The sequence below is a fragment of the Apteryx rowi genome, unplaced genomic scaffold (assembly GCF_003343035.1).
Source record: "Apteryx rowi isolate R43461 unplaced genomic scaffold, aptRow1 scaffold_426, whole genome shotgun sequence".
NCBI lineage: Eukaryota > Metazoa > Chordata > Aves > Apterygiformes > Apterygidae > Apteryx > Apteryx rowi.
In genome coordinates this window covers 528,224-816,581 of record NW_020450679.1, presented here as the reverse complement: position 1 = coordinate 816,581, position 288,358 = coordinate 528,224, and the positions used below count along the sequence as shown (strand labels likewise).

The following is a 288,358-nucleotide window of genomic DNA, read 5'->3' as shown; positions in this document are numbered from 1 at the left end:
TCCAGATATTGATTAACAACGATATGGCTTTATAGATGGATAAACTAGGTTTATGCAACAAATAACATTTATTCCATTTGTGAACCAAATCTTAAGGTCCTTACTAAGTTCCCAGTTAGTCTGACTTCAGGAGAAGTCTTGCCAGAGGAAGGTCCAGTGCAAGACTGGACTCTGATTGTTCCTGGGATAATAGCAGGGTGGGCTGGTAACAAGGTATCTGCTGGCATTTAGTGGTATATTTTATGCCAGAAACTGGGGGCTAAAGTCTAGTATATAAGTTAGCCATGAAAATATCCAAACTGAGTTGTACTTGGAGAAGGGCTCCAGCTTTCCTGTTAGGAACTATGGCTGAGCTGAAATGTGAATCCCAAACAACTTGCAATCTGTGTTTATACGATGAAAAATACTGCTCTGTAACTTTGGATTGTAAAGCTGGTAACAGTAGGGCAGGTAGCATACGTTCAATGTTTAGGTACTCAGTCTAGTTACGGCAATGCTTGGATTTGTCAAATGCTAGAAGATCATTAACTAACATGCACCAATTGATAGGACAGTACCTTGTCTTACCATATCCAAATACCTTTTTGTGTTTAGTTTTTACTGTTTTACATATATGGTGGCATTGATGCTTAGTTTTAGGAAATGCAGGTCTTAAATAATGGATATTTGCCAGTAAGTAATAGAAGGGCTAATATTAGAATTATTGCTAATGGGGGGGAACATGACAGCAGTCTTAGGATGCCAAATGGGATTTATATGAGAGCTGTATGAATGCTGCAATTCTTTTTTTCTTTTTTAAGAAGGATAAGATGCCCAACTTGAGTACATTTTTTCAAGCCTGTTTGTTTAACTTTGAAGATACCAGTTTAAAAATAAATACTGATTTGCATTAAAGTAAACTGTCCCTTGCTCCCCTTTGATTCCCTCTGCTTTCTAGAAGATGTCGAAATGTGGCAGCTGAGAACAGTTTCATTGGTTTAGGGTTCTTTGTGCTCATTCTACTGCCATGAACAGAGTGTGGGACAAGGGAATAGTTGTCTAAATTTGTGAGCCCACCAGCAAGACTTTTTACCCATCATGTAGGGAAATGGGGAGGCAACTGCATGGACAGTTTTGGGAGAGGTTGCGGAGCTGAGGGTTGCTCACTCAGAGTGACTGTTCACATAGATAAGGGGGAATGTGATCTGCATTAACATTGCCTTTGTAGTAGCATATGTGTTTTGTTTTTTTAAATTGTTATTTATTTAATACAAAATAGTTACCAATCACTGTTTCTGTACTCTGAATTTAGGGTTTATTTTCCTTTTAAAATGTGCTTTGAAATCTGTTGGCTGTGTTGATGTGCACAATGAACATCTTGTTTTCTTCCCTTGGCAGAATTTCCCAATGAGAAAAGTTCCGTGCAAGAAGGATGCTCCATCAGGATCTTTCTTTGCTAGAGATAATACTGCCAACTTTCTGAACTGGTGTAGGGCCATTGGAGTTGATGAGACTTATCTCTTTGAATCTGAAGGTTTAGGTAAATCTACCTTTTTGTAAGACTTATTTTGATCTGTATGTGCCTAACTACCTGGGTCACGGAGAACTCTTGCGTATAGTCTTGTGAAGCCTTTGTCATGACTGTTCCCGTCTTGTGCAAGCAGTTAATGATTTTATTTATTTTAAGGGAGTGTTCCTGTAAAAGTCTTGAAAGATCAGTTCAGTGACTGCTCTAGTTTGAATGATGCTTTTCCATCTTTGTGGAAGTTGCAGTGTGGGAGGAAGGGGGAAGTGGGAGCTGTGCAGCGAACTGCTACATGTCTTCTCTGTTACTCAGTGGCCTTTTTACTGACGGAAAACAAGTGTTGTGTCCCTTCCCTTTCCCCATGCTGGAAGACCATGAGGCCATGGAGTCAACTCACAATAACATCCTTTATTTGGTATTTGAGCTCGTTCTTATTGCAGAAAACACTCAGAATAACGCATTCATGACTGCTAAATTTGGTAACTACATCAGGGCGTTGTGCCTGAAGTGAAAACAGTCTGTTGGTAATTAACATTTACTTCGGGACCTACTTGACGTAACAGTAAGCTATTTGTATTTTCCCGTCTAATAAGATAGTTATGAAAATAAATATTGCCAGCTGTGTATGTGCACATGCCTGCCCCAGTGCGCAGTCTGTACCTTGTAACAAACAGCCACAGGACTGATATTTCCAGATGGAATAAAATTTCTGACTGCTAATTAAGAGAAACTTAGCAAATAAGGAAATACTCTTCTACCAGCTACTATGTCAGTAAAAGCCAACTGATACAAACCTTTCAGTGGCAAATAGAATACTTTTCAAAAAAAGTTGCAAAGTATCAGCCTGTCAAGCAGCACACCAAAAAATGCAAAGTTCTTTTATGTTCTTGGTAATCAAATGAATATGTTGCAATATTTACTAGATTTTCTTGAAGTCTTTGTGCCATTTAATGATATTTAAATGGGAGACATTGCTTTGACTAATTGTATGTCTTTTAAGCTCTCCTCCTTGCTAGTTGGGCTGCCCATGCCTTCTCTACTGGATCAACCTTATTTTAAATAGTTGAGTAAACATCCTTATTTGCATGTCTCTCATTCTGATTTAAGTAGGGAGTCTGTCTTTAAGTGCCATGAAATACAGACAAGTAGGAGAACTGAGTTATAAGAAAATTAGTTTTAATACTTTTCACTTCAGCTTGTATGAATTCCATTGCTTAAATACCTTAGTTCCCTTAACTGGATGGGTAACTAAAACCTGTTTAGCCTCCCTGAGATAAGCAGATGGGATTTCCTAACGCTGTGGCTTTTGCTCATAGCCAAAAAGTGTTTTGAAGTCTGGTTATAACTCTCAACACAAGCTTGCTTTGTGGCATAAATACCGTCTTTGAGCCTTTTTGGCAGTCAGATGAGCAGACTTGCAGCCTCCTTGATGAGACATTATTTCCACTGATGTTCTCCATCGAACTTTCAAGTTATTCTCTATGAATGAACTGGGGAAAGGCTGTCTCTGAAACTTGACAGTTGTCCTTTTCTATCAGATATATATTGCAACACATCCTGAAAATGTGGAAAGCCAAGGAGGAAAGAAATTAAATGGCTCTTGAGATAGCAGAAAGGGAGAGTAGCTGTCATGGGATGTCCTTGCACAACACTGACATCAAGCCTGATCTCTTGACTTCTGCTAGGGGTATATTTAGATATTTATTTTTTTTCTCTTCTGGATTCAGGCAATTTATACTATTTCTGTTACAGTTGGCAAAACAACTTCTGAACAAAAGAAAAATTAACCTCCAGTACCTTTTCAATTAAGGCTGTGTCAAATTCCTGTTCTAGATCTATCCTTTGTTATCAGATCTTTTTAAAGGTAGACTTTAAAAATTGCCTTTACAAGTTGAAGTCAATGATGAAAATAGAAACATCTGACTTTTTACTCAGTTTATATGTTAAGAAATACCTCAGTCTTATTTAAAGCAAAGCAGTTTTAAATATCAAATTGAACATCAGCATGATGTTAGATGTCATCTGTAAATATAGAGCTGGCTTGTTGGGTTTTTCTTCAGAGTTTCCAGTTTCTACTGAATATTGTTACTGTGCAGTAGGAAGAAAGTCAGACTTGTTTATATAGATAAAAGGTGCACCATATAAAAATTGTAGATACATTTTTCCCATCTCTTATATTTGAAGGGAATTTGGGGGGGGGGCCTGAATATCCTTTCTCCTGACTTTTGGTGTCTGAATTATTAGACAGTATTTCCAGTTGGCTAAGAAAGCACAGGGCTTGTTTGTGGATTTGTTTATTTTGTGTGCATTCATACTACTATTAGTGGACTTAAAAAATGTTGAGTGCGTTCCAATTTCAAGGATGAAGTAATTACTTGTGCATGAGATCTTGAATTATTTCTTTCTCTGTGGCCCTTGTTCTGCTTGAACCCCTAAATGTAGATGTTTAATAGAAAAAAAAACCACAAAAAAAAAACAAAGAAAAACCACACAAGCCCCCTGTCCCCCCCCAAAACCTCAACCCAAACTAGACATTGATTTCCTTCTCTCTGATTCTTTCATGCAGCAGAAAAATCAACTAACATTTTCATTTTAAAGTTGTCAAGAAAACCAAGAACTTCCATGGTCATCGATACACTGTTTGGCTGTCACCCTACCCTTCCATCTCATTCTTCAGCTCCTCCACTCATGACTTGGTACCTTCCTGGTCAAGTGTGTGCAATTGTCCCAGCTACTCTGACCTGGGAACGGGGGGTGCAAAGCAGCCTCTGGGTGGGACACTTTAGCTGTGTTATTGTAGGCACAGCCCTTAAGAAGCAAAATCTAATGTAAAACTGTTTAAGTACATGCTGCCAGGGAGGGAGGAAAGGAGGGACAGCAGGGTTGGGTGTGGACATCTCAACAGGGTGGCTGCAGCTGGCAGTCTGAAGTCTCCTAGGGCAGCTGCGCAGGCAGGAGCTTCTGCCTGTCAAATCAGCCACATGGATGGACCCTGCTGGCAACCCAAACTTTTAAAGGGATAATAAAAAAAACAGCTATCACTTGCTGAAATACTAGCAATCATCTTGATTATCCTTTCCCAGCCATGGTTTAAACTGTTTAGGCTGGCTGGCTTTGTATCGCCACCCACTTGTCAGCAAGATCCCTTGCAGTGTGGTCTCCTCTGGTTGTTCATCTATAGACTGTACCTGTGTCTGCACACGCACATATGAACCATAAAGTATATTTGCCTATTTCCAGCTGTTGAATGCTCTGGATCCCTGAGACTGCTAAAACATATTTGGCAATAGAGAAGGGAAAGCTCTCAGCTCTCTTGCTTTCCAGTTTGAATCTAGAAGGAATCGCATAAAACCAGCTAAAGTGTGTTTCTCTCAAGAGTTAGAGAGGAATTTGATTTCAGGAGTGCCAGGATAGGATTAGACAATTTTTCAAAGAGAATAAGAGTTTAAAAGCATGTAGTACTTATCCATGATACAGTACACCTCAAACTGGCTTAGTAAACTAATGTAGTTTGCCTTTGTGTAGGAGATGGCTTGGCTGTAGTCCTCTGTTCCATATCTTCCATTCTCTGAATCTAATTACACAGGCCTTCCTACAGTAAATACCGTTTTTTTCCCCTCCCTTTTAGTTCTGCACAAGGATCCAAGACAAGTGTATCTCTGTCTGTTGGAAATTGGTCGCATTGTATCCAGGTATGTGATCCATGCAGGGTTTTAACTAGGGAATAACGAATATATTCTTTTAAGTAAAAGTTAAAACAAAGTTAAGATGAACTGCAGTTGTTAAGTATAGTGCAGTAGGTGCTAATTTTGTGCAGAAAAAGCTCTTCTAGGCCTACCTTACAATATGAATATTTTTTTCAAATATTTATCATCTCATGGAGAGGTGCTGATGCATACTGCTTTTTATAGCTGTATGTTTGAATGCTACATTCAGCTTATAGATAAGTGTACATCTTGGAAGTATGCCTGAAGAACTCAGTGAACCTTAAATATGATTTTTTTTTTTTTAAAGCTTTGGGCAGGCATGGAAGCTTTGAATATGAATCAGCTCTTTATCATTCTGTAAGGACAAGAAGCTTTAAGATAGATTATGTAAATTGGTTGTGACCTAAATTGCACAGGTTTGACAGTACTGTTACTGCCTTCTGTGGTATCTCTAAGACCATCTTTGGGACAACTTCTAGAAACTCAGAGCTACTCCTTCTCTTTGGATCACCAAGACAGCTATTGCTCTGACTGATGTAGTGCTGCTCTCTGTCACTCTAGCTATTCAGCATTTTACATGTCCGTCTTCATTAATTTCTTTGTTTTCTTCAGTAGATTAGCAACTAATCTCTACTTATGTATTTGTATTGAGGTATGGAGTTGAACCTCCTGTGCTAGTGAAACTGGAGAAGGAAATTGAGCTAGAAGAAACACTGCTAATGACCTCTGGACCAACATTGCCTGTTAGCACAGCAAAGTCATGTCACCATGGGGAGCTACATGAGGCAGTAAGTACTACTTGCACTTATTTGCCCTACCTCACTTATTGTGAGGTGGGCTTTAAATCAGACTCTAAGTTTAGTACTTATGCGATCTGGCTCAGTAAGCGTAGATAATTTTTCATCTAATGTTCGTGAACCCCTTTAACCAGGAGACAGAAGGGTATGCACCTCTTCAGAAGATTTTTTTAAATGTAAGCAAAACATTGTCATGAATATTTTGGAGTTAATGCTTCAGTACGTATAACTTGTCTTGATCTTCCATTCTTCCTTTTTTTCACTGCTTTCTTGAGTATAAGAAATAACCTCTCATCATTCAATTTTTCTTATATATCAGTATTCTATGATTGGAACTTGTACTGCTCTTCAATTTGATGCTTTCATCAAACTTCACCAAATGTGAAAAGTAGACTTTGATAAAACATTTCTGAAAGAGAGACTTTAAATAAAACCTCTATAGCTGTACCAACTGGAAATGAGCATGTATGCAGAAGAGGAAATAATTTCCTCATCTTGTGAACTGATCCAAAAGGAATGATAAACAACTCTCCTATTTTGCTTAAAAATACATATTGAGACTTTAAAACTTGTTTATTATAAAAGTCCCCTGATGATGTTGTATGTAAAACTTTTGCTTCATTTGGAACATCAATCACCAGATTCTCCCTCTGAAAGGTGACTAGTGTTGGTGCTTGGCAATAGTTGACCTTCCAGTTCTTTAACTCTATAAGTGACTGTAACAGGCACATCTTGTCTAACTCTGGACTGACTTGGTGACCACCTTCCTCTGGTTTTAGTGGTTTTCTCACTGGGTGTCACATAGAAGATTAAATTATAAAAAACTTGGGAGAATGCTGAAGTACCACTGAGTCAGGTATAGCAATGGCATTGGTTCTGCTGAACACTGATTCAGACACAGAAGAGGCCCAGGCACTTGTTTCAGTTTCTTGCAACCATAATAGTGTCTTTACGAGGATGTGGTTGGGATTTGATGCTACTATGCACACTATTATAGACGAATCTTAAAATGGAAAGTAGAAATATGTTAAAATTGAGGAAATAATGAAAATTAGATCTAAGCAACTCAAAATATTTGTCTTCTCTATATGTATGTGCCTTCTGATCTTTTATTCTATGTTTTGAAGCTCTATATAGCTGAGATTTCTTTTGTGAGGGAATAGAATTCTAATGTTTCTTTCGATTGTGGGATGAAGATATTTGTATCTCTTGGTGTACTATGTAACACAAACTGTTAAACACATGCTTCTGTCAAAATACTAACAGATGCTTTCAACTGTAATAACTAGGTTAAACATATAGCAGAAGATCCTCCCTGTAGTTGTTCCCATCGATTTTCAATTGAATACTTGTCTGAAGGACGTTATAGGCTGGGAGATAAAATACTGTTCATACGAGTAAGTAGTTTCTCAATATTCCAAGTTTTATTCAGAAGGGAGAGAGAAATATTTTTAGTTGGAATACCTTGTTTTTTAATGTTTTTTAGTGTTTTAGAATCATAGAGTAACAGAGGTTGGGAGGGACCTCTGGAGATCACCTGATTCAATCCCCTACTCAAGCAGGTCTAGCTAATTTGATTTTACAACCATTGATTTTACAATAACAGCCATGCTAAAGTATAAGTGAGTTAATGATTTTCTGTGTTTTTTTCTAAATTTTCAGTAAGAACATGAAATATAAAGAAAGGTAATGCAACAGAGATTTAATCTGAGAATGTTACTTGGTCAAAATCTGGGCACTTGGGGTTTATCACTAGCAGAATAGCTGAGTGCTTTCTTAAGCAGGCATAAGAATTTGTGGGATTAAAAAATTTTGAGGACCTCCCTAATTTAAACAAAGCCTTTATCCAAAATTCTCTTTACTAAATAAAGATGCTGACAGAAGGGATAAAAATGTTTTTTGTACCTGTTTTGGTTTCCTCTACTTTTGTGTGCACAACTTGTCTCCTGTATATGCTCCTATATATGCTTTCATTATTTCCTTACACATAATGACTGTCTCTGCAGGAGATATGTCTATTAGCAATATCTGGAGAGCATACACCTCACATATTACATAATTTTTCTTTTTTAAAAGTCCTATTTTTATTCAATTTCAGTAGATTATAATGTAAGATGAGGAGATACTGCTGCAAAAAGACAGATATTTCTCTCGTTTCTCTCCCCCGACTTCCATTCTCAGATGCTACATGGCAAGCATGTGATGGTACGTGTTGGTGGAGGCTGGGACACTCTTCAAGGTTTTCTGCTTAAGTATGATCCGTGCCGAGTTCTTCAGTTTGCAACTCTGGAACAAAAAATCCTGACGTTTCAGAAAGGGATCACCAATGATAGGGTCCCCAACTCTTCAGCTAGAAGTCAGCAACCTCCTTCCATGAATCCGATGTCAGCAATTAATATGTTTCAAAAGCCGCCATCAAAACCCCCTATTCCTGTTTCAGGTCTAAAGGCTGCCCATGGGACCGGTGGTAAGAAAGCTTTATCTAAACATTCTCAGTCCCCTGCCCTGGCATCACCAAAAGTACCGTCACACCCATCCTCTACAGCCAAACCATTGTCAGCCAGGTCCAAATTACAGGGGACTTCAGTCACAGGAGTGCAGTCTCCTTTCAAACCAGAAATGGGCACCTCAAAGAAGCTGAAGTCTCCTGCACACAATTCACCAGGTTCTGCTCCTTCACGCCCTGTGCAGCATGTAAACAAGGGTCCTGCAGGATCAAGAACAGCCCTTGTTCACTCTGAAACATTGTGCAAACGTATTTGGTCCCCTGATGCTCCTAAGGTGAAATTTGCCCTGACCCAGAAGTCACCAGGAACAGGGCTACAGTCTACCCTCTCGTCCTCCATGAAACAGCTGCCTCAGCTGCCTGGAACAAATGAAACGATAGCTTCAAAACAGAAGTGTGTCCTTTCTAAATGCAAATCTGTATCTAGCACTACAACCAAAGCTAATTCTGTTGCTCTAAAGTCTGCACAGCCACCCATTACAAATCTGCGTACCGTTGCCAAATTTGCACGTTCTCAGCAGCTCCTTGTGAAACCTCCTTCTGAAAATACTATTCAGACTTCAGGGACTGGGTCTTGGCATCCTCAGAAAGCTCCACAAACAGCTTCTGACCAGAGAAGGAACCTTAAAACTGGTTCAGTCCTAAAACACTCAGCTTCTACACCTTCCCTTGCAGTTAATAAAGCATCAAAATCATCACCTACACTGGTATCCGCAAGCAAAAATGTATCTTCTGCTGCCAATAAGCAGACAGCCGCAGAGCATTTACAGGCCCAAAATGTCAGTAAAAGCCTTCAGGTTGGACCCACGTCATCGAAACCTTCTGAACGCACTCCATTATCTGTTGTGCGGCTTCCTCAAACTTCAGCCAAAGCGGCAATGACCAAAAAGCCAGCACAGCCTTCCACAAAAAGTCAGCCTGCAACCAAGAACTTTCAAGCAAATGAAACTTTTGTCCCAGTGACTAAGAAGGCACTCTCTAAAGGAAAATCAGCAACAGCATATAACAAAGGGATCCCTGGTGTATCAAAAGGCCCCCTTACAAAGAGCAGGCAAGACGATCACTATTTTGTTATGACAGGGAGTAAAAAGCCCAGAAAGTAAAATACCTGCTACCTGCTGTGGAAGTTTTAATTTCTTGCAAAGGGGCCTCTTGTATCTGCTACACAGAGGAGGGGGAAAATAACGTTAAATAACACTACATTTAACATATGAAATGTTAGGTATAATGTACGTCTTGCTGCGTAACTTACAGTAAGAACTGTATGTATTTTGTGGTTTAAAACCTTCTATCTTGATATATTTAGAAGTAAGCTTGCCTGCTGTTCAGCACTGTGTAATACAGAACGTACCTGTTTGCTGCTAGCCTGACCTGGTGTGGGAAAGGGCAGGCGAGAGGAGAGGGGAAAAGGGGCTGCTGCTTTTGCTGCTGTTGCTCATTTTGAAGGGAGCTAAGTCTATTCAAGGAGTTTTTACCCAGGGCAGAGCCTGAGTGATTCTGGTTGTTCTGGCACATCTGTTTTGAGGCTTGTGACAAGCGACAGAGCTGGGCACATGCGATACAAGTCCTAGTACCTCAAATAAAACTATTAATTTTTGTCTACCAGTCTTCCAGACCCAAATTTGGGTCGCTTACCTGTTTTAAAAAGAGAAAGAAATCTCTAGTCCTGTTTAGATTTGACTGTTGCGTTTATCAGTTTTTACTGTGTCTCCTATAATATGCCTTAAAGTGGCCTCAACTTACACGGAAATGAAGCCTCTTGGGTTTGCATCATGGAGTTGGACGTGGAATATCATGGCCTCGATCGCTATCTCTTTTTGTGCCTTAGCCTCGCAAATTCATGGCAGATCTCTTCAGTGAGCAATGCTACTTTTAAAATTTGAGGTGCTGGGCAGGTGTTTTCCCCTGGGATGGAGCCCCCGAGCAACTCCTGCTCCCGCAGCATGGGGCTGTGAGTACCGACCCGCGTAGGCAGAGCCCTACTGCTCTGCAGGAGTTGTACCTAAAGCTGAATCCCTAAAAGACTTCTCAGTGCTAGAAGCCGATTTTGTGAGCAGTGGCCTTTTTTTCATTTTGTTTATGGAGACCTTATTTCTGGCTCTGGTATTACCCTTTTGGAGGTGAGGAGTAGTTAGTTTCCCAAAGAGCTGAAGAGCAGGGACTGCATTTGCTCTAAAACACCTAAAAGTGCCAGAAAACTATGTGCCATTTACACTCACAACTCCCGAAGGCTTTCAGTGGGTTAAACGTCTGTGGTGCTCAACCCTTACCTAATGCTCCACACAGAAGTGGGTTTCATGGTGAATAGAAACTATTGTCTGTTCACTGTCTTTGGGGGGTAGTGTTGCTTGAGATATTTCAGGTTTAATGAAAGGTTAGTCCTACAAACACTGAGGAACTCTCAAGTTCTGTGAAGAGACACTGTGGACTTCCAGAGACTGCTATTTTTTCACTCTGTTCCCAGGATGTTTACTTATGGGCAGGAGAGACAAATGGAAACTGCAGCTTCTGGCATTGTATGTTTAATATTTTTCCCAGAACTAGAGTAAACCATCACCATAAACTAATAATGAGTTCTCATTTGCAGCGGCAAAGTCGCATAACTACCTTTCTGAGCACCTTGTTAGCTTTGTTTATTTATGATTCTATTTATGCATATCTACTGTATGGTACCAGTTACAACCTGCTGGGAATAAACTGTAAATAACTATATCCAAAATATAGGAAAGAAAAAGACCTATTTTAATAACATGGACACAAGTCCCACAAGCTCACATACAAAACTGTGTGTTTGGGTGAGATCTTATCACTTATTTGTTTTATATATACACTAGTCAAAGTCACTACTGTAAATGTTAAGAATAGTATTAACAGTAGTGGAGTGCTTTCATGTTTGATAAACTTGGCACATTGTCTCATACACTGAAAGCATTTTATAGTTGGTGACTTGCTTTTGATTTCAGGCTTTTAAATAGGGAGTTGCATGTCTCATGCAGATTAATGCCTGAATTCTTGAGGTTTCTTTCTGAACTGCTTACAGGTTTTTTAGTAGTACTTTAAAAACTGAGACCTTGGATTCCAGTGTAATGCTATCTTGGCATCTAATTTCTTGAAATATGACTTCAGAGAAAACAATGTGGATGGCTTCATCTTTGTGATCCATTATGTCATGTAATAGACCGAATTTTACACTTCAAAACGAAATATAAAAGTGTAAGCTGGGAAACTGGCACTGAAGAAGGCAAAAAATTCCTTTTTCTAATTGAAACCTTGAACAACTAATCTAAGGACGGTTCAGCTGTTGTATGTGGGTGGGCTTGGTTTGTTTTTGTTTTAATACAGAAAGTATATTCAAACGTGGTCTGACTTCTGGAAATATTGCAGTCTCCAACTTTATAGCCATATGCTAACTAAGTCTGTCACATGGCAATGAGGTAAGCCAATGATCAAAATGTAACAAAATACCTCTTAATCAAAATATATAATCTTTTTGCAAAGTTTACATTGCCAAATAGCAAGTCTAATCTTCAGCTTGTATTACTTTTTGTGAAGAAAAGATAACTTGGAGCAAGAATCTGAATTTTCCATGTGTTATTGATGTCTTTCTGTATGAGTACTTATTTTAAATAAACATATACCACACCTTTTTTACATGCACATATTTTTTTTTCTACTGACCTCTTTTTGCGGGGAGGGAAAGAATGCATTTATTTATTTTAGAAGGCTTACGTTCTTACTGTACCACCACATAAATAATATCTTCCATTTCAGGCTATGATAAAGACAAATAGCTGTATCTAATACATTGCTTTATTTGGAGTTCAGACCTCTTTACTCAGAACTTGGATTTGGTGAGAAACTAATTGAGTAGAAGGGGCTTTCTACTCTTTTTTTTTACCTGCCAAGGACTGAGTAGCCTCAGATATACCTCCAAGAGTTTTATTCTTTGCATCTGTACTTGAAATATAAAGCACCTTTGTGCCAATGCTTTCCATGCTTACATCTTGTCAATAAACTTTTGACCCATCCCTGCTTCCGTTGCCATCAATAACAGAAGCTTCATTGGTTTCATTGGGAGGAGAATTGGGTGTTTGCACTGGAGTCACCTAAAATAGCTTTTCTCCCCATTTGATTTAAAAAACGTTCAGTATGCTGCCTGCTCCAGAGTGGCTTCTTGCCAGTCTGATACTGATGCCTAACCATATAGATATACGTATCCTGCCACTTAAGCTTTGTCTAGCATGTGCATGTTCAGAGCATCTACCATACTCATTGCTACAGGAGCAGGCTCTGCAGAGGTGGTGGTTGTGGCTTGCTCTTAAGAGGTGGTGGACTCTCACCAGACCGATTAAAATACAAAGCCGAAAGCTCTGCTCTCTTGGGTAAGTGTCCTCCCCATCCGACTACAACATCTTGCCTCCTCTCTGTCCCAGGGAGTCTTAAGTCATTTACCAGCAAAGCTTCAGAAGGAGACAAGGAGGATATTTTTTCCTCCTACCCCAGAACTGCCTTCATTGCAGGTAGGTATTACACATTCTGGGGAAATATGTATCTGAATCTGAATGAGGATAAAGCTCCTGCTTCCTAGGTTAGTTTTCTAGTTGTGGTCTTGCTTGCAAGTAGGCAATGGGAAATGCTGGTTCCTTGCTAAGCCTGTAAATGCATCAAAATCAGAACTTCCTCTCTGGTGGATTCTGGGTGCTTAATTCAGGGGTCTGGGTTCAACTCCAGGATGGAGTTCATAATTTGGGGAAGCTGGTCCTTTCTTCACTGTAGCTTATACTGCCAATGTGCAACTCTCTAACAAAAAGTCCTGTAAGCACATTTCCATTTCCTCTGCCAGAAGCTTATGGCTCAACACAACTGTCATGCTCTTCATAAAGTTATCCATACTTTTAGGGTAATTGTTTCACCGTTGCATTGTCTTGTACTGAATGGATTTCCTGCAGTAGTCACCAGAATGCTCTATTTCTCATTAAGATACTGTAAATCTGACTATCAAAAAAGTAGAGTTTATTGTATTGTGACAATTTGCTCAATGTACTCTTAACAAGAAAATGTCCAGCTATTCGGTCAACAGAACACCTTTTTTCTTCCACTTGTTCTCATGATCCTGGTGACCCTGCTGTTGGCAAAACAAGTTTGGATCCTATCTGTACAAAATGGGTTTTGTAAATCTAATGAAGGCCTCAAATCCCTTTTTGGACCTGTTGTTCTGAAGGGAAAGGCAGAAGAACACCCCAAAATTGCATCTGCACTCCCTTTACTTGCTAGCATCTAAGCTGGAGAACTGCTGAGTACAGAGTGATCCTGCTTGTCACCAATTCATGATAATGTGAGTTAGGCAAATAAAATTTATGACATGCTCTAATTAAACCAGATTCTCTTTGATACATGGAGAAACCCCTGCAATGCCCTGTTGACATCTGCTTCTGGGATGACAGGCTGGGATAGGTCCTGTTTTTCATGCTGATTAAAGTGTACCTAGCTGTGATTTTGACTATATTATAAAACTTGGAGGAGTCTGAGCATGCCCATGCTAAAGTTTCCCATCTAGTCACCTCAGTCTAGTCTTTTCAGCTTCTGTAGGTCCCTTATTTGAACCAGCAGAACTACTTTCTTTGATGCCGTAGCCATTGAAGTCCTTAGGTACCTTTGCAAGCTGATGGCACATCTCCTGTAATAAATGTACAGGCTGGATCAGGTAACCTAAGGACATACTCCAGAGTCATACTGGAGGGAGCAGTTGAGTTCATCTGAACCTACAGATCAATCTCCCTGTATTTTTCCAAAGCCCTACATATTTCACACTGATAAATCTGTCTGTCCAACTAATGGTATTTTACTTACAATAGACAAAGCCAATTGGACCTTCCTGTAAGCAAGTGCTGGTCAGAAGGAAATGAACAAAAGGCAAACGCCATCCAAATGGATTTTGGAGCCTGTAAGAAGATGCATAAAATGTAACTTGCTTAGGACTGACAGGAAAAACCTCAAGAATTAGCAGCAAAGTCACCGAAAATTGTAGCTGTGTTAGATATGTGCAGAGGCCTCTAGGAGCTCTGGTCACATTCTGATGATACAGTTCATAATTTCCAGCATCTCCAGTTCTGGCCCTTCTTTTGGCAGACTGCTCTGTAAACATTGAGCTCCGATCTCTCAGTGAAATGTGTGCGGCGACCATTGCTCAAATGAGACTGGAGAAGACTTCCGAGATCGCTTGTCCAGGTTGTAGTCCGTGACTGCCCTACATCCTCCAGCGGCATGAAAGCCCTGCGTAGCTGGGCTGCTCCATGCGAGCCACAGCTTCATTCTCCTTTTTATGCCAATATCTGACTCGGGAAACACCAAAACAAATGAACATCATATACGTACTACCATCCAAAAACCTGAGACTGGACGTGAGAAGCACAGGTGCATGAATGTACAGCAGCATATATCTGAATTTCAGAGAACTTCAGTTATGGCTGGGCAGTTTTATGGTTTTTAATCTTTTAAAATTCAAGGCAGTTCTCTTTCTAAAACTTCAAACAGCTCTAGCTTTAAAGAGCACACTATATACCTCTTCTTTATTTTTCTACAGGGAGAGTATTTTTGAAGCTGCAATGTGTTTGATCAGCAAGTGTTATGGGGCCCTCTGGTGTCTATGCATTGAATAGAGGCTACTTGAAGAGACAATTTAAGACTTTTATATTCTCTTAAAATCCAGAGGCAAAACTTTTCTACTGGATTCAAATAACACCTCTTAGCTAGCAAAACCTAGATGTGGTATGCAGAAAATAATGTGAGAGATGGTTAATTTTGTAAGGCCCTTTCATTTCATGCAAATGCATTTTGAAAATCTCCTTTTCAAGATTTTCTTTTTTTTAGAGCCAAGAAGGAAGAAAGACCATTTCATTACTGAAGTTTTTGAAAAATAAGTTGTGCGAAATTTAAATAACCTGGAGACTTTTATATGGTTTGAACATCTTAAAAAATAAAATTTAAAACTTTTAAAATATTAAAAGCATTTGAGACTTGTGATCTGCTTATGGTACAGATCTCCCAGCTATCCAGTAGTCCCCATTAACTTAGACCTGAACTTTCAGGTGTGTTACCACTGCAAAAGTAGGATAGTGGCAGTGAATGGTGTTCTAGTCAGGGAAGGGAACTGATCTGATGTAAATAAATGCTGTTATGGCATTTTGTGCAAATTATTGTGTTTTAGATGGCAGAAAATCCTTAAGGGGCAGCAGACAACTGGCCATTTCTCTGAGGAATGTAGCTAGACAGAAAATGTTGACAGATTACTTGTACTAAAAGTTTTTTTAGGAGTAATATTGCAGCACTGAACTTAGCTGTCAAACTGGTGGGTGGTGTTAAGTCAGAAAGTACTGTGCAAAACTGAGGTCCTACAAAGTGAGGTCAAACTTAAATCTTTCCCCTGCAAAAGACCATGTTTGCATATTCACACAGTGGAAAAGTATCATGAATTAGTGTTTATCGATGTATTCAATCATGGTTCCTCACAAGAACAATATTAAGATCAGTTTACATGCACAATTGCAATGCAAAAGTATATGCTCTATCTCCCACTTCTGAAAATAAAAATAATTGTTGAAGTTCAGGTTTCGATTTTTGTAATGTGCTGATCTTTTATATAAGCATTATTATTTTTTTTACTTTTCTGAAGCATAGCTGCTGTAACAGAAAGTTCCTTGTGCTAGAACCTATATTCCCAGCAGAACATACTTAATTACCATGGTGCGTCATTCTGATGAGCAGTATGCCTCTTCACAGCTTTTTTTTTTTGCTGAGTATTGGATTCTATAGACACCTGTGAAACAGGACCATAATAAATTACTTTTATTGTGTACACACTGCAGCAGTGACCCTTGCAGTACCTTGAAGTTATTTATTGCTGCATCCAAAGAAAAGAGCAGCAGAGTGAGTTTATTTTAAAACCAAATTAAATACACACACTTGGGGTCTATAGTCCTAGTATAAAACTCCTGTATAATACTCACATTAGATGTAGAAGGGTTGTGCAAATACACAGATGTATGGTCTGGATTTTAATACATCCTCAGCTATAGCAGGATATTCAGCTATGTCAAAATACGTACAAAGCAATATGAAGAAACATTTTTGGTATCCAATAATCTACATGAAAAAAAAAAGAAAATCTATGCTAGACTATGCCTGTTTTGATTTTGTAAAGGGAAACGTTGGGAAGGTTTTATTTTTATTTCTTTGTAAATTCTTGTTTAAAAACCTCACAAGTTTTGTCTGAGACTTGGTCCCTTAAGTCACAGTCCATTTCATTGAACAAATGTTTGAAAGTAATATGTTAAAAACTGCATTAGGATTGTAAAGTCAAAGATTCATGGTTTGAAAAAATGTCAGAATTAAGATGGTCTGTGCCACCTTCAAGCGGCTCACTTGCATGCTTTCACTAGCGGTCATGCTCTGTTTGTTCATCAGGACGCTGTTTCACTCAGCATGCAGAGCAGACGGCTCTGGCTCATGAGCACGTGTTCAGTATTTCGGGTTTCCCCCCATTTTTCAGTGCAGGGATCCTTGCCAAATTTGTGACCCACTGCTTGGAGCCAGCACTGAAGACAGTGATTCATTGCCATGGGAGTTCTTCCAGGATGCTCATCACTGGCATCAGAGTACGTCCGGAGCCGGGAAGTGAAGCAGGCTTATCTCCTTACATAGAAAGAAAATCAAGGCAGAAAGTCACTGAGATTAAAGCATCCACTCAATTGAGCTAATTAACTTCAGTCTTCTTGCACTTCATCATTCAAAGTAGTTAGTGTGAGAAGGGACTGAGTAACTTGCAAATGACTTCAGGTGACTTGACTTACAGCTGGGAGTCTTTAGCAGGACTGCTAATTGGACTAATGGGCTTAAGTCAGGCACCTGTATAATGAGTAAAAAGGAGCAGCTGCTTGTGAAAGGGCTGGTTTAACTGATTTGCCTGGTATCATGCAGGACTTCAGAGAGCAAGCAGAGAAGGTGTAAGTCTTGTTTTAGAGGCAAAAAGCTAGCTGCTTGAAGCAGGAAAAAAGAATATTCTTTATCATTCCTCTCTCCTGTAATCCCTAAAGGGATTCACACCTGTCTCTCAGTCCTGTGAAAGAAAAACTAGTATGTCTTCAGGAAATTACAGTTCACCTCATCTTAAATGCACATAAAAGAAGTGAGATCAGGAGGCAAGAGGTATTCTGATTAATCTAATTATTTTAGCTCTTAAACTTGTAATACCTGACTTTTCAACACTATTTGCATTTTTTAATGTGGTTCTGTATGTTGTCCTTCAGAATGAAACATGGAATATACTTGGTGTTATATAAGCTCTGGACTGTACTGGGAATATGCTACTTACTGCCGTATACGTTCCTGTTGAAATCAAGCAGAGGTAGGTTTTTGTGTTTGTGAAAGATTAAGGTAGGTTCAAAAAGGGGGGCTGTTTGGGTGATAAAGGGACAGTTTGGTCCCTGTGCCAAAGGGTGAAAGAAAGAAAACCAGAAAAAGTAACTGCATATACTATACAACTGAAGTAGAATTATCTGCCTTCTTTGGATGATTTATCATCTTAGCCAGTGACTACCAGCTTAGTCAGCAAGCTTGTCAGCATCTTAACAGAAACGAGTACATGGAAGACCATAAGCAGTGAGAAACAATTGCTCTTACTGTGCCTGTTCAAAAAGACATTGCATGATTAGTTTTCCAAGAACTGGGTTTCAGAGTGACTTATGAATTTAAAAAAAAAAACAACCAAAAAAGCATGTAACCTTATTCTAGGTCTTTTATGCTGACAGACTGTAGCACTTTAAAACCCTGTGTCCCCACCCTCTCCCCAGGGTATTATATTCATGAGTCTCAAATTCATAACTATGGTCTAGAAATGCCACGTTAAATTTCTGTAACCACATTATTCAGACCTTTCCTTCTCCTTCTTCACTCCCAGGATAACAGTCGCAAACTAAAAATATGTCAGTCACAAACCACACCATGCTCCCTAGGACAAGATGCATTTGCACACTTGAAAGATTAAAAAGGTATGGCTCTACAGCAACTCTCAAAACCCAAAACAGCAAACTAAGAAATTTTGCCCAAGAACAAAATTCACAGGTGACTGCCACGGAGCTGGATTAAGTGATGTTGCTTTGGTGGTGCAGGATTCTTGAATCAGCGAAGGTGTGCAGTTTGCAGATAGGCTTGCTCCTGCTCTCCACTCTTGATTAGTTCAGCTTCTTACTTCTGTGGGAACGCTTCTGTCTGGAAGTGTTCTGTGCCAAATGTTCCAGCAGGTAGTGAATTGATGTAGCATATGGCTTAGCTTGCCTTTCACTTGACACACAGATAAGCAAAAAAGTAATTTTTAAAAACACACTAGGAATCTGGGTTTTGGAAAATACTGCGGTGTTTGCCATGATACTACTTCATTTGTTTTTACAATAAAGTGTTTAATCTTACCTGAACAAATAATGCCTTTGGTAAGATCTGATTCTGCACAGACAGACTAATAAAAGCTCAAGGGCATGTGCTGTTAAACTACCTGCTATCTCCCAGACTACTTCTGCTCATAAACTATAAAACAGTCATGAGGTCTAATGATATTTCTTGATGCTATGGTCAACCGGTGTTTTAATTGGAGCTGGATATGTAGTGGTGGCTTGATAAGCTCTTTGGAAATTAGATTCAGATTCTTCATTTGCCTGCATGCTTTATTTTTATCCAGGAGAAATTATCCAGCCGCACCGGTGCCAGTGGGATTCTTCTTGAGCATAAGGTTAAGAGCATAGTCAAGAGGTTGCAAAAATGGGCTTTAATTATCAATCTGCCAAGGAAGCCAGAATAGCCCTCCTTTCATATTTTCCTAGGAGTGATGACTCTGCAATTAAATGTGGTGAAAATTTACTCTTGCTATTAAATTCATCAGGTGCAAGTCAGTAATAACAGATGAGAGTTTTAAGCTGAAAGGAGCTATTTTCATATGCCTATTCTTTTGCTCATTACCATAAATCATGAGTTAGACAAGAATCCCTTAGAACTTTTTAAAATTATTTTTAACAGCAAAAACCTATTTCTAAGACTCAGTAACTTAGGGCCAAAAGATGGTATAACAGGACAGAAACATGTGCTTTTGGAAAGAAGTAAAAACACTGTGTGTATGCGGCCAGGAAAGGGTTCAGAGAAGCTGAATTATCATTCAGATTTGGATGAAACTTCCAGTGCCACTATATTATCCAATGATGAAGAAAAGCAAGCTGCTCCACTTGCCACCTATCCAATTGTTCATTTTAGTGTGGCAAACCCGTGTGGGGCTGTACGGAACCTGCTGCATTCAGATGATGCCCTCTTGCAGAGGAGCAAGAAAGATTGCCTAAAATTCAAACTCCAGGTATGTTCACTTTGATCTGCAGTTGGCAAAGCTATTGAAAAAAACTAGGGGAGAGGAAGATAAGATGCTGCAGAGATATGGGAAGCCTGCATATGTTGGCTTAAGGAAAGGGGTGGTATCATGGATGATTTACCCATGCTATTTGCTTGCTCACAACTTAGTACATGCGTGAATATTTTATGTTCTCTCATCTGCATGTTGCTAGCAGCAGAATGGCCTAAGGGCAGTCTTGGGGAGAGGAGATTGAAGAAACCTAGCTGTGCGTTTCAAAGCCCTTCAGTATCTCTTGAGGTGCTCGCTGTCAGAAAAAGGTGAGGCTTTTGGTGTCAAGGCTCTGGGGGCCATGAACCACGTGGAGAAAGACTCCGAGGCACTGCAAGGGAAATGGGAAGAGCCCGAAGTGTGGAGTCAGTGAAAGGGGAGGTGAGAAAGACAGATAAAAGGCAGGGGAATGATACACAGGCAGCTGGCTGCATTTCAGGATTTAGCAAAAGATAGGAGGAGTCTGCCTTTTAGGCAGGAGGGGAACAGACTTGCCCCTTTGTAGTTTGGAACTGGTATTGATATTATACCTTTAATTTCCCCTTCAAGGCACGAAAGTAGGAAGGCTACCTAAAAAAACCCTAAGTCTTCCAACCTGCTTTACCCCCTCAATCTTAAGAAGTTTAAACCAGTCTGACTTTCTCAGCTTTTGCTCTTCAATTATTTATTTATTAAATGCTTGGGGTTGTCAGTACTGGGGCTAAAAATGAGGGGAGGCAGATTTCACAGAAAAGGGGGCAGAGGGGAAAAAAGCTGAGGAGAATATTTGCTCCAAAATGCAAGAATTTGTGCCAAGACTTTTTTTACCTTCTGTTTATAAAGGTTAATTGATATAGTCTGTGGTGATGTTAGGTTATATATTACAGACAGCTGGCACTCTGCATCTAATTCTTCATTCCTGTTGTCTAACTGCTTGAATTAGGAAAACATATTAACAATTTACATCTAATCCTCAGTGAGATTTCCCAGATAGATTGTTATTGACGTTCTCATTTATTTTTGTGAAGGTCTATAGCAACCCCCCTGTTATGCCGGTGCTTGCAACAAGAAGTTCTGCTGCCTTTTTCTGAACAGAGCTGTCCTTTCTCTAGGTATGAAATAGTTAAATTGAGAGAGTGGAGTGAATTTCTTGATGTTGTGGAGTCTAACTATTGTTCCTCCATTTCCATAATAAAAAGTAAAGTTTCTAGGATTTATTTAACTTTTATTCAGCTACAGTAACTGATGGGGAAGAAAGCTGTTAGGCTTGTGGGTTTTGGTTCCACTGGATGTCAAAACGTCTAAAGACTTCTGCCTGCATAGGCTACAGAACATAATAGTGAAGGTCGACGTCTTGTTCTGTGGCTGAACCTAAAACTCCGTCCTTGGATGTGTGTGTGTAGCCTTGATGTGAATCAGAGGAAGCTGCTCGCATGTCAGAAAATAGAATGTGGCCAGGATATATGGATATATGTGTGTGTGTGTCTGTATTTATTAGTATAAGAGCCTTGCGTATATGCTATGCCTGATATGAGATAATGTCCTGAGAGGCATTTAGATCTTTAGTAGAGGAAATATAAATTGCTGTGTGTTTATTTTTTAGCAAGAGTTTACGCAAGTCTTGGTTCTTGTCTAGTTTAGATGCAAAGCAATTGGTAACAACCAACAGGAAATATATACTCTCAAGAGAGACCCATATCCAAATGAGAGGCAGCTAAAGGATAATTCCCTTTCCGCAGAGGGGAAGGAATGTAGAGATTGCCAAGATATAAAATTAATCTCATCAGCTTCTCTTACCATAACATGGTCAAGTTGCTTTTTGCATCTGGTCAGGCGTCAGACGCTCTGGCAGCTAACACCAGCATTTGAAAGTTGGGCAAAGAGATATTTACACAAGCTTGAACTAGGGCATGTATAGATAGTACACAGCTAAAGGCTGATTTTCTGCTTAACCCAAACTTTGAGAAAAGTCCCACGTATGCACTTTCAGTTTTATGCTGTGTGTGAATGTCAAATCTGCTTAGCTGGAATAGAATTTCTTGAAGCTAATTACTGTCATCCCATTTGGCTAAATATATCTATATACACGTATGTGTACTAGAAATGTCTAAGACTAAAAAAAAGCTGATAGAGGCTTATACCTTTTTTACATAATGGAGAATGGTACTGGTGGTCTGTTATTGTGGGGTTTTTGTTTTGTTTTGCCACCTATAAGTCATCTGTTCCCCAAATGTGTTAATTCAGTAGATGGAAAGGCAAAGATTCATTCGGAACAAATGATTTAAAAAAAAAAAAAAAGCAATCTCTCTTTGTGCAGGCTAGTTAGCATCTGCTCCACATGCAACAGTAGATTACCTTCGCAGACCTTAATATTTTGTAAAAATGTTTTAAAATGTATTATCTCCCCTTTCAAAAAAGATTTAAGCTCTGTTTCCCAGTACATATTCATATGCTTTAATACATATGTGCTTTACTATGTGAAAGAAAATAGGGAAAGGAAAACAGTTAAGGATGTGAAATAGGTATATTGACAATTCATCAACAGCACTGGCATAGTGTTTGGACAACTTTAATCTTTGTATCTGTGTACATGTTTATATGTTCTTTCTTAATATTTTCTGTAGAATACTTGGTTGTTTTAACTTTTTGTGAAACCTCATGTCAATACATGGTATGGTGACAACAATCGCGAAGAAGAGTCTGTTCAGTCTGTGGGAATGGTGCAACAGGAGAGTATGTGAGGGACTTTGAGGTATTCCCTATAGGTGGTGTTCAGCTCTCAGATTGGAGATCTACCACTAAATCCTTTCTTTAAATTTATAAACTCTGAAAATATGGGTGTTAGGTGAACTAAAGCTTTTTGCGGATCTCTTCCCTTATTGCCTGGGGATATTGGGACTGAATCTCCTCTCTTCTCCCCCAAACCTTTCTCATTCAAATGCTCTTTATACTCCACTTCTGTTTTTCTTTTGGTGCGTGACTCTTGTTTTCCTTTTATTTATTTTTTGTTTTTATTTTTGGTCCCCCACCCCCTTTCTAGTAGGTGCATTTTTTTTAGTATGATGTTTATGTAACACAGCATTTTTTATTAAGCTTTCTTTACTAATTTTTTTCAGTTGTGTGCACTGGCTACTGGTTTTGCTCTAAGATCCTTTATCTTGTGGCTGCCATTTTAAAGTTTATTTAGTAGCATGTGTGTGAATGTCTGAGTCAAAATGCGGAGTAGCAAAATTTTCCTGTATCTTCAGGATACCATATCCTTTTTAAATAGGTCACTTGAAAACGGGATCATAGTATCTGTACAGGACAAAAGGCACTAAAACTTCTAAATCTGCTAAAGACACTTGGAAATGAGGTGTCCAAGTCCCTTTAACTGCTTAAAAAGGTCAGCCAAAGACTATAGAGGATATGTTCTAGAGTAGATGTACCTGGGAGGTATCTCAGTTTCCTTTCAAGCCTGAGGTGAACAGGCAGCAAGGCAAACTGATCTCCAGCACATTTGTGTCTGTGCTGCCCTCCACCCCAGGCTGCTGAGCCTTTGGTTAGTGTTGTGGGACAAATCCAGAAATGGTGCTAGGACCCCAGGAATTTTATCCCAGGGACAAGGGGGTGCCCTCACCCTCTGGGACCTGCAGAGATGAGTCCCCTCTGCCCTTCCTCCCCAGCCTGTGGTGTTCCTCTCAGCAGTTCACCTGCCCTTGGTGGGGTCTGGTGGGGTGGGACCTTGGTGAGGTGGGACCTTGGCAGGGTGGTATCAGACTGCGGAGGAGTTTTGAGTTTCCAGCGGCCATGTATGGTTCAGGTGCCTCAGCCAGCCTGCTTACACACAGAGTGAGCCCAGCACCTGCTGCTGGCCTCTCACCTCTGGAGGGGAGCAGGCAGGCTGTGTGGTTCAGGTGGTCTCAGCATCCTTTCCACAGCCTCAGCAAGAAGCTGGCTGGGCCCAGGGCTGGCCACCTGTCCCAGGCCGCCCCGTGGCGGGCGCTTACATTGGGCTCAATGGATCTGTTGGACCTTCTGCCTCCTGCATGGAGCAGGGGCACGTGTGGCAGGAGAGGAAGCTGGGGGGGTGATGTAGGGCTGAAACTCTCTCGCCCGTGTCTCTCGACCTTGCCCTTGTTTTGTTGCGGAGGGACTATGTGGTGACTCGCTCTCCGTATATACGCTGCTTCTTAATATACCGTTTTTTGTGAGAATGCATTCAGCTCATCTTGAACTTTCCTTATGGCCCCATGCTAGACAGCTGTCCCTATTGCTGTCACCCAGAGAGCGGATTTTGCCCTCAGGTGTTACCTGCCTACATGTGTGTGTCTCTTTGCAACCCCCCCCCCACACACACACACCCAGTACATCAGGGGCTTTTTTCCCCTCTGACTGAGCTCGGCTCCCTACCAAGCACTACAGCAGAGCAGCCCAGCTGGCACGCGAGCAGCAGCCACGTGCACCATGCGGAGAGAAAGCAGCTCCCGCTCTGCCTCGGCTGCAGGAGGAGAAAGGTGGGTCTTGCTGCTAGCATCAGGACTTGTTGGCAGACAGAAAAGAAAAAGGAGGAGAAAAAAAAAGCTTTAAATGGCAAGGCTGAGCTTCTAGCACGTGGCCAGCAGGTACCTTGCAGGCTTCAGGAGGCAGCTGGTGCACAAATAGGAGGCTCCAGGCAGGCAGCTGCGAAGGGGAGGAAAGGCGCTGGGAAATGGGGGCTTCCCAGAAGCCAGCAAACAGGCGGGAGCTGCAGGCACGCAGGGCGCAGGTGACGGTCCGCTGCAAGCCTGCGAGAGACCCGGCCTCGAGCCCAGGTAGGGGGCAGTTCGTGGGCCATCAAGGGTTAATTCGTTTTTCCTATCTCTTAGTTTCTGTTCGTTATGTTAAGGAGCAGAAATGGTATTTTACTGAGTTATGTGGTTGGTGCATGGCATTACTGTACTGGTTAGAAAGAACAGTACTAGGGATTATTTTTGAGGATTACTGATTCAGGAGGAGATGTGCAATTTTAGATTTGCAGGGAGAATATGTGAGCAGGGGGGATTCTGTGAGGGGACCAAACCTGGGAGCCCCCCTGGCACGGCAGGGAGAGAAACCCCCAAGCTGCCAGTCGAGCCACTTCACAGAAAACTGCAGAGAGAAAGAGGGAAACGCTGAACACAGTTCCCATCTGTAACAATGAAGGCAGCACAGAAAAAGTGGTTGTCTCCTGGGAAAACTTGAGGGACTGGGGTAGGGGGGTTTGTATCCATATTCAAGTTTTAGGATTTACTCCCTGGGGCATTGCATATGGAAAAGCTCTAAGGAACTATCAAACATTCATTTGTGCTGGGAGAAACATTTCCAGGATAAGGGTGCATGTGCCTGCATTTATTTTTATTTTTTTGCAAAGCATAGCTGTACCCAAACACCTGGGGAAGGGCAATAAGCTCGCAGCAGGATCATTGTCTGCAGATCTGTAAATACTGCTGTGTTTCCCACCATAAATTCTCTTATTCTGTTAAGCAGTCCTGTTAAACACTTCTCAGCAACCCCCTGCCTTGGGACTGAGAAGCTGTCTTAAGAGCTAGATATTGCTTCCATTTGCTGTTAGAATTGTTAAAATCTAGGCACAATTTAAAAAAAAATATATATATGTAATTATTGTAGAAGTTGCTTCTTCAAACACTCTTCTGCTTCTGCTGTTGGTGTGCTGTCAGCTGGTTAAGCAAAGCAGGCAGAAAGAGCATGTGCCCATAGCATGCAGTCACGCATGCTTCTCTGTTACTACTCCAAGGTTAGCCTTGCCCTCTGCAATGGTCCCTGGTGTTGGGCTTACACTGAAATACACATTTTTGAACTCCAACAACTTTTTAAAGTGGTCTCAGTTTTCTTAAGTGGTCTTCAGGGCTGTTTTTCTGAAAAGCTTTCTATAACTTCTCTGAGCACAGAAGAAACATGGTTATGACTTTGTGATTTAACAGCCTAAAATATTACTTTTGCTTCCTGAGTGTCCCAGCTCTTTCATCCTAGAAATCAACTGGCTGGAATGCAGATGGAAGAAATAGCATTGTATGTACACACACATGCATATAGGTACTTCCATGTATGTGTGTAAAATATATATTTTTATATATAAGAGCGCTTATAAATACATATACCATCAATCAGTATATATACATTTTTGTATGCATTACTTCTACTGGACAATTCTTTTTCGTGTCTACAAGACCTTTACCAGAAGTGGTCACGGTGAAAGTTTTTTCTTTACTTTGTTTAATCTCATTAGTCACATCAATTGAAGCCTTGAAGGGCTTGTCTTCACTCGAGGCAATGCGTTATGAGAAATTTTAATTTTATATATTTACTTTTTATAGAGTAGCTTTGATTTCCAGTCTCACATGGTCTGTATGTTACACACTTACAGCTGCAGTGTATGCTCCCTTGCAGATAAAACTCAAAGTGAAGCTGGTGGTTCAGTACAGGATATAGCTACTGGTATAGTACAGGGAAAATGGCCCTGAATTAGTGAAGGAACAAACAAGACGACTAATAGTCTCTTCCTTACATTGTATTTGTGATTTTATTTTATTTTTTGCTCAGAAATAATTAATTCCATGTCCTTTCAGGTAAATTTATGGAATGAACCATTACTGGTAAAAGTGAAAATCCATGGATACTGGAAATCATACTGAAGAAAGGAGTGGCTGCAAGCTTATTTAAAATATCTGAACATGCAGTAGGATGCTAGAACTGCTATGGGTCTTTTGTAATTATATGTACAGCTAAATATAAATTCCATATCACATATACATGTGTGTGTATATATGCTTTAATTTTCCTGAGCATTCACCATAAAGCAGTCATGCACTGTGGGATAAGTGTTGTGTTTGGTGGATATCCTTATACAGAAATCCTGTACGACACCTGGTAGGGCTGGGGGGGGAGCTCCCTGTAGGTATATCTAGACAAAGCAATCTGTTGCTAGCTCCACTGTATTATTGATAGGTCCAAATATATTGTATGGTTGCTATAGAAATCTAACAATATGTCAGAGGTTAACTTCCTAGAAAATCCATCAATCCTAGGTTTCTATAAAAGCATGAGGCAAAGTTTAGTACAAGAAAGTGCTGAAAATAGGGAGGCTGGGGCTTTGTTGCTAAACATGTCTACTGCATTACTGTCTATTATCTAGCAATATTTTACTACAGTTGATTGAGCTTTCTGCAATGACACCCAATTCTCTTTCTGGAGTGGCCACACTGGATGGCCTTTGCTGTATCTGTCTGGCTAGTGGCTAGCTCAAATAATTCTCTAGACGCACACAAGTTTATTTGAAGAGGTTTATTTCCTAATGCCTAGAGGCTGCTCTTATGAAAGATCTGATGAACAATTTCTGTTCTGTTGTTCCCCTTTTTAAGGATTTACAATTAGATAACTGCCACCCCCTTCATATACATTTTTCTGTTTGATGCTCAGGTGTAATACCTGCTAGAATAGGGTTTAGAGTGACTAAATGGTAGTATGATGCTCTCGTACTGCTGTGGTAGAAGTTATCAGCCAGTAGTCTGACTTACCAGTTCCAGTCTGGCATGGTGTACTGTTAAATGCTTTATTTTCTGTAGAAGGATTCATTATATGATTGTGTCTGAAAGTCTGAGCTCTATTTGTGCATCGTATTTCAGTGCCTGACAATGAAGCATTTGTAATTTGTGAGTGTGCCCACAGGACCATCACAGATTTGAAGCATTTGCTTGCACTCAATAGTCCAGTTCTGTGGACAGGGCATTTTCTACCCAAATGCTGCTAGTCTTGCAAATGTCATGGACTTGAGATTTAAGAAGAAAATAAGATAGCATGAGCCTTTCTTAAAAAGAATCAGTCAAAAGTGAGATAATTCTTGCAGGGGAGAGGTTCAGTAAGTCCACTTATTTTGCAGTATACAGGTAAGTTGAAAAAGCAACACTTCAAAGTTTTTTGGGAAGAGTTGATTATCACTTGAAGTGGAATTACCTCTACAAGGGATCTGTCCCCCACATACTATCAAAACTTATGGCATACACTTGTGGCATACTGTCAAAAGCCCTATTCTTTTTGTCACAATGTCATATACTGTTGAGCTATTAGTAAGATGGAACATAGATCTCCCTCCCTCCTTCCCCCACCCCCCCAAAAAACCAAGAATGTTTAAAGAATATAAAATTAAAAGCAATTTAAAGAATCTAAAATGGAAAAAAAGCCCAAGCTAGTACTTGCTAGGTAAGAGAAGAATTGTTGAGGAGCTCAGCACAAGAGCCAAGGGTTGCATCTAGGCAGTCTGGACATCTGACAGCAGAGCAGTGTCTGAGGGGGCAGTGGAGCAGCCTTACCACCCAGTGCCTGGTTTCCGCTGAGCTCTGAACCTGGCTGGAGCTGGGAACTGCTGCCTTTTGTGTCATCAAGATGCTGATAAAATGATTGGTGACATTGGCCTTCTGGTCTCACTGAGAAACCTCCAGGTTATGTGCAAATGAGGCCCTGCAGATATCTAAGTATGAGCAAGACAACAGCAAAGTGTAGATTCATGTTGGAAACGTGGTGGCTTATTTCATTTTAAATGCTACAGAGTACAAGGAGAATATGTACTGAAAGTATACTTTCAGAGTTAGGTGAGCATTTAACAGCATTACTGATAGTGAACTAGGTTAAAATGTACCATTCCTTCTAAAGGGGCAGGCTAACATAAAGATCAAAATAGGAGTAGATATTACCTTATTATAGCTTCCATCTCCAAAATTATAAGGTACTCCATAACCAGGGCATAGGTTTTAATTCTAGATGTTTGTTGTCAGGTTCTGATGCTGATGGCCCTCCTGCAATAGGACTGCTTCGCTGGAAAAATCCATGTGTGTATGGGGACCTTCACCTCCCTCTCACCTTCTCTGAAGATGCTGTTGTGCCTGTATGTCGATGTTTTCCTACTCAAAATGATTTGTCATATCCTTTATCCTGCCCAGCTTCACTCTCTATTACTCCAGTGCCTTCTTACATCAGTAGCAGTCAAGAAACTTTGAGTCAAGACTCTACAGGTAAGTGATTATTATTATTATTTTTACACTTCTGAGCTTAGTTTAGCCTGCAGTTCTAGAACTTAAGAGTTTTTGCTGCCAGACTACTTTGCTTCTAAGGGAGGATTTACAGAATCACAGATTCAAACAGGATTAAACCATAAAAACTCCATGAAGGAGTTCATGCTCATATCAAGTAATCCTTGTTCCAGCAATTTTGTCTCATGGTTTAAACGGTATCAGAAATAAAGAGCATCTCATTCTCAACCACAATAATGTAATTAGTAAACATTTGCTTTAGAACTGGTTGGTTGACAGTTTGACTGGGGTGGGTCCATGGTAGCATATGGAGGCATTTGAGGGCACTATCCTCTCTTCTCTTCCTGTCTCAAAACTTTGCATGATGGAGGATACAGTGATATGTCCATCATGTATCCAAAATACTACAAGCGCATGCCTAATATCAAGATAGTATGTACAAGTGATAAGGATGTGCAAGCAGATGCTGCTTGCATTTCTGGGAAGGCATGTGTGCTCCCACCCTGTTCCTGGGCTTGTGCTTATTGGCAGCTGGGGACAGCAGTGTACTGGTTGGTAGCCTGGGTGCTCCCTGTCTGAGGTCAGGGTGCTCTTGGGGCCTTTGGGAAAGGAAATGGTCAAGGAGGGACTGTGGTGGTAGGACAAATCACTTGCCCCATAGCTGCCTCTCTGTATCTGGAGCTGCTTTGATTAAGATGATGACAGCGAGTTTTTCTGGCTTGTGGATGAAGCCCTGATCTACTTAGGTCCTGACTGGAGCCTTGTACAAAGATTTTTTTTTTTTTTTTTTTAATTCACGTTCTCTTTTTTGTGTTGCTAAGTGGGAGGGGACTAACAGTGTTCTGCCTGTTTGTCAGCTAGCAGAAAGGTGGATATATAGGGAGTGAGGTCTTGGTGGGCCCCATACTGAAAAGGGTAATGCTGAAAAAGGGCTGGTCTAGACACTTGGTACTTGCCCAATTCTTGAAATGTCTGTAATACTTGTTGGAAACGGAGGCTGAATGCAATCTGAAGTAATAAGTACAATCAAGTATATCGCATATCGTCGCTTCTATAGCGTACTGCTGTTTGTATTACTGCTTTTTTTCATTTTAAGTAGTGTAGTATGCAAATATAATTTAATGTAACTGATGTGATCATTAGTGCATGTAGCCAAAAAAAAAAAGTTGGGCCTGAAACTCCATGGTGGTGCAGAGAAAAAAGCAAAACTGATTTCTCAACTCCCAGAACCTTCTGTTCTAAGGATTTGTCCACTAGAGCTGGCTGGACCTGGGATTTTCAGTTGACAGGGGTATGGTGCCACAAAGGCTCCAGCACTCCAGTTACCGTTCCTAGTGCCTGTCTAATAGTGACGCTTGCAAAGCAGGAGTGTCAGGGCAGTTGCTAGACAATTAGTACAATAGTAAATGTTGTGGCTTGCACTTATTTTTCTGTTTCCGGTTAAGAGCAGTGTAAACCTGCACATACTGCTTGCAATTCAGTGTTATCTGTGTGAGCTCTGTGACTATGTTCTGGAAGCTTAATTTATGTAATAGTTTATCTCACCACCTATTTTACTGATAGAAATACTGTATCTGCTGTGAGATACTTGATGCCTTTTCCATATGAAAAACGATGACTTTGGTTTTAATCATGAAGTTGTTTTGTGACTGTGAGGGGGCAAGTGAGCATTACACTAAAATTCAGATACCTGCCACCTAGAGATGATGTGAGGGAGAGGAGAGATTTTACACACGGACACACGGGCACGGACACACGGGCACGTGCAAACCCACGCACGCACAGGCACAGGCACACAGACACATGCGCAGACACGCATGCACAGGCACACACACATGCGCAGACGCGCACGCACACACGCGCACGCCCAGGCACATGCACACATGTGCATGCACAGACACGCACGCACAGAAAAACACATACGCACATGCATGCACAAACACGTATGCGAGCACACATGCACATGCACATACACGATTACATGTGTGCACACATGCACATGCACACACACGATTACATGTGCGCACACACGTGCATGCACACACGCATGCACACACACACGTGCGTACACATACACGTGCATGAACATGTGCACACATGCGCACACACATGCATACCTACACACATGCGAACACACACGCGCACATATACACACATGTGCACACAAACGTGCATGCACAGGCACGCACACGTGCATGCACAGACACGCACGCACAGAAAAACATGCATGCACAGACACACACGCACAGAAACACACGTACGTGAACACACATGCACACGCACGCACAGAAACACACGTACGTGAACACACATGCACGCACATGCACATACACATGTGCACACGTACACACGCATGCACACATGCATGATTACATGTGTGCACACGCGCACATATATGTACACATGCATGCACACACACATGCACACACATATACACGCGTGCACACATACACGTGCGTGAACACGCGCACATGTGTGCACGCACATGCGGATGTGGACACGTGCACGCACATGCACACACGCGCACGCATATGTGTGTATATATGTGTATATATACGCATATTTTAAAGTAGTATAATAAATCCTGATAAGAAACCACCAGTCCTGCCGAACAAATTCCCATTTCTAAAGCATGGCTACATATATCCAAAGGGTGCTGGCACAATATAGTATTAGCGAGTCAAGTACAAATGCCTTAGTTTTTAATAAGCTACATGGACTCTGAAGAGATTGGAGCGAGGTACGTATAAAAGTATGGTGCTAAAGAGCAGCATTGCAGTATGACTGACAGGTTGGTGCAACTGTATGAAGTAATGCCTGTTCCCAACAGGGCTGGGCTACCTGGTGCAAAGCATGATTCAGAGCACGGGTAGATACAATCTTCACTGTGAGGAGTTGACTTCCTAATTTTTTAATACAGTGGAACAGCTGTCAATCCATGAGATTATTTTAAATCTGGATGCATGTCCCACAGCGGAGGAGAGGGTCCAGCCTGTGAGCAGGGTGAAGTGTTTCTGCCCTTGAATCAGAGGTGCTTCAGCTTTTTGCATTGGGGTAGGAGGGTGTTGTGGCAGCAGCTTCTCTGTACGACTGGATGTTTTGACTGTAGCAATGGTCATAATTCACATCATCAGGCCTAATTATAACATTTTAAATGCAGAGATCCCTCAAGGTTGGGTGGTTGTTTTTTTTTTAATTACCAGCTTTCAGTGACTGTCTTGCCATGATTAATAAGCTCGTTTGCAGCAAAGATAACAGCGGTTTAGCAGTGTACAGCACTGCCGTGTGGAAGTTCAGGCAAGAGTACTGCACCAGTTGAAATGGGAGAATTTTTGCACAGAGAGTGATTAACTTGGTGATAGATGAGGTAGGGGATGTATACCCTAAAATTATTTTCAGGCTCATTTATGTCCAAGACTACTTGACCAGCTCATTTACAGGAGCTTGATGTGCAATAGAGTACCATGCCATAGGCTTACTGTGCTGCTTCTCTTGTGAATTTAGCTCAAAGTCTTATAACATTTTAATAGCATAACCTATATTAAAAAAAAAAAAACAACACAAAAAACAAACCTATGCTAAGCAACCAGTATCTAATGCATAGGTACACTGTAGTTTCAGCAGAACCACATTTTTAACTACTAATACTGGGAAAACTCTGGCTGCTTCCTCCAAGCAGCACATGTTCAAGACCTTGTGATAAGCTGTGCTTGGCAATATCTGAGCTGAATTTCAATGTTCAGTGCAATGAGATAGTGATGCTGAAAATGAGGTACTGAAACAATAAAACTGCATGTAATAAGATGCACAGTATGAGAGATGCAAAATTGCAGCTAATAGCATTTGGGAAGCAGATCTAAATGGGTGCTTTGCATCTTATTTGAAACATTAGTCTCAATTTAGTGCTTTTGTTTCGCAGCATTTTGTAATGCTAGATAGTTTGCAGAGTAGTGTCAAATTCTGGCCTTGAATATGGGAGCATAATTTGTATCAGAATCAATCAATTCCACATGCTTTCAAAGGGAATTCTTGAACTCTTATTGATATTAATGTTTTGAAATAAAATTTGAGAGGATTGCACTGGTTAATAAAAACCTTACTTCTGTTCAGATGTGAGACAGAACAGGACAAAAAATGAGCAAATATTCTGCACAGACTTCCTAACTCAAAACTTGTGAAGGAATACCAATGAGGAACTCTGTTTTGGTAACCGACTGATAACTATATATCAGTTTCCGATTTGGCTCTTGAAGAGTTTATTTTGATTTTTTTTGTCTCTTTGTATGACCACAATTTAATGCTCAATTACATCAGGCAATATATTTCAGAATATACAGGAGACTTTCAGACAACACCAACTGCATTCTGAGGAATAGATCTGCACTCAGTAAAAATGAGTTGGAAGTTAAACATGACATTTATTATGTGAATTTACTGTTGCAGATAAAAATTGCATATTGGAAAAAACAGTTAAAGGACATCCACTCTACTTTTGTAGAGGATGGGGCAGGAAAGGAAGCTGACTATACTATAATTAAAAATTTATATATGTTTTTTAAAAAAAAGCCTATAATTAGAAATGTATGTATGAAAAAAGTGCTGGTAGACCTCTATGAAGGCAAAGAAGGGATGCTTGAAAATAGATTTCATAACACATGGTAATTTAATTACTTGGTTAAAAAACAGGTGCCTTATAATAATAAAAATGAAATCATCAGTGTATGATAAATGCATGACATACACTGATTTTATTGGATATAGATGTCCTGAAGGCTCTTAAGACTAGTCAGTCAACAGGTATTATGGCACCATCAAGTATATTAAACTATTAACTATATCAGTTCTTAAAGAAATTTTTCTAAAATGTTTGCTAAACATTTCAGTGAGGGACATTCTATAGCCTTTTCACTATACCCAGCTGCAGAATTTAATTTAGTGTCCTTTACATAGAGGGCATTTGCTAATATTTATCTTCAATCTTTTTTGCTGCAAGCTTAATCCAGGTTCCCATTGTCTTTCCTCCCCTCCTTCAGTGGACTTGGAAAACACTTGACCTGCCATCTGTCACATAATTTTTCAATGATAGGATACTGTTTTCATAGGCAGCTTTAGTTTTCTTTCCCAAAATTAATAAACCTTGTCCTCTTCTCAGAGGCTGTGTTTTTCAGAATTTGTTGTCTTTTTGCCCTTTTCTGAGACTGCTCCAGTTTGTCTTCGTTTTAAGTGTGAAACCTAGGGCAGGACACGATTCTGCATTACCTAGTGCTGATTATACTTCCACAGCAGAATAATTGCTGCTTGAGTGTTTTACAGAAGGCACAAGTTAGTGTTTCCCTAGCTAAAACTTATCTTTTTGAAGAGCATTGTTAGTGACTCCTTCTGTGTTTCTTTTCTAGCACAACCTGCAAATCCCTCTTTTTCAGCACTGACATCCTAGGCATTTATTCCCCACTGAAATTTTATTAATGCACTTTATCTTTTTAGATCTTGGTATTTTACTACAGTAATTGTCTTTGATTTTTAGGTCATTCCTTCATTTTCATCAAGTTCATTCTGAATTCTGAGCCAGCCCTACATGTGGCTTACAATTCCTGCCAAGTTTGTGTCATCTGCAAACTTTAAAGAAACACAAAGTATTCTCTTTCATAACTTATGAAAATATTGAGTATAACAAGGCCTCTATGTCTATGTGAAATGTCTTCCCGTTTTTACCATGAAGAATTTGAATCTTTTCCCTGAACCACTTCTGGACTGGAATAAATGCACCTTCATCTAGACTGTATTTCTGCAGTTTTAGTGCAGTGACCTGTCCCCTCCATATGCTAGATCAGCTGTTTTGAAAGCAATTATATTGATTTGCCATGAATTGTTCCTGACAATTCTGTGTAGGCTTTTTCTTATGATCTTGTTTTCTTCAAGGTGCTTACAGGCTGCCTGATTGATTGCTTACTTAATAATTTGTCACCAAATATTGATGTTTTGCTGACTAATCTGTAATTACCTAAAGCACTTTATTTGCCCTTCCCCACTGTTAGGGGACCGTACCCCATCTGTACCTGAAGGGAATACTCCTTAAAGTTTTAAGGTTCCTGAAACCCAACGGGGCAGCTGAGATGTGAAGTAGGCACTAGCACAGCTTTTCTGGGTCTATGCCTGAATCCTTGGTAGGAGAATGCATGGAATAGAGAGATTTCAGGAGAACTTGTGTTCCCCCCAAATGACAGTGAAAGTGCAGAGGACAACTTGACTAGAGTCAGCTGGACCACAAAATATGACTTGAATACCCTCTTCAGGGATGCATCTGTGTGTGTCTTGTAGTTAATCAGAAAAAAGTGCTTCTGGAAAAAATAGAATTCTTACAGTTCTGGTACACAATTTTTTTGCAATAACATAAGAAAATATAAAAGAGTGTTCCAGCTTTGTTGTATCTGCTGGAAGTTTGGCTGAAGCTTGAGCCTTCTGTTTCATTTATATTCCTGCCACATCTCTGTTTTATTTTGTTGATATGATTATAGCATCCAACCTTTTCCCTTTGTTTCTACACTGAAAGATGTATTTTTGCAGTAATATTGCCATCTACTGTGAACACGATATTTGACATGGACAAAAATCAAATTAATTGGTTGCTTATTTGTTGATTCTGTATATGTAAGTACATACTTAAATGGATTCTCTGATTTTGCAGCTTGCATTTATTTTTCTTTTGACAGAGCTATATTGTCTCTCAGCAGCTTTTAATGCTTCTTTTCAATTACACAATAACAGTAAAAAGGTATATAAAGAAATAATTTGACAGTAGGCAGTAGCTTCTTCTCAATATGGTCTAGAACTTCCATTAAATTTATTTGATAAGATAGACTCAAAGTAAGTGCAATAGATTTAATTTTGGCGAGTTTCAATAAATGGAATAGTACTGGCCTATCTACAAAGTTATTTTTTTACTTTAAAAAACTTAGGCTGAAAAGAATTATGATGTGAATAAAGAGATAATCAAGGGGGACACAACTGTTTTTCATGAGAGGGGGAGTACTGAATGGGAGGAAGACTAGTAGTGGACATTTCTCAGCATTGGTCTTGGGAACAAAGTTGATTTTTTTTTTTTTTTTTTTTTTTTTATGGACGACTTGTGCCTGGGAAGGAGTGCGTCGATGAAATGAGCTCATGAGTCTAAGGTCAATCTGAATGTCATGTGGGAAGAACGAATGGCTTATTGGAGCAGAATAAGGGGAAGTGTTATGAAATGCAGTAGTAAAGGTTTCAAGATTGTGCATAACAGAAACCTCTCCAGTGAGCTGGGAATTTTCATCTGGAGATGACAGAAGAGGATAAACCTAGCTGCTAATCAGAAGTGCTGCAGCTGTGAAAGAGGCGATGGAAGCCTGGGATGTCTCAGGTAAAACATTCTCCACAGAGGGAGAGATTAGAGCAGTTTATCTAAATTGACTGTTTATTTTCAGAAAGGATAGAGCTGTACTGGAGCTTAAGCAGAGGAGAACTACTGGAATAATATGGGAAAGGAGAGCTCATCTTAGGAGGGCTGTGCTGCGTTTTGCTTGCTATGTCCATCAAGACAAAAGCTATGTAGAAAAAGCCAGGCCAGTAGGTTTCAGTTCCTGTTTATTCAATTATTTACTGTTTATTAAGGTTGGGAAATGGCTGTTGCAGGTGGACAGGCATCTGATCTGTTCGCTATTCCTGATCAGCAGCCCTCAGACTTCGAAGGAACCATTAACTGTCCCTGAAGACATGACTGATACATGAAGTTCAAGTCTGGTGATGGCACTTGGGGTTAGAAGTTAACAGGTTCCAGTTGCAATCCTGGGTCTGAAGGGCTTGCAGACTGGTGGGCTGACTCCTGGGATGGTCTATGTAGAAGAAATGTGAGTGCCACAAGATGGTGCTGATGCCTTCTGCTGGCTCTGCAGGCATTCAGGTCTGATGCTTCTTACCCTGGTCCGAAATGGTATCAAAGCAGGGGAGCAATTTGCAGTGGCCCAGCTGTAACTGGAGGAAACTTCTGTGGAACTTGGTGCTTATTTAACCCACAGATGAGTAATAAAGTCAGTGGCTTAGTTAGGATTGCAGTTTGTAGTTATGCACTGCTTCATATTAAGGAGTATTAACACAGAATCTGCATATCAGAGGGAAAGAGGGAGATGAAAATGGGGAGAGGGGGACCAGAAAGGTGATGGTTATTTCTTTGAGCCTGCCTTAGCTATTGTCCTGGTCTGGCTGCTAGTGCAGGCATCACGTCTCCGTTTATTAGTAACGGAATATATTTTTCTGCAGTGTTGTATTTTGTTTTGCTCCTGAAATGCAGTCTGTGCACTTTTCCCTGAATAAAATGAAACCAAATATATTTAAATCTAAACCTGCAATGGCTAAAAAGCTTACTGCATTCAATAAGTATGAAGAATTATGATCTTAAGAGGAACATTATGATCTTAAGAGGAACATTAACTCTTTTGTTCACGTTAGCATCCTTGCTGTCTCTTGGGACACCAAGTCCACATTTTGAAAAGCTGAACATTTGTACTTCACCAATTTCAAGACTCTGACTACTATTGGAATTGCTTTTATGATTCAGAGATGTGTAATATGGTTCCCTCAACTTTTGGCTTATGTAAAATGCATAGATGATTCAAAAAACTTTGGGGGGGGGGGTGGAATCTGTATTTAAAAAAAAAAAAATTGCCTTATGACCTTATCATAGGTAAGCTCAAGCCTACAGGCTGCTGAGCTGCCTGATTTTGATCCAGCAAAGCACTTAAGTATATGCTTAATTTTGGACTTGAGAGTTGTGCTATTTAAATCAATCTATCTGATTCTGTAATGGCTCTTCCAACTTAACAATGAGAAACCAGAATTTGCCTAAGCACAATGAGCTGGTAGTTACAGGTGGTAACATGGACATTTAGAAATGCTAACTAGTATTGGCCATGCTCTGTTAGTTGATGTCATTCAACACTGGTCATTCAATGTAGTGCTGTGTCAGTGTTCAGTTTGGTCTTTAGAGAGCACCTTAGCGCTAGAAATGCATTCAGGCTCTGGGCTTTTCTTTCTGCTAACGTCTTTACTTACATTAACTACGAGGCTTTTCTTTTTATCTAGAGTGTGTGTTTTTGCCCTTTCTGCTGATCAGAGGTTGGCACACGATTGCACAAATCTGAACTGGAAGCTGATGCTTTCCCAGTTTGCTCATTGCTGTTGCACCACATGAACGTTCCCTTGGAGGGGTCTGTAACATACGCTGTCTTCTCAAACTGCTACTTGGCTACCACAGGCTTAATTTTAAATGTTTTCATTCTTTTGTTTACCATGTTCTTTCTTGAATACATTTCTGCTATGTCCATTGACCACAGCTGATGCAGGAAGAATTGATCTGAATTTCAGATTTCGTGAGAATTCCTTTTCCCTGGGCAATACTCTATCTGTATCTGCTAGTTCTACTGCTGCTCAGTTTATGTAGAAAAGGGTTAGGATGGAGATCTGGTTGGTAGCAGCAGAAGGTTTTTAGGTAAAGACTTGTGCCTCTGAACTACTTGTCCAATTATGGTCCTTCAGCACTGTAAAAAGTCTTTAAGACTTAGTTTGAGATAGAAATGTTTAATTAGCTCTTTCAGTCTGACAGGGGTTTACTGATGCTGTGCGAAACAAGAATCTTTCACTTTTGTCAATGATAAATGATGCCCTTCTTTGTGGGCAGTGTACCTATGTTAAATATTTTGATAACCAAATTAATAATAAATAGCTAGAAGATGAGCATAAAATGATTACTTATTTAAAATTTTCTAGCTAACTTAACAGAAACAAAGTTGGTCATTTCCCAGCTGCATCTCCTGAGTAATTAACTGTCCAGGAACAGAATACATGTGTTTATTTCATTACTCATTAATGAATATAACATACTTAAACCTTAAAGTGTTGTATTTCTAAGCAACTAAGATATTCTTGTTCTGGAAAGAGCTATTAAAAACTCAAAAAAAAAAAATCCACCCTTCTGGTAAGTCTCCTTTTGATAGTCATGTTAAAAAAAACAAACAACAAACAACAACAAAATCGCACAGAAGAACAAGCCACAAACGGAAAACAAGATTAGCTTTCTCAGTTCAATATGGATATGGAAGTCTTTGCCTCTTGAAAGAGAAATAACGTGTCAGAGTTACGGGTGTCAAATAGGAAGCATTCATGTGTGATGCTACAGTACAGGATTGAAATTGAGAGCAAGAGCTATGTAATTAAAATGGCATAAACTATGCAGAATAGCTCCAATTAAGCCCTTATTTTCTCCCTCTTTCTTTAAAGCTTGGTTTTAAAAAAGTTGTTTTGTTCCCCCTACTCTCCCATCTTCCATAAAATTGGATAACTGATTTCCTGAAGAAAAGCAGGAGATACTAATTTGAAAGGTGCAGTGTTGCCTACTTTTTCCACCTATTTTGTTTCTGTATCTTTGCTCTTTTCCTTCAGTTTTATATTCCTTCCCCTTTACTTTTTCTTCCTAGCCATTGCATGCCTCTCTGAAAATCTGTTTTCCTTCTTTCCTGCCCAGCTTTGTCCTCTTTGTATATCCTGTGAATTTTATCCTCCCTTTCCCATGTTTTTATGTGGGCAGCCCTGCATAGCACTTCTCTTGTGCTGGCTGGCTGCCACAAGAGAAGCAGTTTCCCAGCTCGGAGGCAACATGCTCTGTTTAGCTTGTGCCTTCGGGGAATTAAAAGGTTAAAGCAAAGGCGTAGAAAAGAGAGCACCGGATGGTGTTGCCTGGGGCTGTCGCTGGGTGAGGAGGGATGTGCGGGCTCGGCGGTGGCCAGCTGCTGGACTCGCTGGTTAGGGCTGGGGGGATGAAGGGATCACGGCCTCTGGGGAGCTCCTGTGCGGCCAGCTTCCAGCCCCAGCCCTGAGTTTTTATAATAGGTATGTAGGGGACTTGTTTGGCACTTGCTGATTGTCTGCCCGGTAGATTAGCTGCTGCTTCGTACTTGTGTCTGATGGGTTTTAATATTTCCATGGTGTTTGTGTCTAAGCAATGTCTTTGGGTGAAGAAGTGAAACCCTGAGAAGGGTTTATCATGGAAGAAACCTCAAACAGTATTTTAAAGTCTACTAAAGTGAGCGTAACTGGATTACCAGAGAGCAGGAGCCCCCTTACTTTGATCTTTAGTTTGAAATTCAGGCCTTTTTCAACTCATTTGGAATCAATGGAAAGACCAACCTGGGCTGCAGCATAAGGTAACTTAAACCTGGGATGACCAAAACTTTTACTCAAACTTGTTTAAGCTTATGTTATAACCCCATTTCCCCCACTCTTGTAAGTTAAATGCAAAGCTTGCATTTGCTTTTAGTGTTACTGTGCTTGTAGAAAAACTGTTGCACAACTGTTCTCTGCTGTCTGCACCTGTCTGTTTATGCTTCCCTCTGTCCAGTGGCTTCCTATCCCTGCTGCTGCCCTTCTCTCCTAGAAATAAAGCTGTAGAAATCCTGTGAAAGGGGCACTTATTCCTTTGTGTCCCTACAGAAGAAAATTGCAGATATCGGATACCACTCTGGCCAATAGAGGTAAATGCTGCTTTCTAAGTGATAAGTTCTCTAAGCCCAGTCATCTTCTGTACTGCTCCCCACCCCTCATGCACAACTACACGCACATGCACATACACTTATTTCTTTTAAATACTTTCCCTAGGTGCTTCTTTGTCTGTTCCTAAAAGTCCTGCCATTCACATACCTGAAAACTTCAGTTTTTAAGGTGAAAATACTGCAGAGTTATTAGAGAAGAAGCTTGTTGGGGGAGCTCCACACATAAAGATAAGGACAACTTGCACCTCAAGCTTGTTAAAAATAGGCCTCACTAATTTTTCTGAGGCAGGTATTACATTGCTCCATTGCATGGATGGTAGGTGAGGGAGGAAGAAATAGGCTGGAGCAGTTACCCACTCTTCTGTAAGGTCACAGAGGCAGCAGTTGATGCAATTTATAGAGCAGAAATCAGACCTTTCTAGCCTATCTTCAGGATAGTAGATTAAGCAAGCTATTGGCTCTCCTGTTATTAGTTATTAATAGAGTTTATAGTTTAGAACCTGTGTTAGAAAGCATCCTCTGTTAAGTTGAAGAAAAAGGCATCTTTGCCATAAAATACAAGCAAGCAATGAAGCTGTAACAATAAAATTTCCAATTATATGTTTTGCTAGGTTGTTAGGTAAAAATTTTGAACTGAGGTAGAAAGAGGGTAAGGATGAAATTGAATGAGTCATTATTAAAAATAGGGTCTGGATCTGAATTAGATGTTGAGTGAGCTGGGCAGCTGAATAGTGGATGCAATCTACTGTGAGGCTGTGTCTATACGGTATAACTTTGAATGCTATGTAAGCTCATAGTAATTAGCAGTTATTGGTGATTTAGTTACTGTAAATACTGTTTGAAAACTGAAATACTCTGGGAATTACATGTATTGTTTCAGCTGATACTGCAGGGACAAGAAAAGCATCTGACTGGCCCATTGATAGGTGTTTCCTCCTGTGCACGGAGTGAGGGTGCAAGAGTTGTTAATCTTTCCTTATATTGAATACCCTGAGCAGCAAGTAGGACAGTGACTGTTATAAGGTAAGGTGAAATAGTAAAAGTAAAAAGGAGCTGTTTTTGTAAATATAGGAAATGGTGAGCCCAACTATATTGCTTTTAAACTATAGCTGGTTGGAATGGAGTTAAGTCTTAAGGCTATGAGGATGTGACAATACAGTTCATGCAGTGGGAGGAAAAGTGATCATTTTAATGATGATAAAGATGGGAAATGATGATCTTTGGCTATTACTGGGGACAGAATACTACAGTAAGTGGACTTCTAGTCTGATCCAGCATGTAAAATTGTAGAGTATATTACTGCATGATTTAGAGTGTATGATGAACTTGGGCAGTGGTTCACCTGTTTATCACTGTAATTGAGAGGTCTTTAAAGAATTAATTGGTGAACATTTTCCATAACCATAATAGAGCAACTAGTAATAACTTTGGCCATAGGTGAGTTTTCAGCATCAAATCACATTGCTTTAGATAAAAAACATCATGCATTGTGGTGGTGCTGGATGGGCACCCTCAAATTGTCAGCTTAGATACTAGGGGGAGGAAAAGCATGTTTGAGCAGTGTGTGGGGGTTTTTTTTCCTTTTTTCATCCTAATTATGGGGATGGGTGACACTCAAGAGCAAGGTCTTCAAAAAGCAGCAGAGGATGTGTTGGTCACTGTGGAAACCAAGCTTTTGCTGAAGAGGTGGTGCATTTGGCAATACTTTATACAAAGTTCTGATTATGATAAACGCATCCATGTTGTCAGGTTCTTCCATCTCCTCTTCTGTTCTCCAGTTTGCTTTTTAGACAGTGGGGAGGTGGAGACTTAGCAAAATAGAGAACTGTTTTTTAAAGTACGATAGTAACCTATTTTGCTGAGATCAGGTTTTATGTAGGTCAAGAAGATGCACTGTCTACACCAAAGGAATTCAGTGCTTAACCACTCTTTGAGCATGTATCAAGCTTGGAGGCCAAGTGCTTCAAAGCACACTTGGAGAATCCTGCTAATAACACAGTTGCTGTAATTGGTCATTTGTAGAAATAATGCCTCTACATTTGTTTGTAAATATCTGTCTCTAACATGCAGCACAGATAGTGTCATGAGCTCAGTGAAATTATTCATGGAAGTCACGCACACTGCTTGCTCTCAGTCCAGAAGCAGAATCTTCATGTAACTTGCCAGCTCTGAATAGTATAGTATGTTTGAGGTTTTTGTTAAAAATATTATTGAAACTCTGTCAGTCAAGGCTTTTCTGAGCAGGGGTATATAAATCGGTTAGTGAATAATCTGAGAACTGAATGGGAAGGACCCTTGACGGCTGAACAAAGATGGCTTTACTTAAAGTCTGGGGCCTGACTGATGTAGAATAACATTAAACAAGGTTGTTGCCTTCCCTGACGTGGGCCCCTGAAATTCTCATTTAATGGGCTCACGTACAGGAGGTAACTGACACAGGACTAAGGTAATTTTAGTGAATATTTTAGGATGCAGTCCTAAAATGCCAGTCCTTACTGTGTGTGTAGTTTCATGATCTCAGTGACATTGTTCATGGATGGTGACCACACTGTTAGCTCTTATTTAGAGTAACTTACCAACTGTAAACACTAAAGTGATATTAAATCCACTTTTGGATAAAAACATTTATACTTGTTTCAACATCTGTGATGAACATTAATTTGATTCTTCAGATCCTGTATATGGCTGTTCTTTTTTTTTTAAGAAACAGACCTGGATGCAACAATCATGTTTACAATTGTACTTGTTTTATTGCCTCTGTTTCAAATATGTATTTTTGTGTTAGATTCCTCCCTTTCTTTCAACCTGTTTCTTCCATACCAACTAAAGATATTCTTGCTTTCTACAGTGCATTTTCTTAATAAATTTCAAGTTTCCTATGATAACTACAAATGTGTCACTCAATTTAATTAGCTGAGGTTAATTTTGCAAACTAACTATTTCTTTTCCTAAAAGTGCTTCTGCATAAAAATATTTATCAGTGTAAATGTGTTAGTAAGCCATTCTGTAAATATTAATATCTGATTATTCATGCTAACCTTATTTAAGGTTATTAGAATAGTCTTTCTCTTCTAACCAAGTTAAAACATAGAAACATTTGAGATCTAGACTTTATGCTCAGCCATCTGAAGAGACCCTCTAATTTTCTCAGATAAAGAAGCTAATCCATCTTGCATACTGCTGAGAACATCAGGGCTGATCTAGAAAAGCATTTTAGCTGATGTATAGTGTTTAGCAGGTGAGTAATCTTTTGACTTTAGTGGCCCTTTCCTGTGCTTTAGGGTTAAGCATTGCAATGTTTTGCTTGATTAAGGTTCAAATGGTTGGTATCTTGGTTGATGTATCTCTGGTGAAGGCATTTGTTGCTTGTGCACATGACCTCAGATGGTACCTTTGCTGGTAGCAGGGCAAGTCTTCACTAGTAGACTTTCAGGAGGTTTCAGCCATGGCTTTAGCAGCTTAAGTGAAGAATGAATATGATCTTCATTGAAATACAAAGTCCTTCACTGGTGCTACTACCTTTTTGCCAACTTCTGTTCTCAAAATGCATTTATTAAAAAAAAAAAAAAACCCTCACATACAGTAGTGTTAGGTATTTTTAAACACATGCAGGTACTTAAAAATCTCTCTAAGTGTTCTGATGATTGACTTCCATTTTAAGACTTCAGAAGAAGGCTTTCCCCTTCATTTTTATTCAGTAACAACTTTCAGCTGACAAACTCTCAGCCTGTGCTTGGCTCTGCTGGCAGTGTGACTGTAGAGGCAGGTATATCTGAGGAAGCTAGTTTACTGCTCACAAGTAAGTTTTTCTTGTATAATTACTGGGACATCTGAAAGCCTCCTTTTGCATGCTGGACCTGTTCTCTAGAATTTTATTATGCTGTGTGGTCACCATGGAGGGACTGATAGCAAGATTTAAGTGGCAAGCTTTATAAGGTATGTGTATGGCAAATATTCCTGATGTTTGGTGACTTATAAAATAGCAGGATAGGCTACAGGGAGAGGAGAGGCCTCACTTCTGCACTTTCACATCCTAGAGTTTGGGGACAAGACCTGGAAGCTATAGTCCTGCTGGTTGAGAGGGGATGTAAAGACCAGAGTGGCTTTCCTGCTTATTAAGGAAGCAAATAAAAACAGCAGCAACTGAAATCCAGGAAGTTTTGAATAAAAATGGATATGAGAACATTTTGCTTGTGTCAATGGGAAGTGCTGTGGTCCCAGGTCACTGGGCTGGGATGCAGCTGCCCCATGCTCTTCCCTTTGCTCCTACAGAAAAGAAGGTGATTCAGGGATTTTGAGTGATGACTCCAGGAAGGATCTGTCATCATATAAAACAGATTTTGGTTCTTTTGTTCTCTTCTGCAACTTTGTCATCAAGAACAAGCCTTTGGCTCTGACAGAATAAATTTGTATGGCTTTCACCTTTTCAATCTTGTTATTAAAATGAATCCCAACGAAGCTGGCAAACTTAATGTACATTACTCCTCCAATTACAGCGAGTATGAACAGAAAGCCACTTGGGAGGTATAAGAGGAGGGGATGGATGCCTTCTGCCAAGTTGCAAGGGCAGTTTAAGGACTGCTATCATGAGAGGCTAAGTTACAGGGAGAAACTTTATCTGGCATAGATTCATATGTTATCACAAGGACAAGGTCCAGAGAAACATTTTGATCCTTCCTGGGCCACCTCGCATCTTGTTTGAGAAAAGGTATTGTAGAAGCTGAGAAAGTTTCATTCCCATACAGGGCAGTTGAGAGATTTGCTTTTTGCACTGAGGAAACACTTGTGCTTTCCTGGCCTCCTTTAGCCATCCTTTTTTACTGGTGTCCTGCTATTACCTCTTGTAGCATGTGTAACTGCAATGAAAGCCCTGCTAACCTAAAACCTCCTCTGTCAGATAGGACTCAATGCCAGACTCACAGAAATTGGGGGTGTCTTTAAATCTCTGCTAGCTGTGGCTCAAATCTCAGGGACCACTGATGTGCTGGCTGCTAGGAGCCACAAATGCAGCAGAAACTCTGGAGGTCCCTTTGAAATGCATGCTGTCACTGCATCACTGGCCTTGTAATCTCTTCACTGGAGTTTCTGGCTTAGACTCAACACAGGTGTTGCTGACTCAACACAGACACAGGTATTCATAGCAGAACACATCTAAGAACATTTTTGCATGGGAAGAGGAATACTGCTTTGTGATGAGAAATGCATTCTGGCTGTGCAGCATTGAAACTACAGATAGATCCATGGCAACATACTTCAGCTCATTTCCACATCTACCTAGATGGAATTTCCAAAAATACACTGTTATGTACAAGTGCATCGAATGGGCAGAATAGCTGAGTTCAGCAAAAGGAAAGAACATGGGCATTTGGTTAGGCTTAGCTCTGTCCTGTGGGGAATGACAGTGTGTAACAGCATATGGTTGCCCTGCTTTGAATATCCTTCTATGTTTAATGTCCGCATTCTGGTTATTGAGTAAATATCTTGAAGTGTTTTCAGAGTTATGAAATATTTTACTGTAGATAATTCAGAAACAGGGATATGAAACATAGTTCTCAACTATGACTTTCCAGAGCCAAGGAACTGGAACATCAGACACTTATAGGAAACTTGAATCTTCTTGCTGAAAGGAGGAGGAGAGCTGGAAACTGTCACGTTGCTAACAAATACTTATGCATATGGTGCACATCAAATTAAAATCAAACCTTTGAAATAGAGTCTTATATTACTTCTAGTGCCTGACAGTGTTCAAAAAAAAAAAAAAAAAAACCCTATGTAAATATTGTGCTGTCAAGAAGGTAAGGAATTAATCACATGTGTTCAAGCAGCACTGAGCATCTCATGTGAAAGCTGAACATGCTGCAATCCAGATTACTCTGGAAAGTCTCCTCCCAACTGGTAGAGATGAGGGAGAGGAGTTTGCTGCAGCCATCACAGTGATGCTCTGCCATACTTTTTCTGTGTGGCTCATTAGCTGGCAAGCTCGTGAAATTCTTTAAACACTTTTGCAATGCACAGTCTATGCCGCAAATTCCAGGACACTTTGTTTTAAGAGTAAATTTGAAGGACTTTTAGAGGAATTATGTCCTATATTGCATCAGAGCTATCTGATGATTTATGATACAATAGATCTGTTATAGCTCTGCTGTCAAATATCTGTCACATTGTACACAGAAAATTGTACATGCTTCAGGAGAGTCTAGTTATTATGCCTTTGGCAAATGATGAAGCTCTGAGAAGGCAGAAATCCGTATTTGAAAGAAAAGGAAGCTGTGCGAGGGGAAAAGCAAACAAATCGGTTCCCACCACTGGAAGAAAATTTGCCTGTAATGCATGTTGATTAAAATGGAACTTGGGCTCACAAATGTTTTAATTTACCAATTGCTAGATGTGCTACTCTTAAACATTGGGAACGTTCCACCTAATACCATTGTCTTCAGGATTCTTGAGATGAATTTTGTAATTCCTCCAGAGAGCTAAGGATGAGGCACTGAAGGAAGTAAGCAAGGAAGGCAATAGAGAACGTTCCCCCGCTTGAGTGCCCATGCGGTGGAACTGTAAGATTCATGACAGTGGTCTTCCAGTCGCTTTTCCTTGCTGAACTGACTCAAGTCACAAGCCAGTGAACGGTTTTCTATTTGGCGGTGGTCAAAAATCAACCTGGGATCTGTAAATAGAAATTTTATTTTTCCCCAGTCTGAATTTGATTACCTGAACTAACAACTCTGAACTGGAATTTGGTGATAAGTTTGTTAATGATGCTGGAGAATAAAGCTCATCACTTCTCCTATAGTCTGCTTTGTAGACATAGCAATCAAAGTATGCATAGTCTCACATCATCTTGGGAACAAGTGCATGTGAAGGTATCAATGTAAGTTGCTTTTCTGACTGTAATTATATACTGAGTCTGCCTATCTTTAAATTTAGCAACATATTTTTCCAGGTTTATGGCTATGAGACTAACTGCTCTATTGCTTTATAGAAATCTAACAAATTCTTTCTTTCCTAGCCTCAGTCACTAAAACAAACAATGTGAGGAAGGAAGCTGAATGGGGGGGGGGATTTTTTTTATAGTAACAGTTGATATAATCATTTGTTAGATTTATTTTCTGCATGTCCTAGATGATTTTAGACTATAATTCACTCACATTTGGTTTATTGCACTTGTAGGTGAAAAATTACTTTTCTTCCCTCTGGTTTGTCATTATTTTATTTTCACAGCTATTTATGGTGATCACTTTCATTTTCTTCTGAAGTCACAGTCTGGGTGGTGGTCTTGGTTTAGTGTGGAAATGGCTATTAATCTGAATAAGAGGACAATTGCTTCTTCTAATGCCACATTAGCACTTTAGATCCACAAGTGCTAAACATAAAAATGAGACAAATAGGAATGACAGAAAATTTTTGATCTGAATCTGTGGCTTTGGGAAGTGCAGAGGGTGTCAAAACATCAGTTTGTGGAATCTATTTGTTTTAAGGAGCCTTTCTTAGGCTAAGACAAGAGAGGAGAGCTAGAGCCCATCTGAATACAAAATCTCTTCCTGCCTTCAGAACTGTCTGTCTTCAGGTGGTGTTTAACGTCAGATGGTAATAGCATTTAAGCTGAAAAAAATGTAAGTGCAAATGGCACTTAATACTTCCAAGTCTGCACTGGTCATTAGTGAATGAATGGCATTAGGCAAGCTGGAGGTGGATCAAGATAAAAAGCATTAAAATACGATTTGTATTGCTAGTCTCTCTTGCCCAAGTAGCAGAGAGACTTTGCAAAGGCGTCTCCTCCAGTGTGCACACAGGGATGTACAGAAGGAGCATTGCGGCGTGTCACTAGTGCCAGCTGGACATTGCTGCTTGCGTGGTGCTTTACCTCTGTTCTTACAAAGTAATCGGCACCTACCTCAGCAGGCTTTCAGCCTAGTCTTGGTTTCATTTAGCAGCAGATATTGAATCTAGAAGTAACACAACATTTAATGATCTGTCTACCAGAAAGTTTGATGAGGATTGAAAGCAACAGGAATTCCAGATATCAATATCATTTCTTTGTAGTCAGTGACAGTAGCAGGTCTGTTGGGCTACATTTGGGTTTTCTTCCTGACTCTGTTCAACTGCTGTAGGACTTGATACTTTCATTATCTTCTAGCCTGTGGCACATCAATGTAAAGCTGTCTTCCACACTGCCAACAAGTGTCCTGGATTGAATTGCTTCCTTCTCCTCACTACAAGTGAGAAGCCACTGTAGAGTTGGTGAATGTGTGTCTTTTTTTTCTTTATTAAAAACAACAGCAGTTACAACAAAAACAATAAACCATAGGTTCAACAAGGGAGGGAATTTGTGGGGGTGGGGGGGAGGTGGGGAACGCGTCAGGGACTAAAATTGAATTGAGGTGAGATTTAGTGCATAACCTTGGTCAAACAGAACTGTTGAAAGGTCAATGACTTTTTGATTTTGATGTTTTAATACTGATATGTTGGGTTTTTTTGGAAATATTGATGCTTCCCAAATTGTTCATAACTTGGGCACATTTTTTTTCCTAGGTTAAAATTCTGGGCACCTGGTAGATCTCCCAAACTTCCCCAACTTTCCCTGTGTGTCTGAGCAGTGGCTCTGATTATGTGCAAGACCTGTTGGTTGCATTGTGCATTTGGCTTCTTAATGCCCTGAGGTGACTCTTTTCCCACCAGGCTACTAGGATAGGTGCTGCAGGTGGATGGGCAGAGCACAGTGTTACATTTCAGACCTTCTCTTTCAGAGTGTCCTCCAAAAACATATTCCAAAATTTTGGAAATCATTTGTCAAACACCATTGTCAAAAATGACTCTTTTTCTGCATTTAAAAAAGTCTAAATTAAGAGGCCCCCCCCCCCCAAAGAAAAATAGATATATGAGCTTAATAAACCCAGAACTAAATAAAGCTCTTTTGGTTGAGACAAAATAGCTTGCATTGTCCAGTAAAGATTATTTTCTTAATTAAGCCAAAAGAACCTTTAAAAATATTGCTGACTCTGGTTTGAATCACATTTCTCTCTCTTTGTCCCTGCAGTTCATCTGCCAAGCTGAAAAAACGGTTATGTTGGCATCTTTAGCCTCTTGTCTTTTTGTCACTATCTACACTGGATAATCAACAGTGGTCTAAAACCCATTAAATTGTGTGTTTCAGTTCAGACATTTTTGTCACTTTGTGTAGACAAGGATGGTCATCAGTAAATACACACGAAGTACTGAGTTCATCATAAACAACTAATCTTTTTATTATATTTTATCATTTATTTTAGGTGTTAAGTACAATGTTATATCATTTATTTCTTGGTGGTGAGCCAGTTCTTTTGAGCTCTTTTGAAAAGATCTTTTACAAGGGGAAACAAGCTGCTATTTAAAGGTTTTACTGAAACATTGTGGTAGGTGGCTGGTAATATTTATGACTGTGGCCTAGTGAGGCATTATAAGTACAGTTCCAGCCATAGCAAGTACTTTAGGATTTCTCTTGGGGATTTCCTCTTGCTTTTGGTATTACATAGATCCAATAGGATTATTAGTGGTGACGTTTCTAGCATTTTTTTTTCTTCTTACATTAAAAGTCTGAAAATTCACATAAATCACAAGTCTTTGTGGTTAATCTGTGTGTTGCATTCCCAACACTTCAAAGGTTAAGTGTTCAAAAATGGAGCGCGTTTAAGTGTTTAAATGGCCTGTGCTTCCAAATGAGCTGAAGTAATGGGCCAATTAAATTGATAGCAAGTGAATTTAAAGAAATTGATTCCCTTTCTTGGAGAACACTTATTAATAGTCCTATTACTGCTTCTAAGATGCACTTAAAATATTTCTGTAGAAGAGGAAAACCTTTAAACTTCAACAAAAGACAAGGACCTGAGGAACTCATCCCAGTCTTGGCCAATGTGGTCAGTGTTTAAAAGGCAATCATTAGATGGAATCAATTTTGAGTCTGATCGGTCAATTTTTGAGATTTCTCGTATGAGGATTTTTATGTGGGCCTTGCTGGGAGGTGGAACCCAGGGTAAAATTCTCTTCTTGGCTATCTCCGAAGTCTCAGTGAGTATCAGGGGAAGGGAACAAGGCACGGGACTCCTAGCATATGGGGTCTTACTGGTTTCTGTTTTGCTGTTAAAGATATTCAGGCTCTTTGATCATGATTTTTTAATTTTGTGTATATATATATATATATATATACACACACGCACACACGTGTGTGTGTACAAAACAGTGGTTATGCTTATTGATGGAACAATCTTTCTTGATTGTATTTAAGGGAAAGGTTTTTTTGTTTGTTTGTTTGTTTTTTGCAGTTATAACCTAGGTTAGAAAAGTTTAGATTAGATTTGGAGTAGTCGAAATTTGTTCATAACCTTTAATCAGAGTTGTAAACCTCAAATGAAGCAATACTAAAATAGTGTCTCTCTTTGTAGAGATCATGCCTTCTCTTCTTGCCTACTGTGTTGTCTTTTATATGATTCTTTATCTCAGCCTCTTCCAAAAATTTGCAGTGAAGGTGCTAAGCACTTAGATGCTCAGCAATGCTCTCTGACTTGGTAAATTCTGAAATTCTGGGGGCTGCCTGCTTTTTATTCATGTGCACATGCCCCACATATCTCCTAATCGATGACTTGTGTGTGTGTGTTTGCTTCCTCACGTTGTGAGGTCTGACCCACAGGCGTAGGACCTGTTAGTCTAAATCTCCACGATCTGCCCACAACACTGAACGCCTTCTCTTATTTCACCTAGCTGCATTTTTGACATTTTGTTTGCAACTCATCTCACTATTTATTTTGCAATGCACATTGCACTAGAAGTAGCGCAGGATGCCACTATGAAACCCCATTACAGAGCGGGCAGTGTGCTGGATACAGGGCACAATTTATCAGGTGATGCTTTGCTGGGTTCGTTCTGATGAATTTACCTCTGCTGGGTTTATCCTTTCCTCTGCTCCAGCATCAATTCTAGTTCATTTTTCTGCTTTCATGAGTATGCATAATCAATGGTTGCACCTCTGGCCTAATGGCCTGGCACTGCTCTAAGCCACCTGCTTCAGCAGTGGACTGGAAAGCCCTCAGAAGTATCTGGAGCCCAGACTGTTCCTGGCATCTGGCTCTGTGCTTTCTAGGTGGTGTTTTCTCCTCGCCCTCCTCAGCAGGAGCTCTGTAGTGCAGCCTCTACCTGCTGTATGGTCGGATGTAGCATGTGTGTCTCCCAGCAGTTAAAAGGCCCTACTCTGGGCCACCAGCAAAAATGAAAAGAAATCTGGGGATCAGCACGTGAAGATTATTTGCGTTGTTAAGGTCTGTCATGTTTGCACAGTGCAGCATACTGTCATCTCTGATTTATTCACCTGCTTCCAGATCTCACCATCTTCTGCTGTTGACAATTCAGTGCTTAAAATCCATTTGTAGAATTCACCTTTTGAGTAGATTTTGTTGTTTTTCTCATTTGTACCCTAAATTTCCAGTCTGTTAAGAGAAAGTATTGACACAGGCTTTAAAATGATCCCTTATTCTTCTGTGTTGGGGAGGAAAAAAAGAAGATGTTGCAACTTCTGGTAGTAAAAGATAGGTGGACCTCAGTTTAATCTCTTATCAGACAGACTATGTCCTAGCACTGCAGTTACCTATACTAGGAACTAACCTATACTTTTGGCTTTGATTATGGGATTATGTCCTTTGTGTATTTTAAATAATCACTCTCCAGTGATTCATCCTGGAAAGGTTTGTCCTTTTTGTCTTTGGCTCAAATGTACAGCAAACTTTTCTGGTTGCATTTACAGTAAAAGTACAAAGGTGTGTGGAAAAATAACTTCCTGTATTTTTAAGAAAAAGCTTTAATAATTTCTTGTTGTCAATCATATTATCTCCTGAGCATCTGTCCTAGGTTTAATATAGATAGGAGGATAAATGCTTTGTTTTGAAGGGCCTTTTGATGGCCTATTATAAGATCTTTTTTATTGTCAGAAGTTTAATTTTATTAATTAGGGAAATAGAATTAAATAAAATATTCTGTACTATTAAAGGACAATCTTATAAGAGCGTTATAACTGCTTGATGTGCTGTGATGTTGTGTTCTTGTATGGTTCATACTAACTTCTAATGTGCAAAAATGTCATCATTAATGTAGTATTACACACTAGTAGAACAACTGAGTTTAAAAGGTTTAAACATAGTTGATCATTAAATATTTAGCATGGATTCCCCAATTGAAAAAGCAGCTTTAAATCAAGACATCAGTTTGGATTTGGTAGTAAGAGCTCAAGTCAGGATGAAGCTGTATTTTTTGAAAACCAGAAATATGCATAGTACTTTGGATCACCTCTGGCAGAAAACTCCTCTGCATCTTTGAGTCCTATTTGAGGTTATGGAAAGATCTCTGGGCACTTTGCTTTACTTGCTGAAAAAGATGAGATGAAACATATACTTCTAATAATGTTCATGACGTTAAGAAGGTGGGTTCAGTTCTCTTATATATTTGCACTGCTTTTTGTTGTCTCTTTCCATATTTTCTCTGCTTTACCCACAGGCTTTGGCTTCAGGGCATGGTTTTTGTTACAGCATTCTTGAAGATGCACTGGTAAAACCCATACTTTATACTGTAAGAAATATTATGTGTAATTTTCTTAATAGATTTATAGATAGTCTTAGTCTGAGGCCCCAAGGTGAAGACCAAATGTGATACTATAGATAATGCAACTGGGAATGGTGTGTGTAGTATGAGTTGAATCCCTTAGTTACTGCTCTGCAGTTTTGATTTTACTGTCCCCTTTGGGAATGAGGCTGGGGGGAACCTGGGCACACCGGCAGGAAAATGACAAATGCTGTATATTTATGTTTAAATGTTAGGAACTGTGCTTTTTGACAAATGTGGATGCAAGCCTGTGCCCCCTTCCCACAATGGAGCTATCTATAATAATTTCTTTTATATGAAACAATGAGGAAAATTCTATAAAAGTAGGGAAAAAAATCCCTCTGGGATTTTCCTACATCCATTTCCTTTAAGACTAAGTCTCTAGAATGCATATATGGTCATTACAGATTTTTCTGTCAAATAATGCCTAATAAATATAGATTTTTAAGCCTTTTTTTTTTTGTTCTACATTTTTTCAAGATATCTTGGCTTGATCACTAGAGAGCTCAGACTTTTTTTCTTATAGATTAAGTCTTAGAGACTCTAATTCTTGAAAGTAGAGATGCCACAGTTAGCAGCAGTTGGAAGCCTATCCGCAAGGTCTTGGCAATTATTTGTGTCTGCTTCCTACCTGCATTAGATTTAAATACGTGATGTAGAAATGAAAGACACTAGACTATTACTTATTCTCTTCTCTTCCATTTGAATATTTTTAGCACTTCAGAAATGGCTGTATGGTTGGCTTCAGAAAATAAATCCAAGGTGGAAAGTATTAGGTGGTGCTTCTGATTTTGCTTAACCAGCATCTTTTTTCCTGAAATCTACTATGATTTTCAATTTTCTTTGCTTTCCACATACATGCAGACCAGAACCTCCTTCACCCAATTTCAAATGATGCATCAGCAGCATGTACAAAAGCTTTTGAAATCCCAGGTTTCACTTTTTCAGAAAACAAAGATTGATAAAGCTTCTCCTTGAATTGGTATTGGTACTTCCTTTATCGTTGTTAATAGATTTGAAAAACTTAACTGAGAATCATTTAAGAACATTTTACTTTCTTCAAGGAAAGGACATTATGAAGAGTGAAGTTTTATTAGGAAAAACAAATTCATTTTATAAGCACAAAATAAGTGTTAAAAAAGAAAAATTATTTGCTAAACTTACAGCCATGAAAATAAACGTATAGTTAATGCAGTAGAAAGTAGATGAGATGAAGGCCCAGTATCTCTTATACCCAGAAAAGATTTAACAGTAAGTTAGGACTGGTATTTTTACTTAAAATATATTGATCTGTTATGGTCCGTTACAGAAATAGTAGAATTTTCCATAATAATGTTAAAAGCAGAAATATCCAAAAAATATTTCTGTTCTACATTTAGGGGAAAAAAAGATATCATAACCTGAAATACTTTCTTTTCCAGCACTAACTCATAAGCTTTCTAACTAGAAACCACAAAGCAAATTATTTTAGAATAAGCAAAAAGATATCTTGTTTTCAGGAGTTTTAAAAGAATTGACTAAATTTCTATCTGACCTCAAAAAAAGTCCTGAAAAAATGTGAAGGATGCAAAGAACCATGTGACAGATCAATAGAAGTGAAAAATAAATCTTAAACCCACTAAGAAAAAGATTAAGGAGAGATTTTGTCTCACTGCTCAATACATCAATGCAGAGGTTAAAAATCTGATAACAATACACTTCAATCTAATAGATAATAAAAATAACAAAATGCAAAATCAGGAAGTTGAAGGATGTTGGAGCTGAGCAGTACCAAGCACTAACTTTACTTAGTCACCTTCACCCCAACAAAATTAGTAGGAAATTTCCTTTTTTCATTGCTCTCAAGAGAGGGCGCCAGAGCTGTGCTGGATTCCTTGGAGAGCCTCACAAGTGCCCTCACCAAACGGGGAAGGAAACTGTTATGCATTTTTTTACCATCTTGGTTTTACTATTTCATTATTGTCAGCTTCAGTTAGTTCAGAGCGTGGAAATTTTCTTCTACATGCAGCAGTGATACTGACAGCTTGGAGAAAGAAACAAAACACTTGAACCTAAACTACCCTCTGAAAATGTGAGCAGCTCTCCTTGAAACTTCCATTTTATTTTCATTCACTTATTCTGCTCCTTCCCTCTCCTCCCCATGCTCTGTTCACACGTTTGCCTGTTGATTTGTGCTATTTCACTGCTGTGCTGGGACCTGCACGCTGGCAGAGTCCATCACACTTGTAGTTTTCTGAATCTTTAATTTTCTGAGCAGTGGAAAGTTCATGTGAGACTCTAGTAGTGAGAGCAGAGCTTTATTAAATTCTGGGTATCCAAAAGTGGGCTGCAGCTCAGGAGTGCTGGTTTGAACTGTTGGGGAGGAATAGAGAGAAGAGCTGTGAACTGCCCAGGCCCCAGTTTTTTTTTTCTTTGGGAGAAACAGGGGACGGGTAGGATGAAACAAACCTCAACTGGCAACATGCTGTTTGCTCCCTTTTATGGGGGAAAACAAACAATCAAACAAACAAACCAGCAAGTGAGCTTTTTCCTCTTCTTTATCTACCAGCAGAACAGCAGCTGGTACCAATATTTCTTTTCAGGCAGCAGTAGTTTTACTGACATGGGAGGGAGAATTAATTATCTTCTTTCTGTGGACATATGTGTGTTTTTTCCCCCCCATTACTCCTAATCCCTCAAATCGTTTGAAAGATAACACTTAGGCAGGTTGCCAGTGTCCCTGGCGCATGGCTGTGGCCTCACAGACCACAGTTCTCCAAGCTTGTGAAGAGGGCATCTGCAAGTGAAGGGAGTGGTGGTGGAAATCAGGTTTCCAGAGGAATTTAACTCCATTCCCACAGCCAATCTGGCTCCAGAGCTGCGTACTTGCAGCCAGTGGTAGTCCTTTGACTAGGGAGAGGCCATAAGACTTGATTTACTCCCTAGTAACACGAGGCTAGGACACCTTCTATGATCAAGGCACTGCAAAAATTGGGGTCTTCTGTTCACTGGAAACATAGACCCTGCACTAAATCCACTCTGAACATCTGTCAGGACCTTCTTCCAAATTCTCAAAGGTGGCCTCAATGGGTGATTAAGCCTAAATTACTCAAGGGTTCAAACCTCTGCTCTGAGCTGAAATCTTGAATTAATTACTCTATTAGTCTTTCTTCACGTCTTTGGTTCATTATAGCTGTCACCAGAAAGCATCCATGGCACCATGGCAGCTCTCCTGCTTGTGTGGGCACGGCCTCTCCTCACACCTCCCACGTTCATGTGGGAAAACTGGGGACAGGCCCGGCAGTCCCTTCCTTTTACTATGTTTAGATCTAGATTTCTTTGCTATGAAAATCACAGCAAAGTATTCATAGTATTGTCCAGTCAAGTCTGCCCATGATGTTGCTTTCTTCTCTCCAGAGAGCCGTTACATCAGTGTTTCTTTTTGCATGCATCTTTATAGAAAAAAGAGAATCAAAAGCTTTGTTTGCAAGGACTTTGTCTCTGATTTCTGCTCTGTTTATTGCCTAGTTCAGGACTTCGACTATGTAATGGGAAAAGAAACTTTGTATTTTGGCTTTGGAATGAATGTTAAAGAGTGTTCTTAAGGATGGGCATGGACAGCCATCCTTTCTTAATGGGTATCTGAAGACACTTTTTGGAGGCCTCCCATACTAAGTTTCCTGATACAGAAACTCACCTACCTTACCAAGCATGTGGAGTGTCAAGTAATAATCTTTCTGCTATCATTGCAATATATTTTGAAAGCTCACTGCAGAGTTTAAATTTATTTTCTTCCTTTTTTTGGTGCTCCTTGACATATTGGATATATTTTTAATTTTTCTGTTCTCTGTATTTTCCCATGTGCATTTTTGAATATGGTCATTTGTCGTCTTTTTTTTTTTGAGCTGTCCTTCACCAATGCCTTTTATCTCTCGCAGTTATCTCTCCCCAGTAATCCTTCCAACTTTCTCCAACTTGCCTATTTCTCTCTCTCCCCCCCCATGCCAGGCTTCCTTGTCTCCCCACAATATGGGAACATATTCAGGTTTTTACCGTTGCAGGGGTCATTTCCTAAATTCTGTTAATGTAGCATCTTTTTTCTTCCCTTTGACTGGTGCCACGTTTTCTGCTCTGCCTGAAAAATTAATACCTGGCAGCAGAGAACACCGCTTTGGGGTACATCATCCCTGTGTTCAAGCAACATCAGTCAAGCCAACATCTGTTCAGCTACATGTAGGCTATGTGTGAAAATTTGTGTTTTTTGAACTAATGGTGTTTATGAAAAGGGAGAAAAAATATGGGTATTCTGTTCATGGCATGAAGCAAGCCTAAACAAAATGCAAAAAAGCTTTGTATCTTTCCATGTCCCATTATTTCACAGAAGAAAAATAATAATTAAAAAAAAATAACTTTGGTTATAACAACTGTTAACCTGGTATTCTTCTATGGAAATCACTGCTGCCTGCTAGTGGAATTTCTATGCTCTTGCATTTAAATTCATATTTTCAAACATTTCAGAACTGATTGGTTGCATTAGGTTGCATTTTAGGTTGTTAGCTTGCAGTTTAAGCTGCAGGTCCTCTGCTTTTTTCTTTTCTTTTATTTTTTCCCCCCAGGGTAGCCTTATGTGGCTGCCCAGTATCTTCTACAAATACTTGATGCTGACCAAATAATATGGATACTAGTGTTGGGATTACTTTCAGAGGTTTGGGTCCCCCCCATCCCCTCCCTAATGCTACACAACCTTTTCATCTTCTGAAATGTGAATATCAATGATGATATTCATGTTTATTTTGCGCTAGGGCAGAAATCCAGGACTGGCTGTTTTTGAAACTGTATTAAAAAGGTGAACACCTAATTTTTGTGTGCCCACTAGCAGAGTGGGTCTGCTTTAATAAATCCAAATCTGCTTGCTCTATTAAGGTCCACCCCACTGTGGACTGTGCGCAGTAAGACCAGAAGAATTTTCCCCTGTAGGCCAGTACAACAAGTGTTTGAGAAGTCTGGTGTTCTATGAAAGTTGCAGTGTTTGGCAGCTTTAATGTTGACTACATCACTTTCCTATAGATTGGGTTACATGCTGTAGAAATATTTATTTCCAAATCCTGGATATCTTTACTGCAAATTTGCTTGAGGGATTTCTTTCTTTTTTATGACCCATAATATGATAGATAACACCACAAACACTTAATCCAGTCGTCATTTTGAAAAAGGGAGACCTTGACTATGTATTTTCTGTGGATCTCGTACTGTCGAGGTTCTATGATGTCATGTCAAAAACTGCTGATTTTGACAAGGTGAGTTCACCGCAATGGATCCGTGCTTTAAAATCGCTGTCAGACTTCCTTCTCCTCCAAAAAATAAACCTTTGAAGAGGAAGCAATATTTAATGCATGTTTTCTATAGGAAAGCTACTGGCTAATGAATTGCATGTTCAATGATGCTGGTATTTAAACCTCCAAACTTTTCGTGCTTTTGTACTATTGCACAGACATCGAAAACAGCGTTTCAGAAGAGCAGCACAGAAAAACCTGGTTTGGGGGCAGCTTTCCAAGCCTTGCTCCCTGGAGGAGACAGTGCAGCGCAGGAGGACAGTCGATGTGCGTGCGGGCATGGAAAGCCTTGCTGGGGTTATGAGGCGGATCGCCCCTCCAGCGTGCGTGTGCAAGCCGGGAGCGCGATGCCGGCTGCTGTGCCTCGGACAAGTGTCACACCGCCACTCGGCCCCTCTGATTGGGTGCTCCTGGCGGCTGATTAAAAATGCTGATGCCGTTCCTCTGCTCTTTTCCACTTGGAGGAGAAGTCTCCTTTCCCCACCCCCAAGCCCACCTCTAGGCTGTAAGTAATGGTGAGAAGATGAAGATGAAAACAGTGCAGCCCGAGTGACTGGAGAAATACGGCAGTCTCTTCTCGCTGCAGTGTTATGTAGGAGCCGTGCTCAGACTTGTTACCTCTCGGTTTTGCAGCACAAACTGCTTGCAGGTTTTGGAAGGCTTGGGAGAGGATTTACCATTTGTGTGTTAGTGTTTTCTGTGTATCATCATATTACCTTGCTTTTCCCTGGACAGCTGTGTTCAGAGCTTCATGTGGAAATCTTTCTATTGAAGAGAGATAAAAAGGATCCTTAATCTGATTCTCTTTGGATCTTTCTATTTTTATGGTAAGTGCCAGCATGTATTGGCTGAGCATAGCTTCTTTGCTGCAGTGCTCGTGCTCTCTCCCTCTCTCTCGCTCTCCCTCCCCCCTTTCCCCGTCTGTTTTTCTCCCCCTATATTCTTAGTTAAGCCTAGTGACCTTCACTCAGTATCTAGCTGTGATTTTCATCTGCTTCGTATCAGATGTTAGCTAACTAAAATACAAGTTTTTGCGTTATCTTGCTCTTCCCCTCTCCAACCCAGAGCTCTGAAGTAGCAATTGCGGTCAGAGAACTGCCTCTTTGTCCTTGAAACGGGAAGCTTGGACATCGCTCGCAATTGCCCGTGGCAGCGTGGCGGAAAGCCTCTGGGAAACGGGAATTAGGGATTTGGCAAAGGTGACTCGCTTCTGTAGGTCCGCACCGCTGTGCGGGAAGGGCACACACAGCCTGCGCTTCGCTAGCCATCTAGACAACTCTGAACAACCCCCCCCCCCCGTGCTCGGTGTGGGGCACACGTGTGGCTTGTGCTTGTTTGCTGTCCCTGGCATGGGAAGGAAGGGCTTTTCCAGTATTTTCGGTGTAAGCCAGGTGTTTGCAGGCTGGACCTTTTGCATTGTAACAAGTGCAGACTGGCTGGGGAGAGAAGTTGCAGAATAGGCACCTGATAGCTCTCATCCCTCTCTGATCTCTACAATTGCAAATTTCTCACCTTTTAAGTGCTTTTACAACTCTGCAGTAGAAAAGAGCTGCCTTTAATTTAAATGCTTGAAAAAATCTGTGCTGACTTCATCTATGCTCTAAGCTATTTTAACTGCTCTGATTTTGTAAATAAGGAAGGTCATTACTTAGTCCATAAAAGACTGTGTCCTATAGGCATGCTTTTTTTTCCTTTCTTGTTTGTAGCATGAGATTTACAGTACATGCAAACATACGCCTTCTGGAAAAAAATATATATATGCACATTAGGTATGAGGGAGCTATAGTACAAAAATATTTATTTTGACTTAAATGTTTCATGTTGCGAATCTATTATGTGGATTGACTATGCATAGCCATTACACACTGCAGGAATAATAAAGACTTTACTAAATCTTCAAAGGTCCACTGAAGGCATATATAATGCGATGACTCAAACTCATCACAGGCTGATCCGCCTTCAAGGCAAAGAAATGAGCAGATGTGTTCTTATACCTTTGTTTTATTGAGGTAGGATAAGAATAAAGCTATTGTTCAGTCTCTGAATTACTTTTCCGGGGTTTAAGCAAGTGATATGCTGATGTCTGGAAATTGTTTTCATTGTTTAATGTGTCTTACATCACGGCTTAATAAAATCACTCTGTTTGGCAACTCATCCTGTAATTTAGAGGGTGTGCTTCACACGAGCCATGTAGTTCAACAGCTGCAGAGTTTGCGTGCCTCCTCCTCTCTCCCAAATGAGTAAAAACTTTTTCAAACAGTGCAGTTATCTAAAATGCCTTATTTCTTTGCAGTACCTGGGTATAGCATCTGGTTATACTGGTGATGTGTGTGTTGGGGGTGGGGAGCTCGGGGGTCGGAGCAGGGCTTTCCAAATATTGGAGGCACTGAGATACTGGGGGGAGGCAGGTGTAGGTCGATCTGCAGGCGGGGGACTTGGTGGTGCAGCGAGGTCCCTGTTGCAGCGCCCCGGCTGGCTCCCTCGTCGGCCCATGCATTTCGGCACCACGTCGCACCTGCTGGTGCGGCTGATGCTGAGACCCGTTTCCCGGCGTGCCACAAACCTGCTCTCTGCTCTTGGCACTTGTGCAGCTCAGTGAGTTGTTTTAAACCATTTATTACTAAAGCAGCCTTCCCACTCCCTATTACAGAAGGGCTTTGGCGCTACACAGGGCCTGTGCATTACTTAATTTTTCAAAATGGGCAATAAAGATGACTGAGTTTGCTTTCTTTCTGTTTCAATACTTGCTGACACAATTACAGCGGCAAAGAAACTTTTTTGTTGTGCAGGGAAACCAGCAGGGGTCTTGTTAACACACATAAGGAAATGGTCCAAAGTGCCTGCACATTGTGACGTTGCTTTTGGGAGAGCAGCTTTAGACTTCTGTTGATTAATTGTAACAAGTAATGGTGTGTGGGGGTGTATCTGCTTACTGCCCCGTTCCATTACGTGCAGAATTACTATAAGCTTTAAAGATGAGAATTTGCAAAATACTTGTGCAACTGAAGTAATTCTGAAGATCCCATTTAAGTATGGTACAACATTTTATTTTTAAAATGATGATTACTATAAAAATCAGGCTTTCCAAGGCCTCAAAATAATCTACCTTCTTACCTAACAATTGATCAAAAGGACTTTTTTTGCTCAAAAAAATGACTCATGTTGAAGAAAGTACTATCCTGTTGAAGTTATTTTTTAACCTAAGTGCATAATCATGTCTGTCTTTTTCAATAAAAGTTTAAAAGCTAAAGTGCATAATATGATGTGTTTTCTAAATAGTCTTGAGGCAAAAGGAAAGGAGAAAAAACAGTAAACCTGAAGTATTTTCTCCCCTTTAATACACATGAGCTTGCAATGGGATGTTTAAATTTGGAAACTGATATCTACGTGCTACAACTGAGAAGACTCTGCACATAAAATCTGTGCTGGCACATTCTGTTGCAGACCCAGGGCCTGAACCTAAGTGTACAATCCCTCATAAAAGCCTTAAGAGGTAGAGAGAAGAGTGAAATCCCCTAAATAATATGAAATCAAAGCAGAGGTATATGCTTTTCAGTGTTTAGGAATCCTTTGGATGCTCTGAGAGGGGGCTGCGTGCATAGTACTTCCTTGTTTCGCAGCATGGTGTCATGTTAATTCCTTTGCAGGGTGTCTGAAGACTGCATAGAAAACAACTGCAGGGAGGAGAGGGGAAAAAAAAAAAAAAAAGCTCTGTTCCTTAGCAAGCCAAAATCACCCAATGGCCTGATGAAGTCACTGCATTATTTTTTTTTTTCCTGTATACGTTCAGCAGGCATTCTTCACGCAGTTTTTCCATAGAAACAAGTTCTTTAAAGCTCTGTACCTGGTTTAGACTACACAAATGCACAAAATTATACATTTATGTTACAAATAGAGTACTCTTTTTTGCAGAAGGTGCACTCCTTTTTTTGTACCGCTTCAGTAGCTTTATGCTATCTAATCCTATCCTTTCTGGCATGACGTGCGCAGGGAGTTGTTGGTTATTGCTGGGTGAAGAATGCAGGTGATGGATGAACTGTGCCCCCTCTTCCCTCTGTGTCCCAGACTGGAGTATGATAGTGGGATATGCATGATGCAGACCTCACATTGTCAGTACCAAGAGGTGCTCTGGCCAGTGATTTTCAAAGCTGCTCCTGAAATCTGTTTACAAGTGTTTTCAAAGGTAATGTACTATATACTGTTATAAAGCACATGTAAAATAGAATATATTAACTGTAGTTTTTTCTGGCTTCTTCCTCGTGCATTGGCACAAACATGAGCATGCATGGATTATCAAAAGTTGACTACAATTTCTAACCTTTCTCTGTTATTCATGGAGCTAACTTAGCTGTTTTCCTGGACACATTCTCTTTTTTTTAGTCTTCAGATTTTGTCCAGGTTGATTTCAAGGACTTTACAAATCTGATATTGTGCATATTACAGAACTGTTTCTGTAAGTCTGGAGATCATAACAGGTCAGCTGTCTCAGCCCAGTTGCCACATGTTTGCAATTTATAGGTGCCCAGCAGTCATGTGCATGTGTATTGTGCTGCATAACCTGCGGGAAGAAATGTAACACTTTCAGGAAGCTTTGGGCACGATGTCTGTGTTGCATGTTCTTTCTGTACCCACGTGGAAGGTTTAGCTTTCGGGCCTTGTCTAATATGTCTTCTGTGCATGTGTTGCCCTGCTGGTCAGTGCTTGTACTTTATGCTTCTCATATCTTGGTGGGGGTGTGCGTGTGTTGCACTTTGTGTAAGTAACTATATAGCATTTGCGTAGATCTGTGCGATTCTTCCTGGAAACTCTGGCCTTTCAGTTAATGCTCTGCAGAATTACACACATACAATTTCTGTGTAGGAAATGTTGGACAGTAAGCTGAAAGGTCTTCTGTATACTAGAGAACATTTTCCTGCATAGCGTAAACTTCAAAACTGTCAATCACAAGTATGTCATTCTGATTCAGTGGGGAAATAATGGAGCAGCATTAGGCCTGCTTACTTTGGGGCAAATCAGAGTACTGAAGCGTTCCTGAGGGACCACTCTGTTTTATAGATTTCTTTGGCACTCGAATATAAAATTCCATGGGAAATTTTAAAGTGTTTACTTCCATATGATTGAAGAAACATTCATAACCTTTTTGGTGGAAGGTGTGGAGAGGGCAAAACTGTATCTACAGTTGAGTCAAGCCAATTTTACATGGTACCATTCTGGTAATCTGAGATTAGCAGAATCAAGAACTTTACATTATTATCGCATTTTATATTGCAAGCAGGTCAAGCTCATTTAAAGTTCAGGGAAAGTTCCCCAGCATCCCAGTGGAAGGGATGTTAGCATCAGAGCGAGTAGTGCAAACGTTCACTCTCTAAGAATAACAGTTCTGAACAGGATGTATATCACTGAAGCTGCAATTAAATCCCCAGATAGGGGAGCTAATGGCACATAGCTTTCTGCACATGGATGGCTTTTGCCCTAGCAGAGCACAAGTCTGAGGAAATATGTCCATGAAAATCTTCAGTTTCTGTGTAGGGGAGAGAACGTAGTTATTTTGCAGGAGCTGGATGTAGACCACTTGCAATACTGCAAGACTCATCTCTCGAAATACTTTCTGTTCCTTTTACTACCTCAGGAAGAGCTACAGCAGGTACACTTCTAAATGTTCTTTGTAAGTGCCCATTTCATCATTCAAGCTTTTCCCAAACCCTGAGAGAGGACTTGTGGGGAGTTGGGGATATGAAGAAGGTGAAGCTTGAACAAGAGTTCAGAGATTTCCAGGCTCTGCGTTTAAGTTCTGATTGTTACTCTACAGCCCATACCATCCATAGATAAATATTTTTAAAGATAAACGCTCTGAATTATTCCGAAGGTACTCCCAGGAGTCACTTCAGTATTGATGTCAGCTGTTTGTGCTGGTCATTATATATCCAGATTCAAACTAGCAGATCATCCACATGAGACTAGGACCACCAGCACATCTGAACACTAGTCTGGCACCATAAAAACATTACCATCTTGGAACAGTTGGTATTTAAATGTCACCAGCCAGGATTAGACCCCTGTCACACCCCAGGAATATGAAGATATGGGTGCCCAGCCCACAAGACTGGCCCCTCATGCTCTCTATATAGGTAGAATAGAAGAAGTTGGTGCTTCTAGAGTGCAGTTCGAAACACATCTATTGTAGATGTCCCAAATCTCCTGGAGGAGCTTATTGCTGTTCATTATGCAGGAAGGTTAGGAAGACTAGGATCTGAAATTAGATATATTCATGCTGTGTAATCTAAGCCATCTGTGGAGTTTATATCACCACTGCTGGGAGATTATTAAAATAGACTCCTCTCTCAGGACAGTTTTTTTAACTTCATCCATTTGCTCCTCTTTGTAGCCCCCTACAGTATTAACATTATTTCAATCTTTTATATGGTGCTTACAGCCTTTAAATGTAGAAAAATGATTGTTACTCCTCCTTTTTTGGAGAGGGAGGGAGTTAATTAACCAAATAATTTGAGGAGAGCAAGACTGCATCTCCTCTGAGCCAGTCTGCTGTAGGGAAAAGCTAGCTTGGTGATTATCTGTTTTGAATCCCTAGGAGATATGCCCCTCTTTCAGATCATCTCTACTGACAAAACTGCTTTTCATGAAAGTTAGGAATGTTACACATGTCATATTAAAATCCTGGAGACTTTTTCTAAGAGAGCTGGGGAACTTCTTGGAGAACCACCTCCCACAAAATGCCAGCTGAAACCCAGGGCTTTGTGAAGTTCCTTGATATGTCTCTGTGTATTCTGGCTGACCCGCAGACACTCTCTGTATTGTTCGTATATCCCCCAGGCTAATTTCAGATCTTTCCTTGTTTTGCTCCCTGTCATTGCTTTTTCTTGACATATACTTATTTGTCTTTTCACATATTGACCTGCCTTACCTTTTTTCTTATTTTCATCTCTCTTGTTGGGTCTTCTTTCTTCTTCATAAAGATCATATCTGTGTGAGTCAGGCTTTCTTTTATACTGGTTGTCCTCTTACAGATTTTCTCCATCCTAGTTGCCCCTTACACTGTGTTCTGTCTAGGCAGACCTCTGCTCTGATTCAGTCCGTGGAGGGTAGCAAAGGTCATGACTTCTAAATGGTGAACTTGTGCTGCAGTCCCAAAAGTTTGAGATGTTTGTGAAGAAAACTGGAGGACAGGAGGCAGCTATAGGCAGGTCCTGGCAGGACAAAATGGCTGGAACCTAAGAACCAGCTAAAATGGCTACCTTGTTAGCAGTAATACTGATTTCCTGAATGCATTAAGAAAATAGAGTATTCTGTAATTGTAGAATCTGAGGTCAAAGAACCATGATGGAGAAGAATTAGGCAGATGATGCTGTTCAGAGCTGTTGTTTCAAACTCTCTGCAGATTCATGCAGACAACATTGCTTTGATTTATGCTTGATGGTTTTGAGTTATTGCCATAAAAACAAAACCATGTTCTTTATTTTGGGTGAGAAGAGGGAAAAAGGAAGAAGCTGAAGGCTGTACCGCCTTCAGGAGAAGGAAAAGAACACCTTTTCTAATTTCTTGCCATCCTTGTGTTCCCAGTAGAAACCCCTGCAGTCTTAATTTTCTCACCTGTGTCTTTTAGGTAACCAAATCTTCTAGAAATAGACAGGGCAGAAATTCCTGATCATATTTAAATTAAATCAAGAATAGTCAAGTTTCTATCCATGCAATTATTTCTATTCTGTATGGTGCTGAGTGCTAATAATAATTGTCCCCTATTTTTCTCTCTGTGTTTCTTTAGGCTGACCATCAGGTGAGCTTAATTAAGTTTCAGTTAGCAGTTGGTATTTTTAACAGGTTCTTTTTAACCAGTCATACTGAAATTATTGTAAAGCCGTAGAGAGTCTTAGTAGAAATCAAGAGGAAGTATTAGTGTTCCGTATGGAGAAGATCAGCAAAATGGATTCCCTTATTTGCCTTGATAATGCAGAATATGCGTGATGTAGAATTTAGCAAATGGCCTGGCAAAAGCCTGGATAACCCCCTACTTCAGCACGCTTCCTGAAGCTTAGCTAGTTTACCTTATACATTTATGCTATAAGAGATTCTCAGCTATTCTGACGAATATATTACAGTAAAATTCTGGCCCTACAAATAACTTCTATGACGCTTACATCAATATTTGCCCCTCCCCATGGTGAAGTTGTTATTGCAACTTAACGTTGCTCTATTCTCGCCAAAAAACATTTCTGCAAACAGTCAAAACGTTCTTGAATAACAACATGAATTTATTTTCCTTTTTAACCAACATGCAAATTCATTTGATCATTTTTGGATTAATAGGGAGACTTCTACATGTTAGCATACCACAATGTAATTTGTTTATGACAAAGAAATTTTAGGCCTAAATTATCCCCTTGCTTTCCTTTGGGGCTAAAACTCAATCAGACCAGTATTCAGGTACCTCTTTTGCTCCTAATTTAATTCTGCCTCGTCTTTGTCGGCTTTTGCCTCTAATCCTTTTCCTTCTAACTCTTCATTTTGTTCTGTTATTTGCTGGGCCTCCTGTCTTTTAACTCTCTTTCAGGCTCTGCTCCATTCCCTGTCTAGCATTTCTCTTTTTGCTCCTGTTCTTTACCTGCTCCCCAACACTATTTCTGTGTCCAGATGTCCCACACACGTGCAAATGTTTATTTTCCCCTTCTGTATCATGTTCTGAGCTGTGAAAAAAATGAACTCAGTCAGAACTCTGAATTACAACACTTCAGCAGTGCTGTTGAGCAGATTAACATTCATTTCAACAGCAATAGAAAATAATGATTTTCCTTTGTTTGTGAAATAGGATGTAATGGCAGTGTTAAAAGTCATATTAGAATGCAGAGACATAACAGAGCAGAAGTTCTGACTAAAATTTCAACATGATAATCTCGTTTTCTGAACTTAAAGTATAATGTCAGTTATTTAATATATGTTACAGTGAGGATGGGTGATAGACCTTTGTTTGTCCTGGTGTCTCCTGTGTGACATTGTTTGCTGAATCCAATCACCTCAGCTCACTGATTATGTTGAGAAAGGAAATGGAGAGGAAAGGCAAATAAGTCTGGGCATGTGTACTTCACTGACTGAGAGGGAGATAAGTGTGACACAAATTCACCGATTGTTGACATTTTGCTTAAAGATCAGTTTGTGATGAAAGAACCTTTGTGTGTCTGGGATTTGCTATGCACTTCCAGCTATCATATGACAGTTATGGCATAGAAGCTTCTTCGTTTTCTAAGATTTAAGTGACTTGCTCAAGATCATTAGGAAGTTTGTGTCTTAGCTGAACCCAGAGACCCACTGTTGTCTTAAATCCTATGCCAGTATTCTGCTCACCCCAAGCTAGCCTCTTTTTCTGTAGAAACTGTACGGGGAAAAGGGGAAATTCAGAATAGATAAAGTACATTCAAATAGTCAAGGTAAACAGAGAAGAAAACTTACAAACTTCTAGGCAGGAGTCCTCAGAGAGATTTTTAACAATCAAATTATCATCATATACACATCATGTTGCAAAATGTGGAGTAATATTTGGGATCTCGGTAAGCTTGGTATCATTGATGCTTTTCATTGTCTGTCTAAAAATTCCCAGTTGTTTACTTCCAGTGCATATCATGATGCCTGATTAGAATTTATGTGCTCTGAAACTCTCACTTGTATTCTGTTGCAGTGCGCTCTGGGCTGACTGACTTGCAATTGAAGTGGTGCCTCTGCTTCATTGTTGTCAAACATATGCCCTCTTTGCTTTATAGGCACCAGAGGAAAAGCATGTTCTGGGGCCACACTGTTAGCGTTTACATCTTTTGAACTGCATTTTTAGAAACATCTGTAAGCCTGTGAATAGATTTTATCCATCAGATATGGCTCTGAGTACTGCATTGAATTCTTGGGTAACCATTTCTAGCACTGCACAATCTATTTATTATACTAAAAAAGCGTTGGAGGGTACAGACTCAAGCATTCAAGAATTAATAGATGCCAGGATTTTGGTTGCCTGCATGTATGCATTACATTGTAGGCTTTAGATATATGTTCATGGGAGTTCTCTTTGATATTTCTTTTTATCATCTTTGTTAAGTAGTTTGCCCTATGTTGCAGTTAGTGTATATGATTCAGACCATGCTCCGAATAAAAATAACATATTTCTTCAGATAGACTTTTTTTTTTTTTAATGGCAATCACCTTAACTTCTGTCTATCTCTAGATGGCAAATGAATTGTCTCCACAGAAACTCTATGAGTTGAGATGATATTATTTCCCTTGCCATTATTACTTTGTAGAAGTGGAGCTGCGATTCAGAATGAAAGCCAGAAGGTCCCGTTAGCTTAGGGTGCTGAATTTGAAATGCCATGAGCATGACTTTTTCCATGCATTTAACAGATTGTAGCATTTCTTATAGTTAGAATATGGCTTGAATGGATGTTGACCACAAATACAAATACTGTAACTATGACTAACCAGGTGTTGTAGGCTGGACAGTGAAATACACTCATCGATGTCACTTACTTAGCAGTATTGAAGGCAGACATGGGAATGCAACTGAGTGCCTCAAGGTAAAATTCAAATTCTTTAATCCTGAGGCCAACATTTCTCTTCATGTAGTTTTGAACTTCACTCTGTATGCACCTCTCGCTACATCTTCCCTTCTGTGCAGGGTCAGAGGGAGAAGCCTTGTGGAGCTGAAGGTGATCTCAGATGTGTGTATCCCACGTGCACGCTCTGGAATTAAACCCCATATCAAATTGCATAAGCACACAAGTGCTGAGCATAGTTCACAGATGCAGCTTAATTCTGGCACTTCCGTAGGGCTCATGGCTTGATATTGCAAACTCGAAGCTCTTTGAATGTAGTTTTATTATATGTCAGCTACTAAATTAAAAAAAATACAAAATACAGAATTTTCATCCTCTGATACTGAGAAAATGTTGTCAATATATGTAGGCAGATACTTAAGATCTTCAGTTTTCTTCTTCCTGGGCTTGAACATATTGCAGGACCAGACTGCCAGTCGTGGGGGTTGTTCCCTAGGTAGAGCAGTTACTGGAGGGAGATGCATCTTCTGGTAAGGAGTTCCCAAGTAATGTGTTGAGGATGGTTTAAAGGAAGAAGTCTACTGCCACAGACCTTTCTGCCCCTGTGGTCAGGGTACTTCTTCCTTCTTCTTGATGTGGTGTGGGTGCTCATGTTTCTGCTCTTCTAGTGTGGGGTAACCATATTCGGTCAAGAAGGGTAAATGCAGGAAAAAATCCTGCCCTTGTTAAAGTGGTCTTGACTGTGGCATGAGGATATTTTAATCCATCATCAGGAAGGAACAGGATAGGAAGAGAGCATACTCATAGAATTTGGATGCTAAACTTTGATAACCTTGACTGAACATGAGCAGCACTGCTTTTGGAGTTTTATAATGTGGACAAATTAGGATAAATTTCTTACGGTTGAGTAAAGGCTGCCTGAATGGGATAATGAGCATCTATCAAATATCAAATCTGTGCTCTAATATATGGAGAATATTATAATGTTTTTGTCCTACCAAAGTACATTTCATCCTACCTTTGTTATCGTAAGCAACTAAGCTCCTTTTGCTTTAGAATGAAATCAACCAACCAACCAGCCACGTAACCAACCTACAATGAAAGCTGGAATTGAGTATTTCAACCTAAATGGCTATATTTTGCCAGAACTATTGTCAAGAAAAATATTAGGCAATCTATAACTTCGGGTGATGTTACCTTGCTGATTATACTATTTATTATCTCTCTCTATATGGATACAGATATATACATACAGGTAACATACCTCTTCAAATCTTCAGAATGGACTAGTGATTTTGTGTTTAAATTACAATGTTATAAAAGCACCTGAAGTATTTAATATTTTCCTTCTGAATTTCAAGTAAAGATGCATTTAAACGTGTCAAAGTAGATGCTCCAAGTCAGCAATTATATTTGAAGTTTTGAGGTGCCTTTGTTTAGGTGGTTAGAGTGATTTTTTTTTAGCGTATTCACTGATGTGATTAGTACTTTAAAACTACTGTTTTAAAAGAAAAATCAATTTTAATTAGCTATTATGTGAGCCTGAATTCTATCTTTACAATTTTAGTGTAATAAGTAAATCCAATTAAATTGTGAAAATTTTTTTATTCCATCTCATTAACTTCAATTTTAGTAAAAGATATAATAGTGTAAGTAGTAACTGCAGTTGGTCAAGTGGATTTGAAGGATCTTCCTTGGTCCTGTTTTAAGGACTGTGAGTAAGGCAGCTAATATTTTACTTCTGCACCCTTTACAATAGCACAGACACTGCTGTGTTTTGGAAGCTTTGCCAGAGGGTCTGACCTGTCAGCTGAGACCAGAAGGAATGCAAACTTTGAATCAAAAATGCCTCTTACTTGCTGGAGTCCCATTTGCAGGAAGATGTCACAACGTAGTGTCCTACAATGCCTGTGGCTTTGTGGGGATTTGTCACCTGCACATTTCACTCCCAGTCCAAGCACAGTAACTGCATTTAATACATAATCATAGCAAAGGCCCTGACTCTACCTGTTCTGGTACAGTATCCCCCTTACTCTGATTTCAGCTGAAGAAAACCATGAGTTAAATTTTTGACAGTTTAAAATTTCTTCCTTCAATAACTTTAGGTTCTTTCTAGATTGAGACACAGTGGATGTGTCCTGGATGTAATATACTCTGAGACCAAAGACAGAGAATTTCAGAGCTCAGGAAGCAGTGGCAGAGATGAAGAGAATTTGAAATCTGCTCCAGTCATTGTTTATCACTTAGAAGTAAAACTTGAATGTATAACTTAAATATTTTTACATGTAATCATGCTTATGATTGTGTGATTAAAAACCCTGAGAGCGAGCGGGTGGAGACAGCCATGATGCATAGATGGAAGTGTGCAGAACAGGAGGGTCGGTTTGGTTCTTGCACCTGGCAGTTTTAAGGCAGTAGGTATCTAAGCTTGTGATGGAGGAAATAAGGGACTCTTAGTGATTTCTACTGAAGGATATACAAAATCCTTATTTCCCCACTAAGACTATTTCCTTTCAACATAGACAGGCACTTATCAGCTCAGCTAGGAAAAGTCGGGGTTGCAACCTTCAGTACCTATGCAAAGAGTCGTTTCTGTGTTAGTTTTTACACTTAGTCTGGAGAAGTTTTTGCTTATTCCCCATATCAGAAGTCTGACACATCAATTATACTCTACCTCAGTAACTGTCAGATGCTGAGTATTTGGTACAGTGTTAATCCATCTGATTTTAGTATTGCAATTTTGCTGAGCAAGCTCAGACTCCAAGAGAGAGCAAATAATTCAGAGGCAGGTGCTTTTGGTAAACAGGGGCATGCAAGAGACATTGCGGATCTCCTGATCTCATATAAGAACATCAGTAGGAATTGATGTAATTGAAAGTCTTTGGTTAAAGAGTGAAATAGAATCTAGTGTTGCAGTTTGTCAGGAAACCAATTATAAGTAAAAATGCATGCTTTCAGTTTTCATCTTGCTCTTACACCAGGGTACTGCCCAGCTCAGGCAGAAGCTGCTGTTCAGCTGCAGTCAACAGAATTGCTGTAGTTAGACTTTGCAGTCTGAAGCGATACCTGTCTGGCTGATTTTAGAACAAATTTGCAAATGAATTTAAAATCCAAAGCCTGATTGGTATAATATTTTAGATTGTAGTCACATCTTCATAGACTGTTTTTATAAAGTACATTAATTATTTGGAAAATTTTAGTCAACGGCCCATTCAATTGACAGTAGCGAGGAATAAGTGAGAACAGCAAGCAATTTAGGTTTGTTCTAGTTCCTGCTTATTATGTTGAGCACGTCAATAATTTCAGTCTCCTGCTTGTTTTGTCTCCTTATGGTTTATACAAAGATTTTAAGCATGCAGGACAAGATATTTTTGTTTTTTAAAAGCACATGATATGTAATACCTGGGATCCTGAGACCCTGAGTGATGTTGGAAACCAAATAGTTTTTTCTGCACTATACAGATTTCTAAGCTCTTAAAATTTTCTAAGCTGTATTGGGTATTTTCAAAGTTTCAACAGAAAAATTCCTAGTGCTTATTGAAAACCTCAGATAACCCAGATGCCAGCACGGCAGCCTGTGCAGTCAGGGACAGAGATCAAGACCCTCTGTGTCTGGTTTGTACAGTGGACTGTTGCCTTAACTAGAAATTCTTTGTGGAGCTGAGAAGAAAAAATATCTGCTAGTTTCTAAGGCAATTTTTGACCAGTTTTGGTCCTTAGTATCTGAAGAGGAATCATGCTGCTAATGCAGTAGACATGAATGGCAATAATAAGTGGAAATGAGAAGGAGAGGTAGTAGGGTCAGGAGTTTGCCCAAAGCAGTTTGTGATTTGTGAACAGCACAGATGTTTTGAGCCTGGAGCTGTATATTACTGAGGATGTTCAAGAAATCAGGTAGGTGGGAAACAGGCAGTGTTTTGCATTTCTCTTACCCACTTTGGAAGGATAAGGTACAGCTGTTAATTGTCACTTACCCATGGTGATGACTGTCTCTTGCTCCATAAGTCATCCATCCTGCTGCAGTCTCTGGGACTCCTTCTGGGGGAACGAACAGTGAGGGCTACTGTCCAGCCCCAAAAGCAGGACAGTAGCTTGTGTGTACCAGAACAGTCTGCACCGAACAGTACTGGGCTGTTGGGAAAGTGCATGAGCCTAGGAAATTCAGAGCTGTGTGGTTTTGTTTTTAATTTGGCTTTTCTATTCTTCAGGCTTTTGAAAAAAGTGTGGGTTCTTTTCCCTCCTGCTTTGGAAAAAAGTGTGTTTTGTTTTGTTTTAAAAGGGTATTGAAGATAGAGAACAATGAACTTGAGTAGGAAGCATGTTTTAGATATAACTTTAGAAACAGAATAGAATAGAATAGAAATAGAAATAATGTAGAAGTGAGATTGAGGATAGGATATAGTATAACTTGCATTGTTCACTGCTGTGAATCTCTCATTTTTCCTTGGGATTCACTTTTCACTTTTAGAACCATATGTTTGAACTGCTCAGTGAAAATCCATGAGAGGTGTCTAGATATGTAGGAGTTCAAGAAAATAAGGCAATACCCACTAGACTGTGATATATGCAACAATCAAGGAAGCCTGTCAGCAGGACTCAGCAGTAGTACAGTAAGTAATCTGCTCTTGTTTAGGAATTCATCCCGAAACATGGGAAGAAATTAATATGATTTGAGTCAGTTTCAGTAGTGTTTATAGGGCAAATCACTTGGGCCTTGTCTACTGCTTTGCTAATTAGGCTCCGTTTCAGCTATAAATGTGACTGCACCAGGTCCATACAGGAATGGGCAACCTGCAGGCAAGACAAACTTTTCCTGTTCATGCTGCTGAGTATCCATCAGTGTAGCTACACTGAGGACTGAAACATGGACAGCCCTTCATATCCTCTCATCTTTCTGGTGTGCAAAACAGGGATAAAGTTTGTTTTGCGAGAGGTTTGGAAGACGGATTAGCCAAAGTTTGAAAATAAACAATAAATATATCCATTGAAAGCTGTAAATTTCTACTGAAGTTTACTTTGGTTCTAAACTGAGGGAAAATAGCACAAGTTTGCTTAATTTAATAATCTGACTACAGGCATGGTTACCTGTATTAAGGTTACATGATTGGAATTTAGCACCTGGCATAAGGTATGTGAATGAGAGGCAGAAATGGGACATCGGTGATGAAACAATATGCAGTGCGTAGGGTCAACACTGTACATTGTATAATGTACAATCCTCCTGTTTAAACTGAAGTTCATTACTTCTCTTTCAGTGCCTATTTGCAAGTGAGTTAAAAAAATATTCTGCCGTGCTGTCAGACAATAACAACCAAGAACTTACTGAGCTTACGATAAAAAGAAACTGAAGGTCATTGCTTTAGATCAGCAGGTTTATCTATAACTCACTGTAGTAAACTAAATTGACTGTGCATTTTGTATCAACAGCAAAAGTTTCAGAAGAGCTGAAATGTCATCCATTGCTACAATAATACACATTTGAGAGAGGCTTGAGGAAAGGCCACAAGATTTATATTATGTCTTAAAACTGCCGAAGCTCCAGGAGAACCAGATTTTTCTTTGACTTTCAATTTAACTAATTAATATCAGAGCTGTTCCTACAAATTCACTCGAAGCCTGATGCTGTTTATGGCCATATTGTTGCTAAGATCTCCATCACTATGTAATACCTATTGAGAAAGTTATTGAAAGCTGTCTTTGTCATGCTCTGACATTCTGAAGAAAACACATTCGTGCAAGAGTAATCAAAATTTCTTTTTCAGCTGAAGCCTATTGCTAAAGTTTGAGCAGATTCCTGCATTCATAAGGAGAATCATTGAAAGTATTGCCAGATTTTTGCAAGTTCTGTTCTTTGCTTTGAAGAAGGGTCAAGACAGTAGGAGTAGCAGCTCCCAGTTCTTGCACTGCCCCAGCCTGACACCTGGTTTAGCAGGTGCCTCTACTTCATTGGCACCAGAGAACTGCTGGCATGATTGCGGCCTTCTCCTGCCGTGCCCCATTGACTCTAATCAGCCTGTGACCTCCCCGCCTGCCAAACGTTTCCCTCCATTGATGCTCATCTCCATTTGGCATCTAGGACCAAATTACGTCCTGTTTGTACTTTGCAGATGATGCAGCGGGAAAAGAACTGACACTGGCGATTTATATCTAGCCTGGTCTGGAGAACTGCAAAGCCTGGCATTTATGTTCATTGACAACACTGATGATAGAGGTTTGTTCCATAGGGAGTGCTGCTACCCTCGGGACTGATCCAACGCATTTTGCATTCATTCCCGAAGTCAATTAAAAAAATTACCATCGTCATCCTTATCAGTGCACCAAAAGCAAGTGTTTTGTCACTTGGAAGACAGTGCAATTAGCTGCCATCTGACATCTGTTTATATTCTTAAAGGGGTGAGCAAAACAAAGGAGCACAATTCCAGGCTGTAGCTGAGTATAACACGTGGCAAATTTATGTTTTGATTTTGGATGGGAGTTGGTGGTTATTGCATTCATATTTTTGAAACCTTGCTAATCAGCAAGGGAACACTGGCAAGATTTGGAAACAGGGATGTCCCCCAGCAAATAGGTCAGCTTATGCCAAACATTGATGGAGTAGCAACAAAAGTGAGTTATGGGCAGTAAAATAAGGAGAAATTGACTGAGTTACTCTTTAAATCTTTTTATTCACATTTGATTATGACAAAACACTGTTCCAAAGCTCTAAGAAAAATAATCTGTGTTTTTTATCCTTCTCACTTTACTTTTGCTGTTTTGGGTGTTTTAAAGTGTTGCCCTGGAGGCAATTACAGTTTGAGACATTATGGTAGTACCTGTGAAAGCACCTCCCCCCAGTAAAGACCAGTTCTCTAAGCCAGTTTATGCAAGTGAATAAACCTAGCAGAATAGTTGACATTTGTGGGCAGGTGACAACTGGTTTCTGAGTCTTTTGCTGTTTGGTTGTGCATTGTAACCTGGCCCAGGCTGGTGGTCACCTTCCTAGTTGTAAGTAAAAAATGAACCAGTGGTTTTAACTCTGCTTCAGTCACATTTAGCACCCATGTGGGCTGAACTCCAGAGGTGCCTGAACCTGCTTGTCGGTCTGCTTCTAAGTAAGCACTCATGAACTTGAGCATCGGTGCTCATACTGCAGGGCTTATTCTGCGACTGCTTGGGAGTTGCTGGAAATTGCAGGTAGGAGGGAGGTGGTTGTAAAGTTTTAGGAAGCTCCATCTATTTCCTTCTGGATTCCCTGGTTGCTCAGAAATCCAAGGCAACTGGTTTGGATGGTGTAATATAACAACAAGCCCTTTCACTTCATGTGGTATTTGGGCCTGTTTGTCTACTCTGGGGATAAGTTCTGCAAACACTTGATAAAACTTCAGTTAAGTGCTCATCTTGCAGCCAAGCAGTAAATTACCTGTCTTTCCAGGTCACTAGCTATTTGCTGATTAAGTCCTGCTCTCCATTTTGAAAGGTTTGCTATCACTGAAACAACTCCTATAGTTCATGGTAGCTGAAATAGCACTTTGCCCTGTCCCTCTCCTCTTCACAGCTCCGAGCAGTGTTTCCCAAATAGCCAGTGGAGGAAGAGCAGGAAACCTGTTCTCCAAGATGTTGGTGGGAGCTGGGAGATGAAGATGCATCCTCCTAGCTAATTTCCTTCCTGGCTCCTTTATGGGTTCTGGGGCTCCAAGGAATCACTTCTGTATAACAAATCTTGTGTTTAAATTGGCATGCCTGAGTATTTTACGTAGTCATAAATTCAAAAAATCATTTTGCTAAAGGAGAGAGCTGCATCCAGCTGTATCCAGGACAGCAGCAGCTGTAGTGCTTAGGAAGGCAGGACTCACAAGATGATAAAGTGGGGCTAATGCAGGAGAAGAGAAAGTGAGAAAGGGTTTCAGCACCAGCATGAAACTAACCATACACAGAGTGATCGCCAGTGCAGAAAGAACAAAACAGCTGACTAGACAGAAAACATTGTTTCTTCCTCTAATCCTTCTCATCTCCAGTAATTCCTGGGCAATTGCCAAATTAATATGCAGCATGTAATTTCTTTTTGGACAATGTCTCTGTACCCAAAAGCCCAAGATAATCTCAATTTGCCCATCAGTGTCAGACCAGTACAGGAGATTAAACAAGTCTCTGTATGATTGCAAAATACAGCAGAAAGTGCTAGATCAGACCATTTCTTCATCTACTGAGGTATCTCACTTTTGACAATGGGCATCTCTTCTTGCTGTAGAGAACAATAAAACCTCCTCATGATGCATTTGGCTGATGCCATCCTATGGTGATACTTGAGAAAGCAAAGTCTTTTTTTAACCCTTCCAGGTGACCAGTTTATTTCCCTGAAGTAGGAATGTGGTTTCCCAGTCCACTTAAAAAAAAAAAAAAATCCTGTTGTGCTGTTGGCATTGTTGATGCTCATTTCTCAGCAAGTCCTGCAGGCTGTCAGTGTAATGGACTCAAAATGAAACAAAAAACCCTTATTGATCCTAGTGGCTTCAAGCAATAGTTTCTAGTGTTGATAGAAGTGTAAGAATCAAGACTGGTAAAGGAGAACAGATGATAGGGGATGGTTTATATGAACTTTCGTATTTACCTCAACTGGCAGGATTTCCTTTTCTTGAGGCTTTGCTCTGAACTCAGGAGAAAGTGAATTTCTTTCTCTTTGTGCTTTTCCAAGATTTCTGAGGTGGAATCTGGCTCCGTCCACCCCACCAGCCTTGCAGGGCACTGGCAAAAAGGGGAGATAGGTGTTAATGCTGAGGATCTCAGAATAAGCATTCCCATGTAGGGAGTTATTTTAGGAAGAGCTGTTCTCCCTTGGTAGAAAAGCTCCCACAGTGTGCGTTTATGAAAAGAAATTATCCTCTGAAGTCTGTGGGGCTACTTTTGTAAGTCTTCAACTGTGGAAGTTTGTTCTGGGCAGCCTATCAATTTTTGTCTAGTAGATTAGACCTATAGTCTTGTCTTAAGCATATTTTAGTTGATTTTTCTTGCCATTGTTTCCCATGTTACTTTATTATTTGAACATCAAAATTGAGTGTAGTGCTGTGAACAGAATAAGGTATTCTGCTGCAAGGAACTTGTAGTCTAATTCAGGCACAGTGATGCACAGGCATACATAATACACAGGATAAGGATGCAAATTCTAAGTAATAGAGGTGTCTGGGGAAAAATCAGTGCTGCAGGCTAATTTACTACTCCTGACAAGCTACTAGGCTGCATAGCATAGAGAAAATATTGAACAATACAAAAGATGTCTTCTCCCTTCTTTTTCCTCTACTTTCAAGATGTTAATTTCCAATGTGCCATGAAATAGAGGGAAAACACCCGAGAAAAACAGAGAATAAGATAGAGATTCTCTATATGATCCTGTGTTCTGAACTAGAGCCCAGAAAAGAGAATTTGAGATTTTATTTTTCTTGAGGATGTCTTATGAAACAAGAATGTCATTAAAAAAAAAAAAAGTGGATTGAACTTGGATTAGGAGCCAGTATTGATTAATCTGAGCTCTGTTGGCAACACACTGTGAGCTTTTGATAAACTACTTAATCTGTATTTGTCTGTATCTGTAAAACTGAGATAGTGACTACTGCTTATCTTGCAGAGTTCAGCTGCAGACTGATGAGGTAATGATCATAAAAGCTAGAACATTAGAGAAGGACCCAAAGTGAATGCATCCAGATTTCAATCTGTCCCCCTCCTAAAAGTCTAGTGGAGATCCAGGCAATTACATTCACCAGCAAGAGTGGGGGAAGCAGTGATCCTGTGGACTTTGTTAGCAGTCTTTTACTTCTCACTTAAGCTTTTGTCTAAGTCCTGATTTTGTGCCCTCCCTGGAAGGCATCCAGCCTTTCAGTCGCTGAGAATGTGTGTTTGTGGATCTAAGCCAGATTTCATTTAAATGGTCCATGATGGCAGTGAAGGAATTTTCAAACATGCCTTCACGCACAGAACTCAATTAATGTTGCATGGCGATTTTGACACTCATACTGATTCTTCTAACTGCAGCTGTGTCCAGCAGTGACTGGAAGGTTGAAAGAAGCAGAAGGGATATTGCCCAAGCTTGTGTGGAGGAAGAACTTCTCTGCAAACTTGCAAGTCCTGACCTCAGCAGTGACTGGCAAGCAGTGTGGTCTCCAACAAATCGCCCAGCTTCTCAGTGTTTTCCACCCTTTCATAAACTAGGGGTAGTTAGGCTTAGTCTCCAGGATTTTTTCATGAAGCAGCTTTTGCAAGCATGAAAGGATGGGTATTTGCTATTGCTTACTAAGAAGGGATGTTAAAAGACTACTATTAAGCTTTCAAAATCAACCCTTCAGAAATAGGAAACCATAAGTAAGAGGCAATTTTAATGTCTGTGTTTTTTTAGTCTCCAATGCTAAAAACATTGCAATTCTATACTAGTATTACCCACAGAACCCTTGTGGTCCTTTCATAAATTTCTCCTGCTCTCCATTTATTGACCCTTCAGTTCAAAATCAATCCTATTAGCTCAGCGGGAGACAATTCACAATCCTGGTCACCAAGGACTGTCCATTGGCAGGTTGAAGGTATTTGCTAGGAGAGATTGCATTCTTCCTGAATTTTTTTTCTAATTGATGCTTGTTGAATTAATCCCATGTAGTTGCACATTGAATACCCTGGTTACTGCAACACTGATAGTTTATTATGCATCAGCTCATCTCAGATAAATTTGAAAAATATTTAGAAATCATTTTATGATTTTAGCTTGTAAGCATAGGGGATGGGATTCACTGAAATGAAAAGCTTTATCTGAAAGAACCCTGGCTTTGGAAATATGCTGGTTTCAGCTAAAGAAAACTATTAGATGCAGTACAGTTTTTGAAGTACAGACATCTGTAATGCAAGTACACATGCACACACCCATGCACCTGTGGATTACTTAAGCACAGAAGCATGGAAGAATAAATTAATTTAGTTAATCCTCTTACTTCTACAGAAATCAAATGTAGTGGTATATCAGCATTTTGGTAATGTGACAACTGAGACTACACACTGGGAATCAGGGCTGCTTTAATTATATTGGTAAACTTACAACTGTGTGACTTTGCTGATAGATGAGCTCCTCACAAGCTTGAAACTTTTTACATGTCTGAATATTTCCATTTTTTTTCTGTTAGATCTTAGGCTGAAAGTGATAAATTTGAGACAGCTGGGTGGCCAGGTCTTTACAGAGGCTGTTTCCTGACTGGCCGTGTCTTCTAGTGTGACCATAGGGCTATCCCTTAGGATGTGTGCACCAGCAGGCTAAGGACAGTACCTTTTCTCGGTCTCATGGTGGGTTTTTTGTTTGTTTTGTTTTGTTTGTTTTGTTTTGTTTTGTTTTGTTTTGTTTTAATGAGGATAAACCCATTAAAGACTTTGAGGCATTCAGATCCTATGGGGATGAGCCATATACCTCTTTAACATAGATTGGTACTAGGAACGTATACAGTATATATTTCTGTGGCATCATCTCATGAGGTTGCAGTAATTCTGTGTTATCTCTTTTAAAATGTAGTTAACAAGTTATTTGAAACCCACAAGGTATCTTGTCTATGCATATTTTCTTGTGTGCACTTGCCACTTCACATATATCATGTTGTCAGTGAAGTACTCCCATCTTTTCTCAGGAATAAGAATGATTATGACACTCTGGTCAACAAATGCCAGATGGTAAATACTGACTTGAAGGTATTCATTTTCTTTTGTACTTCTCGCATGAGTGGCAGCATTGCACCATTACATTTTTCTGTCAATGCAATGGTAAGTATTTTAGAACTGTGACAGCCAGAGATTGCCTGAAGAACAAGTGGTTAGATGTTCATACATACCTTCGAAGCAACAGAACTGGCTTTCTTTTATGTGGTTAAACCTGCATTTTTGAAAAGCAGGACTTTCAGGTCTGTATCTTTGGAGCTTAAGTGACTGGTCTGATTCTCAAAAAAGACACACACTTAGATGTTTCCAGAAACTTCTGCAAGAGAACAGTTAGATCTGTGCTGTGGGCTTTTCAAAGTCCCAGTCCTGCAGTCCCCTGACTCAAAGTTAGCTGTTTTTTAAGTGAGAGCAAAACAGCAAACTACTAAATGTGACAGGTGCTGGCCAAATCTGCTGAATTATTTGCAGCCATAAACCCTTTAGCAGCCAAACGAATTCCCATCTGGTTCTTTGCATTGTGTGAGAGCAACGTTCTGCAGTTTTGCAAACAGAACATTTTTATTATTTAATTAGTCTTAAAAGCTAAGTGATTCAAAGAAATAGAAAAAAATTAAAATTAGTAACAGCAGGCCTGGTGCCTAAGGGCCTTACTCATCAATGTAAATATGACTGTTTTTGTAACCAGCTGTGCGCCCTGGTAAATAATGGGTCTGAGCTTGCAAATCTCTATTCATATTAATATTTCCTTCATTTTTTTATTAGCCATGATTACTCATATTTTTATGAGTTTGCAAGACCAAGCCTGTTCCAAAACTGAACATGGTGGGACCTAGAACCTTGTTGTTTTACACCCACATAAAGAGCCAGGCAGGACTGCAGCCTCTTTGCTTAGTGGCACACGCTGTTTCTGCCTGCTTGCCTCGACCTGTGCGATGCCTCAACGAGCTAAAGAGGAGCAGTGGTGACCTGGCTTGGCTCCCTGCCCCAGCTCCTGGGGCTGTGCTTCAGGAGGGAGCGTTAACAGTGAGCTGGTGAGTTTGGGGAGACCCATGGGTCTTCGCCAGGACCATGCATGCACAAAGGCTGCTGGAGCAAGGAACGCGCTGGGCCTTCAGCCATGAATACTGACCCCATTGTGTTCACTTTTATGGCTGAAGCATTAACCATGAGGGCAGTTGTGCTCCAAGTCTGATGGAGATTTCAGCTTGTTCTTACTCTCTCCCTCTAGAAAGGAGAGTCCTGGACTTCTGTTTTTTTGTTGTGGTGCCTCTTTTGGTTTCAGCCTGGGAAAGATTTGTCGCCTCTTTGGCAGCCCCTCCTGCTCTTTGTGAAGGCAACACTGCCGTGGAGAGTTGTATGCTGGAACAGGTTACCAGGGCATCACCATTCTTGTACATTTTAAGCTGAGCTTTGACTTCCAAGAAAAAAAAAATGTTTGGCATATGAATATGGGTATGGAAGATCCTTTGGGTTAGATGGTCAGAGGGGCCTTAGAGGAAATGGATTGTTGTCTTCAATGTGAACGATGTGGACACGGTGGGGAGTGAGTTTGTGGCATGCAGGGAACATGCAGTGTCGCCTCCTTTCCCAGACTAGGTCTCCTTCTGAAAGTATTTTCCAGTGGCTTTGCAATTTTGCTGTTGGTTTCAAGGACCAGTGTGGCAGATAGGGGTCTGAACAATCTACTTACTGTAACGTAATTTGAGTGTGCTGAGTTTACTCAGCTGAAGTTGTAAATTAGAAGTTAAAAAAAAAAACAAAAACACTTTTTTATGTTGGTTTGTTCCTTCTGTGAGATGTTACAGGCCTAGGCAAGCTGAAAAATGCCTATTGCTTTTTTGTGCCGAATATTCACCATTCACTTTGTTGTCCTTGGTAACACTTACCTGAGAGAACTGACTTAATGCTCACAATAGCTCTCTGAGAACTGGCAACAAAAGCGATAGTAGCTGGGGAGAGAGAAGAGGGGATTTCTTTAGCTCCTCTATAGAAAATGTTCTCAGGGCTACTTTCTGTAAGTCTTGCCTCTTGTACAGTGATACAGGTGATCACCGCTTTCTCCTGTGTTTTGATTTGCCTGTTGTTATTGCACTCCTCTAAAACTCCTTTTTAACCTCCCTGTTCCTGTTCTTATAGCAATTTACCTTATCTGGCTGTGGTATCTGGAAAAAAGCTAAACAGCAAAATCAGATCAAGAAGAGAAGGATGAAGAAAAATTTGCAGGCAAGCTACAAATAAGCACCAAGAGTACTTGTGCTATTGCTAATATTGAATATAAAATGTGCCTGGGTCAGAAGTTCACAGTGGTGAAAGCATCTAGATAATAAGCAAGGTGGTGCTTAAAATGATGTTATTATGAGTAACTTAGCAGCAGCTACTGGCAGAGATAAATTTTTCTTAACACAATAGAAATTTTTGGATTTTTATACTGCTTATATAGTTTTCAGTACAGTCCTTTTGAATCCCAACTGACTCTACCTTATGCTGTGAGTGGATCATGTATTCAGTTCAGGACTGAAGAAAACCAGTGATAATTTGAATAATGTGGAAGCTGAAATCTCTTTAAACATTTATTGAGAAGGTGGATATATTCATCTTCTGGGATGTAAAGCAGAGGCACCATGATTCAGCAGAGCTCCATCTCATTTCTATTCCAAAGTAAAAACAAATGCTAATGACGCAAAGTGGGCCAAACACCAGTAGAAAGACAGAGGGTTTAACTGCTGTGTTGTTCCTCTGCTCCCCTCATTGCAGCAGCAGAGTCTTACCTCAGTACTTCAGCCTTTTTGCCATTGAGGTTTTCTGAGGTTTAGAGGAATTTGGCAAGACAGGGCTCTGCTGCAGAGCAGTGTTTGCAAGAAAAGCCCACAGATACCCAAGAGAGAAGCAATGGAAAGCTGGAGCTGTTGATGTCTCTATTAAACATTATAGCAGCTGCTTCTTTCATTTTGTCTCTGGTTGTTGAATTTTTTACTGGAAATTTAGGAACCTCTGCAAATACTTTATACTTCTGTTTAAGACGACTGGATTTCTTACTATTATTTATGCAGGTACAGCTGTTACAAAAAATACCAACCTGTCTCAGAGAATCCAGTTTTCTAAGTTCATGAGTTTAAATTTTGTTGTAGCTTTAGTGCTGTATACATCATCCTGATCTATTGTTTTACCTCTTCTTTTTGGAAGAAAATATTATATTTTAGTCCATCACAGCAGTAGTCATATTTCTGTTAGACAATATTCCTATTGTTCCTTTCTTTTCTGGCAAGTGTATCATCTTGTCTCATTCTCCCCCCCACCCCCAAACCCCATTTGCTTGTAGTTTTATTCCCTACAACCCTATGGCATACCAAGGAGTTTATCCATGAGTTTCTACTTTATTGATTTATACAAGGCAAGTAAGGCTGATAATAAATTGGTCGTACTGTGACCCTTTAATGAAGATCTTTGACAATAGAACAGAGCATTGCTGAAGCTAACCGTTGCACTGTGAGAGCATTTCTGGTTTTCATTCATGAACAGACAGGAAAGAGTTTGTTCTCTTGGAGGATATCCAAAGAAAATATTTGGGAGGTATTTAAAACTGATTAAATTATTCATTGTAAATAACTGACCAACGAATTTACAGAGTTTTTTTTGCACAATCCTGAAAGCTTGTAATTATAGTTGTCATGCTTTCAAGTTAAGTGGGACATCTGATGCAGAGTGCGTGTGTATCCTCCCAGGAAGAACAAGAATCTATTTCCTCAGGCAATATGGCTGTAAATAAATACAAGGTTATATATAACATTGTAGAAGGCAAGCAGACTCCTGCTTAGTCAGTGAGAAGTAAAATAAATAGGGAAGAACACTGGCTCTTTGGCAGTTTGTTTGTATGCTTTTATATTAATATGATATAATGAAGGTGCAAATGGCTTGGTAGAGAAGCTGTGCAAAACCAGGCACGTTCAGACCACAGAATTAAAATGTCTGATGAAAAAAGATTAATGCAAAGTATCTGAGCTAATCCAACATTTACTGGGAAAATTCAGGTCAAACCCAGGATTAGCGCTTTGTGTGCTCTACTGATAACCTTGATGTTTCCCTACTTATCTCTCTGTCTTTTGTAGTTACTTAAGCCCCATATTTTTTCTATTAAGGAAAAAAGATGCGTCTCTTACAACCGCTCCCCGTTCTGCTGGACTTTCAGGCAGAACGGTGCTAGCCTGGTGCCCTGAAATTCTCCAGGAGGAAACTTCAGATGAGGAGGTATCTGAGCCAGCACTCAACAGCTGTGTCTCTGGGTAAAATTCATCTGTGCAGAGCCTGAGTAATTAGATTTTTTGTTATGTGACATCTGAGCAGCAACAGCAGAGGAATGGTGAAGGAAGAGGGTAGATACTGTAAAAAAATTCAGATTCGTGTTTCAATTCCCAGACATATTTACTTCACCCAAGTTTCAGCTAAAATGTTTTGGTTATTTTATATACCACTATAGAAAAAAATATTTTTTTTTCCAATGCTAATAAGATCTTAATCATTCTGTTCAGCAGCAGTAGAAAATCTTTGCTTTCCAGCAAAGACTTTCTGTCAGGTGAGTATATCTTTGCTGTTGTGACAAAAAATTACCCATGTTTTGCTTAGATATAAAGCTGTAGAAACATCAGAATTAATTCTAAGAGAAAGAGAAAAGGATAAAATTGTGCTTTGAAGCAGAAAAGAAGGAGACACAAAGCAAACATTTCAGAGTGTTTATTTGACAAAAATAAACCCTAACATATGTAATTTTAGGTTGTTTTAAATGATTTTCAAATGTAAGTCAAATTCAACAATTAGATCCTCATGAAAGTGGAAGTGGGAAATATTTGAGGAAATGGAAGTCCTACATTTCAATGTATCTGAGGTATTTCGGTGTTTCATTTTGAAGTGATGCTTTCTTCTGAAATGGAGCAAAGACAATTTTTAAACATGTCCTCCCCACCACCCAGTCTAAAACCCCACTCCTCATACATGAAAGGTGTCATTGGTGGGCAAACCGTGTTTTCAGAGGAAACCTTAAATCTCTTTTCCCAACCCCTGTCCCATAAAATCCCCTAGTCTCAATATCCTGTGAGTCCTGGGGTGGGGACTCTGTGTAAGACTTGAGGCTAAATGAGGTAAAGACCCTTTCGAGCAAAGCAGGCCTGCTCACTCCTCTAGCGCTGCCAAACCCGGCTGAATTGCCCTGATAATCAAAGCTGTGGGTTTGTGCAGCTGGGGCAGCAAACATGCCAAACTCGCCCCATCATTTTGCATAGCCCGGCCAGCAGGAGGGCACTGCTTTCTCAAAGCTGGTGTTTGTCCTTTCTAGACCTGCTTCAAGCCAAGCACAGCTTCCAGTGCAGAATCCTATTAGAAAGGCATTACATTTTAAGCAGGTAGAAGAGGGACATTTTCAAGAGCAGAAAGAACAGTTAGATGTCCAAGTCTTACCAAAAACAACCCTTATGTTTTTCATTTGTCCTTTGTAAATCACTTTCCATGGGAAAATATTGAAATGAACAAATAGAGAAGGAAGAGAAGACATACTAGGATAGTGTATTTCCCTTGCCCAGCCTTTCTGCCTTCAAATAAAATAATAAATCAGAAAAGTGAAGGGGAATAATGGAAAAGGAAACAGAGCTTGAGCCTTCCCAGCAAGAGAGTGGAGCTGAAGGAGGAGGAAGTTGGTCGAAGCATTGAAAGGGAGAGGGATTGGCTTAAAAAAGACCTGTTTAGGTGAGTGAGAAAGAAGGAGTAATGCTGGCAAGGCTTGCCTGCCTTACACTGCCAGCAGAGGAGTTAATTTGACCTCAATGTGTGAAAGAAGAGCTGTGGTCAATCAAGACAGTACAAGACAGTTTTACTGATAAAAACACAAACTTAGCATTTTTAGAAAGGAGATCAAAGGAGAGCTAGGAAATTATTTATTAGACAGTTTAGCGTTAATCCCGGGGGAAAAGAAATCCTGGAAAAATTAGCAATCAAATAGACTTTTGCTACTCATACAGAAGATAACAAGGAGATGAGCAGCAGCCAACAGACTGTCAAGAACAAATTGTGTGAAAAACATCTGATTCTTTTCCTGTGACAGGGTAACATTTTTTGTTGATATAGGAAAAACAGTAGTTGGCATATTTCTTGGTTTCCTTAATGCTTTTTGACAAAGACTTTCATGATGTTCTCATCCGCAAGCTAGGGAAACCTGAGATTTCTGAAACTCTTATTAGATGGATACAAGATTGTTTTGAAAAACCATGCCCAGAGTAGATATTCAACCTGTTACCCTGGAAAGATGGGTCAAACAGGACTTTTAGGGAGTCCATCTGGCATCTGGTTCTATGAAATAGTTTATTAGAAACTGGAATGATAGAATAGGGTATATGCTGAGTACATGCGATGCAAAACTGTCAGGTGCTCCAGATGCTCTGAAGGGCCAGAGTCAAACTCAAAATGATCTTGATAAACTGGAGAAATGGTCTGAAAAAAATAATATACTATTCAGTAGGGATGACGACATCTAGGCAGAAAAAATCGGCTGCATCTGTGGAGGATGGGGAACAAGAAGTAGCCTTTCTCTAGAAGAAGATCTGGAGGTGGGGGTTTATAGTGAGTCAAAAAATGAGTGTGAGCCAGTAATGTTGTACTATTGCAAAACAGGCAACATATTGGGATATAGGAGGAGGATAGCTGTCTGGAAGATACCTGGAGAAATCCTTCTTCTGTTGCGGCACAAATAAGATCTCAGCTGCAATGCTTTGCCCAGTTTGGGGCAGTGCCCTTCTAGGAGGAGGTGGAAAACCTGAGGAAACAAATTTTGGGAGAGAGCAACAAGAACTATTGAAACCTGGAAAAAAAGGTCTGCAAGAGTACACCAAAGAAGCTGTTATCGCTCAGTCCAGAAGAGAGAAGACTGAGGGGGTGTGTTTGTAGCCTTCAATTTTTTTTGTGTGTTTGTAGCCTGTCATGTCAACAGTGGTGGCAAAAAGGAAAAGAATAATCTGTTCTCTCTGTCCACAGTGAGTAAATCAAGAAGTAAAGACCTTAAAATACAACAAAGGAGATTTGGACACTGAGGAAAACTTTCTGAGTGTGAGGAGAGTGAAACACTGGGGGAGACTGCCCCGGAGTGGCTGTGTAATCTCTCCTGGAGGCTTTCCAGGTTGGGTTAAACACATTTGTCCCCAGCAGCTTTGGTCTCCACGAGCCCATCCTGGGAGAGTGGGGTGACCCTGGGGGCTTCTTCCAGCCCCATTTCCCGTGTCACTGTGACACCTGCCCTGATGACGCTGGGTCCATGCTTTCCCGCTGAGCTCTGTGGTGGCCTGCCTCAACACCGGGCATTAACTGGGCTGGCACCATCTGGGGCATCACAGCACCTGTCTTCAAGCAGCATTTTAATGTTGTTATAAGCATTACCCGCTTCTAATAAGCGAATAAGGTCTCAAAGTGTCTCTTACAGTGCTGCAGAGCAATTTTACATCAAGTTAGGGTCTGACCTTTTGAATCCAGATGAGTTGTCAGGCTCTGAGCTAAGTGTACCTGACAGAGCTGCTTTTATGGTCCCTGAGATGCTTTGTGCTTCTGGTAGAATTAGGAATCTAATTCCTGGTAGTATTTCAGGTTCGCAAGGCTGTGTGTGAGACTTCTTTAGGATAGATGTCTCCAGGTAATACATTAAAAGAGCCCCAGTTACTAAGTAACCTCATTTCACATAATGAGGTTTATCTTTCTTATGTCCCATCTCCTAAATGTCTCTTGCTACATCTGAGAACAGCTGTGAGCTAAGAAATTGTGTATTCCTGAACTATTGCAATGGAGTATCCCAGTGAGCGCTTGACTACGCCCTTATCACTAGTGCCTTGTTGCTAAATCACTGTACAGCAGTCCACTGTTCTTTGAGCAAATATCACTTAGTGCTTCAAAAGGTCTTGTACTGTTTAGAGTGACCATATTTTAATTGACCAATTTCAAAAAGTTTATGGTCCGATAAAGCCAACTCGTAATGCATCCTCAATAACACCATAAATAAAATTGGTTTAAACAAGATTATTAGGAACAGTTATGTGCTTTAAACAAGAAGGGGGAAGGATTCTAAAGAGGTAAGGTGATAAAAGACAAAAAACCTAGTGCAATGAACTTGTGATGACATTTTAATTCAAGTATGCGCTGAGAAAAAAAGATGAGCTCACTTGCCATCTCTTCCCTGCCTTCATCTCCTGTATAGGCTCGGTATCTATGATTAACTCTGGCTTGCTATTGTGAATCCAAAGGAAAGTTTTATAACACACTTACAATTAGATAAGCATTGCACTGACATTTTTAAGAACTGTACAGCAAAATCATGCTAGAAGCAATCCAGGTGGTAATTATGTAGTCAAAAATCACTCCAGGCAAATTAAAAGACATCTTCCTTTCTGAGGCAATTGATGATTGAAGAAGGCTCCATTAATTTATTGTTTCATAGCCTACAGGTGACAGTATTTTTCACAATGTAGTTTGAACTTTGTTGTAAAGGATTTGGGAATGCTCATTTTTATTCTGTTTACAGGAGCTATAATTGTGCAGAGGAAAAATGTTGTTTAAAAATAATCTATTTTCACAGATTCTTTTGGTATCAAGTGAGTAGCTTTTTATTTTATCACTTTTACGTGCCGCTCCAAATCTTACATGTATGTATCAAAGAAAACAAAAAAGAAGGAAAAGTTTTTTTAAGGTAATGCCAGTGGTTAAGGTGACTTGAGCCAAATTAAAACAAAAAAAGGCTAATATATAGTAAGACAGCAAATGTCAGTGGCTTGTACTAGGAAATATGGATTTATTAAGATAGGATCTTTGCAATGACAATTTGGCATTCAGTCAGATCAATCTGGAATTTCACAACCAACAGCAAAGAAAAATGAGAAGTTTTATCTTCATTGGGAGTCATGACACACATACTGTGGGATATTGCAATATCTCTGAGGGCTTTGCATATTGCCAGCAGGTTCCTATAAAAATATTAGGTGAGTATTCAACTACTCCATAATGTGTGACTAATATCACTGAAGATGTGGTTTAGTGCTGTACAGCCCATATGACACTAATACCATAGTTTACATATGGTGAAATGAAGCACTGAGTGAAAACTGTAATGAAATGTAATGTGGACGAATAATGTTCACCATCTGGGTAGGACAGGAACGAGACATCCATGCGACTGACTGAGGCTTAGTCACCTTATAAGGAAATTAGTATTTATGAGTTCACTTCTTGGCACTTAATACCATTTATCTCATTCACCTCTACCTAATCTAGATATAGATATATTGCCCTCAGTTTATTTTAAAAAAGAGGAAAGCTTTTCCTGATTTATATACAATTTTTCTTGATTTATATACAAAACCAAGAAATTCGTGATACCGTATGACTGCAAACACAATTAAAAGTCAGTGTATTTTGGGAATTTGCTACACACAGAAGATACAAAATAGCTGAACTGTCTTTCATGTCTTCCCCACAAAGGACAAGTATTTTCAAAATGAGTAATGTGCTGTCTTTCTTGGCCACAGAATATAGCTGATTCTTTAGTTGTTTTAGCTGGTAACCAGCTGACCATTAGCAAAGCAGAAAACAGAATTAGGAAATAAATCACTGATAATTTGTGGACATGAAAAGAAAACCTATATTTAGACTGAAAGATTTACTTTGAAGTGAAAGATATAAAGATTCACCTAGACTTTGAATAATCAGAATATGCTCGTGTTAGATTGTTGTTGTGCTTTTTTAGTAGATAGTGAATGAAGTGTTGATGTAATGGGATCTTGACAAGAACTTTCACAATGGTGCTTCTGAATGCATTCTCTAGCTTTGCATATTTGGCACATTGGGGAAATGTTTATCTACATTATCGATAGCCCAGAATGTTGCTGTCTTCTGTCCCTCAGCGTACGCTTCTCTCCTGTCCTACACATCTCCTAACCCTGTGGGGCAACAGTTGAGTTGAATCTTGATTTTACTCAGTTGTTAGCCTGTACACCTGCTGCCTTGTCTCCTCTTAGTTCTTCTGCATTTTATTAGTTTAGGTGAGTTATACACTGCATATTTTTCTGCCTTGAATTTACTTTTGTTTCATCTGGTTACTCAGCAGCCTCACATTGAATGCAGCCTTGCCATTAAAAGGTGGCTGCTCTGCCAAGTACAACACAGTTTTACAACTTTGTGGTTAATCTTCAGCTCCTGTATCCTGTGCAGTGTTGTTCAGAAGTGTTGCTGTATCTTCCTGTCTTTATTTTTGAAAAAAAATTTTGAAGCAAATTGCCCTGAGGGTATTTAGCTATAGTTTGCTACATTTTAGCACACATACAAAAGTAGCCCAAGATCTTTTTTCTTACCATACTGCTCCCTAGGAAATCTCTGATTCAGGAATATTAATGGTGTTAGATTTAGAGTACAGTTACAACTGTATTTTATAGAGATGGCAAGTATGACTATTAATGTAGAAATGAACTTGTTAAAATATATATATATATATAAAATATATGTTCATATGCAGAAAGAGAGGCAGAAAAATCCTTATTCTGCACATTCACTTTGGTTTGGTTTTCTGATTAATTTCCTATGGGTAGAACACAGACTTATAGTAGATGATTATTATTCTCCAGTCAATTTTTTTTTTCCTTTTAACCAGCTGGGTCATAATTGCTTTCATTTAAAAAAATGTCAGTAGTGCAAGTTTTCTCTGGAGGCCAGGTATGCAAACACCTCTGGTTGTTTGAAGAAGACTGCTGAATCAAACACAATGTGGTTGGAGTTCCCTGGAGCACCACAATCAGGAAAATGCCTGATGCTAGCATTGGTAACATTATAATATCTTAAATGTCATTAATTCAAGCAATGAATGTGAAACATTTTAGTTGGTTGTAAGAGACTTAAATGATTTCTTCCTGTAATGCCAGAGACAGGTACAGCCCTGGCCCCAGGGAATGAACCACAACAGGGAAGGCAGAGATGGGAGGCAGTGTGAGTACAGAGGGGATAACAACTCTCCAAGTTTGTCTCATGCGGTGTTGTTCCACCACTGCTTTTCCGGGAAAGAGAGGTAGTGAAAGGGTAAACCGAAGATACCTGTTCCCAAGAAAGCTTGGGACAAAGTAAAAGGTGTGAGACTGGAGGAGATTAGTCGTAACCGGGTGAGAGAGAGGCACAGGGGAAAGCAGGGAAGACAGCAGAGGCTGCAGTTGGGAGAGAAAATTGAAGGGCTCTGTTTAAGGTGAACACAGATGCAGCAATCTTTATAGACTATAAAGAATTATTTAGGTAAGGCAAAACTAGAAAAGACTCTGCAAATCTCTAATGGGACCTAGCAAAGCTAAGTTAATGGGCAGCATGATGACAGATGAAATTCAAAGTAGATAACCCCCAAGTTAGTTGTATATTGAGAGAAACAATTTGAATTATTCACAAACAGCTACCTGTTAAGTGACTTATAATTACCATTTTAAAAGTACTTTAAAGCATGTTTATTTTTCCTGGTCATTAATTCCATGGTTTTCAAATAAGAATCTGAACTTTACAGTGAGGATACCGGAACCTTGGCCTTAAAATCCCAAGTGGAAGTTGATGTTTAAATGAGGAGCCTGCCTCTGATGCAGAATTCAGTGAATTCCAGGAATCTGGCCTACTAGAATAATTGATGTATAATGCAATGCCAAATGTAAGATAGTATGCAATATTCAGAAACCTGTAGGCCTAAAACAATAAGCTAATGTAGAATCCTAGTTCAAAAAACGTATTTCTTAAGTTCTCATTTATAGCTTTCAACCAATGTGAAACAACAGCAACCAGAATGACAGAGTTGGCACAGGAGTCCTGGAATCCTGCAGCTGGAATCCATAATTAAGTAATAATTAAAAATAAATAAGTGTGTTATCCTTTTATCTTATACCTTTTGTCTGTAATTTTGGAGAAGGCATTCTGGTACTAGGAATTCATTTTACTTACTATAATCAGTAGAGTAACACACTGGCAAGCAAATAATGGTAGTCTCTGATTTTCTCTGCTTTCTACTGCAGCGTGAGACAGAAATATGTTTTACACAGATTCACTACATAAGGATTTCCCTGCATGCCAGGAGACCACGACAGTGCTGTCGGTGTGCTGTACAAATTGGAGAACAGACTTTTGGCCTGGTTATACTAATCCCAGAAGTACTGTTTTCCAGCTGTTATAGCAGAAACAGGGGTTTTATTTCATTAAATATTGCACCTAAATATCACTTGGCATATTGGAATATTTGTGAATGGCATACAGCTCACCACCTGCTGGAACAATTTTTCTGAATACTGATTTTAAAATGTAATTAATAGATAATTTTAGTGGTGCAATTATATGAAGATGTTTTTGTTTTGTTTTGAAGTAAATTAATTTTATGATGAAACCTACATTCATGGTTTTAGCATTTAAGAGTTCTGTTTGTACCTGGGTATAAGACTTAAATAGTGGATTAAATACACAGCATATTTCACTGCTACTTTCGCAATGACAAGTCCATTTCCAGTATAATCTAAAAACCTTCCTATATTTATATGATGTCTTGTAAATAAGCCATCTCCAGAATGTCTTAGAGAATTAAATATGATAACTAAAGCAATATACAATACAGAAAATAGAGCTGCGAAGGCATTGTATTGTAGTTGAACAAATTAAAACAGATTAATTAAAAGATCAAAGATAGAGGCAATGGGATCAAGTGTGTTTTAAGGGAACTAAAAAGTTGGAGAATAAGTGAAATGGGGATGAGGAAGTCTGTAGGTGAGTCCAGAGTGGGTGGGGACAAGCTCTAAAGAGGGGGAGCTACTGAAAAAAGCCTAGGTAGCCCCAGAGGTGACACACAGCAGGGTAAAATTTAGCAAAGCAAGTGTGTACATGATGGGAGGGCAGGGCGGAGGTAACTCAGGCAGTTGCCGAGGGCCACAGGAGGCAGAAAACACAGATTTTTTTCTGTGCTTGTACCAAAGTCCTGGAGAAGCAACCGGGCTGGTGGTGGCAATGCTGAGGGAGATGCTGTGGTGCGGCAGCAGCAGCCCCTAAGGGCTGTCCTTGCAGACAGAGGTTGCTGGTCCATGCCATCATCCCCAGGGCACCAGCCAAGCAGCAAGCCCCAGTGCTCCCAGTTTTGGGAATCCTCCGGCTCTGACTCAACCCAGCTCATTGTCGCAGCTGGGCTGGTGTTACTCTGGGCCAGGGCTGTACGACATCATCACAAGGTCATTGCGAGGTCTTTGCTATGTGTGACAGCTTGTTTCTTGTCACTAGTGGATAATTCGCCCCCAGAATGACACTGTCATCTTCACTTTTTAAGCAATATTACTTGGGACTGAGCTGGTTAACAAGGAGTGGCACCATTAACAGCAGGACCAGGCACTTCTTGGGGAAATCTGGCTACTTGCCAGAAAGACCATTTGCCCATGGTTTGATTCTTTTTTTCTTTTTCCTTGTCAAAACCACAATTCGACATTATTATGCCATTCACATGAACTAGGTCAGGGTGAAACCATAAACGTGTGCATTTAGAGCAAATTACAATGTGTCAGTGGTGCTACGTGATTTATTACAATGTGACATTGCTTATGCTGTAACTCTGCTGAGGAATAACGACTCTTCAGGAATGAAACATGATTAACGAGCTCTCAGACTAGAAGAGAATTTTCTTAACAAAACATAGAAGATAATCGCTGGAGATCTTGCTTCTATTTGAAGCATTCCCCTATTTGTGGGGAGGAGATTTCATCCTCTCAACTTAAGAAGGTGGGAGACTTTTGTAGACACGTGTATAAGTGAAACACATTATCAGACATTCACCTCTGCTGCTGCTGCTGTTGATTTCTAAGAGTTTTGCAGTAAGTTTTCAGTTTCTTGTGATTCCAGGTGAGTATGGTAAGAAAATGTTGTGAATGGAATTTACATCTGTTCTTAACTTTGCTTCAGTTTTTGTGTTGTATTATCAAAATGAATATTTAATATGAGAATAGTTTATTCTTGCTGTCTGCAACATTATACACTGCAAGTAGTTGTATTTAGCATAACATCATCATAATTTCAGAACTGCTAGATACATAACTAAAGTGTAAGACAGTTTAAGGAATTGTCTTTCATAATGTATTAGTAAACATAAAAGCAGGGAAGGATTTTATCAATAAGCTAGTGAGAAAAAATTAGAACTAAACAAAATAAAAATGAATAATTACATAAGTAAAACTGAAGAAAAAAATAGTTTGGGAAAAGTTGAACTCTCTGGGGGTTTTTTTTGTTTGTTTGTTTGTTTTTTTTTTAATAAATTCAATATTCCTTGTATTAAGTATCTAGAAATTAAATGTTTTAATCTTTTTCAGCAAGAAAAGGAAAACTACTGTGTTTCACAAGTCATGTAGCAACATGTGTCTGACCTAGCTATTTGCAGAGGTGCTGTAAGTTTAGCTACAGTACTAGCCATGGAGACACATGTAGGCTGATGAGTCCCCAAACTACTTTCTCTGCAAGCTCTATTCCTCCCTCCAAGTGCTGTGTAGGTTGCTACAGCTTTCTATTTCTGTTTTTGCCATTGTGGGTTTCTTTTTTTGCTGGAGTTTTGTTGAGGTCGGAGGTAACTAGTGTTCTTCCTATCAGCACCTTCTGTCTGCTAGGCTTCAAGCTCCTTTGAATAAGCTCTAGCTAATCTCCCACTTCCCCTTCGTGTCGTTACAGAAGATGGGAAAGTTTCTTCTGTCGTTTTGGAGTCTATCTGCTAAACGGTATGGTACTGGGCAGCGTCTTGCTGGCCTTCTCTGGACCTGGATTGCCTGTGTCAGACCAGCTGAAGACTAGGGCTCTACATTTATCTGGTGCAGATATGGTACAGCTACTATGCAGCTGCTTCACCGTTGTCTTTGCTTTTGTCTCTATCAGTTTTCTGTGCCAATAGCTATCTCCTGTTGTCACATTCACTGCATTTTAGAGTACTGCCTTTTTTTGTTGTGTGGTTATCTGAGGATTTTACTTGGACCGGCACGTGTGTGTGTAGTGGCAACGTGGTGAACTTTTCTGTCTTGAGGTAGTGGTCAGCCTGCCTAACTGGTACTCTGTGAGCTGTTCCCATGGCACGCACCTCACAGCTTAGCACACCACCCTGCCAGCAAAACAGCCCCACTTCTCTGCCCTGTGCTGGGCTGCTGTGCAGTTCCTGAGAGTTTGCAGTGGAGTGGTCCAGCTTTAGCAGATGATGATTCCTTCCCACCTGTCTTGCCTTTGCCACTAAGCTCTTTTTATAGCTGAATGTCCAAGTGAAGATGTTGTATGTGCAAATTTCCATCTAGGGTGGAATTGCTTTATTCTATTGTATTGTATTTTTGCTTATTGTTTGAACGTAGTACACTGGATAGCACAACACCTACTTTCTGTTTATATCTGATAACACTAGCTAAAGGATCACAAGCCCTTTAACTAGCCCATGTCTCAGAATTTGGAGGAGTTTTCAGCTGTGATTATATTCTTCCCGTCACTGAAAGTGAACAGACCTATTCCATTTTCTTCCTGACTGATGCATCCACCCTTCTGCTCTGTTCCACAACTCGCACTGTGTGAGACAGGCATATGTTCGTGCCCCAGGACTGGTAACCAGAAATATTGCTTTGCTTTTCTCTGTCTTTCATATGAAATGCTATTCATCTCACGATGAATATTAATTCTTAATTCTGCTGGAATAATATATCAGTCCTCTGAGACAAAATCCAGTCTTGAATGGGCAGCTCATCACTCACATAACAGCAGGAGGTGCAGGAGATATATTTTGCCACTTGCAGTCTGCCTAGTCCTTGAGTGTGAATAATTCTTGAGTGCCTGTAGTAACTCACCCTTTTCACTATTTTTCTAGATTTCCTGAGTCTTCAGTCAGGCATGTTAAGTTATTGTTGGGAGCTGAAATCTTTATCTTCTGTGCCAAAGAAGTATCTGTGTGGTGCTCTAGAAAGTATGTGCTGTTTGGGATTTCTGCTGGCAGTAGTGATTAACTTGTTTTCAGTCTGTATATAACTCCTCCTATATAGTCAGGACTGCTGTTAAATGATCTGCGCCACAGGCACTGCACCAAGCCTGCTGTGGTGACCTCTCAGGCACAGCAGTGCAGCTCTGGCTAGTTCACGGCGAAGTTCTTCACTAATAATCCTGAAGTAATATGTTAGGATTACTGCTTTTTTCATTTCTTTACTTATCCAGTCAAATGCCTGTTCCTGGATCTTTGGCCATCCCCACTGTGTGCTGTTGCGTGCTAGCTGCTTTGTGCACCCTCAGGGTCCAGTAAGCTGTTTGAAGGAACTGGAGGGATAACTGATCATTGCTTGAGTCCTTTTGCCTCCTGGGTCTGAGCATTTCCAGGATGACTCAGCTGGAGTTTCTCAGATGTCCATGGTTATTTGATATTTGATGGATAGAGAGCTTCCTCTAGTATTCTGCTCCAAATACGTGTTAAGAATTAAATGTAACTTAATATCATGTTCCTGATTGCCTCTATCTCAGCTCTCTTTCTCCTAAAACAAAAGTGTCCTTGCCTGAGGTTTTGATGCCTGGTTCAGGTTACACTTCACCACATCTAGACCCTGGCTGATGTTTACAGCTGATCAGTCAACAGTGCCTTTGACCTGTCTGTCAAGTATACTGAGGTGACTGATCACCTTCTCTGTTATACTAGGCCTTCCCAGTGCCACAGGAAGTGGATCATTTTGCCCTTGGGTAAATGGGCTTGCGCCTCCTTCGCTGGTGGTACTAAATAGGAATTTGTAGTTAGTGGTCTGGGCAACAGTTTTAGACCTGTGAAGGTCTTCTGTTTGCCAGAGGGTTTCCTCCCTACTGTTAGGCTGCTGACTGTTTCAGCAGGCATGGTATCTTTGCAGTCAGCCAGTTTCTTTGTCAGTGACCCCTCTGCAGGTAACATAACCATGTGTTTCAAGAATCTTGGGGCAGCAGAAAGGGAAAACAGAGGATTTCTTGCTTGAGCTCTAAGTATCCAGCACCTTGGGAGCACCGTGTTGCCGTCCTCTCCCAGTACAGTTCTCAGACCCTTGGCTTACTCTGCACTTCTGCCCGGCAATGAGGAGGATGGATGTCCTTCACGTCCACTTCTATAGACTCTGAACACCATTCATGGATATCTTAGGGGCCATGCATTTGCATAGCAGCCACAGATTGCTTTTATGGCATAATAATGGCACTTGACCACACTTCTTCAGGCTCATGGTGCCATTTAGCAGTGTTGCAGGAGATTTCATTGCAGAGGCTCCTCTGTCCAGCTGGAACTGAATTGGTCATTGATCTAATAACAAAGTTTCAAATTTAGCAGTTGAATTGCTGGCAGCTTGCTCAGTAATGCAGGATACTGAGTCACTGAATTTGCTACATTTACACAGCGGATCTCCCTCATTTGGAAATGATGGTGTTGGTGTAACTGTGATTTAGATTGGAAAGGGAGAGACTGATCAGTCACACTGGCCAGTGTGGAGGAAGGGAGGAAGCTATACTTTTTCCATCCCTTTCCAGGTGAGTCTGTTCCTCTTTTCTAATTTCTGGGCTCCATTAGTTTAAGCCTGATCTCCTTGTGCTGTACTACTAGCGCTCATCATTTTGATTTAGTCCTAGGATAGCTCAGCTGGCCTTACTATTTGGAAGCATTTCTTTAAGTTTAGATCTTTGTTTCACTGTGCTGTCTTGTAAGCTGGAAACTTGCTATCCATAGAAGCTATTGTCTCTAATTAAATGATTCCTTATGTTTCTAAGGTTACCTGTAGCATGGAATTTACAAGTTTATAATGAATGTCTATTCACTATACTGAATATTTCCCTTATTTTTTTGTGGGGAGGAGGGATGAAAAATCCAGTATGTAAGTAAAAACATAGCATTTCCTTTTGGTTTGTTTGGTTTGTTTAGACTTGGTTTAGTTGAAAATGCTGCTTTCAGCACCATGAAGCGTATTTACAGGCCCATGCTCTTGCACATTGTCGAGAATTAACCAGTTGTGCTCTCCTTACCAGACAGCATCCTCCCTGGTGTGTTCATGTATTGCCCACCTGTTCTGAACACTGACACTATCCTAATGAAGGACCAAAGGACCAACACTCAGTTTCCATTTACTTTCAAAATGAGACAGATGCTTAACCATCCTTGTAATCTTCAAAAATCCCCTCTGTGTGCCTTTGCCTGTTTAAAAAGGACAGTGCCACTTAGGCTGACTTCTAAATTAAAGCTTTTGGGGCATTATTATTTGTAAACCCCAGTATAAATTAAAAAATATAGAATAATTATACAGAATGTCTTCATTTTTAACGTACTGGCTCTACTGCATGCCAAAGCGCAGACAGGCCAGCACTGGTTTTATCCTTCAAAAGTACAACAGGTTCACAGCACTGTGTGAGGAATTGTGAAACAGCTTCCACTTCTTCTCCTGGCTGTTTTTGATGGTTAAGCTGTAAGTTTTACAGAAGTGCCAAGGCAGGGGGTAAGGTCTGATCTCTCGCCTTCACTTTCCTTCACTGCCAACTACTCCTGCTTCACTGCTGGACCACCAGTCCTGTCCTGTTTAGGGATTTTCTGCTTTCAGAGTGCTTTGTTTACAAGTTGTGATGTTGAATTTGTGTCATCTGATGCCTGTTGAAGATATGATGTTGCCTTTCAAGGAAGTGGGTTTATTCCATTTGTGTAACAGCCCTTGCCTTGCCGGTCTTTTATTGACCGGTTCCCATCTAGGTTGTTTCCCTTGTAAGCAGTGGTGCTTCCGAAGTAATTTGCAAATACTTTTTACAGGAAGAAACTGTTGCTGAAGCTGAGTGAATGAGAAGCATGCCACAGCTTAAGCAAAATGCTAGCCAAATGAAAGGAAACAGAGGAAGGAAAGAAAAAAAGCACAAAGCACAGGAATGATGCTTTGTGTCCTTACTTAACTCAGCTTACTCGTGAACACAAATTAGTCTCAGCTTTCATAGACGTGTCTCCTGCACTCGCTAGACAGCAGTGTGATTTAGCGCCAGTGATTCTCAGCCCTCGGCTTTTCTCTGAGCTAGAAGGAGCTGCATGGAGACCTCTTGCAACTTAATTGCTCTTGGGAGGCAGAAGGGGGGATTGAACTCTATTTTTGCAGGCAGGAGGCAAGGGCTGAATGGGTTTATAGACCAGTGAAAATGGTTATAGAGGGATATTGGTAATGCCTAATGCTGCTCACCATCTTGCCTCAGTCTCTTCCAGTGACATATGGTGCTTTTCAAGTCTAGTATTAACCTTTCCATCTGTAAATGAAGATGAATCGAGAACATAAAAGTTAATCTCGGATGGTTCTGAGTAGCAAAGCTGAATGAAAAGGAGTGGCTTGAGTCCTTTACCTCTCTTTTGGTGTTTCTTCCTCATTTCTACAAGTTCTGTGCCCAGATACAGTATGGGTCTAGAGTTTAAAAGTATATGATGTGCTGCTGCAGTGACTGTTGCAAGGTGGTAGAGCTGTTAGTTGCTGATGATCTCTTTGGAAGGCTCTTCTGGGGCTTCCTGCGACAGATATAATTGTCATCAAGACAGACCCAAAAACTGAGCAATGTGCTTTCTCAGACAAGCAATAACTTCTGAGAATGATCTGCCTCTTGTGACGTGAAGAAGTTGATATTTCAAATTCCTGCTTGTTTTTCACAAATCTTAACCTCTTTTTTTTGTCTGGAGCTTTGTAGAATTTAAAAGTCTTATCCTCTATCCTCCTAAAAAATCTACAGTTTCACTTCTGTTGCATGAATGTGAATTCCTGAAGTAGCCTTTTGGCAACATGTTCATGTATTTTTTTTCCCACTTATCTGAAAGCTTGTACATGGTTTCAGGGCTAGGAACTGAATTTCTGTGTTAAAATCCAAGTGGGAATATAGCACTGAGAATAAGGTGGGTTTTGTTATTTCCTATCTTTTCTTTTTTCTTTCTTTTTTTCCCCAAGGACTGAAGATGGCAAATGTTGGTTTTCTTACCTGTCTTAAATAACCTTGAAGGCTTCTGGGCTTTCCTTAAATGCAGAGGAAACTGTCACACTGGAAACTGTCAATCTCTAAGATTTGGGAAGTCCTAAGGTTGGGTTTTCTGGAGTGTGATTTGTGTCACAATTCTTAAAAAGACCCTTATTCAAGACTGAATATGGAGAATAGTTAACTAGTTCATCTATTTATGTCTCCTTACAAAAATTACTGTGTAAAAGAACAAATTTACCCATTGAAACACTGGAGGTAGAACTCAGTACAGAACCATATTTGCACCAGCTTAGATGTTTGTGCACTGAATCCCACTTATCTCCCTGCTCAACAAACTTTTTTTTTTTTTCATTGTTTAAACTGTGTGCTGCAAAATACACTTCTCTGGAACTACTTGTGCATTGGAACCAAAGTGGACTTTCTTTAGGGAGCAGGGCACTGCAGATAAGAGTGATCCTTCCCTGGAGAAGAAGGCAAAATGTCCTGAGCTCTTAGACCAGTTATTTAGGAGCAGCATTGTTGCTCTGAGGGCTGGGAGCAGAGATGAGGACTATTTCCTACCCAGATTTCCTCTCATTCATACCTGTGACTCTGGTGTCACAAAGAAAACAGTTTTTTCCCCAGAAGTCCTATGGGTAAATACAAAGCATATGAATTCATTAAACCTTGACAAAGATAAAGCAGCACTACTGTTTGTGTGCGCTGCCATTTTAAAATTTCTGATTTCTTTCATTGTCTTCATGACCTTGTCTGGTTACCTTCAAAATAATTTGATATAACTTACTATATTTTACCATTACCATGACTGATATGGTAGGTAGGTCAAGTAAAAAGTCTTTCCTGGGTAGTCATTCAAGGTAAAAAGGGTGATATTAGACACTGTACCACATGAATCTCAGCGTGTTTTTTTCCTTCTCTCCATTTAAACCACAGAGCATTTCCTCTTTGAAGCTTTAAGGTCAAGCAACTTTCCGAATTAAATTTGACTGATTGTGTTAAAATCAACTCTGTCTACGTCAGACATTTTAATTTTGCTTCTACAGATACTTCTGTCTGGAGAGATAAAATATTAAACACATAATGAATAATGCAGCTGTCTCACAATACTGTGATCTTTATGTGAATAAGGAAGTCATAAATTGCTTGCGTATTGAACTGGCGCAACGCTTGCTATTATTTCTGCAGTGACAGTTTATGCAGTGACAAGTTGCATGATGTAATGTTGAACATAGTATGTTTTTTAGAGGAGAAATGGTACTTTCCGGTCTCCCACTGCAGGAACGGGGATGCATTTGTCTGCTCTCTACAGATGATACTGTTTTGTGGAAACCCAAGGTTTAACGTAGCCCTGAGGAGCAATGTGCAGGGTAGAAGTCAATACGAGAGATGTCCACTGGAAATTGCATCTTGAGGCATGAAAAGAAAACTGAAGACGCTTTAGGTAAAGATCCATTCATTAAAGATCTTTGGCTTCAAGACTCTTTCTTTGGGGATACAATGCTCTTCTCTTCTCTATCCTGCTGCTTGATAACAATATCTCAGCTAATATCAAGGTGGTTCTGCTTTGCTGTGTTAGTGCTGTGCTCCAGGTACCACCACTGCCATTTCCTCCTTACTTTTCCTCCCTCCTTTCACTAGTATAACTTGGTCTGTTGGATACAGTTAGGCCACTGAAGATGCTGATTTTGTCTCTTAATTCTTTCTTCCATGAATATTTTTACCTTCGTTTTTAGACAAAAGCAGCTATTTCCATATTTTTTTCTGAAAATGTCTCAGGTGCTGAAGATTCAGTTACACTGAAGCTATGTCCTCTACTCTTTAACAGAGGCAGATTTTCATTTCCATTTGCCTTGCTGAGGACTGGGCCCTAGTATGGAGCATTTCTTCTTTAAAGAAAAAACTTTAAAATGGGAGAATTTCACTTTTAAAATTAATCACCATGGCAACATCTACAGTGAATTTCCAAACATAGAAAGTTGCCTTTAAGAAGCATGCTCCTCTAAGAGAAAGGTGAGTTTTTACAGCATCTAATAATGTTCCCAGAGAATTTAAGATTTTACAAGAATCAGAAGAGGGACTTTATATGCAGAAAGGAAAAAGTTATATTATCCCAATGTCGTTTTTTAAAGATGCTGCATGCTAACTAATCTCATCATAGTGCTTGCTTAAAATAGACTTGGAGGACTAGATAGAGCCTGGTGGTAATACTTGTGATAAGATGTCACTAGACATCATCTGGGTGAATTTATAGTTAAGGATTTGCCAATATTTCTCTCATACTTAAAATAATTTTTCTCCTTTTCCTAGTTTTGGGCTGCCTTTTCATGCATTTCCAGAATCGTACTGGGAAAGACTTCTTTTTTTAATCAAAAAAGAAAGGAGGAGAGGTGAGAGAATAGGGGAAAGAGAACCAGTTCCTTGTTTATTAAAAGAAGAAAATCCCTCACATATTGCAGTTCAGAGAAATGTGACTTTAGTACTTGTTTCTGTGTTCCTCTGATTTTTCTCAGTCCTCAGCTGAATTGCTTAGTATCCTATTATGCTTAATATCCTATTATCTGTGTGCAATAGATCCAAGGAATGTGGAATTTCCTTTCCACTGGAAATTCCCCAGTGAAGATATTGCGCATCACATGAAAACTTGACATTTTCCCTGGAATGGGAGCTTGGGTGTTTCATTCTGAAATCATCATCTTCATGATAATAGCTCTTCAGAATGAAACTTGTAATGTCCAAGAGTGTGCAGCTTCTCATTCTGTGAGAAGGAGCTTAAAGACAGAGAGCCCTGGTTTCAGTGAAGTCTTCAGATGGTGTCAAGGAGGCTGATGGACTAGCAGGAGATAGCCAGTTTTCATCAGATTGCAAATATACCATGGAACATGTTCCTCAAAAAATTTCCAATCTGCTCTGCTTAAGGTGAATATGACGATTTGAAAGACTGTCTGGGTATGGGGGAGTGTTCCTGCACTAGAGTGTAGAGAGCAGAAGGGCAGGTCAGTAGACAAGTTTCCTTTTCTCCTTCCATAGCATCTTGTTAATGCCGTCTGTGAGTGTAATCACAGCCTGGGCTGTTTGCGCTGCCCGTGGGGGTGATAAGGGGTTGCCTCGAACCACTGGTGTCTGGAGTGGGCATGGTGGGCTTCAGCCATGTGCTCGCCTCCAGATTTTGTTTCGCTGTATTGCCACAGTTCATCTGTATTTCACTAGTCTTCAGCTTGGAGAAAGCAAGCCAGTTTGGTTGGAATTAGGACCAGCTGGTGCTGTCAGCACTCCACATATATTTCTCTGTGCAATGCTCATCTAGAAGAAACAGGTTGTAAAGCACCTCTAGTTATGGGAAAGTTTGTGGAAGGCATTTTTTTTTTCTATTAATGTAGCAAGTCATTTAAAAGTGACAGCCTTAAGTTCAATACCTCAATAGTTCAATTAAAGGTAAACGTAGTTAAAAATAAGCTCAATTACTGAATTATTCATATTATGTAACATCTCTAGAAAAGTTTAACTTTTGGAACAAACTTAGCTGTAAAACTAGTAGCAATTATCTGATGTGTGCGTGCCTTTAAGATGCCTCTGCAGTGATATTTTTACTTCCTAGGAACTGTGGGTAAACAAAAGCTTGCCTTTTGTGCTTTGTAATGGAAGATAGGATCAGTGTAATCTGAAGGGTCTTTTTTCTTTGTGAAGTGTCCTGTTGAGAACTTTATTGTAAATTTGGAAGTCAGCTGAAGGCTTGACAGGGTTTTTGGTCAGCGAGCAGCTCAGCAAGCAGTACGTTTTACAGAGCTGCCATTTACATCACGGAGACATGGGATTGTATCTGTAAGAAAGCTGATAGCAGGTCATACCAAGTGATTGCAGGCTGAACAAGAATCTTGAGGGGAAAAAAAAGGAAATAACTGCATTGTTATTCACTGTGACAGAGTTTCTGAAAAATTGGCTGAAGGACTGACCTTACGCTGGCTGTCAGATACTTTCCTTCCCCAACACTCCTGATAGATGAAATTATAGCTAGGTCAAAATATTTCGCATGCCTTCCATCAGAATGTAGGAAAACCGAGTCCATATGCCTTTTACCTAGAAAGTTAGATTTGGGATTTGCAGCTATCAAAGGTACATCTTGATTCGTATGTTTTTACAGCAGGCAGTATGTGTTCAGTTCTATAGAAAGAGCAAACAGTAGCCTTCACACTTCATAAACAGCAAGTGTAATTGTAAAATTGAGGAGATGAACTGTTGCATAGTCTAATAAAAAGATAGAAAATAACTTTGTCTTATGCTTATACACTCCTGCACTTGTATAAATCAGACAGAAAGCAGTCAGGGAATTATCACTTTGCATAAATTAAGAACATTTATTGTCTTTGTATAAAGTATAAAACTGAATTTGAATTTAGTGTCAAGGAGAATAATCACTGATTTCTAAATTGTGGATGTTCACAGAGATTGGATTAAGTAACTGCTCTTTTTTTTTTTTTTTTTTTACTGAAGATAATATATAAAAAATTTTGATGTATACAATTAAATTCAAAGAAAGAAAAAGCAGTGAGGGAATAGACAAGACCATCAAGTGTCTTGAGCACATATGGACAGCAATTTGTAGAACTTAAGAATTCTTATGAACCATCATTTATTTGGTCCAGTATTTAGCTTCTGTTGTATTTACTTATAAAACAGATTGTTAATTGGGAAAGCTGAGAAGAAAAACAAATGAAGGTTCAAGATTGTAGATGATGGAATTTCTTTCAACTTGATTGGTTTGGATTTATTTTTTAAAAGACCAACTGAAGACCCATCATTGAAAAATGCATCTTGTGAGGAATGAATTTGTGAGTTGCACAGGAAGGAGCAAAATCAAAAACCAATAGTTTATGAGAAAAAAGAGAGAGTGTAACAATTATTTCCTTACCATGGCTTGATCACTGAAGGAGCTATCACTGGCTATTGTCAGTAGCCATAAAATGGAGAATATACTTAATTTTCGGCAAGCAGAGATGTCACATAAGGGGACTGAAAACATGAACATTATCAGGAATTGAGAGGAAATACTGTCTAACATAGATTACGTTTTTATCTAATGTTCATTTTCTCGCAAACCTTCATCCCTTCTAGTCCTAACTCATCTACTTCATTCACTCTTAGGCACATAATATACTTTATTGACTGAAGCATTAAAATCATCTTTTGAAATCTGTTTCTAGAGTGCTGTTAGTGCAATTGTAATTAAGACTGCTGTGTTCCATTAATGGCCTTTCGTAAGCAGGCTCGTATTCCTATGTAAATGAAGAAAAGTGTTTCTGGTTGGTGGTTAGTTCCTCATGCCAAGTTAACAAGAATAGTATTTCTAAACCCAGCCCTTTCTGGATTTAGGCTTGTGTTCACAAAGGTGTTAGAAGAAAGAAATGAATCCAGTGGGATCCAGGATTTTAGGTGCCTTTTTGCTTCTGGGGCTTAGATCTAACATGAATAGGTACACATTGCTCTTTTATTCAGGGAATATATAGGGCAGCTATCTGTAATTATGTGTAACTAGGCATTCACCCAGGGAAAGCATGAGGGCTGGAGTGCTGTTTGTTGTTTTTTTGGTGTGGGTGGAAGGGTTTTTTGTTTGTTTGTTTTATTTTTTTTTTTAAGGATTTTGCATTTGGAAGGCTTTGATTTTATTTTTTTTTCCATTGATTAGGATGCCCCTCAGTATTCTTTCCTTTAAGTGCCCTGCTTATGGACTTTATTGTTCTCTTGGTTTCTACACACTCTGCTGCTCCTGTGTATGAGTTTTCTCTTCATGGACGGTACCATTAATGCAGCAGAGAACACAACTATCTTTAACTGTTCAGGTGCCATGTATTGCTTGAAGACCCTACGGGTTAATGACATGTTAAGCCCTTCTCAGAAATATTACTAACAAGTTTCATGATTGCATAGATAGTTTTGGTGATGACATTTCAGCTTATGGGTTGTTCATAAAGATTACTTCCTGCAAATCAATTGAACTGCATGTTCTGAATTCAGATTTGTGAACAGAAGCAGTCTTTCTTCCTTAACGGTCTGCTTTTTTGAACACCCAAATGTTCAACTGTCATGATATTCAAAACAAATTCAGCACCATTCTCAGGCTGGAATGTTCTTACAAATACAAATTACAAATATTTATTACATATATATTTTGTGTGTGTGTTTGTTTTTTACTTTCTGTAAGAGGTTTTGAAAATAAATCAACAGTAATTGGAAAATCAGTGTAAAAGCTGTGAGTGAAGAAAGGACAGTTTCCTTGAAAGGGTATCAGTGAGTATCCTTTTACTGAGAAGATGACAGTCACAAGAGCCAGCTTTAGGCCCATGTTTCTTTCTATAATCAGATTCTTTTAAGGGGCCTCAGAAAATCTGTGTCTCTCCTGTGCCTCCTCATAATCTTTATGAATACCCAATTAGCATCAATAAAATATATGTAGTTCATAACATACACCTTTAAGTCTGTCTTACATACTTGATGTGTTTTTCTGAATTGCTAATGTCTCAGAGGATTATTCACACTTGAATTATGGGCATTGCCCTTGCCCAGAGCAGTTATTCAGTAAATGAATTAAAGCATGGACTGCTTTTTACAAAAAAGAAACTGTATATTATAGACTTCACATCCTAGTATGCAGTTTTATAGCCTGCTATCGTATTTTCTGATTCTGCTATAAAGGGGTCAAATAATTAAAACGGTAGCAATCAGTAGAGCGCTTCTTTCCATATCCATGTACTACTCAGCCAAATTCAGACAATCGTTATGTGACTGCTGTTGTCTTTCAGAGTTTATTAGTCTTCTACCAGAAATATGATCTAGTTCAAAACTGAAACGAGCATAAGCTACGCTTTATTCCACCCAGGTAGGCATAAGTTCAGATCAATCGGTTTGATCTCTGTGAAGAATGTATGTACGAACATGGCAGGTTTACATATTCTTTTCAATAGCATCATGCTATGGTTAATTGCCTGGAGTCTTGCCAGAAAGATTAGGTGGCAGATGAACATAGGTTTTCACTGTCAGCTGCTGCACACTGCAGCTGCCATCTGCTCTTGGGACTGCCCTCACTTTACGACCATTTAGAAATCTTGGCACCGGAGGCTTCATTGTGATAAACACTTTTCCTGGGCTGGGGAGCCTGTCGGAGCACAGCAGAGCACATCCTTCCAGCCTGTGCCCTGCAGCCCCTTCCCCAGGAGGGGTGGGAGCCTTCGGGGCTGGCCGCCAGCATCAGACCCTGGCGGTGCGAGGCTCCTGGGACTGAGAGGTGCCCACAGGTCCCAGGCTATGGGAATAGCCTCATGTTCACAACAGGCAGCCAAAACTCCTACGCACTGGACTTGGCCCAGCGGGTGTGAATCTGTGCTTTAGTCAAATATACATTAGTCCAGATATATGAGTCTGAAAGTATTTCACTCAAATATACTTTGCAGCAGTATGAGATATAAGGTGTTCTTTCCCATCAAGAAAATAAAAAAGGAAGGAAGTTTTGCTGTCTTAGATCCTGCCCCTGAAGTTGTATAGGACGTAATTAAAATTATCATGAAAGTAAAAGACAACTGATAGTTAATAAATCTCAACTGTGGGCAGAGAGCATTTTGAAGCCCGGCCTGCAAAGGCTGTATAGCTGGGGCTCAGGCAGAGTGAGGGCAGGAGCGCTGGTTCGATGTGCTGCCCGCAGGCTTCCTGCTGGCCCCCATGCAGCACGGCATGGGCAAGCCCGGCACTATAGCGGCTCTGCGGCGTCCCCAGGCGCGGGGGCACCTGCAGGTAGAGGCGGCGGCTGTGGGAGCCAGGGTGGCCCCGGGGCTGCGCGTGCTGAGGGTTTCCACGAGTCTAATGCTAATTCCCCTCTGTCTTTGCAGCAGTTCCCTCCTTGCCTCTGCTTGAGATGCGTGGCAGAGCACAGCTTAGCGCCTGAGCATGTGGATGGCACGCTGGTCCCCTAAAACAAGACACAAAAAGACAAAGTTAAATTAAGCCTTGTCGCTGTGCTGAAAGCCATTGCTGTATGAGTTGTGGAGGCAGACTCAGATGTATCCTGAGCTATCTTTCTCCCATCTGTGGTCTCCTGGTCTTTTTCCTCTTTCACAGAAGATATCTTAGATTGATTGCACCGTTCTGCGTTACAGAGAATAGCCAATTAGATATGATAAAATGAGACTTGTGATATTTGAAGTATAGCAGTCGACATTCAGGCAGTGTGTTAAGACAAAAAAATTTCTCTGCTTTAAAAATCTATCTATTCTCAAAATATATTTGTGTGGATAGGGCTTCAATTCATTCTCTGGTCAGTAAAAAAGCATCTAGGACTTAACTTTGTTTCATTGGGCATTGCAGTTTGCCCTGTTTGTACTACGTAGAATATAGTATCAAGAATGTCCTTGATTTTGGAAAATCAGAGTAATAACTGGTTGTTTGTTAATAAAGAGTACAATTTTGAATGCAGTGCTTAACACACGTAAAAGTAAGTTTTAAATGGTCTCATTGTTTTGAATGTTTTTGGCAAGTAAATGCTGTGTGTCTATAGTAAAATGAGTAAGATAAGTTACTGCATAGTTTCCAAATCATTAAGTGCTACTTAAGAATACAGATCCAATCTTCCAATTTTTTGGAAAACAGATATTGCCCCAAAGAAAGAAGTGTTGACACAAAATGTTATTTATTGTGACAGAAACAGAGATACGGACTGATTGTTTTCTGTATGAACCTACATCCGTTATAATGCAAGTCTATTCCACTTGTTTCGAGACAGGATATATTAAAAGCCAGAACATCCAGTCTTCTGAATCTCTTTTGAGCACTTTCTGATTGTTTCTGGACAGTTGAAATATTTCATTTTGGTTGGACTTCTTGTTTTCACTGTATTTAATTTGATTGTTTTGATGTGTTTTGCTTTCTGGTTTTAATTTTTATGTTTTGAAATTATTTCTTACTGTTTGTATATTACAGTAACTTTAATTGATGATTGGTATTCCAGATGGCATTTCAGTAATTGATATGATAATTGTTTTTTGGCTTGCTCTGAGGCAATTGGTATTCTAATTGATAATTTGTATTCTATTTGATATGTTATATTACACTTTTCAAAGTGACAAGTCGTTCCAAAATGAAAAGGCAGAATATTATGGTCCAGATAAGGTCAGATTTATTTGCTAAACAAAATTTTGTTGACAGCAACTCTTGACTTTGGAACATTCTTTTCTTAACAATTGACTTTTTTTTTTTTGATAGAGAAACATTCCATTGAAAATTCTTTATCTGCCTTAGTTATTGTTGTCTGTTGTGACCACCAGATTTCAGGACAGGGTATTCTTTCTTATTACTTTTTGCATATTAGAGCAAGCAAAGAAACTTTTTTCTTTTTTTTTAAATGATCATTCAGAATGAATGCAGTTCTAGTAAGATTAAAAACCCAGTTGCAGCAATGGAGTAAATGGAAGTAGCTACTAAAACAAACAAAAAATCCAGAGTAAAGTAGCAAAGACAGCAACAAAAATGCAGGCAACCCCAGTAAGAATTCACTCAGTTGGAATGGGGACAAATGACCCTGCTTGCCGCATGCTGGGAGAACTGAAGCAGGACATATTTTACACACAAATTGTTAGTCATTTATCTTAACAGCCTGGAAAAAATAGTGGCATATATGCACTAGACATTGTGTTTTCTTTTTGTGGATAGGAACTAAATAGTGAATTGTTAGGCAGGAATAAAAATAAAGACTTATAAATCCATCAAACTGGGCACCTTGGAAAAAAAAAAGTTCCATTTATTTGTCTGGGCTCATGAGATTTGCCTAGGCAGCACCTTGCATTTGGCACCACAGCCCTGAGGCAGTTCAGCTGGTGGAAGCAGTTTAGCTCCAGGGACATGGAGCTGCTCATCACAGCAGCCCCACGCACCACTGTGGGCACTTGTGTATGCTCACGTCTGCTAGCAAGGAGCCCCGCGATCACTCTGAAACATAAGCCAAAAAACAGGTCCTTCCTGCAAGCTTAACCACAACAACCACCAGCAATTAAACAGCAACCAAAAAGAGATTTATGCTCACTCAGCTAAGCTTTTCTCTTCACTTATGCCTGAGGAAGGCAAGTGTTTCTTCTGTCTGCCAAGCAGATCATTAAAGGACTATTACGACTCTCTCTGAGACATCTTCTTGACCTCAGGTTGTTTTTCTGCATCACTGTAAGCACTATGGGAATTTTTAAATCATGTTACCTTGTCACACTTGAACACTAGGCTATCATAATTGAATAACTTACTTCTGGAGCTGTAAAAACCATCCTTTGATGGTGGGTCCAAGATAAGCATACAGTTTTTATCGACTAGGAATTTGTTTTGCACCGACAGAGGTAAATAAACACTGAATCTGGATGTAGTTATACCACAGCTAATGTACCCACTACTGTAAACCTGGGGAGAATAAGCCATTCTGGCTTAAAGCACATTCACATGTCTAAAGCTGTGTCCATGTAAGGTCTGTTTCTCTTTAACTATTTGTTTCTAAATACGTGCAGAGAAAACTTCACCAAAGCAGTGTGTACGCAAGCCACTTCTGCATGGAGTCCTGATTCTAGCTCAGACATGCCTTTGATTACAATTCCAAATGCAGACCTTAATGCTTCCAGTAACTGGCAGGTACGAGATGATGCTATCCCTCCTGTTGGAGGAGCATAATGGAAAAAAAAGCAGTGACAGGTGACATGCCTTTGGGAAGATTTGTTTTGCTGATCTAGGGAGGCTGTATAGTGATGCTTTTACAGAAGTGATAAACATGAGACCTAGAAAGCAAGTGAAGTGGAAAAGGATGCAACTTAGAAATAATGCAGTGTTCTTTCCTGTAACCTTTGCTTGACATGGGGACCTAGAGCAGGTGGGTTAGGAAGGAGGTCCTCTGCTCCGAGTCACACAAAGAGTTGCTTTAAGGGCTGGCACATGAAACAGGGAGGCACAGTCCATCTACTGATACCTTCGGGCAAGTGATTTGCTACCGTACTGGAAGCAGTCTGCCTTTTGCGCCCTCCAAACTGTACATGAGGCAACCATGAGCCTGAGTATTCCTGATGTTGGGATAGCATCTGCTCCCATCCTCAGGGCTAGCCATAGAGAAATGGTGGAGGAGAGAGCAGGGGCCTGTTTGGGTGATAATAGCTTTGTTTTAGACACTTCTAGGAAAACATCAAATCAGTTCTCTGGGGAGTCAAGAAAGAGAATTGAAAGGAATTATTAGGTGAAGAACAAAACCAGCAACGTCTTTGTACTGCTGTAAGACTTTGGTGAAGTTGCAGCCCAAACATCAGGTGAATTTCTGGTCCTACTGACCAGGTGAACCTACAGGTCCACCATTCTTTAAAAAAAAGAAAAGAAAGAGAATGGAGAAGGAGCAATGGATGATTGAAAGTACGCGATGACTTATTTGTGAGGAGCAACAATGTGAACCGGGTCTCCTCAACTTCGGAAAAGAAACAACAGAGAGGAGATATAATAGAGCTCTGCAGCATCATGAGTGGAATAAAGAGGTAGATAGGAAATAGTTGTTCATGATCTCTCCCAATAAAAAAATTAGAGTGTGACAGGTTCCAAAAAAAGAAAAGAAGCCTTCACAGACTGCATATTTAAGCTGTGCAGTTTCTTGCCATGGAAAATTGTAGATGCTGAAAATTTATGTAAATTAAAAAAACTGGCTGGACAAATCAAAGGCTGTTGAATTCAAATTCTCAACTTCCTCCTCAGGAATTCACTGAGTAGCAACCTGTTGGAGGCTGGGAGAAGATACTGGGAAAATATCACTATAGGTGACTCTCTTTCATATGTGTCTACTACTGATCACTATTAAGAGAGAGGAGGCTGGGCTGGATGGACCAGTATTCTGACCATTACTGTTTATAGGTATTATCTGGAAAAAAAAAAAAAGTGGCTATGAGGGGGGTCAGTGTTCCTTAAGAAGGGTGAAGGATGGTGGGATGAAACCAGGTTCACAGACAGCTTGGAATAGTCCTCTGTGAACTAAGCTCTAAGGAGCTTGTAGGGTCTTTGGAGAATAAATGGTGAAGATGCCTCAAAGAGGGAGAAAAGTCAGGGTTTGCTTCAAAAAAAATCAACATATTAGCAGAACCTGCATGCTGAGCCAGGGTCAGATACACACACCCTGTACTGGCTGCGTGAATTTTTGGTAGAAAATAGAAAAAAGCTAACATTCAAGGAATGGTTTCTGAAACTAGTATAGATCTTGAATATGCAGTCATTTATCCAAAAATTGACAAAAAAGACTATGCAAAGCCTCAAAAAAAAGTGAACACACATAACTTGTCAAGATGCACAGTATTCTTAAGGATCTTTCTTCTCAGTCCAGTTCCAGGGAAGCAGACGATTCTGTAACCGGTAATTTTTCTGTTTGTTTTTTTAAAGTTTTTTTTTTCTTTTGTAGCTGATGTGATCAGAAATGTTGCACCATTTTCAAGGTTATACTTGGCATATAATCTGCATTTAGATGTAATTTTTATGAATCAGTTGTGTTAGCAATGGCAAGGGACTCAATGCTGTTGCTGTGCTGATGCTGTGCTCTATTATCACTTACAGAAGTGGTACTTAAAGTTGTTCAGAAATGATTTAATCTAATGTGAGAATCCTAATGCAGTTGTAACATTTTTCCCCAAGCTGTAGAAAAAGGTAGACATACTTCCTTGGATGTTTTTGCTCTCTATGTAGGGCATGGGTGGAAAAAAAGGAACCTACCTTTAATTGTGCTTTTAGGCATGTGTACAAAAGGGCAGCAGATGAATTTTTCTCTTATGCTCATTCATTTCCACCTAGGATTCAGACCAAGCAGAAGAGTTCATCGTGGCACCCAGCACAGCTGTCTCTGTGCTGAGTCTGAGATGAAGATGATTTTGCATGAGAAACCTTTCATGTTACTTGCCCTTTCTGAGCTCCCCCTTGTCAAGGCCAGCTTCAAAATGTGAAAAAGCTGAAGCTGTTATCAGAGCATCATTGAGTTTAATGGGAGATGTGGCAGTTTGCACAGGCTGAAGAAAGGGTGCTTAGCTTTTTAAGGTGAACAAATTAGCCCACTTTCTTCCTTCCTCTGTGTAAAAGTCAAAAGGAATCAAATATGTAATTTCCCCATTTATACAGTATACCTCAAAGACTTATTTTTCTCTCTTTGCCCATGCTTCCAATGTGCTTCCTTATGATCTTGCTTATCTGGACTTTGATGACTGCATGTTACCCAGAGCTGCCTTACTTCATGTGGCCCCTCACAACACTGCAGCTGAGATCTTCTTCCTCACTCCTTGCTCTGGGCTCCCCTGCACTTGCTCTACTCTGAAAGGGGCCTTGAAGAAAATGTCAACCTCTGTCAGCTCTTAAGGCCTCCACATACTGCCAAGGCAGAATAAAAGAAGCCACATGAAGAGAAAGAGCCCAGGTTATTTCTCTCCGTGAGCACAGATACTCAGATGTTACCAAACCAAATGAACTTACTGCACCTGTCAGCAGCAGTCTGATATCCCAGAGAAGGTCTACAAAGCAGGTCAGGGCACTTGAGACTAGTTGAGCGCTGTTCACTAATGGATTGTTTATACAGCTTTCTAACTCTGCATTGCATCTTGATTGTTTATTCATGTCCCTATTATCTCTGGCTGGAGAAAGACACAGCAAGAAGGAACCTATAACAATACATCTGTCCCTCCAAGGAGTGCAGGGCGGAATAGAGCTAGGGCTGACCCAGACCTGACAGTGGAGCATCATCCCACATGGAGAAGCTCTCTCAGTCCCAGCACAGTACAATTTGGATACAGTGCCTTGCTGACCCCAGTTTTGGCACTGGAGCCACCTCCGCTGGTACTAGAGTCTCTGCACTATGCTCAGGAAAACAGCCCACGGGCCAGCTGGATGAGGCCCTGGCAGGAGCCCGCTGGATGCAGGTTCTGTGCAGAGGTGTGTGGTGCACAGTGCCAGTTACCCAGGGCTGAGACATGAGCAAAGCAGATGCCCTGTCAGATGCCTTGACAGAGTGATTGCAGAGCAGCACAGGATGTGGTTGTTCATCGCTGTAGCATCTGAAGAGCTGACAAAACAAACCTCACCATCACGCAAAACTTTGCAGGCAAATTCTAAGCCATAGGCACACTGTGGCATTTTCTACTTTTATTAATTTCTCCCTCCTTTTTCTTCTTTATGTTTGACTTTTATTTCTTTCTGACTTTAAAGTATTTTAGCACTCCACTTTTAATGTTCTCATATGCAGGTTTTATTTTGGAGCATTATAAAATCTGTGGTATCATAAGCATCCTACCACTTCATAAGAGGCAAAATATGCTTAACGTAAAAGAAATGCTGCTGTGAAAAAAATTCCAATATAAAAACATAGCCAGGAGCAATGAGAGTTAGCCAGGAGCGGGATGAAGGCTGAACATCCCTGCTGGGAAACTGTGCAGTTGAGAGTGGTTTGTAGGAAGGGGGTGAAGGTGCCTCTCTTGCATGAAGCTGCAAGCTCAAACAGATGCATCAGAGAACAGAAGGGCACAAGAAGAGCTGCTGCTCAGGGAGGCAAGAAGCTTGTATGAGGAAGAGGACAGAAATGTAGGTAAGGAGGGGAAAGATGTGTGAAAATTTGCAAATACAGAGAAGGAATGTTGCTGTGTGAAGGAAAAGGAAAGTGACATAAACAATTCCTGAAGGCTCGAATCTTGTCCAGCTTCAAAACACTAAACTTCTACTTCCCATTCTCATATACTTTGTTTGCAGCCAGCCAGATGCAGCTAACTGCTTACAGCTATCTGGCTGCATGCCAGCATGTTTCAGAGCCCCATCCAGATGCTAGGCCTCCTAAATGAGCAGTCAGCCATGGCTACTGGCCAACATGGAAGCTTTTCACCTGCCTCTGCGCTGCAGCCGCAGGTTGAAATGCTGCTGATGGTACATGTTGTGGGTGGTTAAGCCATGGGGAGAAGCAGGAGAGCATCTTGGTTTATGTATCATCTATAGGGTCTGCCAGAGCATGCCAGGTCACTCATGGCCCAGTGTCCCAGCCTGCCAAGCCTACATGCAAATGACTGTGCTGCAGGGCTGAGCACGGTGGGGGCCACATTGCCAGGTGTGCAACAGCACCGGGACTTCGGTGGTTGGCATCTGTCTGGTACCAAGGCTGAAGGCAGGGCAAAAACTCCACCAAACAGAGCTAACTGAGGAACCAGTCTGCAGTACACTGTCAGACCACTTGTCTTTTTAGAAATCTTGTGTGGGTACTGTCACGCTGCAAAAAGTATGAGATATTGACTTTAACATCTACTCTTCAAAGATCTGTGCACCATTTTTTCCCATTTCTGACCCACAAAACTCCATGACTCAGCATCAGTGTTTGCAGTAAGACTCGGGGGAATTTACTCTAGAGTCTGCTTAGCACCAGTAGTTCACCAGATTTTCATTTCCCATAACCTACATGCACTATTCTTAACATCTCTACCTCCCTTCCTTCCATTCCTCCTCCCTTTGTCTCTGCTTTTGTGCATATTGTCTGAGGATGTGTTTTCAGGAGCCAATACTTCTTTTAAAAGGACTTTCGCCCACATGAAAGCAAGGTAATACCTCAGCTTACTGCAATATTAGCATCTTACATTTTTACAGATATTTACTTCTAGTTTAACAAAAGAAAAGTGTATAGAAGAGCAAGATTTAGGCTCTGTCTGGAAAAAGCTGAAATGCTAATTAAACAAGGACACTTCCATCTTTGTCCTATAAACAAGCTATAAAATTTCCAATAAGGCTGGCACGTTCTTCCTTGCATAATTCAGTGTTATCATTTCATAACACACTCAGTGGAAGAAATAAAATGTTGCATATAATTAGAGTCAAACTGTAGATTGAACATCATGTTGGATGCAGTTAATTGCAAATTTTGCAGTCCTTAGCAAAAATGATCTGGCTGCAGTATCCTTTATTTTGATGGCTGAAGAAAAGTGCTGCACAAATAGTTTAGAAAGCTGAGTCACAGCTGCACAACAGTTTATAGGCTTTGCTTTGGGAAAGTGAAGAAGCAATTTACTTGAACCTCAGAGAAATGTAGCAGTCAGTTTACATTTGGAACTGGCTCCTAAAATAGATCACTCATTTCGTGATCAAATAAAAATACAGTCTCATTGAGATCCAACCAATCACTATGTGCCAGTGCCAGGTTTTACATTTAGTGTTGGTAGAATATATATCCTGACTCCATTGTAAGCTTCAGAGAGACTTTTGTTTCAAATGATACAATGCCCAATAGTGATGCTGAAAGAAAACAGTTGTGATTAATCTTGTAATAACTGAGGGATAACTACACGGACTTTGGTGCACCATGAGCTTCCAGTGACTGCACAAGAAATAAAGAAGTCATTTTACAGGTGGAGCTGAGCTCCTCACAGGTTGGAGCCCATTATGACTGAGCACTTTATTCAAAGAGATGCGTTGTCCAGGCGTGTTCATTGTTATTCTGCTCATGTGGATTGTTATGCTGCCTTTCACAAGATGAATCAACTGAATAAGGTGACTGGGATTTGGCTTCTGTATTAACGAAGATGTGATTTCAACAGTCCTTAGAAGTAGCCAGCAGTTTTATTAGCCCTATAACTGGGAGAGCGCTCTTCCGGTTACACTTCCTGCAGATCGGCTCCGAGGAAGTGCTGCAAAATCAGGCAGAGAGAGCAGCAGCTTTGATCCTGAATGTACAAAACCATCCCAAAGGAGAACAATTCTTCACAGCATGTTTTTTTCATGTGTGCAACCCCAGTGTTTTCACCATTTGCCTACAGAAGTGGTGGCTCTCTTCCTTTAGTGATATGTTATCTACCAGAGTGTACCAAGATGTCAAAGGTTCAAAACCTTCTTCCACAACTTGCAGGCTCATGTTGCACTGATTTTCAGTGGAACTGGAAGACTGCAGTCATTAAAGCATTCTTGAATGTTTCAGTGGAAGATCCCTTTCACAAAAATGTGCAGTCTAATCAATGATGAATAATGATTGCGAGTAACTGCTCTTTACAGTTTATGGGCTTACAATATGTCCATTCCTAATTTTTTGGGTCAGCTATTCCCATCTGCTTCTCAGTTTGACCATTAATATCTGGTTATGTTTTTTAATTTGTTTTTAAAACAAAGAGTGGCTGCTGATGAAAGAAGACTCACAATTAAACTAAGCATAAAACAGTGTCACAGAATTATCATTCAGCTCTTTGTTGCCTGAAGAAGGTGATCTAATGGTTTTCACCAGAGTACACTGATAAAGTTGGAGCAGTCGTGTCAATGTTAACATAAAGAAATCAGAATCAGTGTTTTGTACTGTAAGTTAGCATTTCTCTCTAAGAATGTACTATAGACATACAGGAAATATCAACTTTGCTTTTTTTTCTATGGAAAAGTAAGGACTGTTTCCATAACAGACAACAATTTCTATTTCAAAACTAGCTGTGTTATAAGAGACAAATTTGAGAATTACTTTGATGTGAAAGACAATTTCTAGTGTTGACCTGAGAGAGAAAAGGAAAGCCAAAGTTTCACAGGACTGGTCAAAGTGAAATTGTTTTTCAAGCTTAAGGTCATACTATTTTTGCTTGTAGCTTTACTGTTTTCCTAAAAGCAGACATTTATTTTTGCCTTAAAAGCTAGTCTCCCTGAAGTGTAACATCTTTTCTATATGATGAGATTCGATGATACTTGTGAATGTTCAGAAGAAAAGCATCCATTATTGCCAAGTTTTAGTCCATCAATCAGAAAACTGTCATTTGATACACTCTGTGGCAGTTACCTCATTAATATCATTCTGTGTGAGCTCTATGTGTATTTTTTGTAGGAATGGAAGATAATTCTTCCTGGAGGCCAGTAAGGCACTAAACCATGACTGTATATTAATTTAAATATCTATTAGTGCGACTGGCTCTGATGGCTGCAGCACAGCAGCAGTAAAGATGTTCCTGTTTTTCATTTTCATATGCAGTTCATGCTTTTATAGCTTTTTTTTTCTTCAAGAAGGCTGTTACAGATCCATTTTAAACCATGGCAATTTTTATATTTTAGTTATTCTGTGCTGGTCTCCTGTATCTAACAGTGCTAATTTTTATTCCTGTCAGGTATAAGTTTATCTATTCATGGGGCTGAAAAGCGTGTGCAAGTCTATCAGAGGAGAATTGCAGCAAGCTACCCAGTGTCACAGCATCCGCCTGTGGTTGGGCATCCTTCACTCCCACGAGTCAGAAGGTCAATAAAAATGGAAGCTTCATCTTCTGGATCTAGTATTTCGGCAGTCGTTGGTGGAAAAGCAAAAACTCATCAGCCAGGTAACAGATTTGGCTTGACACATTTTTTAGATCTGTTTCTTGTGTGGTGTGCCATGGTGCTATGAAGCTGGTATCAAAAGCATCAGCTCATGCTGTTATGGAGATCAATCTATTGGTCAACAGAGCTATAGATTGATGTTTGTTCTGCCTATGCTCAATATGTTTTGGACAGTTGTAGATTTCATTGGGAGAAGCAAGAGTTGGGACAGCTGGGAGTGGGGAATGAAAATGTAAATTTAATCATTAAAAAAATAAAACAATCTGTAGTGGTGTTCAAAATGCTAATATGGAGAGTGCTTTGGGCCATTGGTTTTGAATAGTGCTCCCTTTATACACATTCAGTTTTGATAAACCTTGAGCTAATGGTAATGCTCTGAAGGCTACAAGCATCACTATGAAACTCAGGAAATGACACTAAATTTTCTTTTCAACTAAGAATTTGGGACAATTCAGGGTGTAGATCAAAGTCTTATTCCTAGAATGAAAACAAAAACTCCAGATCTGAAGGCAATTTTACAATATATGTTAAGTGGATAAAACAATGAAACTTTTTAAAAGAAAGCCAGAATCTCCTAGGAACCATCAAATTCTAATTGACATCATGAATTCATTCCTTGTTATGTTAATTGCCAGAGTTATTTTAGAAGTATCTTTTCTTATAACAGAGGAGAACATTTGCACTGGCCATGTTCAGACTTTCTTCACTGAAAACTGAACTCCAGATTTCTTTCTGGGGTGGAGCACATTAAGGCTGCCCATGAAGCCGGTTTTGTGACTCTTAAAATGAAGGGGCTCAGGATCTTCCAGGTTTGCTGCCCTGGGGAAGGACATGACGCACCCTGTACACAGCTGCTGGGGTGCTGCAGGGGCAGAGCCCACTTGTGTGAGACAGACAGTTCTGCCTGCAAACCCTTATCATGCTTCCACCACCTTGCGGATCTGGAAGTTCCTTGATTTTTGTAAAAGTTGAAAATACAAATTATATATTGTGGGTTGCTATGTAGGTCTATTGCTATGAGTTTCACGTACCCATACTACGCAGTCACCATAATCTTTGTCAACATGGATTAATTAAGAATTTACAGTGACTCACAACCATCTGATTTTGCCTATATCAGTTCCTCTATTCACTTCTTGGCCTTCTATTTTTTCAACTTCTGTGTTTTTTTCCTTGAAGTACAGAAATTACTACTACAGCAATGTTGTTGTTGCTAAAGATACATAATCATGACTACAGCATGTTAACAGACCAATAAAAAAAACTGCACTGCAGTTTGTGAAACAAATATCTTGAACATGCACAACAGGTAATACAAATGATGTTCATTGTGAGATGATATACATTCTACCTCTGTTTGCTGGTAGACTTGGCTTATGTTTTAGTACTAAATGATATAAACGACATACATTGGCTTTTGATTGAGGAAAGGATCCCTTTTCAGACATACTACAGAGGTTTCCTAAAATGGAGCTCATTAGTAGAAGTGCGAGTGACTTTGGATAACACTTCTCTGAGGAATTTAAGTTTCAGTAAAATCGTATTAGATTAGTTCTGTTTGTTATATCCTGCTCTTTAGACAATAACAGCACGTATGACCTACAGAGAGCATGCTTGCTGGCTTGGTTTAGAGAGACATTTAGTATCTTGAGCTTCACTGAAGGTAATAGGTTTTAGTGGTATCCAGAGCCTTAAAGTCTGCAGACTTTTATAAATACATTATATGATATGAGTTTTGTCTTAGTTGTCTTACAGTGTTGTTGTTTGATGTGGTACTGGTATGCAATAATGTTTTTATGTTTTGGGTCTGATTTTTTATTCTATATAGAGCACTAAATTTGTGTCTCAGTCTGGGTTAAGTTGCAAGCATTAGGGATGTATGCAAGTAGAGTCTAAAGAAAGATTATCCTCAGGTAACAATAGTAATAAAGAGCCCTTCTAAGAGAAAATTTCAATTTAAAACTGAAATCATATGTCATTCATTTTGATTCAGCCACAAATTAACAGTTGTTTGTTCTAACTTCATAAAAAACTATCCAAACGCACTTATTGACCAATGATGGTAAGGCTGTACATTATAAATAGTTTGGCATTTAAGAATGAAGATGTTCTGACTTGCATTAATTACCCAGGGAAAAGATCTTACACTGTTATTTCCCAAGCTATCTTCCTGCTATTGCATAGAGTAAATTCCCAGGGATTTTGTTCAGCCCGATTTTAAGTATCTCATACAATTTGGGTGCTTGCTTTCCTTGAGTGCTGTTATGAAAATTAAGTAGGTCTCATGATTGGAGAAGTTTACATTATATTCAGTCTGAAATTTCCTTTGTCCAGTTAACAATAGTCAGAAAACAAAGGTATTCCAGCATAACAGATTGTACAGAAAAGTATTTTGAGGACTTGAAATGGCATTTCTAATTCTTATCAATCAAAGAGGTAGAACCACGGGAAGAAAATTGCCTTGATAAAATGATAGAGTAATAAGTGAGTATATTTTTCCCCTTTGACAGCATACCACTGCTCTTTCTCCCTGCCACTTTGTTTCCTATTGCCATTTTTTTTCAGAATGACACCTTTTTTATTATTTATCACTAATTCTGTTTGACTGACAGCTGCTTTCTTTAACTGAAGTTCGTAGACAGCTACACTCTAATGTGGAAGACTTATAGGTATTGTTCAGTGTTACTGCACTCCTTTTTAGCTTACTTCCCTATCCGTTTTATTTGCTGTTGGCAAGGTGCCTGAGGCCAATGACTTCTACTGTCACTGTGGGTGTTGTGAACAGGGAGAGTGGCCAGTGAGCAGTAAACTGTCAGTAGTGTGCCTTTTTTTGTAAAAAGCCATTTATCCTGTGCAAACTTACAAAGAGGTACTGCTCAGCCCCAAGCAAAACAGCAGCTCCCGAGCTCTGATTTTAAACAGATCAAAATGTATCACATAACTGGAAAAAAACAAACAAAAAAACAAACAAAAACAGAGGGAAATGGAAAGAGAAGTGGGAGAAAACTCTTAATAATGGCAATGTCAGCGAAGACTCCTGATGCCTCTGCTTACTCTCCCGTCTGAGGAAAGTTCCTTTGAGAAAGGAGAAAAGCAAAGACAAATCTCTCAGACGATAAATCTTGATGCAATGATTTGAACATTGACTTATTAATGTAAATATTATGGAATAATGTAAATATTCCAGAGTCATGGAATGACAGTATTTTAATTTTGGGGATAACCTCCAATTATCCTCTCCTAATTCTGGGAGCTGTTGTGGTATAATGTGGCTAAATGAGGTACTGAACTACTGAAGTACAAGGTTCAAAGCACATGGGGAGGACCTTGGGCTGGTGTAAATTGTTAAAACTCCCCTGAAGATAGTTGAGGATTGATTTGTCTGCATTGCACACAAGGACGCTTATTTTGAAAGTGATGGTAATCAGCATTTAGGTTGTCTGTCAGAGCAGGGGGACCAAGTACTGAACAAGCCTAGAGGTTAAATCCTCTTCCCACTCCATTCCCTCAATGTCAGGATTAGGCAAATCTGAGGACCAAAAAGAAAAATGCTTACCTCACTTGTAACTGCATTGCAGCTTTGTTAAGGAATAAGCAGGACTTTGGTTTCTGGTTTTCTGCCTGCCCTTTCTATTGGTATTGTATATTCCAAATCAGGGCAATGTTACCTTATTTTTTCCTATTTGTGATGAATTTCTTTATTCTTGGACTCTGAGGAACTAGTCAAATCTGATTTCTCTAGCAGTTCTTAAATTTGCTAGCTGTGGAGAAATTATCTTGCTCAGTACATCTAAGCAGCAGTAAAGTGAGTTGTTTAATTGCTTCTCTGTCCCCTGGAAACTTCCTAGGTCTTTGCTGGTTGCTAGGCTTGCTCACAATTGATACCCATTTTGTACTAACAGAGATTCAGAAGTTCCCCAGCAACTTTTCTTTCTCTTTACTTCCTACAAAGGTCTCTGGGTAAACCTTAATACACATATATAACTATATAACTGTAACCAGAAAAAAAAAAAGGGCAACCATGTAATATTATGTAACACATTATGTGTTACTGAAATTAACTTCAAATTCCAACACATACCTAAGCACAACTCTTTAGTGTCAGAATACGCTCTGTGAATTAGATTTGAAGCAGTAATTGGTATGTTCAGAACTTCTCTCAACATATCATGTGTACTGTCTATTACCTGCTTAAAATTGAAAAACACATAAGTCAGTGCAGTATGCATCAATACTTTTTGAGGTGTATATAAAAGTGTACATATAATAATGTAGATATGCCTTTATATCAGTTATATGAATAGAGATATGTATGCAATCTGCACTTCCATAAGGATTCTCTTTGAAATCAGTTTATTTCAGAATTTCGTAAATATGTAAAGAGATTTCAGTTAAAAAAATTCATAAAAATGTTGTAGAGATTTCTGCTTTCAGTAGTTTACTGTTCAAAAAAATCTCTTTCAAAGCCAAAGTGTATTTTGGAATGGAGATTGCTTGCTATCTGAAATAGCATAGGCATATCCATGATCCTTGAAAGAGTTTTGTGTTCAATGACAAGGAAAGCACCTGCTGAAATTACTGGTTTCTGGCATTTGGATGGAAGTCTAGTGCAGTCATTGGAATTCAATGAGAACCTTTTTTGTCAGACTCTTGCCTTTTCCTGCAAATAGAACCTGATGGAGAAGTTATAGAAGTTAAAGGGAGATGTATATTGCCTTAGGCATGCTTTTCTTGATTTCAGAATCCTCTTTTTTATTGCATATCAAACTGTGTAATTTTTCTTGATGCATACAGTTTTGGGGCATGAAATAAAAAAGAAGAAGGTAGTGGTGTGGGACAGCAGAACAACTGATTTAGGAGGCTGGGAAAAATACACAGTCCTTGCAACTGTGGCAGTCAAAATTAAAGAAAAAAAGAAATGTATATTTAATGAGCTTAGTCACAACTTAATGAACTTTGAATCATCAAGGAAGCTAGAATTGAGTGAGTTCTTTACAACTGATAATTTACTGTGCAAAAGATATCCTTTTCTCTTCACCAAATGTCTGTGCACATTTGTCAGCATTCCTGATCATTCACATTTGGTCATGAATGTTTTTCAGAAGATCTGGGTTAGTTCAATGTGATTTGTTGGTTAAATCACATTCCCTTTTTTTTGCTGACTGGCAGGACTTCTGGTATATATCCCTCATAGATTAAAAAAATAAATTCCTGTAAATTCTGCCAGAAAGCTCCGTCATGCAAATATCCTTGACAGCAAATGCAAGCAGGATGTGGGAACAACTGATGTCAAATCACCTGAAAATTTGAACTCACGCTGACAGAAGTGTTATTATTAACATTATTAGAGATGAATTCTTTTTTCAATATGCCTTCTACCAAGTGTATATAGAAATTCCTCTCATCTGGAATGAAGCATGGAAAAAGCAAGCGAATTTCAAAAAAGTCTAACTTTCCCTTTATTAAACTAATTTGCGCATTACATAAAATATAAGTTTATAAGAAATGTCCACGTGCAGAACTATCTTTACTGATGGCAAAGAAAATGCCCTGGATACTTACCTTTTCTCTTTACCTGCAGTCCGTGTTCAGTACAGTGCAAGGTTTATGCCCCAAACAAACTCCCTCAGCTGTACCTCAAGCCTGAGCTGGAAATACCTCCCTGCTAAACACAGGGATAGTTCATTCCCCTGAATATTTGTGCTCGGGAGCCTCTGCTGAAGCTCCTAACAGTGAGAACGGTTTGTGTCAATTATGGTGAGGAGCTTCTGTCGCTGGGCTGAGTGACAGATCGTCACATGGCGATTAGGTGGTACTTTGAACTTAAGAGTTGAACTCATTAGTGGATGATGCAGCGCCTGAAATCTCTCACTTTGCCTAGCCTTTCGGGCCATTTCACTCATCACTTTACTTTCCTAGGGTAAAGCCCACTTCTTTGAAAATTCCTGTTCACTAAACTCTCCTAAAATATTCATTCTAGCAATTTGGAGAACAGTTTTGCGAACAGCACATTCAAAAAAAGCTAGAGGATAAAACCTGGTTTTCAGCACTAACTTTCTTGTGTAGCTTAAACTGATCTGATTTAGGCAGAAATTGCATCTGTCTGTATGGATTTGTGCTGCACCTGACACAGAGATGTTGATCCTACTGGGACCTGTGCATGCCCTCAGTAAGAACCTTCAAAAATAATATTAATAATTTTAAGTGGTGTCTTTCAGGGTATTCTACTTCTCTGGGGAATATGTATTTTTAAACTCATCTGTTTTCAAAGACGATTTTATTTCCCTTCCTGCTTTGATCAGTCTCCTATTTGCTGTTGTAAAATGATCTTTTATTCACTCTTGCAATCAATTATGTATAGTTATGTTAAAATCAGTACAACTCACCCTCAGATTTCGGCTTTTGTAGCTGTTGTTAGTTACAGCGTGTCCTCAGCTGGAGAAGGTGTCCAGCTTCAGTCTCTCTGCTTGTTCTGGATCCTTTCACCCTCAGAGAGTTTCCTTTCAAAAGGAAACATGTGTGAAGTAGGAACAGGCAGCCAGATGTGTCTTAGGATCAAACACAGGGAATATTGCTGATCCCAAGGCAAGATCAAAATGTTGTAAGACCAGTGTATCATAATAGTCCTAAGAGAGCTGAAAATACTTTTGCTTGAGCTTTTTCTGAAGAAAATAGAGAATAGATATAACATTCTGCAATGTTTCTGAGAAAGTAATGACCCACTTCATTTAAAAAGAAATAGCTCATCATTCAGGAAGCAATCAGGCAGACCTTGAATAATCGGTCATTATGTTCTTGTAATGCTTGACTGAAAAATGTGGCTTTTTCTTAGCTATATGGTTCTTACTTAAAGGAAGCTCAGTGTTATGTAAGCCTCTGATTCTAATATAAAATATGCTTCTTATATTTGCAGAAATCTTCTTGCAGGTAGACTGTTAAAAGATAGAACAAACTAGCTTCTGCTTTGGCAGAGATGTTTTTTATGATCAGAAAAGAGCTTTGACTGCAGCATGGCTGTATTGTGCGATTCATTTCCATGTCAGATTTGTTGCAGTCCAAAAGACAGCAAACTCTCTTTCCTAACCCCCTAGCCCAGTGGTTCATCCTGAAATCTCTAAATTAAGCCATGACCTTTCTTTACTACTCAGAAAAAGATATTTCTGCTTGGGGTAGTAGATATCATATAAATAAGTGCACCTACATATCAGAACCCACCAAAAATTCCTAACGGTGCAATGTACTCGGTCAGCAACCCCAAAAGAATTGTATGAAAATCAGCATTGTAGCTTACAGCAGAAATAAGAGTAGCAGCGAAGCAAAGGTGTCATCATTTTTGGTCTGTTCCTTGTCCCAAAAGAGAAGCCCCTTCTGGATCTGCAGACTGTTGACCTTTGCTGTGCCTTCAGTGGCTGAACTTGGTCTCACCACCGCTCACCTCCCTGTAGCAGCTTTTACAGACGGAGCTGTGCTGCATCTCAGGAAAGCAGGTGTTTTCTCTTTGCATTCTGGATAACTCCACAGAAGCACGGTATTTGCCAGTTACGTCCTTGGGATACACAGTTCTGTACCATCCTATGCTTTAGTGGCTCCATGGACCAAAAAAGATTTGCATTTTTTGAGGTCTTCGTTATTGATAACATTCAGGGTACTTGCAATAGAAAAGATGGGGAGGTAGCATTGCACTTTAATGCTTTATTTAGAACCCTAATTAAGAAAGCATCTAGGAGAGGAAAGGAATCGAGCACTTGTTAGATGGAGGATACAAAGGAGTAACCTGAATTTGGATGAAACTGGAAGGTTTTCGAGGGTCATCAAAATTGCACATACTTCAAAGTCCCCTTGTGCTGCCAGAATGCCTGAAAATGATACAAACTCACTAACAGACCCTTGTCATTCAGGTTATGTGCTACCACTTGCTAAGGAGCAGTCCCTGCTTAGCACCAGTTACTGAAAATAATCTCTTTGGACAGGCAACCTGTGTGAACAGCTCCAGAATTAGTCCATACTAACTGGACTAATGAAGAAGTTCTCTATTTCCCCTTGGCTATGCTTGGCAATTATATTGGTTTGCAGGGCTTTATAAGAAACGCCAAGCATATCAGTTTTAGGGGTGGGACTCCTGCTTGTGAGGTACTCTTGAAGGCAAAGTTAAAAATCAGAAGAAGAATGTTTTTACAAAATCAAAATATAAATAAAATGATTGCAATAGAAGCACAGTAAAGAAAGGAAACCATTCTTACAGCTACCTGTACTTCAGACTAACTCCAGGAAGAGGTCTCCCTCTCTATCACTCAGCTATAGGACTGTCCAGGCATAGGACTCTTACCCAGCCTCATTTTTGGGGGCCCAATTTTCATGCAGGCTTTTACCTAAGCTTTGCCTTTCTTGTGAGTTTGGAGATAAATACATACTTCTATGCTAAACCTTACCTGGGGTTCTGTTCTCATGGACCCTACTTTCTCCCTTGCCTCCCTTTTTCAGCTCCAGTCTGTAACTGAATCAAGATATTTATCTTAACTTCTCCCTGGTTATGTCTCCACTCACACAAATATCTGGTAGACTAGGACCATATCCTGTCCATATGATAAACAAGGGTGGGATTCACTGATCCATGTTTAATTTCTGTACAGGAAAGCATGTTTTCATATAAGTATGTTTTCCTATATATAAAGTAAATATATATATGATCACACCCACATGTTAATAAGAATAATGGGAGGGGTCAGTATAGTAGCTCTTGGCTGAGAATAGATACTAAAGTAAGAAACACTTTGGGGTGACAGTAAATTTCTGGGCTTCGTGATCATCGTCTAGATGCTAGATAAAGGAGTGAGGGAGTAATAAATACAATGGCTACCGTTGAGCTCAGAAGTGGCAATGAGCATAAGAGCAACAGACAGATTTGGGGAGGAAAGGGTCATTGATAGCCATTAATCATGGTGGTCTAGATGAAACCTTCTGTTCCAGAAGTCCCTAAGAAGGGACAGATTGGGGATAGGCTGGTTGTGCTTACCCTCTTCTTATTTCTTTTGCCTAGTCACCTGCTGTCAGAAACAGGATCCTGAGCTAAATGGACCTCTGTCCTGATATCCCGCATCTAGGATAACCATCTTCCCATTCCTATGCTATATTCATTCCTCGGTGGTCTCAGGATAGCTGAAGCTCCTGGAATAGTTTGGCTGCTGGTGTTTTCTGCAGGTTGTGTTCAGACTTTGAAGGCAGTAATAGGTTGTGATAAAATGTTAGTCTGTATGATTGATTGTTACATTAAAATCCACCTGGAAGAGCAGTCTGGTATTTTGTAAAAGCTATCGTGATATTCCATGTTATAATAAAGTAATTCTTTGGTGCCCTGAAGTTATCTGTTAGGTCATATCTCTTATCCCCATGCAGCCAGCTTTTTTGCTTCTCTCATCAGTAAACTGCTGACTTTAAACCTGGGCAAGCTTTTTGCAATAAACAGTTTATTCAGCAAAAGTTCTCTCCCCCTCCTCTTCCCAGATCATCTGCTGACGACTCCTAATAGTGTTAAAGGTAAATGGTAACTGGAGAGATTTATCATTCACAAGTAGTTAGATTTTTCAAACATAGACAAATGTTTGAGCATATGTGATGGTGATCTTTGGTAATTATGTTTTTATATGTGCACTCACAGTGTAAGAAGAAAGATGCAAATCTAAAACACAATCAGTCCTACTGTTATTTTTATATAAATAAGGGTAACAGGAAATGAGCTGAATTGTTCAGTCCGTGTGCAGAAGTGTCTCTGCTTAGTTATACACTATGGCTTTGTGCCATTTGCAGACTGTTTCCTGTGGATTCATCTGAGGCATTGTGGCACCTAAAAAAACCTTTGTTCTCAGTAGGTGAGCACATATTTAGGTGCCTTGTCTCTTTATATCATCAGTGAAGAGAAGTGCTTCTAGGGGGTAATTCAAAGGGCAAACGTGAGACACTGTCCCTCCGCTGATCGTGTAAAGATCTGTACAAAGGACCTGGATCTAAGGAGCTTAGAAATATTGGCCATAGAATTATGAGACACACTGTTCTTGGGGGTTCTGTGCAGATATTTGGGTCCTTTCAACTTTCCAAACATTGAGGCTTTGTCTGAGGGAAATGAAGAAGAAAGAAGGGTAGTGTCCTTCCGCACAATGGTTTGGGCGCATGTCCATGTGGGAGACCTGGAGCCTCAACTCTCCTCAGCTGTAGTCCTACTGCTTAGGAGATTGCTCTTATCACCAGGAGAGAGGCAGGTGTTGGGCTTGACCATTCCCACGGGTTCATTCCGGGCAGTGGCAGAATTAGAAATGCAAGAATTGAGAGCCAGCAGGACCCTGTCTCTATAGCTTGGTGCTCAGGTTACTTCATCAGGAGGAGAGATTTTTAGGAAAGGGGTATTCATCCATTTTATCTATGGCTGTCCATGGAAAAGGCATACGCAGTACTCCGGAGAGTGAGAGACCAAAATTTAGGACTCCCCACTTCCACTTCCCTATAGTTAATTGGTTGTGTGGACTTCTGTGCATCTTACGCCAGCCAGAGTGTAAATGGAGGGGAGAATGGACACCATAAATCTTAAGAATACCTTAGGCTGAGATAACTTGGTAGTATTATGTGTTTAGAAATCTCCTCCTCTACTGCTACTTCTGGAAGATAAGAAAAGAGTTTGTATTAACATACTTAAACATACGTCGTACCTTACAGTGTATTTCAATACAAAGGGAAGCTATTTTAAAATTGCCTTTCAAAAATAATTCCAATACAGTTATTACAATACTCTTGATAGGGCCATGCCTAGAAAGCCAGCTGTAACGCAGGTTCTTCATGCTAAACAAAATGATTTGGGTTTGGAATTTCCTTTTTTTCCTGATGTCCTTTGACTTTCCCATGGAAACTGAAGTAGCCCGCTGTATTTATTGCAATTGCTTTTAAAGCATCGTTGAAATTAACAAGACATTTTGGTGTTTTTTTCACAGAGAGCTGTCACTTTTGCTGCAGACATGTTATTTAATCCATAATCAGGGAGAAAACTGTTAAGAGAAATGATCTTTTCTGCCTAATGGAAGATTTGTTTATCTATGCTGAACAGTGACAGAGTATACTCTATTTGTAAAGTAATTGGTAAACCAGTTAAGACTATCAAAAGTTTTATCCAAGTGCCTAAGTATTCATGGATATATACAGCAGTCTACCAGGTCAGAGGTTTTCCAAAGGTCTGCAAATATTTCCATAGAATACCCAATTTTGTTTGTCATGGAAATGCATTGCGTATTAACACTGTTGTGATAGAGTATTTTGGCTTAAATCAGAAGACTCTAAAGACCTCTCTTTCAATGTGTATCATTACCTATTATTTATAATTCTTTCAGAACTGTGGGTGTGCTTTGTAGATAGATGGAAGGCAGACCTGTGACCTACATGGGTAAAAATAACTACCTCAAATTAGGGAAAACTGCATAAACAGCTTAATAGCCCTTTAAGATGCTCCCAGTTCATCACTGCAGTTGCATGTGTGCTGGCACTGCCACACAGAAACCACTGCAGATGTGGCAGGCAGCTGGTCTTACCCCCGACATTGTCTTAAATATACAGATAGGTCAACAAGTTCACTTCTGCCAGAAAGAGGGAATTAAACACGTTTTTTTCTGTCCTTCTCCCCACTGCCACCTGCAAGAGGAACTCAAGACTGGAAACAAGCATCAAAATGAAAGATAAGGGGACTTAACCCCCATGTAGAAATCTGAAATCTTGTTCCAGAAAGAAGCCAGGTGCTGGGCTGCGGGGCCAAAGAGCTGCAGGGAGAAAACAGAGCCTTTTTCTTCTGTGCAAGGAAGAGGTGGCTCGTGGCAGGACACAGGACGCGTAACCATTTCTGCCCCATGCACTGAGAAGATACCTGTGAGAGAAGACACACAGCCTTTTGCTCTGACTTTGGTGAGGCTTTTGGTGGGGAGCCCTGTAGGTGTAAGGGAGCTGCCCTCTTGGGTGGGCATATTTGCCCCTGCCTTGCTGGCATGTGGTGGCTCAGCTGGACGCGAGGCCTCAGGAGCGAGGGGGTTCATGTGAGGAGCAAGGTCTGCAGGAGGGGATGGGAGGACAGCTCACCAGCATCACCACCCTGCAATCTGGCGGCTTGCAGAGCACCACTGCTAACCTCACCGCCCAAAAGACCTTGTGACATTTCCAAGCTTTTTTTTAAATCCCCGAGGGGGGTAAATATATGCTGATAGAACTGTGCAATCCTTTTTCTGTTTTGTTCCTCACCACCTAGTATATGATAGAGGATTTCATATCGAAAACAATTTGAAATTCTCTTTGAGCAATGTAGCCAAATCAACTCCCTTTTAAAAGACTTCGTGAAATACGCTCACCTTCTACCTAACGGTACCTAATTAGCTCTCTCTGAGCCACTCCTCTTAGGCCAGCACAGTGTCAGCCTTGTCTTGCTAGCAAGATACGTTATGTGAATATATGTGTACATATATATATATATATACGTGCACACACACACACATATGTATATATAGTTTATGACTCAGAGAACAGCTTCTTTTTTCTGAGGCAATGATTGAACCAATATGTTCGTCATTCAGGTATTTGAGGTGTGTTTTTCATTACAGGCATGGGATGCTGGGAAGACCCACTGTGGAGAACGTTTTAACTCCTATCCCAGAAAATATAAGGCCAGAATTAAGATCAGTAAAGCTATTGATTTCATGTATGTGTAGCTCTGACTGAGATGTCTAGATAACAGTTTAAACAATTTCCATTTCCAACTGCCTAGCTCCCACAGTGAGAAGTCAGTAGAAGATGTACCTGCAAGGGTGATGCTTCACCCCAGGCTGATCTGGGGTTGCCTTGAGTGAAAAGGGCACCGTGCACACAGCTTTCTGCTTGCTTTAAGGAAGATACTCTGGCAAGAAGGAGCAACTTCTCTGTAGAAACTATAGGCAGTACTTACTGAAGCAGAATAAAATTGCTAGTGTTAGAGTTATCTTTGCTCTTGCTAAATAGTGTCCGGTTGGTGGTAGGTGGCCCTGTGACAGGAGCATCTCCCCACATGGCTTCCTAGTTATTTGCCACTTGTATTCCATTTCCAGGCTGAAGCACAACCTTGGTGAAGGTGCATGTTTGCTGCCAAAATGACAAAAAACTCTCAGCTCACTGAACGGAAGGAAGTCACTGGTGAGATGCCTTTTCTGAGAAATTCTTTGAAGCTGTAATTTTTTTTTCTCTGCAGAAGCTTCTACAGCTGCAATGAAAACATTTGTTTTTACTTGCCTAGTTAATTGGAGTTGAGGGGGGGACAAAAAAGAAAGACTGTGATTATAGAAAGCAGGAGAGTTAAATATTTCTACTCCAACCAATGATTGGAAGCTAAGTGGCAAAATTCTTCAAGAAGCCCTGACTGCCACAGTGAATTACAAAGATCAGTTGTGTTCTCACACATCCATTCAAAATTATTGAGATTTATTAAGCAATAGCAGCACTTGCTCTATCAACCTATTTATATACTGTCTATGTTTGGTGCCAGATACTGAAAATAACATGTGCATTTTTCCGTGTACACAAGTGCTCATGCTCAATTTCAGACCACAGTATGCATGTAGCCATCTACAAATAGGATTTGCACACCACAACGCGTGTGTAAAAATGCACAGACTTTGAAAATCTGTCTTCAAATGCATACTGTGCAAAAAAATAGCCTTTTGTTTGTGAAGTTCACATCTGAAATGTTACTTGTGATACTTGGATAGATACTAGAAGCAACAAGGCCCTCATGCAGCAAAGTACTTGAGTATATTCTTAATTTTAAGCAGACAGAAAATCTTTGTCATTGCGGTGGGAAGGAGCTGGCTTAACTTTAGCACCATAATTAGTACCTTGCTACATAATTCCCTCATCTGATACATATGTTCATTTTATTATTTAGAATAAATAAAAATTCCAGTTTAGAACAAACCATCTCATTCAGCCCTTAAAAATGAAATGTCTTTTAAAAATTTTGAGTTGTTTTCCTAACCTAATTAGCAGCATCCTTTCAAAACAAATAAAGGAAATAGTATGCTACTTTATGCACTTTATGCATCAAAGAGTAGATCAGAGTGAATGCCATGAGCTATTTTAAAATGGACTAAAATGTCACAGTGAACTGAGGAAAAATCTCAGACTGATCTTTTAATAAAATCACTGAAAGTTTGGTAAATCTAATATTTACCAATATTCGCTTTTACATGTGTTTATTTCTCATATTGCTATGGAGAAAAGGTCTTCCCTCCCAGCCTCCCAAGCAATATTGCTTAGAGTTTAGTCAGTGGGATCTACCACCGAGAAGGCGTGAATTAGCAAGAAACACCTCGCAGCTGCTGAAGCAGGGAGATGTTAAAGCGAGGCTACTGATCCTGTTATAGCAACAGTGGCACTGGATAGTATCCAGATTTGTTACATTGGAGAACTATGGTAAAATCCAGAAAAAAAATGGGCATAGAGGAGAACATTGTACCTCTTCCAAATACCTGCTGGGCTAACAACTGTGTTCCCCCAACAAATCAGAAATCATTAATTTGGCCAGTCCACCCCTGTCACACAGTGGTTGTCTCCCTCAACAAAAAAGATGTGGCATTCCCTCCTACAAAGTGGGTGCTGAGGGAGAGAAAGAGGACGACAAGAGGGAACCTGCCTTGATTCAACTCTGTTTATTGACACTGTGAAGAATATGGGAGAGGGAAGCTTTCCTGTAACCACTTATTTGGAAGCTATTAGTTATTGGCAGATACATTTCTTGGTCTCCTTGTTTTGGTGAAGACCAGCCTGTGATTAAGCATGTATTAAATCACAAATGTCTGGTAGAAGATGATGTCTCTGATTTTGAGTGAAATCAGACTGGATGATATTGTTGGTCTGATAGTTGTGCAGTGAGTCCAAGTATTAAGGCTACTGTGAAACACAGGAGCATATGAGACTGTTGTTTGTGTCCATACTGAAATGCCGGAAACTCCCTGTACTGAAATGGGCCAAATATAGGAGCTAAAATTCTGAACTCATTGAAGAAAGCAGCAAAATTCCTCTTGACTTTATAAGTTGTTTTAGGTTGGACAGCAGTCTGGTTAGGTTGGACATTTTATGGACACCTTCTGGCCAGTATTTTTCATTAATTAGAAAAAAAAGTGATCTTGGAATTAAATATATCAAATCTTTGACAGCTTCATTTTAATAATAGGCCTGTTTGTTAGATATATGTTTGACATCAGCAGTTCAGGCCTTTCATTGCTGGCTGGTCTTTGTTCTAAATCTTCGGTACCTGAACTGATGCCATTCCCAGACTACCTCGGGCAGAACCTGTTTTGCCCTCACGCTGCATTTGCCACATTGACATTAGTAGGATATTATGGCCAGAGCCCCTTGGTTGATGGGATGATCTGCTGCTGAGGGGGTTTTCGCGAAAGTTGCTTTGGCTCTCGCGGCCTCCCTCCATGGCCCAATGGCTCAGGTCTGTTGGAGGTGCTGCAGGGATCCGCCGCCTTCATATCTTGTGAGGAGCAATGATTTGGGTGTGACAAGGGAGGAGAAGGTATTTGTCAGTATTGTTATTTGGTTGTAACCAGGGTTCAAATGGAGGAGATAGGCTGGCCGATTTAAGGATTCAAATATGTGTATGTTAAAAAATGAAAGTTGCTTATTTAACAATAACCTGAATGATATCACTGACAAAGCTGTTTAACTGAATTGCTGTCTATTACTCACTTCTCTACCTCTGTCTGGTTGTTGATAAGTCTTTTCTAGCAGCTACACTATTTTTCTTTAGTCCCCAGAAGTCTCTTTTGGGGCAGTTCTGAGACTCCCACTTCTGAGGCCATCTGCAGATTTCCCTAGGCTGCTATTATATGAATAATCAGCTGTCTCACTTAAGAAATTCTCTTTGTTCTACATCATTAAATGCTGACTCCTGCTGCTGCTATGACATATCATTTTACAGGAATCTGTAAGGGAGATTGTATCTGATGTTAACAGTGAGTCTTTTCTGTGGAACAAAAGAATACACTGGGGCAAACACGAGACAGTTTAAATTTATAATATTTTAACATTGGGAAATAAAAAAGACCCAAGCTGGTATATACTCATTTTGAGACCTGTATTTCTAAAAAAAAATGAAGTATGGACTTTAAAGTAGCATTGAGTAATTTTGTGCCCAGGAATATAATTTGTATCTACTTTCATTAAGGCTCTGGTGAGATAGTCACTTTGTGGGCAAAGGTGGGGGGGAGCTACAATGGGTTCAGAAGGAATTCAGAAGAAAATTGGCTTGTTCTAGATAGACTGCAGAGGAAAGGAAATTGCTTCCATCAAAAGCAGGAAAGATGGCCAATAGTGAAGGCACAGTAATAGACTAAATGACCTGATGGCTTGTTCTTCTGCCATGACTCATTTGTTCTGAAGTCCCATCTTAGGTATCTCCCTGACCACTGCAACTCTCTGCTAACTCTGTGTACTACTTACTGAAGAGCGTCACTTCTAATAGATGCATTTGCGAAAGGTCAGGTTTTGCTGCTGTTCTTTGGAAACCTGCCATGTGCCCAGTCACCTCCCTCTTTGTCCTTGGCTGCCTTATAGCACCCTGTAGCCAGCAGTTTAAGCCCATATGCCCAGTACATTTTCTGGCTAAGGGTCTACAGGGAAAGGGTTTGCTTTCAAAACTTTCTGCTTTCTTTGCTCAAGTGAAAGAACTTTGCTCTTGAAAAATGGGCAAATCTTGGGCCTGCTTACATGTGCAAATAGATTTGAAACTGTGACCTGCTAGCCTATTTTTTTATTTATAAAGTGCTGCATTCTGCAATGCTCTTGAACTGACATCACAGCAACTGTTACATATTCTTGTGACCCCCTTCAAAACGTACTGCAGTACTGGAGCTCTTCCTAGACCATGGTATGCTATCACTTTGGCATAAGAGACCTTAGGGCGTCCTGTGGCTGAAATATGCTGTCCATGCTCTTTTCTTCCTAATGGTTGTGTTCTGTCTTGACACTTAATTTGTGTTTGGTGTGTTAGTGTGTTTTATTTTAGCCTAGCTATTACTATAATCCTGTGTCATTTGTAACAGTGTCTCTTGTCTGTTTTCACATTTTGGAGTTAGTTTTGTAGGTGGTACAGTGAGGGGGCACTCATGGCATGGTGGCAGGTGTTTGTCTGAATGAGGAATTCAGCAGTGGTGACTATCAATCTGCTGACAGCAGAAAATGTTGTCATTTTGTTCTATTTAGTTTTAAATCTGTTGAGTCTATACTATGTCTAAAGCTGCTTGTTTTGAAGAAAAAATTATTCTGTTTGGGAAAGAAAAAAATCTAGGCAGTTTTTTCCAATGTGTATGTTCCCTCAAACCTAAAAGCCCCTTGGCTGGATTTTCTGCTGCACTGTCCCAACCCCATCAATCTCTTCAATTTCTTCAGAAGGAAGAGAGGATTTGCAGGGTAACCAGTTGGAAACACAAATATGGATAACACCAGACGTACAGAAGACAGATGTGGACTTTTCAGAAATTCTTAATGCAATACAAGAAAGTAAGTTATCTGTTGGATATAAAATTGAGTATGTAGTAGAAGAGTCGACTGAAACACATTGAAATTATGACTGAAGGAACATACAAACTGGCAAACTGAATGCTGAGTATGTATTACTAAAATATGTGAGAAAGTTCAGTGGTTTATTGAAAGCCAGTAAGAAATCTTTTACTAACATACAAATCATAGTAAGATTTGAATCATATACCTAAGAATTCCCATAGTAAATATTTCCCATACAGGAGTAATCAGAATATTAAGATTCCCATTACTTTAATCTGTTCTTGACATTCTTGAATGGCTGGTTGAATGAGTGATGTCATGTAGGTGCAACACTCTGGGACCTAAGGCTGGATTTGAAGTTCCAGCTGTTCTAAAGTGTTGGGATCTATTCACATTTCTGCAGCTCCAGTGGGGCTGACACATTTTTATTCATTGGAGATTATTTGGCATTTATAAAGGAACAGAAGACAAGTCAACATAGCTCTGGGTGAGCAGTGCTGTTGGGAAAGAGGTAACTTTGGGGATAAGAAGTGATAAGCGTGTCACCTGGTGGTCTACATATCTTAGTGTGTGTAGCAGTCTCTTTCCACATGTAATATGCTGTGGTCTGTGAATTAAGTGGTCCACCCTTTCAAATGCAACTGCAGAAAGATCTCAAGACTTGAGCTAGAAATAATTCTAGTCTTGTTAACAAAGGCTGAAGAAACCCTCCCCTCAAGCCTCGTCCCAGTCAAAAAGGCTGAGGCAACTCTTGAATCCAAAAGAAGCTTGAATTTCAGTGGAAATTTTTCAAAATAGAGTGGAAACTATCATTCAGGACAAGAATCCAAATGCATGGCCTGATGACGTTGCTAGGTTGAAAACTGCCTGTTTTCCCTCTTTTCCAGTTTTATTTTAAACATTTTTTTTTGTGAAGTAATTTTCTAAAGCAAGAAACAGTAACTTATATTTTTGAATTCTAAACGAATGTCTAAAAGCCCATACTCCTCCTGAGTTTTGCCATAAGAATCAGAAAACATAGAGCTTTATGGTCAGGTTGTTTGGTGGTAATGTTAGTTTAGGGGTGGGAGGAATGCTCTCGGGTTAGTACAATGACAGTGGTAATTGTCTGAAAATGATTCATCTGATTATTCGAACTGTAGGTTTAGGATGAACTCTGCTTTGTAATTTAAAAAGTCTTTCCCATCAGGAAACCTTAATATGTGATTTTCCTCACCCTCTCGCCACTAATGTATCACAGCCCAGGCGCAGGCCTGGCAACAGCTGGGATGTGCATTGGAGAGGCTGAAAAGACATGTGTCCTCCCATGAGGACAAGCAAATTCCAGTTGGGAAGAGACTACATCTGAATACAGGAAACTCTTCTTTTCAAGCATGAGGCTGAGCAGAACAAAAATGGATGGTTTGATTAAAACAAATTAGATGTCAAGATTAGATTTATTAGCAGTGATCCTCTGAAGCAGGTTCTTTTTGAAATGACTGTTTCTTGACTTCCCTTGGTACTGTTCCATACTTCAATATTGTGCTCATTGATTATATCCTTGTACTGAATAACCCCAAATTTCAATCAACAGGGTACAGAAATCCATTATAACTTATAATTTACTTATAACTTCAAATTTTTAACTTCTAGATAAAACAATAGGTTCTTTAAAAAGTATGCCAGTTTTCTGTGGCCGCAAAAAGGGATTCATCTGACTTGAATGTAGAGGTTTGTGATGAAGATGTCAACATTTGAATTAATTTTCTAAGCTCCCTTTACAGACAATAGAAAGTAATAAGCATGTCCAGAGCCCAGTTTGTCTCATTTTAAATAAGGTGTCTAAAATAGATTAGATGAATTGCAACTTGAAAGTGGCTATTTCTCTCCATTGCCTATAGATGGAATTTAGAGAGAATAGCTCAGTTGAAACACTACCATAGCTAAGACACAAACGTCTGCACTCTGGATATGCAAACGTAGATGAATCCTACCCAAAGTAAAGCAAATATTTGCAAGAGATTAATGGATGCGTGCTGAATAGAAGTAGGTTCCCCAATTGTTTTATTAGTTTGAGTATCATTTCAAAACTAAATGATGTTCCATAAAGAGTCTTTCAAGAATTAACATTTTGATTTATAGGTGATGATTTTAGAGCTCTAAGAAGGGTGCCACTTTGACAACCTTGGAGACAGTTTTTTCTTTATTCAGAACAGACACAGTTTTTGTTGGAAAGTTACCTTCTATGCTTTTCAGCTACCTTCCCTTTTGGAAAAGTGCTATGGCTGTACAACAGAGCTTGCAAAGGCTTGTTATACATCCAGGGGTGTTTCTTGTCACCTGCAGTCTGATGTGAGTAGCAAATAATTAAGACAAAACATGCTTAAATATTCTATCTAGGGTGGTTGTTCTGAACTGTTATTGTTGCTTTTCTTTCTCCTGGAAAGTAGCTCTAAAGCGACTTGCTTTCTTCCTTCTTCTGTACTGATCTGTTTCTTAGGCTGCAAATGAAGACGAAAAATTACCACCTCATTATCTGCTTTTATGCAAATTTACTACTATTATAAAAGACTTAAGTCATTTCCACTGCTTCAAAGCTAAATTCTGCACTTAAGTGCCACAGTTTGTGGTAGAGTCTTAAACACATTTTTCAAAAGATTTCTGCTCAGTCTTTTATAAGACAGTTTCTTCTTGACCACAGTACATTCAGAAATTATCCATAATCAATCAGAGATGATGCAGAAACAATAATGTCCACTAAACTGGAAATGGCTACAGATGCACATTGTAAAATAAGGTGGTGCACTAGGTGTAAAATTGTAAAACAGGGTGATGAACCCTATCTAAACTTGTAAGTTAGACAGCAGAGGTGTCAAGGAATTGCATGAACTCTCTGTCAGATGTAAACCAAAACTTCCCATTGTGGCCCATTCTCAAGCCGTTCTTAAATCTGAAGTCCTTATTTTAGCTGAGTTTGAATTTCATTGTCATTCTCTTTTCTCTGGTCAAGAGGAAGGGTGCTCTGGGGCTGGTGTCAGGGAGGCAGGGGTTGCTGGTGGGGCAGATCCTGGGGACAGCCGAGACAGCCCCAGCCCCAGGGCGATGGGCACCACCATGGGGACAGGGACAAGCCGAAGCTGGGGCCGGCTGAACAAAAACCAGCGAAGTCTTTCTTTGCTGTTTCCTAGTTTATTACACTGAGAAGAGCCACTTGTGGAAAAGCAATCAATTGCTTCATTAAAAAAAAAAAAAATCTTGATTTCAAAGTTCTTCCTATAAATCCCTATAATTTGCTTCAATGTATTAAACTTTCTTCCTATAAATCCCTATAATTTGCTTCAATGTATTAAACTTCTTTTTATTGCCATTGCACCAAAGTCAAACTTCCAAAAAGTCTCTTGCTTTTCAGAATATTTTTCAACATCCAGTGTACGTTGATTCCCACTAAGGTTTAAATGAAAGCTCATTTGATTCCCTCATTTTTCCTCTCTTAGTCTGGAAGTCAGAAATCAGTGAATTTTATAAGACAGGGTTATTATTTTATGCATAGTTATTGAATTTAACATTTAACCTGATAAAATGTTCTGGGCTGTGGGCGCTGTAGGGTGGTCTCCTTGCAGAAAACATTGTAAATTGTATCTACCAGCCTTACTGAGAGCAGAAAAATGTATCCAAAAATCCAAATAAATGCTATAAAAATTATAACATGTAGTGCAACAAGATGCAGAAAGAGCCTTGGCTTTGCATTCTTGGATTTTTCTGCTTTGCAAGTCTCTGCAAAATGGATATTTTTTAGTAAAGATTTTTTATTAAGAGGTATTCTCCAAGACCTGTGATTTTAAACCCAATCCTTTTACACCACCGTTTACATGTAGAATTGTTTTATAAATCTTATAAGCACTGGTAGGAAGAATTTTTAAATAAATTCACTGTTTAATGTTACTGATAGGCCTAAAAGCTTTCAAAGAGCGATTTCTGGAATACTGATCTGCAATTTGCATTATCCAATGCTGGCGTATACTCAATGGCATGGTGTGACAATTAGTAATGGAAGGGCTCTTAATTAACTGAAATATAATCTTTGAGCATGCTTCTATCTTGCCACACTAACACATAGAGTCAGGTCCCATTTTTTAAAGGAGATTCTTATTTCAGGGGCCTTAGTTTTTGGGTGTCCATCCTCAGAAAGATAGAGGTGTTATTTTACCTTATCTTTGAGTGCTACCTGAATCAGACTCCTGGTTTGAATAGTCTCATGGAATTACTCAGATTCCACATCGACTCTCACTCAGAATTTCTTAATGTTCAGTTTTCAGAATGTGTGATTCTGCTAAATTTGGGATGAAAATATTTGTATATCTATATTTTTTCAAACTCCTCCAGTGATTCTGACTATATGAATAATAATAAAGTCATTTTGATTTTTTTTCCTCAATGGAAGGAGAAAAGAACCTGTATAATTAAGCTGATCTGAAACCATACGGGGACTCCTTAATATCTGCTGTAGCAATACGCATGTTACTCTATACTGCTATTAAATTTCACTGCCTAAAAAGATATGACTATATACTAGCACCAGTCCATCTCCCAAATGATAGGTAAAATTATTATATATGATTGGGTTAGGATCAGTTTGGAGTGTGTGTGTGTGTATATATATATATTTATATATATATATATATATGTCACGGTCTGTGGCAGACAGAAAAGATGGAGCCCTGATTATGCCTTTAGCAACATTTGGCAACTTAGGATTTTCATGTTCAGTGCAGTGGAGGGGTTAAGTTTAATTACAGTTAACAGGAGGGTTGGGTTGGAAGTACCATCACCGTTATTACAATGGACTGCACAGAGAATGGAAGCAATTAGGATTTGATTTTTAATCATTTACTTGTTTTTGTGGAACAGTATTTTAAGGAATTGTAATTTGTTTTAAGTATCCAATGAGGCTTTTGGGAAAAAAAAAGTTCTCAGCAAATGTTAGACCTCCTGTGTCAGCAACTGAAATACTAGAGTGTATTTTCAAAAACAGAGGCAACAAGACAACTACAGGGTAAAGATCTCCACAGTTTCTCTGGTAGCACGCATTTACTGCAGCTGAAGGAGGGTCACAGACATCTCCAGGGCTGACAAGGTACTTTGGCATATATGTCTCTTCACTCCTTATTCTCTTTTCTAAAGCTACCAACCAGCATGCCAATTACCTGTGTACTTTTGATATGAGCAATTTTCTACTGAAGGCAGACTAGACAGGTCCTGGTAGCTAATTTCACCAGCAGAGATCTGCTGCCTTTTCAGTGCAGCAAAGTTTCAGGTCATTCAGAAAGGTTTCTGCTCCAGCAGTTCTTTATATTGATTATTCAGGTAAATTCTTCTCATATAAAGACATATGCAAAGGCTGGTTGTGATCTACATCCAGATTATTATCATATGGGATGGAAAGTTTCCAATCTTGCCATTTGACACAGTAGGGAAGGTGAAGGGAAGGTGGTTAGACTATGCTGTGTCTTGTGGCAGTTTCCTTGTCTTGTGTGAGCAACTCTAGTATGATTTCTAAGGATTGAAATGGATGAAGGAGAAAAATCTTTTCTTTGTTTTTGCTGCCTCTGCTACGAATTGGGGTCTATTCCTTCCTTATGAGTCTACAAATACCTCAGTAGTTTGTCCTAGGACAGGGTTAGATGCAGCCCCAGTGACACTGAGGAGCTGCAGGCTCTCCCCATCATGTATGCCAAAACAACATGAGAAGTTTCTGTGCTGTTCTGCCCCCCACTTTGGTAAACCCACCCCTAACGCTGGACAGAGAGCTGTGAGGCCAAGCCCTGTCTAAAAATGGAAAGCTCAGGTCCTGGATACTTGTCCCTAATGATGTCTTGGCACTTTTCACAAAAGTAGGACAAGTAAATAAACAGACTTATAGAAAAAAAAAAAAAACTTTAAAAGTGCAAAAGGAATTTAATATCTGTGAAAAGAGGTTTTAAATCTCTGATGTGTTCACTGACTATGATGACAAGCACAATTTAAAGATGAGTGAAGTAGGTGAGGCTATTAGCTGCAGTATCTCTGCTAAAGCTGGTTGGGATCCAGCAGAACAGAGGGTGTTATCTAAAACTGGAAGATCATGATACGAAGTGTTAAGTAGAGATTAAATATTGTGCAATTCAAATATTGAAATACAAAGAATTATAGCTAAATTAGGCAGTGCGTGACCCAAAACCCACTAAACTTGAGGAATAATGTGTTATCCTAAAAACTGCAAATCTGGCAGAGAATTTCTTATTGTTAGTCTAGTCTAGTCTATGGTATCTGTTGTTATGTTATGCTGTCTAATTTGGATGTGAAGTATTTTTTTTTGTTGTTGCTAAAATTTTTAGTGGCCTTGTAAGCAAAGTATTTCAATCTAAAATGCAAGGTATGTTGTTAACCCTGACCTTATTTTATGCCTGAAAAGGAAGAAAAAGAGTTCTTGAATCTTTGGATCTTATGTGGATCTTTTTATCCACGTAAAGCAGTAATAACAGTCTTTAGATACTGTAAAAGGCAGGTACAAAAAGGGAGCAATCTCTTCCCTATGTGCATGATTGATAGGAAAAGAACAATCTATTTAAATTGCAGCATAGGTGCATATTCAGGATGCATATTAGGAAGAAAACTTTCTCCTGCTGATGATAGTGAAGGATAGGTTGCCTGCAGAGGCTGTAGAGCCTGTAGCATTGGAGATTTTAAAAAAAAGCCTTAAACTAGGCTGTAACCTCTGAAGAAGGGAAGGGTGAAAGGGAGGTCACAAAGTGCTCACAAAGACTGGGGAACAGTTAACAGCCTTTAATTTCTGGATGCTATTCAGCTTCTCCACAGCAGGGGAATGAATTTTTATACCTGCAGCCATTAGTTAGAAATGGCACCAAGGTGCCATGAGCAATTAGAGATCACTAGCTGTTCCCTGTTAATAGAAACTCTTGTCAACAGGAATTACAACTGCCTGTCACTTACTTGGGGGAATTACAGGGAAGCAAGAGGATCAGGAGGATGTTGCACAAAGAAAAATGAGTCCAAAAGTCAACTGAGTTTGCAAAAAGTGTGAGGAAGACTGGGTGAGACAAATTTCTGGCAAGAATGACAGAGAGGTATTTGATCCTGCCTTGGTCAGGGGACAAGCTCATTAGTGGACTTTTTGGGATCCCTTCCAACAATTTTAGCTCTACTGCAACAATCCTGGGTTTTGCGTATGAAATGTAGGGTTGGAGAAATTAAGCCTGTACACAGTAGAGGCTTGAACCTCAGCAAAGGCATTTTTCTTCTCCTCACACCAGGCTCTTCACCACCCTCTTCGCTCTGGGGGCAGCCGCAGCCCTGGGCATTGGGCACTGCCCTGGGGCGGGGGCAAGATGGAACACTGGGGACACGGCTGGAAGCAGCTCCTGCAGAGCATGTCCCCTGACTTTTCATCCGGCTGGATGTAATTGAGCATCCTACAAATTTAAGCCATTTCTTGATGCCCAGCTCTGAAGGCTGTGCAGATCTGCGCATGCCAGCTTTGCAGATACCAAAACATGCTAACCTAGAAGTAGCCAAATTGTGCAGACAGAGCTCTGCCCAGGCTCATTTATTCAGTTTCTTTTGAGTGACATTAGTTATTTGAGATCCTCTGCCTCTGATTGCCCTACAGTTCTCTACAGCTTCTAACTTGGTACTTTATGTAGTATGTTAAAAATGTGCTTCATTATAATAAGAAATTTTCAGAGGCCATAGTAATCCAAAAGGCAATCATTTAAGACACTTATCTCAAGAGAAGCCAAGGAGATAGCTAACATATGTTTTATTGTGGCAGATGATTACTTATTTGACATCAGAGAGATATTATATACCCTAAATCTTTCTGTGGCTTACTGGTGAAAAAAGCATTGCACCAATATGCCTCGGGAGATTTTAAACTTAATAAGGTAGATACTTATACCAGAACTAAAAAGTGCAATTGTTGATAATAATGCATTACACTCAGAGACTTTGTTGGGCTCAACTGTGATTTGAATGTATATTTTTATTTTTGTTTTTAGTAGCTAAGGATGTCAACATTTTTTTTGATGAGTTAGAAGGTGTGAACAGCCCTTCCAAAGATGATGACTCTTTGCTTCACCACGGTAACTTGACCAGTACTTCTGATGATGCCAGCAGGTTGGAAGTGGTGGGAGAGGTAAGAACATGCAGAATTATTATTCTAATAATTAAACGTGCCCGCTATCAAAGGGAATAAATGTAATCTGATTGAAAATCTCATTCTCTGGGGACTGTCATGGGGACTGTTTTTCCATTCAAAGATTATAATGCTGAAAGATGAAATATTTCAGGTTAAATGGAGGCCTTATTAATCTTATGGACCACCCCCAGTGAAGCATCTGTACAAGCCTTTGTTTTCTGCTTGTTTCTTGAAGCAGCAAAATCGAATGCTTCACTTCTTCTGAAAAATAATGGAAAAATTTTTCCTATATTAATCTTAGGGGATGAGGGAGGAGGAGAATTTATCAATTTATTATACTTTCTCATAAGAGGCATTGGGTGTCAGATATGGGACACACTTTCCCTTCCAGTGAAGAACAGAAGCAACCTGGTGGTGCATAATGGTGATTTGGAGAATATGCCAAGCAGGGAGAAATCATTGCCCAGCACAAAGTCCCATTTAAGTTGTGCCTTAAGGCAGCCAAAACACCATATACTCAAGTATGAAGAAGAAAGAAAGAAATGTGGTACTTTAAACTTTGCTCTAACTGCCGTACAACTCATGGACGTTAGGGCTATCTCCCTGGAGAGCGAATAGACCAGGGACTGGTCTCTGGCCCTGAGGCTTCCTTTAGCCCTGCTGCAGAAATGTGGCTGCGTCCAGAGTACGTGCTGGAGTGGTCCTGTGTTACCTCCAAACTGCCTAAGGATAGTTTGGTGGAGGCTCATTGGCACAGGTCAGAACTCGCAGAGACCATGCTAAATTAAAAAGTATGGAAGACCACAGGAGAGCGCTGAAGCCTCTGCCCTGGTCCTGACTGGTTTACTAGTTTAAATGTGACTTAGAAGATGTAATTGCAGCTGATGTCTTTTTCAGGAACTAGAGGCTTTTTTGGTGCAAGTTATTTTGTGAAACACTGTTGAGGAAAGAGTGAGAGATTTTCCTTGTGCTAGAAATTCAGCCCATAGAGAGCTGCACTCCTGCAATGTTTAAACAGATAATTAAAGGCACAAAATTCAGGCCAGCCAGAGATATGTTTGACCTTGCTCACGGTTTCGTCTTCCCCCTTTCTCATCACTCTTCCTCAGCTTCCCACATCACTTTCATAGGGCCCTCTTTGCCTGCTTGCAGTATAATAGGGTAACCTGACATGATATCCCTGTGTAGCGTTTAGTAATCTTGTACCATATGGTCTCTAACAAATAGAGAGGGATGAAAGGTACATGATCTTTGCATGTTAAAGAAGAAAAATGAACAGAAAATGGTCCCAAGGATAGGGGAGGGGAGAGAGCAACATATGCTGCTGTTAATTTAACAATGCTGCAATTCCTTTTTTCCCTTTTTATGCAATCTTTGTACCAGACCTTGTTGTTTTTCAAAGGAAAAGGGAAAACGTTGGAGGAATATTTTCCTGTCTGAACAGTTTTGTTTTTTTTTCATAATCATAGCTGAGTAAAATAGCAATATAGGTTATGTGTATTTATATAAGAAAAAAAAACCTAAAAAGGAAGGTCTTAATGGGAGCTGAGGGATGCTGTCACCTACAAAAAAGATTTCGAAGTACTTGGCCCCTGCTTGATTCCAGAAGGAAAAGATATGCTGTTTAGATGTAGGTGTATGGTTTGCATGGATAAACATGGGAGCAGCACTGTGCAGTGATGGGGTGATCTCTGAAGCTCCAGACTTCCTTTCAGTTTAGTGATGGAGTTCTACTTTGAGCAGCTAAGAGAGCCTGCAGATCCCCCCCTAGTGTCATCAGGACGGGGGAACTGACACCAGAGAAAGCCTCTCTGGATATATTGATGTTCATTTGCTTTAGGTCTAAAGTTAACATTGCAGCTATCTAATACAATGTGGTTTCTGTCTGAATTTACTAAAATACAGTTATAATCCAAAAAAATTTACAAGAGAGTTCCAAAGGTTTCTTGTTTTTAGTTGACAAGTCAAAATATTGCTTGCTTCAACTGTTAGTTGTGCACGCTCAACCAGATCTCAAAGTAATGTTGCGTTCTCCCTGGTTTGTGTATGACTGGCTCCAGTGAAGATTTTATGGATGGAGCTTTATCAATGGTCCCATCACAGATGCACAGCCAGATTAGCATTCAGCTTACCCTTTGGCGAAAGATGCGTCTTTGCTTTGTTTTATGTTTCGTTCAGGTACAGCTAAGTTCTAAGCAAATTAGAAATCACATTTCTCTTCATGTGCATGGATCAAAACACTTTTTACATATGCCAACCTAATAATTAGATAGGCACTTTAAAATCTAAAACTGGAGATGTATTATCACCAAAATCTTGTAGTTTTAACTCCATTGAAGTTTCACTTTCTGAGAACCAGAGTAACAGCAGACAGGAGGTAAAAATGAAAGGGAAAGATGATTTAGGAGCTGTTCACTAGGGCTGCTTCAATTCCATCTCTCTTTCTGTGGAGCATTAAATCAGTCTTCTGTGTCCAAGAAAGGGAGAGAGGAGGAGCTGGGACAAAATTCATCTTTTACTTAAATCAGTATATATGGCCCATTTTTAAGGTTACAGCTAGTGTAGGTATTTCTGAAATTAAAATGATAAAAATCACTCCTATAATTCAGTTAAGCTTCAAACTCTGTTGGCGATATTTGGGGACAGTGTTATTAACATTGCACATAGTAGAGTTTGTTTTAACAATCTCTTTTATAAACTGGAATTTGCACTAAAGATTATGCCAGAATAAAGGTATTCAAGTTGCAGAATAAGAATTATGATGTTTTTTATGGCTCCTGTGATAGCCTATGCAATTTCAGGTCAGTTTTCTTAAACATATTTATTACAATACAAGCCAGATGCATATTTTTTTCCACAAAATCTCTGTATTCTTCAATGCCCAGGATCAATGTGGGAAGAGAAAATCTAAGCTTTTACAGATAGCTACAAATCTTTTACTTTCTAACTTTTGAGCATATGATTTTGCAGCCTAGATAATTTTGTTGTTAGAAAAGCTCTATATAATTAAATATATTATGGTGTCAAGAAGAATATGCTGAACTCAAGATATATAAAAAATACAGCCTCTCCAAAACTATAATCCAAATGGGCAAAAGGATACTAAGAAAAATGACACACACGGAAAATATTCTTTAATTAGAACTGTGCCTTCAAAATACAGTGATTCTGGGTTGTACTTCAACGGATAATGGGCAGAGAGTCTTCTGGACCAGACCAGAGTTGGCCCAAAGTAAACCCCCAAGCCTGGACAAGTGTGGACACTTGGTCCTCAGTGCTGATTGTTTTGCTCTACAGATCCTTTCCTATGACACTGCCTTACTTGCTAAAATAGATACAGCCTGTCTGTAACCTGGCACCTACAGAACGGAAAGGATGGCAGAACAGGAGGCTTAGAAATCAGAGCAGGACCACCAAGCTGATCCACTGCCTCTAAATCTCCTACTGCACCCTTCTTTCATTTAAACACCCTTTGGGTTTTTTTTTTCTTCCTGTCTTCTCAACATAGATACTTTCTAGAAAGAAGAGGGGGAAAAAAAAAAAACCCACGGAATGTGCTTCCTGAGCTGTTTTTATATTTAATGCTCTGTGAAAAATACTTCTGATATCCTGATAATATCATTTGTCAGCATGATATCAGTATAGATATAAATGGTTTGTTACTGTTATTTCCTAAGGGCTTAAATCTTTTTTCTTGCCTTCTTTTTCAACTCCAAGAACTGTTCCTACTATATCAAGTCGGCATTAAGTTGTGTCAGGAGTCAGGCACTGTAATAAAACAATCCTAGAAAAATTCCCCTTTCTGCCTGCAATAACCTGGTTGTACCAAGGGAATGGGCATTTGGGATGCTTTCATTTGTTTTTCTATTTAAACAAAGATGCTTGCTGAGAGTCAAGATGGTAGTTTACACTAAACTTCCTGACTGGGAATATTTTTTTTGTTCTGTAGGAATAATTTTTTTCCTATTATTATTATGGCAACTGTATTCACCTTTTGTCATTTAAATTAAGAAGCAGTTCTCCTGTGAAGAAAGTATTTTGAAAATTTCCTATTCTTCCTCCACGTGAAAGGCAAAATATTCATTTTTCAGAGATTTGATTATGCATTAAAGGACATAGTTATTTCTAGCAGGAATGATTCAGCAAATTATAGGAAAACAAAGGGGAATTAGCCCAACCCTCCCTTCAGCTTGGAGGTGGACAGATCTAGAGGTCCCTAAAGGCCCCTGCCCATTATACTGCTCTCAGGGAGTTCAGTTTGCTTCCATATACCATTCATAGTGTACGTTTCTTGTAAGAAATGCTCCAACCCATAAACAATTTCAACTTGTATAAAAGCAAAAACTTAACCCCTGGGCAGGACTTGCATTATATGGAAGTAGTGATAAATTGTGAGGAGGATCTGCGGAGAATTTAATCTCATGAATTTCTGAAAGAGAGCAGCGGTCTAGTCTTCTAGCTCTCAGGAGAGGGATCTGCTTGACCTCTTATTAACAGTGAAATTAGCTTGCTTCTTTCTGCCAGAGCAAACATTTGAATAGGCACATGCTTTGCTGAAAATAGCCAGGAAGTAATATTTATTGCCTTTATGTGCCTCTAGGCAAAACACCAGGAATTATTTTCAAATAGATCTGGTGGGTTTCCTCAGTTGCTCCATAAACCTAGAATATTTTGTAGTTACGCTGATGAAGTATAGTGAGGTAGGAACAGGACCTTCATACTCTTTTCTGTGTCCTGTGAGGCAGAGGTGCTCTTACTGCAAAACAAAGAGAATTTCTGCACCAGGTTTTAGCATTTCTCACCACAGTAAATATCGTGCCATCATTTCTTCTCCCCATGTGAAATGATGTTCTACCATATTGAGCCCTTACTTACAAATTTACTTTTCAGTATAACACTATTCTCTGCTTTATTTTATAGGTAGGAAGCTATTCCTAATTTTCTGGTGGGTGGTAGGGGAGAAAGATTGTCTCGCATAGAATATTCTCTTCTGTCCTGTCCCATTCCCATGTGACAAAACATCTGCCTAAGAAGACCTCCCGGGTTTGGACTGGGGAGGTCTGTGCTCCTTTCAGAGGACCTCAGAAACATTCTATGTAAAGCACCTAGAAATTTGAGCAGCTTGTACTGATTCCTTACCTTTCCGGCTGAGTAATGCTGAAAACTGCAGATGCAGATCAGGACGCAGCAATTACCAAAACACATTAATATTACTGAAATATTTGACTTTCTCTTAACAGGAAGTACCAGATAAGAACAAAACCAATGGACTATATTTTAGAGATGGGAAATGTCGAATTGACTACATTCTGGTGTATAGAAAATCCAATCCACAGACAGAAAAGAGGGAAGTATTTGAGAGAAATATCAGAGCAGAAGGACTTCAAATGGAGAAAGAGGTAAGAGAACTTCCCTGAAAAATACTTCCATCATTTAAAGATGTGTAAATTCAGAGTCTTGTTTACTCTGAAACCTGATTGCTTTGTTGTAGTAGCGGAAAAAAAAGCTTTTAAGCATCCCTAAATATAGATTATTTATTGCCCGGGCACTGGGAAAGCTTAGCCTAAAGAAAAATCAGCCACACGGGTTGAAGGCCAAAACAGGCCATTACAGTCATCTTTTTCAACCTTCTGCACAAGTAGGCCATAGAATTTCCTCCACTGAGTTGTGCAATGGAGAAAATAAGTGCTGTTTTTGGATGGCCTGAATTCTACTGAGTGCAATCCACATTTCTGCACCTAAGTTTCCTTTTAGTTACCTGCTCCACTCTTTGCTGAGGCTCTTGGTACTCATTCCAGAGACCTAACAAGATACTTACCTGTCACCTTAGTCACAGGGACTTACTTGGCATTTTGGTAGTGTGAAAACAACAACAAATCTTTCCTGCTGTGTTATTCCTAAGCATTTAAATAATTGGGCAATACATATGAACTTTTATATCAGTTGTATTTCTCACTAACACAACGTCCTAATACAGTGAATATTTCTTGGACAAGAGTATTAGAAATGAATGTAAAGTGTCTAAAAATGTATTGATGTGATAGACTGCAGGAGCAAGGCTTAAAGAGAGTATAGACTGTGGGATACTAACATGATGAAGAAGGTACTTCTTTTCACTTCTCTTCAAACACATCTCTTTTGCCTTGGCCATATTCTTTCTTAAACTTTCATAAGTGTGCTTTAACAGGGCTTAAGCCTCACTTACATGCAGAGCAGATATACTTGTGCTTGGTCAAGTCACACTCATACTAATAGGCATTGTCATGCTGCCACTGGTGCAAATGGTACAGGAATTTTCAGGTTACAGGCTTTGGTCAACCATGTAGGTGATGTACATTTATCTCCCTTTCTTTCACTAAATTCCTGATACATCTATAGATTTTCTGCAGGTGTACTAAAGACACACTTCCTGGCAGAACACTGTGGGGAAAAAATGGAAGCTCTTTCTCTCCAGAATAATGAAAATGTTTCCTTTCTTAATTTTTTTTTGAATGAATGAACATGTGTACTGCTGGATGTAAGTATGTAAGTGGATATTAGTGGTTTTCATCAACCATTTACCATGATTTATTCCTTCAGGTAACCTGGAAATGTCTTCAGTGCTGTGGTAGTTGATAGATGTTTTTAATGACAGTCATTGTTTATTTGTTACGTTTCCTGAAAACATACCAATGTCTATAAGAGTTTTAACTCAAGATCGAAGAACATGAGTTTAGTGTGGCAATTCAGCTTCACATGCTAGGATTCTGCCCTGCTTCCATCAGGGCAAAGCCCGGAAAAGTCTGAAGTTTGAGCAGGGTAGAAAATAACGCAGAACAAGTCCTCCCTATTGATATATTTTGTTAACAGTTTCAAAACAATTTTTCTCCTACTTTGTGCTTTTGCAGATGTTTTTCATTTATTACTGTGCTAAGGTCAACAGTGAAAGCTACAAAATCCAGTTATATTTTAAGTGTTATGAACCCTAATGTAACATTCTGCACAAAAAACTTTTTCAAGTTGATCGTTTAAGTGCTTAGTATAGACTCTTCTTGCAGCTACACATTGTGTTCTTTCAAGCCCGTTTATGTGGAGTTTACTGCCTAGGCTGCATGAATGTTCTGCCATTTGAGTATTCATTTCAGTTTCTATTACGCTTCTGACATGCAGTTTTATTTCTTACTAATCTTGTTTGGCCTTGGTGTGACTTCTTGCCAGCATCAGTAATTGTAGATTTTCTAAACTCTGAATGATCAAAATGAGGTTATGTTACATGACTCAAGCTAATGCTTTTAAAATCTAGGGTAGCAATCTTTTTTAATATGACTTTGACCTAAAATTAAACACTAACATGTATATTTTATGATCACTTTAGTTTCCAAATTCAATTATAATCCTGAAGGAAATAAGTACATTCTTGGTGCCCCCCAGCAGAGTAGCAACTAGGTGTTGTGATTGGTTAGTGCCTAGATTACTTCTCATGATTTCTGTTGCTCCTTTTGGTGAGACTTCTAGGTCATTCTGGGTTTCAGTTGTGGAATATTTTAACAGCAAGCCACTTTTCTAATTGTTGTTCTTATATAATATATTGCTTCCAGTGGGGACTGGAATGTGATCATGTGCACAGAAACTCTAGGTAAGTTATTGTAAAATACAGTTCATGCCAGGGAAAGAGACTGTATTCTCTTCTCAGCCAGGTACGAAATTTCCTGTATTGATATGACCTGTTTAACTTAATGTCACAGTGAGGTAAATAACTATGATATCTTGGCTCTGGGATTCTTGATGACTCCCACTGTTGTTTTTATTTTTTAATACTCTGAAACAGATTTGTGTATTGGGTTAAATGGAGGGAGCAGTCTTTGAATGGAGCAAGTTCTTACAGAGATGGAGTACCTATAGGGTACCTATAGGAATGCCTGTTTGCAGTGCTGGTATTGTCTGTAAATATTATGCAGTACTCTTGCCTGACAGATCTGATTGGCAAATGGTTAACAAGAGACAGGATAATACTGTCCACATTCTGAGGGTATATCTCATAACTACCCTAATCCAAGGTAACCCTGAGACTAAGGTCAGCCCATTGACTCTCAGAAATAAAATAAAACATTTTTATGTAAAGCGAAAATACAGACAGTGTCTGTCATTCGGAATATGATGTTCTTCCCCCTGGGACAGTAAAATCCCAGCATGACATGTTTCTGGAAAGTCTGTCTTTTTAAGTGAGAATGAAGAGTCAGAATTACATTGAGTATGTGGCTTTTTCACAAGAATAAAGACTTATAAATTCAGCCTCTTGGCCAAAATCCACCAAAACTCCCTTATCCTAAATTATTCCTGCAGCTTCAACTGATACACTCTAATCCCTATCCTAATGGCCAGGTAGAACTAAGTTGCTGTGAACAGTAACTTTACTGTGCTGGTACATGGATACACACAGTATTAAAAACAGGTTTGAGTACAGTACTTCAGATTATACTGCACTAAAAGATTATGCATAGAGATAGCCAGCATGGAGCAGCTAACGCATACTTTTTCCCCCACAGACTATTTAAACTGCAGTGTAATGCAATGAAAATGCAAGATAGAGGCAAGGTAGCACAAAAAATTCTGTGCTGCATGAACAAACACAAGCCACCCTTGGATTTATAATTCTTAAAAGAGAAAAAGAAGGTCATCTTAGATTTGAGTAAATACTGTGCATCCAAAGTGAATCTGATGTTGGGTAGGATCTGGCCATATCACCCTTAGGAATATATTACATTAGTTTGAGCCTGGCATATTCTTTTATTCTGCTTCTCATGGCTACACTAAGCTACTTCATATAGAGTGATTTTTACTTAATGATTATGTTCCAAGTTTTAGTTTATAATTTTTAAACTGATTTGATACAGGATTTATTTTAAAAGATATTTTACATGCCTGTAGAAACTGATAGATAGAAATTTAGTAATGAGAAACTACTCATATAAATAATGAAAGTAGTATTCAGGTCCCATATTTTACATATTTATGTATGTTAATGTTTCAGTATAGATTAAATGAACTGCTTTAAAGCAATAGCATTCCTTGCTGCCCTAACAAGCAAGTCTCCTCACAGTTACTGGATGCAAAACATGTTTCAGGAACCGGTTTCAGATATTTTATAAAAAACTATCAGTATATTTGGGCTTCTGGCTGCACGCTGATCTTTGCTTCTTCCAAATAAAAGAAGATGTTAGTTTAGTGTACTGGTCCAGTTTTCAGGAACAACATAAATTGTGCGCTTTTTGTGCTACACAGCCAATTAAAAATTTAAACATTGCCACCGTAAGTGTCAAGCTGTCACCAGGGCATCCCTAATTGCATTCGCTCCCTGCCGGAAGCAGCAGCTGACATTTCTGGGACAACATCTGGCACCTGATATGGAGCTGGTGTGTACAATAGGCAGGAGAAATATACAATATGTGTTCTCTGGAAGGGAAAAAAAGGCACAAAAAAGGCTCAGTATAAGTTTCACTTTTGTTACGTGAACAAATATTTGCTAGCAGGCACAATCTGAGTCTGAAAATTGTATTTTGAGATATTTTTCAACAGTGGATGCAATATAATTACAGAATATTATTATTCCATGACTTTACAAGTTTGGAAACAGGGATAGATTGGTTCATGGAGAGATAGCAAGTGTTCGATAAAGCAGTTCCTCTTAATGTGGCTGTAACTTTTTACTAATGGGACAGGACTTTAGAGGCTAAAAACATGTATTTAGTAAGAGGCATATATTTAGCAGCAACTTGGAGCCAGGTTTAAAATGATGAATGTTCAGAGAAATTACAGATGACAGAAAGAGCACACAATATAGTATCTCAGTGATTCTTGGCTTGTCCCTGAGTGTAAAACCAAAATAGAATTATGACCATGTCAAAGTGACATAAAAGAAATAAAGAATGAGTACAAAACAAACAAGAACTTTAAAGACTGAAACTTTAAATACAGAAAGTGATGATGTGAAAATGAGGCATTATGATGAACATTTCTTTCTTGCAGAAATGACATTTACTTTGTGTGTGTGTGTGTGTGTGTGTGTGTGTGTGAGCACTGCAATGCCAAAACAGTTATGCTGGAATGATCTGCTTTTTTCTGGTTTGTGCGTCATCACTGGAATTGTTCACGAGTCCTGTTACATAAGCTTTATTGCTGATTGTGATTCACGGGCAGAAAAGAAATAAGGCGACTTCCAGACCCCGAGTGGCATTTGCAGAGCTCAGTGAGAAAAGGTGTTTTGTAAACCTAGCTTATGTAATTTTGCTCATTGAGAAGCACAGCACAATGAGAGTCTCAGGGCCTTCTGAGAGACTCCAAATTTCTCTTTCAGTAATAACTTCGGCTTATTCACTTATTGGAAGAACAATAATTTGTTCTTAATTTATTGCTGGTATAGATGTTAATTTGATCGACCAGGTGTACAGTTGATATCAGAGCACTCAACCTATGGCCCGATAACTATTTGCAGCTTGCTAGGAGAGTCTGTGTGGCTGGTGACCTTCTTTCTGAAGGACATCTTGGGAGAAGGCTGCAGCTCGGGCGAATCATTCTGCTGGGGCATCCCTTATCCTGGCTGTCGTTTCCCTTTGGCCCTCATACCCCTTCCTTGTCATGTTGAGCTTACTCTGCGCACACCAAAATCCCCTATCCACTAGGAAAAGGATGGTTAGGAAAAATCTTCCACCACCAAAACTGCGTCTGCTCATCTCTTGACCTTTTTTTTACAAGGAGAGAGGAATACCCCTGCATGCATGCGCTGAGTGACGTATGTACAGTATATGCTCTGCTGCTGGGAAGCACCAGGACAACTGTGTGTTATGGTCTTCTGGACTGCACAGGCATGGTAGGATGGGTCACATGCAGAATGTCACTTGTGGCCAACTGGCTTGCCTTTAGGACAAACTATATTTTTCCCAAGATAGAAAAGTAAGGGGTGGCTGACCTAATGAGTCTCTTAATGCTGATGTGGTTCTCATCTTTCTTTTCTGTTCTATATTAATGTGTGACTCCTTTAATTGCAGAGGGGTATATTGCTGGTTGTCACCTTACCATTTAAGCCAACACCTCAATGACAATTCATGCTAGCTGAGAGATCTGCTTTTTACATATGAATGCATTTTAAATTGCATAGTTTTGTATGTATTACTGTTTATACATTCTCTTTTTCCTTGCTGAATTAATTTTAAAACATACTCAAGGACACTTTCAAGAGGAAATAAAATCAAATCCTTTCCTATTCTTTTTCCTTTTTATTGTTAATGGAGGACCTCCTTTCCTCTAGTTACTCTCAGCATCTCCAGTGATCAAATATGCACCCCAATATGCTTGGGCACACCTGCACACACGCACTCACATATACACACAGTGAAAACAAGAATAACCATTATCTATCTCAAGTTATTGAAAAATACTATGTAGGTATTCCCCTCCCTTGACATCAAGGAGAGAACTCTGATTTCATGTTAGAGCAGCAACAAGTAAAACACTAATACAAGTGCATAACAGTTGCATGGATTTCCTCCTGTTTGCATAGCTGGCAGCTGGGCAGCACTAGGCCTTCTTGGTCTTTGGAGAAGATCGAGTGTAGTTCAGTTTAACGCTGGATATGTTAAACTACTACTGTGACTTATATCAAGCATTCAGTAGCTTTCCTGCACTCTACTGAGTTATTTCGGTCTCTCACTTTTCTGAGCCAATATGTAAATATCTAGAACTAATGAACTTACAGTACAAATTATGCAGCTTGCAGGAGCTGCTGTTTCATGAACAGCATAATATTATTATTAGCATTATTAGCAGGAGCAGCTTCTTATTTAATGTCTAAGCACTGTGCCTGATTGCATCCACAAATCATGGATAGAGACATCAAAGTGACATAAACTGTGCCTGTAAAATTGCAAATGCAACAAGGGAACCAGGCTGAAGTGCAAGCCCACCATATGCATTGTGAGTGAAAGTGTTTCCACCTATTTAATTTAAAACATAGGGCTGTTCATTTCATTCGAGTTCAGCCAGAGCAAGTTACAGACAGGCTGATTTCCCAGGCAAAGATTTATTGTTAGTTAATTATCTAATACAAATAGCAAATGGAGTCTCTTTTCAACAGCATTCTACTGAAAAATATATAAGTACAAAAAGAACAGAAGTCCTTTTCCGGAGAGCTTCCTGCTTGAAAAAAACATTGTCACTAAACAATGGAGATGTTTCCAGGTATCTTGGCTTCTGAGGGAAACTATTTCAGTTCTCAGACGCTGTAACCACTCACCAGGACAGTGATAATTTAGAATAGAGATCTGAAGATACATGGAAGTCCTGATGGATGGAGTGTGAACTCAAATTTCAGTGTGTGGCTCTTAAAAATAGCTTTCTTAATTGTCTGGAGGAGTTCATAAATAAATACTTTTTAGAGTCGACAAATTTCAGGCTTGAACAGGTCTTTGTAGAGCTAATAGACAAAGAAGCCTGATGTAACTGTTACTGAAAAATATATCCACTTTTGAAAAAGTATGGCTTTTGCATGGAGTATGGAGGTCATGTAGACAACATGTAGATAATTGAAATAGGATAAAAGGTCCCCTGCGATGCTTCTTTTCCTTCAGAGATGTTGGGCAGGATTTTTTTGTCAGCGTTCCTTGTCATCAGTCTCCACAAATCAAGATGTTAAAAATCTTTTGAATGACAAGTCTGTGGAAAAAAACTGATTGACAGGAGATAGATTAAAAAAAAATCAGGGTTGCATATGAGATGTTCCCTATATGTCAAAAATCACCCTTCTGTTTACAACAGTTGTTCTTAAACTGCAGTTATTTTATTTGTCTACCAGTGACATCAGGAACAAGCTTAAGCCACAAGGCTACAACCACTTAATACACAGTGAGAGTTTTGGTTGCCCAAAGGTGACATGACTGGCAGGCTGCAACACTCCTGATTGTCCTGCCTTAATGAGCCGCAGTCTAAAGCTGTCCGTAGGGAAGGGGAAGACAGAGCATATAAAAAAGCCAACAGGATGTTTTAGGTCCTCGTTTCGTGTTGCTGATTTTGGTGTTGAACTTTTTTCGAAAAAATGGCATCGTATTTACAACATTGTGTTTTGGAGTAGATAGCAGTGATTGCAAAAGCCTGCAGTACTGTCTTGGACTTGTGGATTTTTGGGTCTTCCCCTGCAGCATGAAGTGGTGTGAGGCCGCACTATCCAGAAGCAGTCCCAGGAAGGAAGCATGATCCTGGTTCCAGTCCTGGGAATTGTGGATCCTGGGAAGCAATTTCCTTTCTTTCTTGCCCTCTCTTGTCGCAAGGGCTCCAGGCCCTCTCATCAGCTGATTACTTTTCTTGCTGTATCAGGTTAACTCAGTGATGGTGGGATTGGATCACTGGTACTGTGTGCCATTGATTAGCTGTATTTTAATTATGGTAAGAGCCACAAAAATACAGCTAGTCAAATTAACTCAGTGCTCAGATTTTATTGGAAAAGAGGTTTTGGATTACGGCTCTCTGGGTCCAAGTTAAATTCAACATTAATCACTGCATATTTACATATTTGTTTCTTGCTATTTCAGTGGTAATGAAGTGATGTTGTAAATGAAGTTTAGTAAAGCCTGTCCTGAGGGAAAAATGTTCTTGAGATTACCACATCGACTGAAATCTCTGTCAGCAATTTAGTCATGTCCCTTTCTTTAAAGCCTTTTTTAATTTACAAAACTATTCTGTGGACAAAAATCTTTTTGTGTTCATATGTGAAAGCTCTTAAAATTATCTCTAAATGTGCCCTAAAGGCAAAAGAGTTTAAAGAACCATTTCTTTCCTTTTAGAGACTTTGTGGTACATGCCTACTACTTCTCTTAGGTGCAACTTGTTTATGCTAATAGACTCAAATAGATCTTTCCTTTTATAAGAAATAAGATTGACTCCCTTTCTGAAATCTCCATTGTTAAGTACTAATATAAGAACTTTGTGCTTACTTTTGTAACAACCATCTCTGACTTATACCTGTTTAAAATTCAAAACCTCCACAGTGAAAATAAAGACAGGAGAAGAGCAGAATGGAGACCAGTAAATCTGAAAAACATAATTCCATAGTTTCTCTTATGATATGCAAAATTTCTGTTGTTTTTAATGACTGGAAGATTTTGGGAACTTCTTTTCTCTTTGTTTCCAATGTGTTTTGTTGAGCTTCTCCTTTTAGGTGAGTGTATAAATGTCATATTTTGAAAAACTGCCATTGTAAGGCACTAATAAGGGTAGAATACACAGGAATTTTCACATTTGCATACTTCTTTATGTAAGAAGCAGAAGTATATAGTCTTCTTCACCAAAACTGACATCTTTCTATGCCTCTGTAATAACATATCCATCATTGAGAATACAACACTTCCAAATGTAGAAAGTTTAAAGCTCTGGAGATAGGTTTAAAAATGAAATTATTTAGAAAATTACTCCCATATTAAGTTGTTGCAGCCCATCCATCTAATTTTAGTGTATTCTTTTCACTTTTTTAGTTTAACTGGCTTGGTTTCAGAAGTCGAAACTGTTTTTGAAGTAAGTATATCAGCAAGTTTATTTGCTTGACTGTTAGTTGCTAAATTCCACTGAAGGTATTCTTCTCCACTATTAACATTCTTCTCTTCTTTTTTTGTGAGGAAAATTACTTGAAGTCTTTTTAATCAATCTAATAAACCTCTTTTATTCAGATCATTCCCTTTTAAATGGCCATCTAAATGAGACACCCGTAGCATTCTTATGATTCCACTAACTGTGCAGATCTGATTTTCTCAATTACCAAACATCAATAAAAATAAAGTTCTGTAATGTAATTTTTCATTTCTTAAAAATAGAAGCTGTAATGGAGTTATCCGTGTTTAGGAGAAAGCTATTTAGACATATTTACATGCATCACTTTATCTGACTGCTGATTGCAATGCAGGCATGTGAAATGGTTTTGGCTATAGACTTCAATTTGATGGTCTGAAGAGGATTTTAGCACCTCCTGAGTTATTCTTCTTGAGTGTACATATTAGGGCTGAAAGCTCCTTCACCAACTAATTTCAAGCATGCTCCTGTGGGTTCAATACAGTTAAGGATTCTGCATATTATTTTGTCTAGGGAGTGAAAAGCATAAAGAAGCCTTTTTTTTTCTTTTTTTCAATCTTTTTTGTTAGAAAGGAAAGTCCAAAGTTTCCCTGGAGAGTGGAAGAATCACATGGAAGATATTTTATTTGCTTTGTATGCGCATCCACTTCTTCTGACTAGGTAGTCAATTCACCATCTCTAAATTTGTTAAAAAATCACAAAGCACTCTTGCCTGGTTGAGAGGACTGGCTCTTTCCCTGCCTTTTGATAGAATCATAGGATAATCTGGGTTGAAGCAGACCTCCTGAGGTCTGTAGTCCAAACTCTGGCTCAAAACAGGGTCAGTGATGAGATCAAGACTAGGTTACTCAGGACTTTCATGTGCCTTTTTTCAGGTGAATACACTTACTGATCTTTTAACCTCTCCGTTTCTTAACCTCTCCATTCCCTAAAGGAACTCAGCTACTTTTTATGTTTATTTTAAAGGAAAGGCAGCTCTTACACCCAGTTTTAATATAGTTTAGCCCAATCTCCGGTATTACTGATAGTCTGGAATTTTAATACACTGCTCTTGATATATTCCTCACCACTTAGAAACCTGTCTTTCCATACCTAAACTTCTCCGTTTATGCCCCTTAAAAGATAATAATCTGATCTGTGACCTCATTTTGTGGAGAATAGGGAGAGGCTCATGCATTCCTATAGCCATAGAAATGCTGGTTGGAAGGGAAATGTGGAGATCATCTTCATGAAGCAGAACTGTCACCAACACTTCTTCTGTATGTTTACGCCAATGCAGACTACAGCCTGGCCCTCCATCACCAGAAGTCTATAGTTTGTACAAGCAATGCTACTGCTTTCAGAAAAAGTGGCTTTCTGAGACAGAATAAGATTAAACAAATGTTGAAAAACAGCAGTTGAGTGGATAGTGACTATGTCATGTAAAGTGTCCAGGGTCAACTACCCAGTGCAGGTTTATGGATTTTACCATTAACATCAGAAATTCACAGGAGAGGAGAATTCAAGTAATAAAGTACAGAAAGTACTGACCAAAATCCAGAGGTCTCTTAGAGTGCAGATGATGCTGGTGGGAGGCTTTGTTATTTGCAGGTCTGTATTTCCCCATGTTTCCTCTGTGAGCAAAATGGATAAGGTGGCATATGTGGAAGAGATGGTAGCCAGTGCTTTGTAATATGTTCTGAATCACTTGCTGTCTCTGTGATATGTCCCAGACAGCCCGGCAGTGAGCTAGAGCACCCATGGAGGTGGAGCTGTTGGAAGTGATGTGTCTGTGTTGCTGCAGGAGTGGGGGTAGGTGATGAGGAAGTTAACACTGGTCCAGGGGAAACAGTGTGCAATGTCCCAAAAGTGGAAAGAACCATCTTATTTACTGTAGCTGTCTGCAATGTAGGCATCTGCCTCTGAACCTTCCTGGGGAGAAACAGGCCCTTCTGGGCAGCAATTTGTCTCATTCTAAGATCTAAAATAGAACAAATGAATTGTACCATGAAGGTGCCTGTTCCTCTCCACTGCAGACATCTAAACATAGCTGCCCTGAATCCCACCCGTGATGCCTGCCCCTTGGGCTGCTACTCATGCTCAGTGTGCTTAGAGGCATGCTAGATCCTCTGTTTTGATGCAAATATAGCAGCCTGCAAGTGTCCAGCAGGGGAAACTAGACCAGTTATATGGCACACATCATATCCATAACCTACTAAAGCCATCTGCTTTGTTCCTCCTATATCCAAGTGATATCTACAATCATAAGTGAGTAGAGCTGTGGATTGCAGGGTCACCCCAATACTGGTGGTGTGTAAAGCAAATTGAGCTAACACAACTGTATGACAACGATTATAAAGTTCAATTCCAAGACCCCCAGTCTATGGAACAGATTAATACTTCTGCAGATTTTCCATTCTTTGACATCTTCTTTTCATTGTTTCTTTTTGACTGTGAATTGATGAGCTCTTGCCATGTCAATTTACATTTCCATCTTGGTCTATTTTTTAGCTGTTATGGAAGAAAATAGAATCAATGTGTCTTTGTAATTCATTATGCCAGCATAAAGACACAAGTTAAAATTATATTAGAAAGGTGAGCACACTGGAGGTTTGGGGAAGAGAGAAAGATGATGGTCAGAAAGCATTAAGAGGAAGCCAGTGACAAGATGTAGAGGCATAGCTGCATTACATCAAGGCAGACAGGTAACAAAAGACCCGTTCTCACCATATAACTTCCCATAGAAAATTCTGAGCATAAAATCAATGACCATACAAGCCCTTACTACTTTGAAGCAAATCTTTTGTATATATGAAGACTGATTTAACAGCAGGAAATGAAGGAGAAAGGGAGTGAAGGTCCATTTCTCACTCTTCTATCTACAAGATGGCCCTCAAAGCAGTTCCTGAGCACCTACTGAGCATCCACACATCACTACTGCGGGGCAAGAAAGTGTCATCCCCATTTCACTGGTGAGGAAATGCTGAACGGAGAAAACAGCCACTCACACAAGCAATCACTAGCATGACACGTACACAAGTGCACACAATGCATTATTACATATTGCATCATTAAGACTCTGAAGTGATGCCCCAGACTGTCACTGCTGCCTTCTTTTTCTGGACACGCTAAGCTAAAGAAATTGGTGTTTCTTTGCAGCAATTCACTATAATGTGATACTGGTAGAACAGCCAGGCTGCAAAGGCAAATCTGTGTTAGCAGTAGATTTGGCTGTAAACCAGCAAATTTTCTAGAAAATGCTACTGCCTAAAGTAGTCATTAGTAGAGATTAGATTTGGCAAATAGTTTTAGTGGAGGAAAAAGTGAAACTCCTTTTCAAATTGTGAAGAATCAAATATCTGACTTTGATTTTGAAATGCCATGTTAGTTGAAAAGAAAGGCTTAGCTTTAAAAACAGAAAATATAGAAGAAAAAAGAAATGTTTTAAAGTGATTATATAATCCAGAAATATAACAAAACATGATATTTTGTGCAGACTACAATATCTGAGGTTAAATAAAATTGAATTTTTTCATGTGTTTGCCTAAATTTTAGAAATCTGGTTCAATTTGCTTCACTTTCATAATTTATTCAGTTTGACTTTGAAAAAATATGCAATTCTCTCTTAAATGTAGTGATAGTGGATCACTGAATTGTTCATGTAGGACTAACTCTGCCTAGCTGGCAAAGGTCTTTATTTGCTGACTCGGTTGTTAATTTATTTCATAGCTTATTTATCACCTGTAAGGCATTAAGGATATTTTCCATCAGATAGTGCTTAACACAAAGGAAAATCAGATTTCCTAAGCTCCTTATTAGAACCCTGATGCAGAAATGAACCGATGAGTCAGGTTCACTGTACATGCATTTTATTTCCTGTGACTACAGGAAAGTAAATTTAGATCAACAATCTGGGACACGGTACCAGGACTGCAATTTGGTTCAAACCTCATCAGGATATATACAGAAGTGAATAGACTGCTTGCACGTTATTTCTTGTCCCATGTTCGGAGATTATCACAGTCAGATCCTGAAAATTTTGGATAGAAACTTGGATATGTTTCAAGTTTTCTTCAATACCTTGAATTTGTATTTACTGAAAAATGCATATGCACCTTTCTGAAGGCCTGACAAACACTCTGCCTAACTGTATCAGTAAAACCCTGGAGCACTGGCAACAAGCTATTACCAATATCCAAAAGCACTGATCTGTTATACTATGTTATTCTTGAGTATCCAGCCTCTTGTAAATTGACTTGTTCTGTAATGAATTAAGTGTAAGGGATGCCTAATGCTGCTAACCACTTAATTTTAAACCTGAAGCCTATAGAATCTGAAGATCTCAGAAATTCGCTTTAATTTTAGGTAAATCTGTAATAATAATGTATTCTGCACTAAGTACTACCTACTAACACTATTCAAAATACCCCAAAATTTCTTCTGAAGGAAATTGGAAAGGTTTGGAGAAACTTATGGTTTAAATACCATTCTCACCTGGATCATCTTTGATCCTTACAGCCCACATCCCAACTCCTGGGAATCCAGACTGGTGTCAGATGGGGTGTGCAGCCCCATTTTAATGGTAGCTGTTGCCTTTGGGAGGGTGCTAAGCCTTGTTCTTGTCAGATTCACCTGAGGTTACTGGAAACACCAAACAAAACCTAAAATGCAAACAAGTCTTATTTTGACAAAGCAAAGGATTAGGTACCAGAACTAAAGAAGGAAATGCAGAAAAGTGCATTTTATCTCATGCTTAACACTTAAAGCTCTTCCTACCTGAGCCACTGCCTCAGTCATGCAGAGGGAAGTAAGGAAGGGTTGTCTGTCTTGCTTTCCACCTCGGTGCTCCCAGGACTGACTTGCCCCGTGGAGCATTTTGACATTATGTCTTAATCTTGTCTTTTTCCCAAGCTTGAATCTCCCATCTGCTTTCAAACGTCTCCACAGCTCTCTTCTAGATCCTGTCCTCTAGCAGCAATACCAGGGATTTATGTCAAATATACCAGTGATGTTGCAGTTCCCAGCCCTGTTCGTTATTGTTCTGACCTCCTCTCCTCCTCCTTTGGAATTTTCTTTGAATTTCCCATGCCAGTGAAATCCCTAATTATTCACTCAGTCCTAACAGCATTTTTGGGCTTCATGGCTTCTTGCCACAGTTATTTCCATGGGGTAATTTGCTGTGCATAGAGCCACTCTTTTGAATCTGAGACTTTTAAAAGGAAGTGACACCCTTATTTGCTTTCTGAGTCGCTCTGTTTTCTTTCTCTGGCTCTCGGTTCATGCTGCGCTTGCCTTTCCTAGCACAGTGTCTCTTAAGATGAAATACACAGTTCCCTGGCTCTTGTATTATCACATCTTCCAGTGCAGAGTGAAGGTGAGCAGTGCCAAATAAAAGAGGTTTGATTTTATATTGTTTTGCATTTACTTGACTCTCTGGTAAATCATAGTGGAGGAGGCTGACAGGGCCCTCGAGAGGCCAGGAGTCCCCCCCACAGCTCCAAGGGCAGGCCAATTACACTCAAACCATTTCTGCTGATTATTTGTCCAACCTTCTCCTAAAAACTAGAAGCCTCCCCTGCCAAACCACTCTCATGTTTCAGTATTGTTCAGCTAGATTTTTTTTTTCTGTATCTGACCTAAATCACCTTTGCTACAATTTAATCCCATTATTTCTTGCCAGATTCAGAGGGAAAAAGGAGAGCAGTACATTCCCTTCTTATTCACAACCACCTGTTATATATTTTAGGAATGTTATTGTGTGTCGGCTTAGCATTTTCTTCTGTATTTTCAGTCACTCCATTTATTTCCTTTTTTTTTTAACTCGCGGTTAAGTTTCCCAGGCCTCTGATCATTCATATTGTCCTCCTCTGATCCTTCTTTTATTGGTCCATATCTTCTCACTCAGGCTAGACACTACCACTGCTGAATAGCTATACGCAGTAGGGGAACAGGGAAATTTAAGCCCCATTTTTTTGAATTTGTCGTTTTTTTCTTCCTCCTCACCTACCTTACCCTACTCTTACTTCTACGGCCAACTTCTCTTCTTGATCTTGAGAGTGCTGTCTGGCGTATTCATCTTTTCTTCATTTTGTACCTTACAGCCTCCTCACTCTCACTGCCTTCTGTGTTAGAATAATGTGTTTGCGATACCTCCAGAGTCACATGAGACAAGCCATTTCCCTAAGCACAGAGCATGGTGACATTTTCCTTGTTCCTCCTTATACACTGAAAAACTTCATATGCTGAGAAAAGTTTATCGTTTCAGGTGCTGGATGGCATTTCCAATGTTAGACCTTCTATTTTCATGTCAGTTTTGCTGCCATTGTGCTTTCCAGCCATCTACAGCAGTGGTGGTTGCTCAGTTGCTCTCCAGACCTCTGTCCTCATTAGTGTTTTGATATTTTCCTGTTAACCTTTCACGTTCTAAAGAACAGGTGCCATCCGTGCTGGATGGGCCCTTCAGTTAATGCTGTCAAAACCAGCAATTTTTAAAAAACTTTTTGTTTGCTGCCATTTTGTCCTTGAACACTGTCCTGACAAATCAAGAATTCCCACATTCTTCTTCCCTCAGTAATTTGTTGAATTTTATATATGTTTATTTTATACAATATTCCTTCAGCTCAAAGGGGTAAGATTACATCCTTTCACTTCCTTGATCTAATCTGATATCTGTAATTTTTTATGCTCCATATTGTCACGGGCAAAGGTGTCTGATGTTTGAAATACCTCTGCTGTACATCCGTTAGAGCTATGGCTCAGTCAGAAAGTGGTGGACAGGACTAGCTGCCTTCCATGGTTGTGTGAGGGAAACCAGAGAGAGAAAAGTGACATTGACTGGGGCCCGGAGACAAGCAAAAGAGAGAGATGTGTTTCTGCAGGATGAAACAAATGTCTTGGTGGGAGAGCTTTGTCAGTTGTGTGTGTGTGTGAAAGAGAAAGATGGAGCGGGAGCTGCTTTAAAACCTTTTGCTGCCGAAATCAGTTATTTTCTAAATTTTCTTTCCTCTCTGAAAAGCAATATGACAACTGCAGACAGTAGGGCAATGTGATTGTTTTAGGAGGGAAGCTCACCAGTTCTGTGTGACTGCGATGAAAGCAATCCAGTTGCACATCTTTCAGTAGCTAGCGGCGAGAATGTAGATAGGTGTGTGTCATACAATTTTTAATGTCATTTCTTTCCTAACTGATTCACTAGGATGTTCTGATATTTGAAAGAGATCGTCCCTGAGGGTGTATGTGTTTGTACAGCAAAAGTAAATGTAGTGACTGTATAAAGTTGCATCAGATTTTGAAAAGCACAACATTTCTGCACTACATTTCTTGGACACGTTAGGTGTCATTTTTTAGAGATCTGACAGAAGCTGCAGCCTGCAGTTTATAAACAATTTTGGTTCCCCAAATGGTGATTTGTTGAGAGAGTGTTCTGCAGTTTGGATATTTTTTCATTGTCTAGTGCTGTAACACTAATGGGATTTTCCCTCTTTTCCAATATTCACTGACCCCAGAGTGTTTTGTTATTAAATACATTCCTTTCAACAAAATGATTAATTTCTAAGTTATAGAGCCCTCGATGTCTGGGCCATATTGAATTTCTTCGGAGATCATCTAATGGAATTATAATTTTCTTGTCAGAAGAGATTTGCCATAGAAGAAAAGAATCTAACAACAGTGCATTTACAAAGTGTATAGAAAAATTGGGATTATTAAATGAAGTAGAATTTTACCCTATTTTCTTTTCACTTTGTATTTGCACAATTCTGTATATAAGAGAATGAAACAGACCACTGTAAGTTTACTAACTGTATTAGTTCCAGAGACACGATAGTTGTTTAATAAGAATTTAACTTCCACTCTGAAGTTTTACACCAAACGAAAGTATCAGAATACTATCATGGAGCTCAAAAGCGCTTTTGTGATTGCTGTTTGGACTGTGAATTCTCTACTGCAGTTCTTAGAGACACAACCCCAAAATCTCACTTCTTAATTTTAAAGGAAAGGCAGCAATGTCTTGTTATTCCCTCGCTGAGGATTTCCTTTCTCATTAGTTCACATATAAGGCTTATCTCTGGCAGAGTTTTCATGCCACAGTTAATAGGATTGCACCAGCTCCAATCCATACTCTGTTGATAAGATATAGGAATCGTCAGAGCACTTTGTCTAAATATTTAGAATTAAAATCAAACCCCAGAGAGCCAACTCTTCAACTCTGTTTGGAAAAGTGGATCAGTGTTCAGATGTTTTGTGTATTTTAAAAGTGAAAGGTATAACTTTTTTTAAGATATATTGGTAGATGAAAATATGTACTGATTTCAGATTTCTGTCACATTTACAGACAAGGTATCTGACAAGTTCAAAGAGCAGAAACACTAAGTTATAAAAATAGTTTTAGAAAAACAGGTAATATTCCAGTATGGAAAGTGGACAAGATAAAGGATTCTAGAAACCTTTAGACAGAGTGTTGTTTCAAGCATAGATAAAAAAGATGCTGACACTTTCCTAAACTGAACAATCTATCTTTTGCTAGCTGAGGACTTCTTAATAAGGTTGAACATTCTTTCATCTCTAGAGAAAGATAATTTTGTCTATTAAGGAAAGTTCTCCTTCATTGCAGTAGTTTCCATGGTGCAAGTGAATTTTATCTGGGGATTCTTTGCCAGTATATGTATCACTTGAGGCCTTAGTTTCACCTGTCATAGTGATCTTAAATTTCAGTATTATTCAGACAAATTTAGGATTAATTCCATCGCTTTGCAGCACATGCAATCAGATCAAAACTAGCATTATCTCATATTATGGCAGTTTGCTTTCAAGAAAGAAAAGGCTTGTATGTTTTCTATAAATCCTCTCATTAAATCTTCATGTAAAAACTCTGAATTAGGAGAGCAAATCAGGTTTGTCCTCTATCACATTTATCTGAACCATTAAAATACTGGGCTCCATCTGGTGCTACTTTGCTTTTCTGTGTCATACATGAGATGTTTTCATCTGGCACCTTATGTCACTAGGCACAATGTCAATGGCAATAGTTGGTTAATAGTGGAGCTAGTGTTTAGATGTCTGTATTGTCAGTACATTGTGCCATGAATGGATGCTGCTTTATTACAAAAAATTAGAAGAGTCCAAAGGAAATTCATAAATTGCCCTCATCACATATTGACCTTGTTTCATTTAAAGCACATCTAGCGAATTAAGAGAATTGTACAGAGATCCATTATTCTCCCTTCCTACTTTAGAGATTTTATTACATATTTATATTGCTTAAGACTTTGCTTGAAAAACTTCCAGAAGTATTTATGTTTTCTTTTGTTGTTCTGATGAATTTTTTTAAGCATCAGATGATCTACTCATCTGCCTAAGTCAAACTACTTTGAGCTTGGCTGAGCAGAGACAGCTGAAAAATCACATACCCGTTAAGTTATCAGGAATTTCCCGTCTGTGCTAGACCATAACATCTCCTCTTCTTGATCAGCCTGAAATTGTAACTTGGTGAAGCCAGCACATTAGGGTGGATTAGCCTTTTTCTCTTGTTTCCTGTATTTAATTTTTTTGTAGGAAGCCTTACATAGCCTGAGCACAGCTTGGGATTCAGAAAAAAGGTAGATCTTCCCAGTTAATCTGAATTGTGAGCTGAGCAATGACATCCAAGCCTATTCTCATCATCATATTTTGCTTTGAAAAGCACTTTTCTTTCATGTAGTAATGGTGTCATATCCAGAGAGATGGCTGCACCATATGCTTTTGCAGATTTCCAAGAGACCTTCTTCTGTAAAATTGTTGTTTACATCCTTTCAACACATCAGATCACTTGAGTACCTTTAGTCAGACCACAGAGTGCAGTTGCTCAGAAATTTGCTCTGGCCATCTTATTAAAGGAACTTTTGAACTATTGGCATAATGAAGGAGAGGAAAGGGAAAATGGTTCACTAATGTCTCTGCTTAGAAATGAACCAGACAGAATTTTACAGCACTGAGTTGAATGACATGAAATGAACTGTCAGAAAATGGCTCCTCAAAATCTTTCCAGCCCTAACGATCCTAGCAATAAGATAGATAAAGCACTGAATAAAACTGAGGTCTGGGTCAGGAGAACAGGCATCAGAACAGGCAGACTCTTAGAGTTCATGGGGAGATACAACTGGCAAGGATGTGAGTGACTGATGTTCTTCACAGGCGTCTTTCCCCTTCGTTTAACTAGGTCTTGGGTTTTCTGTGGTGCCTTTCCTTTGCCTGTCAGCATCAAATTTCAAACAATCAAATACGAATGAGTTAGCCAGTGGTTGATTGCAGTGGGGGCTTGTGTCTAAGAGGCTGTTGCCAGAGTGGTCTTCTGCGGCTTTCCCTTTGCTGCAGAGCCGACGCAGACAGCAGTCTAGGAGCACACGTGGCCTGCGTCATCCAGCGTGTTGCAGAGGCCCCCCGAGGTATTGCCACATGAGCTAGCTTTGGAAGCATTATAGTCATATCGGCATGATACAACACCTGACCTAACCAGCCCTGGTGGCAGGCAGCATGCACTAACTCCACTGCTTCCTCTGGGGCCACAGCTAACATCTCTTCCTGTGGTTCCTCACACTGGGTATGTGCAGCTGCCTTGAAGAACCTGGGGCTGCACTGCGCCATGCACACTGCACGAAAGCCTCCCTCCTGATGGTGTCATTTGGAGTAGGCTCTTTCTCAGCCATGATCCTGATGAGTTCACTGATGTCTCCCTTTGGAAAGGATTTTGCATTACACTGGCAAATGCAGAGGAATACAGACTGCAACTGAGAGCTACAGCACAGCGCACTATCCTGGAAAGTGTTGACACTGAAAAGACTTGGGAGTCTTCACTGAGAGTTATGGAAGTAATTCTCATCTTCCTTGGATGAATAAGCAAAATGAGAAATGACGACTCTGAAGAAGGAATTGAATAAAGAAATGCCTTTTTCTGTGCTGGAGCATCAGCTCAGAACCTGAGCTGCCATAAACACTTCTGCATCTGCATGGGATGTCAGCAATGACCTTTCTGTCCAGAGAGGCTGTGGTGCCCAGGGAGGCTGTGGAGTCTTCATCCCTGGAGATATTCAGGGCGCAGCAACCCACTCTAGTTGTCCCTGCTTTGAGCAGGGTTTGGACTAAATGACTTCCAGAGGTCCCTGCTAACCTCAACTATTCTAAGACTCTTTGATTCTTTGATAAGCGACTTATTTGGTTCTTCTAGGTTATTTATATGCAAAAGCTGTTAACAAGTCTGCCTGCACGCTTTGTGTGTTTGATTGTTAAATCTGTGAGGTTAACTGTTGGACAAAAAATAAATTGCCTGTCTCTGTGCCAAAGCAACGCTTCTCCAATAAGCCTGTAAAAGCAAATATGAATATATAATAGACAATTCATTAAATGTAAGTATTTTCTACTTCAAAAATGATTAATGAGACATAAATCTGCTGTGGGAAAATATTGCTTTTATACTTTACACTTGGGATAAATCTCAAAGGAAGTTGCCTGAAAAAATGTAGTACAACTGTATTTTTCACAGTCTGTGATACTAAAAGTAAAATATTGTACTTAATAGACCTTTTTTGGATCATACCACAGTCAAAAAGAACAGTTTGATGATCTCGACTATCACTGTATAAAATTTTAACATTTTTAATCTGAAATTGCAGCAAATAGCTGATATCTCATCCAAAGAAGCTTAATGTCAGAAAAAGTGTTTGTAAGAAGAAAAAAGCATCCTTTACTATCCTTCTACTTGGAGATTAGCTATCTGCTTTTTTAAACCTGAAAATAATTCATTTCACATGTTTATTTTATCTTCCAGTCCAGAGGAATTTAAAGATGCATCCCATGTTTTTGTCAGATGAAAAACATGTGATTAAATATTTTGATTGTCACTGAAATCTGTCCCAGCTGGGTTAAATCCATATTCATTCAGTATTTACTGATAGGATTATCATGAAATGTTTTATGGTTACCCCACAGCCAGATCAACTTCTTCCATTAAGATGGTCATGCTACAGGTGTTTCTAATGCTTTTCTCTAGGAGGTGGGATCCCAATCAGAGGATATTGTTTCCGTGGTAGATATACTGTATCTAAGTTACCTTACTATGAAATCCCTGCTCTTCATTATAAGTGAATTCAGAAGACATTAGTTAGAATTAAAGGCATCTTTTCTCATGTTGCTTCTTAACTCAAAGGAATTTGTAGCTCTTTATTGCAGACTATATACTCACTGTTGCCCAGTAAACTCAAGCAGGGAGATAATATTTGCATTTTGCTTTTACTCCAGTGACGTACCCTCTTCTTTAAATTGCCCTGCCCCCCCAAACACGCACACATTTTTGTCTATGTGAAAGGATATTTGCAAACATTTCCCCTGGTGACTAACTCTGTTCCGTTCCAGTATTGAGATCCTGTCGGCTGCTGCCAAAAGTTTAGCGCTATAACAGTGACACCTGCTCTGAGTTGGATTGGATCACACGTTGCCTGAATGCTGGCAACAGCCAGCCCCCAGCCTGCATTGCTCACTTCACTAGAGCTGAACCCCTGGAAGTAATTTGCAAAGTATGAAAAAAGCTTGATCAAATTTTGTGATGAGGTTTTACATAAAAATTACTTTAAATTGTAATCATGTGACCTGATGTCTCCTTCTATCAAGTTATTCTCTATTTTACATATCAGTTATCCTCTTATGTTATAATTGTTTTATTAACAATTTCCTCCGTGTTGATTAGGGTTTTTTTCTTTAATCTTACTTTCATCCTTATACTGATTACTGCTTTTTCTCTGTAGTTTCTTGTAAGTTGAAAGCCTTTTAAAATCTTGGTTGAAATGTGAACAGTATATTCCCCTTTTTTGCCAAATTTGTACTTTGATAGAAAGTATATGTTTGAAGATACTGGCACTGTTATTTATTAGAGTGCTTTGATCCATGATCCTAGAGGCTAATGCCTGTGAGTATGTAATATTTTCCCTGAAACTGGACATATACTGAGGGCATCTAAGTAATTATCCCAATGGTAATGTATAAGCTTTTGAAAGGCATTGGCAGCGCATTACTGTTTGCCCAGTTCTATGGAATTACCTTTGAGAATTTGCATTTACTTTAGTTTTGCAGAGGAAGAATGGTTTTATCAAGTAAAATTTGCTGGGTTTGGTTTTTCCACACAATTCACTCCACATGACATTAATCTGTGCCATTAACTTAACAGAGTAATTTTCAAAAACAGTGAAACTTGTAGCTGCGACTGTTTACTACATTGCAGTGAGACCTGACATGGATCTCAATTATACATAGAAAGAATTGTTACTGGAGGAAGGACTTTGATAGTCTCTCCTTTTCTGGATTTTCCTGCATGATGGTTTAACAAATGTAAGCTATGTTTGTCAGTAATTATAGCCCTATTCCCATCTGGCTTTTTAAGTTGTCTTGCTGGGTCTTGCTATGTAGGCAATTTGCTTTCCTGGTTGCTGGATCTGTTTCAAGTTCTTTTTCTCTCACCTCTCTTTTCTGAGGAAGGTTTGAAAAGGTGAGGAGAGGCCCTAGTCCTAAGTATTTTTCTCTTAAATTATGATAGGGAAAACATGCTAATTGTAAATCCTGATTTCTTTTCCTTTCACACTGTTTCCTTATAGACATGCATACATAAATGAGAGCACTGCTTTTTTGCAGTTGCTTTTATAGTAGCTTTAAGGCAAATAATTACACCACTTGATTGGAGACACTGTAATTGTATCTGTCTTCAAGGTTATATGTTGTGCATCTCTTTTCTCCAGCTTCTTAGCTTTTAGACTCAAGAAATGCTTATATTAAAGTAAGTCCTACTATTGTGGTTTTTTTCTTAAAATAACTTGAAAATATTGATAATAGACAAAAAAAAAATTCTTCACTGGTGGAGGAGAGTGTTCAAGAGAATATTTGACAAAGGGCACTAATCTCTAGCCTTGATCACAGAAGACAGACTGCAAATACAGCAAAATGTGGGCTTTCCAGAGATGTTCAATGTCAGCATAACTTTGCTTCCCTTCAGACTAACAATGTTAACTTCAGAAAGAGCAGAGTCAGGTCAATTCTGTGTGTGTGTGTGTATATACATACACATATATATACATATTCAATCCTGTCATAAAAAGGACCTAGAATGTCTGCAGGAGTACGTGAGCCAGCACTTAAATAGCAGTTAGCACCACTTTGTGCCTGCTTTCAAAAGGAAAGTAAGAACCAGCCCTTTATAAATTTTCCTTGGCCTAGCTGATGACTGTAACACATCAAAGTGGATGTTTGTACCTTTGGAGTTACATAAATGGCCCTAATTTAGTCTCTCCCATTCTCTATATAGCTATACCGGAGAAGAAGATGGTGCTTTGTTTTTAAGTGAAGTTTGTGGTTGATTTTTTTTTTCTTTGGAAATTCAATGTCTGTATAAACTTAACTGTAAAAGAGAAAGGCAGCCTTGCCAGAAGGGCAAGTCTATAATATGTGGGCCTACGGCACTAACTATATTCTAGGACTGGCAACAGTGATATGGTATTAAAAGTGATCTGTGTGTGAAGCCAGAAAGGTTAGGAATTAATGAATGTCTCTGACATTGAAATATAGAAAGACCATAATATAGAAAGACCTGCTTGTGATTATCAAATATTAATCTAATGTTTTCAGGAATTAGATAATAAGATAATTCCAAAACAGCATAAAAAGGAGAAAGAGGAGGGAGGAAAGAAGGGGGAAAAAATAGAGCTTGTGAAAAATGGATCAATGGCACAGAAGACTGAAACTCATTGTATATTGACTATCTGTAACCCAGACTGTGACAGTCTGAGTTCTACCATACAAACCTGATTTGAAGATCCGGGCTCAATTAAACTAAATGCACCTTACTAGTGCTTTTTAATAAGAATTAAAAAATTACATTCTAGTAAGAAACACTTTGTTTTATAAGGAATGTCTTCTTTCCACTGAGTGTTTTGAATTTTCATGTCTAGAAACTTTCAGTTTTTCAACCAACATTTCTGGTCTCCGAAGAAACATACAGTTTTTACATAGGAAATATTTCTTTCTCCAACCAATTTCAGCAAGCAGGGTGCTCAGAGGCACTGCAAAATCTCTATCTGTGGAGATAGTCAGGACTCAGCTGGAAAAGGCCCTGAGCAACCTGACCTAAGTTGGCCATGCTTGAAGCAGGGGCTTGGCCCAGATGGCCTCCAGAGATCCCTTCCAGCCTAAGTTATTCTACGATTCTAAGAAAGTCTCTTGTCACCCTGGGTTTGCACTGCTCTGAAGTCTACGAGAATGGTATGACTGACCAGAAGAAAATCTGTTTCACTATGCATATTCCTCCTCAAGGAATGAGTTTGAAATGGCCAATTTGAACGTTGTAGCCTGGCAGTCATATTGTGATAACTCTATAGGCACTGGTGTCCTGGGTCAAATCCAACCGCATATTTCATTTTTACATTGACAAAGCATTTTATTTCATCGTCTGTTCCTTTGCTTCCTCTGTCAGTTTTTATTTCTTCATCATCTAGACATCATTTTCTAGCAGATTGCTCCCACCAATAAATATTCTTTTCATTTAAATTCCGAAGGGAAGCAGTGTTACATTGATTTTTGTTTGTGTGTTCAAATAATGCAAAATTGACTTTACTTCTGCAAAACATTTAATGAGCCAAGCCTGAAAAGTCAATTACAAAAGAAGAATGCTTCTCTTCCCAAAGAAACCGTTAGAAGCCAAAGGACACTCTTTCTAAATACTATCTAACAGAGAGAGTTTAGCAGATTCCATTCACTGAAGTATTTTTGTAACCTGGATGTTGTTCTTGATCATTTCTTTCAGGTATTTTGATTAACTATTTCGTCCGTAGATTAGGAGACTGTGACATTTCATTCAATTATTCCTTCATCCAGATTTGTTTTTCGCTTTCCTATCTTGTTTTTTTCAGTGTTTCCTAGTGATTTCCTTTACAAACATTTAATGTGAGCAAACCCCGGAGAGCTTGAATTCTGTATTCATAATTTAGCATTATTATCTCTTTCTTCAGAAAATAACTGAACCTCCAAAATGTATTTTGTTTAGTTTTTCTATTGATAACACTGATAAGATTATATTAGAAAATACTGGGGAAAAACAAGCTATATCTTACAACATTTGTATATTTATGTTAACTACTTGGAATATTTTCTGATTTGTTTCCAAAAAAATGTAACATAAAAGAAATCCAATTCAGTGAAGATAGTTTTCCTTTGTGAAATAGAGTACCCGTAAGTCATGTTACTGTGGTTGTCATATTTAGTTAGGCTCAAATTATAATGTGCTGAAAAGTGCATAGAAGCTTCCTGCTAAACTTCCATCTCTAAATTTAGGGACTATTTCTAATCAATTTTCTCCATTATTCAGATATTATTGGTGTGTCAGGACCACAGTTTCCTTCTGTATATTGAGCTGATTAGAAGTTTTTTGTTGGTGGTGGTGGTTGGTTTTTTTTTTGGCAAAGCCACATGTGACAAAATTGCAAGTCCACTGCTGACTTAACCTCAACTTTGAGGGAGTAGTTTGCAGCATATTTTTTAGAGCAGCAGAGCTTAGTCTTTATTTTTACTAAAGTCTCATGGGAAAAGAAAAAATAATTTACAAAATGTACCTATAAAGAAAAGTATCATTAGGGGCCTGATTTAGAATCTGTAAAAGTCAGTGGAAAGATTGCGGTTGAATTGATTGTCTCTGGTTCATGTCTTTTGGGGGGATTTGTTGCTGTTGTGTTATTTCATGCTGAAATATTTTGCAGCAAGTTATCAGCAAAAGAACAGCAGGATTTTTTCTGAAGTTTTTGATCCTGGGAAGTCACTTCTTTCATTATGTTATGTTCTAAATCCATTTTTTCCTCCAGCTCAATAGCAATTTGGCTACAAATATTTCTCTGTGCCAGTTTTTGAGGACTCCAATATTCTTTTTGTTCAAAAAGTGTTATCTCCATAGTGACTATTTGCTTTATTTGTTTGTTTTTTACCCTGTACTAAGGAAAATCACATATATGTATCTTAACTGTTGGAGCTTTCATTCCTGTCACACATCACAAACTAGTAATAATGTCACTCTAAGCACACAAGCATGCAATCGCTGTTTCAATAATTTCAACATTTATTACAATAGTGGATTGCAATAGTCAAATTGACATCAAAAATGTAATTGTCTACCCATATAGTCACTGTAGCGTCCAGGTAAGTGATACCAGATTTAAGAACACCCAATAAGCTGTATTAACTAAGAATTAATGTAGGTAGCACTGAATATAGTACAGTTTCTAAAAGACTAGGAAATCATCCCTAAGGCCAACTTAACAATCTCTTGTCTGGTTTTCTCAATCTTTACACTTCCCTTTCCTCATACACAGTACCCCTTCACACATTTCCGTGCATTGAAGTGGTCCCTTGAACACAACCTGTATTAGTTGTCCAAGTCAATGTGATCAGTGCAGTTCTCGTAAGCTGTATTGTATGCAATTTTCTGAGAATTCCATTGATTTCCATCAGAATTTGAGCAATTCACCTTCCAGTATTAATACGTGATTCTCTGTGTCCTCAGAAAATACGACTTCTGCTGACCCTGATGTAGCATTCTTATATAGTATTATTTCCCTCTCACCAGCACAAATAGAGCTAAATTTCTCCCCTCCCTCTCTTTACTGCATTCTCCGTTCATCACCAGAGTGCCTCCTGTTAGTTGACAGCTACTCTGATGAATACCCTACAAAAAGCTCTCTCCGCACCACATACCTAGCTGTAGAAAAGAAGACTGTCATGTTGAGAAATAGTAGGGATTGCCTTGCTTCCGTGGCCATGGTCTTCAACCTTCATTGGCTCCTGTGCAGCAAATCTGTACAATTACTGTGCTGTGGTTGGCATTAGATTTTCTTTTTCCTGTTGGCTTCAGCTCTGATGTTCAAGTTTCATGTGGCAAAGAGTGAAGCTGGAGGAATGGAAGTTGGAGACTGTGGCTCTGTAGCTGGTGGACTACATTATTTGTCCATGTGAAGTAATTATGATGAGACCACACTGTTATTCAAACTTTTCTTGAGTGTCAGATATGTCTCCATTATATGACTCAGAAAGAGACTTCCTCTGTCAGGCTGAGTGCAGAAAACAGGTCAACTGACAGAATCAGATCCAGACTTGCCATTTTGACTTCAGCTAAGGTTCAGGACTGAGCTTCCAGATCAGATTTACACACTAACCTCATTATCACTCCACACTTGGGTAACTCCTAACAGCATGACAGCTCCCCTCCATGCCTTCCTTTCCACACGACAGAAATACGTGTATTGGCCAGAAGGGAGTCACAGCATGGCTCTCATGCAACCATATCCCCCTGAAGCAAAACAAGTCAACAAAATACTGATAGAGCTATGTCTGCTTGAGGAAGAAGCAGGAGGTGGGAGGGGTGATATAAGAAAAGAAGAATAGATATTGACCACCTCCATGGGTTGTTTTTTTTCCTTTTTTACTTGAAAGAGTAAGCCCTGGTGGCTCTTTTGTTTTTCTGTTGTAGTCATCGCTAACAAACAGCGACATCATCTTTGTGAAGTTGCATGCCCCTTGGGAGGTCCTGGGCAAATACGCAGAACTAATGAATGTAAGAATGCCGTTCAGGTAAGTGTAGATGTATTTTGTCTTAACCTCCAAAGTCACATTTTACTGTAAACATAATGTAAAAAGAAATCAGCAAAATACACACAGAAAATCTCTTTTTTAAGATACCACACATCTTTAGAAAATATAAATGGAGTTCCATAGATACTGTATTCATTGCTGTTTCTTGTTAATGCCTGCAATTTCAATACAATATTGGTATGAAATTAAGGTGAGCTGTAGCAGTGCAGCTGTTTTCATGGGGTATTCTATTCTTAGGCCCTTTAACCCCTTCACTGCTGGAGCCCCCTGCATACTTGTGCGCTGCTGTTTTTTAAATGGACATTTCATTGAAATCAATGGGAGGTCGAGAAGATCCAGGTACGTAAGGCAGCACAGAAGGTGCATGTCTGTTGGACGTATCTGGTACGTTCAGCACCTGTAAAGTATCTGCTTGCATAGTGTATAATTAGGGAAATACAGATTATAAATAAGTATCCCATCTAACACAAGTACAAAATTCAGATTGTAAATGCTTTTGCCTGTGGAGGAAATACAGAAATTGTATGAAATGCTACTGATGACCAAATTAATTTCACATAATCTTTCAGATTATTTTTATCATTTATTTAATATTACTTGCATGTTGAGCTATGATTTTTGTATGCAAAATATCAGTCTTACTCTACTGGTTATCAGAACTGTTAAAATAGCATGAAGACTTCCATTTGAACAGACCAAAACCACTGAACTGAGAGGTCTTGATTCTTCTTTCAATTAGCAGGGTTTATTGATGCATAACTCCATTGATTTTAATGGAATTATTCCTGAGCAAGGAAAGGATCAGACGCAGAATATGCAACTACTGAGTTGGTGTCCTTTGCAGGATTTCTACTGCTGTTTTCTTCTCACTTAAAGATGAAAAATGCCTCTTCTGTGAGACAAGCCGTGGTCTTATAGAACTTGCTAGGAAAATCGGGTATGAATTAAGGACAAAATTGCAGGCTTATTCTGTATGTATTTTGGTTTTTTTTTCATTTTCACAGCAAAGCTTCAACTGTTCTCTCTTGTGCTTTTAATGCTAAAGAGAAAAATGTAAAAGGTATCACAAGTCATTGCAAGGTATTTATATTCTTAAAAAAAAGTGCTCTAACACGCAGAAATGATGTACTGGGCCCAAAGTATACCTCATTTGACTTCCTGGGCATCTTATGGGATGAATCTGTTCCAGTGGAAGGATAAGGTATCCTGATTAAGACATGCAGCAAGAACTCAGATTTTAGTCTCCATGAAAACCTTGTTCTTTCCTGATCTGCTGTCCTCTTTTTGATATCCATTTTTCAGCAGATAGTAAGGTAGGCACCATTCAGATTATATAGAAAGCCTTAAAAATACTGAGGGTTTCTTGACCTGCTTCATGACCACAGCTTCATTCTTTTCACATCCACAGAGAGGTATTATTACTGGGTAGTTTAGAGGAAGCTATGGCAATTTATTGATGTCTGCTGGGCAGGTTCTTCCATAAATTTTACTTTAAGAGTAACAATGTTGTCTACCATTTAAAAACTAAGACCAACATTTTACAAAATGTTCACTATTTTAGGGTGCCTGTTTTCAGGTGCCCTTGTCTGACCCCTTGCTTTAAGAGCTGCTGATTGCTTACAGCTCTCAATACTTTCAGTTGGAGTTGTCCAGGGTCCAAATACCAGTTAAAAAAGTCTGTGCTGTTTCAAAGCAGCGTTCCTAAAACAGTGAATATTTGAAGCAGGATCAAGAAGAGTATGGCATCTTCAGAAACACCTAGCTTTGACCCTCCTCTGCTCCTGCTAAATGGAGCGAGGGAAATAACACTACCTTGTGGAGGATTTGACCAAAGGAGACTTTCAGCAACGTGGAATTCTTTGGAAAATTTCACTTCACCAGCACAATATGGACATTAAGAACTGTCAAAATATCATATGTTATTTAAATTTTAAGTTCTGAAAATTAACCTAGAATAGTAACCTGGTTTTTTTTCTATAGTTTAAAGCATCAGTGCTGTCTTGTTTTAGAAAGTTCTCTATCATGATTGCTTCGAATGCAATAACAGCATTCCTACAGCACATTAAATGTACACAAATATTCAGAATGAGACATGTGGTGTGAACCCTTCCTTTTCCAGAAGTGGTATAGATTAGCATTCAGAATACATAGAAACCATCTTGATTTAACAACGACCTCCAGTGGATGACAAAGTCAGACCCCAGAGCAGGAAACTGAACTTTTGTCAGGCACCCAAATCTTGCAGTAGAGTCCCAAACCCACATATAACTGCCCTTAGATTTTCTTATCTCCCTCCAAGATGTGATCTCCCTACTGAAGGCGATGGGTCAGACTCTGGCAGTTGCGGTGGCAGAGGGGACAGGAGGTGGACACCCCGCTCCGGACCTATGTAGGATGGTCAGGGGGACGGTCCCCCCGCCCTGGGTGACATGTGCCCTGTGGGGCCCATCGGAGAGCGGGCAACAGCATGTGGCCAGCATGCGTCTGCTCACATGCCCTTGTCCACTCACTGGTTCCCCACGTGCACTCCCTCCCACACAGTTTATGGTGCTCAGACTGGGGTGGGTGCCGAGCACATTTTCATTTGCCTGTGCAGGTCATATTTGCATCTGTTTCAAGGGGTGTTACCCAACAGCAAACATTGGTCCCAGGTTGTACTGCATGTATTATGGCACATTGCAGCATCAGGTATCACTTTCCCCTTGTGTTTTATCAAGCACAGTTTTCATAATTCACTAGTGGATGTGAAATACATAGAGGTTAATTTTTCCGTAGCTGCATCTGGTCCTATAAAATTCCTACAACAGTTTAGGAACTTTGAACTAGAAATGTCTTTGGGTCCTTATCTTCCGCACATGTCAAGGAGCAGAAAAAGAGAAGACACTGGGAAAACCTTGCCGCAATTCAAACACACCCAGAATTTGTGTGGCTTCCTGTGACAGTTCTGTTAATCTCTCTTTTAGTCTCTTCCTCCACCTCTTACAGGCTTCTATCTTCAATCTCCTTTCCTTCCTTGCTAGTTCATACTGTAACTGACGATGGGTTTTCTTCTCGACTGGCTTCATTTTTGCTGTTCTTCCAGGAGAAAAATCTATTACCTGCACCGCCGGTACAAGTTCATGAATAGGTGAGTACAATTCTTATTCCAGTTCAGTTTGTAATAATTTGGACCTGACAACCAAAATAATGGTTAAGTTCAAGCTGGGAAGAAAAATATTAACAGAAATGCTAGTTTATTAGCTATATTTGTAGAAGAGATGGAGGGAGTGGTTGCACATTAGGACGTTCGCAAATGCAAATGCAGCAGTTGCATTTTCAAGGCATCTGCCATGTGAAAGAAGGTTTGTTTTTTTTTAAGAATAAGGAAATATTTTTCAAATTGCTGGAGCCTTTTAAAGATGGATAAGTGTATTCACTTATTCTCAGTGCAGTGCAAACTCTGTACATCTTTCTTTTCACGTAGCTCATTAGGGAGTTTTCCAGGGTTAAAATGCCACGGTTATTGCTTTTTTGTTGTTTCCATGCACCTTGCTTACTTGTAATAGTGTTGGGATTATTTATTTATTGCTTCCTCTGTGAGGATGCTTAGTACTTTGTTGGTAGACAGGAAAGCAATGAACCAAATTCATTTCTGGTGTGATGCTATTGAAATCAACTTGAGAGATGAATATTTTTCAAGAATCTTTGAAGTGCTTTCACTCAATTATTAAATAACTTAAGGCTGTGTTTGATGACTATTTTTTTGTTTGACTTAATGTGAGGAAAACTTTCAGTGTCCATGGTTTGGTTTTTTTTGGAGGGGGGATACTTTGGCCATTTAAATGAAAATGTCCCCAAAAAACTTAAAAAATGTACAACCTTGGCAAAGACCAGATCATATGTTGGCATGTATTGGCATGTGTTGTTGATGCAGTTTTCAAAAGGGTCTAGGATCTGTTTTACACCCTCACTCTGAGGTCAATGGTTAAAACTCCCATGAGCGTCTGTGAGAGAAGAATTAGGTTTGAGAAATCTCCATTTTGGATTAAACAACTGTATTGCACTGCAGATAATGTCAGCAGATGGGCATCCGTGGGAAAATAAATTATATATTGCACTCTACTGCAGTAGCATATTAAAGGCATTTTGTATATTAAATCCCATTATACTCTGCTGGTGACTTGAGAGTCCTGGCATTGCTCTAAGGTTATGGTATTTGCTTCTTGACGTTAGTAAGCACCAGTGAACTCTTTGTGGAGCTGAGACATTTTGCCTAGTTGGCATGTGTTATAAGCACACACAGTTCTTCTAAAGTCTGTTATGTTCCCCCATTTGCCATCCCCACCTTCCACTAAATATTGTATCACCTGTTAACTTTGGAGTTTGTCTTGAATTTAAGACATAGCTATTTTAACTAAAGCAATAGATTAAATGGAACAAGTAAGTGAAGATTCTAATATTTGTATGTAGTGTATGAAATTTTGCTTTTATATTCATTTTCTAACAAATCAGGAGGCAATTTGAAGTCAATATGGGAAGATGTATGATCTTGTTGTGGTATTTCAGTTCCTGAGTGATGACAATACTTGTCTAAATAGAATTTTCATATTCAGCTCTATAAATAGCCACTTGAGGTGAAAAAGCTAAAACTATATATCTCAGTGGGGAAAAAAAGAAACATATTCAGCTTTATTTTCATTTATGTAAAAATACAGCTTCAGTAAAGGCTCTACTTCCTCTACTCCTAGTTCAGTGAAGATTAGTAATAACTAGTAATAACAACTAGTAATAATTAGTAATAATAATTTTTTGAGATAAGCCAAAAAAATTATATTGACATTTGGGCAAAATCTATTTCATAAAAGCCCTTTTATAGGGTAAAGCCCAGAGCAGATCACTTGAAATATGTCGACCTGACTTGAATTTTGTCTCAGAAAAAATCTAGTGATCCCAGAAGTTCAAGTAACAAAACTCCCCTAATATATTCTAAAGAAAAGTAAGGGTATCAGGTACTTATACAGTACCTAGAACTGCACTTAAAAATGGGGTAAAAATGAAAATAAGACAAAATGTAGCACTACATAATCTGTAAAGCTCTATGGCAGCTTAGCCAGAGACAAAAATCAATCTCAATTCCAAACAAATCCTTTTATTTTCCCAAACTGCTCTTTCCTTCAGGAAAATTATTCTACCCCCACCGCACTTTCTAGTGAGGAGACTGTTTGTTTGAAATTATTTGAGAAGCTCTCTGTGCGAGTTAAACACAAAAACGTGTTTTTAGAAGGAGGATGCTGAGGAAGGACTAGGTCTGGACACTCAGAGGCAAGGCCAGGATTGAATCGGAAGGCTCTTTGTCTTTGAGATGTTAAGTGAATTAAGACAACGATTTCTTGGAGTATAAGGCTTCAAGTCTTTGCAGAGAAGGAATTTAAGATGGAGATGTTTGTCAGTTCTTCCACTCCCCTCTTTCACTGCAGCTAACGCTACAGCACCTATGTATCTCCGTGCTTTGTATGGGTTTTGTGCAGGTTGCTCTGCTGTCCAGACGCCGTTCCCCGATTCAGCTGAGCAGATGAACGTGTGCCAGGGAGCAGCAAGGGCAGGGGCTGCTCCGTAAGGGGAAGCCAGGGGCCAGCCAGGCAGGCAGGGCAGGGCCGTCGCTGCCCAGAGCACAGTCCTGCAGGACCCGAGCAGGGCAAGCAGAGCAGGTGACAAGGGTCAGCCAAGAGTCCAGGTTGCCAGACAGGTCCATAGTGATGAGGCAGGTCCAAGGCCAAGCCCAAAAGCCACAGGATCAGCATCTCAGTCAAGTTCAAGCTGAACCATGAGATTAGACACCTGCACCATACCGGAAAGCTGGTCTTGGGCACAGGCAGCTAACATCCGAGGAAGCGGGGAAGGGCACTCTGGACCCTAACAATGTGTGCTTAAACTTCGTGCACTTCACAGTAATTTAAGCACAAATTTCAACTTTGAGCATGTCTGGAGTTAGTATGTGGGGATGCTGCACTTTCACACCTTTGGAGCTCAGGCTGTGGCAAACAGACTGCCCTTCGCTGTGAAGAGCCCCAGCACGTAGAGACAGACAGAGCAGTGATGCAGTTGCCCTCTGTTTCACGTGCTTGTCAGTGCCTGCTAATTCAACTCTACACGGTCCAAACTTGTCTCTGCAGTGAACAACCTTTTGGATTGGCTCAAAAAGCCCTTTTAATGCAAGTAACTAAGTTTGTCCAGGAGGAAGAACATTTTTTACTGTACTGGTTTTTCAGTGCCCATTAGTTTTCCACGTGGCATGTAGTGACAGCAGCCAGGCTGTTATGTGCACTGCTAATATGGCATGGATTAGCCTTCAGGAAGCAGTAAAACACAGCGGACTTTTAACACTGTGTGTCTGCATCTGTTAGTATCAACATTCCAGCTTTTTTGAGAGAGAGATGCTCATGTGGAGTAAAATTTCTGCGCTGCTGGCCGACAGCAGTGTTGGAGTGCCCCACAGGCATCTTAAGAGTTTGATATTTTTCCTTTTCCAAGGAGACAACTGTATTGTTTCCTAGGGATGGCTTTGCTGCATTGTAAGCTCTAGCCCTTGCAACCTTTGCAGACCTGTGTGCCAGCAGGGAAGGAATGGGCTCGCTGAGCATGCCGAGTTATCTGAACCTGGGGAACAATGAGCCAGTCAAATTCTGGGTACGCTCAGGGTGAAGTCAACATGAATAATGCATTGTTCTTAAGTGGGGGAAAGCACTCTGTGTGTGTGTGTGCCGCGATAAACCTGCAGCAGACCTATCTCAGACATGCACACTGGCTTGCCAGATGGATGGGAAAGGACTGCAAAGTAGCAGGTTTGTTAGTAGCTTAGAGAATCCCAATGATTTTAGTCAACAAATGAGCCTGGAACAGGGTATTTAGAAAACATTTCTGCCTGCTTCCTCTTCTCTTGCCCTTACCCAGAATACTAAGCTGGCAGAATATACAGAGCCTGGTGGCCTTTACAGAGGAGAAACTGGAGGCCAAGAAGAGAGAATCCCTCTGGAGAGAAATCCTTTTTTCCTTTGTCATTTCTATCAGTTCTACCAAACAGTCCCAATGATAAATCTGCCCCCTTGCTCCCATGTTATTCACAGAAAAGAAACACACAAATGGTACCAAAATGGGTAGGGCTAATTTGGTTACAATTTTGGAATAAATGCCAGTGTTTAACAATTAGCATTAGTTTGTCTATCCAAGATAAAAATACCTGAGGGAAAAAGGTTGAATATTCTGGGAAATTTGTTATATGTATTTTAAATGGAAATATGTAATAATTTTATGTCACTTTCTCACTCATTGCTGCTTGGGTATGGATTTCCCTTCCTCAAAGTGATTGTATAGACCTCACAAATTTTACTGGAGTCATAGAGTTGTTGGGTTGACTTTTGTTAAAATAAAAGAAATAACTATATTCCAAGTCCTTGGACTTCATCCTGAACTGAACTTAAACTTCAAACAATGTTGGTTCATGCCTTTTAGCTCCAGCACTAGAAAGATTCATCCAGGGATTGAAATATGTGCATAGTCCATAATTTGTAGCCTATGATTTTTGCAGGGAGGGATTAATGATTAGGACTTGAAAGTGTTAGGGACTTTTGAGAGAGCAAGGCTCATTGTTTCAGACATGTATCATATCTTTATTTTATGTTTTTCGTTGTAGCATTTTAGTTTGGACCTGTTTTAGATTTTCTCCAGCTGGCTCTAATTCTTCTCTTTCCCTTAATTTCAGTGTGCATCTTTGCACAAGTGCGCTTGCAATCAAGTCTGCCCTTTCCCCTGTCGACCTTAGTTTGCTTTCACCTTCTAAACATAAGAATCAGTGCAGCTGTCACCTGTTAAACTATACACTCAGTATTCAGGTTTCCTGGAGCTATTTCATGAAGTATTGCAAGACAGTACAATTGAAACAAATGAACAAAGTAGCTTATTTTTATAGCATCAGTTGTGAGGTAAGCATGCATGCAGAGAGCAGTAAAGGGATACAGCTTGCTGCAGCTCGGCTGCCAAAGCTCTCTGTCGTAGTCTGTGCTATTCTAGTGTTTATACATCCAAAGTGTAATGAGCCAGTTAAGCCTGAAATTCAGATTATAACAACAGAAAAGCTGAGAAGTGAAAGTTTAGATAGTTGCCAAGAACTTACTGAGTTTTAATAAGATTTCTAGCACAATGTACTGTCAGCATTGCTGTTCTATTAAGACAAAATAAGATGCTTCTCCATAAAAAGCTGCTTATTAGTAATCAAGTTCAGTATGTATGATTTAGTCTGACTCAAAAATGTGAAAGACTTTTCTTTTTTGTACTTGTAAATATTAAGTGGCCTAATTTGCCTGCATATGTTCTTTGTAATTGCTCTGTAATGTAATAAAAAAAAAAACATTTCTCACTGTCTATCTCAACTGATCACACTTTTCATGTATTGCAGGATCGAGAAACAAATAAGCAGGTTTCGAGGATGGTTACCTAGAAAGCCAATGAAACTGGACAAGGAAACGCTGCCAGACCTGGAGGAGAATGACTGCTACACTGCCCCATTCAGCCAACAAAGGATTCATCAGTGAGTATTTTATTATATCTTAATTACAAGATGAAAACTTTTCCTACCGTGTTCGCCGTGGAAAGCATCCAATTGTTAGTTCAAGCTTTAAAGGTTAATGCCTTCCAGTTAGTTCTTTGCCACACAGAGGCAGAGAGAGAAAGTCCTGAGAGAGCATAAGGTCTGTCTACCTTTCTAATAATTAAAGGTCCAGCTCAAAGGCAAAAGGAATCCATGGAAAATTTCCCTTCGATTCACTGGAATTTCAATTGCATCCCTAAAGTAGTCGAACTGGCTAATTCTCTCTTGGGTCAGAATTGCAGTTGTTCTTTGTCCGTTAAAGAGGTACAAAACCAGCGTGGATGTGAATATTATTGCTCTAATCAAAATTACTCCTTCTTACATTGATGATTGAAATAAACTGATACTGTGTTTCATTCCTAGTTGTGACTATATAAAAAACAGACCTCTAAAAAAGAAGGAAATGTTGTTTTGTTTCTATTTCTCTGCCCTTTACTTTTACAGAAGCAAAACTGCTTGCAAAATGCCAGTGTCCAGGCTTATCAGTTACACTTCTGCAAGCATATGAGTGTTGCACCAGCGTCACTAGAGAAATCATTTGACTACTGGAAGCATTTATTAGCTTGCAAAACACAAAACAGGAAAGAGTGCAGCTTGACTTTCAGATCCCATGTTGAATTTTCAGGGCCATCAAATTTTGGAGAGGAAAGGAGTCCTTTATGGTTAATTATTAATTTTGCAATATTGGGAACAATCATTGACTACCAGAGAGGAGAGTCACAAAGAATATATAGCACTGACTAAAGTGCTAACACTCATCTGATACAGAGTAAATTACAGTCAACTCAAAGACTAAAAATCTGGAATATGTGATTCTGTTTAGGGAGAAGCCAGGTTTAGTTAATGGTCTTAAATGCTTCACTTTGAATGAACTGTTTTTCAGGGAGTGGATTTGTTTACTGTGATAGGACTGTATAAACTAGACCTCCTCTGCCACAAATAGTGTCTTTCCAAATACAGTAAAAAACAAAACCACGCACAGTTCTCCAGGGAAATTTCAGTAGACGTCTGCTTCTAATGCCAGACAACAGCCAGGGTTATCTCTAGTAAGAGACTGAGCCCTAAATAGACATCAGATTCGAACTACAGAGTCTTTTGACACTTGAGCCAAAACACGGGCCAGTTATCGTGCCTTGCAAGAGGAAGAATATGTGCAGATTAGTTCAGGAGTAGATCAGCGATAATGAAAATGAAGAAATTGGGATGTCTGGATAGATACTTTTATTAGTAATTATAGTAATAATTAACTTACCTTAAAATCATTGCACACAGGAAAGGTTTTAAGGTGGCTGGAAGAAGAATTGATATATATGAACAAGAATGGTTTTTTTTCATTCTTACTTCTGCTTTGCTCATGTTTGATTTGGAAAGTCGGGGGGGGGGGTTGTTTGTTTGTTTGTTTTTTAATTAAATACTGGTTTGGGTTCATTAACATTCCCGTTGTCATTTGGCACTTCCTTTACATCCTTGCATGCTTTGAAGCTCTACTCCCCAGCAGACCTGACATTTCTGTTTGGCTTTCTCTTTAGTCTCCTATTCCTTTTGTGGGGGACGGATATAAGGCTGGCTGAGTTGCTCTACTTCCCCCCAAAGCTGCTGGCTCTGTCAGGATTCCTGTATTTCCATCATGTTGCAGCCAGTTGTCTGTGTTTGTCATATTCTCCTCACTAGAGGCATTTTGAAATATAATGATTTTTTCAATATTCCTCTATTGGACTGCACACGAGTTTTTTAATTGTTCTGAGAATTTCAGGGTATATTGATAAGCAGAGTATTTCTGTAATGGCTTTAGTATATGTTTTTAATCTTTGGTTGTGGAGTGCAAGTATTGAATAATTGGAAATGCGGAGTTAAAAAGAATGATTTTATTAGTATTGGTTAACAGTCAAGAAGGATATACTGTTAGGGTTCACTTTGTACAAAGTGCTGCATGCTAGAGCTGCTTCTTCCAGGATATACATAAAACATTCTGTTTTTCCTATGCCAGAAAACAGGGCAAATATGAGTAGAAATGGAATTGTTAATTCCAAGACATTTCCATGTTAACTGTTGTACAAATACAGTGACTGGCACCTTTGTTTGTTTGGATCAGTTGTGACACACGAGAGTTTGATCAGTAAGAAAATGACTTCTCGTTCCTCTCTGACGACTGCGAAGTGTGGTAACCTCCACAGCTGAGGACAGTAGCAGTACTCCGAAGTGGATAAACAGCATGCCTCCATATTAGATTGAAGCTTCAGTTATCAATTGTCACGGTTGCATCACATAACCATTCTTTTTGCTTTTTAGCAAAAAAGAAAAAGTTACTAATTAAATATAAAAATAATTGTTAAAAACCTGTCAAGGCCTTAATTTAAATTTCTAACCTAGAGACCCACAGATAACTGTTTTAGGAATGTGAAGGTAAATAGTTAGAGAAATTTTTGAGCTGCAGAAACAAAAAATTGCCATCTACAATAATGTTATGATAATTTATCTCCATTTTTCTTCCGTGGTAAGAAGAGTCGGTGCCTTTTCATATTTGCTGTAGTTAAATGAACACAAGCCGGTTTTGCTAGAGTACTCTTACTGTACCATATTGTTATTACTGATAAATTCTGTCCCAGCATAAGAATGGAGTCTACCTTAGTGTCATAGGGAGCTGCATGTGGAAATCACATTGCCCTCAACAGGTACATTGTCCTGTAGGCTGGAATAACAGCCGCAGTCCCTCTTTCCTCTTGGGCTGCATCCTTTTCCATTTTCAGTTATCACACACACATGTGTCTGAATCAGTTCAGCCAGAAAGTGCCCAGGACAGGATGTGTCCCACGACCACGTGGATGCTCAGCTGGTGCCTCTGGGGCCCTTCGTGAACATAGGACCATTTTTTGAAGAAGGAAAATATGTTTGTAACAGGCTGAGTTTTTGAAGTTCTCGGGGAACAGAGAATAAGTGCAAGGCTTTCAGCTCTTGTGCTGAAAAAGTGGTGGCTGAAAAATGTCACCAGTGCTTGCTTTTCCTTTTGTTCAGATCTTACATGCAGATTTTGAATTTTGAGTTTCAAGTTTATATACAAAAGATAAACTTTTATTGCAAATCTGGAATCCTTAGTGAAAAGATGGGATAAAAGTGGGAAGTATATTAAACGATTCTTTTAGATTTTGGCTATCATAAAGGAAAATTTTGATTATTTCTGAGCAACTATCTTCTTCATGCTTTAAGAAATAGCCACAAAAGCCTAAAATATATGATCAGTCTTTTAATTACATTAAAGAGGATTTTTCTGATTAGTGTACCAGTATTTCTGGAGAGCAAACTGTGTCCTTTTGCCAACTGAAAATGTCTAGGAATTCTCTGTCGACATAAGTCAATGTTTATCCAAGACATTCTGAACTATCACTTAATGATTATTTAGTAAAATACCCACAAATACAACTATCTTGGAAGTATAAGTGAGTTTTATAACTGAGTTTTCACAGAAGACCTCCATGTCATCACTGTAGGTTTTGCCACATACTATAGCTGGAGGTTGCAGAATTATTCCTTCTATTCTGGTTTTACATGCTTTTAATTTTCTAAAATAATATTCCTGAAATATTCATCTGAAATTGTCCATGCTTAATGTTTGCTCAAATATTGTAATGTAGGTTTTGAATTCCTTATTTCTTTCTTTCTTCATAGCCTCAGTTGTTTTTTACTTCAGAAAAGAATGAGTAGTTTACACTTTTTAATCTAGCCACAGTTTTCATATCCAGGTCTCCAGTCTGATATAGATGATGTTTGAAATATAGACTGAGTACAGTCTTCACTTACGAGAGTTGCTCTTAAAAGCATGGATTAACAGATGGCTGACAGTACTTACCATGCAGAGTCTGGGGAGAAAAATAGTTAAGATCAAAACTAACAAGGCTTGATCATGCTTTGTTTCTGTGGGAATTCATACTTTTGAAGTACTGATGTACAGTGAGCATGTATGATTTTAACAGATCATATTGATGACTTTTTCCATTCTTACGTTCTTCCTTTACATTCAGATGGAAGGACCAGGTGTGGAGAAAGGCTAGCTTTCAGAAAAATTGTAAATCTGTGTTAAGAGACACAGCTAATCCTCTGGCTCCTTCCCAAAACAGGCGAGAAAAACTGCAAGAATCACATTTGTAAGAGGTGTCTATATCTTTTGCGGCGTGGTTTAAGGTTTTATTTTAAAGGGATTATGGCACTCCATACAGGGTATATAATAAATTGTCATCACAAGAGAAGAAGACCAAAATTCATATTATTTCCCAAGTAATAGGAAATCTCTTTTCAGAGGAAAGAAGCTCTGGCTGGCTGAGGCAAGCATTTTGCTGGAATTTGTGGAATAAAAAATGATAATTTTCAAGATAGACTTCTGAGTAGTATCTCTCCTCTGCAGCCACAGCTTGGGAAGAGCTTTGTTTATGCCGAAGCGTTTCTTCTGAAAATTATCATTTACAGGAATGCACAGTGCACAATATCTGAGAGATATGATGACAATTAGTTATTTTTCTACAACTTCTTAGTTATTTTACATAGTGAGCTGCTAGTCAGCTGGGAATATTAACAGTAGTAATTAGCTGTGATTTCTTAGATAGCTGTATACTAGGTAGGAAAATGCTTTTAATTGCTGCTTAGAGATTTAAAATTTTATATCAGGAGCTATTTTCCCCTTTCTTCGAGAGGGGAAAAGACTCTGGTTAAATATTAATCCAATGTATAACTGAATAAAACACTTTAAATATCTATTTCTAACATGAAAATTAAATAAAAACTTTACATGGTTAAGAGGATGAGGACAGTATCTGGATTAATTAAATAAAAATGGCCCTGTGTTCCAGCAGTCAGTGGAATTATTTTCATTTATAGTAAGTCCCATTGCGGTACATGACGATCTAGTCCCATATCTCTGCTGCTCGGACTGGCCCTAATAAATCCCATCTGCACCAAGATGACCTGTGCCTGTGTCCCCCTGAGCTGCTTCAGCCCTAGATCATGGATGGGACCAGAGAGCAGCTGCTACTGAGATGAGACACAAGGCTGCATGGACTCTTACTTGGTTAGAAACAACACGACTATTCTGGTGCTTATATACATTCACAGTTTCATAAGTATACATTTGTAAATGGCTTTTTATAAGCAGGGAATCCAATTTCTGTAAGATTTCTACTGCTGAACAACATCTTTGTGCAACCAGACTCAGGAACACCCTGTAATGAGTTTCTTAAATTCCGTCTGATTCTGAAAGATTTAGTAGTCTGGCAAACTGAATAAAAAAGGGCATCACTGAAAAATAAACAAAGCTCATTTCATCTCTAGTGAATATTTCTGAGCAAGCCAATTTAAATTAAGAAGTGATTTGGGGGGCACGATGATTGGGGTTGGAGGGGCAGAGGAAGGTGGAGGAGAGTTAGCATTTTCAAGGCTCTTTCTATTTTACTTTTGCAGTTTTGAGGCTGTGATATGTCAGTCCTGAGATACCTGAAGCTGCTAATATATTCTCCATCCCAAAGAGAAAAGTGATCCTGGTTTAGGCATGTGATGGAAAAAAAATCAATAATAGCCATTAATAAATACTTTCTGTTAGATGAGCATAAAAGTCAGCTGCTGCCTTGTAAGTCCCACAAAATGGAAATAAACAGAAAGTAGTAACAATATGCCCATTTTCAAATATAAACTACAAGGTTGTGGGGTGATGTTCTCCCTGGAATACTGCAGGCTCATCTTGCTGCTGCTACTACAGCTGATGATTTTGTGTCTCTAACGTTAAATTATGTAAAGACCTGCCATTGCCTCAACCACCACCAACTAGTTAGTGCCAGTGTTTTACCTGGGAGTGCAGGGGTTTGGACATTTTTTCTTGTACTAAAGAATACACTTCTTTTTTATAGTGATTATTAGTTCACACAACGTCTGTGCTCTTAGTTTGTACTGCCTCCAACAGTAGGCATTTGCTTGGAACATATTTTTTAGTACGGTGAGTGTCAGACATTTCAGCGTCTGGGGATCCTATAGAGCAAAGATGCACGTCAAAAGATGCACATGGCCTTGATTTATAGCTTTGTAACCAGATCATGAATGTTCAGCTTTCAGCTTGTATATCCTACTGTATAGCAGAAAATAGCCTTTCCTGAATTTTGCTTCTCCAAAATAAATTTAAAAGTAAGCCCAGTTTCTTCAAATGGGTGTCGGACCACAAATTCAAAAGTTAAATTTACCCCTAAAGTGTCTGTGCAGCGGAGGCCTGCAACCTGCAAAATTACCAAAGGGAATATATGAAAAGGAATTTATTGGCAGTTTGTTCTTCACTGAATTCACATTAATTTGAGGGCATTCTTTAGATGACAGTTGGCTTTATTGTCTTTGTTCTACTTTGTTATCCATGACAAGATAGTTTGAAATCTTCAGCTCAGAGCCTGATTAAGAAAGCTACAAATATCATTTCAAAGCAGTTAACCTTCACTGACTCTTCATGTCACTTACAGTATGAATATAAGAGCAATATTTCCACATTACGACATTTTTAAAAGGGGCTTTAATTAAGGCTCAACTCTGGAACCTTTTCTGCCAGAAGTGCTCTCATTATCTTCATTGGGACCTTTCTTTTGAGTAGGGACAGCTCACATAAATATGGGTTATAGGACCAGGCAAATGGACCTAACTGTCGTGGAACAAATCATTAGAACAAATCATCTACCTATACATTATCTTCAGAAGTAATAAAAATAACAATGTATTAATCCTTGCTTAATTTTTATCTTATGAATGAAGTGATGAAGAAGTGATCAAAACCTTTGAACTATTTCCTAACTAAAGCCTGAATGCATTCTGGGCCTGAAAACAAGCAGTAGCATTCTTATAAATATTGAAGCCCTGGTGTATGCTGAAGTTCTAGCAAGGGCAGTGGGAATGGAGCAGCTGAAGAAATTGTCCCACCTGAAAGCAACAAGGGTTAAAAAGCTTTCCAGAAAGCCTTGTGCAGTTCACAGCTCAGTAATGTCTGATGAATATTTATCTACACCTAGTTTGGAAATGCCCTCAGCTCTGGCCCCTGTGAACTCAAATTTGAAGGGCGAGGTGGTCCACAGGCTGAGAAACTCTTTCTCCTCTGAATTCCTTATTGGATGCTACAGACCATGAAACAGTCTTGATGGCTATTCTCTGAATATGGATTTACCACTCACATTCAGAAAGGAGACACCCTGAAGGCCTGGCTGGCACAAAAACTCTGGAGGATGTCTTACAGGAAAAAAGGCCCAGAAAGCGCAGGACAGGGCTAAAGAAAGATGGTACAAAGGGATAGATCCTGCACCGAACTGCCCAAATCTCAGCTGACAAGTGCAACCCCTGTGATTTCAGAGAAAAATCAGAACCTCCCCCAGCATTGTCATAATTTATGTCAGCTTCTAACTGGGATGTTGTAACACATAGTCAACACTACCTGAGATATTCTCAGCCTTTTAGTGTCTCCCGCTCATGTCTCCTTGTTTCTGTGCACTATGCCAGAGCTCAGTGTGTCAGCCCTCAGTTGTGTTGATACTGCTCTTTCTGGGGCTACTCTGTAGACAACTTCACAGAAATTATCTGGGCTAACCAAAAACAAAAAAGAAAAGCTTGCTTTTTATGTTGAAAATAACCAAGGTTTATTTTTAACCTTTACCACATGCAATTCCATTCCAAAACCATGAGAAACTTAAGGATAGTCCAGAATATCCAGAAGACTCATTTTTTGCACTCATCTCTCACCTTTGGTGAACTCCAGCATCTCCTCTGCATCCATGTCTCTGTGAGAAATGTTGGAAAATGCTAAAGGACGTATGCCTTGGCCTGCTCCAGCCATGGTGAGTTCTCCCTCTCCTCTCCACCTCCTGCCCTCAGATGCCTGCTACTGGCGCAAGGATGGGCAGGGCAGAAGCTCAGCAGATCTCACACTTACTTACATTTTAGGATTGTTTCAGCTAGCTGTGGAATAGGCAGGGTTTTTCATGGCATTTACCATACTGGGATGCTAACATCTGCTTCACAGAGACATCTGCACATTCCTTCTAGGCCAAGTGAGATCAACAACTGTGACGATACAGTTACTACAATTATAACTGAATGCAAATGACTAAAATGCTCTTTAAACAAATAGTTCTTATTTCATTTAAAAGTGCACAATGTTTGATTTCAACCTTTTTTTCAGTCATGACTCATGAAAATAGAAGTGACTAAATGCAGAATGGCTGTTAGCATACTTGTCCAGAAAAGCTATTGCAGGTACTACCTATAGTTGCAGTATGACACAGTTATAACAACAGATGGGTGAAATAATCTTATGTAACAAGGAGACTAGATCAACATTACTGATGTTATCTGGGTCAATTTTGCTAGTTACCCAGATAAGGAGATTCAATTCTCAGCTGAATACTACAAGAACTCACTGCTGAGTCAAAATGAAAATTACTGTGCCATTTTGGTTTTGTAAATTATCTTCACACTCCTTTAAAATTCAGTGCTACCTGAGAGGTGGGATCTTGGAGAAGAAGGCCAAACATTAAAAGAAAAAGAAAAGAAGTAGGAAAATGCAGAATATCCAAGGCATTTCTATTTTAATACTTTCTTTTAATTTGTTCCTACCGTGTTCCTACCATGTATTGGTTATGGTAGCTGCCAAAATTTAGGATAAGGCAATAAGGTGGAACTATTCTGCTGACTCATAGATTTATGACAGGAGATGGATCATGTGGGACTTGTTAGCTTCAATCTAGATAGAAAGGGTTTTGCCTCCCCTTCTGGGGATGAGAAAGAGCTGGTATGTGAAGTGGAATCGGAGAAACCAGTAATATAAAGCAATTTCTTGTATGTGTTTGTTATAGAATTTAGTGGAGAGGCATAATCCTAAAAGCAGGTAGAGCAATTAATGTTCCTTCAGTTGCATTCACATAGAAAAGCCTTCTTATATGAGTCTAGGAGTGTTTTTAATTGAAGTTAACTGACTGTAAGAGGGTACAGAACAAAGATTTTGAAATCATGCTTGCTTGAAGATCATAAAATAAAATCTAATAGCAACACTGAAAACAGCTCCAGTTGCTTTTTTTCATCAGTGCAAGTCCTGTATTGCCTCTGGAGGGCCAGGTTCTGCCTACTTTGTATTGATAAAAAAGGTGAAGGAATTGATTAAAAAAAAAAAAATTCAGCAAAGAATTTTGATAATAGAGAGGGAGGACATGGAGGCCCTAAAGTCTAGAATTTGGACTCCTTGGCTGTCTTTCCAAACGAACGTGGAAGGGCAAGGCCATATATCATTTCCTATGAGTAAAGATTCACTCTGAAAAAGGGGGGGTTGTTTGGGCAAAACTACCTGAGGAAAAAAATGAGCGCTGAATCCCATGTTGCGTAGAAGACAAAGTAACATAAATACATGCCAAGCCCCCTCTTCAGGTTGTTTCAGTTAAAGTCAGACTTGTCTAGTGTGCTGTCCTGCAAGCTGGCCTCTCTATGACACCTCTATGATTTCACCTTTTTATTTGTTTATCAGTTTATTTACTTCCCTAGCTCTTCACCAGCACAGAAGATGGAAATAATCTTATGTCCTGTCCAAAGTACTTTGAAAAATGTGAATCCTTCCATACAGTTGGTTACTAAGAACCACATTTTCAAAAACCATTGAGTTTCCTCAGGACATGCACAGACTCCTACTTCATCAGAAGGTCCACCACCTATCTGCTTATTCAAGTGCCTAAATGACTTTCACAGTCTCGCCTGAAGCCCCTCCTCACCTCAGACAAGCATGAGAATTTTTTAGGAGTATTTAGGTGACAAGTATAAACGGTATTTCTAATCTAAAACACTTATATTGTTTGTATTTTTCTGGAGACCATGATGATATGCTAAAATATAGTGTTTGCCTTGAGTATGTATGTTGTAGGTGGCTAAGAAATCTATGTAATATATGATATGCCAGCCAAACTAATTAATACAATATATTTTGTGGCTAATGTTTTGTTGAATTTCCTTGATTCATTACAATCCTGTCTAAACTATTGAACCTGCGTTCATACATAACTCCATGAGTAGCTCCTGAAAGCTATTTTTCTACTCTATTTTAGCTTCCAGGACCAAACATTGGAATATATAATATTTTCAGTTTCTAACATGGTATTTTGATTTTCAGTAACTGTGGTTAACTGAATCATTTTTTACAGAATGAATGTTTCCATCTGACTGTTAATGGTAAAGCATAACAAAGAAGTCTGAAATGGAAATCAAATGTGAATTTCTGCAGCTGCACTTACAGATCCTGTGTTTTTTCAAATGCTTGTGCAAGAATTTTGTAGTTTTTGACAAATTATCTAATGTGAGGCTTATGATAATGAATGATTAAATATCTTGGATCTTTCTGCAAACTTTTCCACATCATTCTTTGCTAGGGAATGAATACCGATACCAAGATGTTCTCTGGTGAATCATCTCACTTAATCTGGTGTCCTTTCATCTTCCTTACACTTGCTCATATACCGTAGATTCTTGGTGTGCTATAGAAATTAATGGAACTCAGCATTGCTTTAAATATGCTACTATATATTTCTGACATGGTCTTGATTGTGTTTTTATATAGCTTCATCATACACAACAAAGACACTTTCTTCAATAACGCTACAAGAAGTAGAATTGTACACCATATTTTACAAAGAGTGAAATATGAAGAAGGGAAAAACAAAATTGGTAAGTGCTGAGCTAAGTGCTTTTATATGTGGGTGCTAAATTCCATTTAGTTTTTCATTGCCTGTAGTTGTTCAGTCCTAGTTCAGTGACTTTGCAGATAAAAAGTGCCGATGTCTCAGCAGTTATTCATTACTTCTCTTTTTGCTCTCAGCAGAGAGGGGCAGGGCCTGAGTGGGGTGTGTGACTGCTTTTTGGCACTAAATAGTGATCTTTTTGGTTCAGAGTTCAAGTGTGTTAGCTGGCCTTCTACTCCTGCAGTCTGTCTTGTACCTGTTCTGTCTGTTAGTCCAGCAGCTTTCATAAGACATAAACTGAACATATCTTACGAAATTGTTGTTATATGAAAATGAAGAGTTTCAGCTGCCTTACTATCCTGCAATTCAAAAGCATAGAGATCTTCCCTGAAGTTTTCAGCTTTCAAGAAATACAGTCCTTCGTCTAAATAGCGTCCTCCAACGAGCTTTAATATAAAACAAGCTTTAACATATCATTAGACCAAAATATATGGAGCCAAACTTCAATCCTGGTGTGAGGTCACTGATTTCACAAAAGTGATGCTGAAAATGGATTTGACAAATGAATCTTTAAACCTCAGGCACAATAAATCACAGATTGTGATTAATTTTGAAAAGTCTGCTTTGCTTGTGTTATCCCCTAGTTCATCAAAACTGAAAAATACATTTTTCTACTTGTATATTTTACTGTCAGTGGGCTGCAATTACATTTAGCCAACCAACCATAAAAACATGTTCTGCTTTATTTATCTAGCAGTTATTCTAGTCCTATTGGTAAATAATTGGATACTTTTTTGGTTTTTAGGTCTGAATCGATTGCTCAGTAATGGCTCCTATGAAGCTGCATTTCCTCTTCATGAGGTATTGTTTCCAGTTTTTGTTCCCTTCCCAACTTACACTTCCCCCAAAATCAAAAGCTTATTTGTGTAAATCATTCATTTTCAATCTTAATAATATTATAACTCTCTTTTGCATTCCACACCTGTCTCTGATATCCCTTCCATTTAGTAATATGGAAGGCCCCATTTTTTGTGACCATTTTACAACATTTTTGAGATACTGAAGCATCTTTCCAGTCCTGAATTAGGAGAGAAAAAATTAGAATCTTAAATTTATTTAATCAAAATAAAAACATTCTGATTGAATTAAAGACAAGTTTAATTTCAGTAATCTCAGAATGTTTCAACATTGACCTTTTTTCAACCTCTTTAAATGTAAATGTATTAAAATTTTTAAAAAAAGACTGAAAGAACATAGAGTTTCAGGTGCTAAAATGTAAAAATAGCACATTTGAAAAACCTTTTTTTCTTGGGGTGGGGGGAGGGAGAGAGAAGGTGACAAATAAGGAGAGTTGTCCTGGATCTGTTCTGTGGAAAGTTTTTGATTTTGATGAATCAGTATATTTTCAGAGGGGGAAAATATCGTGCTGTGAATTTCTCTATCAGTTTCTCCAGTTTGTAACCTTTGACTTGAACACTTGTTATCAAATACATTTCTTAGGAAGAATAGTCTTAAATTTCAATCAAGTCAGAGGAAAGCATTCTCTTAATGTCATATTTATCTTTTGGTGTTCAAGTACAGAGTTTGCATAAATTGTATTATCCCTACACCTAGCAAGAGAGATTTGGTAGCTATTCTTTTTTGCTACTGTTGTTCGTTAATGTCCAGATCTGTATTTTAGGGAAGTTATAGAAGTAAGAATTCCATAAGAACCCACGGGGCAGAAAACCACAGACACCTGCTTTATGAGTGCTGGGCTTCCTGGGGAGTATGGTATAAATACCAGCCGCTGGATCTCGTGAGGTAAGATCTTCCTGCTTTTAAAATGTCACGTTATATGTGCTTTGGGCATGGGTTCTCCTGCCATTTTGTCCTTCCTCTGACAAAGCCATAAAGAGCTCAGGTAATTCCTGTAGTCCTTAAAAACTGATTGTGAGGTGGGAGAAACCCATTTTATTCATTCCTGCCACTATGTTCAAAGAAATGTCTGTAGAGGAGCTTGTAGGAGGAGCTGAAAGGAAAGCGAAGAAAACTTCCTTCTTGAGTTTCCTGAAAGCAATCTTCTAATGGAAGTGTTGCAGAATATTTAGGAGTGAAAAGGGTAAGAGAGAAATCTGTGGAGCCTGGGGAAACATGGTTGAATTGCCATCCGCTGGGAAGTTCTTTTTCCTCCTCAGAGCATGGCTTTGATAAAAAAAAAAAAAAAAACACACAAAAAAAAAACAGGCTGTCATCAGCCAGATCGTCTTGTTTTTTTCCAAAAAGCAACCACAGAAGTGGCCCCTGATGAAGTTTAATGATGCTCACAGACGCTGAGCATGCTACCATGTTCGCAACACTAATGATGGGTGGAAGCTTGATGTCTCTTCTCTGCTGATTCCCCCAAACTCAGCCCAGCCACATCACCACAATCTGGATTTGTTTTCAACTTGGAAATAGCCTGAAAGGAAGAAACACTTAGAAAGCTGAGGCTTGACTCTGAATTACCAAAGCCCTTTTAAACCAAAGTTTCCAAATGGGCTCGTATGCTCTAATAGAGGGTTATGTATTTTTTATGCTTATCTAGAGAGTCAGATCCCTTTGGCAAAACTGTTATTGGGCTTTAGTAGGCTTTTTCTGCTTGAAGAGAAGGATGTGAAGCTACAAGGGCCTATAAATAAAGTCTTAAAATGTACTGGAATCATTGAAGATATTGATATGCTGGCCATTTGGAAGGGTCATATAGCACATGCAATTGGTCCAATCCATGAATTTCCCCTTTTATAAGTCCTGTAACTGATAGAAATCTTTGCTTTTATTGATTTTCAAAACTGTTTCTAAATAGAAAGATGTATAGAGGATCCCCTGGAGACAGAAGGTGTTAATGTTTTAGGCCATATAAAACCCATCCATTTCATGAAGCATGAGATGTTCAATTTCATGGAGAAAAAATTCACAGAGAAATACAATAAGAGGATTTTACTGAGTCATATATTTTTTGAAATGCTTTAGAAAACAAAGTAATGTATTTGTACCTCATAAATAAATTGTGAAAGCTTTTCATTTCTTTCTGAGCACACTGGCCTGGACTAAAATATGGAAATTTTGTCAAATTACACTACAGAAATTGATGATTTATTGAGGAACCAGCAGTTATACTGAAATTGTTTAATTTCCCTGGTATACAATAGGATATTGATGTCACAGTATGAAAGATTTATATCTATAATTTTTTAAAATCATTTTGGCCATTGTTTTTTCTGACTGGTGGTCAGGGCTACTGTTCTTCATCTATATGTCTTGTCTGTGAAAGTATCATTGAGTCAATATCTGGGTTTTTGTTTAAGAGTCATCCTTGAATATGGGTTGTTAGGCATCTGAAAGGTCTTCTAAGTATGTGCATAAATGGTAACAGAATGAGCAGTGTTAAACACGTGATTGTATTGGACCTTGGCAGAGTCCTACTTGAGTAGTGTGAGTGTGATGTTTAAGGTTTTGCAGGATCTTTAAGCTTCTCATCAGACAGTGACATGCACAGATTTTTCCACAGCTATTTTACAAGAGAAGATAAGCAGTCAAAATAGCAGTCACCCTAGCTGCGCTCACAGGTGTCCTGTGGTGGTTTGGAGTAGGTGCCCATCCGAGAGGGAAAGGGGCAGGGAGTGCTGTGAGGCTCCCCCCATGAGCGGCATGAGTCACAGCGGCAGTCAGACTCGGGGGGGCTTCAAAGCTGCAGCCCCAGGCCAGCTTGCCATTCGTTGCTTGGAACGCACCATTGACTGCAATAAATTCACTGCAGGAAGGGTGACGGGAGAGGAGGGGAAATACCTTTTTCTTCTCACTTCACAGATGGTAGATCCCTCGCATTTCCTTAGCTCCTGCCAAGTCTTTCTTGTCTACTGCCACTCTCAGGAGCTCACGTGTCTAGTGAGTTGGATTTTTCTCCTTGAAGAGCTGACAACACCAGCAAGACTTGTTCATTTCGCTTGGAAGCATCTCAGTATGTGTACTTCAAGCAGAAGCTTTTTTGGTACCAGTTCTGCAGCAGGAGCAACTTTTCTATTTTTTTCCCAGACCAGCAAGTATGTGGGGTATGCTTGAAGGGATTAGCATTGCCATCTGTACAAAAAGAGTGGACTGATGATAATTCTTCCTCAGATATCTGGCCAGAACTCACTGCTCGCAGGTGACATTCCTGTTATTAGGTGCTTTAGAGAAGCTAAGGAATAAATTAGTCATAGAGAATAAAATGACCCTCTCATTAATAGATGTAATATTTCCACCATAAAATCAAGCTGCAGCAGTGGTGATGGAAATTGTTCTTACTTTCATGCTGTCTTATTCTTCCCTTAGCTGTTAAAATGAAGTCTTAAATCTATAGTGCTGTCAATCTGGTGCCTTCCAGATTTCATTTAATCTGATCAGCTGGCCATTATGGAGCTAGTAGTAACTAGAAATAAACAACAAAAAGCCATTTGAAGGGAACTGCATGATTCTGCATTCACGCTGCGTTGAAAGACACAGCGGTACGAAGGTGCATACTTGACACAGTTGCAAAGGCACCATTGTTAATCAACAGATGTGGAACCATGATTTTAATTACACTTCTGTTGAAATTTAGAATCCATAATTATTTTACAAGAATAATTTAAGATCCCTTGAACTGATAGCAACTGGAAAAAGATAGGACTCTCTATATTTATATGCTCTAGGATGATATAGATCAATGGGAACAATTCCAGTGACTCCTGGGGACTTTGGATCTCCTCCTTCATGCACCTGACAGCGTTCTGTGCATAACTTCTTTCTCCTGTGTTGTCTGGGAGTTATTTGTATTGCTGCTTGTGTGTCTCATTTACAGGACCAAAAGAGAATGCAAAAAATGTATTTATGATGTGATTGTAAAACTGTCTAAATGGAACTGGAAGCAAAACTAATGCCTAAATAACTTGTATTTTGCTCTGTGTTTACCTTAAATGACTTGATTGTAAGCTGTCAATTCCCCTTTAATGTTCTGTCAAGCCTTCTTCCCTCCCCCCATTCTTCCTGACATAACAGAAAGCTTCACGTGTCCAAGACATCTGCTGGAAAGCTCTGGCTGCCTTACACCTTGTTTCTGTGGTGTAATAAGTTCTTTATAGGATTGCATTCTGACCTGAAAAAGAATTAATGAAGATAGATAAGTTCTTGGCTAGGGTCCAAACCTGTCTCTATTCCAGTCCTTACACGCATTCTGAACCCCCAAAACAATATAATGAAGCTCAGTAAACATAGAGAAATGCAGTAATACATTTTATGGTCTGAAATCAGACCTTGTAGCTTAAAAGATTTCAAAAATGTGCCTTACTGCTAAATATTGAGATTGATATTTTGGCCCTATTGAAGTCAGTGGCATTTCTACCATTAGAATGGAGTGGGAGGAAAAACATTATACAGTTAAGGTAGGTGGTGTTGGAGGTCTAATATACATATCAGCAGAAAACTGAGAAACGGAGATTTATTTCTTTATATTTCTTTATTCTAATGGCATAGCATATATGAGGATAGGAGAGAGGTTTTATTCTATTAGGTGCTTGAGGGTTTTTTAGTCTTTGCATTTGAAGTTTTATGTGGAGAAAAATTTCTGTGGGAGAACCACAAAAGATACAAAGCATAATTTTTCTACATTACTATTAACAGTCAGAAAAATTGGATGATAATGAGTTAGCAAAATTAACAGAAATGCGAATGTTATTGAGGCTGAGGCTGAAAATTTTCTGAGAGGCCTACAATGAGCAGAATGATAATAGGTGAAATATAAGTGGAAGTAATGTGCAGGGATGCACCCTAGAAAAAATCCCTGCAATTCTTCACATACATGAATGTGTTCTGGATAAACTGTCAGTATTTGGGTAAGAGAATTGCCGTCATTATGGGCTGTTCCATGAAATTTCCATCCAATATATGGTAACAGTGATAGATAAGAACCAAAGAGCTTGTTCCTGATATTGGTGCAACTTGAAGGAAGGAAGTGGCAAAAATATCTCTAAGGCAGCTTCATCTCCTGGGATGATGAGGGTATGGAACTGCTCTGAATATGGCACCTGGTCAGGTCTCCAAAGACCATTTTATTGCCGCAATGTGTTTCTGTAGTATTCAGTTGGGTGAGTGGTATCTGAGCAGAGATTTACAGAATAAATATGCTAACTACTGGGTCAGAAGAAATGAAATATAAACCTGATCCTGATGCCAATGAGAGCAGTACAGCCTGTGTAATAACACTTGTGAAGTGAAGGTAGATAGTTCGTATACATAGCGTTCGTATATATCTAAGCCAGTATATATCAAAGTAAAGTGAATATACAGTGCTTATTTTTAAATTTATAAAACCCGGCTCACGGGTGGCCTCAGATGCCTTTTCCTTACATTGCAGGGATTTGGACTGCTCCCCACTGTTTCCATTCTTCCTTATGAGCAGACTGAACTTTGCTTGGGTCTTAGACTAAGATGAAACTGTTTACTTGATCCCTAGATCATAAAAGAGTGTTGAGTTTTGCAACTTTTAGATGGAAAGGCTCAGTGGAACAGGAAATTAAGTTTGTCAAGAATGGTCTTCAGCTAAAAAGGTGGAAACATTCATACTCAAATGTAGGGAGTGAAATAAAAAAGATAAATCTTGAATATTCGGTTTACTTCACTACTTTGAACTGTGTACATGGAGAAAAACAGATCCATAAATACTCAATACAAGTAATCTCATAAAATGTGAGCTTTCTATTTCAGTGAGGCAGACACAGCTTGACGTCCTGTGTTTCAGCCAAATAATTAGACCGAAGGGTTCACTAACACTTCTAAGTCAGGTCTTAAAAGCAGTTGCCAGTGTATCTTTTTACAACCAGACCTGCTGCCCTTGTCAGAACTGAGCATATTACTGTTAGCTTTCCACCTCTTTAGCCAGTAAATTTGGATCTCTGTTGAATGACAGAAGAATGAAAACAACATGACAACATTTGGCTTCTCATACAGTACCAGTAAACTCAAATGCTAATAATCAGTGTAGGTCAGTCTTATTCACTTCACCCTGCAAAGCATGAGCTCAGTCAGACAGATATTGCTTAGGCTGGAAATTCTGGACATGCAGTTTAAACTGATGATTTTGTCCATTCCAGACAAAGTGTTTCTTTCTCTCCTCCATTGCCACCAGCCCAGCGGTCCATCGTGGTCTTTTCCTCCTCACTGTAAAAGTTTGACCGAGAATATTTTCTGGTAACATGAAGGTAGCTGTGCTGGCTGACTTCCCTCTTTGTCCCTGGACAGTTCAGAAGTTTCATCATTAGCATAAATGTGGGTTTTCATCAGCAGTTGTTCTCAAATTCACTTGACAGCCAGCTTTAAATTGGCCATAAAGTCTCTGAAGGGCAGTATCATCTTGCCTCATTCTTCAAAACTAATCTTGCAAATAATCTCTTAAAATCTTCATTATAATTGTGATAATTACATATTAATTTGTAAAGCAACCTAATCCGATGATCAGCCTACTATACACAAGGCTATCAAACACAGGACAGTGCATGCAGCCTGCTCCTATGCTGATGCATCCTGCAAGGGCTTTTGTGCATTTGAGGTATCCCTCAATGCATAAATCAAGGTGTGGTTGTGTCTGGGAAGAAGAAAAGTGCTAATGAATATGTAACAAATAGGAGGTCCCTGGTCACTTTGCTGTTAGTTTTTAAACAATATGGCTGACAAATCAGAATTAATTCATAGTATTTTCCTCAAGTCAGTGAAGATAATGCATAAAGTTTTTTGGATCCTACTTGAACTTTACTTTACATCTGTGTTAGAATCATGAGCTTAATTTCCTGGGAACTCTGCTACGATAGAAATAAGAAAATGAAAATAAACTGGATTGGAGAATAACATCTGGTTAATTAATATCTTAGAAATAATTTGGACCCAAGTCATTTTTTCTGTTATATCCATTTTACACAAAAGTGCCCATACTGATTTCAGTACAATTACTTGGGAAATACAGTTACACAGCCAAGAAGCAAAGAAAGCCATTTATTATCAAGACATGAAGAAGAAGCTTTTTAAAATGAACTCAGTGTTTCCTCTCTGACATCTCCACTAACTTCACTGTAAACTGTGAAATGTGAATTTTTAAGTTCATTGTAAAAATGAGGCAGGTACCTCAGTGTGGATTTAGACGCCTAATTGCTGTCTTTTTTCCCTTAGGAAATTCTGACTCTGCTCTTTAATCCACTCTTCAGATATGATAAAAATATTTTTTCTGTTAACAAATGAGATAAAGCAGATTTATTCTAATCAGCAGCTAACTTTGCTGTGTTGTGTTTTAAAACAGACGGTACTTTGGTGAGAAAATTGGGCTCTACTTTGCCTGGTTAGGCTGGTATACGGGGATGCTCTTCCCAGCTGCCTTCATTGGATTGTTTGTCTTTTTGTATGGAGTCACCACTTTGAACCACTGCCAAGTCAGGTAATGTGAACACTTTGGTTAGGGAAATTACAGCTTTGGGCTATTATAAATAAATTAAGAGCTCTTTGTATGAATTGTCAATTGTTTCATTTTGAATTGTCAAATGAATACTTAGGAAGAGACAGTGCTTTGTTCTCCTAAGGTACCCTGTTTTGAGCATCCCTGAACTGGGGTGGGATGCAGCTTTTCTTGCCCAGCTCTGATTGCTGATGGTGCTAGCCACTCAGCTTGAAGTAGGAAAAAGGTACAGCCTGGGGTCCTTCCTTACTCTCTCACAAGGCCAGAGAAGAGTGTGGAAGTTTCAGTCTCTTCAAGGCTGTTCCCAAAGCCCCGCCACCGGGAGGCATTTTCACATGAAGAACTCCCTGGACCTTCTCCTGAGTGCTACATCTCTGCGTCTTCCATGCTTAAGATGTTGCCTGAGGGAACTCACAAGAATGAGTCAAGGTTATCTAAACAAGCACTCATTCTCACCCTTCTCCTACAGAAGGTCACTTCTGATTCACAGAGAAGCTGGAAATGCTAAAAAGCTACTGCTAGGTTGGCTGTAGCTAGGTTGGCTCTGAAGAACTATCCTCTGCAGCCTGGATCCCCAGACTGTAAACTCTGAAGCCTTAGGCAGTCAACAAATATTCATTATACACATGCGATTATGAGCATCTTGCCTTCAGTTACAGAAAGAACCAATACTGTTTGATACAGTATTGTTTGAAACATAAGCAACTTTTATTAGAGAAAGTTATTTATTCATTTTAAGACTGATTGTTGTGCATCAAAATATTAACATTTATCTTTTTTTTTTCCAGTAAAGAAGTCTGCCAAGCTACAGATATCATAATGTGTCCTATATGTGATAAATACTGTCCGTTCATGAGATTGTCAGACAGCTGTGTTTATGCAAAGGTACATTTTAAAATATGCAAATAGAAATGCTTTCTTGGTAACAGCATTCCTTTAGTCTTTTCCATGGGCCTTTAGTGAGTTTGGGTAGATAAAAATCTTCAAAGGAGAGATTAAATTCAGCCAATCTTATCATCCGTGGTCTTTTACGACGACTAAATTTGGGCTGTAGAACACCTGGATGCAATTTGTACTGGTGGATTCAGAAGCCCCAGAGGTCGTGTGCTAGAGGCACATGCTACAGCATCCCTGGCATCAGCCTTTATCTTATCCTGTGTACACAGCTCCACAAAATGAATGCTTTGGGTTTGAAATAAACCCAAAGTTTGAACTGCTTGTACTTACAGTTAGCAGAGGTCACTCCCAGACCAGACTGGTGGCTCGTCAGCCGATACAGAGTTCTGACTTTGACAGGTGCACATCACACATCAAGGGAAGGGTTTCGGTCTTCAGGATTGTCAGTCCAGCTGTGCTCTGGATCATGCTAAATTTATTAGGTAAAAATAGGAAATAAAACCTTATTATCGTAAATTGATCAGCCTAATAATGTCTTTCTCAGGTAACCCACCTTTTTGACAATGGAGCTACTGTCTTTTTTGCTGTTTTCATGGCAGTGTGGGGTAAGTTTTTCTTTTGATAAGCGTAATTCCAGAATGTTTTCCTTAAAGCTTGTGGTGCAGCATAGGCCTTTGTAAACTCCAGCACACCTTTTTCAGACACTGAGGTACACGGTATAGGCCTTGACTCTTTTCTGTTTCTGCAAAAAGAAGATGGAAGTGGCTGGAATCAGTATTTTTAATTTTTTTAAGTATGAATACAGTATGCAGTGTCTATGTGGATAGTTACATGCCAGGTTTTGCAGGTGTTTTTAGATCTATCGCCACTGAAACCTTTACTCAGTTAGTGTTCAGGCCTTGTCTCAGTTTAAAGAAGCTCAGTTTAGTGTGCGCGCTAAAAAGAACTAATGCACAATCTTTCCTTGATTTCAGAAAGGCAATAAAGCCTTCTCTCATGAAATAAATGGGAGATTTATTTGAATGGTAAATTGATCCTAGAGTGATCTAACTGTTGCCATAGAGGTTGAATTTTGCCTGCAGAACAGTTCTATTTCTGGCTCAGCTGTTTTGCCTACTGTGGTCTTGCAGGCAGAATTGAAGGCAAGAGGGAACAGTCATTTTTGGCAGCTCATGAAGTCTTTCAAACATGCCCTGAGCATGCCCAGGCTCTTAGCTGCTACCATGCTGTCCTGAGAAAAGATTACTGTCACACATCTTTAGAGAATGCCTTAATGAGGTGTCTCAAAAATGATACCTATCCCACAGCTCTGGGAGGCTGAGTCATCCTGATTTAGCCATTATTCTCTATTTCTTATCTCATTTCACACATCTCAAACACTTTAGGAAAGGTGGCCAAGTAATTTTCATGATCTCCATTTCAAATAGTGAATCGCTTTATTGAGTCACAAAAGGTAGCCAAGAGGCAATGTCAGAGCTCTCAGGAGACCATAGGTTAGCCTAATGGTCTGTCTAGCCTCCTTCCTCCAAAATTATGTTTTTGTCTTAGTTAGCTAATTAATTCAGCTCATATTCTAGTTGAGTCTGTTCATCCTGTTTCATGATTTATTGGAGGTGTTAAAATATCAAAAACTAAATTAAGGAAAAAATCCACAGGTTGTAAAGGTTGAATGTTTCTCCTTGCTATTTCCAGCGTTGTTTTAGAGTTACGCCAGAGCTGAGTACCACCAAAAATTTCAGAGTCAATCCCTCAAAGCTTTTTATGTGTATACTTAGCTTTTCAGCCTCTTTCTCTATGCACTCACTGAAGTTGAGAATTTCCAAGACAGCTAGGAAAACTGATGGGCTAACAGATTGTTGAAAGTTTATGCTGCTGTGGCAACATGTGAGGTTGTGGCGGTATTTTCATTACAGTTGGGGCTAAAGTAGCATTAGAACAAGGGAAACCACACTTCCCAGAGACTTTCTGGTACTGTATTTATGAGTTAACTTACCTCCTGTCTTAAGTGGATTTTCAGTCTTCAATAGGCCTAGTGGCAGCTGCAAACATTGCTGTCACTTCAGTAAATCATAGGGGAAGAGAGGAAACAATGATGGCATTTTGATTGTGGAAATGTTTTTGCATTGGCATGAAATAACTGGCAAGTGGATGACGAATTGGCTGTGAAAAGTCCAGCCTTCTAGATGATCCAGTTTGAGAGGCAGTAACATAAAATAATGATGGCAGTACTTTTTAAAAAAAAGAGAATGAGAGCAGCTAGAATTATGTTACCTCTTTAGCCTGAGCTTAGCCACAGTCTATTATCTAAAATACCTTCTTCACTGTCTTCACATCCATTTGTGAACACCCACCTTGAGGGAGAAGTCTCATCCATTTGACTGGGGTTTCCAAAAAGCAGGCATGGGGAGGCCAGGTGTTCCATGAAGAAGTAGTGTGTATGGTGGTTTCCTCCTCTTACTCTGCAGATATCTCTAGTTGATAAACAAAGTGGACTAGTTGCTTGCTTTTTAAATAGAAATAGAATACTTGTTCCAATGATGAGCAAACTGCTGTGGCTAGGGTATGGAAAGGAATTGCCACTGCAAATATGAACGTGGGCGGCTTAATTTCTGGAGCACTGAGGAGCCTGGCTGTAGCACTCTGAAGCGCAGGCTGCCACCTCCTGTAATATTTCATTGTGGGATAAGGGACCCTAACCAAGCAGGGCTGAAACTTTCAAGGTTTTAGAAGATTAGCATGCTGGGAGATATTAGAATAGGAATACACTTTTCGTCAAAAAATAAACTGAGCCATCACCTTACTTACTGTATTTCTGCTCTGATTAAACAAAGCATTATATAAGAAGTAAAAGTAATTGATATTATAGGAAAAAATATGATATTTACTAAAGTTTAACAGAAAGACAACAGACTTAAGATAATTTTAATTTTAGACTGATGTAGCAACGAACAAAAGATAGTCTTCCTTTGGTACGCTGAAGGAATTTGCTGGTAGTTAGTCTAAGCTTTCATATATTGGAGCTTCTGTTGACTGGAAAACCCCTTTTAAAAGAATGGAAATTATAGAACTCCATAGGAAATAATAAGTACCTATAAACATGTTTGGTTTTTTTTTTCCTGGAGAGCAGATTGTTATTAATGCTCACTCCATTTCAGAAACGCAAAGAATTTTTCCTTTTGGGAATCTCTAATATTGATGATGTTTTCCAGATGTTCAAAGCTTTCAAAGAGATGGGAGCAATAGCACACAACAGTCATTCCATGCATTTTTAGTGTTTCTATGCTAGAGGAAAACACCTACACTTTGCCCTTTAGGTATGCCTTGAGATATGTCGAGCTTGAGGAAAAAGTAAGTCCAGTTGCTAGGAAGAAGTCTCTCTCTTTTTACTGTTCAAACTGGATTCTTACCAAAGACAGGAAGAGAAAGTGAGAGAAAGATGTTCATTCCAAATAAATGTCATCATATGAAGTGAAAAAACATATAATTCTCAGAAAAATTTCTAGGTAAGTTTGATACTCAGTTGATTCCAAACATATTGTTGTAAAGCCAGATGGAAGTATAGCATTTTGCTTTGCCAGTTGAAATACTAAGGAAACCTAGTCCAAAGATGGTTTTGTCTAGATGTTGCCTGAAGCTCAGTAGCAAAGTTCTGTCACTCTCCAACAGAAGATATCACCCAGCTATTAACCATTTCTAATGCTTTGCTAGAGAAACAGTGGACTGATGTTAGTTTCTCTATCTGCTTTTTTCTCTTACTCTGCACGTCTTTGGGGGACTAAGGGACACAAGAGAAGTCCTTTTTATAATTTCTTCTTGTCTGCCTAGAAGCATATTTTATTTGATAAGGAAAGTAGCTTCAGAACAGTTGCTGAAAGGCAAAGCTGGGAAAGGAAAAAGACCTACCTTGAAAAATTTAACATTTTTTTCCAGAGATAAGAAATGCCAACATAAAACATTTTTCTAACTGTATCAGCTGGTCTATTAAAAGATACTACTTACCTACAGACCTTGCCTCTAGCATAAAACATTCACATTGATCTGCTCTCTGAGGAGGCAGAATTTAAGGAGGTTCTGTAGCAGCATTCCTAGTATAATAGAATATATTCCAGAAAATGAGAAGAGAGATATTAAATGGTGTTCTAAATACAGAGAGGATTCCTGAGAGAAGGTCTTTATCTATTTGCTGTGACAGGCTATCTACATTACTAGACAGGATCATAACTTAGTCTAAAAGCATTTGAGGAGGTGACATTAAGAGAGCTGTTCATACAAATGGATGCTGAGGAGTGAATGGCAAAGCTGAGTTTTGAAAGAGGGCAAGCGTAATTTAGAACAAAAAAAAACAGCAGAAGATCTGGGAGTTAATACCTATGACAAATTCAAAATTCCAGGCAGGATTTTTGGAGAACTCTCAGCATCTGGGATAAATGTTTCAATGGAAACACTCTAACAGGAGAACAGTGAGTACAACTGAATCGTGTTATGCCGTCATAGTCAGAAAAGGATGCTAATGGGTGGTATAAGGTATTAGTGATCACTTGACTGGAAAAGAAACAGAGAAATTTCAAAATGCAGTACTTTTTTAAAGTCCTCAGTAGTATAGTGAATCAATCAAAGATGGTTATTTATAGCACATTTCAAAATATGCAGCAAGGGAAAAGTGCATATTGACCTCAATAGAGGGAGAAAAATGTGCCACAATAAAAGCTGAAACAGAGCTGTGCAGATGATCCTATTTAGCACCTAATGATTTGAAAATAGCTTTGAAAGGGAGCTTGAAGAACTGAGCATACCAAATCTGACAGATGCTAAATATACTGAATATAATGTGTATAGACCTCCTCCCCCCCCCCCCAGGAACATGAAAAACAAGAGAGACAAGAAGTACTGTTCATCATAGACGCATCTGAGAGATTCATGCCTGTAGATTCTCATGCCCCCAAGAATCCTGCTTCCAGCTTCCTTTTGGAATGGAAATAGAGTGATACTAATCAATCAGGCTTGTGTCTCCCAGATCACTGAAAAATGCACAGAAATGGGAGCCAAGAGAGACTATACACTTTGCCAGTCATTGCTATGAGGGCTACTTGTTTGGCCCACACAGAATAAATCAATACGAGCTCCACCAGAAGACAAGCAAGGAATGAACCCATGTGGTGGTTCAGCAGCAGCCGCATGAGCACTTTCTTTTGCTGATCCCAACCAATCACACTGCAATTATTACAAAAAGTCATAGTCCCATTAGGCTCAGGAGATTGATCTGACTTTCTTCATTAGATGAGATCAAAGCAGCTGGTTACCCAGTGTAACAGGTAATCTGGTACCTGGTATCTCCAGCTTTCAGAAAAAGAGTGGTGTGATATCTAGAAATAACTTCACATCAAGGAACTACCTCCTTAAACATGCCTTTGACATCTTATGTCTTCTGCTCCAGAAGTTTACTTTTTAAGTATATCTTAGCTGTGTTGGCTAACACATTAAAAATATAATAATCCTTACTGGGTAAAAACTCACTTTCACCAAATTTATGACAGTGCTTATTGTCATATCATGTCATTAGCAATACACAGCAGTAGGGCAGATAGTCTATTAAGGAGATCCCTTTAGTACTGGATGTGGGACATACTGTCAGCCTATTGTGGCACTCTTAGATTTGATATTATCCTAGCTCATGAACAGAGTTTTGTGTTCTCTGTGGTTATCAGTCTGCTGTTTTTGACTTGGCAATATAGGCAAGAGCCAAACTCACCATGGGAGAGGAAGCTTTTCCATCAATTTGAGTTAGCTTTAGGCAGCCTCTACATTCTTTTAACATAACAAATTTAAAAAACTGTAGCCATAAATAGTCTCAGGATTAATCTCTAGAATATTAATGCATAATTGTATGATTAAATGCTTCCTTGATCATTCCTTCCATCATAAAATGAAATCACAGTCATACACAGGCGTGTTATGGTATCATGAACTCTGTCAATAAGGGCTGTACAACAAACTGTTCAACTGTCAGTAGTTAATGCCGCACCACATATATACCCTCCTGTATTGTAAGAGAAATATTTCAGGTTAGCAAGGTATAAGAGAAAAGCTCCAGTTTCTATAGAATTTGCACATTCACTAGAATGCGCTTCCTCTGGGTTCCGGTGCATATGTATTTTAAATGGTGTTCAGAGAAGGAAAGTTATCTACTTTATCTACACTATCCCCAAGAAACCTTTTGCATCATCAGAAATCTGCCATATTTAGCTATGATGACTCACAGGAACAATTTATTATTTGAGACTCTTCCCTTGGTTCATTTGAAATTAAATGTTTTCATTTAGGACTAAATGAAATCTCTACAGCTTCAATCATGCTTGACACAAGCAAAGTAATCCTTAGAAAGTAATACCTTTTCAAGGCAGTTTTGATCATCAGCATGATTTGCTGTTCAAAGAAGCTCATTTATGCAAAGAAATGAAAATAACGTAACAGCTTCATTCAACATTTCTGTGACAGTAGTTAACATTTTCTTGACTTAAAAAAAAAAATTGTATTTTTTCTTTTTGCTCCAGCAACTGTTTTTCTGGAGTTTTGGAAAAGAAGGCGAGCAGTAATTGCTTATGACTGGGACTTGATAGACTGGGAAGAAGAGGAGGTTTGTATAGAAAAATTTTCTCCCTAATCCTTAATACAAAAGGATTTGATTAAAAATGTAAGCATATTTTTTCTTTGGTTTTATTTTCAATTTATTTTTCAAAACTTAAGGAGCAAGGAAGTAAGTGTTTTTCTCCTCAGATGTTTCAGTGAAGTGAAGAAACTTTCCCCAGGACAAACTGTGCTCTGCTTTTACACCCATGTAAATTCAAAAGAATTTCATCAATGGTTGTCATTGTGGGAGGTTTTGGGGAAAAAAAGTACATTCTGGGGGGAGGTTAACAAACTTTACTTTTGAACTTAAGGAAGTTCTTGACAGCCCAGGGGGGCATGAATTTTGGCAAATGAGTTTTTAGCTGTTTTTTTCTTTAGGTAGCCACTAAGTACGCTGTTGGAGATAGAGCCTCACAGGGCTTGTACCAGTTTCTGAAAGTTCAGGTACTGGTTACCTTCCAGTCATACACGGGATATACAGTGCTGTGAAGAGAGTGAGGGAGATAACAAGCTAACTCAATCAAAGGACTTAATTCATCTCCTCTTAGTAGAGGAAATCCCCGGGACTCAGAACTAAAAGCTGAAAAATAGCTTTAGACTTTCTTCTGCTGTGGTTACCAGAAGAAGGGAAGAACATGCTCTTGGAGCTGGAAGCAGGGGTCTAGGTGGAACTGGCAGATTTTATCATGAGAAAAGCAAGACTCAAGGGTAGGTATGGCAGAAAAAGTGCTCCTCAGAGTGGGATTTGGACACAGGGGTGTCTGCAGAGGCTGAGTTCCTTCCTCTCTGGAGGCTGTACTGAAGCTCTTGGGGGACTGCAAGAGGCTGCTGTAGTTGCTCAATGCAGTTCGACTTGTATATTTGTGGAAGAATTTCTTTCTCACTAATCTTGCCAGCACAGAAACAGACTTCTGAGTTATAGGATTTTTGTCTCTACAAGGCAATGTAATGTACTGAGGCCATGAAATGCTACGTTTGCTCATTTGTTGGTAGAATATTTTTTTAAATGCTTAATGACTAAGAAAATAAGCCAAGAACCTAAAATGAAATAATTGACAAAACTGAAAATTGGTTTCTTTGTAACAACAGGAGCATTACTTTGTTCATACGCTGTCAAGTCTTGGAAATAGGTTGGCACTTTTGTCAGAGTATTTAGAGAATACTCTAGGACTGATTTATCACTCCTGAGATTAGCAGTCTGCTCTTGCCAGTGCTGATGAGTCATAGTGAGAGCACTCTGAGATACTCCTGTTAGAGCTTCAGATATTGATTAGGATTGAACTGCAGTGACCTTGTCCCCTCACGGCTGGTTGCAAGAAAGCCACTGCTGCTGCTGCTAACAGCTAGGGCAGAAGACTGATGTACTAACCTGCAGTTTCCAAGTCAGGATTCCAGCTCAGTGCTTCCAAATGAGAAGGGGCCTTTAAATGAACAAAATACACAAACACATACACTACATGTACAGGCCCCTTTTCTGTTTTTCCCAGGAAGCCTGGTCTTGCTGACAGGTATAGTTTGGGATGTTGGAACTGTCCTCATAGAAATGTGATGTGTTTATTTTATGATGTCTATCGAATAACATCATCATGCTTATGTCCCACTGGCATACTATTTCAGTGTGGCCCGCAGAACAACATAGCGTGCCTGTAGTTTTCTGAGGATGTCTGTTCCCTGCTGATGGACACCAGGTCTGTTTTCTTCACACCAGGTTCATTCAGGCTCCCTGGGGTGACAGTGAATGTACATGCTCCAGGCTATTCCTTGTGTCTTCTCCCAGTCTTAGAGGGAGTTTTGTCAGCCTCCGGGTCTTGAGGTAGCAGCCTTTCAAAGGCAAAAGGTATCTTTACCTCCCGAATTAGATATTAAACACCCCAATAGGAAGTCAGCTGGGGGATATGAAGTACTGCTTCTCAGATATTTATGTTACCACTCAGCAGAGCATCAGTATCTCATTGGCATTTGAGACTTCAGCTCCTCGCTTCTGCATTGTTCAGCGTCCTCATCCCAAAGGTGGGAGCTGCTTGCCTCCCGAAGGTATCTCTCTGAAGATGCTGGAGCTACCATTGCCCAGCCCTGCTGCCCAGCTCAAAAATGTTCTTGCTTCAAGGTCAGCTCTACTGATTACTGCCCCCTCTTTCCAGAGTATCAGGTACTGCACTTTTTCATTGGCACTTGGGTGGTGGCAGGGCTCTGCCCCCCAGACAGTCACAGCTTTGGGAGCAGGTGTCCGGGGGTGGAAAAGTGGTGAGGTCTTTTCCCTGTGCTGTGGTTCCAGGCCCACCTCTTTACTTTGCCGTTGCCTTTCAGCTGCAAGCAGGATGACTTGCAAGCCATGTGCTTTGCAAGGAGACTTACTTCCAGGGGTGGATCTACAGGCTACTCCTAAAAATCCTGCTTTCTAATAAAATCACTGTTAATTAAATCTTGTTTCTACAATCCATTCAGTTATCCATTCAGTTATCACTGGACAAATCAGCTGACTGTAATATTAGCTATTTTACAAAAATCAGTTAAACAGTTCTAATTACCATTTTAAGTTGCAAGCTTTTGTTAATGAGAATTGTTATTTTTATTAACACTAGCTGCCACATCTAGTTTTTGCTTGTTTTAATTTTCACTGTCAAATAGAAAAATGAGGTTTTACTACTAAAGAAAATTTGTGTTGTTCATTCTTACCAATAATAAATTGAAAACCAAACATTTATAGGCCTTCTGTCATTTTCCTAATGCTTTTCTGTTTTAAATGAGGAGACAAACAAATGAAATAAGATGTCAGGAAGGAGAATTAAAATTTCTTCAGAAATATGATTTTGTGAATTCCTGACCACTTTAGCTTTCTAGTTCTACAGCATTTTCACCCAGGGAGGACACGCTGCTGTTCCCAAAGGGTCTGGGTCTCCCAGCTTGGGGACAAGGGCTGAAGGTGCTCTGGCTCTTTCAACCCTGCACATCTGGATTTCCTTTTTTTGGAAATGAGTCGCAATGTACAAAACATGTAGAATAACTGGGTTTTGGCTAGATATGCAACCAGAAGCCAGCTGGGCAGTGTTCCTGGGACTCCCAGCTGAGATATGGCTTCTGTGGCTATCTGCAGTGTACCTTTCTTTTTCTTCAGGGTATCATTTTCTTTGTATCACCAACCTCTGCCAGATACAGTACTGTTCATTTTCTGTCCCAAGCTGTGCTCAGCATTGCTCAGTGTCACTAAACAGATACTAAGGTTCATGCCAGAGTTTCAATTTTGGGCAGAGATGTACCTATAAAAATGATATTTGTATTATCTGAATTGACTTTGTTCACAGGAAATATTTGTTCATAGGAAATACCCAGATTCATGGATGGGTGGATAACAATAAAAGGACTTCCCTATAGTCCAGCTTGTAAAGTATAATCAAAATCCTGGCTTAGGGAGGGCTGGAGAGAAGAAAGGGTTTCTTGCATGTGTCTCAGTAAGTCAATTGGTGGGGTGTTGTTCTGAAGTGCCCTGCTACATTGCCATCACACCCTGTCCTTTTGGCTGTCCCTGGGCACATGGGAATACTACTTGCATTGTTTTTCTTGCTTGGTTCTGGTCTCTTGCAGCTTTCTGCCTAGGTAGGGCAGGAACAGTTTGGGCAGGGTGGAATAACAGCAAGGTGTTACCCTGCCTACCCAGAAACATGCTTAGCCTTTGTGTATACCAAGAATAACTTTTGCTATGCCAAATTTCAGAAGCGTATTTCCTCTAGGCTTCATTACATTCTCTCTTTTGCTAGTATAGTGGTCCCACATGCAAACTGTGTTTCTGTGAGTTCAATAGATGGGATACAGATAGAGAATGGTAAGAGATAGAGATGGTAAAGGTATGTTAGTTTGTCTGACTCAACTACCAGCTAATGCAGGGCTGGCTCCTTCAAGCGCATAATCAGTTACAAAGGCATTGCAGCCCACCATACATGACACTTAACCTTTTTTTTTACTGTCATGTTACCAGGTTGTTGCTTGAATTTGAAAATTAAGTGCATTGGGAAAATGCCCTCAAAATTTGAGAGACTGAGACATGGCTTTTTTTCAGGAGGAATTTAAGTGTTACTTTTTATAAAAATGGTGTAGGATTTTAGGATATCTTAGTCTTATTTACATTTTAAAAGTTTGCACGCATAGTTAAATTCATCTATTTCAATGCAGTCATTTAAAGTCTGGTCATTTACAAGCTATTAGAATGATTAACCTATGGCCATATTCAGTAACTTTAAATCAAGCAGAGTTCAGTTATATGCAGCTGAAGCATTGCAAGTGGCTAAAATTGGTGAGCTGGGCTCTTGGCTGTTGCAAAGAAGTGCCCAGCAGAGGTCTGGCAGAAAAGCTGCAGAGACAGTCTATAGCCATTTGTGTGCTCTCCTTTAGCCATTTGTACAATGAGCCAGTTCTCCAGCATGAATCAGAGCATCGTAAAGCTTGATCTAAAGTATATGGGCTGCCAGCACTGTGAGAGCCCATCCTAGCAGCCTAGTGCTGTCTCTCATCTCTAACGTCAGTCATGAGAGAAGTAGCACAGGATATGAGGTTTTTGGTGAACCTCCCTCAGGGCAGGGCAGTGTGGCAGCCCTACTGCAGCTCAGAACCATGATGACTTACCTGAACTAGCAAGGCTGTAAACAGAGGTAGCTAAGTCTTTCTCCAAGAATATCCCATGCTTCATTTCGTAAGAGAGTTATTATGGAAAAGCAAGACTTGAAATTTCTGCTGTTTGGAGCTGCTCCTGCTATTTGTATTGTCCAAGTCAGGAAGGAAGTTAGCAATATCAGATGGCACAGCTGCTTCTTCAAATGATGGGAAGAATCTTTTGCTGGTAATGGGAAGGTAACCAACTACCAAGAAAACAGCAGTTGGGTTTGGAAAAAACTGTCATTTTTTTTCCTTTTGTTGTAGAATTCCAGTATCAATAGGATAATACCAGGCTAGAAAATTCTGTGGTACCAACCTTGAAATAATGTGGTTTTCAGGCATATATTTTGAAATACTAAATACTTCTAATACAGTTTTATGGATACAGTGATATATTCTAGTTCTCATGAAGAGAGAATAATTGTACCTGGTTTCCCAGCCCAGCTTTTACAGTAGCTATGCTGGTTGCTGCATCCAAAGATGCAATTATCAATAATAGTGATCTGAAAAAGTGATCTGAAGTTTCCTACAGAATCTTTCCTGAATGTACTGTACATAAACATTGTCTGTCTCTTCTTTAGGAGGAAATACGTCCCCAGTTTGAAGCCAAGTACTCCAAGAAAGAGCGAATGAACCCCATATCCGGGAAGCCAGAGCCTTACCAAGCATTTGCAGACAAATGCAGCAGACTCATTGTTTCTGCATCTGGAATATTTTTTATGGTTTGAGAACTTTTATTTATTTACCAGTTGCATAAATGCAAAATGACGTTACCTCTGCTGAGAGAGTATGGAGATACTGGATATGACTGCCTGAAAGTTAAATAAGCTCTAGCATGTTTAGTGCAAGCTAAAAATCTCTACACAACAAATATCCTCAGTTGCAGTAAAGTCCCATACTAGTGGAATAGTGACGCTATCACATTGAGGCACCGACTTCAGGTGACTGATTTCCTTAGGCTCCCTGTGTAGACAGTGCAGAGTCATGAAGAGATGCTGTGGAGGAGGCAGTTGTCCTTCTTCCCTTCCACTGAACCTTTGAAAATGTGTTTACTTGACACCTAGATGCCTTACTGTACTTTAATCTATGTATAAACTCCACAGCAAAATAGAAACTCAGTTTGATTACTGTCAGCCAGAAAGAAAATGAAAAAAACTTTGCATTAGAACATCTGTGCCTGTTTGAGTTCTGTTTAATACTTTCAGCTTCTGGTAAAAAAAAAAAACAAAAAAAACACAGTATTAGGTTTATCTTCATGTGATCAGATACACAGCAATTTACATGTCCTTTACATCCTCATTGAGGATGTATCTTAAAATCCAACTTAACATTTATAAATGAAAAACAACTAAGCTTTCAACTACCCATACAGATAATTTAATGCTGTTTCTCCAAAACAAGCATGAGATCTTACTTTGTATCCCCCATCTCTTGTAGGTATACATAGGAATATTAAGATGATTTATATTCTTTATGCACCTATTGGATTTTATGCAAAACTTTTCAGATATACCATAGCATGTGTTTGTTTTCTTTACAATCTCCTGTTAGTTTTGCATTGTCCTGGTTTTAAACCATGAAATGCAGCATGAAACTTGACTGCCAATTTTCAGCTTTAATTAAACGTGTACCTGTAGGAAAGAAATGCAGAAAATAGATATTTTACTCCTATCCCTAAACACTCAGATTAGAGGGTTTATTCTGTAGGTCATTACTACACTCAAGTACCTAGTGATTCGTCCTGTCCAAAAAAGTTAAAACTGCAAAAATGCTTTGAAATTCCCCAAGTATGACATTCAGGAGTCTGTTGTGTAATATTTCCTGAAGCAACTTACAAATTCTGAATTTAATATAAGAAGTCCAAACCAGAATTTTGATATTTTTATGGATATTTGTACCTCTGATTTGGGGGGACTAGAGTTAACAACACAGCTATTTTTGCTGAAATTCTTAAAAATTGATTAAGATGGTTTAAATCACTTTTTTTTTACTCTTTAGAATAATGTAGGTAGAGTAATTAGAAGTAATGCTTTTCCTTGAAACTAATGTTACTTTTACTTGCAATTGATGCTCTTAATATCCTACAATAATCATGACAAAAGTCTCAGATGCAAGAGGTTTTGAGATTTTCCCTTCCCCTTCACGCACTTTATGTTCTTGCCAGCTCAAGTGCTTCCCAGCCTCTTAGTCTAGACCACCATGTAAGCTGGAGCAGCTTTACAGGTGTTCTAGTCTAAAGTAGCGGGTAAGCATGAAGGTGCATGGTCACCATAGCCTTATCGCTTTTAGCACTGGCTCCTGGGGCAGGATGCAAGCCAGTCAACGGGAACCTCTACACTATGTAAGGAATCCAGAGAATCTAATAAACTGGCTATTCGTGTTCACACACACTTCATTTTTCTTTCTCTTTTCATGGTGTTCTGCACTCGGATTGTGTCAACTATTGATGAATGAATTCTGTAACTGCTAAAATATGAAAATGGCTTTATTAACATTTAGTGTTTTCCAAATCATTTTATCTACTCAGTTAGCTTAGATATACAACAAGTTTGATAGGTTAAACTGACCTCTCAACCTGGGAATACACCTAGTTTTTGCAAATATTCAGCTGTCTTCTGCTGAAGAAACTCTCCCTGTCTAATAAAATAGCTAATGGGTACTGTGTCAAAGTTTGTATGAGATGGAGTCACCCACGCTAATTCCCAGCTCTTTGTCCTTTAGGTGGCTGGCTAAAGAGTGACATAAATTGGTCCCAATGGAAAACAGTTGTCATTTAATGCTCAGCTGTTGCATATGGAACATCAAGTGATCTAGCAGCCTAGCTTAGCTGCATGGCTTTTACATTATAGTGTCATCTTTGCTGAAAGTCTCATCAGAGAAGAAATTTCCAGGGCAACTGAATTTATTAACATCCCTAGGTAGAATCTTTCCAGAACAATAGCAAGAAAGAGCTTGCAAGGGTAGCGTGCCAGGGTACTTGTTGAGGCAATGCTTACAAAAGCAGATATTTTTCTCTGTAAGTTCAAAGTCTGCCAAAGCACAAAATCCATCCCAAATGTGACTTGACTGGAACATCAGCTTGAGGCTAGCTTTTGCACATCATTGAGAAACACGTGTGTAAGGAAAATTTCCAGTTTCTGGAGTTGGCAATGCTGTTTCCTACATAAATGCTAAGGAACAGTTACGTTTTCAAAAGAATGTTTAAATATTATCTTAATACGATATTAGAAATATTTTACATTATGGAAAATGAGAAAAAGTTTAAAATATTCATGTTGAAACTTCTCTCTGGAATCCAACCAGATGTATTTTTTTAAGCCTTTCACTTCATTGTTTTAGTTTTCAGAATGTCACGAAGAAGTAAACTCCCATTCAACTGAAGGTTTTCAGGTTGTCCTCTCTGCTTTTTTCCCTCTTTAGATCTGTGTGGTGATTGCTGCTGTTTTCGGAATTGTTATTTACCGTGTTGTGACTGTCAGCACTTTTGCTGCCTTTAAGTGGGCTTTAATCAGGAATAATTCTCAGGTTGCAACTACAGGGACTGCAGTGTGCATCAACTTTTGCATCATCATGCTGCTGAATGTGGTAGGTAAAACTAACCACAACCAAAGTGAACCACCAGGTCAGCAGATATCTCCGTCTGTAGATTACCAGATACTTTCAGATCCTAACTTCACTTCTCCGTTTGGCATAGGCAAGACTGGGTTGAGGACTAGGACAGTCTATAAAAAAACTATTGGCTTTCCTATGTTTTACCTAAGGCGGGACCATAGCCTGAGAAAGGACAGGGAGAAGAGGTGGAAGCTATTATTCTCTTGGAAGTTGTATTGAGGGGTCTCTTCTTTTGTGTTATTTTGAATTCATTGTTCTTTTCTGAAGCTTTTAGGGCTTTTTTATCTACCTAGAGCACACAATAATCATAGCAGAAATAAAAAGAAAACTATGTATATCCTTATCAGCAAAGCTTTCATTTCCAAACCCTCATTATAAACCATTGTATATGCAGTGAAGCAGTAACATAGCAATACTGCACAAACAAAAATACCTGTTTCGCAAAGATTTCTACAGCTTAGGGGAAATGGTAAAATAATGGAAGATGCCATAAAGATACCTCTTGGAAAACTTTAACTTTTTTCCCCAAATATATCAAATAAATAGAGTACAGCAAAGATGGATTTCTTAAGCCTTATGCTCATTACCATGAAATACCATGGCCTTAGAACTGGATATGGCTCATGGAAACAAAAGACCCCAAAAATGTGAAGCTGCATGAGCTTTCTAATGAAGGAGTTAGGAAGATAATCTTTCCCTTCCCTTAATGGAAATATGTGGTTTACTGAAGGATGGTAGTGGGATTTCCTTTGAGTATGAATAGTATTTTTTTTTTCCCCAGCTGCAATCAGGTAGTTGAATCCTCTACAAGCTGTAATTCAAGAAGTGTAACAGGAGGGCAAGCTAAGAAAGAATAAAAAAAACAAAATGGACCAAGGTGGTATGTAGCTAGGGAATTCACTGCTGGGAAGCCTGGACAAAAGCCAGTGACTCTAACACAAGTTGACAACCTCTAACCATCAGGGGAGAGGTCTAAACCACAAGTAACTTCTAGACTGGATGCTCTGAGAGCTAGGTAGATAGGCTGACACATCCATCATGACAAAATTATATGACCTTCAAGCCTAATGTTTCCCTGATAATCATGCAGCTTGACCTGGGAACAGTCATTAGTTTTATCTGGGTTAATAAAGCCCGTTAATTCGATTGATAACGTCCACAGAAATTATGAACACAGAACAGAATATGATGCTAAACGGGGCCCTTTGGGATGAGCAGTGATGAACTGCAGTGCCAGATAATCCGAGCCAAGCGTTGTTAACAGAATCTTTAACACAGTCTTACTGTTCCAGGAGGAATCACAGCAAAACTGTTGTGCTATTGTTCTGCTCTGTGTTTTTGGAAAAGCTTTGACACCCACATCCGCAGAGCAATGCACATTTATAAAACGGCACACTCCCTACTGAGCTCAGCATATAAACCACCCAGACATTTAACGCTTTTACACTTGCCATTAGGAGAGGCTTTTAAACCCAGAAGGAATCATATTTTCATTACTTGAAACAAAACTGTCTATTCTGGAGGCAGCAAAAAGTTATTCTAAACAAGAAGTGGTTGTTAACATGGATGAGATAATTCAGGATGACTTCAGTTCTTAAACAGTCAGTTTAATCTGTAAATTGTGCCTCACTTAGCTTAAGTAACAGTTTATAAAGATAACCGCCAATGGAAATAAACATTGTTGGATATTCACTTTAGGAATAAACAAGTACTTGGGCCTGAAAAGTGAGGAGCTCTGTAGCCCTGCAGGCATCAGTGGGAGCTGAGAATATTTAGCATTTTTGTAGGAACAGGCCCCAGCTTCCTTTAAAGCAAATGGAAATGGTTGTATTTATTTACACTAATGATGGTGGTGGTGCTGTACTTTGTGTTCAAAATCTCTTTGCAAATACTAATTATGAAAACCCTCAGTAACTCAAGTAAGTTTTTGTAAGCTTCATTAAATTAGCAGTCCCTCAGAAAAATTGAGAACATAGTACCTGCTAAGCAAGGCCAAGTGCCACTTAGGGTTTAGAGCAATGTCACTGATTCAGAGTAAGAAATGTGTATGGTGGTGGGGATTACTAAAGACTTTCCCTGAACAGCCCTGTCTCACCGATGATGTTCCTTTCAGCACCAAAAAAAAAGAAAAACAACCCCCCCCAAAACCTAACATCCCAGAATCTACTCTTGCTAAGGTGATTTCATTAGTGAGTTAAATGTTCCGTAAGTAAGTAAAACAAAAATCCCAGTCATGCTATTGTTCTGCTTTGTGTTTTTCAAAAAGCTATCTGACCCTTTTTCACCGTGTATGTAAAACAGGGATAGTGAGAGCATTTTTTCTGCGTATATTATTGATGGAAAGTGCTGCGTAAATTTTTTTAAAATATTACTGTCCATTGTTTGATTATATCATTATAGGTTTATTACTATATAGTTTTATTTTTGTTATCTTTATCACAGCATCAGAGATTATCTGAATGTCAGGTGTAAAATGTAAGAGCAGTTACTCTTCCTAGGAAACAGTTCTATATTGTTAACCATGGTGATATGATCTGGTCGCATTTTTAAGAGGCTATTTCTTCTCTGTTGCAGCTGTATGAAAAGGTTGCTCTTTTTCTGACAAATTTAGGTAAGCAGTGATAAATACAAAACTGAATGATATTGCATTGATTTTTTTGCCTGTATACTGCAGCTGTATTCAAACCTTCTGTCTAAATATCAAGTCCTAATTAATTTAAAATCTATAGGAATTACTGTTTTTGTTAAGTTTATTATGAAGAAGTACATCAACCTAGCTATTGCTCATTTGAATCAGCAGTGACAATAATCACCCACCTGCAACCTTTGGTTCTTGTTCCAACCCCACAGATTGTGAGAACTGGAACAAATAGTTACCATGGAGGCAAAGATACTGTTTTTCAGAGGGAGGTGAGCACTCACAGCTCCCAGGTTTTGTGGAGATGTGGAAATGACAGAATCACTTTTGGAAACTGAATTTATAGTTTGAAACTAAGGTGCTTACTGGCTATCAAACATCTCCTTTTAAGAGGGGTAGTAATTTGGAGGGGAACCAGTTATGTGAGTCTTCAGCTCTACCAACAGCTAAACTCCAATGGCGTTCTAGGTTTTGGTAATCTTTTGAGATCACCCATGAAGATCATGATGTTTGCGTTACAGTAAGGACAGCATGTTTCTTTGGTTTTATTGTCACCCACGTGCTGTCACTGGGGTGGCAATGGTCTGTCACTGTATATCTAGGGCTGGGACAGAGTATGGAGATCCTGAGAAGGATCTGGGAGATTGTGGTAGTTGCTTGCAATTGGCAAAGGCCAATCTTACTGTCAAGAAGTCTGAAATATGGCTCTTGCCAAAGGCCTATTAAGCCAAGCATATTATTGCATATGTAGCAGAAGTTGTTCGAGGAGGTTATTTTGAGCCTTTGTATGTTGATGATATTCAGTAATGTATTTTGGATCAGGTGGACAGATTTCAGTCTCTGCTCAGAGGAAACACACAGCTGATTATAGCTAGTGTCAGAGCTATTTTATGTCTGGAAAATCATAGGTGATGTGTTCAAAACGTGTCTGTGTGTGAGGCTATTTTATTCTGTTCTTTCTTCCTTGATTGAGAGGCCTAATTTGAAGCTTGTAAGTTTAAAATGTTGCTACCATCCTGTATCCATGGAAAAGACAGCTGCTACTTACAGCTGAGAAAAGTGACGTCCAAGTATGTGATTTGCACAGGCTATGCCCTTTTACTCCCAGTGACACCCCAGGGACAGTAAGACATGCTTTAAAGGCCTTGAAGCTTGATTAGTTTCTGCCAGGTTATCATCAAGGCAGGTCTACTTCTCGTAGCTTGCGCAGACTGCACTAGTACGAGAACTCAGTGAGTCAAGCAATTCTGAACATGTTCAGCCTGTTTTGTCTTTCCTACTCTGTCTCAAAAGTGGCTGATTTGGTGTGAATGATCTTTATCAGTGTAATAAGCTCAGACTGGGATTGGCAGCCCAGTTACATTCAGGATGTGCTTTTCCAGTCTTTACATGGCCTTTTTCTGAGCTCACTTATGTGCTCCTCCAGCATTCTGCCGTTTTCTCTGACTCTGGCATATAAGCAAGGCTTCAGGTGCAGCCCTGTTGAAGTCAGACTTGTCCTTCCCATATATTGGCATCAAAAATCCTTCGTTTCTTTCTGCTTGACTACACACAGACTTGGGTTTCTTGACAAGCCTTCCTGAAGCACTAATGCTGCTGTTAATTTATAGTCTGTTTTCTAGTTTTGTTGATGCACCCATTGGAAATTTCCTCATGGATATGATGGCTCTGATTAATGAGAATCTAGTTTATCATTGCTGTTTCTGTACTTCCAGTACCTTAATAGAGGTTTCCTTGGAAATAAATATACCAGTACTGCAACCATGATGCCCAGAGCAACCAGTAGTACCTCTGCTTCTCCTCTAAGTACTCCTGCTCACAGCAGCGGGATGACTAATAACAAGCTCAGGCCAGTTGGAAAGTACTCGCAGGACATGGTGCTGTTGTGTTGGCATAGAAGTTGTTCTGTTAATTCCTGTCTTGATCACTGTTTGGATGAAAATCAAGGGCCAAACTGAAGGGAAGACATGTCTTCCTCTTTCCCATTTGTCTAGTCACCCATCGATTGTGAAATATTTTTTCTCAGTCTCCTGTGATGAGCAACCTGGGGCAAGGAAAGGGACGATTCATGCAATGAATCCGATGCCTGTATAGAGTCCTTAGGTGCCCATCATGGTAGGTAAATCCATGAAACAGACCTACAGGAGGATTTGCTTCAGTTCATTGTGTCACCTCAAACAAAAGGCACTTGCACAGCTGTGTAGCAGGGTGCTTGCTGCCAGTTTCGTTCCAGCAGACTGCAGAAAGGGAAACAACAAAAGAGCCTGAGCCTGTAATGCACACAGGAATCTAAAAGGGATGTTGAACATATTATCACAACCACTTTCTTATAGTCTCCTGGGAATGCACATAGCCAGGTATCAGAACAGATTTCTAAGAGTTTTACAAGCTAGCTTGCTGTGTGCTTCTTTTGGATACCATTTCTACTGTCAGCTTATATATTGAAATCAGCAGGCTAATTTGCAAATACATTGCCAGCTCTGATAGGTGCCTGCAGCCCTTGTGCCAAGTAAAATTGTTAATCTGATTAAAGCTCTCAAACTCTGCTCTCTTTCTTCACAGAGCAGCCTCGTACTGAGTCTGAGTGGGAGAACAGCTTCACTCTGAAAATGTTTCTTTTTCAGTTTGTCAATCTGAACAGCTCTACCTTTTATATAGCATTCTTCCTTGGAAGGTAAGATTGGTATCTGTACCCTCATGTTCACAGAATGAAGTTGAGAGGAGAAATTCAGTTGTCTGTAATGAAACAAAATGGGACTGTGTGACCAAACATCTCAAAATGCAAATTCCACACTAGCAAAGTGGGACAGATTACATTTACATTTTCCTTTAAAAAGGCGCAGAAACAGACATATTGTTTTCACTTCCTAGCACCATGTAGCCTTAGTGCTAACTCTTAACAATTACATTGTTGGGAACTGATGCCTCCCCCAATACTATACGTACAGGTCACTTTGCTCTGTCTTTATGTGTGTAATTTGTACAGGTAAGTAAATAATTTAAGACTGTGTCTTTTCTTTCCCGAATACTGAGGACTTTGCTTCATTTATTATATGATTTGGTCTGTTAGCAGTGAATTGGAAACTATCAAAATTTGCTCTTTTCTGCAGAAAATGAAATATATATATATATGTCTCTTTCTTCAAGTTCCCTAAAAGCAAAAGAAAAGCCTGTCAACAGAGATGGAGCATCCATTAGTGTGTATTATTTGCATGTGGGAATCATTCAGGGGGGAAAACATGGCAGACTAGTATGAAAATTATGTTCCCCTAATGAAAACTAACATTTTCACTGGTTTCACAGAAAGGCAGGTGCCTGATCCCTCATTATGGTGCAAGAAAATGGTCTGGTATTTGAAAGCCATTTTCCAAAGCCATTTTCCAAATTCACATAATCAGTTTTATTCAGATTTACTCCCTTCTCCACATATGCTGAATATCAAACACCAGAGTATTTTGTATTCATATAAAGCTGGAAGTACAAATATACTTAGTGCTCCATGTGAATTATTCTAGGAATCCCCCAAATCTTTTTGCAGCATCTTTACATCTTTTCTAGTTATATCAATCATGCCAACATGACATTAGACATAAAACAACAGCGTGAGCTTTCTTCTACTTTTGTGAGCAGAGGGCTCATACAGCATAGCTGATGCATATTCCTGTGTTAAAGATTTACAGGACACCCTGGTGCCTACTTGAGGCTGATAAACCGGTGGAGACTGGAAGAGGTGAGTGTTCCCTAACTATTGGGCTGCTGGAACAAGCTACACTGATTTATTTGCTGCCAGCTTGGCTGGAGCCCGCAGAGGCAGACACATATGTCTGCCTAGGTATTTTTGAGTACATTACTGGGTTCTTGTTTGCTCTCTAACTCTACACTACTGACATTCTACCGTCTGCTACAAAAACATCTGCGTATTGATATATATATCTGCTTATTTTTCAAGGCTAGCTGTTTCAGTTGAGTCTCTTCATTTGAATAGCAATAACAAATGGTTTAAACTTTACTTACATTTTTATGTTGGAAAAATTCATCCTTGAAATGAAATGAAGTCAGATATGAATCTGACGACTTATTGCTTCTGAAATTTTCTTTCCTCTCAGCTTTTCCAGCCTTGCTAACCAGGGAGCTAAAATAATAAAATAATAATTAAAAAAAAAACAAAAAACAGATACATAGAATGTACTTGAAAATTGTCCAAAACTACTGAACAAACTTCCCAGAAGAGCTACTGGCACAGTGTTCAATGTCTATAAATCCAGATGAATTTGGAGAGGGATTGGCTTTCTAAGTCACTCAAGGACCAATCCCATTTTTTGTCAAACATATTCAGAAGTCATTTAACAGATGTTGGAGGTGAACAACAGCAGTGTACAGATCCATAATGTAGCCTCTAGTGCTACTATTTGCATTCTCAAATCCCATAGAGTTTTTCCTTCTTTGTAGTTGAATAAATGAAAAGTCTTTGCAAATACGTGACAAATGGCAAGTAGAAAATATAAATCTTACACTGCCAACATGAATTCACAAACACTTCCAGGTTTCTAAATGTTTTGGTTAATAGAGGTCATCTAGTAAAAATGAAGACATTTCAAATGAATAATTTGAAAAGAGCTCTCCTTATTTTGAAGTAGTGAGCTCTGTATATTCAAAGAAAGAAAATTGGGAAATATAATTGGGCAGATGGGAAGTCACTGAACATCCCTTCAAAGTCCGAAATGGGCCAAGTTGACCTAACAGCTTGCTGCTGCCGAAATGGGGCAGTTTTGCTCTTCCCTTGAGCCTTCCTCCAGATGTTTCCTCCCTCTTCTTCCTTTCCATTGGCTGTGGTGCACTTCCAACCCTGTGGGGAGCCTACTGGGTTCCCTGTATCAGCAGGAAATTCTTCTTTTTTCTGTCTGAGTTAGTTTTCTGATGAGTTACCGGGCTGCACCAGCTCACAGAGGGGTCAGAGAACTGGGAAGGGGAAGAAGCTCATGTGCAGGAGCAGAGACAGGAGGAAAAGGAGCCAAGCCGGGGAGGGAAGTGTGGCAGTGAGGTGTCACAGGTTGGGTCAGTTACTCGTGGAGCTGCACCCAGATGTTCTCCTAGAGGAAGACGGGCCTTCTCCAATATGGAGCAGAGTGTGCTTTAAACAAACAAAATGAAACAAACCAAAAAAAAAGCAAATCTTGATAAAAACCAGCTAAACCTTCCCAGGTATTTCACCACAATGATTAAGTCCCTACTGTTTTGCCTTTCTCAGAGCAAAAAATAATTTCTAACAACAACAACAACAACAACAATTTCTAATAGAAATGTCTCAACTGCATCAACCGCATCTGTGTTATGCCTTTCTAGGAACATGATTTAGAACACAATGCCCAGATATACATCCATTAGCCCTCTATTCAATTGTTAGATGAAGCCAAGTGTAAGACCTTTATTCACATGATATAGTCCACCAGCTGTGGCCATATTCAGGCCACAATGTATGTAGTGTATTAGTGATGTTATGCTTGTAACATCAGTGCTATTTCATTAGTACTGCTCTTGCCTTTCTTAGGCTATACTCGCTCATGTGACTGATTCCTAAAAACAGAACAATAATGCTTTAATAATAAGGCTAGAGAAGTTACTTAAAAAAATGTGTCTGACAGCCTTGTTAATCTGAAGAAAGGCTGAATGAGGTCAACAGAAACCTCAGCAGGAACACTGCCTCTAAGCACCGTATAATACACTGTGTATAAGAAACTCATAGTGCATTTTATTTCAGATCATAGCCAATGTCAAGTTCTTCTCCCTAAAAGTTAAAGAGAAATATTTCCAGTTCTGTGACAGTGATCTGTTTCACTTATCTGTAATACCCAGGACTTAACAGTACAGCTTGGACTCCACTGTTTGGCTCTGTGGAGTCGATTGTACAAAATGCTGTTTGAGGGCAGGAGGTTTTGGACACTTTTCTGTTTCTTCCAAAACCAGATTAAAAATTGGGGAATTACCTAAGTTTGTACTAGCTCAGCATCTCTCCCAAAAGCAAGACCACTTCTTCAAGGCCTGGAGCCACTGCTAAAGCAAGTAAGCACTTAGCCAGAGAAACTGAGAACTGTTGTATGATAGTGAGAGGTTTTTATTTTTTCAAGAGGAGAATAGCATTGAGGAGTCCACTCAGTCACTTACATTAGTAAGTACTCAATAAACAATACCAGGACTATCCTCTGGACATACATAAACTGTTTGTATGTGCAGCCAGGAGGAATTTTCCACTCATTCTTAACCTTGAAGCATAGTCAGCCTCCTCAAAACATATTGAAATCATTGGAGAAACTTGTATTCTCCTTGGTAGCCTTTGCCTCTGTCCCACTTACAGTCGCACAATACATTAACAGCATTAATGTGAAAACTTCATTGATTTCAGCTGATTCTGGTTTCTGCAGGGAATTAGACGATGGGCTTAAAAGGCTCACGGTATGATACAGTTTCATACACTCCCATGAGTTTAAATTCAAAAAACAATTAAAGAGAACAGCACAGAATTTCCTTTAAATAAATTACCTAATATCCACATACACTCTTTAAGAAACGCTTAACAACTCAGCATTATTTCTGTTTAACCTTTTGTTCCTTTTTTCTGTAGTGCCACCCTAGTGGATGCCTTATTGATCTCTGTATGCAAATGGGTATTATAATGGTGCTAAAGCAGACCTGGAATAATTTCATGGAACTGGGCTACCCGTAAGTAAATGCAATGCTTCTGCTTCTGTAGGTCAGAGAAGAATATCAAGTTTATTATTGCCTTCTGACCAGATACATGAAAGAAAGATACAGTAGTAACTGCAATAGAAAATCTAACCTAGGGTAGAGAACCCTTAAGACAGATTTCTAGACATGTAGAGATAGTTAGGGTTTTTTAGTTTTGTTTTTTATGTTGGACATAGTTTGCAACAGTGAAATATAAATACTAACTGTTAAATAATAAATGGGAGGGAAGTACTTGATTTTATTAAATTGTATTTCCCTGTTTTAAAACTCCTTAAAAATAACTGTAGGACTACTATGTTCCTAAAGCAGGAAATATTATATGTATCATTTTTATCTACTTCAGTAAGTTCTAAATTGGATTTCTCCTTGCTGAGTGATAAAAGATGCCTGAAAGGGCAGGTATTGGCTGGAAAAAATGCACTGGTAGCATATACTTGCTCAGAGACAGAAAAATATTCAGACTGATACATAGGCAAGTTTCCTGGTGATCTTCAGGGCACTGTAGAATTGTGCCCTAGCTAAAAGAGTTGACGATTATTCATTTCCTATTTGTTCATTTCCTCCTGATTAATATTTAATGAGCATGATTAATATAGACAGTTGATGGTAGGAACAGTGTGGCAGGTCATCAAGGGAAATTAGCAAATATGAAAACATAAGGGAGAGCTGACGTATTCAGGTTTGCCCTTGTGAAACTCTGCCATTTGACAGGACATGTTTTGCTGCAGGATCCACAGCGGAGCTAGCACAGAGTTCGGTCCCCGAACTGCAAAACATGCTGCAGCAGATCTTTTAAGCAGCCTCAGTGCTGACCAAATCCAACCATGACGAGCATGGGGTAAACGATTTAAGTGGACAGAGTAGCTGGGAATCGAGGCTGTCAACACTCGCTGTGTCTCCCATGTCCCCCTTCCCGGGTCGGCGCCCAGCACTGCCCGTCACGGTTCTGCAGTAGTTACAGCTGGAGGAATTAGCCAGGGAAGAAAAACAGCAGCAGCAACAGTGATCCTTCTCTTTCCACTCCCTGTCTCTTCTGCCAGTTTTACTTAGATGTTTCTGCAAGCTGTTAATAAGGGTCTTGAAACCTAATAAAGAGCACAAAGGGATTTAAAGAAGGGGACTCAAGGGGATAGGAGGGATCATTTAAGGACAAGTGATTTAATAGAAGTGAACTCTGCTTAAAGTCAAGTCAGTCCTTTCATTTTGGAGTCACAACACAAATCTGGGCAGTGTGAGAAGCTAAGACTTGTTCTGAGGAGAGAGGAATTTGGACTCCAGCCCTGTTACTCCATCTCTCTAGCCCTGAGAGCCCTCTGAAGGCAAGCAATTTCCTTTTTGTGGGGGGGAAAAAAACGTTATCCTTCAGCTAAATGCATGATTGGAGCCAACACCATGTGGATGGTCAGAGGGTTTGGAGGCAATCCAGTAGTCTACAAATTCACTGTGCCTCCATACACACGCTAGCTACTGTCTGCCTAGACCCAGGCAGCCACCAACACTGCCACACCAGAGCCAATAGTGGGGGATGTTTCCCCATAAAATAGCCCTAGGAGACGAGCTACAGCAGCCTTTTTTGGAGAGTGTTTTTTTGCATTGTTTCAGGTTGGCAGCCCAGCTCTTGTGCTGGCATGTGCTCCCACAGGGACCTTGGAGACATGCGGGGCAATCTGAAATGCCTCTCTGGGCTCCAGCTGTTCTTTAGCAACAGGAACCTCAAAGCCTGCTGTCACATCTCTCACTGATACCTGTAACATCAACTTGTGTTTTGAAATTTCTGCCTGAGAGTTAAAAACAAAGTTTCAAAGAAACCTGCCACAGAAACCAGAAAGAGTTTCAATGAGTGTGCTGTGATCTGAGTGCTAGAGCATTTATTGTTTAATGGTTACATGTTTTAATGCAAATACTGGCGTGTCAGAGTGGTACTTCTGCTTCATGTAAACATCCCCTCCAAACCTTCAGAAATGTCAGTCAGTTCTCCTCTCCTGTGTTGCTAAATAAATACATCTGCAATAACTAGGAAACAAAGTATAAATTATTGCTTCATTTGGTGGTGGGAAACTGCAATTTCAACTTGGTATTTTGCTTGGAAGAAGAATGTATATCCACAGAAAAAACACATTACTTTACATTGCTCGCATTTCTCAGGACATACAAATTAGAAAAAAAATATTTCTTTGGATATTACCAGCAGTCTTCAACGTTAGTAACACTGAGTATGGGCTTCCCCTCTCACAAAATAGGAAATTAATTGGGATGCATCTCACAGTATTGGTCTCCCATCCACCTGATCCCTCAATTTTCCCTCTTTGCAGGAGTTCAATTCTCAACCCTCTCACTATCGCATGGTAAGGGTAGGAGAGGTAGAGTACCAAAAGGGTTCTGTGGACTTCAAAGAATTGCCCTTTACTGATCATATTTCATCAATCACAATCATGTCTTATTAACAAGAGTGGATCTTTTAGCCTTTTTACATGTTAGAAACTGGCTGCAAGCTGAAAAAAATTTTTAATTATTTTTTATACTTCTAAATTTTGGCTTGAAGTTCATGCTTGCACTTGTACTTCTACATTTTTTTCTTGTACTTCTAAATTTTAATGTCCTCTGCTTTGTTGCACCTCCAGTTCTTTGAGGAAGACAAGGAAAGCTGTAACCTCTCTACTAATTGGCCTGAATGGAAAAATTGTCTCTGAATTAAAAAAAAAACCCAAGTAAGTGGCCAATCCCTCAGCATTATCTAATGGCCACTTGCCTACCATTCACAGAGAGACCAGACCAGGCCACTGTGAAGGCAAGAAGCTAAGTACAGTGCACTCTAGGGAGGAATAACCCCATGCACCAGGACAGGTTGGGGGTTGACCTGCTGGAAAGCAGCTCTGCAGAGAAGGACCTGGGAGTGCTGGCGGACACCAAGTTAAGCACAAGCCAGCAATGTGCTCCTGTGGCCAAGAAGACCAATGGTATCCAGGGGTGCATCAGGAAGAGTGTTGCCAGCAGGTGGAGGGAGGTGATCCTCACCCTCTACTCAGCCCTGGTGAGGCCACACCTGGAGTACTGTGTCCAATTCTGGGTTCCCCAGTACAAGAGAGGCATGGAACTACTGGAGCAAGTCCAGCAGAGGGTTATGAAGATGATTAGGGGACTGGAGCATCTCTCATATGAGGAAAGGCTGAGAGAGCTGGGACTGTTTAGCCTGCAGAAGAGAAGGCTGAGGGGGGATCTTATCAATGTATACAAGTATCTAAAGGGAAGGTGTCAAGAGGATGGAGCCAGACTCTTTTCAGTGGTGCCCAGCGACAGGACGTGAGGCAACGGGCACAAACTGAAACACGGGAAGTTCCATCTGAACATGAGGAAAAACTTTTTTATTGTGAGGGTGACAGAGCACTGGAATAGGTTGCCCAGAGAGGTTGTGGAGTCTCCTTCTCTGGAGATATTCAAAACCTGCCTGGACGTGCTCTAGGTGACCCTGCTTGAGCAGGGGGGTTGGACTTAGACGATCTCCAGAGGTCCCTTCCAGCCTCAACCATTCTGTGATTCTGTGAAAGGTTTGAATTATCTGGGTGAGCCATCATCTACCTTGCTGAGACAAAAACGCCCACCACAGATCAAGAGAAAATATCTTTCATGTGTTTTTTTTTTTTCCTTTCTCTGCTAGCTGTAACTCGTATCCCTTGTTGGCCAAACCAGTGCAACTCTCTGACCTAAGAAGTCAAGTGAGAGGCTAAGGTGTTTATTTCAGATACAGGCATTCATTTTCTCTCTGGCTCATTGCCTCCCACGCTGCCCCTATACATACTTTTCTTCAAGAACAAGATGTTTCCCCTGACAGTTCCCCCACCCATCCTGAGTTGGAGATAGCTTTCAGGTCAGCTGTTGTTCTCGTGTCCACCACGTTGCTGTTGGTAGTCCACCTCTTCCCTCTGCCCTTCGTTTCTTTGAACAGTTGGTTCCAAACACTATATTTCCATTCAAAGATACTTCTGCCCCTCCAGGATTGCTCAGGGACTATTTGCCCTGCACGGGGTTGGACTAGGCAGAGATACCAGCTCACATGCAGGGAGAGGTCAAGCAGCATCAGCTATCTATTTCTTCATTTCTCATTTAGAGTTCAGAGATCTCCACACAGCATTGCATTGTGCTATATGAACAGACCTCCAAATGACTTGCCATTTTGTGCAGGGAAGAAGCAGCCTAATAAAAGGATGTCAAAATCCCTCTTCCATTTTAATAACATGTAGACCTGACTAACAGCCCACCAGCCTTAACCGTTTGCATACCTATTTCACTTTGTCGTCAGCTATGTGTATTACTAATGCTGTGTTCTCCTGTGCATTGGTAAATTCATTTTGCAAGGTATGTTGCGCATGCTTAGCCTCTTCCAATTTTGTAATAAACAGCCAATAACATTCTTTACTTTGTTTCTTTAATTTATTTGAATATGTAGGCTAATTCAAAACTGGTGGACCAGGAGAAAACTACGACAAGAATATGGCACCCAGAGAAAAACAAGCTTCCCACAGTGGGAAAAGGACTACAATCTTCAGCCTATGAATGCTTACGGACTCTTTGATGAATACCTAGAAATGAGTATGATACTGACTTTGTTTCTCTCTCTTTTACTAGATTTTAATGTTATTACCTTTTTGTTGATGTTGAGGGCTGATGTATTCTTTTAACTATTGCTGTATGAAGCTAAAGAGGCTGCAAAATGATTTTTATTCTCACAAGTCAGGTGAGGAATGGCATGAGTTTTTAAGAACCGAACCAAGTCAATATAGCTAATCACACTGCTTCTGGTTTGCTAACCTCGCATTTATGAAACACTTCTGATTCCAGCTTTGTGTGGACAAGGTTGTTTTCTAACTTGCCTTTGCCTGTATACACTTCTGAACAACTTTCCTGTTTTCTGTTTAAGTTCCCTTGGGCTTTTATTTTTCAACTGTGTGGCACAGAGCTATGTGCTTGTTTATATTTAACATTTGTCATTATTTGCTACTTCACATTTTCAAAGTAGCTTGCTGCTAAAAGATGTTGCTTAATCCAAAGAAGAGGGGAATGTAAATGATGTAAGAAATGTTAAAGAACAAGAACTTTTGCCTTATGTGACTGAACTGCACGTCATGAACAGTTTTCTCTCCCTTGCACAATTCTTTTTAAATTAATGGAAAATTTGACAGTCTGAGAAGCTGCCTTTACAAATTTGCCTAATTGGTTTCAAATGGCTGCCCATCTGTACTGCAAAAAGGAGTGTGTTTAGCCCTAATCTTTGCAGGTACTGAGAGATTATAGCTGATGCTGGAGTAAAAATATACACTCCCTAGAAGTGCTGCTTGTTGACCTCCAAACTTCTCTCCAACTTACAAAATCTGGATGTGGCCCTCTGTCCAGAGGATATATGTACCTTTGCTCTCTCCTCCTGGCTCTGAACCTTTGGGAAAGAACTGCTGTACAAGAGTCACTAGACTATTGTATAGCACAGCATAATGGGAAATGTTTCTCCTTGTATGATACTTCAGTATCTTAGACCTTGGGATAAAATCTCAACACTTATATTATGATCTTTCCTTTTCTTTCGTAGTTCTTCAGTTTGGGTTCACAACCATTTTTGTGGCAGCTTTTCCACTGGCACCACTTCTGGCCTTACTTAACAATATTATTGAAATTCGGCTTGATGCATACAAATTTGTTACACAGTGGAGGAGACCTTTAGCTTCAAGAGCCAAAGACATAGGTGAGTTGTGTGCGTGTGTGTGCACGAGCGTGCGTGTGTGCATGCATGCATTTGTGTTGTTTTTAAAGCAAAGCATTGACCATTTCAAGCAAGAGCGAATTAAGGAATTTTCAGTCTTTTCCCCCATTACCAAAGCACAGTTTTGATTTTTGAAAAAAACTTCAACTATCTAATGCCAATCTATTTTGCAATTAATAGTTTATATTGGAAATTGTCTTTTAATGACTTCTGGGTCACTTACCAGCTAAGATGTTTTAATGAAGTGATCAGTGTTCTCTGCAGGCTTTTTCTTGTGGCAGACACATTGTGTGAACACATGCAGCTGCTCGGTTTGAATATAATAACCAGACAGAGCAGCTGAAACATGAAAACCAAATTACAACAGCTGCCATTCTGTAAGAGTCCTGCATGTTTTCTACGTACGCTGGCCAACAGCAAGCTCCCCTGTCACTCAAGGGCTATGTCCACTAGGTCTCTGGGTGGGTGAGCCAGGGAGGGTCTGAATCCCAAGAAACAATTTGCTCTCAATGAGGCACACCTACATTGCTAAACGCAGGGTTTGCATAGCTTTGAGGTCACCCGGCACACACTGCTGCAAGGGCTCTCTGAACATATTTTGACCGTACATCTCCTCCATGCTTGCAGTGTGCAAAAGCTGAATGCTTCTGGAAGGACTCTATAAAACCAACTCATCTGCCCAATGCTGATTCCCTGGTGTCTTTGGAGGGGTAAATAGGATATATAGCTGCCTCTCTGCATTGCAGAAAGCAACATATTTAGCCCACACCATAGAAAGCAGAAGCCCAGGCTTTCTGCTCTCAGAGTTGTATACAACATACCTAAAATCTGTGTCTGAGTAAAGCCTTGTATGTGAACAGAGTGGACCCAAAGGGCATGTAGGTACAGGCATGGACTTCAGCCAACACACAAGATGCACTGCAGACATAATTTCTGGAAAGAAAGTTGCATAATTTAAATAATAAAAGCACAAGGAAATAGATTTTTTCAGCCAGATTCAGGTGTGCTTTCTCACGATGTGTTGCACCTTATTTTGGTCCCTATTCAGCAATTTTTTTAGGGACAGCATGATGTTTCATTAAAATCAGTAGATGTGTCTAACCTGCCTTTGGTGGGATTCTCAATGTTGGTCCCCATGACCAGAGTCACTGTATGTCCATACTGCAGAGCTGTAGGACAATTCAGATTGGGCCAAAAAGCCCGGGTCATGCTTAAGATCTCAGTGTGCCATTGTACATGTACATCATTTGCACGCCATGAATGTTTGGATGCAGACAAGACAGGCACAGGCTGCACACAAGGCCTCTGCAAACACAGGCAGATTGTGAATTACACATACTCAAGGCTGATGTGGCAGACCCTCCTCCAAGACTGTATAGCCTTCCTCATAAGCAGGGAGGCTTACAGCTTTTCTTAAAACTACTCACATGGTTAAGTGGTTTGGTTGAGCCAAGGCCTCCATGAGCACTTTTTCCGGTTTCAGCCCCTCGATGGGAGTAGAAATCTGGTCCATTGAGGTACTGCAGTTTAACATGAAAGATTACTTTTACTCAGTAACTCTCTAATAGAAACTGCATAAAAAAACAGAGGGTTGGGACAACCACTTCAGATCGTGCAGTATTTGAAGTACTTTTGTCCTTGTTTCCCTGGAGCTAACATACTCTCTTTTTTTGAACAGGAATCTGGTATGGGATTCTGGAAGGCATCGGAATTCTCTCTGTTATCACAAATGCATTCGTTATAGCTGTGACGTCTGATTTCATCCCTCGACTTGTTTATGCTTACAAATATGGACCTTGTGCAGGCCAAGGAGAAGCTGGACAAAAGTAGGCTTTTCTTTGGGAGAACTATTGTGCATGAAAATCTCTGCCTCCTTGAATAGATATAGCAGTACTGTCTGTGTATGCACGGATTCCACTAACGAAAACTTATTGCTTGTGCTTAGGTAACAGATACCAGCCACAGGTATTGATGCTTTGCATATTCATAGTATGGGTTGCTTGGGTGACTATAATTTATGACATTAATTCAAGGAAAACATGGCAGAACCATTATAGAGATTCAGTGTGTGTAATAGTATGCTATTTTCATAATTGATACACAAGCTGCACTTCCCAGCTGGTGTACATGGATATAGCCCTCTTTAGTTATGAGGCAATGCTGATATTTATCAGATATGAATTTAATCAACATTTTAAACTTATTCACTAGGTTTTTTTTCCTGATGTGGTGTTCAGTATGTATTGCTTCAAAAAGTAGTGTCTAATGAGAAGAAGCAATTCCCAACCAATAAATCAAGATATAGTTACAGAACAGCGTAATCTGATTTTCTTCTAAAACTAGAGTCCCTTAGATTAAATCTTTCAGGAGACATTTGTGAACTGAATCCCTGCTGCCTAAGTGGATTTTCTCTCAGTATTGGTAAACACTGAGATTACATTAGGGTGTTCACACCTACCAGCAAGTATGAGTATAGCTGCTAGATGGCAACTTGTAAAATCTGGTCTGTTGGGCTGGGGGAAGGTCACTGAATCCAGCCAAACACAAATGGACAGTTTACAATTAATCTCCTAGCTGCTCCATTACTAAGGACCCTATTGTTAAAAGAAACAGTAGACAGAGCGCTTACATTTTGCTATTAGACATATGGCAGATTGATATTTTTTTTTCTCCTCTGCTACAGAAAGTGGGTTCTTCTGTTGCTGCTTTTTAGCCATTTTTTGGCTGTCACTACTGTTTAATTTTACTGATGGAAGAAGGGCAGCTGGTGTGGCAGTTCCTGATTAGCAGAGCTGCTAACTTGCTGTCCTAAGAGGAGTCCAGCATTTTAGTAAGTGGCAGGGGGCAATATTCCATTTATTTTTGTGAAGCGTTAAAATCTCTTCACTGGTAAAATGTTTGGTCCAGTGCCAGTCATTCCTGAGCATGTGCCTCCCCTTGCACCACTACAAATTTCAACAGGACACTGAGTCACTGTCAGCGATTTTCCTGCGCTAATTTTCTCAGGACCACTGTGCATGAAAAAAAATGCTTTTAGAAATTTTATTTTTATAAGGAAGCAAATATGATTCACTAACTTTCAAACTAGTTCTGCATAGAGGAAGTAGCTTGGCTCAAGGAGGAAGCTCTTGGTATCTTAGAAACCTCTTGTACAGTGTTTTCACATCTTTGACGCTTTTCCAAGTGAGCTTCTCAGATAAAATCATCGGATAATAATCCTCTGAAGAAGCTAACTTGGATAAAAACTTTTTTTGTCAGCATTCTGGATATTGTTATTAATAAGTGCTGTTACAAAAGTAGGAAGCTATTCAAAAATCCACAAGAATATTGAATTTTCTTAAATTTAGGAGTCAAGAGTATCTGTAACTGAATAACTTAAATGAGTGAGGTGGCTGATTCTCTCAAAAAACATCTGTAGGTATTAGACCCATATGGCACACACTGATACTATAAAAATATTGTAATTAAATTAAGTTCCAAATCCAGTCTATATGGGGATTTTGAGTCAAAGCCGGATGGCATTTAAACATAATTTCTCAAGGAATGTAAAATCCATAGTTTAAAAAAAATCACCTCTTGCTGTACAGAAAACCCGATAATGGAGAACCATTCACTTTCAGCTTTCTGAACCTCTGGCACAACAATTAGAAATAATAACTCAGATTTGAACTATCTGGTTTGGTACTGCTGGATTATAATGGTAGCAGTATAAGGCCAAGTCTACCATATCAAACCAAAATAGATTTTTAAGGATCTATTTAGATCACCTAAGACTGTTGGTACCCCTGGCAGTTCTTGGCAGAAGTTAATTGGTTTCCAAACTCTCCTTTAAAGTGATTTTCAAGCCTGGGTTGCCTGACCCAGAATTCCTCTAAGCTCATCTTAGATACTTGTCCAAATACCTGTAGGATGGCTGTTGGAATCAAAGCACTATTTGAGAGGTTTTGGTTCAGTGGATATATGAGAATCACTTTCTGTTGCAGTCTTAAAGAGATCATTTTCTTGCCCCTGTGGGTCAGAATTGCCTGGTAAAACCCTACTAACAGGGGTGTTTAGGAGCTATCCTCATGGTAGCTAAATCTGTGTTTTGTGCAGTACTTATACTCATCATTTGGGTTCTAATACGGTACTTGCAGACAGAGTATGCAGTATATCATGTGGAATAGTTCTGTGAACAGTTTAGGTTATATTTGATCCTTTTCTGTGTTGGAAAATATGTTTAAATAGATTTTTGATTAGCTCGGTTTGGCATAACTGTTAGGAGAACAAAGATAGCTTTGTTCCCTCCTTCTTTCTTCCTGTCTCGAAATCTGGGAACCTTGTGTAATTCCGTGGGTATACCTTAAGTTTTAGATTTGAAGATGGTTTGGGTCAAATACATCAAGAACAGTGGGATATTAAGAAGAGTGAGGCAACACTAAAAAGGGATGGCCATGACAGTGATATGACTTGATTATTCTGGGTTTTGGAAGCGGCAGTCTTTTTTTTCCTCAGTTGACTGAAGAATTTAAAGCTTCTCAGTCCCCCTGCTCTGCACAAAGCTGAACACTGTGCCTAGACTTACCCACACTTGGGCAGTGCAGAGTGAACAGCACTACGCTCTTCCCTCAACTTCATTAACACTGAATTTGAGCCTTTTAGTGACTCTCCGACAGCCCTTTGTCAGGCAATATACATTTGCTAGTACTCAGTGTTCTCCAAACCTATGTCGCTGAATGCTCAGCCACACTGCAATCTTTCAGTACTGAGTTCCTCTGATTAACTGGAAATTTTGGAGGGGAAAAAAAAAAAGTCCAGTAAGTCCAGTTATTTCCCCAGGCTGTTTTAAGTCTAATGCTTTTCCATTTAATTTAATGTCCTTTGTGCTTGTATTATGAGAGTAACAGTGGAAGTATTCTAATTATCTTCCTAGTGCCACTCATTATCTTCTCTACTGTGTCAGCTTTTAGTAATCTCTTTTCTAAGGTAGCCAGTTTCTTCACTATTTCTTCTCCCATAGAAGTCTGCCATTGCTTCACTTTTATTGTCCATCTGACCCACTTCAGCATTTCTGTTATAGTGCCTCAACATCCCTTTCAAATATTAATAAGTGGGACAGTTAACTGTGGATTTTGTGAAACCCAGAGAACATCCCCCTGGGTACAGTAGTTAATGGAAAAACCTTGCTGTGTCCTGACTACAGGACTTTTTTCTTCTCTAGGTGTATGGTTGGCTACGTTAATGCCAGTTTATCCGTATTTCTGGTGTCTGACTTTGAAAACCGTTCAGAGCCAACATCAAATGGAAGTGAATTCTCTGGTTCACCATTAAAATATTGCAGGTAAACATCTCATTAAAACACCTCTCTGCTTTTAAGGCACTGCAAGGGAGAAGCATCATGATAAATTTTGAACTTCAAAAAAAGTAATGGAAAAAATAAAAGTGTAGCATTTGATACACGCTCATGATACTGCTCAAATCTTATTTGCAGAACTCTTCCTTACATGGAAGAGAAGCTGAAAAGTGGGTATCTTGCAGGTGTTCCTGATACAGGATTTGAATGGTGTAATGGGTTGAATCAGATGCAAGCAGCATGGAGAAAATGCGGTACCACAGGACTAATAATAGGTGACTATGGTTACTTATGTACCAGTGAGATGAAACTGTAATCAGGTTACAGTGTAACACATACACAATGAAGCCAAATTAAAGTTGCACGGGAGGGACCACATTGGATCATTTCACAGCCTAAACAGTGTCTACCCTAAGCTTGGTTTAGAAAACAAGTTGTTAATATGTTTGCTTAATATGATTGCTTGAGGGTGTCATTATTAGTAATAATCATATACTTCTGGTTTGAACCAGAATAAAATGAGCAGTTGATCATCTCAGCCTGCAGATTGGAGAAATAGCAGTCTGGGACTAGCCTGTAATGAAAGATATGCAAATGATTAGTATTAATGGGCCAGAAAATTAAAGATCTACAAAAAGGTCTTAAATGGGGTCTCTGACAAAAATACCAAATGACAAATATAGTTACTAATTTTCTGTTGCAGCATTGGTTTACCAGCGTGAGTCCTGGTAGCTGCAGATCACCAGTATTTTTCCTTGTGGAAAATTAAAATATGCTTTCATGAGTGTCTAAAGAAATAAAATACTTTAGTCCTTGCAGAAAAAGTCACTGATACTTTGTAATATTGTCGCATTTTTATTAATAACAAAAAATTTAAGTTGTATAGCATAGTGAGCTGGGGTGGGAGGGCGGTGACATTGCAACTTTCATTTAAATAGCTGATATTGTGAGACTCTGTTGCACCTTATCTTGCAGAAAAAATAACCTGATGTTGGCTTCACGCATAACATTTTCTGTGGAACAGAACTGCTAAGGAGAATCCTTTATTCCACATTATTTACTATAGCACTTTTTGAAAAGGTTTTGGATTCTGATCACTCTCTTCCCCCTGTTTAATTTCTTTCTTTTCCAACCTCAGGCATGAGCTTGCTCCTACTTAAAGCCAGTGGTAGAAATCCCATTAATAAATGCAAAAGTTGTCCCCTCAATATCCCATACATGGAAGGCTATTAAAACTGGTGCCATAAATCTCTAGAAAATAAATCTGGGGGTACGCTGAATTGTATGTATACTCACCATTGATAGAAGATGTCTTACTTTCTCTAGCTGAGTTTATCAGCTACTTAACCCATCTGAATTCTGCTAAAATGTCAGTCATTTTAATTGCACTTTAAGCCAGATATTGATAAGGAAGGAAATCTTATGTGCTACTTTGTAACAGTGTAGGCATTTTTCCAGGAAGGGCAGTCTGTCTGAATCAAAAAAAGTGACTATATTCAGTTAACTTGTGCTTGTATGCAACACAGATGTTCCTGTGCTGTTCTGGTTGTTTATAAAGGTTTTCTGCATTTCTTCATGTGTAGTACTTGGTTCCTAACAAATGCAACGATATGAGGTACTCTGCTGAACTGGGACCTGGGCCAAGGGCTTAAGTTATGAAACATCCTAAACTTTGAAGTCAGCATGCTGACTGCAGAGGGGAAGATCATGTCAGTTTTAAGAACTTGCACTGGAGATATTACAATTTAAGAAAAAAATGTTGCTGACTAGGATCCCCAGATACAGTTTATTTTATTTTGTATAGCACCCTCTGCAATCTAAGAAGGTGAGACTTCAGGGAGAAATGTAGATTATCTCTCATAAAGATGAAATTACTGTTTATTTCTTTTGCTCATCTGAGTTTTCTTTAGTTTCTTAAAACTGACTTAGAAATCAAGCTTTAGCATATTATTTACTGTGGCATTTTCAATATTGTTTATAATGGGTTTTATGTCCCATGTAGGAAACGGACTGAGCAGAAAACAAATTTCCCACTAGTTTTAAATTAAGTTTCTGCAATACTGTTTTGGAATTACAACACTGCTAATAGCAATGGGCTCCAGAATGGGCAAACATTCCTGATTCATGATTTGTTAATGCAGTTTTGCAGTTCTCCTGGATCCAGCTTTCCCAATAGACATCTCTTATTACTTTGTTGAGACCTGAAGTCTTTAAAGAGCTGTTTTGTGAGCCAAGACACTAGATCACTTTCTTACACAGGCTTTGCCCTGATGAGATATCGAGAGGTGCCGTTCTGGCTCCATTAAAGTCAGAATCAGTTCCTCTGGGCTTCGGGTGCCTGGGCTTCAGCCGGAGACTTCAGTAGAGCTACTCATGCTTTGTTCCAGGGATGGTCCAAAGGCCAGATGGCACCCATGGGCTTTGGGAATGTGCTTGGGTGCTCTAAGTGAACCAAAGTGTGGCAAGTGGAGGTGATCAGGAGATTTGCTTCAAAAACACCCTCCTAATCTAAAATAAAACACTAATGCCTAAGAAATAAGCAGGAGTTTTGGTGATGTACAGTCTGAATAGAGATCATTTTGGTGCCAAAAAGGCACTGATAAAGAGCAATGGGGTTTTGGCTTGGTCTTGCTCCTAGGTAGCAGGCTAGGAGCTCACTAACTACCATACTCTGCTTGTCTTTCAGGTACAGGGACTACCGAGACCCTCCTCACTCTTCTGTGCCCTATGGTTACACGCTGCAATTCTGGCATGTCTTAGCAGCACGACTGGCTTTCATTATTGTATTTGAGGTCAGTGGCCATTCAGTTGGCAAGGTGTACTTGTTTCTCTGCTATAACAAAAACAGTGAAATGAAACAAAATTCTGTTTGAAGCTTTTCCATGGGGCCAATCTGGGATGGTAGATGTTGAGCTTTTCCTGCTAGTTTCTGATATTTATATTGTACTTTGTATTCCCCGTTCTGTTTTCTGAACAGTCATAGGTATTTCAGTTTTAACTAAAAGGTGAACACAGCACTTTGATAAAACTCAGAAAGTAAATAAAAGGTTCATTTATTTCCCCTATTTGCATGTCACCATTACAGTTTTCCTTCATATCCTATCTAGGCTGGGAAGCTGTATGCTGACAAGTGAGTGAGTAAGGGATGAAAGAACATGAGAAGAAAGGATGAAATCTGAAGAGTTTAAAAATGAAGATAGTTTAAACATTTGGGTTTTTTTCTCTGTTCTTATTACCATTAATTTCCAGAGACTGATTAACATCACAAGATAATAATAAAAATTCAATCCCTTTGCCACTGTTCATAATATTAGTACTTACTGTCAGTATCTCAGAAATCTTTAAGACAAGCCAGAGACAAGCCAGCATTGCATGACTCTTATTTCAATGGTGATTCAGAAAAAGAGAGAGGGGAGGGAAGAAGAATAAACTGAGATCATTTACAAAACAAAATGCATCTCTTGAGGCTTGAATTTCAGATGCTTGAAAATCCACATTTCCTGTCAGAAAACAGGTGCTCAGCATCTCTCTAGCATGAGCAGTTTGAAATGCCTTATATACCGTGAAGAAGCCAAACAGGGAACAAACAATTTTTTAAACTCTTTGCTCTGTCCTTCTCTCTGAAGCCATAGCAACTAGGACTTTCAACACAGATATGGAAGTTGTAATCACCATAAATTATTGGCATACTCTTTATGAGCACATATTGTATTTCTGACTCACATTACTGTGTAAATTCATTCTGACCTGGGATTTCAAAACGTCTCTTTGAATCACAGAACAGACACATCAGAGTTAGAGGGAAGGTGAGGAGCAGACATTTTCTAGATTATTTCTTGCCTAAGACTAGCTTGGCAGCTCAGCTGAAGCCTTCAGTGAACTCCCCCAATTGTGGTTTTCAACCCTTCCCAGATCAGGGAGGCGCATGGCATTGCAGGCTGGGATCTCTCCTTCCTCTGCTCTGGGCTAACTCATTAGAAGCCGGTCCTATGGAACCTGGCTCTTCACTGATCTCTGCCACACTCAGGGAAACATTATGGGAAAGAAAGAATGATTTATTTCATAGAGGCCTGCTGGGCTTGAGCTTGTCTTTGTTTCCTAAGTTGACAGTACTGAGAGCTAGGGTATCCTTCTCTAAGTAGGACTATGGGAAAGACTTTGGCAGGTCACAGCTAAACAGGGCTCCTTAGGGCTCCAGCACAGAGCCTTCGTCAGCCTGAGGAGTTTTAAGGTTGAAGAGAGGCTGGCTTTTTGACACATATGGGCAACTGGCATTAAGGTAGCACGGAACAGATAACTGAGGGAACAAAAATCAGCCCTGCTGAAGTCTCACTGCCTAGCCAAATTTGCAGCCTCTTATGGAATAGTTTTTTGAATGTGGCCAGCGCTTACACAAGAGAATTGTTTTTGCCCTGACCAAAGCCATAGCTCAAAGCTGTCTGCCTCAACAGGGGCCACTCTGTTGACTGGCACTGCAGACAGTTTTCTTAACTATATCTCTGAAATCATGCAGGGGTGTACAGAGCACTTGCTTCAGGTTAGGGTAGTGGCTGCTCTTCTCCCTCCTCCATCTATGAAAGGGCTTTGCAACTCAGCTGAAAGAACCCTTAAGTATTTTGTAGTATCACTTTTGTATATAAAGCAGTTCTTGCCATTACCAGAGGGATATTCATAAATAAGAGGGGAAGTAGTTCACGTATTCCACCTGATGGAGGAGGCATCCCAAGGAAGCCAGTTTCTAACAATATGTGGTCCATGTTATCCTAACAACTTTTGAAGCAGTGGATCAGCCCATACTCCTCTCTATCTCATCCCACAGTGCTGCACCCTGTACAAACATTAAGTTATTCACCCGTGCAGGCATAGGGTGCAGGACACAGTGTGCTGCGTCGTGTTAGGTCAGGTGTCAGAAGCAGCTTAGCTTCAGTAATATAGTGCTCTGCCCAGGTGAACTTGCTGTGCTGACCATTTGGTGAGTGGCAGAATACTGTGCTAATGCACTAGGTTGCTCCTGAGGCTGCTTCTAAGCAGCTACTCAGTGGCTTTTGCTTGGCACTGTCTTCCCTAGGCGTTAGGAGGTGTCTGCTTGGGTCCTCCTCTTGCTCTTCTGCAAACAGGCAGAGGGGCAAGGACAGGTGAAAAACCATGGCTGGGATGGCACAACCTGAGTTGTGTGCCCTGTGTACCTTCCCAGATGAGCCAACTGCAAAGCATGACTGCAAGAGTTTGAACACACAGGTAGTACAACAGTTCTGGGACCTTGTTTGGGCCCAGCTGCCCTTGGCCTTTGCTGAGGTCCATGCTCCACTGACTTCAGCTGGAGTTTTGGTGGGAAAAAGCTTCATGATTTGGTTTCTTCAAATTTAGTAATGGGTTTAGTTCTGACACAGCATCCACCTGTGAGTTGAAAGGTTTTCAAGAGGAATAGAAAGCACTTGTTTTCTTCCTGAGATATCCATTTTGAATATATTCATTTTTCAACCCTTTATGTTTTCACAGCACCTCGTCTTTTGCATAAAGCACCTGATTTCCTACTTAATCCCAGATCTCCCGAAAGATTTGAGAGATCGGATGAGGAGAGAGAAATACCTGATTCAGGAAATGATGTATGAAGCTGAACTAGAACGTCTGCAGAAAGAAAGGAAGGAAAGAAAGAAGAATGGAAAATCTTATCACAATGAGTGGCCATGATGGGGTGAGGAAGGAACTGCTTAAAAGAAGATAGGAATTAAGTTCATAAAAATCTCCTTTTTTTCTACACTGGAGAGTGCAAAGCAAAAGAGGAATAGTTAATGTATGCTGTGAGCACTTAGCACATGTGTGCTCATATTTAATATGGTGCACATATTACATAAGTGTTTTGAAATTAGATGTCTTATAGGTTTAGTCTTCTCCAGAGCTGTCAGTACGAGCAGATCAGACCAATGCTTAAGTCTCTGCACTGTTTCCAGGAACCTCTCAGGCCAATTTAAAGTTAAGGCCCTAAAACATCAAAGTAGTTATATATCTTACAGTGCTTTACACAGCTTAGTGATCTCGTGGCTCCTCATCTTGATCAAGTCGCTACTTCATAACCAATGACTACGCATTAGCAAAATGGCAGTATATATCCATGTGTGTGGCCACTGCCTTCCTTGCCCCCTTCCACTGTGGGCTAAGCTGTGTCAGCTTGCTAAGATCACATATGCAGACCATTTCCGCAGCTCTGAAGGTATACAAGTATTTGTTCAGAGGAAACACTTGATCATGAGTCTAATCAACTGGTCTAACATCACTGAAGAATTTAGGTGTGCAGAAGAGTTGAAAGACAGATAATCTAAAGGTGGATAGAGGTGTCTAACTTCAGGGTCATTTATTTGGAAATGTTACCCTGAAAAGTTGGAAAAAAAGTTTTAAAGATTTGAACAGTGCCTTTGCAGCATAAAGGACTGTCTAGTCTCAGAAGGAAGCAAATCAGGCCGGGGTATCTTGTTCAGAAGTATTTGTATTGCAGGAGCACATTGAGGCCTCATCAGGAATTAGTGCGTGTGATACACATAACAGAAAACAGACTGTGTCTTAAAGACCTATCTGCCTAAGAAAAACAACAGCTAAAAGAGGCCAGCAGAGCAAGAGAACATATTCATTCAGAATTTCTGCTCTTGGAACTTGTTCTTGAGTGGGGAAAAAAAAAGAACAAAAAGAACTAAAAGAACTAAAAGAAAAACAGACTGCAGTATGGAATAACTTGAACTCCTTCATACAGAGCACAGGCTGTAGAATTAAATTTGGCCAAAAGGGGCCGCTGTCAGTAATCGGTATGTCTAAAAGAGCTCCGTGGATGAACAGATTACACCTACTTTCTTTTGTCAATTGTTTAGTATTAAGGAATTAAAAATTTCCCAGATCATTAACCCAAAATAGTGGAATTGTAAGCCTGAAGATTGCAGAAGTGTTGGATGGAGTAATATGAATCAAAATGTGCTGGCTGAGTGTTGTCAAAGCTCTACTGCCTCTTGCCTCAAAGTGATAACACTGCAATTCCTGCAGAACATGAAGTAGCATAATTGGCCACAACATGAAGAAGAAACCTCAAAAGCCAAAGATGTAGGAAGACAAGTGGAAGCAAACATATGTCCTGGTGATATCCAGCTAAATACAAAATACTGGAGCTGATCAATTAGCACCTAACTCTTTTCCAAATAACTAGAGCTCCATAAACATTTTCTCATAAATCAAAATTCTCAAAATTTTCTGATAAATCTTAAGTAATAGTAAGATTGTTAGTTTAAAGGGATTTAAGAGGGAGAAAAATTAAGCAAATTGTTTTTAAACTAATCTACAAATCTACTAATCTACTAAACTACAAGTTCTTCTAGAAACCATTCAATAGAAAGGCTAGAATTTGCCCTTCTATACAGACCACACAGTACAAGACTCTGTGGATGGATGCCTCAGTATCCACAAGACATTGGGACTGCTTGTACCAAGACCACATATTGCCAAAGCAGATTGACTTCTTTTCACTGCAAGGTAGAATTGTGCTGTTTCCATGGGGGGAAGGTTTTAATGATAGGTTATATGGCTTGGGGAAGGAGGGAGCAGAAGGAAACATATGCACCCTCATCTCTCTAGCCACTGCCTTCCTACACTTTGCTTCCTCGCAGCAAGGAGCCTCCTCCAGTAGTGACCCATTTTCCTACATGAAGAAGATAAATGACACAGCAGCTGCCCTTATCAGTGCTCCTGGTCCAAGGCTGAAGTCCCCATGAGGCAGCACAGCCACTGAAAGATGACCCTGTTCTCCGTTGCCTGGGTGCCAAAATGAGTGGGAAACCCAACTGATGGTTGTGGGTTGTGTTCCTGTCTAAAGAGCAAGTGAACTTGTTCGCTGATCTTTGCTTCAGCTTAGAGCAGCTGTGGACACTGCCCATGTGAACAGTGGAAAAAGGGGGATATTTCAATCTCTGTAAATGTCATCCTTGGATACACATGTGCTGGATATGTCAGTAGGTCCCGCCCACCACCTACAGGTGTGTATTGCACTTGCAGTCTGGGTTGTCTCAGGCAGGATCATGCAAAATCACATCCAGGCCAAATTCACATGCAGCTGGCTTATTTTACATATCCTGTGTATAATAACTAAAATAACAGATGACAACAGCTTACAAAGTGTTTGCTAGGTAGTAAAATGAGACATGAGTCATGCATAGAATCAGTGTTGCCTGTAGGAGTATGAACCTTTCCAAACTCCTGCAGTAAGATATGGCTTTGTCAGTGTAATCTCCATAATTTCCCAGATCTGAATTGAAATGTATTACAACATAAACTGACCTCCACTTCTGAGGAAACACAGCAATCTAATGTTCCAAAAGAAATAAAGCACAGCAAAAATACAATAGATAATAATTGCTTTGGTGACCAGTTTTCAATATAGCTACGTTCTGATGAATTTTCATGATATTACATTACTGAAAGTTGTGTCAGGTTCTGCTCTAAATGAGAGCATGAGCTGGAGGTTTTCCAAGTTTGTGCTGAGTATGATGCTGAAAGAGGCTCTGACCTTCCTGGCAGATCCTGAGTACATTTCTGTTACTTAATATTGACCAGTCAACCTACAGAGGTTTCTGTGCTGCCACTCTGCAAAATAGATTTGGCCTTTGTCCTTCAAAGTCACGTAGCAGAACACTCAGGAAAGATGACCCCTTTTTATTTATGTTTCATTAGGAAAATATAATACAAATAATGGGCTAATAATAATAAATGGAGTTTTAAAGGTCTCTAGATAGCAAATTTATACCCGTCCCTTATTTCTGATCTGATGATCGGTTTTGTTTAAACCTCCAGGTGATGGTCCTATATGTTGTTTACTTATTCCAGCTCCACAAGAGCACTACCTTCAAGAGAATGAGAGAAAATGCAGCCTCAATGCATGCCACAGACATTTTCCATAGCAAGCAGGACAGCCCACATCAAAGGATTTACTGTGAAATCATCTTGCAATCAGCATAGGATTGATCACCATAGACCACTCTTGACAGCAAGCATGTACTTAATAAGCAATTATACTCCAGTTTTTAAAACCAAGGAAAAAATTGTATATTGGGACTGTTTTTCAGCCTGTTTGCTACGTTTTTTGCATTCTGTCCCATGTTGGTTTTACAAATCTTAGAATAATAAATGTAAATGAAAAACCTGGATACTTTGACAAAAAGAAAGCCTAGGTATATAACATCATCTGCTTTCAAGCCACCAAATACTGCAACTGAAACCTTGTTTACAAATCAGTTCTTTTTTATTTCAAATCTTTCTGAGGGGACTTATGTTATTTACCATATATATAATATATATAAAAAGTATATAGAGAGATTGTTTATTTGTAAATAGAAAAATCCTATGGAAAGAATGTCAAGTTTTCACACTTAAAAAAATCATCAACATAAAGCCATGTTTAATGCTTGTATAATGTGACGCAATAAACTTTAAAATAAATTATGCATATGAAATCTTTGCTGTTTGGCATCATGAGTTGCTTTCTATATACCTTATCTTTTCAGAAGGCAGACAGACCAGTTCAGTGGAAGCAAATGTAAATGCAGACCAAAAAGGACCAAGATCCAGTCAGTACCTTCTCACTGTGAATCCTTTGCATGTTTACATTGTCAAATGTTGTTAGGGTTGTATTTTAGCTCTTTTTTAATGTTCTTCCTTGTTTTCCCTCTTGACCCTAGCAGATGCTGTGTGTAATTTGGACAGTGTGGAGTGCTCCCACTTTCCGTGGACTTAACAGACTTTCACCATCCTTCACTTCTTTGTGGGGTGAGCTTCTAGCTGGAACAGATAAAGGATCAGGATGGAGGAGAGCAACAGAAACACTAAAAATTATCTTGCTGCTTTTACTCAGGCAAGGCCCTGGCTGTGGGTCCAGCTAGAAGAGGACACTGTAAGATCCCAGAGAAAATCTTTTTCAAAATTAAGTGCTTTAATTAGTGATGCCAATTAAAAAAATAAGTGTATTGAAAAAAAATAAAGCAGAAAGAGTCACTCTCTAGCTCTGCAGCAATCCTGGGAGGTTAAGTAGCAAGAAATGGGATAGTTCCCAGAGTCCTCTGCAAAGTTCAAGGATGTTTGTCTCTAAACCTTCTAGAGCAAGATATTTTCCCCAGGGAATACTCATCTTGCCATCTTGCTTGTGGGCCAGTAGATATTGTAGATAGATATATGTGGCCCAAACTTTCACTTCATACCAAAATCAAAACTAAATGACTGCTCAGTGCTTAAATAGTGACTTCAGACAATAAGTTAAACTTTAAGATGCTCGTTTATGTGCTTTCTCAGTTTTAATAAATTACATGAATTCAAAACACTGAGGGGGAAAAAAATTGATGCTACATTGTTTCTTAACTGTGATAACTGGGAAAATTAGCCTTCACTCCACGAGAAAAAAAATAGGTAGAAGTCACAGGTCATCCAAGACAGTTTAATGCGGTGTCAATTATTGTGCAAACAATGATCGCAGTACAGAGCAGTGGAATAAAGGACATCATAGTGATGCTGTTTTATAGGAACCAGCTGGTAATGATCAGTCACCCCTGAGAAGCACAGTCAGATGGGAGATTAGCATGAAGGGAGTGTGTTGAGAGCACCATAGCCCATACCAGTGGGCACAGACGCTTCTGTCTTCTCCATCGATGGCTTGCTCTGTACAACAGAGCAGAGGCACATAGCAGGCACACCAGGGCTTTTCACCACATTTTGGCACTCTGCAGTATAGTGGATATCCTAGTACTTACCCTTTGTCAGACCTGTGGGCTGAAAGTTCCTGGTAAGTACAAATTATTTTGCTCCAATGCTCAAGAACTGTTCTGTAATACGAAATGCAGTATCTATTCCTGTGTCATGGAGACAGAGCCATAGGCTGGATGGGCTGCACTTAACCTTTTCCAGCATGGGAAGCAAAGGCAACTCTTCCACTTGGTGGAATAGTCTCAGAGTGACTAGAACAGTCCCAGAATAGAGGCCCCTGTCCCAGATCCCAGAAGAATTTCTTCAGGATGCTGCCGTTGTCTCAAATTTCCGATACAGGGACACAAGATAGAGTAGGCATCTGGCCTGTAATTCTCTAGAAGAGGCCAGCCTCTTGGAGCCCATTTTCACTTCCTAATGTTTTCTGATCCCGTCAGCTCATCTCATGCAATAGATCATCAAGTGCCCTCTGTCACAGGGGCACAGAATAGCTTGATTTAAATGCTGAAGGGCCCAAGTCAGAGCAGATAAACTAGCACTGTGTCCTGTTCCAAGCTGCAGTGGCTTGGGGCCCAGCGCAGCCACAGCATGACTTTTAGAAAGCCTTTAAGACACACAGTCAACGTTTCATTTGGGACTCAAGTGCAACTGCTTTATGAGCTCCACGGATTGGCTTTCCTGCAAAAGCTTTTATATTCCAACCTTATTCTGCTACCTTAGAGAAGGTTTAAATATCCGTGTATGGCTATAGCAAAAGGCCTGCTGTACAAACAACAGAGCAAGGCTGTTCCCTGCTGTGCCAGCGAGCACACAGTATGAGGAAGCTATGGGGGTCTGCACCCTCCTCAACCACAGAAGTATGTGGTTATTGGGCATGTGCCATTCAGCTCCCCTTGGCAGCCCAACCAGAGGAGGAGCCATCCTCTGCCTTGCAGCTTGCGAAGAGCCTTCCCCAAATTACCACCTCTGTGATCCCTTCCCCTTCCTGGGAGGGTGGTGCAGCGGATTCTCCCCACCTGCCAAAACACAAGATGGGCTCTAGCCTAATCTGGACCAACTGTGACAGTTGCGCCTGAATTGTCAGAGTGACAACAGGGACCAAACGAACACAGATGGCTGCACGAGGTTTTAGCGCATAGCTCTGCAGGTAACAGCAGTGGCAACTGCAGATGCCACCACCTTCTCTCTGCACCAGTCTCATCCAGCACAGCAAAGAGACCACTCATCTTCCGTTAACATCTCTGCCACACCAGACCCAGCCCTGTGCAAGAGTGGTCCTTGGCCAGCACTTTTGGCATGAAGAAGACTACTGTGGCTCTGCTACATGGATCTGAATAAAAAGTCCAGATGGCTCATTTCCATCATGAGGACCAGCTCTGCACGGGCAAGACAGGCCAGAAGAGCGAGGAAGGGAGTGATAGGAAGGATATTATTAACTCTTTCCTCCATCCATCTCCAAAGGCACTCTTGCAGCTCCCAGCAGTAAGCAGAAAGGAGGAGATGCAGGTAACCTGAGAACGAGTGGCTTAATGAAAACAAAAATACACAAACAAAACAGCAAAATAAATACATTCTCAGGATCAATTCTACTAAGCAACCAGATGGCACTAAATATACCTCCTGCACTTTAGGAAAACCTGTGTTTCTTCCAATCTGATAAGATCTTGCAGTACTATTCTCTTCATACTTTCAATGGCTTAAAAAAAAAGAGAGAGAGAGAGAAGCAGCCATTTCTGGGGGAACACTGTGATCTTACAAAAAAAAAAATTGCTCTGAGAGTGAACTGAGATTAAAAGCAGATATTTTTCAGGAGGCTCAAGAATATCAGGCAAACATTTCACTTAGAGACATTGCCTTAAGCCCTGTTGCAAAGATCCCAAGAGAGAGGGAGAGAAGAGCAAGAAAGACCTGATTCCTCTCTTGACACGTTCTTAATGTCAAGGTCATGCAAGGGTAACAGTGCCACAAAACTCTGCAGAGACTTCTGCCCACAACCCCAGCAGGGCTGGTAACTGATCCATCACAGGAATGTCAGCAATGCTTTTAATATATGAGCAGACCTGTCCTCATGCACTGACATGGCCCATGTCATATATGAAGGCCATTGACTTTGTCCTTATTGCCTGAGACCTCCATTTCCATGTGGCTGAAAGCAGGGTTGTCGGTTCCTTCAGATGCCAGGGTGAATGGTTTCCAGTTCAACACTTCCACTTTCTCTGGCTAAAAAGCAAAGACAAAAACCATGTGAAGTGGAAGAGCGAGCCTTCCTCTCTTTGACCTGCATGCAAGCTGAGTCAGGCCTGATTTACATAGCTAATTAGGAGGCCTGGCAGGCAAACACATGTTGCAGCCAGAGCATAAATAGTTACTCATTGCAGTAGCTGGTATTTTTCTAGGGGCATGGAAAAACTGTTATTGCATATTGTTACTAGTCATGTAAAATGTTCTTGTCTTGCAAATTGTGTCTAAGGCTTTTTGGGGTGTGCAAAGTTGCAACTGCCACATTCCTGTCTAGCGATCTGTCACCGCCAGACCTCCAAGCTATTGCTTGCCAACCCTTGGTCCTTGAATCATCTTTGATGTGAAAAGCAGATTAACACGCATTGTTGCTTTGATGCACCATCTCTGTCAAACATATTGAAAGGCTGAGCTCTTCACATGCAGAAAGTCTCAGTTGCCCCTAATCTTTTCTCAACAATTAACTTTCTGCATTAGTTGTGGTGCCAACCATTTGCTACCCAACTCCCAGCTGTATAACTGGCAAGACGCTTTTTTTTTTCCTGACTCCAGGCAGAAATTAGCATTGCTGTGGGAATTAGCTTTCACTTTTTTTTTTTTTTTTTTTTTTTTTAAGACTTTTGGAATTAAATTCCCAGATGGTGAAAACAGATGTCAGTCCATTAAAGACAGTGGAGCTATAGTGAATGACATCAGCTGGATAGCTGGTTTCCAGTGACATGGGCAAACAGTATGCAGTATAGTAAAAAGGCCTTCCGTATCCAGAAGCTGAAATACACGGCATCATAATAAAAGGGGTTATCTTCATGGGGCAGAAGCATTTTGCAAACTGGATCATTTCAAAGATATCATTGTCTCTACTGCAGCACTTGAAAAGCACTGAACAGAGCTGAACTTGCATGTTCAACATCCAGAGGACACTGATTGAAAGGTAACCTATAGTTTATTTTGAAAACCAAATTTCCCCTGCATTCCCCTTTGTAAGGCATGTTGTTTCCACTCTAGCCAATAATTTCTGCCTTTTTCTTTTACCTTAGGGAGGGAGCTAGGAAATAGATATGCTGACTGGAAATGTTTTCCCTCAAACAGTAGCTGATGTTGCAAAACCCCCAGAATCTAGAGAACATATGTTTACAAACAAAGGAGGCTTTGCTGAGTTCAAAGCGTGCCTTGGGCCAGCTTCCAAGAGACTAGTGAAGGAAGATTTTGGCAGAAACCCTGAGAACAACTCTCTTTTGTCTCAGCGGCTGCTCTGTTGTTCACTGAAGTCAAGCTGTGGCCAAACATAGCTTCCTTGCCTGTGCCAGCTGCTTTTCCCTGACCCACCTTGTGCTCTGCTACTGTCTTAAAGCAGACTCATATCAGGCAGCATCAGATGCTATTCATCCTGGTGGGGAAAATAGGCCATGGACTATGTGCCTTTGTACCCACAAGGAGAGACTGCTTTAAATCAGAGGCGTCATAAAACTACACTTACTGTCTCAGATTTAGACCATGAAAAGTTGGACAGGAAGTCTTCTTTGGTTAGCAGGAATTTACAGTCTGTCTTCTGCTTTAGTCCTCCTGCAAAACAGCCAGGTTTCAATCAGCCAGGTGTCCACCTGTGAGTGATATGTTAGAGCCCAGCTATGGGCACCAGGCCAGGTGAGCAGGACAGAGTCATGCAGCAAAAGCCATCAGGCAGTTACAAGCCGGACGTTACTTTCCTTAGGGAACATTTCTTTATAGCGCTGTATCTCCTGCATCTCCCAAAATGTAACATGATCCTCAGGGTCTATATGAAATGCCTTAGCCCTTTTTCAGAGTTTCCTAGACCCTCTCCAGATTTCTGAATTGTGTTAAAAATGCTGACACAGTCATCAAAAAGGATGAATCGCATATGGTGACATCTGGGACCATCCAGCCTGGGCAGGATGTGTGGTACCAGGTGCTGCCCTGGAGCCTGGGTCCTGATCCTTGGCTCCCTGTCAGCAGGGCTCCTGTTCTCCAGAGTAAGGGTGTCCTCACACCAGGCCACACTGATTTCTATGGTGAGTTATTTAAGAAAAGCCAAGGGGTGAAATGGGGTATTTGGGCACTTTTAGCACATGGAAGATTAACTGTCTGGTGTGGGAATGTGTGTGGAAATGAAATGAGATACAGGTGCTGGGAGTTAGCATTGATCTCCACATGACTCTTAAATAGGGTCTTGACCTGAGTCAATTCTCTTAGGGGGCTCATTTTATGTCTGAAGCTGTGTTAGATTTACTGAATGGGTAGAGTTGCCCAGCTTCTCTTTTGTTCTATGGCTTAACAGCCTGGTGGAGAGGCTTTCAGTAGGGGGGCTACAAATGTCCTGATCCCAAGCAGATAAGAGCCAAAACTTGTCTACAGGCATCCCTACCAGAGCTGTACCTTGTCCTGTGCAGAGTGCATGTCAGTGAGGAAAGTAAGGATAGGATAGAAGGAAGGAGGAAAGAAATGTGAGCAAGTTCTTGAGCAGCTAACAAGGAAAAGAAAGTGGTAAAAGTGCATCTTATGCTTATTGGTTGCAAGGTACAAGGAAGCTAATGGAAGCCAGTCTGTCTACTATGTTCTGAGTTTCATAGTCTTGAAGTAGAATAAAAAGAGAGAGTTCACCTCTAAAGCAATTCTAGGCTAGACTACTAGGTCTGAAATCCAGCAGCACCAAAGTCTGAGTGCTATTGCAGGAATTTGGCTGGGCACAGTGGGAAAGCTGTGAGAGCAGCTGCTTTTATGCTGTTTCTGGTGTGGGCAAGGTGGATGATAGGCTTGGTTTAAATACTGGCCAGATGCAAAAGCAGAGATCCCACAGGATGGAACTAAGTCCTGGTCTCAAGTGTTGCTTTTGCCCCCTATACAAATAGTACAGGGACTACTGAGAAAGAAGCAACATAGCCGTGCACAGGGTATGCAGCTCTTAGGTACATACATGGTGAATGTGGTGGAAAAACATGCACTGAACAGGCTCAGACAATAACCCTTGAGTGCTCTGAACTCACTCTAAGTAAAACTGCTTTTGTCCTGTTGAAGAAGCATAGGTGTATCTCCTTGCTTGGAGTTGTTGCCATGTTCAGGGACAACCCTGAAACCTCAGCACCTGCTGGGATCTAATAAAACAGGAAAAATAGATTCATATCTTCTTGCCCCTCAGGTTAACTGCTGAAACTTCTGTGTCCTTAGAAATATGAAATATCTTTTGCTGTGGGCAGAGACTGAGCATGGGATGCAGAGGGGCTGAGGGAAGGAAACAAGAGTTAGGATGGGAACTTTTACACGGCCTTTACAACAGGGTCCCTGGCACTGTAGCAATGCCAGCTCTGCTTGGTCATGTTAGCTTGAAAGAGAACTAAGACTTCCATTCAATGACAGTTCTGGGACTAGTACCTGTAAGGAGGCTGGTCACTATCCCCACAGCTACTGTGACAAGGGTCCCAAGCGTGCTGAAGTAGAGGTAAGACAAGGAATACCAGTTGTCTGCTAGGACAGGCCTAAAAAAAGAGCAGAAAGAGTTAATCATCTCTGCCTTCCTATTCTGGACAACTTGAAAATGTTGGCTATGTTTCTAGACTGATTATAAATGCAGACTTACTTTTGGAACTAACAAGTGATCTGGTTCTGTTGAATTACCTCTGTGTAATAAAATGTGCATTCAAAATCTGATTTTAAAATTTGCAGGGCAAGTCCCTTCATAAGGGAGTGGACTGGTCAGTGCAGTGAGGCAATGAATGGGACAGAACAGGTAAAACAGGATGATCTTGTCTCTGCTAGGAATTTAGTGCAAAACTGAGCACTCCAGCTATCCAGATGAAGGGATAGCATCTTTAGGAGGGGGCATGATATTTAAAGGCATAAAATGCTAGCAGATTAGCCACATTCAGCTCTAAAGAGCCAGAAATACACAACTGTCTTGCTGCCTGTTACATCTGACTCTGTTCTCCCAGTCGACCCTGTCCATTGCAATAGTGACTTCCCCACAGCCATGAGCAAGGCTAGAGGTCTTGTGTGAGGCATGTTGCCTGTGAAACTGAAGTTGCACACTCATGTGTGCACCACAGTGTCTGCTGCTGACTGTACAATGCTCTAAGGTGTGAGGATTGTGAATCCCTGGAAACTTTTGTTTAGCTCCTATTCCTGCTGTTCCCTGCATTATTTCTTGTATCTGTTACTTATAGCTGTGGGTAACAAAAGTAAGACTTCTGCCTATTGAAAAGGGGAGAAAAACCCTTTTGCCCATTACACACTCTTCTGGTTTTGCTGGTTAGAGCTATATCTGCACAGACAAGCTGTTGTAGGAAGAGTTGTTAAACTGGCAAATTCCCCTTTAACCATCTACAACTTAGATTCATAGAGCAAAAGGTTATATGGAAGCTAATCTTGTAATTATAAAGTTTATTCCTTCTCCAAAGCCATGGCTCCCAATAAAGCATATCTAAGCCTTTAGATTCAAATACAGAACAAAAGCTTTTCAGGTCAATAGGAAGATTCACTTTGACTTCTTGTTCTGGGATAATGCAGGCAAACTTCACTCTGACAGGAAAAAAAAATCACAGACAATTGTTACTTCCCAACTGATTTACCTAGCTGGTTAATTAGGAAAATTTATATTAACACAAATGCTAAGCAGAGGTTCACAGTGTTTTTAAACCAAATGTGTGCAGTGTTGATTACCCATGATGGACTTGTATACCTTGTATATTCTTTGGCTTGTGTGTAGAAGAGTGTTGTTACTGGATTTTCTGTTGGTGAAGTGAAATTGCTTGAGCTGGATATGTTACAGCCTGCAGTGGAGAGACTTAGTGGAATAGTCCTCGCTGGGAGAGGAGGATAAATCTGAGCTCCAATTCCAACCCAAAGTGAAATAGCAAAGCCACTGACAAGACCCACAAATGCACCCTGCAAAACAGAAAATGAAAACTGGATTTAACTGAAAAGCAAAAGTACATAAAAACTGGATGAGTAAGCAATAGTCAAAATAATCCAAATTTTTTAATCCAATAACTTTGGATGGAATAGCTTTTCTTCAGGAAATGCTGATTTTTATGACACTGAAGCACTCCTCCAGAACACTGCAACTCAGCCTCTAATTTAAAGAGGTTTTTTTATCACCTCTAACTTCCAGATGAGTTTTGAAGACTGCCTGCCCCTCTAGGCCCTTCAATCTGCTGGGTTCTCCATCCTACCCAAGGGACTGGTGGCTGGTGTTTGAACTTGCTGGTTCACTTGGCTGCCTGCATGGGGCAAGTATTTGGGCCCCTTGTTTCCCACTTTTGCTCAGACAGGCCTGCATCCTCCAGGCTTACTGTGGGGCTGATTTTTTTTCAGCTATATGTCAATATGCTTGGTTCCCTGTTTCTTCTAAAACTGTGTTTTTTCCAGCAGTTCTTGACAAGGGTTCATATTTATTCAGAATTTTTTTCTATGGACATGGGAATCTTATACAGCCCTGTTTTGTCACTTCATGGGGTTAAGTAGGAAGAGGAGCAAAGGGAAAGAGCTACATGGAAAATGTCAGAGTTCTCCCTTGCTGCCCAACACAAAATTACAGAGGGAGAAAACGGAGATGTCCAAAGCAATCAATGAATTTTGAGCCAACAAGGCTTAACTTCTACTTACCATTCCATTTGCAAAGGAGCAGAGGATTCCCAGGGCAAACAGTCCTAAAAGGGGACCACCAACCATGCCAAAAATGCTTAGTGCTGCCTGAGGAAGGAAGAGAGTCTGCTATCAGGTGCTGTCCAGGAAAGTTAAAGCCTCCATCATGGTGTGAAGGGAAGATGGGGGGGGGAAAAGAAATTACATGTTTGTAACCAGCATGTTCTAAGGTGGCAGGACAAGGTATGGTTACAGGGTTGTTTAGAGCTGAGGCTGGGCCATGGGCTGTCTGAAGCCAATACCCAACAAATAAAAACTAATCTCACAATGATATCCAGCAATTATTTCCTTACACAACTCCTTCTGGGTTATTTAACAAGGACATGGAAAAGCAGTCTGACACCCACCTGCAACAAGGCTCCCATGACAGATGCCAATGCGGCCATAGCAATGCACACTCCACCATAAAACAGGCCTATGTGGGAAAGGCAGAACAACGTGTAAATCTGCTGAAGCTTGAAAAATGTCTCCCTTTAACCCAGTGTGACTCCTGACATCTCCAAACCAAATCTGTCATCATCTGGATTGTTTCTAAGAGTCCCTGAATCAGCAAAAATGCCAGGTTGATGTTTACATTAAAAGGAGCTCACACAAGCTTGGCAATCTTCTTCCTGTATATCACTGAAGATTAGTTGAAATATTTAATCCTAAATAGCAGCAAGGATTAACCAGTCTGGCAGTACAACATACACTGCTCAGCTAATCTGTGTGATTGTCATTATTTTGGAGGAAGGGTTTTGCTTCTCAGTCTAAATCTTTGGAGCAAGAAAGTAAATGCTGGAAGATTACTGGGAGCTGGCACTATGACAAAGAATGTCGCAGGTCATGGGGAGGTAGATGTCCTGAGCAGCCAATGTCCCTTCTTCCCAGGACCCATAACACTGCCTCATTTGTTTTCTCCACTTCCACCCCTATTGAGTTTCACTGTACAAGGACAGAAGCAGTAAATTAATCCCAGTGTTTAATGCAAGATGTCAGGCAGCTTGTGATAATATTGGAGCATCAACAAATCTGGCCTAAACATTACTTGCAATAATATTTAAGAAACAATGCTCTTGGGTGACGATACTTAACGCTTGTCACCTGCCACCAGCGTGCTGTGCTCAGTGGCCTGGGCTATGACACCATGTTGGGACTGTGGGTTTTTACACCTATTGCATACACTGTCCTGGGCCACACCTGCTGCTGGTGTCAGGCAGTACAGCTAGCAGAGACAGGGACTGCACTTTAGAGACATAAACCATCTGCTCAGCCTTGTTCTTCCTCTCTTCCTTGAGCTATGCTAAATAGAGAATCCAAACAGACTGAGGATTTTAGGGTGTATCGGAGAAGACATGAAGTTTCTCATTCTCATGAATACTCTGGGGGCAGGATGCTGTTGCTCATGCATCACTCCCTTTTCAAAAGGTTTGTCACAAAGTTGTTTTCCATTCTTCTAATTTTTGACAGAAGCAAGAAAAAATAACATTTATTTCAGAGACATTTAGTTCTGTAGTACGAAGAATCAATACTGAATGCAGATGCAGTGCATCTTTACTGCTTAAAGATAAAACGAGATGGCTTTTTTCTTTTCTTCTGTTCACTTGAAATAGCCATTTCCCCCCTTCTGTGTAAAGCTTATATACCTGATCTGATCTCCCTCAAGTATTGTGCCAATGTAATTGTACTGTTCTGAAAGGACTTACTTCTGACTTATGTTGCCATAAATAAGATCCAAATCAAGATCTCATTTTGTAAAGTAAAAGTGGAAAAGATATTTTCCAGACATACTCATCCCCATGGAAATCCAGGACAGTTTCTTTTCAGAGAGAGATCTGAAGTATGGCCTAATGAGGTCTTCGACAGTCACAGCAGCCAGAGCATTGATGCTGGAGGACACTGTACTAGAGGAGACAAGATTTATACAAATTTTTTGTCTTAGGAGTTGAAATCATAGATAACAGAACAGTTAAAGGCAGGGAGAAGCTGCTACTGCCTGAAACAGTATCAGAGAACCAATGTAACAGCTGTGTTGGTTGAAATGACTATTACTAACTGGGAACAGTTAATAGCTTACAAAAATTGTTTAAAATAATTGATCTTAGTGAAGACAAGGCAGGTCTTGATGAAAAGATTGGCCTGGAGAAGTCAATCAAAAGAGCTTTTGCATATAGCTAAGCTGTAACTTTATTGGTATATGTAATATTTTTACAAATCCATATAGCATACATCTGGCTAGGTAAAATTCCTACATGCAGGCCAGTGAATGCATTCTCAAAGAAGGATTCAGATAAGCTAATTACAGTCGTCTGAAAATAAGGCAAGTAGTCCAAACCAAACTGCTCCAGGATCCCTTTGCAGTCAGAGAAATCAGCACCTCTAAGGTGCAAAGCCAGTCAGGTGATCTTGTAACTATTTGTACCTTGCTCTCAGCCTTTCCCTCAAAGCGTGAAAACAAACTATTGTGGCTGTTCTCTCTATTTACATAACTACAAGTATTCAGAGCCAAAAATTATTCTGCTGTCACATTCTTAAGTTTTGCCAATTTTTATCTGCTTGCTGTTATTCAAAGTCTTTCCTGGGAGAGGTGGTATTTCCCAGGAGACACACCTTGGGAAAGTTGAACAGAACACTCCCCACTAAGGGATAGAAGGAGATTTATTTTTTTTCCCTCTATTAAAAATATATAGTGACCATTGTTTTCACAGGGCTCACTTGAGACAATTGGAAGTCCAGGAACTCTTTTGTAACCAAGACTGTAAAGATCAGGAGCAAGGAAAAGGAAGATGTGTTTAAAATTATGCAGGTTTGAAACTGGAAAGTTAAAGACGAGCAGCAGAAAATTCCCCCAAACTGCAGCTATTTTGCATAACCACCTGCTTATAAAACTTACAACTTCCTAAAGCAGAGGGGCTTTAAAGCACAGATATGCAGGGTTTGTTAGTGCTGTATGTTGTGTGTGGCTGTTTCCTGAAGTTGTTAGTAGGGAACTCCAAACAGCTTTGAGTCTTAAGACCTCAAAGCGCTACTGATGAAACCTGCAAATTTTTAAGCTGCAATGTCAAACATCTCATAATGGTTTTTTTTTAAGAATGAAAAGAAATGAAATGCAAAAGTTTTAGTATAAATGCAACATTAGCCTAATAATAATTTGGAGTCTAGTGATGTATATGTTAGTTCTTTTTTCATCTTTAAGTTACCTTAATGTCCCACTGTAGGCACTAGCCACAAAAAGCCCTGGCAATCCTGGAAAATCACGGAGAATATCCAGCACTAGGTAGGGCATTAGCTGAAAAGTTCAGAGAGTAAGAAATATTACTATCTAGCCCCAATTTTTCTTTTTGCACTGTATTGTTTTTGTTATAACCTTCTTACTGCCTTCCTACCCAGCTCTTCTAATTTTAAATGTCCCATTTGGCACTATTTATTGGTTTTCTACACATAAAATGATTCCTAAATCATCCACTTGAGATTCAGTAAGCTCTATTAGGATCCAGGTTTTAGACAGGCAGCAGTAACCCTGAGGAACAAACTGCCCCTACGTCAAAAGAACAGCCTGATTTTTCTGGGAACTTCTTATTTTATGCTTTTTTGTTTGTGTCCACCACCACCACCATTGGCCTATATATCTCTGAAGCATTAATGGATTTATCCTGCTCCCTCACTGCAGGTAGATTATGGTCAAGTCTCCCAACATGCTCTTTACTGTTACTGAACAGCCTTACGCTTAGAGACTCTGGTAAAGGTATCTGTGCCTTGATAGCTCCCAAAGAGGTCTTACAGCACCTGAAGCCACTGGCTTCAGGCCAGTGGTCACCCCTTAAAGTCACTGAGGTGCCCGAGCAGCCCTGTCTCCCTCCTGTACCAGCTCTTCTCTCCACCTTGCCCGTTCATCAAGAGCCATCCAAGTCAGCAGCTTCATCTGGGTTCTCCTTCCTCATCCCACATGAACGGGGCAAGGCAGTGGGCATTCCTCAGCTTCCCTGCATGCCAAGCCCCATGGCAGCATCCCCTTCCTGGCCTTCCCGCTGAAACATGGGGGCTCTACCTGGTCTGGTGCTGAGACCTGCTTGGCTGTCCATGGGTCACAGTCCTTGTAGATGGAGTACAGGGCCAGTCCGCACAGCACGGCGCATGCCAAGATTGCCCAGAGGCCCACCAAGTTGATATAGAGAGACCTGCATGAGCACACAAGGAAGTGCCAAGGTTAAAGAAAGTCAAGGCCCTGAAAACCCTAGAGGTTGGTGCCACAATATAGCCTAGCACACGTGGACGTGGCAGGCTACACCTCTGCTCGGCTCCTGACCAGTCGGGAGGGAAGGAGCAACTGGCTGAGACAGTGTTTTGTACTATGATCATTTCGGCTTAAAAACCAAACATCATTCAGTGCTAGGCATGGGCAGCAAACAACTGCAGAGAAACATATGGAGCTCAACCCCAGCTCCACAGAGGTACATGTAGGCGCTCAGCAGCTGCTGAAGTTGATAGGAGCTAGATATCCCACTATGCTGTGGTCAGTGGACCAGACCTCTTCTAGATGTGAGCCTCTTTAGAGCCAAGTGAACAAGTGCTCACACCAGCAGTCATGTACCATTGAGGAGTCATTCCAGCTGGTGACTGACCACCTGAAAGGGAGTCATGATATGGCCTCAACCAGACCTGTCACTGACATTTTTAAATATAAGAATTATACTTTGTTCTTGATCATATGGTCTGAGTGCCCATCCTCTGACAAAATCTCATCAAGAAATGATGGGAGAAATATGGTTAATCTCACATTTCATCAGGTGCACAAGTTTCAGAGTACAGGTAGCTGGCAAGAAAACACTCCCCCCTCACCACACCCCTTGGTAAAGACAAATCCCAGTCAGATTTGTAAGGCGGGGTGTCCCAGATCAAAGTGTGGGGTACCTTTTAATCAGCACTAGCACTCCTTTGCCTCTGGAGCTGCATTACTGTACTTGCACAATGCTGGAATCATGCTTATAAAGCAATAAATTCAGCATTTCCTCTCAACAAAATCTCTGTGGAAGGCAGCAGTGAAGCATACAGTCCTTCTTCCTGGGATCTGGGTTGGAGTTAGTTACTTATAGCTGTCATTTTCAGAGAGCAGGGGATTGCCACCAGCCCCAGAGCTTCCCCTTTCAGTGACTAACCTGGACTTGGAGCCTGGTATGGTAAAGTAACCCCATCTCCTCCCCACATCCTGACCAGAGCGACAGGTAACACAGAGGTAGAGCAGAAACGCCGATCCTCAAGTGTTAATGCTACACGCAACTGGTATTCTCTATAGGCTGTGAAAAACAAATTGCTCTTCTCATCTGTTTCCTCCCTCAGTGAGGGATTTTCCCTCCTATCCCCTCCTACCTGATCTTCTCAATGTTTTTCAGCTCTTGACTATTCCTGGGTCACCATGTTCTTCGCACTCTGGCTTACCTACAGTGTTCAACTTGAGCAAACACCCACAGGGAGCTCAGCCTTGAAAAACAGCGTTCCTTTCCAGTTACCCCACAGTTATCTGTGTACCATTCACCTATAGTGACTTAATTGCCTGGCAGATCATGTGCCCCGGACCTGTGCCAACTGCTAAGACCTCCACTGGGAGGATCTCTGGTATCTATGCAAATATATCTGTGCCTGCAGTGCTTCGGGAGGTCTTTCAGCACTCTCAGTATCCAAGGAGGGACATCAGCCTTTGGACTGCTCTACAGGACCTGTCAGAGTGGATGCAGAAGAAAACCTAACCTTATAGGCCTTGTTCAGCATTGAAATGTGTACGGTTAGAAAAGAGTACCATAGATTAACTAGCTGAGCTAGCTATACCACAGAAAACTCATAGGCAAACACAACATAAACTCCTAAAAAAGACCTATGTAGATAAAAGCTGATGGGATAACTCAGGACGGGAAACCCTGCTTTCATGCTTTGCATTTACAATTAGAGCTGATCTAAACACAGAACTAGCATTACTTTAAGTTTTTCTCTAGACTAATTAAGCAAAAATGAAGTGGTCTTCTTACAGACACTCACATATTGGTTGGGTGTCTTGCATCAATTTAGCTGAAAGTGTTCCTGTATTGGCTTAATCTACCTTGATGCAAGGCACTCAGAAGCTATTTAACACAAAATTTAACCAATGAGTTAAATCAATCTAAATCCTTTGAATAGAAGTAATAGCAGTATTAGCCGATAGCCTACAGTAAAGGTTAGAAAGTCAAGTAACTAAAGGCAGACAAATACAGGAAAGCAAAAGGAATTGTTTGTTTGAATCTGGCAATTCTTGCTTTTAAACTGTGTCAGTGTTTGACAGTGAAAAGAAAATTCTGTTTTTGTTTTTTTTTTCTTCTGATTTACTTCCTGGCTCAGGGTACACCCTGTGACTAAGCACTGGATTATAATAATTGTAGCACTATTGGAGGGAGGTGTTCCCATTAATTGTAGGTGAGTAACATGGGGTGGAACTTGGGTGAAGTAGGTAGTGTGACAGCGCAAGGCTTATCTTTGGTTGTTTATTTCAGTCTGGCTCTAAGATTTCAGCACTGAAACATGCCAGATGATGACCTTGAAAGGAAAGTAAGAGAAAATGTGTTAGTAGGCCCTATTTTTCTGAAAGTGCTCTTCTGCTCTAAATGTCTGTTATCATTCATATATGAGCTTTATGTTTGATTTGCCTAGTTGGAGGATGCAGCATGTGTCCATACCTACTGGTATGTTTCTTAAATGGGGTGAAATCCAATCTCAAAGCCTGAGAAAATTCCTATTCTTGTGTCATTTTTTAAGGACTTCCCAGAAATCACAAGTTGGGATCTGTGAAAGAGTTAATTTCTCAGCTCTGATTTATTATTGTGCTGTCTCTTCTAAAACCTTTCAGTAAATGCAATGGTAGTGCAAAACCCTATGCTTTTGACCTGACAATATTTTTTGTTTCTGTGTGCAGGTTAATGGCAATAAGAGGTGCAGGCCACCAATGTGGCTTGCCAGAGGTGCTTATAAATACATTTGTGAATGAGCTAGATAGTTACCACAGAATGCCACTGTCTATAATTGTGACAAGCTATAACCGCTATACTGAAAGCTCTCCGTGCCGGGGGGAATATCAGCAGGCACAAGCGAGATGCCAGAGAATTTAACCGGCCGCACCGGCAAGCAAGGACTCTGCTCATAAAGGCAGTGCCACCTTTAATTTGTTAGGAGCCATAAATCCCATCCAAACCCCTCTGGAACCAGGTAGGCTCCAGCTCTGGTCAAAGCTGTGCAACAGCTCAGAAAATCTGCCCAGAAGCTGCCGTGGTGCCAGGTTCCCCTTGGCCACACTCTGCTTCTGGGACACCCCTGAGATGTCCCTCATTACAAGGAGGGTGCGAGAGAGGAACGTGGCCACAAGTGGAGTGAGCGCTTGGAAAGAGCAGTGTCAGTGGCACACAATTTGGGCACGATGTAGGTAGCCGTTGCCTATACGTGATCATGCTGGCTGGCTTTACAGATGGGGGATGCACCTCCTGCCACTGCAACATCAAGAGCCTGGAAGCCAGACATGCAGCAATTGCGGAGGTGTCACATCATGTGCTGGAGATGTGGCTGATGACGAGCATCAGCTCATTTCTGTTTGCAGTGTGAATGACTGAAAAGTAGATTTTCATTACTACTATAACCTAAACTGTACATGATTTTGTGGGTATTTTGCTCTCTTTTTAAAGTGAAAGCCTTCATAAAACTCCTCTACTGTGTGTCACTGTATTATGGAATTTATGGTGACTATAGTTACAATGTCCTTTTATATATTTCTCCTGTAAATAGAAAGAGTTTACAAGCTGGCTAATATGTCTTAAATCCTAAATTCTGGGCTACTGGAGGGATACTAATTATAAAGAGAAGATAATAAAATTAATAAATATACTCTGGTCTAGAGTAAAGACTGATCAGAAATTATTAAACTTAAGGAAAACAGAACTCTTACTTTCCATAGTGAACTCTTAAAGAATACATCATGGCTATTGAGAAAACAAAATATATGATTCCTTAGAAATTTTATCACTGAATAAAACATTTTTGTATTTTCTCATGCTTGTACTCCTCTGTATGGAAAATTCTCCTAGTCTTTACTCAAGCAAAATTCCCAAACATTGATTTAGGTTTAATAGAGTAGCAATTAAAGATGCTGTCTTGATATAGCTTCAGCACAAGTAAGTACTATATCATTTGGTCTTTAGGTTGCATATAAACTTAATGCAGCTATTTGTATGCAAGAATAGTGGCACAGTAAAACAGTTTGGCACAAAGTTGAATGTAACAGTCAATTATATGTAATTCAAATACCAGTATTTATAGCACTAACCTGGTTCACAAAGCAGAAAGCAAGCTGTTGATTTTTACAAGTAGTTTTTATGGGACTTTTACAAGTAGGAAAAAACATTCCCTTAAAAAAAATTCCCTTATAAAGAATAGTCACTGCTAAATTTAGACATTGAACAGTTACTGTAGGCAGACTTACAGTTTTGCGTGAAACCTGGTTTTACATGCGATGTATCTCTGTACTTGAGACTGGTTGACCCCATATATGCCAGTCCATGTGAAGGTCCCACCTATAACAATCGTCCAAAAGGTGTGCCTTTGCAAAGGATTCGGATTAAAGCTACAAAGAGAGGGAAGAGAAGAAACAAACTCAGAATATGAAAATTTTTTCAATATCATAAGACCTTAATGGCTAGGAGAAGAAATATGCTCATATTTGTTCTAATATAAACCCTCTAATCTGGCCAGTTTTTGAACATTCAGATACTCCAACTTTATATGAAATCACAGAAAGCAAATGTTAAATTCAGAGATGAAATCCTGATCCAGCAAAAAACTCAGATGTGTCCAAAGGTTTATTCTGACAAATTTATTTGCCTATAAACGATGGTCATAAGTAAAGCTGCATGCATGTAATGACTCTGGCTGCTGTCATGAAATGATGTTTCAGTAAAAGTGTAATATGCCTCTTATCTCCAGGGACATCAGTCTGACACCAACACCAAGGTGTGTTTGCATGCCCAACCTCTGTGGACAGAATCTCTGTATAACATTTTGCTGATCTAGCTCTATGTATTAGGTGCTGTAAAGAACAGGCTTTAAATAGCCAGAAATAAATTGTTTTAAATCACATTTGAATAAAGCACTAAAGAATGCTTAGCTTGGTGAACAATGTCCTACTAATTCACTTATTACATGCCTTTATTCTTCCTTTTTTTTCCTGTTTTTGAACCCTAAAATGGGGGGAAGGAGCAATGCTGTATAACCACTGCAAGTCAGCCAGACAGACTGAAAAGTCACCATTCACCAAAAGAAGAAAATATCCACAGATGAATTATTTACTGAAGAACTTGTTGAAGAGATCTGCAGAATGACCTTATGAATAACATGAAGTGATAGATAAAGGTAACATTTTTCAAACTAAGCTTTTGTTACCAACAGCCCTAGGTGAACTTTCTCAGGACTCACCTATTCATCAAGAAGTACAAAAAACTTTTTTTTGACTTGAAGTGTTTTGTTTTGACACTGTCAAAAATGAATATTATTGACCTTGCAAAGTCATATTTTTAGTCTATTAATAGTTACAATAATGGAAGTTAAAATATTGTTAAAACTAAACACATTCATCTCCAAATGATTGAAATATTTTGTTTAACACACCGTGAAAATTTCCATCAGATTTTTATTTTAAGGAAAAGAAAAACATTTCCTATTTTCAGATTAGCCCCAAACTATTATTTTCCCAATCATTTGGTTCGGTACCCAAAATGACAAATCATTTGTTTGCAAACTGTAATTATGAATATGATTGTCCCCTCCTATTCACCATTCACTTTCACAGGAATCTAAAATATATCCTTAAAATACCTACTTGACAAAATAATTTTCTGCAAAGAGATTTTTCTCTTTGCAAGTTTTTGCATGGTGTAAAACCTAAAAATATCATTCAAACTAGGTAAGCTTGTTTAAAAATACACAAAAATTGGACCCCCAACTCCCCTACCCCATACCCTCAAGAGCAATTTAATTCCACATATAGTCACACTGTGAATAAAAAGGCATATTATTTGCAAATACAAACTCACTCCCAGAAGTTTAATCTTCCTCCATAGTAGGAATCATTTACAATGTGTCCGATTCCCTCTTGAAACACCACGGCTCGTATAATCACAGATGAAAATCCAGCGACCATGATCCCAACCTGGAAAACGTCTGTCCACACCACGGCCTTCAGGCCACCCTGCACAAGGAGCAGCACGGATCAGGTACAGCAAGAGCACTGTTACACAGTCACGGTCAACTAAGAGAAATGGTACTATGTGGATTATGTGGATTATGCATAGTAGATTAATTTCATCTTCCTCCTGAACAGAGATAATTTTTTACTGGGATATTTAGAAATTGCATCCTGGAACCTGTTCAGGACACGCTGACCCCTTTTTTGGAGTGTATCATGCTTTGGCCATATGTATAGTTTAATCCAGTATTTCCTTCCCCACAAAATCAACCCTGATTCAGAGTTTGGTTGGAGTCAGAATGTAAGTGGGCAGCCTGTGCTAGTCTTACGTGTATACAGTTTCACTAACTTCAGAAGGCATACCATTCATGCGAATAAAAATAAACATGATTTAATCCAAAATATATAAATAAACTTATGTCGCTGAGATTCCTTTTAAACCCTTCAAGACACTTGGGCAATCAGTATTAATCTAAAGACCTTTTTTTTTTCATGTGGCACTTGCTGCTGTTTTCAGTGGCTCTATTCAATAACAGACAGGACTATTATGGCCGCAAAGAGCAGGTGCTTGACAAATTACACAGCTAAGCTCTACTAGTTTAGAAGAAAAAAACATAGGGGGGATTTTTAGAAGCAAAATCTGCCTTTTGTTGTTCTTTCAGCAACAGCAAAATTTCAAACATATCAAAACAGAAAAGATTTGAGTCAACTCTACCCTCCTTTCAATAGTCCAGAGATGTCCCTGGGTGAATATATCTCTGTGGCTACAGCCTCACTGTGAAATGTACCCCTATGGGATAACCCAGTTATGAGGTTACTTTTCAATAAATTCTGTGTTCGATATGAATGGCACAAGGAAAAGAGATTTTTCTCATCTAAAGCCACATACCAATGTGCAGTAGAAAGTGCAGACTACACCAGTTGCCACCACTGCACCCCAGAGGTCGAAGCCTGTGACTGGAAAAGAGGGAAAGGGTACCAATGTGAATGAAGCTTTGGGGACAAAAACCTGAAGGTCTATTTTTGACCTGAATTTGGTTGCTGGGAAAAAAAAAAAGGAAATAAGTTACATGCAAAAGTAGAAGGTATTAAAAAATTGCAATGATAAGATTTGTGTCTCTAAACCAGAGGATTCATCCTGGCCAAATCTAAAAATGGAAAAAGCCCTGAAAAAACAGTTGTTACAACTCCTAAAAAATTATATATATTTCAAGGACCTAAGAAGCTATTTGTGTTTAATTTGAATGCTGACAAGCAACACATCTGAATACTTCCAGCTCGGGAAGGTTTTAAAATGCATGTCCTTCCTTTGAGGCACCTGGGTAGTCCCACAGAGTCTTTCACCAGGGATCAAAGCAGGTAAACAGCACGAGGATACTCCACAGAGTAAAGGTGGTTTAAGCAGTGGTCTGTAAGACGGTGTGTCAGACTAAAAGCCTGTTACATGCTGCTTTTTTTTAGGGCAATACAATAGGTATGTCCATGCCAGACAAGACTGTGCTGTGGTCGGTATGCAAGCTCTCGCTGCCTGAGCTTGGTGCAGTCCCGCCGTGCCGGGCACAGCACCACGTGGCTCGCTGATGAACAGCTCAGGCTACTGAAAAATACTGCACTGAGCTTAATGAAAAATATTGCTTCTGGTTGGGAGCCAGATAGATCATAACTTGTTTTGGTGTATATTTACCGTGCAAATATAAAACCTCAAGGACATAAAACCCATGGGCCTTATACACCTGAGGAGAACAATGCAGACAGGTTTTTATTTTTTTCTTTCTTCTTGTTCATTGAACAAGATAAAAAAAAAAAAAGCAATTATGATTTTCATTCTAGCCAAAATGATTAATTTTTCCTTTGCATTTTGCTATTGCCTTTTCTTGCCAAACAGACAAATTAATTGTGTCAGATCAGAAGTTTCATTTGGCTCCAAACAAAAGCTTTTTCCCCTTTAAAAATAAATGCAGCTCATTTACAAAGTAGAAAACCGAAATATTTCATTTTGGAAATACCATAGCAGATATCTTAAGCTCAAGATCTCTTTGTTTTGCTTTGTTTTTCCAAGCAAAAGGATGAGCTGAATTAAACATTTCCAGGCAGTCCAAAACCATATTGGCATGGAAAAAAGTGATTTGCAGCAGAACTTTTATTTAGCTCTCCTCTTGAAGGAGAGCACTTAAGCAGGGCAATTAAACGTGTTTGGTATGTCAGTTGCCTTCAAGATTTACTTAGTTTTTCTTAACTTTTCTGAATGTAGTCATGACTAAAGATATTCCTAGACAGTCAGCGTAAAGGAGAGCAGATTTTTTCCTCAAGTCTCTTCCATAATCCCTTACAACTAGGGATTACAGAACTAGGATTACAACTGGGAGGCTTTCTATAAGCACTCCCTTTGGGATTAACAGAAGTCTTGGAAGACTTCACAGTTGATCCTTGAGCTATCTATTTATAGATGTGCATTACAAAAAAAGCCTGCCAGTACCATGTGCAGAAAAAATTGTAACAGTAGAATAACAGTTGCAGTATGTTCATCTTACCTTGATTTAATGCTAAAGCTGGAGCATAAATGACTATACCAGTGTATAAAGTCTAGATGGAGAAAAAAAGATATAAAATCAAAAGAATTGTAAAGGTGATAGTTTTCTGAGATGGTTTCTCTTCAAGCATTTATGCAATCTATATTTTCTACATACCCAAGTACTCTTCAGTGTTGAGAAATAATTCCAACTGTTAGAAGATAAATGTCTGAGACTAAAAAGCATTGCATCCTCACAGTCTAGTGTTCTTAAAATGTATACCACAGTGACTCTTAAATACCAAACTCCTCTTCAGCTTTTCCTGGCTTTTCTAATTAACTTGCTTTATTGCTTAAAATCTGCAGTCATGTGGCAGAAATAAAAGGAAGAGAACATTGATGAGATTTACACACAGTTTGCACACAGGAATCTATTACAATTTTTTTCTCAGTCTTCGGATCAATATGCCTCTCAGTATGCAGCTACAATGTGCATGAATAAGAACAAGAAATACAGCATTAGTTAGTCATTATGGATAGCATCATCAGGGATTATTGTGCTGTAAAACGAAGCCAAGCATGGTTATCAGCAGATTTGTATTCTCATCCATTACAGGAAAAGATATAGACAAATGAAGGAGATGATACTCCACACCCTTGGAAGAGCACAGTGGACCTCATGCACTGATATCCTCTGTAATTTCTTTAGGTATATTTTAAAACCCTGTTGGCCTTTTTATCCACTGTTACTACCGCCTCATACTACTAGGAAAAGTTCAGCTGTGACGTGACCCAGGGCAAGGCAGCCTGCAAAGGGCAGGCGATTTCAGGGAAGGTCAGGGGACCCGAGGCAAGGGATCCAAGCTTCCTTCAGGTCCTGAGCTGACTCGCACCACATTTCCATGTCTGAACACCTCTGACTCCTGATTTACACCCCTGCGGGGGTAGCGCTGGGGCTGGGGCATGGAAAAGCAGCAGACTCGGAAGTCACCCAGCACTCAGCAGGTGCCCGGTGGGCCCCGGGCACAGGCGACAATCTCAACCCAGACCGCTAACTCACAGGTTGCCCTCTGTAGCTTTTGAGCAGGTCCAAACCAGCTCTTGTGCTGGAGCAGTGCCACATGGCCAGAGGCTACGCTGGAGCACGAGCCAGCTGGTAACCAGGGTTGTAATCCAGCTGTGGGGGGAAATGCTGCACCCTATGTTACCGAATTGCCGTGGTCCCTTGCTGCACGCCCAGCACAGCCCATAGCAGAATGGATGGTGGGACACCCGGAGAAATTGGGACTTCCAGCCTGTGTACCACTCCCCACCTGTGCCAGCGTGCGTGTGCGTTGCTCTCTGTGCTCTGAGCCCTTTCTAGATTTTCATATATAGCTTGTATGCCAAGAAAGCTGCCAGCCCTGACTAGTCCCTGGTGAAAGCCCCCTCACTACGAGCTGCATTACTTTGCAGCTAACAACTACTAACACCTGCCAAGTCCAAACCATGCTTGACTTGCTGTCCGAGCAGTTACTGACAGCGTGGTTTGCTGAATCCAGCCTGTTCAGGGAGTCAGGATGAGAAAGCAGCTTTCTCATACGCAGTGAATGTGTGCCAGGAGCTTTGAAGCATTAGAAATTAAAATGTTTTGTCACAAGTATGATCACATTTTTGTGTAAATTAAAACAGGAATGACGATATAATCATTCCACTTTTTCAGTGTTTTTTCAGGTTGTATTACTATGTATACTTAAAAAAAAATGCCAATAATTTTAAAACAGTTAAAATTACACCATTAAGAGCTTGGTATTTTTTTTTTCTTTCCCCACTATTCTCTTCATGATTCAGTTTATTGAAATCACTAGCTCTTGGCACAGAAAGATGTCCGTAAATCTTTAGCTAATTTCCTTGGACACGTATTCAAGTTACATCATAGAATTATTTTCTGAGCCTTGCAAGCAAAGATTATGCTTGGCTTGTTCCACCTTCCACTTTCAGAACTGTGATGCCTTCTTATTTGGTGGTGGAACATTGTCAGGAGTCAAACATGCTAGCACTCTACCTTCCTTCTGGGCTCATATGTCTGTAAAAAGCTTGTATATCTGTAAAAAGCAAGCTAAGCAGCACTGTTCAAATAAGTAAACAGCACTGCTATGAGCACCATTTTATTGTTGCAATTGCAATTGTTTGGTACCTGTTGGTGTGTCTTAAATAAAAAAAGATGGGGGGCAAAAAGCAAGAATACATGGAAATATAACTTGAAAAGTTCTCTGATTGTATGTTTATTCTTGCTTTAAATTCCCTAAAAAGCCCACGTCATAATTATGAAAAAAGACGAAAACTCACGTTTGTGTTTGTGATGCTTCAAAGCACCTGGAACGCACGCACTCACTGTACATTTGAAAACTGTGATCTGATACTGCCTCCCAGAATGGGCTGGGTACAGCAAACCACACTGACCATAATTGCAGGGACTGCAGGGACTGCTTTAGCTTAACATTCCCTGAGGCAGTGGTTTGCAACTTCCCAGTTTGCGGACACCCAGATTTTTCCCGGTGGGGGTACAAACCCTTGCGGAGCAAATGACAGCCTCCTGGTGGCTTGTTTTCTTTGTCACCTTTCACAGACCTTTGGGAATTAGTCAGACTCCCAGAATGCACAGACCACGGGATGAAAAATGCCGCCGCAGATAATTGGGGCATGTTTACATTTTGAACCTGCTGTGGCTTTCTTGCGTGGGCAGGCAAGCGAGTGCTCTCCGCACCATTACGCTGCAGCGAAGGGTCGCTCGTCCCTTGGCTTGGTACCGATGCCAAGTGACTGCTCCGGGTGCTCAGCAAGGCATGGAGAGAACAAAGGGGCAGGTAGGCCGGCATCCGCTCTCCGCCTCCTTGCTTTGGAGCAGAAAGAGTTTTCTTTCTCTTACTTCCAGCCACACACGGACTGTCATAACCTCACCAACCGTTTAGAGACAGCAATCAGTTACACAAAGCTGAAGAATCCTGATGGCTAGCAAGGGCCACAGAACTGCTTTGAGGTTTACTTGCCGTTTGTACAACGAAGAGGACTGTTCCACAGAGACGCAGGTATTTATTAAATCGAAGCTCTAAATACTGTAAAAGAGAAGAAAAAAAACAATGTTTATCCCCAGAGTTGGCATTACTGATAGGACTAGAGTTAAGTGATGAGCAACACAGAAAGAGTACTCTGCTGTTTTTACATTTTCCTGAAAGGCCAAGACCCTTAGAGTCAACTGGATTTATTTCTTTGCAGACCTCAGCTGGATAATGAAACACGAGCAAGTGAAGTAGACATAAACTAGCCAGTACACAATGGAGTCTCCAGAATGGAAACTGGTGATATGTAGCTGCCTCGAGGCACTCGGCAGACAAGGAGCTGCACACTGTGACTTGGCAAAGACCAGCAGCTGTTATGCACTTGGCAACGGTCACAAAGAAATATCAGTGAACAAAAGAACCTGTTTGCATTGTGAAATCAGAGAGAAAATGAAAACACTGCAGCTATCTCTCAGCCTTGGTTTGGAAGCTCTGGCAATACGCACCTTCACCTGAACTGCTGTGGGAGAGGACAGAAGGTCTTCAGTGGTCAGCGGCTTCCTCTGATGGTAACCTCACCTGACCTCACCAAAGTAACTTGCCATCTTCCACCAGTAGGGAGAAATTTAACTTTTGGCACAAACATGAACCCTCCCTTTTCTGTCTAGCCTGGCACATCATGACCTGTCAATGAGTTTGTCACTTTACAGGGCAGATTTCTTCCCACTGTCTATCCTATCTACCCTCTGCAATGTGTGGTTGCACAAAAGGGATCTCCTTTACCTGCCAATCTGTTCAATCAACACAGACATAAACACTCAGATATCTCAAATTGCTCACCCATGGGTTGCACATCTAAAATGTGAACTGTGAGCACATTCAAGCAATGTTTAACCCCTGGACAGACACAGAAAGTTGTCCAAGCTCTGAACTCTGTTCACAAATAGAAGGTATGTCTTTTATAGCTGCATTTTGCAGATTCATTCCCCAGATTATCAGGGAGTTTCTAGTCATAATTAAAAGCTTTTAATGAGAGGAACTCTGTATTAAGTATCTTAACTTACAGTCCAAAGATTAGTAATTTAAAACGCAATGGAAGCCACGAGAGGTTTCTTTTGGAGAATTCTTATCTAGATCTTCCAACAGAAACCTTGTTTCAGCTTCCAGAGCTATAACACCCCTGCCTAGTGTAATAAAATGCAGAAGAACAAAGTAGCTAGCCAAGGACACACACCTGCACTGATGTCCCTTTCCTGAAGGGCTCTGTGACATGACCAATTTAGCACCTCTCAGTCTGCAGGAAGGTAAAAAGGTTGCACGGACCTACTGGGTCAGGAGAAAGCCCTGACCAGATGTCTCCTCACCCCAAAATGGTTATAGACTCAATTTGTGATGTGCCCCCCCCCCACTCCAGACGTCTTTGTGCTGCTAGCTATACTTTTAACTTACATGCTGGGCTGAAGACTGACTCAGCCATATTTTGGTGGAAGCGAGAAAATCCTCACAGACACAGAGTGCTTGCTGACCTCATTGAGGTCAGCATGACAGAACAGGCATTCACCAGTGTGAACAGTCTCAAGTAGCAAGGATGTCTTCTCAAAATCTCTAAGAACACCAGAAACATATGCCCTACTGGAGTGGGACCTTGGTGGCTGCATCTGAGCTTAGAAACCCACCTGGAGGAACCAGGATTTGAGAACTCTAGTTCCTATGCTGGATGCTTTTGTATTCTGCTCTCGGTGTGTTAATTACACATCACTAACTACACACCACTGTCCAAACTGCATGAGGATTAATCCACCTACTAAACTGAGTATCTGGAGTGAGGAAACATAGCTGGCACAGTGCTCAGCTCCTGAGCCAAGCCAGCAGGATTGAGCATCTCCTCTCGGCAGAGGCAATGCAGGCAGACCTGGGGACAGAATGGGTTGCAGCCTACTCTAGGGGCACTATGAGGAACGGGCCAGCACTGATTGCAAGGGGCTTTTGGGGAAGATCTTGGGGGGAGATCCATGGAAAGCAGTCACAAGAGGGTCCCCAGCTCCCTGAAGGCTATGGAAAGGCTCCTTCCACCCCACCTTACCTCATAGGTGCTGGTGATGCCCAGTCGGTAGAAGACAGGCAAGAAGATCTCAGCACTGCACAGCACCACCAGGGCATAGGTGATGGCAAAGATGCTGAAGATGGCACCGAAGCGGTAGACTTCGGCAGGGGTGCCCAGCACTGTGACAGCTGACATGAAGCTGGCGGTGAGAGAGAGCGCCACAGGCAGGGCGGTCATGCTGCGGCCCCCCATTAGGTAGTCCTTGGAGGTCTTCTGCCCTCCTCCCGCAAAGGCATAGTAGATGCCGATGATCGCCGACACCAGCAGCATGGCTGCAAAGACCACGTAGTCCCAGACATTGAAGCGCCCAATGCTGCTGGAGGAACTCATCCTAGGGGCCAAGGCTCTGCCCCAGCAGGAGCAGCAAGTGCAGGGGCAAGGGGATGGGGTACAGTGCAGCCCACCGGGGTAAGCGCAAAGCGGTGAGGTGCGGTGTGCCCTGCCGGGGCAGGAGCGATGCGGTGCCCCCCACTGCGGCAGGCACGGAGCAGAGCGGAGCGGTGCGGTGCAGTGCTCCCCGCCGGGATAGGAGTGGTGCGATGCAGCCCGCTGGGGCAGGCGAGGTGCGGGCGATGCCCCCCGTCGGGGTAGGAGCAGTGAGGAGCGGTGCCCCCGCCGGGGCAGGCGCGGTGCAGGTGCGGTGCCCTCCGCCGGGGCAGGCGCGGAGCGATGCGGAGCGGAGCGGTGTGCCCCGCCGGGGCAGGCGCGGAGCAGGTGCGGTGCTCTCCGCCGGGGCCGGGGCCGGGGCCGGGGCCGGGGCCGGGGCCGGGGCCGGGGCCGGGGCCGGGGCCGGGGCCGGGGCCGGGGCCGGGGCGGTTCACCCCGCGCAGGTCTCCGCCCGGGCGGGGTGCGAGCTGCGCCGGGAGCGAATGCCGGAGCCGGTCGCCGGGCGGCCCTTATACGGTACCGGCGGCCGCTCCTCCCCGCGGCGGCGGGGCGGTGTTTGGAGCAGCGCGGCCCGCGGCCGGTCGGCCCGGGCTGCTTCTGGCCGCCCCGTGGCTCCGCGCCGTGCGGGGCCGGGGCTGGCGGGGGGCATCGCCGCCTGCGGCCGGCTCCCCCCGGGCAAGGAGGGCCGGGGGTGGCTGGGGGCCCGCGGCTGGCGTGCGGCATCGCCCCGACCCCGCAGCCGCGCATCGAGGGCCGGGGTGATCCTGCAGAGCCGGGTCTGAACGGGGGTAAACCTGGGGACTGCACTCCCACCAGGCAAGAACGCTTCTCCCCCTCCTCCTCCCCCCTCCATCATTTGATTTTTGAAGGGCAGACAATTCACCTAACGATTCACCAGGACCGTATTTCCTACCGTCTTCATTAGGACATGTTATCATCTTCCCAAATGAAGAAGGTTAAGATAAGCTTTATTATATAGATTTCTATGGGTTGCGCAATCCGGCAGATGATTCACTAAATTGGATTTCCTGGCAGACTTGTCGAGGCCAGTTGCTAAATGCTGCAGCGATATGGCAGGGAATCTCCCCTGTCTGCACTCTGCTCATGGAAGCTGGTGCAGTCAAACTCTTCAACTGCTCACAGGTGCAAGATTCAAAGGGCACAGGTGTATCACAGATGGAGCTTCACATGCCTGACCCACACAAATGCATCAAAAACAGCAAGGAGGTTTCAAGGCCATGGATGTAGTGTGGTTGAGACATGCCTGCTTCTATAGCTAGCAGCATATCCAGGACTAATACAGCACATGTTACATCTGGCCACTTTGGGATACATTAGCAACCCTAGACAGAGTAATCAACAGAGATTAAGACGTAAGGATGCCAAAGCTGACTAATGTGGGCCTGACAGCAGGACAGCTGCACACACCACACCTCACAGCAGGGCGTAGTAGCTCTCTGCACAGAGGCTTTCAGGCTTGAATTGTGTATTGGCAAAGTGCTGTGCTGGATGGATTTCCTGGCTCAAATCAGCACCGGTTTGAGGATCATTTCACTGCTTTCCTTTAGGGTATGAAGATGTGGCCCTTTGCTGCCCAGCCTCTCTAGGCTCTTTTCCACTGCCGGATTCACTGGGAGCAGTCCTTGGTGCAAGTCCTTTGAGTTCAGCACAAGGCACTCTGACTTGCCTGCATCTGCCCAATTTGTGACCAGATTTTCAGCAGTCTTCTGCATCTTAGAGAGAAATGATTGACTGGACACCTGACAGACAAACTTGGCCCACTGGGCACTTTTATCTCCTTGGGAGTGCTGGACTGAGCAGGCCATTTGGAGGTATTTCTGAGTGCATGTTGGAAGGAGTGGGTGCAGGTGGAAGTCTGCTCTGACAGGTTTATTTGGTTAAACAGTGCTGCTGTGAAATTGTGTGTGTGAGTCTTGGTCTGGCCTCTAGATGCCCTTCTGGGAGTAAAAGTGTCCCTAAACATACAGAAGCTGGTCACTATGGTGCAAGGGGCATGTCCTGATCTCATCACAGAAAGTTAGGGCATCCGCCTCTCTGGCCCAATTACTCCTTAATTATACAGCGAGTAGCAGCTACCGGATGACCTGCTGAGGGAGAGCAAGAAAGAAACTTCCTCTGTAACCCTTACAATCAGGCTGTTGAGCTATTGATTACCTGAGGTGGTTGCCCTAATTCGCTGTCAGTTTTTGACCACATGAACAATGAGAAACCCTCCTAGCAAAAATGTTGTCAGCATGTTCCCACACAGTGCAATAAATTAGTGTTGTCCAGCAAGAATATGTGTTGTCAAAAAACACCACCCACTTTCTTGCAGGAAGGACATAAGCAGCCTTTTGCCCAGACCTGTAACTTGTGCTGTTCAGAGCTCCATGCTCAGTGTCACTTGTTTGCACCCTGTGGGGTATTGTGTTGCTCAAACCATGCAAACAAAACAGGTACTTGAAGTATTACCTACATGGATTAACACACAATTTTGACTGCTTCTTTCGTGTTTTTGGTGTAATGTATACACAGCAAACAATCACATGTATTGGAAAACAAATCATGTTTCTTAACTGAGAAGCACAGGCAGTGCTATAAGGAAATCCATCACTGCACTCATTTGAGTGGCATCTTTGATTTTTTTTGCAATGGTTCCTTCCTTGTGCCGGTACTGGGCTCATTTCCACCAGCAGGCACCACTGTGAGCACTCACTGCTTGGAAAGACCGTTCCTTCCCTGCTCTTATATGTGTGTATAGGCCACAGTACTGGAGCTCAGCGGTATGGTTTTCCCTCTGTAGGCCAGTGACGCTGCCTGGCAGCGCTACAGGTGGCCCTGGCAGCCTGGTTGCCCTCCCCGTTCCCGTGGCTCTGTGCTTGCACGTGGTTTCAGGTGGCAGGGGGCTCAGCTGCACCTAGGCAGCTGAGCAGAGGCCGTGGGCGCTGAGCAGCACGTGCCGAACGGCAGCCTTGTGCAGTGTCAGGGAGCCTGAGCTCTGGTCTTTTCTGCTTGCACAGGGATCAGTTTGGAAACCTTCCCAGAGAATGATTGACCACCAGTTGAAAAAAAAAAAATCATTTCTAAAGAAAATCTGGAAAAACTAATGGTGATAAGATAAAAATGTTCTGCTTGGCCTTTTCTGGGAACAGAATGTTATGGCTTACCCATTTTGAAAAACTCTGTTTATTTTTGTTTGGATGCTTTCCTTAGGAAATGAGGGGCATGTGTGTTTACATATGTGTATGCACGTGGAAGGTGTTTGCCATCTACCCAATAACCGTTGAACACAGCAGCCAAACTAAACAGAGGTATAGAGACCTCAAAGGGATTAGGTTGCTGCCAGTTTCATAAAAATAGATGGGCAGAAAAGAGAGATCCTGTGAATGTCCTCAGTGAAAGAAAGACTGCAGCAGGAGCTGAACCTTTATTAGATAACAGTGAAAAATACCCAACTGCAGGCAAAGCTTCACATCTTAAATATGCAAGTCAACCAACATTAAGACATGAAGCTATGGGGAAACAGGCTCCATTCACTCCACCTTTCATGCAGCTACCTGTTTAATTTCACTTTAGTTATTGTTATTAGTAGTAAAAATACATCAAGTTGAATCATTAAATCCAAATTAGTTTGATTTTTCTCACATCGCAAGGTACTCGAAATGCACTTCTTTTACTTCTGAAAGTTTTTGTTTCCAGCAAAATTAATAAAACATCAACTGCTTCTTGTATAGCATCCCTTATCACCCTGAAAAAAGCCTGTTTGGATTTTGGTGTCGTGGAATTATGTTGCTGATGGTGTTTTATGTCTCAGAACATCAGTTAGTGTTTGGCTCTGCTAATCTCTCCTGCTTGCTTTGATTGGCCACGCACTACTGATTGTGAATGACTGTGCTCAGTACAGCTAGTTATCTGACTGCCACCATCACTGATTTTGGTTACCCTGGTTTAATGCTATCCATAGCAAAATCTTCCACAATGTTATTTAGTGATGTTCTTAGCTGTCTTTAGTTCTTTTTCCATTAATAATCTGTAGGTATTTCTGAATGACCTTGCATGGGTATTCAGAAGAACAATATCATCATCAATACTCATTGTGGAATTTGGATGAGTTCTTTAGAATCAAAAATAGCCATGTGGCACCTGTATTTTGAGCACTGGGATTTTCTCATACAGAAATGTCCTGTGTTTGTCACCTATTTATTTCAAAGAATATCCTAGAGTATATTTCCACAGCATTTTTTAGAAACTTTCTATTTACAGCTAGTTTGATTGCAATGCCAAAACCATAGCATGTTATGTGTAGAAGCTCCTTATGCAGGCTGTGTTCTGTTTGCGTGCAATAGCAAGGATGTGATGCAACTTGCAAATGTCTTTTGCCTTAAAACAGCACCGTAAACATTAACAAGTCAAATATCTCAAGAAGTATAGTTCCCTAATTCTATGTCTCCAGCATCTCCAGTACTCTTCCTAAATTTGCAGGGGCTTAGTTTGCAAAAGGAAGATAAGCTTAAGACCCTAATCATGGAAAGCCTTTCAGGGCAACTACTTGTTTGCTTAAAGTGCTTGGGACACAGAGAAGAGAGCTGGAGTGACTTCCATAGAAAGAGAGCGAGGGGGATAATGAACCAGAGAGTTGCATAAAAGTTATGGAAATAAATCGAGTTTATGAGTTTACGTTGACATTTTGAATGAAACCTCCCTGGTTGTTTGTTTTTCTGTTTTGCGTTCCACAGAAATTTGAATGAATGCATTTTGCTAGCAAAATGATCTAAATGAGAATAATTAATGGTCTTGAGAAGAACCCTTCAGATTGTGTAACAGCCTAATACCAACACACCTTTCAAAATCAACAGCCAGTGCCTCAGGATTGAAGGAAGTAGTTAAGTTAGCTTTGAATGCTGAGTATTTAAATCTGAATGATCTGGAGCCCATCATTTATTTGTTGGAGAAACTGCTCTTTCATTTAAAAGAACAAATTTCACAATTTATTTATGGGTTGTTCATGCAGTAAGATGAGAAATACATAATTATTTGCTCCAGAGAATAATTAGTATGGCACTAAAATTGTGGTACAGATTTCACCTCTCCTTTAACTGAAAAGGATAAATAAGTTACACGCTTGAACTTTATTCTCATGGCTTTGGGATCTTTTGTTTATTTAAGGTGTTCAATTTTGCATCAACAGAATTACAATTCAACTAGTTTGCTTACTTGCAGTTAATGTATGAGAAAAGGCTGTCAAAAGTTCACCAGAAAGATCAATGAAAAATTGATGTTTTTCTGAGTAGTTCTTCTCTGGGTTCCCTTATTTTCTGTTTTTTTTCCCCCCTTCTTCCACTACTTGCTATCCAAATTTTCTCTGTTCACATGCTCTTGTTGGTGTTATTTTTAGATCTGTTGGCTTTAGTTACCCAGTCTAGGTACTTTAGTTATGTGGCTTGGCTCCCCAGCTTTCCCCTCTAACCAACGGAGCGAGACAGGCTCTTCTGAGGAGATTCACAAAGAAGTTTTGCTGCTTTGATATATTCCCTGGAAGAGCCTGTCTCTTTCCATTAGCTACTGAGAAAGTCTCTGGGAATGAGCCTCTGAATTTAGGCACTTAAAAATGCTCTGGAAAATGTTCCCTGCCACTGTCCCAGTGTCCTAAGTAGCTCTTCATTTTGGTTTATTCTTCCATTCATACTCAGGAGTGTCTTCTATCAGTTCTCACATCTCCCTTGTTACCTCTCACCCCTCTGTAGTTCCTAGTGCTAAATCCTCTTGTGCTCCCTCGTTCCTTTTGTTCCCTCATCTCCTTACCTTAATAAATCTCTCTTTCTTTTTCTTCTGCCTCATACCCCTTCCTTTTCTGGACCCCCAGTCTTGAGAGGCAGTCTTTCCCCAAGCACTGCTGCTTCCCCATTCCCTTCCTCCCACCATCTGTTCAGTCTGGCCATGAGCCAACAGCCTCACCTCTGTTTTAACTCCCTTTTTGGTCCTCGTCAATCCCTCTTCTGTCCTTTGTCAAGGCTGCCCCCGCTGAAGATCACATGGACGCACACGTTGCTCAGCAATGTTTTACACCTATTTGCACCAGCTCTATATGTTTAACTTGTTTGTTTGCCAAGTGCCCTCAAAGCTACATTCATCACCAAATGTGGATCAGAAAGGAGGTTTCTCTCCGGTCTAATGGTGTGCAGTGGTTGTTTTTGGTTTGATCTGTTTCTTCTGCTTTCCTCTATCATTAGACTTACTTCCTATATTATCTGGACATTTCAAATAGCAAATCCCCATCTTTTCAGAGAGTGAAAACATTGCCATTCTCCTTGGTCTCTCCCAGCATCTTGCTGGGACTCACTATAGTTTTGTGGTCCCTTGTACTGCAGTCTTATGGTTCTTGCAGGATGCTGGGGAGTGGCTGGTGATCTGTGGTACCTGGGGGACAGCAAGCATGCATTAGGTGGATTTTCACGACCAAAACTCCATGTGAGCAGGACTTCACTCATCCAGGCACATGGGGACTCTTACAGTGAAGGTCTGTATTATTCTATGTGTTGGTTCTCAGTGTTAATATGTACTCAAATGGGCCACTGCGAGGTTTTTGAAGAAAAGTAAGGACTGTGGACTAAGGCAGAGGGAAAGAAATAGTAACGTGTTTCTAAGATGCACAAAAGGAAGGTGCAGATTTGACATGTCATAAAACCCCCAGGGAGTTTGCCCAGGCGAGTTAATACCCCTGGTAGGAACGCCACGTGATATTTCACTCGTTCAGCCAATGTCATGATGTCTGAGCACGAGAAAGCACAGAGGTAGAATTGGTGAAGCCCTTTGGTTGCAGCTGGTTTTATGGGAATCTGTCCCTTGGGCACAGCAGATGCTCTGTATCTGTACAGCAGCATTAGCTGAGCACCATTTGAGAGCGACTTGTTTCATCTCGCTTTAGAACGGGCACTTGTGGAGCACCTGTTAACTGACCTGTATCACAGCCTCCTTCAGGGTGAGCTACGTGGCACCCTGTAGGCACTCATCTTTCTCCATTGCCTGTAAAATGCAGACCTCTGTGCGGCAGAGAGCTGTAGACAGGAGAAGTGAACTGCACCCCCTGTGTGGGGTTCAGTATGAGCTGAAGTACCAGGCTGAAGCCAGGCCTGCTGTTGCCACTGTGGCGTGGCATGAAGGAAGAGCAGCAGTGGTTACGTGTCCCAGGGTCATCTGTGTCAATGCTCTCCATGAGGAAATCAGACACTTCCTCCTTCCAGCACAAATTAAACTTAAAACTCTCTTCCTCCTCCTAAAAAACAAACAAACAAAAAATCTAACAGTAAGGCTTCCTGCTGGGCAGAAACCTTGGAACAGTACTAGCCGGCATAAACCACAGCTGTGCTGGCGATTGTGATAATGATTAATCAGTCTAGATGAATCCCTCTCTTCTGGCACTATTTATTAGTATAGATGGAGCTAGTACAGCCCACCTGCTCCAGATCTGCAAAAAGATTCTGTCTTGCAATAGAGGAGCCACCGGCCTAGATGTCTCAAAGGGCTGAATCACATTGCCAGTGCCACTTTTCTTGAGGAAAGGCCCTAAATTCAGGATATTTCAGACATGAATGCTTTCCCCTTCTCACCCAAATAGCTGCAGAAATCTGGGATTTGTATTTCAACTCCTAGTCCAAAACTAATCTGCAAACCTGTGGGTAGGTGAAGTTCTCGCCAGGACTCAGCTAGCATTGACCTGGAGTTGCATCATGTGCAGAATCTCTGTGCTTCAGGCACATTAGAAAAAATGTGGCAAAACAGTTCTGCCAGTTTGCAGGACAGGATTCCAGTATCTTGTCTGCTTTGTTTTTTAAAATGCAAGTGCTCTTGATCACATCCTACATAGTCCTGTGGGGTTTTCTCCTGTAAGGCAAGGCAAAGTGTCAGTTAGACGCTGAGGAGGAAACTGGCAAGGAAAATATGTCATTGTGTTTCAGAAGGGCTTTTCTTACTTTCCAGACAAATTAAAAAGAAATCTGTTTGCTTCAGTTGAAAGAGTACACCAAAGACATTGTGAACCAGCATAATTTGCCCTCAGACCTGTGCCAGCTTCCCCCTTGCTGAGGGTTTCAGCAAGCTCCTGTGACGCAGCAGGGCTGCAGCAGTGTGCTCAGCACAGACTGTGTGCCGCAAGCTGTTCTCTGGGGTTTCTGTGCAGTGCCTCAAAACAGGCAAAGACAAGGGCTTCTGGGATCACAGCCAAGACAGGTAACTTTTGCCACTTCAAAACTCCAGTTACTTGTTTAGTGTCTTAAATACTGACTGAGGAAACCACCTTTGGGCATCCCAGCTTGCAAGCCGTTTGGCTAAATTCATTGGTGTTTCTGTTTTATCTGTTTGCCTGTTATTTTTCATTTTGAAAAGCAAGGATCTTCTCACAGTGAAATTCCCTACGTGAATTCCTCTCCTGGCAAATCCCCACCACACCCATATGAAAACAGTAAAAAGGAAAAATTTGATTATCTCTTAAAAATCTGTGCACCTACGCAATCTACAATGTCCTGAGGTTAAAAATAGGGTCTCCCAGTAATCTGGCCACTCATTGGCTTGTACAAGATGCCATGTTCTTTAGGTTAGAAATTCAATGTCATGTGGGCTTCAGGAGTGTGTATTATGCTGGTGATCAATACATGTGAAAATATGATCAACTCTGCAATAATTTGAATGCTGCACATGTATGTAGTTACTGAGACATACTATGAGGGGGATTCACCTGATCAATAGCAGATATGAACACATAACCAGGTCATCTAGACTCTGTCTCTAGGACTAGCACTTCTAAGGCATCTAACACAAATGTTTCAAGTACAAGTACAAGGAATGCCTAGGCATCCGGTGAATAAAAAAGGAACCTAAAGTGACTGCTCAGAGGCAGACACATGCATTGTAAGCACTGCAGGTTATGTGAGATGAAATCTGACCCATGAGACATTATCAATAAATCATTGCTTTTCCAAAGGCCATCTACTTGCCATTAGCATTGATTCCAGAGGGTGACTTGTGGACAGCTGGGCCTGCTGGATAATCACCAGGTGCTGGAGCCTGGGGTCTGCCCAAAGGGTGGGGGAGCCCCACCTTCTCTTCCTGGAAATGTAAAGGAGGAAGGCCTGAGGCTGGAGGCATTGCAGTCAGAGGGGGGATGGCAGCCTGCATTAGAGCTCTAGCAGAAAGGACGTTGTTAACATAGCTGTAACTTACAGAAATGTAGGGGAGGGACCTTCTGGGTCACTGAACCATCCCAGCTGAAGTGCCAGCCTTACTGGCATGGCCCTGCTGGCATCGGTACCTGGGTCACCCTGAAGTTAACTCAGATATATCTCCAAGAGCTGTATTCACAGCCTTGACTGATGTGCAGTCCATCAACAGTTCTTGCTGGGAGAAGTTCTCACACGCATCAGCAGTTGCCATGCTAACCAGAGTCTCACTCTTCTGACTGAGAGAGGTTGCCAGATTACAAACATA

General features: G+C 40.0%; 3 protein-coding genes across 3 annotated transcripts in view; 2 read left to right on the top strand and 1 right to left on the bottom strand.

Moving 5' to 3' along the window:
- GAS2L3 (growth arrest specific 2 like 3) overlaps positions 1-9,617 on the top strand; it is an 11,705-nt gene extending 2,088 nt beyond the window's left edge. Inside the window, exons 4-8 of the mRNA XM_026076124.1 lie at positions 1,378-1,519; positions 5,133-5,196; positions 5,864-5,999; positions 7,298-7,405; positions 8,190-9,617. Coding sequence (XP_025931909.1) covers positions 1,378-1,519; positions 5,133-5,196; positions 5,864-5,999; positions 7,298-7,405; positions 8,190-9,617 — 1,878 coding nt within the window. The remainder of the gene's footprint in view (positions 1-1,377; positions 1,520-5,132; positions 5,197-5,863; positions 6,000-7,297; positions 7,406-8,189) is intronic.
- A 104,066-nt stretch (positions 9,618-113,683) lies between these two features.
- ANO4 (anoctamin 4) lies at positions 113,684-251,182 on the top strand. The gene is made up of 29 exons (XM_026076113.1): positions 113,684-113,700; positions 118,780-118,988; positions 136,432-136,542; positions 144,579-144,715; positions 149,959-150,117; positions 177,810-177,910; positions 178,169-178,270; positions 181,014-181,058; positions 186,363-186,494; positions 197,152-197,258; positions 198,078-198,133; positions 198,954-199,075; positions 205,596-205,730; positions 206,537-206,633; positions 207,190-207,250; positions 213,197-213,279; positions 218,501-218,641; positions 221,340-221,504; positions 224,106-224,142; positions 226,732-226,843; positions 227,842-227,899; positions 230,789-230,886; positions 235,358-235,500; positions 236,492-236,644; positions 238,341-238,488; positions 241,863-241,982; positions 244,681-244,786; positions 247,494-247,689; positions 250,821-251,182. Exons 1-28 carry the CDS (start codon positions 113,684-113,686, stop codon positions 247,683-247,685), a joined length of 3,147 nt encoding a protein of 1,048 aa, XP_025931898.1. The 3' UTR covers positions 247,686-247,689; positions 250,821-251,182.
- A 3,625-nt stretch (positions 251,183-254,807) lies between these two features.
- On the bottom strand, positions 254,808-278,821 carry SLC5A8 (solute carrier family 5 member 8). The gene is made up of 15 exons (XM_026076122.1): positions 278,471-278,821; positions 276,379-276,444; positions 273,372-273,423; positions 271,730-271,797; positions 270,689-270,843; positions 269,083-269,223; positions 264,640-264,769; positions 263,792-263,880; positions 262,383-262,495; positions 260,960-261,027; positions 260,574-260,660; positions 259,648-259,853; positions 258,345-258,448; positions 256,435-256,520; positions 254,808-254,939 (listed from the first exon to the last, which is right to left on the bottom strand). The coding sequence occupies exons 1-15, from the start codon at positions 278,819-278,821 to the stop codon at positions 254,808-254,810; spliced, it is 1,848 nt and encodes a 615-aa protein (XP_025931907.1).
- Between the last annotated feature and the right edge of the window lie 9,537 nt (positions 278,822-288,358).

Excerpts from the sequence above, each read along its gene's own strand:
- ANO4 (XM_026076113.1), top strand. Across the intron at positions 197,259-198,077 it reads AGAAGGGAAAAACAAAATTG|GTCTGAATCGATTGCTCAGT; the intron begins GTAAGTGCTGAG and ends TTTGGTTTTTAG. Across the intron at positions 206,634-207,189 it reads ACAGCTGTGTTTATGCAAAG|GTAACCCACCTTTTTGACAA; the intron begins GTACATTTTAAA and ends TGTCTTTCTCAG.
- SLC5A8 (XM_026076122.1), bottom strand. The coding sequence starts at position 278,821 with ATGAGTTCCTCCAGCAGCATTGGGCGCTTCAATGTCTGGGACTACGTG. Across the intron at positions 262,496-263,791 it reads GCCTACAGTGGGACATTAAG|TACAGTGTCCTCCAGCATCA; the intron begins GTAACTTAAAGA and ends TGTCTCCTCTAG. Across the intron at positions 258,449-259,647 it reads CAAGCCAAAGAATATACAAG|GCCTGTCCTAGCAGACAACT; the intron begins GTATACAAGTCC and ends CTCTTTTTTTAG.